The sequence below is a fragment of the Rhamphochromis longiceps genome, linkage group LG20, assembly GCF_057381845.1.
Source record: "Rhamphochromis longiceps isolate RC_006_pf linkage group LG20, R_longiceps_female_GT1.1, whole genome shotgun sequence".
Classification (NCBI taxonomy): domain Eukaryota; kingdom Metazoa; phylum Chordata; class Actinopteri; order Cichliformes; family Cichlidae; genus Rhamphochromis; species Rhamphochromis longiceps.
Window position 1 is genome coordinate 104502 of NC_140576.1, and position 252999 is coordinate 357500.

The 252999-nt window shown below is 41.6% G+C and overlaps 8 protein-coding genes across 12 annotated transcripts; 4 read left to right on the plus strand and 4 right to left on the minus strand.

Annotated features, from left to right (window-relative positions):
• Positions 1-2307: 2307 nt before the first annotated feature.
• On the plus strand, positions 2308-21472 carry LOC146644505 (solute carrier family 26 member 6-like). Its single transcript, XM_085394347.1, has 19 exons — positions 2308-2493; positions 3215-3354; positions 3615-3725; positions 4700-4872; positions 4987-5151; positions 6976-7128; positions 7342-7424; positions 7796-7943; positions 14898-15011; positions 15465-15542; positions 15661-15756; positions 15862-15968; positions 16076-16145; positions 19850-19942; positions 20101-20208; positions 20302-20610; positions 20696-20750; positions 20970-21100; positions 21225-21472. Exons 1-19 carry the CDS (start codon positions 2354-2356, stop codon positions 21249-21251), a joined length of 2301 nt encoding a protein of 766 aa, XP_085250473.1. The 5' UTR covers positions 2308-2353; the 3' UTR covers positions 21252-21472.
• A 1143-nt stretch (positions 21473-22615) lies between these two features.
• Positions 22616-36884, minus strand: LOC146644506 (sodium- and chloride-dependent creatine transporter 1). The gene is made up of 14 exons (XM_085394983.1): positions 36233-36884; positions 34634-34930; positions 31300-31431; positions 30881-31217; positions 30476-30608; positions 29199-29333; positions 28980-29083; positions 26032-26156; positions 25810-25922; positions 24875-25015; positions 24325-24427; positions 24136-24236; positions 23888-24058; positions 22616-23666 (listed from the first exon to the last, which is right to left on the minus strand). Exons 1-14 carry the CDS (start codon positions 36261-36263, stop codon positions 23538-23540), a joined length of 2052 nt encoding a protein of 683 aa, XP_085251109.1. The 5' UTR covers positions 36264-36884; the 3' UTR covers positions 22616-23537.
• Positions 36885-37429: 545 nt separating this feature from the next.
• Positions 37430-50575, minus strand: LOC146644507 (transmembrane prolyl 4-hydroxylase-like). Its single transcript, XM_085394984.1, has 9 exons — positions 49836-50575; positions 49487-49568; positions 45672-45868; positions 45428-45518; positions 44338-44500; positions 44039-44224; positions 43644-43734; positions 43367-43490; positions 37430-38869 (listed from the first exon to the last, which is right to left on the minus strand). Exons 1-9 carry the CDS (start codon positions 50202-50204, stop codon positions 38661-38663), a joined length of 1512 nt encoding a protein of 503 aa, XP_085251110.1. The 5' UTR covers positions 50205-50575; the 3' UTR covers positions 37430-38660.
• Positions 45876-49455, plus strand: LOC146644508 (secreted frizzled-related protein 5). The gene is made up of 4 exons (XM_085394986.1): positions 45876-47893; positions 48393-48568; positions 48651-48737; positions 48844-49455. Exons 1-4 carry the CDS (start codon positions 47367-47369, stop codon positions 49161-49163), a joined length of 1110 nt encoding a protein of 369 aa, XP_085251112.1. The 5' UTR covers positions 45876-47366; the 3' UTR covers positions 49164-49455.
• A 4097-nt stretch (positions 50576-54672) lies between the features above and the next one.
• LOC146644509 (cyclin-dependent kinase 17-like) lies at positions 54673-100911 on the plus strand. 4 transcript variants are annotated; one of them, XM_085394919.1, is made up of 17 exons: positions 54673-55090; positions 60178-60338; positions 64419-64583; positions 76067-76200; positions 84006-84131; positions 89897-89953; positions 90061-90175; positions 90363-90457; positions 90538-90600; positions 90694-90817; positions 91673-91793; positions 92131-92228; positions 94576-94681; positions 94862-94904; positions 94986-95076; positions 95175-95252; positions 97583-100911. In XM_085394919.1, exons 2-17 carry the CDS (start codon positions 60209-60211, stop codon positions 97618-97620), a joined length of 1584 nt encoding a protein of 527 aa, XP_085251045.1. In that variant the 5' UTR covers positions 54673-55090; positions 60178-60208; the 3' UTR covers positions 97621-100911. The 4 variants fall into 4 exon arrangements, with proteins under 4 accessions (XP_085251045.1, XP_085251047.1, XP_085251049.1 ...); XM_085394923.1 differs by lacking the exon at positions 97583-100911 and adding an exon at positions 96292-97565 and having other exon boundaries at positions 54955-55090; XM_085394920.1 differs by having other exon boundaries at positions 55079-55207.
• Positions 100912-102531: 1620 nt separating this feature from the next.
• On the minus strand, positions 102532-104698 carry parapinopsina (parapinopsin a). The gene is made up of 5 exons (XM_085394924.1): positions 104368-104698; positions 103443-103533; positions 103122-103359; positions 102790-103032; positions 102532-102683 (listed from the first exon to the last, which is right to left on the minus strand). Exons 1-5 carry the CDS (start codon positions 104696-104698, stop codon positions 102543-102545), a joined length of 1044 nt encoding a protein of 347 aa, XP_085251050.1. The 3' UTR covers positions 102532-102542.
• Positions 104699-108055: 3357 nt separating this feature from the next.
• ddx20 (DEAD (Asp-Glu-Ala-Asp) box polypeptide 20) lies at positions 108056-117136 on the plus strand. Its single transcript, XM_085394020.1, has 11 exons — positions 108056-108269; positions 111321-111415; positions 111740-111908; positions 112005-112119; positions 112284-112426; positions 112858-112996; positions 113130-113188; positions 113502-113584; positions 113693-113798; positions 114500-114601; positions 114732-117136. The coding sequence occupies exons 1-11, from the start codon at positions 108074-108076 to the stop codon at positions 115901-115903; spliced, it is 2379 nt and encodes a 792-aa protein (XP_085250146.1). The 5' UTR covers positions 108056-108073; the 3' UTR covers positions 115904-117136.
• Positions 117137-124264: 7128 nt separating this feature from the next.
• LOC146644512 (A-type voltage-gated potassium channel KCND3-like) lies at positions 124265-241771 on the minus strand. Of its 2 annotated transcripts, XM_085393202.1 has the most exons (9): positions 241260-241771; positions 241032-241122; positions 239005-240184; positions 146126-146294; positions 130064-130165; positions 126965-126997; positions 126766-126858; positions 125600-125859; positions 124265-124951 (listed from the first exon to the last, which is right to left on the minus strand). In XM_085393202.1, exons 3-9 carry the CDS (start codon positions 240105-240107, stop codon positions 124777-124779), a joined length of 1935 nt encoding a protein of 644 aa, XP_085249328.1. In that variant the 5' UTR covers positions 240108-240184; positions 241032-241122; positions 241260-241771; the 3' UTR covers positions 124265-124776. The 2 variants fall into 2 exon arrangements, with proteins under 2 accessions (XP_085249328.1, XP_085249329.1); XM_085393203.1 differs by lacking the exon at positions 126965-126997.
• Positions 241772-252999: the final 11228 nt, after the last annotated feature.

Sequence of the window (252999 nt, forward strand, 5' to 3'; positions counted from 1 at the left end):
TAAAATAAATATCACAAAGTGCTTCACAACATAATGTTAAAAACATAAAAACAAAAAACTGGTTTAAAAGAATGACATCTGAGCTGCTTTTTAAAAGAAATCCTGAATCTGCAGATCTCAGGCTCAGTGGGCGAGAGTTCCCGAGTCTGGTGGCCACTGTTGTAAACGCTCCATCTCCTTTAGCTCTCAACCTAGTATGATGCACAGCCAGCAGACCCTGATCACATGACCTCTGCGACCTGCAGTAGTATGCATGTAAAAGTTGACTGATGTATGCTAGAGCTTTTTCATGCAGAACCTTAAAAGTCAACACAAAAATGTATATATGTGTTAAGTGAAAACACACAAGGCTTCACCTTTCCATCCCTGCAGTTAGAGTGTTTACATGTTAACAAGCGTTAATACAAACAAAGGGATGTGTGGTGAGATTCAGTATTTGAAAAACCTACAGAGAAAGTGCCACATCAATCATAAGAAAACAATGGGTTCATTTTATGAATATTTTTCTCTATCACTTAAATTGTACTCTTTGATATATGTATGAAGCTCATAATTATAATGCCCTCCTTGGAGCAATCTGCTTATAATGATTGCTTTGTCAGCTGTCACTTGATCACACAAAAACATGAAGAGGCTTAAATGACAAAATAAATGTATAGTTTCATACAAGCATGAAAAAAATTCAAACTGGCACGTGCAGAAACGAAACTTTTTCTTTTAATGTTTAGAACAGAAAAAAAAGTCAGAGAAGCAGAGGGACAAACTGCTACACTTTATCCATGACTAAAATGAACCAAAAACAGAACAAAAGCTGGGCTTCAAGGGCTCATCTCCTAGTGATATGGGTGTTTTGTCTTGTACATCAACCTGTCATCCTCATTTACAACATCATAAAAACATAAACGTCTGAGGACAGCATTTAAAATGTGAACCAGTTAGAACACAAAATCATAAACAATGTCTGACTAAAGTTATGTGTTCTGCCAAGTACAGTTCATTGACATGTCGTCCTAGATGCAAAAGAAAAAAAATTTAAAAAAAGGATTGATAAAGATTGATACAATTCTCTTGTAAATATTAACATATTTGCCAAAAGTAACAAAGACTATGCTTTTCAAAATATAAATACCTTTTTCAGTGTGGGCAAAATATAAATCCTTCATTTAGTTCAATGATTCCCTCCCAGCTATATCACTGACTATGTTATCTATCTTTTTCTGTTCAAGGTATGAAGAGCCCAATCAATAGTTGAAGTCATTTTGACAAAAACCTTTAAATGTTAACCAGCTCAACATTAAACATTGCATAGATGCCAGCGGTGTGATTGATGAGTTTGTTTTATAAGGCCAAATGGTTCAAGGCTAAATGGCCAGAATTCTTTATATTTAAGTGGCCGTACTGACAGACATACACAGATCATGTGTACAGACTCAAATTTTTAGGGTTTGACATCCCCCCCAGATGACTTTTCAATATCTCTAACAAAAATAAAACCTTTCTATGTTGTTTTTTGATTTTTCAAACATGGCATGTGTAACAAAGTTACCTTATATGTAAACAGGCAGCTGGGATACATAAGATTAGCTGGTGACATTTAGACCACGAGGGTGTTGCCTGTTTTTACTAGTCTGCCAGGTTCAAAGAAACATATCAGACACCGTAAGAAATATCTGGCATGGATTTTCTGCTGACAATGAAAATTATGTTATTTTATCTCTTTACTGAAGCTCAACAGCAATAAAGATAATAGATAAACAATAAAGATAGTAAACATTTCTAAATGTACAATGACAATAAAAGGTTATTCTATTCTAGAAAGTGTTTATAGATGATTTAGAAGCAGATTATGAGAGAATGGTTCAGAATAGAATAGAATAGAAATATCCCTTATTGTCCCTCACTGAGGAAATACACTTTACGGAAGAAAAATAAAATTAAAATAAAATTGAGTAAGTGTTTAAAAAAACCTCTGTATTAATGCACATTCGTTACATTATACAACACGTGTTCTGTTTTTCAGTTGCAGTTTTCTGCAGTTTCTGCAATTCATCCTTTTAAGTTACTTTTAGCAAATTATTTGCCATAGGCCAACACACATGTATGTTCACACAGACACACTTTACATCAGGTGTGTGCAAGTGTGCAGTCAGGGACATGCGGGGAGGTGGATCTTCTCTTACCAGGATGGAAAAGGAACAGTCACTCCCACAGACGCATTATTACAGAACACTGAGGGGGGTTCGTTCTCTTCACACAGTGGTGACACCTGTAACTGTCCGTACCACTCAAGAGGACCCTCAAAACAAACCCAACTTTACAGAGGTCTCGGACATTTGCTCAAGTAGACAAGGACATGGAGGAGAAGGACTTGCAATCCGTTGAGTATTTTGTGAAGAGGGAGGTTCTGGATGAGTTATGCCTGGATGAAGTGGCTCAAAAAGAGACCTGGTCCACTAAACTGACACTGGGTGATCAGGTGAAAGAGCCCCTGAGGTAATTTTTTTTAAAAGACATGGGAAGTTATCGCAAAGACAAAGGGTTAGGGTTAGAACTTCTCAACATTTAAAAGATATTAATGAAGTGAGCTAAAGAGCTGAGAATGAGTTTGCATGTTTAGATAGAGGTTTGACTTGTCTGGTTGGTTAACTGTTTTGTTATCTCAAAGCAAAGTTCATCATTTTTGAAAATTTTCCCTGGTTAACCTTTAAAACAACTTGTGATACAGCACATCATATCTGACCATAAAAGTGATACTGATGAATCACAAAAGCAATTATTGACAGTTCAATTACATGAATTCATAACTGTTAACGCGTCAACATGGCAGAGGAGGTCGAGACTTACTTTATTACCTTACATATTTCTTTGGGACAAAGAAGGCAAATATTCATGCAGGAGAAAGGCAATTAATTATTTTATTTATTTATTTTTGTTAAATACTTAGTTATTACTCCATGGAAGCTTATCACATTTCTACCCTAAGCCACAGTGACTTAATCTTTTACAGCCCCAGCTGATAAAAAGCTGATAAAAGATGTAACAGGTGGTACAGTTCACAAGTTACATTGTCAGTCTTTTTGTATATATCCCTCTTCAGCAGACTAATAGATATAAAAAGGTACATAGATATTCTTTATTTATTTAAGCTTAAAACTACAAACTACAAAGTCGATATCAGCACTTAAATTGTGTTTTTCTGGAATGACTGTTGCAGATGTTCGGTGCCCAGGCTGAAACACATACTTCTAACCTGGGTCCCTGTTCTCAGCTGGTTGCCTCGTTACTCCATCAGAGAAAATGCCTTAGGAGACCTGATTTCTGGCTGCAGTGTCGGCATCATGCATCTGCCGCAGGGTTTGTATGTGGGAATTTGTGCACTTGAGGGAGCTCACTCTTTAGCCACACAAATTCAGTACAAATGTTTGTAATAGAAGCAGCTACCTTAATTTTATCCAAATCTGAAGACAATAATTAGGACACAGGCTGATATCAATTCTCCCACCCCACTCTAATCAGTAAACAGAAAAAGGATGTTTCTATCAATCTTTTAAGCAACCAAAATGTGTCTGAAGGACTTTAAGCTGACATATATGCGTTCTATCTTCTTTAAAAAGGCATGGCATATGCTCTTCTGGCTTCCCTGCGACCAGTGTATGGCCTTTACACCTCCCTCTTCCCAGTGCTGGTCTACTTCATCTTCGGTACATCGAGACACATTTCTATAGGTAAGTGATGTGGAAAATGTCTGTTTTCCTAATTCAAAAAAGCTTTAACATCATTGCTAATCTGTCTTGATGCATTCTCAATCATCCAGGTAAGTAAATCTCCAAAAAGTGATTCTGTTCATCTGGACGTAGCGTTTTCAGTGGGAGAAACTGTCATGGATAGTGAGGCAGACTCAGGCGCAGACCACAGTTTGATTTGTGAAACATGGAAGACATCATGGATTTTCATATTGTGAGGGAGCTTCAGCTTCACAGAGACAGGGTTGACTAGGGCAGAGATCTCAAAAGGACCGATGAAATTGGGTGTAAGTTTTTTGAATTCGGTCCTGACGGGAACAAAGCGGGTAGAGAGCCACACCTTCTGACCGGCAGAGTATTCGGGTGCTTGGGTCCAGTGCCAGTCTGCGATGCGTTTGTTGTTCTCCTTTGTGCGTAGTGGCCCGCCAAACCCGTCGACACCTGCGTAGATGAGCCTGGACGGAGGGTACAGAGTGCTCACCTTCCACAGCAGGAAATAGGGAAGGCTGATATCCCAAGGAAGCTTCGAATGGGACACCTACTGTACCTCTGTGCCAAGTTTAATCCAGATTTACTGTAAAATTCCTCAGAAATTAAATGACATTTATATTCAATTCAATACAGCCAATACACTACAATTATGCCAATTTCCTAAATTCATTAAAAATCATCCTGAATAGTTGATGTCCAGCTTTCAACACATCCCTCCTCTGGGACACCTACTGTACCTCTGTGCCAAGTTTCATACAGATTTACTGTAAAATCTGTATGAACTAACCCTAACCTGCAGTCAGCTGAGACTGAAGAAGTCACTCGGATGAGTGTCGAAACGTTTCTCCCACTGAAAACGCTACGTCCAGATGAACAGAATCAACCTTTTGGAGCATTGCTAATCTGATTCTTCCATGTCTCTATGAATATCTGTGTGTCCACATGGCTGTATTTTGTATGCTCAGGTACATTTGCTGTGATCAGCATCATGGTCGGGAGTGTGACAGAAAGGCTGGCACCTGACAGTAACTTTATTGTGAATGGCACTAATGGGACGGAAACTGTGGACATCGATAAACGCGATGCTTACAGAGTACAGGTGGCATGTTCCCTCACAGTCTTGACAGGAATCTTTCAGGTGTGTGTCTATTTTGTGTGTCAGACGTACAGCTTTTAGTGAAGTGATGAGCAAACCTTTCAGGGCATATTTCACCTCCTTTCCTTCACTGACTTTGTCATTTTACATCCTAAGATTCTGTTGGGTGTGGTGAGGTTTGGCTTCGTGGTCACCTACCTCTCTGAGCCCCTCATTCGTGGCTACACCACAGGATCGGCATGCCACGTGTGTGTCTCCCAGCTCAAGTACCTGTTTGGAATCACACCGTCTCGCTTCACTGGCCCCCTCTCCCTCATTTATGTGAGTGTGTTAATCATTATCTATCCAATTCACACTTAAGTACACTAACATTTTAAATTGCTGTCACTATTTATTTACTTTTTGTGCTACTTTGACCTTTACGATTAAACATTTAAAAAATTAATTTTGCAAAGTTAAAAATTTATATCATTAACCTTTCTTTAATGACTGCACTGGACTAATTACAACAGTTTTATGATGCCTGCACCTACATAAATGGATGAGTTATTCCTATTACCTTTGTAAATAAATACAAAGTTTGTGTGTTTGTGTCCTTGAGTGCAACAAAGTGCATGATATAAAATACTATAAGAACATGGCTTTTAGAGTAAAAGTTTTGCTTGGCCAGTAATGCCAGAAAAGAGCTTCATGAAATATACCAGTCCAATTACAGTCACCAGTATGGTTCCAGTAGCTGAAGCTAATCTCACTGGAGCTATGCAGGGAATTACAGGAGCTTACATGCTAGATGTTATTACACACATATCAGATTAGATGAAGTTGTAATTTTACCTGCTGTAATGAGACAATATTGAACTTGGAAACACACTTTGAAGAAGTCAGATCAAGCAGTTTAAGAGAATACACACATGCCTCCAGTAACACTGTGAGAAACCCTGGAGTCATTTTTGACCAGGACATGTACTTCAACCCACATATTAAACAAATATGTAAGACTGCGTTCTTCCATTTGCGCAACATCTCTAAAATTAGAAATATCCTGTCTCAGAGTGACGCTGAAAAACTAGTTCATGCATTTATTACTTCCAGGCTGGACGACTGTAATTCATTATTATCAGGATGTCCAAAAAACTCACTGAAAAGCCTTCAGCTAATCCAAAATGCTGCAGCAAGAGTCCTGACAGGGACTAGAAAGAGAGAGCAGATTTCTCCTGTTTTGGCTTCCTGTTAAATCCAGAATTCAAAATCCTGCTCCTCACATACAAGGTCTTAAATAATCAGGCCCCATCTTATCTTAATGACCTTGTAGTACCATATCACCCTATTAGAGCACTTTGCTCTCGCTCTGCAGGCCTACTTGTTGTTCCTAGAGTATTTAAAAGTAGAATGGGAGGCAGAGCCTTCAGTTTTCAGGCCCCTCTTCTGTGGAACCAGCTTCCAGTTTGGATTCAGGAGACAGACACTATCTCTACTTTTAAGATTAGGCTTCAAACTTTCCTTTTTGCTAAAGCATATAGTTAGGGCTGGACCAGGTGACCCTGAATCCTCCCTTAGTTATGCTGCAATAGACATAGGCTGCCGGGGATTCCCATGATGCATTGAGTTTTTCCTTTCCAGTCACCTTTCTCACTCACTATGTATTAACAGACCTCTCTGCATTGAATCATATCTGTTATTAACCTCTGTCTCTCTTCCACAGCATGTCTTTTATCCTGTCTTCCTTCTCTCACCCCAACCAATCACAGCAGATGGCCCCGCCCCTCCCTGAGCCTGGTTCTGCCGGAGGTTTCTTCCTGTTAAAAGGGAGTTTTTCCTTCCCACTGTCGCCAAAGTGCTTGCTCATAGGGGGTCATATGATTGTTGGGTTTTTCTCTGTATCTATGAAGCGCCTTGAGGCGACTTTTGTTGTGATTTGGCGCTATATGAATAAAATTGAATTGAATTAGACAGGCACAAGTTTGCTTTAAATTAACTTGCTTCAGACACAAAGATGGCTGGGTTTAAGTGGAAGCTGCATTTTGATGACATGTATTCCTCACTGCTGGAGATTTCTGCTGACTTTAAGTACTAGCCGAATTTCCAGTCCTCTTGTACTATCATTGTTTGTATTGCCTTACTTGTTTGTTTTTCTTCTTTTCACAGACTGTGTTGGACATTTGCAGCCTGCTGCCGCAGACTCAGGTGCCAGAGCTGGTGGTCAGCCTGGTGGCACTCGCTGTTCTCATTGTGGTCAAAGAAATCAATGACTGCTACCGACAGAAGCTGCCGTTGCCTATTCCAATAGAGCTCGTAGTTGTAAGTCTTCCTTTTAGTTTTTCTTTCATCCTTTCTCTGCCAGTAAAACAGCAGGTGTATTGATTTATGCACCCAGCAGGGAGCGTCTTGACACCAATGATCACACTAGACCCAGGGAACGCTATAGTTGCACACGAAAGGGGCTGTTTGCAAGAAAGAAATATAAAAAGAACTAATGATACTGGAGTGACATTGTTTTTTTTTAATCAACAGGTCATAGCAGCAACAATCATTACACATTTCTGTGAACTTCCTAGTAAATACAACATTGACGTGGTTGGAGAAATTCCCAGTGGGTAAGCTCATCTTTGTGTGGAAATAAAGTGCTGGAGTAAACCCAGGGCACAAAATTTCCTCCCTTTTCATTTCTGCCAGAAATCCAGAATTTGTTGATAAGACTGTCACACAATCTGCAAAGAAGTGTGTGTGTAACAGCGTGTCTCCTGAAGGCTCCTGTTATGGAAAAATCCAGGTTTCCCCACGGAAGCCATAAAACAGCGTGGGGTAAACACTAGCCATAATAGGAGATTAATGTCATACATGTATACAACAGCTACTGGCCTTTAAAGAGGGATTCATAAAATTTAATTTGACGTGTTTCTAAATTATTAAACAGATTCATGTGTGTGTCACTGATAAAACAGCTCACGTTTTTCTTCTGCTCCAGGCTCAAGGCCCCTCGTGCTCCAGATACCACTTTCTTCTCAGGCGTTATAGGAGATGCTTTTGCTGTGGCCATTGTGGGCTTTGCCATCAACATTTCTCTGAGCAAAACATTTGGCCTCAAATATGGCTACAAGGTGGACAGCAACCAGGTGAGGAAAGCATACACGCACAGTGGCCTGCACAAACAGTACAAGCAGTCCTCTGACTCTCTCATAACAAGGAGGAGTACAACTTTGGCCTAAAATTAGACTTTACTCTGTAGTCTGCTATTCCTGCCACATTAGTGGAAACAATCACTCAGGTTGTCACTGATCAAGCTTTGGCCCAGCTGCATAGGCTTCTGTTCATTTTGCTTCAGGTGCTTAGTTCATTGAAATAAATTTACTTCAGCTAATGCTTTAGAAAAGTAGTGTCAAACATAAGGCCCCGGGGCCAGATTCAGTCTGTCAAAGACTCCAATTTGACCCGCTGGACAGCTTTACCAAATATAATGCAGGGCATAAATTTTAAAATGTAAATGTCTTTTAAATGTATTTTCTTTTTTTTCTTTTTTTACCAACTTCCCTATGGCTATTCATACTACATCAAAGTAATTAATAAACAAATAACCAATTAAATAAAGGAAAAGTTCCTGCAATTTCTGTATCTGCTACACTGGCAGAAAGGGGAGTTTTATTAGTTTGGCCCATTTAGGATCAAACTGTGCTGGATTTGGCCCCAGATGTCAAACGATTTTTGACATCCCTGCATTAGAATAAATAACCAAAGCATTATATTCTTAGATCTTATGCTTAGATTGTAGTCTCAGACAGTGTGAGCTGCAACAAAAATACTTGTCTACATTGTTTCATTAACTCTTATTGTTTTTTCTAAAGCTTCAAAGAGAGAGATTACGCTATTCATGCAGTGCATTTTTATTTATTCACTTAGTTCTAACTAGTAGTGCAATTTTGGGAAATGGCTTTCTCTTATTTCTTCAGCACCCTCCAGAGTTATTTAAAGTGTCACAGGTGTCTGAATTACCCAAATAATAATAACAGACTATAATTGAATCAGTCAGTTACATGATTCAATGTTAAAATAAAAAGATACATTGTGTGAAACAAGAAGAAATTAAATGAGTTACAAGCAGTACAGAAGCATCACTTTCGATTTTTTGCTTGTTCTTTGTAACCTGATTAATAATTCCCCATGCAAACTCATGTCCTGGAACTGAACTGCACTGTTTATAATTTGCTGGTAAATCAGGTTTTGTAATCAGTTCATTAGAGAAATGATTAATGTTTGGTTAAATTAGATGCATGCAAAAAAAAAAAGAACCTGGATGTTTTGTTTTTTAAATGCCAAAACAAACATAGAGGTGTATTAAAAACAGTGTTGGGCAAGTTACTTTTAAAAAGTAACGATTTATAGTAACTAGTTGCTTCTTCAAAAAAGTAACTGAGTTAGTAACTGAGTTACAATATTCTAAAAGTAATTAATTACTTGAAAAGTAACTATTGCGTTACTTTAAAAAAATGTTTAACCCTCTGGGGTTCAGGGTATAATTGGCAGGTGTTCTATATTCAATTAAATTTTATTTACACAGCACCAAATCACAACAACAGTCGCATCAAGGTGCTTCATATTGTAAGGTAGACCCTACAATAATACATACACGGAAAGTATGCTCACAGGCCTCCATTGCACTGGAGGCTTGTGAGCATACTTTTTTTTACCATGTTGTGCAAAGTAATGAGCAGTAGAACAAAGCACATTGTCCTCTAGTATAATGAGGAGGAAGAATCAATGATCAGGAAGATCGAGGGTTAGAAGATAAAGAAAATATTGTCAATATTTAGAGCACATGCTACCCTTTCTCTGAAAAAGCACATCACCCACCTGCAGAAGTGGAAGAAGGCTATGTGAAGAAAAGTGATGAAGAATCTGAACTATGTTCAAGTAGGTTCTCAGGCATCCAGGACATGGTAGTCTGAGGAGCTTGGAAAGAAAGTGACTGGGCTTCTTGAAGTTTCTTGAATTTTCAGAATGTGAAACTGAAATAGAAGATGTGTCAGAGGACTACACATCATCCATTTCAATTATGATGAAGACAAAGAATCAAGCAAGAAAGAGGAGTCAGCTGAGACAGAGGAATATTTGCAGTAATGTGAGGAAACAGAGGTGAAGGGAGCCACCAGGCTGAAGAAGGAGTCCTATCGGGCTTGGTTAGCCTGTGGGACTCCGGAGGCACCCGACAGGTATCGACAGGCCAAGCGGAGTGCGGCTCGGGCAGTGGCTGAAGCAAAAACTCGGGTGTGGGAGGAGTTCGGAGAGGCCATGGAAAAAGACTTTCGGACTGCCTCGAAGAGATTCTGGCAAACCGTCAGGCGTCTCAGGAGGGGAAAGCGGTGCTCTACCTGCACTGTGTATAGTGCTGGTGGAGCGCTGCTGACTTCGTCTGAGAAAATTGTCAGGCGGTGGAAGGAATACTTCGAGGACCTCCTTAATCCCACTGACACGTCTTCCGAGGAGGAAGCAGAGTCTGGGGATGAGGGGAATGACCCGCCAATTTCCGGGGGCGAGGTCACTGAGGCAGTTAAACAACTCCTTGGTGGCAGAGCCCCTGGTGTTGATGAGGTCCGCCCCGAGTTCCTGAAGGCTCTGGACATTGTAGGGCTGTCCTGGTTGACACGTCTCTACAATGTTGCGTGGAGATCAGGGGCAGTACCTGTGGACTGGCAGACCGGGGTGGTGGTCCCCATCTTTAAGAAGGGGGACCGGAGGGTGTGTTCCAACTACAGGGGGATCACACTCCTCAGCCTCCCTGGGAAAGTCTATGCCAGGGTGCTGGAAAGGAGAGTTCATCCGCTAGTCGAACCTCGGATACAGGAGGAACAATGCAGTTTTCGTCCTGGTCGCGGAACACTGGACCAGCTCTTTATCCTCTCGAGGATACTTGAGGGTGCATGGGAGTTTGCCCAACCAGTATACATGTGTTTTGTGGACTTGGAGAAGGCATTCGACCGTGACCCTCGGGGTGTCCTGTGGGAGGTGTTGCGGGAGTATGGGGTGTCTGGCCCATTGCTACGGGCCATTCGATCCCTATACAACCGTTGCAAGAGCTTGGTTCGCATTGCCGGCAATAAGTCGGACTCGTCCCGGTGGGTGATGGGCTCCACCAGGGCTGCCCTTTGTCTCCGGTTCTGTTCATAATTTTTATGGACAGGATTTCTAGGCGCAGCCAAGTGGCGGAGGGCTTTCGCTTTGGTGGCCTCAGAATCTCATCTCTGATTTTTGCGGATGATGTGGTTCTGTTGCCTTCATCGGGTGAGGGCCTCCAGCTCGCACTGGAACAGTTCGCAGCCGAGTGTGAAGCAGCGGGAATGAGGATCAGCACCTCCAAATCTGAGGCCATGGTTCTCAGCCGAAAAAGAGTGCCCACTCCGGGTCGGGGATGAGTTCCTGCCCCAAGTGGAGGAGTTCAAGTATCTCGGGGTCTTGTTCGTGAGTTTGGGAGAAGGGAGCCGGAGATCGACAGATGGATTGGTGCGGCGGCTGCAGTGATGCGGATGCTGCACTGGTCCGTCGTGGTGAAGAGGGAGCTGAGTGTAAAAGCGAAGCTCTCAATTTACCGATCGATCTACGTCCCTACCCTCACCTATGGCCACGAGCTGTGGTTAGTGACCGAAAGAACGAGATCGCGGATACAAGCGGCGGAAATGAGCTTCCTCCGAAGGGTGGCTGGCCTCTCCCTTAGAGATAGGGTGAGAAGTTTGGCCATCCGGGAGGGGCTCAGAGTAGAGCCGCTGCTGCTCCACATCGAAAGGAGCCAGCTGAGGTGGTTCAGGGCATCTGACAAGGATGCCCCCTGGGCGCCTCCTGGGTGAGGTGTTCCAGGCATGTCCCACCGGGAGGAGGCCCCGGGGCAGACCCAGGACACGCTGGAGAGATTATATCTCTCGGCTGGCCTGGGAATGCCTTGGTGTTCCCCCGGATAAGCTGGAGGAGGTGGCTGGGGAGAGGGAGGTCTGGGCCTCTTTGCTTAGGCTGCTGCCCCCGCGACCCGGCCTCGGATAAAGCAGATGAAGATGGATGGATGGATGGATGGATGGATGGATGGATGGATGGATGGATGGATGTATGTGAGGAAACATTGATCTGGTCTTCTATCCTTCCCAGTGACAGACGATACATGACTCTCTCATGTGCCACAGAGAAAGACAATCTACCACAGTCCAAGCACATATGCCAGGTCCCATACTCCTTCAGTCGCTTTTCTACTCGAGCACTGAAAGCATTATACACAGTGTATTATGCTTTAACTTTCTCACTAAAGTTCAACATACAGGACTCTGTAGTTAGTCAGATAGTCAAAATAATCTGAACATTTAAATATTTTATTGTCTTGTTTTATTTTCGCTCAAAACAGAGTGTACTTTATGTAAACAAGGCCTGGTGGCCCTAAAATGTATAATGTAGGGTAAATTTTGGGTTAATGTGTTGGTCTTAAGTAAAACTCAGGTGTAACACTGAATTGATTGACAATTTATACTTTATACTTTAAAAAACAGTCAAATGAAATGGGGACATTTTTGACCCCTGAGGACCACAGGTGTATGGAAATCGGGAGGATATTATGAGGGTTAATGAATCATATTTCATAACTTTAAATGCAAGTACAAATTGTCAATTTTAAAATCATATGCACAAGTTATTTGCATCCATTTACCTTTTACCCTTGTTTTAAATAACCATTTCAAACTATTTACAGAACAATCAGCTGTTCTTCAATAAGATGCCACAAATTATTTGTGCCTCTCCAAAAACATCATTTCTGTCCACTATAAAGGAAACATCACAGCCTGATACCTGCAGGTGTGACAGCAGCAGGTGTATCACTCCTGTTTCTACCTGGAGACAGCAGTCGCCTCATTGTTCTGACACACAACACAAAACTATCCACAACACTACACACTAACTACACAAGACAACACATTAACTACACACTCCAAACACGCTAAACGTCACAAATCTCTCACGTCTCAAAACTCACTCTCTCTCTCTTTTTCTGCTGTCTTTCTCTCTCTCTCCTAAAACTTCCCCTTTTTTATTTTTTTTTTATTTTTTTTTTGGGGGGGGGGGGGTCATAGGCAGAGAGTGCTCTGCGCTGTCCTTAGACAGTAAACGTGACGAAACTATTGAGGAAAAAACAGGCGTATATATTGTTAATCATGACTCTGGTTTTACGTGGCCTATCAACACAATTTATAAACTGGTATATGTCACCTTGTTGCTTTGTCTTTAAGTGGTCATGTAAGGCTTACCACAACTACTTTTTTCTTCCTCAGTCAAACAGCAGCACTCATGCGATTGTTTTGCCCCCTGAGCTCCAGGTCTCGTGCTAGACCAGGGGTCGGCAACCTGCGGCTCCGGAGCCGCATGCGGCCCTTTAGTCCTTATAGTGCGGCTCCGCGTGGTTTGGGAAAATAAATTTTATTTAGCTGAAGTGTATTTTATTTATGTTAGTTCTTTTTTAACTTGTAGTTCTAAATTGGAAGATTATTGTGATATTGAAATATAAAAATAAAATTATATTCTATTATTTTTTCATCGCTCAAAATAAGCGTCACACTGGCGGAAGCCGGTATACCCGCCGAAACGTCGTGCATTTATCGAGATTTTTAACCCCAGGTAGCCCAAATATGGCTCTTCGGATCCACATTATGTCAGCAGCTATTCTCCACCGTGAACTATGTTAAAAACAAACATCGCTCACGCCTCACAGATGACAGCTTACAGTCCTGCGTAAAGATGAAAGTGACTTCGTACAGCCCCGACCTGCAGACACTGTGCGCAGAGGTTCAGGAGCAGAAGTCCCATTGTAAACATATCACGGCAGACCCGACGATGTTTGTATGAACACGCTTTTCAGCATCTCTTTATTGACCACTTTTCACACACGGTTGCTGTACGCATACAGCCGACTGCAGCTTTGCAGCTCACAGCCCAACACACACCAACACAACAGCAGAGAGAGCACAGACGTAAAGGCGGCGAGTCGTGACTGCGGGTGCTCAGGTGCGTCTTCCTCCCCTGCAACGGCGCTGCAGACCACGCCCTGCCACACACATTAAGCAGGTAAAATACATATTTAGGCAGAATTTTGCAAATATCTATTTTTCATCTTTTAGCAGCATAGAGCTTTTTTTCCAATTATTTTTTAAAAGTCAGTTCAAGGCTCCAAAATCCCAAAGGCGATATAAGGGTGGCGGCTCACAACAGTTTTTGTTTGCTGGATCATTTTAGTTCAGCTGGGTGTCTTTCCTTTTGTTATATTTCTTTAAGAGTTCAAAATGTGTTAATTACATAAATAAAATGTAATTTTCTCTGTAGCACTTCATGGATTTCATAAGGAACACACCTTAGTTGTTCACACAAAGCATAAATGTAAAAAACAATATATACAGTATTATCTTCATTTTAGATGTCAAAAAGTGTTTTCTTTTGCGTGGAACCCGGGTCCAAATGGCTCTTTGGGTGTTAAGTGAGCCCTGTTGCAGAGCGCGCAGCTGCTTAAAGCTGTAGCGTCCACATTACTTACGTAGTCAGCTACTTCCATGCAACTGATATAAGATGCGGTAAGCTGAACACAGCTTCAACCGTCTGTTTGTTGAAAAATAGTAACGGACTATTTTTCTTGTTAGTAACTGTAACGGCGTTGTAACGATAGGAATAGTAATTAGTTAGATTACTCGTTACTGAAAAAAGTAACGCCGTTACTTGTAACGCCGTTATTCCCATCACTGATTAAAAATCATTCTGTTGTTTGCACACTTTGACACACGTGCAGAGCTATTTAACTGGGATCAGAGGCAATGTGTGAACAGTCAAATGCTCTAAGGGCGAGACTGCTAAAAAATTAAAGCCCAACACGCTTTTTTGCAATCAGGAATCTTAACTACTGCGACCACGTCTCTCAGCGTGGCAGTGACGTGCTGGCCTGGTCAAAAAAATTAATAAGGAGTGCACTGATGTCATTGACCCAAAAGTTGTGCTGACCTGAAGTCACATCAATACCATTAACCAAAGTGTTGCGTCTTGTCTGCCTTTTGTCTTTCCAGGAGCTCGTCGCGTTGGGTCTCAGTAACACTATTGGTGGATTTTTTCATTGTTACTCTGTAACTTCCTCGTTGTCACGGAGTCTTGTCCAGGAGAGCACAGGGGGCAAGACACAAGTAAAAACAACTACTTCTGTGATCGAACAGCACAAACTGCAACTGTGCAAACAATTCAGGCACTAAAATAAGAAAAAAGGATGAGGAAGAACAGTTTTTTTATAAATTAATCTTCAAATATACAGGAAAAAAAATCAGTATTTGATGTGACAAACATAAGATTTTAAACACATCCATTTAAACTGTTAACACACACAGACGTATGGCAGGTAAGTCATTAGAGACCCTCGGGTCATGGATTGAGGGTCATCTGCCTTCATGATGATCTTACATTGAAGGGTAAGAAGGAAAACTTCTGGACTGGCTGAATCATTTGCACAGACATTTACAACAAATTACACCTGATTTTTATGGTCATCTTGAGACCATTTATTGTGTGTGTGTGTGTGTGTGTGTGTGTGTGTGTGTGTGTGTGTGTGTGTGTGTGTGTGTGTGTGTGTGTGTGTTTGGAAGGTTGCGGGGGTGATTTCCTCCATCATTGTGCTGATCACAGTTTTGAAAATAGGTCCTCTCTTTGAAGATCTCCCCAAGGTAACACTCTCCTTCCTGAGCCATTTCTTGCTAATGATCGCCATCCCTCCTGGCAGTTTCTGAGCCGGTGAGGTTATGGGTATGCGTGATTTCATTAGTGTCTGTGTTTGCTCCTCAGGCCGTCTTATCCACAATCGTGTTTGTGAACTTGAAAGGAATGTTTAAGCAGTTTATGGATGTCTCTTTGCTGTGGAAGACCAACAAGGTTGACTTGGTAAGACTTAATCCTCTTTAGCAGGCACTCTGCTCAGCTGAATACTGTGTGACCTTTGTGGCACCGTGGACCTTGTTAACGTTTCGTGTTCATACCGCCCTCTAGCTGGTGTGGCTTGTAACATTCATAAGCACCATCGTGCTCAACTTGGACCTGGGCCTGGCTGTCTCCGTTGCGTTTTCCATGCTTACTTTCATCTTCAGAACACAACTGTAACTACACAACTCTAATTAGTAATGTCTATGCAATCACGATGAGGTACTTAAATGAGATGCAGGGAAATTGTTGGTGTAATTTTGACATTTTTAATGCCTTTCAGACCACGTTACTCAATCTTGGGCAACTTACCAGGCACTGAACTTTATCTGGACACAGACACCTACAAGGAGGTAAATTAAATATAAAATAAAGTTTAAGCTGGCCCAAATTCTAATAACAACAATAAATATATTACTTGAGGAAATTAACCATGCATATAGTGGTAGATTTTTAAAAATCTGAGTTTTAGAATTCTCCACTTCTCCACTAGTTAAACTAATATCAACTTTAAGGAAGCGACTGAAAGGCTACTAGTTGAAATGAAAGACACCACTAGACTGACGCATGAACGTGTGAAACAGAGTGCTCAACAAGTTTGTTGGACCACCACTCAGTGTTTATGTCTTAAAGTAATAGTGGGGCTAGAATCTGTCGTTACGTTTCTGTAATCCAAGCTGTTCAATCAAAAACATATTTTTAATGCTTAAATATAATTATTGTTGTTATCCATGATTTTTTTTTTTTTTTTTTGCCTGTCCCGTTTGGCTCTTTTGCCATCAGAATTGTTGTCTAAAGGCAAAGAAAGATGCCCAACGGATTTACTTTACCAAATTGACCATCCCAGCCTTGCCATAATGGTCCATTTGATTCACCTTTTATTGTTTATTTTATTTTCACTTACTGAATATGGGACAGACTTGACTGGGGGAAAGAAGGGGAGAAAGAAAGAGGGAAAGAGAAACAGCTGAGAAGAGGGACGGGGGAGAAGGGCAAAAACCAAAAACCAACAGAATGAGCAGAAAAAAAAAGAAGAAAAAAAGAAAAAAAATGCATATATCAATCACCTGGGTCACCTGCTGAGAAAGAAAAAAGAAAACAAGCAGAAGAGAACAAGAGTAATAGAATAAACAACATCACAATGATATATGGGAATATGACAGTAAATACTAAATATTAAACATTATTGTGCAGCACATAAGATCAACAGAACACAGTGTGCTTTGAGGTAGGAGCCAAAAAGGGTGTAGTTTGTGGGTGTGATCACCCGTGTGTACACCTGTGAGCATGGACGCGCTTGTTTTTAAAAGGTTCCTTCATGTAATGATCTGCTAGAGGGTGTGGGGGGGCCACAGCCCCGTCCTCCAGGGCATGAAGCAGGTATGGAGGAGATCAAAACTCCAGACATCCAGAGGCCCCCAGAACACAAGAGACCAAGGAAGACCAACAGAGGGGCAGCCGCGCCACTGTCCCAGAAAGAGCTGAGGAGAGTCCCAGATGAGGGCTCACTCAGCAGCCGCGGAGCAGAAACCAGGGGGAGTTGCAGTGACGCGCCCGTGAGCTCCGCCGGCAGCCAGCTGTGCCTGAGTGACCGAGCCCCAGGCCGAGAGGCCGGGGGCACCCCACCTCCGAAGTGGCCCGAGCAAGCCCCAGGCTCCAGGCCCCGATAAGCGGCCGCCAAGGAGTGAGCCGGTGTGTACCTGGACGCCCATCCCCGGACACAAAGAACCACCAACGCACCGATGTCTGAGGGAGTCCGCCACTGGCAGGGGAAGTGGTGGTGGGGGGAGATAGGCCTCCAAACCTTGGAGGGCCTGAGATGTCCCCAGAGAGGTGGCGCCTGACACCCAACCTGACATATAGACACAGACATACAGGCACACACAGATACAAACATCCATTCCCACCCTCATGCTCTCATATGCACTTACTCCACACTCAACCAACGTGGAGACAGACATAAAGAGACGCTGTACACACGATCACACTCCCCAAGCGTACTCTAAGCCCCGGGTCTAGGTACCCTTGCCCCTGGAGGGGGGGAACTGCACCCAGACCCAGGTGGTGTTACCCTTTTCCCTGCGGTGGGGGGAGGCAGACCGCCCCGACTCCGCAGCAGCAGGGAGGCCCCACACTCCAGACCGCAGTCGGACGGCCAACTCCTCCTCCTAGCCCCCCCGCTCCAGCAGGTCGCAGAGAATGGGGGTGAGAGAAGACTCCAAACCTCCCTCCACCCGCTCATTGTAGTGTTGATGCATGTGTGTTCTAAGGTGCATTTAAAACCCAGGAGGGCATGGAGCTACCTGCCAGAGAGCAGCAGGTAAGCGCATGGTCCCTCCTGCTGGCCCTCAATGTCTACGTGTATTTAACATTGAGAGGTGGGCAACGACGCCAGGGGTGGGGTGTACACCCTGATGGTACTTTGGACTCCGTGTATCGTGCCCACCCCCAAGATCCTATATGTATGTGTAATGAGAGTGTGAGTAATGTGAATGTCTAAGTTGTGGGATAAAATTGAGGCAGAGGCAGCCAGAAGGGGACAGGGGGGGGGGGGGGGGGGTAGCCTCCTCTGCACCCTGGTGACATACCCCTACTCCAAGGTCCTGCATGTGTGGATGGTTGTGGTGGAGCGGGAAGAGGGAGGCAGCTGGAGATGGGGAGGGAAGGAAGGGAGGGGCAAGTGACCCCTCCCTGGGGCCAGCTCCCCCGCTGACCCCAGTAGGCACCCCCATACTCCGCGACCCACCAGGGAAAGGGGGCCCATGCCCATCCAGACCGGGGCCCAGCGCAGCAGCGCCCCCCGGCCCCACAGAGCCCAGGACAGTCCACCCAACCCCACCACAGAGAAAACTGCACCCACCCCACCATCCACTCTTCTTCCAGACTACATGAGACAATAAACACCCAGGCTGAGATCTTCCTCCACCTCTCCTGTATCTCCCCCTCCTGTAGAGAGAGCCCCTGAGGAGAGGAAAGCTCCTGCAAGATGTGACAATCTTCCCCACCAGTTGAAGAGCCCCCCAGGTGGCTCGATGCACCGGCGGCACCCTGCTCCAGGGCTGGGCCCCCATGCACCCACCCGCCCATAACCCCGGCAACACACCAACCAGGACCCAAGCCCCCGAGGCCCGGCCCGGGCCCCAGCCCAGAGACGGAGCGCCCCCAGAACCTCACGCCCATCCCGGACCCACCCAGGGGCAACCAGGCTACCAGGTCAGTAACCCACGTCCGTCAGCACAGACCCTCCCCTAGTCCCGCTGCACGCAGCCGCGAGGAAACAGCCACCTGAGAGCCAACAGAGCCCCTAACCGGACATGACCGCTACCCCGGGTTGAGCCCCCCAAGGAAAATGCCTCCGGGGAACCCCCCGACGCCCTAAGCCTGTCCCTACCCCCACACCAATCACAACAGTGAAGGCGGGACCAAACTATCCATGATTTTTCAAATTGACTGTTTAACCAAAAAAGCAGCAAAAATAGTCCAGCGCATTATTTTTTTATTAGCATGCCAAATTGCAGCTACTTAGTTGCATCCTTTGACATGTTAGTTTTGAATGTTGTGCTTGGTTAACTTTTAGTGTCAAACAAGCTTTTGGCAAATTTTAAAATATTTTAATTTTCTTGTTTTTATGACAGGTGGTCAAACATGTTTGTTAAGCACTTCTGTATTAAAGGGTTTCCTAGACAAAAAAACAAGAGTAAACCTTGGCATGTTTGTTTAAACATTCAGATTTTTTTCCTAAATGTCTTCCTCCTGGAGCTGTAATCACAGCTTCACAGAATTGCAGACTTTTAGTTTTAACTAAATTAGGTTGTTCCCTTTCCATTTACACCGATTGCAGTAAGGTGGCAAGCGTGCAACTACCTTCTCTAGATGCTAATTTGTTTTGATTTACCCTGGTAGTGGGGCACTGTGAGTAAGGCTACATCTACTTACAATCATTAAGTGGTAGAGGAGCTCCGTTTAGTCAAACAACATCTGAGGAAAGCAGAAACTGCAAATGAAATAAGAGCAGGGTGTGAGTTTCTTAAACCTTCTAATGTGTGATTTCATGCAGGCAAAAGAGATTCCTGGAATTAAAATCTTCCGTTCATCTGCAACTATCTACTACACAAATGCCGAGATGTTCTTGGAGGTCCTGCAGGAGAAGGTATGTGGTTGCGTGTTCAATAATCTGTGCTCTGTGTGCGTATGTGTGAAATCTGCCTCTGCTTTCTACAGCACCCTCAATTGCTTTCACTATCTCTCTCACTCTTCTCACTTTCTCTCCTCTTTCTGTTTTAATGTGATGCTTGGCTCTTGTTGCAGACTGGAATCGAGATTGGGAAGCTGCTATCAGCAAAGAAGAAACGAGATGCAAAGCAGAAGCGTAGACAAGAGAAAGAGAAAAAGAAAACCAAGGAGGCAAAAAAACAAGTATGAGATCTGAAATTAAGGTTTTGCTAATTCTTCCAAAATATATCAGTAAGTCAGAATCTTTAGTCACTAAGTTGCACATTCTCTTTAAAGGAGTCCCAGATGAACATAGAAACTATCTCTGAAAGAACAAAAGGAGAGAGAAACGGGAATAGTGTGGACTTTAGCATGACAGAAACAGCTACAGATGGCCTTCATAAAGGCCAAATGAACTTGGCTTATGAACCTGACATAACCATGTCAGGTTCAGACTCAGCCACAGGTTCTGACCACATCACAGAGTTTTCTCGGCACGGCGATGAAGAGAAAAAACGGGCCTGCAAATCGGGCACGCACAGCATCATCTTGGACATTTCCACAACCAGCTTTGTGGACACAGTCACTGTGAAGACACTGAAAAATGTATGTGTGTGCCTGCTGAAATGTTATCATTTTTCTAACGGATGACAAAGAGAGAACTAACGTGAGATTTGTCCTTTTCTCCCAGATTTTCAGGGACTTTGGAGAAGTTGATTTGGACATCTACTTAGCAGGCTGCCAAGGTAAAGGACACATCGGACAAAAACAGAGACAGAGGGTTCTCCTTAATGCTGAATTAAGGCACTGAAGCTTAACATAATGAATGCGACAAGGTCATAGCCTCGGTGGAGCCCTGCTACGCCCTGTCAGATGACAATGACACATGAATATTTATTTAGATGACTACAATATGCTCTCTCATTGTCATGCATATTTCTCTCCATTTATGTGTGGTAAAACAGCTTGTGTCGTGGAACAGCTGGAAGCAGCGGATTTCTTCTCAGCCTCCATCCCAAAGAGCCGGCTGTTTATCACCGTCCACGATGCAGTGCTTTATATTCGCAAGAAACAGTGGAAGGCTTATTTTGTGCTTGTGGGTCACCATCAATACTTATCACACTTTTGACTTCTCTGTTTATTTATCACTTGCCATTGAAGAAATACATTCTTTGAGATATTTTCACACATTGAGCTCTGGATCTTCCAATTTCTTTCAGGATGTGTCCCGCAACACCCAGATGTGACCAGCAGGGGTCAGATTCACTCAAATTTAGCCCTCTTCCTCCTCCTCTTTTCAGGCTGCTTTCTGTTTCATCACTCACCATCGTCTCCTCCCCTTTCAGTAAAGGGAGAATGAACCACCTTGACATGGCGCCCGGTTGCTATGGAAACATAGGGAGCGGTTGCTGTGGCAACAGGCTTTTTATGATATCCTCTAATGAGATATACAGCAAGACGTCACTGCAGCTCTCTCACACTGTGTTGCATGCAAGGGACAGGGAAGGGGCGGGGCTTTAGTGGGAGAATGTAACAGTGGACTAATAGGAGTCTGTATTTATAGCCAGTGTGAGAGAGCAGAGTGTTAGAAAGAAAGGTTGACCCCAGAGGGACACTCATATGTGAGAGGCGTGCATCTACCAGTTGATATTTTTTTAAAGACAACAAAAGCCAAAAGTCTCCAACGCATAACCAATAAAATCTGAACAGTGTTACTGTTTAGCTGTGCCCCCCCCCCACAAAGCCTTAATTCTTACAGTACCCCTTCCCAAAGCCCGCAGTAATGAGCTGAATGGCATGCATTGTGTAATAGCTGTTACATTTTAGAGTAACAAAATGCGTGTCTATTTACAGTCATTATTTACATGTGTGGTTGCTCTGACATCTTGAGCTCCCTTCTATTTTTGGGCTGCGTGTCATCTGCTATTGCTCCTATCAGAAGCTAAACAGTGCGCCTGTTTAGAAGCTAAATGAGAATATGATTTGCTGTCTGTGTGCTGATAACTGCCTGCTTTTTTCCCTCATCTTTTACTTTTTAGCTTTCAAAAATGTAGGAACTGTATTTGATAGTGCACAAATGTTTAGACAGCGTACAATGTGTATTTATGTGTAAACTGTATAATAGACATGTTTATGACTCTTAATTAATGAGATGCTAACAAAATAAATGATGAGCCTGCAGGAACACTGATAAAGGCCTAAGCTATTTTTTTAACTACCTGGATGTTAACTAACGGTGGTCCCTGAGGACCACAGGTGTATGGAAATCGGGAGGACATTATGAGGGTTAATGAAATGAGACCAAACGGAGCAGCAAACTGAGGTTAAACATTTATCTCCATAAAACAAACAGTCCAAAGACCACTGAATGACATCACAGTGGCTTCATCCATCTTTTACATACTAAACAATCGTCCCGATTTCCATACACCTGTGGTCCACAGGGACAAAATGTCCCAAGAACAACACAAAGGTTAAAATGTTGAAAACATTCAGTTGTTGAACATCTATGGAGTTTGTTTTTGTTTTTCTGTACTTTCTGTACATATCTTATTTGAATAAAAATGAATGAGAATGTAAATAAAGACCCATAAAAACACATTACATCCATCTTTATCTGGCCATTTATTGCATCTCATCAGGCGTCACAGCAATTCTCTGTCATCCCAGCCTCCTGCTCTTTAAACAGCTCACCCAGAGGTTTCTCTCCTTCTCTTCACATGGAAATAATAATCATCATCCCCTCCAAATATTAACACTGATTCACAGACCGTACAACACACTGGATACTTAAGTTAGTTTATAATACATAGCTGGAATTGGTGGTGCATTGCTTGTCATGATAATTTTAGTTTTTAACTAATGGAAGTTGTTTTTTTGTACAGTTAATTCACAGAGAACAGTTGGCAGGAAACAATGGCTGAAGGCAATGTTACATAAAAATGGAAAATACCATCGCCACAGACCGTGACCCACGGTCTAACGCAACACCCGTTCACACAGACACGCACACACGCACGGGACATGGGTTATAAACACAAGGGCACAGGCATACGTGCATCTACACACATAAGCATTCAGACCGTGGCATTATCAGCAGCAGATATGAGGTCTTTAATTTTAAAACAACTCATCAGACTCTTTTAAGTTTATGCTCATTGAAGATGGCATGACTGCTTGGGTTGAGTGAGGCTGTTAAAACGTGGACAGGAAGGCGTGGAAAGGGAAGATATTGCAAACTACAAACTACATCACACAGACAAAGCAATACAGGACAGAACAGCACAAACGCAGGAGTGGGACAGAAAGAGAGGGGCAAGCCAGCGAGGTAGAGTCAGAAAACAGAGCAGAGGGTATATCAGCATGTGATGAATACATGGTTGTTTTTCTCCAATCTAATCTTTGGTCCATTGTCCAGGTCTTTCTTACAGTTTTAAAGTGGAAGGGTGTGTAATTAATCTGTAAGTTTGTTCGCGTATGTACGTGTCTGCTGCTGTCAAAGATGACCCTTTTGTTCTGTGGAGCTCAACTCATCAGATGACACTCTCAAAGAGCAGCGTCCCCTTGGTTCCTGCAGGGGGCAGCAGTTTGGCCTCACTCTCAGGGGCCAGGTACTCCAAGTGATGTCTGCCCCAAACTGGTGTGGTTAGGTGCTGCCAGCGCTACAGAGTAAAAACACAATGAGATGGTTTTTTTGGGACGGGACGGACAATTTAGTTTTCTGCAATAAGTCCTCTTTAATGATTAATGAGGAAATCAGTTGAACAAATAACTCATAGATGAGTGATGGCAACATCCAAGGAGACGCATTCCTACTGATCAAAAGTAAACAGAAACAGGAGAATGCAAGTGAACAGACATGCCAGCACCCATGAACACTGACCTCCCGCAAAGATCCTTTGCAGCGCAGTAGTTTGTAGAGAACAGTGACAGGGATACAGAGCATGGAGGATAGGGCCAGCGCCCAGCCAAGTGCTTCACCCCAGATGGGGTATGTGTACACTGTGTTGTAGGTCAGGGGCTTGTAGTTAACCACATGGAACAGGAACACTCCCTATATGAATGCCAAGATATTACTAGTTTTCCACTTGCAGATACAGTTTACTTAAAAAAAAATGAAGTAGCACGTACCACACAGACAAAAGGTGTGATGTAGGACCAACACCACTTCATATAGGGTAGGGGCTGATAGCCGATCATACGAGCCACATCGTCCATGAAACGGTCTGCGCCTGACAGGGTAATGTAAGGATGTTGTGAGAATGCCCTGGACAGTGCAGTCTGTATAATTTGTGCTGTGTTTGTGCAGCGCTGTCTCACCATACACCCATGCAACCACCACACACTCCCAGAAGGCCTGCCACAACAATGTGATGCCACTGGCAGAGTAGTAGTCAAACAGCTGGAAGACATACATCCCTCCCTGATAGAAACGGTGAGAGCAGAAGACCATCAGAACCATCCTTTTAATAATTCATAACCCATTTCAGACATGCAGTTCCTTCCGTTAATCTTTCCACAAATCTAAAGTGAAAGCTATGTCTGAATGACAGAATGCATTCACTCTAACAAATTTAGGAGCACAGCAGTGGTACAAGGCTAAAAGGGCCAATATGTGAGCAGTTGGTTTCTAAGAGTGGTTTACAGTTCCAATTACAAGTTCCAACAAGCACATTTTATTATTAGTAAAAGGAGGTTATGATGCAAATGTTGAGAAGCTCCATAAAGGACACTTATCTTTACTACAAGACTGGTAAGAAATTAAATCTACCTAATTAGAATAATTAGTAATCTACAAATAGCTAACTAGAAAAATACCTAATTCTGAAGAATACAACTAAATGACATTTAGTCAAAAATTTGACTTTACCTCAGTAACCATGGACATGTCAATGAGGAAGCAGATGATGCAGCAGATGGCAGCTACTACCTCTCGCCGAAGCGAGCCCAGGGCAGATTTTGGGGGCAGCATGTCCATGATTCCCGTTATCAAACCCTCAACCCCGACAAACTGGAAATGAAAAAGAGGGAACGTAGAGGAACAAAAGTGAATGAGAATTCTTCGACTCTGTGTGTGTTAGTATTTTTGTCTGATATCACAGACACATTAAATATCACACAAAAATATCCATAAAGGTGCAGAAATGAGCTAGTTCTTGTTTCCAGTACAGAGGTGGACGCTGTGTCATCCCACCAACTACGCTATAAACTCCTCTTTCAGACAATCGTTGTACATCAGATGCAGTGAAGTGACACTTAAAAGTTTGCAAGTGAGCATTTTATCATGAGCCGTCTCCCTGTTAAAGAATGCTTATGCGTATCTCTTCGAAACATAATACAGCAACCATAAAGAGTGGAGCAGATAACAGCTGCGAAGCTATTTTTACATTATTTAACAGAGATGGCAGGATATTCATAGGCTATGCCAGTTAAAAAAAAAAAGAAGGGAAAGAAAAGGGAGAGAATTGAAAATGAGAGTAAATGAATGGAGAGCAGACAGACGCTCTCTGTGTGAATCACACAGAAGCTCATTGACAAATCCCTGGGCTGTAAAACAATGGATGTAGGCAGTGGCTCAAACAGACACACAACAAACAGGCAGCTGAGAAATGCAATCCTAAAACTGGTATTTCAGGCTGTTTCTGTCTCTCTTTGGTGAATGAAAGAATGATAGAAAAAGAGAAGGAATTAGATTGACACCAAAAAATAAAAGCACGTAAGATTCAAGTAAAATTAGTATATATCTTGTGTAAGATGAGTTCTTTCTCCAAAATTATGATATAAAGGAAAGTCAGTCATTAGTACCTGACTGTCCAGCCCCAGTATGAGTAACATGAAGAAGAAAAGTGCTGCCCAGAGCGGTGCCAGAGGCATCAGAGTCACAGCCTTGGGATAGGCTATAAAGGCCAGGCCTGGACCTGCACATTAAGAAACAGAGCCATCACTGTGGACATGTGGCTCTCACTGGTGATGCTTATTACTTAATACAAATTGCACAGCGTTTCAGGGGGGAAGGTGTATTCATACCACTCTCGGCTACTTTACTGATGTCCACTCCTTGTTCTGTAGCCATGAAACCCAGCACAGAGAATACCACAAAGCCGGCAAAGAAACTGGTTCCACTGTTGATGAGAGCGAGCACAAATGCATCCCTACACAGAAATACAGAGAAGAAGAAAAAAAACAAGGCAACTATCACATAAAATAAATGAAATGAGATAGAAGGATGCATTATATTGTGCTGTAACATAAGGCCTGTGTCAGAGACTCAAGACACTGGCATAGAGAGTAGAGATGGGCCGGGAAGCTAAACTGGGGATCAATAGCAATTTCTCTAAAAGCAGATGTTGTCTTTGCAGTTGTCAGGTGGAGAATAGAGAGCAAAGAAGCCTGTCTCAAGGTCACGGATGATACAGAATGAAAGGAAAATATCCGATATCTATGATGCAGTGATGTTAGGAGATTCGAATGAGTATTACGTCAACAACGTCTCTGTTATCTGCCTACACGGTGAGCAGGATTCCTTTGTTTATTCTGACAAGTCTAACCAAGAATGCTGACTGATATGAAGAATGTACAAACAGCAGTTGCATTGTGATGATTATTATAACACTGTTACACAAATGCTTTCAACAGCAATTCAGTCCATTCAGTCAACACTATCTGTACGAATCTGAGGCAGCGCACAAAAGCATGTGTGTGGATGTAAACAATCAAAACAAGTCAGAATGACAGTTTGTTTTAAGAAAGCAGTCCGTAATAAGACCGTACCTGTTCAAACAACTTAAAGTTATAATAATAATGTACACTTTTATTGATCCCCGTGGGGAAATTCTTCTCTGCATTTAACCCATTCACTCAGTGGGCAGCCACCAGTGCAGCGCCCGGGGAGCAGCGTGTGGGCATGGTGCCTTGCTCAAGGGTACCTCAGGGTAGCCGTTCAGGGGATTCGAACCCCTGGCCTTCCGATCACGGGGCAACCGCTTTACCTACTGAGCTATCCCTGCCCGCTCTTTATGGAGCCGCTCTTTGAGGCTGTAACTGTCATCACACACCAGGAAACATGGCTGTTAAATGCTGAATTTAAAAAGTTATACTCAACATAACAGAGCTGCTACCATCTATCTAAAACCACGCCTAACTTTACTTTTGTTTTTTAGCTTACTATTTATGTGTAAACACTGTGTAAGTATATTCAGAGGATCCAATCACTCACTCTAATAAACTACTTATTTTTTATAAAATACTAGAACTGTTCATCTTTTGGTTATTAAAAAGTGATGTTAACTTTATCTACAATAAATGTCTAAAACTTTATTTACATTTCCTAATATTCCACAACTTATAGATGGACTTTCAAAAAAAACTGTATTTTGTCTGTCATTTATATCTGTTATTTCTTTATTTTATATGAATTTTTCCCTTGAAGACTTCACTCTGTGTCCGTTTTTGAAATTCCTGTGTTGGCTAGCGAGGCAAAAAAAATACATACCTGTATCTATACCTGTAGCACGCTTGTAAATGATTAAACTTTTGAAAAAAGCTCAATAAGTGGTTTATCAAGCTCAATCCAGAACAGGTTATCGCCACAGGCTAAAAATAAAATAATTGCCAGCATCACTACAGGGGCAAATTTCACTGGCCGGTTCTCACCCCCTTGCATGTGTGAGGTTTTTGCCCTCATAGCCAAAAGGTTGGTTGGACCAGGACTTTGGTGCAAAACAGTGTGCTGTTTCTTTGCAACTTAGGCACCAGAAACTGCTCGATAAAACTGCATTTTCCTGTCATAGCTTGAAGAGATATGTCAAATGATCATAAATATTAAATGATATATATGGAAATATCCAGTTATTCTTGCTTGCATCACTACTTGGCTGTTTTTGTGCACAGCTAGCATTCTTAGGCTGTGTTTATATGAATCAGCAGAGGAATTATTGCATTATGGCCAGGAATATGTTTTGCGAGGTCACAAGGACTGTGACCTTTGACTGCTATATTCTAAACAATTCACACCTGAGTCAGTAAAAGATTCTCTTATGGCAGTGTGTGCACTTTGGGGCATATAAGTGGTGAACCAACAGGTGGAGATGCTGATAGTTTGATCCCTAAACAGATCATTAATCAAGCTATGTTTGCTTTACTTTTAAAGCAAGAAATCTGTAACCCAGATGCAAAATATACTACATGCTGAACTCTAAGAATAGCTTATAGAAATCTTGCCATCTATTTCTGGGCCTACTTTAATGTGTGTAAGAAACAGGGCTGAAAAGCTCTCATGTGAACTCATTTTTCAACTTGTGGTCAAGAGAGGAAAAAAATGTGGCCCATACCGTTAAGTGCCCTCTAAATAAGTACGTGCTTGAGATTTACAAAAATAAAATCCTTGTTACTACTGTGTAGCCAAATACCTCAAAAGGCTCTTAATAGGTTTACGTATCTGTCTCTTCTGGCTAAACATATGCAAGCTTACAAACCAATGAAAACTTTCATTGAAGCCATGTGAGAGTTTTCATTGAGTGCATACTTGATATTCTACATTTGTTGGAAATGCATAAAGGGGTGTTTGCTTGAAGATAAAATAGATCTCTTATATATTTACGACTATTTATGACTGTGAATCTTCGATCAGACTTCTAATGCACAGTGTTTTAGTCTAATAGTCATAGTGGTGTTCAGAGAAAAGATCAGATCTTACAATAAAGCATTCAAAGTGCAAGTGAGGGAATGTTTCAGATCTTTTTGGGTCTTCATGTGATCATTAGCAAGGTCAGACTGAGGTTGCGCTTCTCCCTGTCATTGGGTGTATAGTGAAAGAAAGCCTATTTGTAGTGGAAATACATTTTTTTTTGGTTTATTTTAGTACTGAAGTCCACAGTCACATGAAGCAGAATGCAGATTCAGGCTATGACTTTGTGCTGATTTTGGCCCCCTTTCAGTGACAGTAGCGTCTGATTCTATGTTGTGTATAAACTCACTGGTAACAGTTGTTATGGAAGCGATTGTAGCTACCCAGCGCAGTCAGGGCACCTAGTCCGATGGCATAGGAGAAAAAAATCTGAGTGCCGGCATCTATCCACACCTATTATAGAAAAGACACGTGTGAGTAATTTCCCCCCAAATTTGTTTTGACTTACATTTCTTAGATGTCATTTGAACAGTTCTTATCCAAAGCAAAGCTTATGCAAAAGTTAAACCTGTGCTTCTCCCAGTTTGGACCAGTCTGGTTTCAGGTAATAAACAATGCCATCCAATGCTCCAGGCAGAGTGACCCCATGGGCAAGAAGAACAACCAGAACCAGGTAAGGGAAGAGAGCTGTGAAGTACACAACCTGCAGAGAGATAAAAACAAGACCTGTTAAGCACACCTCTAAATACTTTTAGGAACATTTCTGGGACATACTTGGGGTGGGGAGGTCAAGTTTGAAGACTGTGCAGTAACTTGCATTGAGTGAAAGGAGAAAACTAAACAGTTGGGCCCCTCATATTAAATGAACAGGTTAGCTGGAAATGCTTAATGCTTATCAACATGGTTCATCAGCTTATCTAGCTGGGCCTAAGCATGTTTTTATCACTTTGATTAAACAATTACCTGCTTTGCAAATACTCGTGTCATAAGTAGAAGCCCATTAGGTCCTTCCTGTAGTAGATGTGTAATGAGGCCTGTCATATTACTTTGGAGAAAAGGTAGCCTGTAAATGGAAAGCCAGATATTTTGTAAACCTCCTGCAATAGCAGGGGGTTTTGGCAGTCCTTTTCAGAATGCAGTCTTTGTCACATTATACAGAGAAAGTCACAGCTTGCTACCTTGCTACCTTATAGAAAAATCAAGTCCAAGCTTCAGTATGGTGAGAGCAAAGCAGTGAGAAAGCACATATTTGCCTTGATCTAGGGGAGAACATGGACAGAAAAGCCCCTTTCCAGCTTTCAAACATGGTGGAAAGTTACTAATCGGCTTATAGCTGGCTGGCTCAGTGGCTTTCATTATTTTTCCCCTCTTTCTATGAGCTTTGGCTACTCTGGAGACACAAGTATGCAAACACACACATCTCAATATGCTACAGCATAAGGAGATTCAAAAGAATGAGGAATGGGCTTTTTTTTTTACAAAACGGAAGGCTGAGCAGTCTGTATGCGGAGTGTTACATAATAAAGATTTAGGGATTGCAGCCCGAGTGAAAAGATATACAGAATATGACTAACTTTTAAAAGAACAAGAGTATGCATATATTTAGAGTAATTTGTGTTTCAGTCTAGACACTGATCCCCACATTACACTAAAGCTGATTTGGGGTCAAAGGGCAAAAATGCTGCAATTATTTAAATCTTTCCATGAAGCCGTTCAAAAATTAGACTGCACTCCATGATCCCTGACAACCTTTTATGTGCAGCATACTAACGGATATAAATATTAATCTGCACTCAGCCCTGTAACATTATGTATTTTGTATTGCACAGGCAGAAAATACTTTACCTTGCCAGTAGATTTAACTCCTTTCCACATACAGAAGTAAACAATGATCCAGGTGGCTATAAGACACAGCACCATCTCATAGCTTATATCACCGGGCTCGTGCAGCCCTCCAGACAGACGAAGAACTTTACGTCTAGAAGAAAGAACAAAAGATGTGAAAAACATTGTTTCCAAACACAACAAAGACATTTAAAGCTATGAGGTAAATAATGTTCAAATATAAAGTGCACAGCTGGATTTCAGTTGAAACTATATTTCCTTATACATCCTGCAAATGGCATATAAATGCCAGCAAAACTTAAAATAAGATGCATTTTGCAACTGGTAAAAAAAAAACCTGTGTGCACAGCCTTAAAAATGTACTTAAAAACTGCAGAAAGCCTGCTTAATCAAGGGATGACATACTCCCAAAACTCAATGACAGGAGAACGCAGGCCCTCAGCATCCATGCAGCTGCCATTGAGGAGGAGCTGGGCTGAGGAGAGGTTCAGCGGAGATGCGGAGGAGAAGAGGCTGGAGTTGGTGGAGGCAGACGATGGTAGAGCAGGCTGGGCAGTACTGCGGTTGTGGCAGGTGCGTCGAAAGTCCTGTGTACAGTTGGGGGTGTTCCAGGGGTGTCCGCAGGTGGCCCAGGGCAGTGGGTTAGTGAAAGAGTGAAAGAGAAAGTAGAGGCCCCACACCAGGATCATGATATAGTAGGTGTTACAGAAGAACACGATCACCATTGAGGCCAAGCCCAGACCTAATGAAGGAGGAGAGGTGAGCTCTAAATCAAAAAATGGTGGCTAGATTTATAGCTTTTCAGATAAATGTGTTGCACGTACCTTTAAAGAGGGGTGCGATGTTCCAGGCAGAGACCCCTCCCTGCTTCATGAACTGTCCCAGGGCAATCTCCAGGAAGAAAACTGGGATGCCCCCGATGAACACAATCAACAAGTAAGGGATCAGGAAAACCCCTGCAACACACGGCACTCATATTCATCACGGACAGGTAGAAACAGTGTTCAATACTGTACTATTGTAATATTAATATTGTTTAATAAACACAATGAATGCCTCATGTGCTAAATTAAACAACTATGAGAAACTTTGGAGAAATACATTACTTAATTTTTTCATGTTTAAAAATGTAAATAGACCAAGGACTGACTTTGAAAAAGAAAATTAGCAAAGCCGCACTCCCACAGACGTTATGCTAGGAAGCATATTTAGAGACAATTAAATGCTATTCATTAATATCTTCAAATCTTCAACTAATTATATCATTAACATTAAATTCAACTAATTCATATTATAATTTATTCTAATTTCAACTGCAGGATTAACAAATTCAGGCTCTTTGAATATGTGTGACAATGAAACAGGCAGAAAACGTGACATGAAAGTCATGTTTAATGTCTTTAAGAATGTGCACACACACCAACAAGGCTCATCGTAATTAAACGTTCAGCTCAAGAAGAAACGGTTAAAAGGAGGAAGAAGCAACACAGAACACGGGGGGGGGGGAGTCAGGGAGGAGGACAGACAAGCCCACAGATAAAAGCTGCGCTGAAAGTCAGTGTGGGAGACAATGTCTCCCGCGTGCAGAGGCAACTGCACTAGTTTGTCCTTGAACTCAAAAACTGCAAGGTGAGGAGACAGAAAAATGGGAATGTGAGACGACAGTGGACTCAGATGGGAATTATTAGTCCTGATAGAGACATCTAGGACTTGTTTTGTTTTGATCGGCAGCAGCTGGCTCAGAGAAAGTGTTTTCTATAAATAACTTCATTTTGAATTCTCACACTGTAGCCTACTCTGATGAGGAAGAAGAAAACATAGCAAAAAGGTGCAAAAAAGGCAGCACAAGGAATTTACTTCCCTGTATCTACCTGCAATGATTTGGGTGGAATAGTAATAAACATAACTCGGTTATGCCACCACAGCGTGCAGATGGGAGTGGAGTCATATGACCAGCTATGACGCAGAGCAGAAAGAGGCCAAGAAGAAAGGAGGGAAAGATGGACAGATTACCGGAGAGGCTGGCAGAAAAATTGGGACATCAACGTGTCAGAGGTTCAACAAATAACAAAAATGACACACAAAGGCATTGACCTGGTTCGCTGTGCAAATGCTTTACAATTTCTCTCTCATCCGCTTCATTTTTCTTTATGTGATTCTCTGAGAGGAGAGGGCTGTAGCCATATAAGGAAACATTCGTGAGCGAGAGTCTAAGAGAGAAAGGGGTGGGAGACTGAGAGAGATGCAGAAAGAGGAAAAGAGAGAGAAGGGGAGAAAGATGCGATAGGACGACTGAATGGAATGAGTGGAGAAAATTCTTGTGCTGACATACCCAAACAAATTGGCCAAATCATCACGCAACTGCATCCTTAATAGGCTTAAGTAAATCCTCTCTAATCATAGCTAAACCGGACACATCAGGCCTAACAGCTGGGTTACAAATAAATCGATGAGATTGTCTGGGCAATAATTTTGTGTATTCACCTGTTATTGTCTCCAGAGGAGCGTGTCCTTGTTTCACCAACAAGCAGTGCTCACTTAAAGCCTCAGCTCTTATCGGATACTTTTTGTTGAGTTACAAGGTGTACCCTGGGTTGGTCAAAGGTGGAAAGTGAAGTACTGTAGCGGATGTTACTGTGCTGACGCGGAGGGAAAGGACGGGGCGCAGTCACAGGACGGTTATTGTGTGACATATCCATATGCCTCCTTATCAGCAGGCGGGTGGGAAAGAGCACCTTTGTTTGTCTCATGAGCGCTGGGCAGGAACACAGGGGGGTGGACTGTGTGAGGCAGGCTATTGTTATATGATACCAGAAGGTGGGTATCAGAGCCACTCGTCACAAGACACATAGATGGGAGACAAAAAGGGCTGGACTAAGACACACAGTCTCTCATTTAGTTTTACTTCAACTAAACACCTCATAATAAAATGAAAAGTGGGTAGGGCAGAGATAAGAGAGATAAGGAAAAAGTCTAGGCCAAAAGCTGCAGTCAGGTCAGGTAACGAGGGAACAAAGTTGGCACAGATGAAAGGAGGACTTGGAACAGCTCAAATAACATCATATGCCAACATAAGGAAAAGGAAGATCGTAGTGCAGCTCGGCCTAAGTCTGCCTATGAAGCAACAGGCAGCTATAATAAATATGGCGATATCACATGATGGGGCATGGCTTTTGAGCTACGTGTTCACAGCCACGCAGGCCCTGCTTTGTCTAACTTTATCTCATCGCATTGACTTTCACGGTTGTCCTTCTGCCTATCTGAGTTTATTTTCACTGCTGAATGATCGTTCAGTTAGAGGATCATACTTTAAAGGATCACTGAGAAACTTTGTTTTTTCCCCAGAATCTCTTTTTTAAATAGACGTTTCATTTTGATACCAAGCTAATTGTAACTCGTAATCTTTTTTGCATTAAATAATATTTTATAAATAGATACACAGATGGATAAATACTTTATTCATATCACCATGGAAATTGTTGAATTTCTTGTTGCTGAATATTGTATTCATAGTATTTTAATAATTATAAAGAGGTCAGTAAGGACTTAGTCCCATGGTGGTTTCGTGGCTAAATGGTGGACTTTTTCACCAGCATTGTGACCCTCAGGGCTGATAGCTGAGCCACCTTTTCTTTGCTATACAAGGGCAATTATCATGGTATAATTTTGGTATAATCTTTGCAGATGGCACCAGTAGTGTGAAGTGAAGGAGCTCCTAAATTGGTTATTTTAAATGATGCATCCATGAAGAATGCATTAAAAGAAAAGAGCTTCAATGTATTCAAACTGGACCCTAACTTTCTCTTATGGAAGCTTTTTTCTTAGTGGTAGCTTTTTTTCCTTAGCTTTTAATACCAGTCATTTATCTATTTTATGCTATGGCTGGAACCTATCCCACCAGACAACAGTTGGAGGATAAAGGGTGCCAGTCCAACAGAGACATCTACTACCAATTTAGAATCGCTAATTAGCCAAACATGCGTGTCTCTCATCTGTGCTAGGAAGATAATGCATACGGAAAGCCAACCAGCAGGTTTGCACCTGTAACCTTCTTGCCCTCTGCAGCAGTGTTAAACACAGAGCCACCATGCTGCTGCTCAGTCATACACACTTAACGTTTTACTCAGAGTACATTTACACAGTGCTCTGGGAGCTCACCTCCTCCATTTTTGTAGCACAGGTAAGGGAACCGCCACACGTTGCCCAAGCCAACAGCAAAACCCACACAGGACATGATGAAGTCCATTTGTCTGGTCCAGGTTTCTCTCTCCGCTGCTGGTACTGTTACAGACCCATTTCCAGCCGCAGTATCGTCCTGGGTCTGCGTTGGGCCACCCCCTCCGCCGTCATCGCACCCTGAGCCCACCCCAGGCACAGGCACCAGAGGGCGAGCTGATGCGCTGCCCTCCTCCTCAGACAGTATCCCTGCGTCCAGCTGGGGAACACTGATTTCACCTGGACAGAAGAACAGGGTTGATTCAAAAACAAGCACAAAGATATGGAAATGACTAAATGGCATTAATATAACAACAGCATAAAATATTACAACACATCATCTGGCAAGTATACAGTTTCAGATCTTTACATCACACGTCAGCACTGGGGACAGACAAGCTCTGGTCTCTTAGGCCACACTCGTGCTGAATAGAGAGAAAGAGAGGCTGCACGCTTTCCATTCATTAAAATAGTCAATGCAAGCTTGGCCAGTTATTACGTACTTTCCCCCCCAGCGGTAACAGGAGTGTAATACATCTTAATATACACATACATGAGATTTGTTTTTGCAAACTGCCCACATTCAGTTGCAGTTATACTGTCATCACTGCACCCTCCCCCGATGTTCATTCTCTCTGTCTCACAGACAGACTGATTAGCGTGCTGCAGTACAACACGGCATAAAGCCGCCTCAAGGTACAGCTCAAGCTCCCCTGCTACTTACAAAGCTTTTCTTCTTTCTCATGCGCCACTCAAACACAAATGCAACGTGGCTCTTAGTGTCTTTCCACAATATTAGAGTGAGCCGCTCTTTGCTGGATTCAAAGGCAGCTGAATCCAGATCAGAGCAGTTTTGAGGGGGTGTGTGAGCAGAGGATGAGAAAAGAGTGGGGAAGGTAAGGGATGTGAGCATATACAGAGCAACCTCTCTTTTAAGGTTGCTCTGTGGTTGAAGAATCATCTGTGTGAGGAACAGCTTCCAGTCAAGAAAAAATCTGCCCTTAAATAAAATGGCCATGCCTCAAGGACATAATGCAGAGACAGCTGAAGTTTTTAAAATGCTTGGCCAAGAAGGCACCTGGCGGGCAACACAGGTATACACTGTCTGTCTTCACCACAGATCTAAGTATTTTGCATCATATCCTTGAGGCACATTAAATTCATAAGCTGAACGCTGAATGACTATACCCTGACATGAGGGTCTTCTGTATTCACCACCAGTGAACATCTCTAAGGCTACACTGGCTTAGAGATGTAGCCTTAGAGACTCAAATACCCTTAAATGACTGGCTTCTGGTCCCATGTTTATTTATATTTCCTCTCTGTACAAGCATGATGCAGTAAAATAATAGATTTGAAGCAGGTTAAGCGCAGCTGGTGTGTGGAAGCTTTTATCGTCATCCAATAATGTTAAAACTGTGGCAGAAGCAGGGATGCTTTAATTCACCTACTTGTGTTTATGTTTTTAGCTAGTGGCTGACTCATATGGTACCCTACCTAAGAAGTCATTTTTAAGCAGTGGAGGTCGTACGTCATACTCACCTTGGCTGTTCTCTTCCAACTCAGGTGACATACTGCTGAGTGGCGGCACAAAAAATGTATATATATATATATATATATATAGATAGATATATGTATGTGTGTATATATATATATATATATTTATATTTTTTAAAAGCGCAAGCTGGCTGTTTTTATTTAGCCAGAAGCAGCTGAAGTTTTTAAATGCCTAGCCAAAGAAGGCACCCGGCGGGCTCAGAGAGGCAGACAGGGAGATGCAACCACACTGTTCAGTGCTCCAGTTGTCTCTTTTTTTCCTTTTTTTTTTTTTTTTTTCTTTTTTGATCTTCTGAGTTTGTTATTTCTCCTTCTTGAAAAAAAATCTCAGTTTTTTTTTTTTCAATTGCTTCACGTTGGAACCCCTCAGCTCAGCCAAGAGATGGAAAATTTCACAAAGCGCCGCGGTCAGTTCAGCCGTTGACAGGAGGAGATTCAAAAGCAGTCCACGAAGCACTTGAAGGTAAGCCTGAAGAATCTCATGGATAAGAGCTAAATGAAAATTATACTGCGCCTTAGGGTAATGATTTTTGTGTTTAAATCGCCCAGTTACAAGTCCATTATCCCGAACGGTATGCCGCAATTCGACGGACGAAGAATGTGACCTGCTCCGCGGTCCGTTAGCTGTGACCGACGCTTCCCCCGCCTCCTCCCGCCGTCAGCTGACGTGATTGGCTGAGGAGAGCCCAGTGCGGTGTGCACAGCATCAGCAGCACAGCATTACTACGGCATGTCATCCCGGCAGCGTGAGCCTGTGAGTCCTGAGTCAGGGCAACAGAACCCATATCCGTAGATGCGTCTTCACAAGCATTTGGAGATCCGCCACGACAGTGTAGAAAAACAAACAAACAAACGTAAAAATGTTTTAGGTGGTTCCGAGATCCAGCCGAGCTGTGCGTGTTTACAGCACGCCAGTCAAAACGCTAGAATTCTCAGGTGTGTGCACACTCAGAGGTAGCCTACGCATTTAGATTTCTCTAGAAATTCAGTTTTATGTAATCGCCTGCAGATTGTCGTTCACTGTCACTGTCAGAGGTATTTCTGCGTAGTTACGGATCTGCTTACCAAGATACAAATCTCAATACACCCCAAAGATAAATATAGATTCAGAGATTTGTTTTTAATTTATTTTTCACATTTAGAAATATGAGCTTTAATTCATGCGAGCAAAAATTTTAATGCATGACAACTTTGAATGAAGACTGAAGATTGCTGCCGTTTTAATAAGAGGCTTGTTGGTTTTCAGTTAGTTTCGATTGGAGTTTTCTGAGACACGTACAGCACCTGTCTGCCTACAATGTGAAACCTCCATCACCCAACGTCAGTAACGCATATGCGCTGACGTCATCAGCTGGTCATCCAAAGGGACTATTGCCGACAAGTTCCCCGTGTATATCACAACTACCTCATATTCAAGTCACAGACATAACTGTACATGTTGTTGGCGACATCTAGTGGCGATTCTTTATATAACATGATGTGAGCAGTTACACAACACCACTAATATTTTTGTACCACTGTTTTGTATACTGTATTTAATGACATATCAAATACAATAAAACACAGATCCACCGCAACATCAAACTTTTATAAATATGCATTCATTTAACTTAAATCACCAGACGGTGACAATAAATAACACTGAAATAAATAGTCTCAGACAATTAAACACGCTTTGAGTTGTGAGAATAAAAACACACAAGTTGAAATACTAGAAAATCTAATTTAAATTACTCCTGAAGGACTGGCCTTGTACAGCCAGTGTGACAAGTGATCATTCTATACAGTATACAAGATTCCTGCAATCACCTTATTAAATGACACATCATGACGAAAGCTCATTTTCACTGTAAGGAAAACTGATGAACAAAATAGACATACAAGAGTTCACAGGAATTTCCCTCGGTAACACATTCACTTATGTATACTGTGATGAATATGGCTTGTAACAAAAGGCTTGAATTCCATAACAATAAATGACATAGACCTGCAAGAGGAGGAGCAGCGTAGTAAGCCTAAAAGGAAGGGAGGTAAGCAGACTTCTCTCTTAATAAACATAACTGCATCTTTTCCTGTTCACACATGGACCCCATATATAATCTATTACTCTACATTTGTAAGGCTTGATTTTCATAAAGAATGGCATTGCCTCTGTTACATTTATTTGTACTTGTTAACTGTGCTATATAAATATGCCTCCATAACTGCAAATTAAGCTCCCTAGTAAAATTCACTAAACATGCAAGACAGAGATATGTGGTGCTGTTTTGTGCAATTTTTAATCTGACTACAACATCTGGCAATGTTAAAATAAACAAACAAAAAAAACATCTGTCAGAACTCACTGGCTGCAATGACGCAAAACTGACCTAATTTTAAAATTAGAATGACTTTTCTCAATAAAAACAGCCAGCTATAGATCCTGGTGGAGGTCGCTGTGTGAGAGAGACTGATAATCCATGCCTGATTTAGCTTGATGCCTTTGAGCAACTACTCTCTGGTAGCGGGCTTGTTGCTGGTAATCTGGGTTCACATTTATCCAGCTGTTGGCCACCCACTTCACTCCACGTCTGACCGGACAGTCGCCGTGAAGGGAATACTCATCTAACTCACCCATCCAACCTGTGGAAGCCAGGAGAGAAGCAGCATTTAAGAAGAAAAAAAAGTTTTAGCAGTTACTGGAGTCTTGAAAAATACCAACAACAAGTGTGACAAACATTTAGACGTACAACTGAATGATTTACAGATTTGATGTTTGCTGCACTGTGCTGACCATTTACCACAAGTTAAATATAATCAGGTTAAAAATAAAGTACACCCCCTTTCAATTCTAAGGTTTCACATATCAAGGCATTAAAAAGTCATTAAATGAAGTAAATACAACTTCAGGTGAAGAATGACACATTACACCGTGTCAGTATTTATTTGTTATTTTTAATAAATGTTAAGCCAAAATGAGATGCAGTGCACTTACTACTTCTATAGGAATTAAGATGATAAGTAGCAGCCGCAGCCCATTGCTGCTGAACAAATTCAGTTGATTAACCATTCATCAGCGAGTGTGAGAAACTCTATAAAAGCAGACGTTTTGGCAGTTTGCTGGTCTGGAGAATTCAGCTGTGTGTTAACAAAATGCCAAAGAAGAAAGACATCAGCAATGACAGGAAGACTTATGAAGCCATTTCCAAGACAATTTAAAGTCCATCGTTCTGCAGTTAAAAAAATATTATTCACAAGTGGAAAACATTTGGAACGGATATCAAAGCAATTTCACCCTTAGGTCAGACTCCACAGTAATTAGAAAAACCGCATGAACTACATCTCAGACTCTACAGACCTCAGCTACCATGTAAAATGCTAATGTTCATGACAGTACAATTAGAAAAAGATTGAATAAGTGTGGCTTGTTTGGAAGTGTTTCTTAAGAGAGATCCTCTATGTTATACAGTGGGGCAAAAAAGTATTTAGTCAGCCACCGATTGTGCAAGTTCCCCCACTTAAAATGATGACAGAGGTCAGTAATTTGCACCAGAGGTACACTTCAACTGTGAGAGACAGAATGTGGAAAAAAAAAATCCATGAATCCACATGGTAGGATTTGTAAAGAATTTATTCGTAAATTAGGGTGGAAAATAATAATAATAATAATAATAATAATAATGGATTGGATTTATATAGCGCTTTTCAAGGCACCCAAAGCGCTTTACAATGCCACTATTCATTCACTCTCACATTCACACACTGGTGGAGACAAGCTACGGTTGTAGCCACAGCTGCCCTGGGGCAGACTGACAGAAGCGAGGCTGCCATATCGCGCCATCGGCCCCTCTGGCAACACCAGTAGGCGGTAGGGTAAATTGTCTTGCCCAAGGACACAACGACCAGGACAGAGAGCCCAGGGATCGAACCGGCGACCTTCCGGTTACAGATACGCTTCCCAACCCCCTGAGCCACGGTCGCCCCTAAATAAGTATTTGGTCACCTCAAACAAGGAAAATCTCTGGCTCTCACAGACCTGTAACGTCTTCTGTAAGAAGCTTTTCTGTCCCCCACTCGTTACCTGTATGAATGGCACCTGTTTGAACTCATCATCTGTATAAAAGACACCTGTCCACAGCCTCAAACAGTCAGACTCCAAACTCCGCCATGGCCAAGACCAAAGAGCTTTCGAAGGACACCAGGAAAAGTATTGTAGACCTGCACCAGACTGGGAAGAGTGAATCTACAATAGGCAAGCAGCTTGGTGTGAAAAAATCAACTGTGGGAGCAATCATCAGAAAATGGAAGACATACAAGACCACTGATAATCTCCCTCGATCTGGGGCTCCACGCAAGATCTCATCCCGTGGGGTCAAAATGATCATGAGAACGGTGAGCAAAGATCCCAGAACCACACGGGGGGACCTGGTGAATGACCTGCAGAGAGCTGGGACCAAAGTAACAAAGGTCACCATCAGTAACACACTACAACGGCAGGGAATCAAATCCCGCAGTGCCAGACGTGTTCCGCTGCTGAAGCCAGTGCATGTCCAGGCCCGTCTGAAGTTTGCCAGAGAGCACATGGATGATACAGCAGAGGATTGGGAGAATGTCATGTGGTCAGATGAAACCAAAGTAGAACTTTTTGGTATAAACTCAACTCGTCGTGTTTGGAGGAAGAAGAATACTGAGTTGCATCCCAAGAACACCATACCTACTGTGAAGCATGGGGGTGGAAACATCATGCTATGGGGCTGTTTTTCTGCCAAGGGGACAGGACGACTGATTTGCATACTACCCTGCCCCAATTTTTCTATATAAGGAAACACATTTCCCTCCAGGTGACGCAGAGAAAGTGGAAACGATGATATGGCAGGAGAGAAGCCTGCATTTGTAGAGTAAAAATAAGGAGAAAGTCATTCTATAATAGTGTCTGAAGTTCAAGGAGGAAACCAGAAAAGGAACAGGTTTCTGAAGTATTTCCACAGGAGTGACAATTGTTCAAATAAATAGATGAATAGCGACACTCAGGCTGAAATAACAGGAGTGCTGAATATGATTTGCCCCGAGACAGACACCGTGGTTCAAGTAAAAAAACAAAAACAAACAAACTTTGGGATCAAAAGTGATATGAACAAGACGACACGAAAAAAGAAAAACAGGTGGAGGCCAAGGTCCATATAGCCTAATCTACTGTCTACACGTTAGAAACTCAATGCAATAAAAAAGAAAGAAAAAGAATCCAGATTCCATAACAATTTTGAGTATTCTGATTACTTACGGTAGTTTTAACACCGTAAATATTAACTGAAAAGCAACAATTTTTATCATTATTTTTAGTAGTAGCATTCAGTTCAAAGATTTTTTTAATTGGCAAGGCAGCCAGGATGTGATTTGTTCATACACATGGCCAGAAGGACTTCTAAATTTGTTCCTAAAGAACAAATTCAGGTACGAAACTATTGATCAATTACAGATTTTTCTGTTTGTTCATAAGCACTGATAGTAAATTAGGGCCAATGATCCCAACACCGCAGCAAATCAACAACAGAATGGTTGAAAAAGAAATAAGTAAAGGTGCTGCTATGGCCCAGTTAAAGAACAGACCTCAACCTGACTGAGATGTTGTGGCAGAAACTCAAGAGGGCTGTGCATGAATGGATAACTGCAAACCTCAAATAAATGAAGCAAAGCTGTAAAGATGCACGAGCCAAAATATCTTCCATAGAGACATATGAAGTCACAGACTCGTACAGAAAACACTGACCTCAAGTGACTGCTTCTAAAGATGGTTATACAAGCCATTTAATCATGGGGTATATGTTTTTCATACACTGACTCTGCTGTTTGGCTTAGTGCTTTTAAAAAATAATGACTGTGTAAAATGTCGTGTGATCATGTTCATCTGAGGTTGCAGTTACCTGACTGAAGATTGTGGACTGATATGGAAAACCTTAGAATTGAAAGAGGACACATTTTCCTTTTACCAGTGTGGAGATACAGAAATTCTTTTATTGCTGCCATATAATCTGCATCATTATAACTGCATTAATAACATTCTTTACAGCATTAGTTCACCTAATAATATTTCTCACAGTCTTGATACTGCATTACAGTTGTTTATTGAAGATGTCCATTTGAGGATCCTTCCGTTATGTTAACCTTTATTAAAAGTACGGTTAGAAGTATTTTATACACATTGCCTATCTGTGCCTATTTTGAGTTGATGTTCAGTTCATTAAGGGTTTTAAGCTTCACTGGCGTGACTGTCCAGGTGATCCATGCTGAGGGAAACTAGAACATAGAAGGATAACTGCAATGCATGCTTACAGTACATATAATACATATAATCTAGGAATAGGCCTGAGCAGAGGCCCAAATGTTTCCAGCTTCTTGTTGCAAACCTGTTGCATTTTATTCTACTTGGTAACAGATGAGCAGAGTCAAGAATTAGCCTCAGAGACCCTGAGGGCTTAAGATTATTACCTTGTATGGAAGGTGTTATCAAAATGAGAAGTTCTATGTCTGTTTATAGCTATTAAAGATGTACAGAGATGTACGATTAACTGTGACTAAGGTCTGGAACCTATTTTAATCTGTCATTGACGGCATGGGGGGGCGTGTACCCCACTGCTTTATAAGTGTCCACAACACGTATTTTGGTCAGAAGACATATGTTGATGTTTTCTCCTGGCTGTTAATAAACTCAACGTTTGATTGCACTTTTCTGGGGCCTCTGTGGTTTGTGACACTGCTCTACATTGATCGATTTCGCGACACCAGGACTTTTTTTTAATCATACAATATGTTGTTAAGTTATCGAGATGTTTTCATTGCTGAACCCCTGCTTTTAAACCTAGTTATTTGTGTCATGGATGTGGCGAGCTCTGAGGTTACATGAATACTAATGTCACACTGAATGATTTGTGATCCTGTTCTTCAAATGATTCAGTAGTAAATGAGCTTTTGTGCTTTACAAAGAATTTTCCTGCCACTCATTCAGATGTACAGAGATTATTTTGTCACAATTCAATAAGACTGAAATAAAACTATTAAATAGCAGACAGACAAAATTAGCATACTGGACTGCTTACTGGCTTTGTGTGTGCAATAAATATAGCTAAAATCTTCTATTCTTACCTCTACCATCAGAGAGATGGTTGTACCACAGGAGAACTGTCCCAGCAGTAGGTTTAATTCTCAGATTCCCTCTGCTACACGTCTCCTGGGTGTCTGTTAAATCAACTCCATCCTGGACAAGTGCCTAGGACATGAGAAAAAAAACTGTAAACAGCTTTTGTCTAATAAGTCTAGTAAGTGTCAGATTTCTTTCCATGGCTCATCATCTCTCTGAATTATCATATGTAGGTTTTAAACACAGTGGAAAAAGTAAGGTACAATATGAAGGGACACTCACCTGCTCCTCATAGGTGCGATTGTCTGCCACAGGAAAGGTGGATTCACCACCTTCTTCTACAGAGGTGAGGTAGAATAAAACTGTAAGATACCTGGAATAAAATAAGAAAGGAAGCAATAAATGGAGATGCAAAAAATGGGGCAAAAAAAGGGGTTTCCTCCCTATGAAAGGGGACATTGTTCTGTTACACAAATACAATTAAAGTGTCTGACAACAACCTGTTAACTCATTCACTGCCATTGACGTCTATAGCCGTCAATTGCAGTGAATGAGTCAATGGGTTTAACTCATTCACTGCCAATGGCTGGCAGTGAATGAGTTAATAAAAGTGAATTTTAAAAGTACTTTCTAAAAAAAAAAAAGTTACATTATATTACAACAGAAGAGATGCATACCGGCAAGGGACCTCGGTGAGAGCAGATGTGTTTCCTGCCAATCGTGTATGCGCACAAGTTGTCTCTGAGTTGGAAGGGCTGCTGTCATAGTGTGAATTACTAAAGTCTCCATGTTCATAGCGAATGACCTGCAGTGGTTCGCTCAATTCAACTAATGCAGAGAGCAGACGTGTCAGACTGGTTACTCTGTGTAAAAGTAAAAGAAAAATTTAAAAAACAATAACACATCGTAAGACTTCAGATACAGGAGTGTGAATGAATAACGCCACAATAAAGCGCGCGTGTGTGTGGATAGTGACCTGTTCCTGAGTGTGCGCAGCACACGGTGAGATCCTGGGCCTTGGAAAAGCCAGGTATGCTTGCTCCTTTGTTTGAACTGACTATGAAGCTTCCCACTTTTCTCTTGTCCTGGATGCTGGGATACATCATAAACATGCCTAAAATCCCCCAATGTCAGCATCCCTGCCAGACATACACATAAGTAAGAAGAAACCAGTCTTTCAGTTAAGCAGTGTCATGATTTCAGTTTCAGTATGATTTATGTTTGAATTCTACTAGAGGAAACGGTAAACTATAACAGCCTCCATTCTTTCTTTTCTTCAATTCCTTTTGCCTCTATCTGTAAAAATATGCTTTTACTCTCAGCAAAAATGATTGTCTGGTCCCCATCAGTTCCCCTGGGAGACAGTGTCCCAGCCACAACAATAGCTCCAGGGTGCCAGAGGAGAGATGGCCAGGGAAGGGGGGTGGGTTGGTAAACCAAAAAGTGTGGAGGAGGGAGATGGGGGGATACAGGGTATCCGGGGGAAAATTAAGAAAAGGGGTTGGAGAATAATTGGTTTTTAATGAGATGGGACGAGGCACATCCGGACTGGGACGTGTAGAACGCCTGGCACAATGCTATCAGGTCAAAAGGGTGTCACTCTTCTTCCTGCCTTGCCACTCACAGACTCGCACGCAATCACAGCCACCAGTGAGCAGTTAACTCCATTCTTACCAGTACACAGCCACTGCAGAAGCACTCACACACAACTGAAGGAGACTAGCCTAGTATTTACACACTTGAATTTGACCTGCACTTATTTACTGAGTATGTGACAAGTTTGCTGAAAGCAGGTGGAGACCAATTGCGACTAGCTAAAAAAAAAGAATAGCATGTTTTGACATTAAGTATTTTAGGGACACAGGTTTCGAAAAGCCCAATCAGAATTGAAATTTTTTTTTTTTTCAAATAACAAAGGTACAACATGGTGGAATAAACAGGAATCGATTAGGTTATAAACAGTATCTTCCAAATTAATTTTAGTTACATCTTCATCCAATTATGCTTTTCTAAATAGAGTCACTCAGGACAGAAGAGATGCATGTTTGAACTACATGAGCACGGACCTGTTGGGCAGGATTCCAGACCGGTCAGTATCTGCCGTAGATTGTCGGGACTCAACCAAGTTCCATCTTGAGAATGTGAATGACTCACAATCTAGAGGAAAGACCAGAGTGTTTTTCTGATCTCAGCAGAAAGCAAAACATGTTCTGACAGTTCATCTAATTTTACATTACATAGAAAATGACTTTTTCTGGAAATCAATTTTCCTCCTGCAACTGCAGATGCATAATGTTTCTCTCTCATCACCTCCTGCTTCTGAAGCAGCCCATCTTGGTTCAGGTCCAATAGGCTGAAGACCTCTTCTGTGCTGAGTGAAAGCAGGGGCTGGTTTGACTCCTCTTGTTCCTGGCTGGATGCTGTTGCCTGGCTGTCCATTAAGCCCTTGAGCTGAGCCAGCTGCACCACCACACGGCACTCCTCCTCAGACAGGAAGCCAGGGATCTCTGACAGGAACATAAAGACAGTAGTAGCAGATGTTATGATCCATTGGAGCCTTTGGCACATGTGACTCCATACTGCATGAAATACCAATTTATTTCACATTATCTAATACACAAAGCCATGTGACTGTCCATTACAAACTTTATGGGAAATCTAAAATTTCCCAGCTTACAGAATGAGAATAATGTAAGCTTCTCCCCAGTCCTCACTTCCATATAGACAATTAGAATAAATCATACATATTCCTCTTTTTTAAGTTCATTTTTTATATTATTTTACACCTTTTATTTTGACTCTTTGAATCTTATGTCTCTAATGATGTGTGAGTTCATTCTACATTAGGGTGATGCCAACTTTAACAACAAACTGCCTTACAGTATTTAAAATGGATGTTTTTCAACAACAAAAGGAGGTTCCTACTTCTCCTCTTTGGCTCCTAAATATTTCTTTCAGCAAGTCTACCTGTGTTTTCCCCCAAAATATGTTACACCGACAAAAAACTAAGTATTCTTAAATTAGATACAATATAAAGGCAAACATTACAAACGTGATTTCCTATAATTCATCCATGCCTTCAGTCATTTTCCATCCTAATAAAAGGCTTCCGGCAGGTCTGGCGCTTGTACAGTAGGGGCCTTGTTTGTCACCCGTGCCTTTTACACTGCACCCTTGGTTAACCCCCAGTCCAGTCAAGCCTCATTAATTGTGACAACTGATATGAATGAAGGGGGACTGAGCCTTCCTCTTCTCCCTCCCACCGCTGTCTCTCTTTCTCCCCCGGAAAGGAAGTGACCTGCTTGTCTGAACAGGAATCAGGCCACGGCTGCACAGCAGGACAACGCCAATTTTATTTGCATCCTGCGCAAATGTTTAAACAAAATGCAAAAGCATGCACTTTACTATCTGCACATGGGTCTCAGATGTTCTCTCGTTTCAGAATAATATCTGATGAACTTCTCTTGAACATTTCTTTGTGGAAAGTTACCCCCTCCTGTGGGCAGTAACAATCTCTTTACTATTAAGAACAATATCGGTTTCTAATGAGAAAGAAGTATTTATAATTTAAAAAAAAGATGCATAAATAATGCATAAACAAAGACAACAGAGGGAAACAAGGTAGTTAAGTGTGGGTTGACCGAAAATGTGGGTTGGAAAGAAGTGACGAGTTTCACTACTATCAGGGTCTGCATCTGCCTTAATGTATGCAAATGCCAAATGATTAACCTGGCTCTACAATACACATTTATATCTGCTGATCCATGTAAGTGCATCCATGTTTCTCTTTTAATATGCACTCTTCTCCTTTTCCTAATTCTCTACACCACCCCTTACCCCCTTCCTGTGCAGATCTGCTCACCACCCACTATAAATACACCTATTTGGCCATCCTCTCCATCACTTTCACACAGCGATCATCGATTACTCAAAAGAGACACTTGAGGATTTCTTCTACTTTTTGCCTTCTGAGCAGAAGAGCTCTGTCCTCATTAAATATCCAGAATGTCCTCCCATTCATCCTCCCTGCTATTCATCCTTCTGCTTGCTGGGCCTATTAATCTGTTAGCGGTGAGTCCCGGGAGAGTAAGTACAGGGATGGAGGAACAAGTGAGGACAGAGGGTAAGGTTGGATCTGGGGTAAAGAACAAGGGACACAGGGCAAGTATTGTGGACAACAGTGAAACTGGATTTGGAGATACCAGTGTTTCTAAACCAAGAGTTTTTCCAGGAGGGGATAGCGAAGTTCTAGGAGAGCCTGGTATTAGTAACTTCAAGTCCACACTTTCTATCAGCGAAGACGAACTATGGGAACCCAGCAGCTCCTCTCGCTGTGTCTCTATCCCATCAGGCATGGCCCTGTGCCAAAATATTGGCTATAACACCATGAGGATGCCCAACCTGCTGGGCCACGAGACTCCTGCTGAGGCTGTGCAGCAGAGCGCCAGCTGGTTGCCACTCCTTGCCAGAGAGTGCCACCCTGATGCCCGCATCTTCCTCTGCTCTCTCTTTGCTCCCATCTGTCTTGACAGGTAAGTTGTTATGTATCTTTTGTACTAGAATTTTTTTCATATTAATCTGACTTTTTATAGGAACCGTTATATCCCATGTTTTTGTTTAGAAATGGAGTGGATAGTGTAATACTGGAGGAGTCATAATTGCTGAAAGCACAAGATAACCACAAGTAGCTACAGACTTATTAACAGAAAAAAAATTCCAAAATGCTAGGTTAATGAAAATGTTGTTTAGGAGCACAGTCATCAAGGGATAACGCTTTTGACAACTATGCAAACTGTGCAGCAGTCTCAGCGGGAAAGCCCTGATTTCACAGAGAATCCAGGCCACCAGAAAAACCCTAAATCTCCTCTTTATCACATTAGCAGTCTGTGTGCAGTCTAGGTGTGAGGAACAAAAAAACAAGGACCAAATCTCTTTTAATCAAGTGTTGTGTTGTCCAGCACTGTGGTATTGATTTCAACCCATCATCTACTAATTGCTGCCCATCTTCCCTCTCCATCTCTTCTTCATCAGATTTATCTCACCCTGCAGAAGCTTGTGTGAATCCGTACAGGACAGCTGTGCACCGATCATGAGTTGCTATGGCTACCCATGGCCCGAAATTCTGCGGTGCGACCAGTATCCCGCGGACCATCTCATGTGTATCTCGTCCATCACTAACACCACCGCTGACACAGCAGGGCGTAGAGGTGAGAAACTGGCTACGCAGACACACCTGCTGACGCTGACTTTACTCAACAAGTGATTCAATTAGTGGTTTAACTATTTCAGCACCACAGGCGAGCTGTCGGGACTGTGAGCTGGAAGAGGCCTCCTCATCAAATGATTTACTTGAGACTTTTTGTAGGAGTGATTTTGGTGAGTTTCAATAAATATTTTTTGATTTTATAATTATCACACACATGTAAGGTTTGATAAACAGTAAATGTGACTAAGGACTTGTGCTTATCTGCCATCTTCCCAGTCGTGAAACTACGACTGACAAGGCTCAAATACAGCCCAGTCAGTCTATCTCTGTTCTCACTGGCTAGTAAACTGGACGTCCTGAAGCAGGGACCCTTGCTAGGTGGTCAGCTGCGCTCGCGCATCGAGCTGTGGCTGGAAAGAGATGCCACCTGCGTGAGGAACATGACACGCCAACACCCACGAGGCGGCACCTTTCTTGTGACAGGAACAGTGCACGGGGAGCGCCTGGTGGTCAACAAAGCTTTCACCTGGCAGAAACAAGACAAGAACCTGACGGCAGCTGCACGCAAGTGGAAACAATATCGATGCAGAAACTAGGATTATATGTTTAGGTAGAAAAAGTCGAACTGAAACAAGCACTAAACAGCTGTGGTTAGGGGATAATGTTTAATCATAAGCCTGTAAATAAACCTTTTCTTGTTTCATTTGTTGTTTTGTTGGGCTTTTTTCCAAATCATATCCAAACTATTGGTTGAGGAAAAGTTACCAGACAGTAAGATGGTCACAACTACAGTGCTCAATCAATATCAGCACCGTGCCAGTCAGGCAGAGTAGTTCAAAGAAATAAAAGATGTTAAATAGAAAATTTAGAGAGTTTTTTTTAAGTTTCTTTATACCTGGTCTTTATTTGCAAGGCTTACCAAACAGCAATGGTTTCAGACTAAGCGTCTTCATTTCATGTGTTTTGTCTGGGACAAGAGACACCCTCTGAACATGTCCAACCTGCAGACGCACAAAACACATAATCAGAATCAGCTTTATTGGCCAAGTATACAATGGCTAACACATACAATGGTTTTTGCTATAGCACTTCCATGTCACACCAATTACTTTACATGTTTAAATACTTCAGGTTGGTCAAATGTAGTTGAAACTGTTTTAACTAGAAAGAAATGCTGACTTAACTTTACAGGAAGTAATGTATATGGGAGCAATAACCTTTGAGTCGAAATGTCAAACTATCATACCGATACAGTCCCCGTTTCTTACCCGTATTCCCTCAATGCGAGGGAGACTGAAGCTTTGACTGTAATCCTCCACATGCAGCTCTCTGGAGGACGGGGCAGGATGGGGTAGACTCTTCCCATTATCGCTGTCAGCAGCTGAGGACCCTCCGTCTCCACTCACAAGATCCCCAGGCCCGTTGTTGTAGTGCACGTAGAGCAGCAGGGCGATAACATTTAGGATGTAAACATGAAAGAAGACCATGACCACGACGAAATAAGCCCGAGAGCAGACATTACTCCTCTGGATGTGTAGACGAGTGGAGCGAAACGGGGAATTGAAAGGTAAAGATGAAGGTTCGTCATTGTCGTCAAATTCGTTCTGCTCTTTTAGATATTCCTGAGCGGCTTCCATGTTGTTATTATAATTATTATTGCACCAACTGAAAGCTGGATATAAATATGGATAACTATTGGGTAAAGTTATAGCAAAAGTCAAAAGGTTTGGTTTGTCAGATGGCTCGACGTTAGTAAACCTCAACTAGCTAGCTACCTATGTAGCAAACTCGGCGGAAAACCTCTGACCGTTTCGAGAAAAATAAACCTTGTCGTCTCTGCCGCTTTCAGTCAAAGAAGTCAGACAGCTTCGCGCAAAAAAGTAGGTATGCCCACAGCCGTGTACTTTGTTTAATATATAATTCATCATTAACTGACGTAAACCTAATCCCCCTTTAGCTAACAGATGCGCTGCCCCTGACAACCTGCCTAACAACAGGACGGACAAGCCAAAGAGTCACGATGGAGCAGGTCGTCGTTTCGGAAGTCTTGGTAAATCCATAGCGGCCTCTAATGGCGCACAGCCGAACAAAAAGAGCTTGTATTTAATTATTCGTTTTAAATGATTTTCGACTTTTCTCTAAGCTTTGCTGAACTACTTTGGTGCCCGTGATTTTACTTCTTCAGGCTCCACGCAGTTGACCGTCTGAGAGGTTTAGAGAGGAACTGCCTGGTGCAACAACTCTTAGCCTCCTAAGACCCGAACTTATCCACGACATGCATTTTTAATTTCTCTTTGATATTTGGGCATATTGGGGCCCGATGAATGTAAAAACAAAGAATTACCAGATTTTTTTTTTACCTTATTTTTGTTTTTAAGAAAAATGAGAGCCACAAATGACAATATTCATTTAAAATTTTGATAACAGTAGCAGTATAATGTCCTCGTAAGTGGATATCAGGCCCATGTAGAGCAAAATTGAGTATTTTGGTCTAAATAACCCAAAATGTGATGTCCACATATGTGGACCGCAGGTCCTAGGAGGTTAAAGAGTGACTGCAGTAATTTTGTTAAGTTTAATACTGCCCCGTTTACGTTTTATTATCCTAAAAGCTGTAAAATGTTAATATGTAGTAGTCAAATCAGCATTCTGGGAGAAAACAAAGTGTTCCCTCTAAAGTGTATCTGAAGTAAGCTAAAATTTACTCTTCAGGTTATTTGTGTCAAACTCCTGGTAAAGTGTCTTGCTAAACAACAACCACATTTGTTGGACAGTTATTTTAAGATAAGAGATAAGATAAGATAGAACTTTATTAATCCCTCGGGTGGGTTCCTCTGGGAAATTCGACTTCCAAAAAAAGCACAGCAACGACCAAAGTTACAGTTACAGAACTGTTATATATATATATATATATACACACACACACACACACACACACATATATAAATACAGAGACAAATATAAATAAAATATACAAAGGGGATAAATAGAATAAATAGGAATAAAAAATAAAAAAAATAAAAAAAGCATTATCTAACTTTGCTTTAATTTAAATTATTACTGGAACATAACTACAATTATATTAATAACCAGATGCATTATTCAAAGTCAAAAACTGCTTAAAAAGTTTTATAACTTTTTCCCCAAACAGTATTTTAATAATCATTCCTCCCATTTTGCTTCTAACATTTTTCATTATATGAAATTCATAGATTTGATTCCATCGATTTTTGAGTATTACTCGTCTATTCTATAATGTCTATAATGTCAGAGGGATGCAGCAGTCTCAAAATTGCAAAGCTTCTGAAGCGTGATCATCGAACAATCAAGCGTTTCATTCAAAATAGTCAACAGGGTCGCAAGAAGCGTGTGGAAAAACCAAGGCGCAAAATAACTGCCCATGAACTGAGAAAAGTCAAGCGTGCAGCTGCCAAGATGCCACTTGCCACCAGTTTGGCCATATTTCAGAGCTGCAACATCACTGGAGTGCCCAAAAGCACAAGGTGTGCAATACTCAGAGACATGGCCAAGGTAAGAAAGGCTGAAAGACGACCACCACTGAACAAGACACACAAGCTGAAACGTCAAGACTGGGCCAAGAAATATCTCAAGACTGGTTTTTCTAAGGTTTTATGGACTGATGAAATGAGAGTGAGTCTTGATGGGCCAGATGGATGGGCCCGTGGCTGGATTGGTAAAGGGCAGAGAGCTCCAGTCCCACTCAGACGCCAGCAAGGTGGAGGTGGAGTACTGGTTTGGGCTGGTATCATCAAAGATGAGCTTGTGGGGCCTTTTCGGGTTGAGGATGGAGTCAAGCTCAACTCCCAGTCCTACTGCCAGTTTCTGGAAGACACCTTCTTCAAGCAGTGGTACAGGAAGAAGTCTGCATCCTTCAAGAAAAACATGATTTTCATGCAGGACAATGCTCCATCACACGCGTCCAAGTACTCCACAGCGTGGCTGGCAAGAAAGGGTATAAAAGAAGAGAAACTAATGACATGGCCTCCTTGTTCACCTGATCTGAACCCCATTGAGAACCTGTGGTCCATCATCAAATGTGAGATTTACAAGGAGGGAAAACAGTACACCTCTCTGAACAGTGTCTGGGAGGCTGTGGTTGCTGCTGCACGCAATGTTGATGGTGAACAGATCAAAACACTGACAGAATCCATGGATGGCAGGCTTTTGAGTGTCCTTGCAAAGAAAGGTGGCTATATTGGTCGCTGATTTGTTTTTGTTTTGTTTTTGAATGTCAGAAATGTATATTTGTGAATGTGGAGATGTTATATTGGTGTCACTGGTAAAAATAAATCATTGAAATGGGTATATATTTGTTTTTTGTTAAGTTGCCTAATAATTATGCACAGTAATAGTCACCTGCACACACAGATATCCCCCTAAAATAGCTCAAACTAAAAACAAACTAAAAACTACTTCCAAAAACATTCAGCTTTGATATTAATGAGTTTTTTGGGTTCATTGAGAACATGGTTGTTGTTCAATAATAACATTATTCCTCAAAAATACAACTTGCCTAATAATTCTGCACTCCCTGTACAGTTTTTCGAATGTATAGCTATCATTTCTGTTTAATAAAAAAAAAATCATCATATGATGATGTGGGGCTAATGAGATTGTACTCTTCTGTCTGCTCAAGAGTGTTTTGTAATTTGATAAGCAATGCAGACATTTATTGTATTATGCTGTAAAATTTGTTAAGTTTATTTAAGAGTGGTGAGCCTGAGATGGTTTGGATATGTGTAGAGGAGGGAGAGTGGATTTGTTGGGCAAAGAATGTTGAAGATGGAGCTGCCAGGCAGGAGGAAGAGGAAGACCTTTGTGGATGCAGTGAAAGAGGGCATGCAGAGGTGTGACAGACTAGGATGCTAGTGATAGAGTGAGAAGGAGGCAGATGATATGTTTTGGGGACCCCTAAAGGGAGCAGCTGGAAAATAAAAGGAAGATGGTTGTTATGTGAGAACATATTTATTATAAAGTGTAAAATATGTAACTGCCATTTACGTCTGCTCTATTGTTTGTGGCATTTTCTTATGGCAGATGAATTTAATGGATAGAGTGTGTATGGTTTGGAAATGTACAGGGAGCATTTCATGTGTCTTTGTTGATGTTAATAAGAAAACATTTCTATGGCATATCTGGAATTATTTTACTTGATCGTTATTATGATTTGTGTACTTTCGTTTTTTTAATGCTTCCTACATTCATACTCAAATGTGTTTATTATTTAATTTTATTTAAAAATATATGCTTACTGTAGTTGCTTATCTTGTTGCAATAAGTTGCGCAGAGTTTAGGCAATGTTCTGGTGCAGTTTTAGAAGCCAGACACAATGTTTTTCTCCTTCTATGCGTGCTAAGTGTACAGGGACTACTTTAAACAGTCCCTGCAGAATTTGTCTTATACGTGAATGCAGGCTTCTGCTTCTTGCTTTAGCCACGTGGTGGCGATGAAGTTCAGCAGGCAGAGTTATCCCCATCAACTGTTTGCTGTGTCATCTATGATTTCCCACGCAATTGGTGGGGAATCCAGGTGATCCCCTCTAAAAACAAAGGGATCACCTGTAATAACGTATTGTTTTTTAATGATTGTCTTCAAAAACATGCGAAGCTGTTCAAGTATGTTCTAAAGTAGCCACGTTACAAGGAGAACAAAGCTGATAATGTTAATAAGGTCATTACTGCATGTAACGGGGCTTTTAAGGAGTGTAATTAAACTCATCCACACCAGCACAAATAACAAACAAACCAAAAAACCAAAAAATAAAAAATCCCTGCCGAATAAAATCAGTCTTAATTTAGCCTTCGCGATTATGGATCTTCGGGAGTGTTTGTTTGATGCTGGCAAGCGAAACTTGGCAGTAATTCCTTGATGTGGATGCCAACTATGCAGGGGTGGATCATTCTGCTGAATTTCCATAATATCTATGCATTATTCACTAGGAATTTTCTCTGAGGTGCATATTTAGATGGGAATGGGGTTTGGATAATGAAAGCTAATTTCCCCGGTGACGGTGCTACCCCGAATTAATCTATCTGACCTCCCCCTTTTTCCTGAGAAAGACACTGTTAAGAGTTGGTGGTTTTGGGGGTGGATGTTGAAAGGCTCCGATACGCACACGTTCACAGTGTATCTCACACACGCACATCCCTTGCGTTGTTTTCCGGGATCACGCCACTGCTTCCACTTGGGATCTACACAGCAGCAGCAGCAGCAGCGACATGGCTGATCATCACCGGACGGGACGGTGCAGTTTGTGAGCGAAAGTTAACGCGAAAAATGAAATACAGCGGACCAGCTATGTAGTCATCCAAGCGACCGGACACTGCGACACACCGTACGGCGCTCCGATGCAAATTATTTGAAGGATTGGAGGCGATCTGGTGTATTTTTTTTTGCAGCAAAGTAGTTGGAGGAACTTGTCGCAGTGGCTTCATCCCAACGTGCTGCCTGGATTACCATACAGAAGTGGAACAATAGTCTCCTGCAGCAGAAACACTAGCAGGTCAGTGGCAGCGGTTCCCGTTTGTTTGTTTATATTCGGTCGTGTCGTCGTTCTGGCTGTGTTATAATAACCAGCATCGATACCCAACCACGGGTGTCCGATCACCTGACGTTCCAGGTAGGCTTATTTTTCGAGTCGTTAAACAAAGATGCCGTTTATAAGTTGGCGTGACCGGGGTCAGATTGCGCGTCTGTGTGGAAGTGCTGTAGACAGATCACTGCAGAAAACTGAATCGCAGTAGCAGATAAAGCCGATAAATGGCGACACGGGCACCAAAGTCCAATCCAAATTTAAGTCCCTTGGGCAATAGAGCCTAAAGTGTGAAACCATTTCGGCGCCCTACGCCGTTCAAATAGAAACTTAAAGGTCAGGATAGCGTCAAAGATGACCCCAGCCCCCCTTTCCTTTGAGTTTCTGAGCTTGCTTGGCGGATGTTTAACTTTTCTTTGCCCTGCTGGATTCTCCTCCTACCGGATACTCGCGTCAGGAAAACACGGGGAGAGAGGAACTGGCCGAAAGTGTAAAAGGCCTGGAAGGTGGAGGAATCTCCCAGCCAGGCCCGAGCCGGAGCGCCACCGTGTATGTTTGGTGTGTTTGCTGTACGTGGTGCTGTGTGGGGGCTGCTTTGTGCTGTTCACTTGTGTGCGCCCTGCCCGCAGTCACGTCGAGACTGTACGGGATATCTCGCCCGTATATGTGACAGTCCAGAGAGAGTGTGCTGCGGTCCTGCAGTGCTGTCGATAACCTCGTGGATGTTCGCCATAAACCCACACCGCACACGCTGAACAATTAACGTCACTGGCGAACGCAGGGCTCCACATTATTTCCTTAAAGTGTGCTGGGAGTATCACTGTGCGCTAAATAATTTATGGACATCTCAAAGTGGGAAGTCCAGATTGAACACTGCGCGCATCCGTTACTTCTGTTGCCCTTGCAATGCACCCCGAATAAAATAAAATGACACTAATAATCCACGAACAGTAATAATGCGTGATGATCTTGAATATGTATTTTAATTTGTGGTCATGAGTTCCTGACCCTTCTACTCTTCCTTTTTCTTTGGCAAAGAGCTCTTTATTTCAAAGTGGGGATGTATTGCCAGGAAATCACTTCGTTACACAGTAGGAAGAATTTTCTTGAATGTTGTTCATTTTTATAATCGAATAAGGTAGTTTATATTCAGAACAGTGTATTCTTGTTATTATTACTATTATTGTTGTTGTTGTTGTTACATAATGATAACGTTTTGGATGGAAAGTTATTCAGTAGTTAAACTGTGCCAACTTTCCATAGATGACAGTATTGTAATGTAGTGTTCTCCCAATGTTCCCAAATGAGCTTTTCGGATCTACTTCTGTGTATAGGCCTGCATCTATGTTATTGTACCATGATGTTATCATAATATTGTTATGTCTGAAGAGATAAGTAAGATTAAAAGTTATATATTTGCCATTTATGTATCTAAAGTCCCTTTGTATTAATATCGTGATAATGATAACAGTCACACTGCAAAGGCTGAAATGAACATGTACTAATCTTTCTGTACTTTCTCTGATCCTCATGAGCCAGATCTGCCAACAATCATACAGTCACACTTTCTTCTCCTCTCATGGCACACAATGACATTCTAGATCTTTTGCTCAGTCTTTTCCAATATGTTTTATTTGTTATTTTGTTGTGCTTGTTCATTCAACTTCTTTCCATATATTATTCTCTTAATCTGTCTCCGGAGATTCAGATTTAGTGATGGGATGCAGACAAGAAGCCCTTGGGTTTATAATGAGAAGGGACTATTGTCTGGGTGGATGTGTGTCGGATTCTGTAGTTGGGCAGATTTGTGCGTTACTCATGCATCCCCAGGCTGCTGTGCAAAAGCAATGTTGTGGCATTGGAGTGGCACTGAGTGCCTGTTCCACTCTGCCACATTGCATGTGTGTGCATGCATGCGTATGATTCATGTGTCATTGAATTTCAGAGTAACGCTTGTTTATTTCTAATGAAAAGAAAAAGAAAAATAGGTGCTGGATGTAAGACAATATGGCTGAAGAAAATGGAGACCATGGTCACACAAACAGCTGAAATACTCTGTGTGTGTGCATGTGTGTTTTATGAATGCATCGGACAGCTTGTGTGTATATTACACATTCATTGTGCAGGCATCGGCCCCGTGGTCCATTCATTACTTTTCCTCTGAAGAAGTCATAATTGGCATAATCCTAGAGCCAAGTTGGATGAATGATGCTCCGTTATGCTCTCATCCCAAGAAGTTTGGCAGGAAGTTTCTGAAGCTGACACTGGCATGTTTGGGTGTCAGTACTGAGAGATGTGAATTTTGAATTATCAGCTTCTTTTTTTTTTTGCCTCTTTCTCTCTCGCTTTTCCTTTTCTCTTTACCTCATAGACAGAAACTGCGGTTCCAGTCTGGGCCTGTAACCTAGCAACCCAAATGGTGTGTCTTGAATAAATCAGACTGTTCCTCTTCTTTCCTCCTCAGGAGTCTTTTAGTTCACCTCCAGGCTACAATATCCATGCAACCACCCCACACATGCATGTGAAAACACAGTGTGGTAGAAAGTCAGAGGTTTTATCTTTTTCCTGCTTTATATCAATTACTCCGTTGACCTTTGATCTCTTGTGTTGTTTTATTACACAGCCCTTCTTAATGCATATGAGTTTATGCTCTGTATTGCTTTCAGAGCTAAAACACCAGTGCTTGTTATGCTTTTGAATGTCCTAGAGAATGAGTGTAGCCTTTGTCATCTGGAGTGCGTCCCTCCATTAAGTGGGAGTTATGCATAGCAGAGTTATTTGTGGTTTGCCAGGTGTCCGTCTGCACATGCTGCAGCATGGAGCCACATGTCCTATCTCATTCACTGATGGGGCTCTGCCAACTTCGTCACACTCGCAGCTCCATCTGCATCACACAAGACTCAAAATTGAGTGCACAGTCAATTTGATTCTTGACCATCACTGTTGCACTTAAACGCTCCGGAACATCTGAACACATCTTATATTGTCATTAAGAATAAAATGTGGTATAGCCTTAGCTTCATAGTTTTATTAAACAAAGCTCATCAAGTGGAAAAAAAATCTGTCTGTCTTGAATTTCCTGAAAAAAACATCTTTAAAAATAACAAACCTTACAATTTAAGGAGGATTAAGTAAGCTATATTTCCATAAAATGAAATATTTATAATGAATGCTATGTGTTTATTTTGTATAACAGTCTATTAGAGACCCTTATTTTGTTCTATGATAAAACTGGAAATCTTAAGTTGCTATACATACAGAGATACCCAGAAGTGCTTCTCTGTATGACCCACTGGATGCTGAGATTTGTGTTACTGTCCATGCTAATTCAACCCAGATAAGAGGAAGACTGGGGAATTGGTTATTGTTGTGTGCCTGTTTGTCTGTGTCTATGTCTATGTGTGTGTGCTTGCCTGGATACCAGCAATATCTGTCTGTCTTAATGATAACACTGGCATTTATTTATCTGGGTAATAGGCAGAAAATTATATCTCAAGTGTTTCCCCCTAATATGACTCATTTATTCCTGAAAATTTATGGATAGTCACTCCAAGGTTACGTGAGGAGAACCCAATCTTCTTGTCCAAGCAGCCACCTTCTCTAATGAAGTCTGGGAAAGCATGCAAATGAGGATTCGGGGGGGGGGGGATTTATTGCATACTAATAATCCATGTAGCGCATAATACAAAATAAACAAGTTACTTTCCTTTTTCTCTGTTTTTTCCCTTCTTTGGCTTGTTTTTTTATCTTCAAAGAAAAGCTTGCAGCTAAGGTGTAAACGACATCTAACTACAGTAATCTCATGTAAACTGGCAGAGGCAATGTTGTGAGCAATAGATATTGTCCTAAGCACATCTTCTGGTGAAAAAAGGCCAGTTGTCCCCAGCGCTAATGTTTGAATTCCCTCTGAGCACTAGTTGTCTCTAATAGGCCTGAAAAACGTAGAGCCTGAAAGGATGAATGGCTTTTGTAGAGGCCTCCAAAGTTGGACACAAAGAGAAAGGCAGTGGGTGCAGTGTGTATTTGCCCATGTCGCTGTGTGAGTGTGTGTCTGCGCACTTCTGCGTGCCAGCTCACAAGCCCTTATGGGTTTGATAGAAGGAGCAGGAAGTGGAAGGGAGACAGGAATACTCTGCCATAGCTGTGCCTACCTTCAGGCCATTAAGGCAGAGAGTAGAAGACATAACAAACTGACTTCCATACACAGAACTCCACACATGCAAAGGCACAGTACTGTACATACACTCATGAAATAGAAATGTCTACTGAGAGGCGCCCTAAACAATATATATATTTGAAAGCTCACTGAGGTTTACAAAGAGGTATACAAGCACAAATACACACAGTGTGGCTGTACCACTGAATACATAGAGCAAGTTGCTGTAAAAACACTATGTCCCTTTGTCCACATTTATTTTAAGGATGGGATACTTCTGTCCTGCAGATGCATAGACACTGTGCCTTATTTACAACTAACTTTCTACCAGTTTAGTTATCATATGAACAGCAGGCTAAAATGGAATATTGAAGGATTTGCTGTAGATGTGTCGATGCGTCGTATGATAATACTTTAGACTGCAGTTCATACGCAATTAATTCATTGCATGTAGTTTATGGACCACCCAGTGAAATGCTTGTCAATCACAGCTCATCTGGGAAAGCTGCTCTGGTCTGAAACCTCCGGGAAGTTGCATTGTCAGCAGTTTGGTTTTATTTTCTGTACTTTTTTTGTTTGTACATTTCTTTTTCTCTCTTTTTCTACCCCTCCGTGGGTTTTCTTCATCTCATTCTTTGTCTTTTATTCTGCAATGTTTGCTCTTGGGATACATAACAATGAGGACACAGGCTGTATGAGCAAACAGAATTTCTGGGAGCTTAACGAAATGCAGAAAATGCGCACGGGTTGCACTGCAATAGTTTACCTGCACAGTGATAGAATAACAGGGTAGCATGGATGTGGTGGTTGCCGATGGTGATAATGACAGCTCTGAACATGTTGCAGGTAGTGCTTTTGATTATATAATTATAATGAAGGTGGTGCTTTTCTTCCCCCTCAGGCCTGAGGGCCCCAGTGGTGTGACTGAAAAGATGGACAGGATGAAGATCATCAAGCGGAGGCTGTCCATGTCTCTACGCAGTGCTCGGCCCGTTGATGACTCTCTGTCCGAACTTGCAGAACAGATGGCCTTGGATGAGGCATCCACAGCCAGGGACAATGGTGAGAGATGTGAACGAGTGCCCTCACACATGTACATGCAAACACATTAGCAAGCATTGGCACTCAGACATACAGTATGTGCACAGAGACCTACAGTTAAATTAACAGCCAAAGTTAAAATTTTTGTGACTGAAACGTAGTGTGTTTGTGATGCTCAACTACACTACACTGTGTGCACCTACATACAGTGGGGCAAAAAAGTATTTAGTCAGCCACCGATTGTGCAAGTTCCCCCACTTAAAATGATGACAGAGGTCAGTAATTTGCACCAGAGGTACACTTCAACTGTGAGAGACAGAATGTGAAAACAAAATCCATGAATTCACATGGTAGGATTTGTAAAGAATTTATTCGTAAATCAGGGTGGAAAATAAGTATTTGGTCACCTCACACAAGGAAAATCTCTGGCTCTCACAGACCTGTAACGTCTTCTGTAAGAAGCTTTTCTGTCCCCCACTCGTTACCTGTATGAATGGCACCTGTTTGAACTCATCATCTGTATAAAAGACACCTGTCCACAGCCTCAAACAGTCAGACTCCAAACTCCGCCATGGCCAAGACCAAAGAGCTTTCGAAGGACACCAGGAAAAGTATTGTAGACCTGCACCAGACTGGGAAGAGTGAATCTACAATAGGCAAGCAGCTTGGTGTGAAAAAATCAACTGTGGGAGCAATCATCAGAAAATGGAAGACATACAAGACCACTGATAATCTCCCTCGATCTGGGGCTCCACGCAAGATCTCATCCCGTGGGGTCAAAATGATCATGAGAACGGTGAGCAAAGATCCCAGAACCACACGGGGGGACCTGGTGAATGACCTGCAGAGAGCTGGGACCAAAGTAACAAAGGTCACCATCAGTAACACACTACAACGGCAGGGAATCAAATCCCGCAGTGCCAGACGTGTTCCGCTGCTGAAGCCAGTGCATGTCCAGGCCCGTCTGAAGTTTGCCAGAGAGCACATGGATGATACAGCAGAGGATTGGGAGAATGTCATGTGGTCAGATGAAACCAAAGTAGAACTTTTTGGTATAAACTCAACTCGTCGTGTTTGGAGGAAGAAGAATACTGAGTTGCATCCCAAGAACACCATACCTACTGTGAAGCATGGGGGTGGAAACATCATGCTATGGGGCTGTTTTTCTGCCAAGGGGACAGGACGACTGATCCGTGTTAAGGACAGAATGAATGGGGCCATGTGTCGTGAGATTTGAAGCCAAAACCTCCTTCCATCAGTGAGAACTCTGAAGATGAAACGAGGCTGGGTCTTCCAACATGACAATGATCCAAAACATACCGCCCGGGCAACAAAGGAGTGGCTCCGTAAGAAGCATTTGAAAGTCCTGGAGTGGCCTAGCCAGTCTCCAGACCTCAACCCCATAGAAAATCTGTGGCGGGAGTTGAAAGTCCGTGCTGCTCGGCGACAGCCCCAAAACATCACTGCTCTCGAGAAGATCTGCATGGAGGAATGGGCCAAAATACCAGCTACTGTGTGTGCAAACCTGGTAAAGACCTATAGTAAACGTTTGACCTCTGTTATTGCCAACAAAGGTTATGTTACAAAGTATTGAGTTGTATTTTTGTTATTGACCAAATACTTATTTTCCACCCTGATTTACCAATAAATTCTTTACAAATCCTACCATGTGGATTCATGGATTTTTTTTTCACATTCTGTCTCTCACAGTTGAAGTGTACCTCTGGTGCAAATTACTGACCTCTGTCATCATTTTAGGTGGGGGAACTTGCACAATCGGTGGCTGACTAAATACTTTTTTGCCCCACTGTATATACTGGAATTACAGTAACACAGTGTATAGTAGAAGAAACAGACAAACAGCTTATACTGTTCTTATGATAAAGAATAGATGTGTCATCTCCATAACCCTTGTAGGAGTTGCAGAGTCTGACTCCAGCATCTGTTATGCAGATTTTCTTTTCATGCAACTGCAGTTATTAAAGGACACCTGCTCTTGTTTTGCAACATTTCAAGACATTACGACTTCATTTAGAGCTTTTATTCAGTACAAGAAGACCAAGCAATAACTAAATGATGGTGTAGGTGGAGAGGGTTAAAGCAAAGGTCCTTTATGATGGATGAAGGTCATACAGAATTAAGGGAGCAGATCTTTCACTTTTCCTCACTTTATGTCATTCATTTACACTGATGCCCTCTCAGAAATAACACATTTCTTAATGCAAATATCTCATAAACTGTATGTGCCTGTTTAAATGTGTGTTTGTCACTTTTTTTCATGTCCACTACTCTCATAAAGTCATACAGACATGCAAATGCTACACAGAAGCATATTCATGGTAGCTTCATCTGCTTCTATAACCCACTGAAGCCATCCATGTTAACCATCATCATCTTTACCACAATCTTCATCACAATTAACCTAACAATTCAGTTAACCACTCAGTCATCAAGACTGAATGGCAGTGTACGCTGGGAATGTGTGGGAATTCCCAAATCTGTCAGAACTCAAACACACTGTTTGATTCTTCATGTTTTCACATAAGAGATAGAAAATGTCTTTGCTTCTAGAAGAAAGTCTGAAAAACAGTGTCATCCTAAGACACTCTGGGTGCCATCTGCTGGGCATCGTCCGTGACTGCAGGTCCCACTTGGGAAGAATCAGAGACCTCGCACCCAGGCACTATCTTTGTATGTGTTTGTCAGAACATAGGGAGAAAGGAGGGTGTCTCAGCTTTGGCAGATGGTTTTTGTGTCAAACAAAACAACAAAGCTTAAGTGTTCAAATATAGCTGTGTTCTGTTGGCTGCTTGGCAAGGAGCGATGATGCTTGCTTGTTGCTGTCACTACAGCTCCTGGGCTGCAGCATCTATAGCTCTACCCCATTCATTTTTGCTTACTGGCTTCTTTCTCCTTTTCATTCTATTTTTACATCCCTTGCTTTTGTTTTGATAGCTAAACCGATGTCATTTCCAAAGAGTCCAGCTAGCAAGTGAGAGAAGGAGTGGAATGGAGCTAGTGATGAGGAGAGACATTAAACTTTAACCAACTGCTCTACATTACTATCTCCTTCTGTCCTTTTCCCTTGCTGTATCCTCCCCTTCTCCCCCTGGGTGCACAGCATCTCTCTATATAAGTCAAACTGTACAAAAGAGTGGTAGAAAATACTTCTCACATTTTTCTTGCTAATGAGAAGCAATGTCAAGGCTCGTGTTCACTGCAGTTCCTTTCTGTCAGTGTATTACTGGACCAGTTAGCTTGTTTTGCTTAAGTAAAACGGAGAAAAAAGAAACTCGGCTGGTGAATTTACCTTTGCTTGGTGATTTGAGTGAAATTTGAAGAGCAATTTGAAGAGAATTATGTCGTGTGGGCCTCCACCCACACTCTACTAACAGAATTCAATAATTACACATTAATCTGTGTGAAAGAAAGCTGACAGTACATGTATGCTGCATGTAAACGTCCTTAGTTTAGGTGCTTTGCTTTGGAAAAACTCAAGGAGTTTTTGACCTTTAGGTGTTCATTTTCCAAACACAGACAACCAAAAATCTCTTGTAGCCCTTACATCAATGATTATTATTACTCCCATAGCTCGGTGACCTGTCTGCTACAGTGTGTCTGCAAGTTTTATGTGTGCATGTCTGCATTTCTTTCTGCTGCTACTTCACTGTGAGTTCTATGAGTCAACAGATTTTCCACGATGCATGCCTTATGCCTCGTACACTTTCTATTTTCATTTCTGTTTCCGTGCTACAGCGGCTCCTCACATAATTACAGAATGATTACAGCATGATTACAGGAGCTGTGTGCATTTCCAGCCTTTTATCTCTTACTACTACATATTGTACTGTTCCTACATGTTCTGCTACCTTTCTGTGCCTGTCTGTGTGTGACTTTGTGTCATCTTTTTTCTCTTCTTCTCTCATTCCATTTTACAATTCCTGTCATCTTTTTCTCTATTTCACTGTTTTCTTCCTCTCGCCTGAACCCCTTTCTCTTTTCTTTGATCAACCTCTTTCCCTTCTGAGTTTTCTGTTCTCTTTTGCATCCACTGTGGGACTCTCTTTCTCCTTGGCTGTCTGTCTTCATTGTGAATCTCAGAGCCCATGGTGGTGTGCTCTGTACACCCTCCCGCCTCCCATAGCGCTCCCTCCTTCCTGCGTCAATATGCTGGTCATCTGGGCCGCACCGCCCTGCGCAGAGAGCCAGGTGGGGGGCTAGAACGAGACAGAGCCTTCCTGAGCCTGCACAGGACTGGATCTCTGGGTACACACACACACACACACACACACACACACACACACGGAAACCTGTAAGTAAACAAAGAAACATACAAAAGGTGCTGAATATTCATGATTATTCATATTTTATGCTGCTCTGTATGCCACTATAGGCATTTAATTGAATTGCTGACACTGCTGTACAGAGTGCCGTTCATTTTCTTATATTTTGATTCCAAGGAGCGTGACTGTCTTGTAATTTTGAAGTGATCATGAGCGCTAGCTCTCCAGGCTTTTTGGAGGTTTTTAAAATTTTCTTTGCGCATTGGCTGCTTTTTCATTCGTTTATAGCCCAGTCCTTGACCGTGTTCAGAGGAACGGTTTCCTTGTTTCTTTTTTTTCCCTTTTTGGTCTGTTGAGCTATTTAACACTAACACTATACCTGCCTTTTCAAGGAAAAATGCACCAAACTCAAGGATGAACCATTATCGTATCTACAGATAACAGAAATCTTAGCAAAGTTCCAGTTTTAAATTGATAGTAAGCTTTGTTATTAGTAGCCTGTCACAAAAAATATTCACATTTCTTTAGTTGAATCTATAAAAAAATACCAAATATCACAGTTTGACAGGGATAAAATAGTTTTTTTGCACTAGCAAAGAGCTATTTACCCTAAACCTGGCATATTTCAGCATGGTGTGCAGTGTGTCCTTAAAAAAATTTAGGAAACTGGAAAATGAGCCTGCATCAGATTGTCAACCTGTCTGAGGTGTACCCTGCCCCTTGCTCTTTGTTAGCTGGGATGACTAAACTCATAGATTTATGGACACAGAAGAGTACCATCAGATTTAGATTCACAGATGCAATACCATCTCGAAAGCATCTGAATCGCACACACATGCACGTGCACAACATACTAACGGTTTGTGAAGACTTAAAGAAACAAGAAAAATTTGGAAAAGGGGTTCACATTAAAACTCATAAGATCTGTACACACTCTGTTCTGCCTTACATAATGTATCTTCACTTACGTTTGCATCTGTTTCCCGTTTTCCTAGCAAAATATAAAGAAATGAGGGGTGGCTAAATACTTTTGCATAGCACTGTATAAAGTACTTATTATACCAACTGGCTTTTACAGTTACATCATAAGTTCATGTTCAATGATGCACCTGTGTAAAATGATCAGATAACCACAGTGAACATTGCTGCTTTGACAAGTCAGTTTCCTCATTGTTTTCAGTGTCATTCAGTCATGTGTTTTCTGTGTGTTTGATCCTTTTTTGCATGTGAGTGTTGTGAGCATGTGCTTTGTGTACAAGATGCATCTGAGTGTGAACAATATAGAACTTTGTGAAAGAGAACTAGGAAGTAATAAGGGACACCGTGTTCGTGCTTCAATATCGACTGCTTTAAAGATTTAGAAAAAAGAAAGCAAATAAAACACAAATGATACGAAGAGCAAACCGACCAGACAGCTGCCCTGGAAGGCACCAGAAGCATATGCACCTTTTTACCACAACTTCATTAGAAACATTATAACATTCAGTTGTGCATTTGGGTTTGTAAAATTGATTAACTTTATCTACTTTTGCAAAAATGTAGTTAATGCTGAGGTCATATTTAGCAATACAGATGATCCACTAGGATTCTTGTTGCAGCTGTATAATATATAAACCTTGACCCGCACAAAACATCAGGCCAGAGTAATACTGCCACCCTTTGAAATAGTCACGTACTGAACTCGTGTCAGTTTTGCTTCCTATAGGCGAGGTGTGTGTGAGTGTGTGTGTACATGCGTGTGTGTGTGTGTGTGTGTGTGTGTGTGTGTGTGTGTGTGAGTGTAAAACAGTGTTTACCGAAACAACTTTTCTATCCTGGCAACACTTACTATGAGGGTGGAGGGATAAAACTCTAATGACCTTAATCCAACATTTACAAACACGCACATATAACACATGCTCACAGCACTCACATGCAATTACTTTTTCCTTCTCTCTACATTATGTAATGTGGTCTGTGGCTATATAGATCCCAGTAATCTCATTTCCCACTGTGGCAGAACGGCTTATATCAGGAGCAGTAGGGCAGAATGTACCGAAGAAAAGAAAGTCTGGGATGGATGGAAAGAAAAGATGAGGATGATCATGCCGGAGATGGGTTTCGAATGAGATAAAGCTTAACAAACTGTGATTTATGAGAGAATGAGAGGTAGAAATGATAAAAGCGTGAGGAGGAATGGTAGGGTTTTTCACATCAGCTCCTTCAGGAGTCACATCAGACTTGTGTTGTGAATACCCTGCGAGATGGAGATAGACCGCAACGAGACTCCTTGCATTCACTGAGCTTTAGATGAAGGGAACTTGACTTATAACAGCAGCTTATGGTTTGTTGTAATCCTCTGAGCTGGGAATATGATAACTAGACAATGCTTGAATAAAACTAAAACAATCCTAATGAAAAAACAGATACTGCAACATAGGGGAGGGTTGATAATGTACTATTGCATGGTGCCGTACTTGTATAATAATAATGCTGCTTATTTCCCAATTTGAATATACTGATACTATATTTTTAAAGCTTATATGTCGACATTGACGATATTGTTAAGATAACAGTGCTTTTTTAAAATAGAAACAAACCAAATGTTTCATTTCATTATGAGATTCAGGGATATTTTACATATTTAAAAAAAGCTATCAGTGTTTTCTGGTAGAAAAACTATGCATTGGTTTGTTGACCATCTTACCTTCTTGAGCCCACAAGTTGTTGATCTGGCAGTGACTTCATTGTAGGAAATCCACGGGTGCCACTGAGTGTACAGAAGCTCCTAAAAGGACATAGACTTGACTCAGCCTAGAAAGAAGGCTACTCTATTATTTAGGTCTTGATAAGGTATAGTTTAAAATGTTGAGAGGCACTGCGTGTGTCTGTGCGTGTCTGTGTGTGTGTTTCCCACTAGTTGGTCTCGCTGACTCACTGTGTGCCACTCAGCAGTCAGAGCACGTTGCAGCCTTTAATAGAGTGACATGATGATGCAATCTCTTGTTCCTGCGCTAAAGAGATTACCCACCCTTTCACTTTTTCCCTCTGTGTTTGTCCAACTTGCGTTGTATCAGTTTAATTTAATACACTTTTAATTTGTGTAAATGGGCTGTGGGGTTATATGTGTTTGGCCAGGAGTCTGAGTCCAAAAGGTATTGCAGATTTGTGATATCTGTTGTTATCTGGGCCAACACCCACTCCCAGCACACTGTACTTACAGTCAGGAAAGATGAGCAATGCAGTTTCAGTGTTACTTCTCACCACTACCTCATCTTTTTGTCTTCCTCTCTCTGTCACGCTCTCTCTCTGTCTCTCGCTCGCTCTAATTGTAGTTACATGGTTGGGGATTAGCTGGTCCTCCCGTCTGTTTTTACTGCTGTGCTAAAAGCTGCCTGCTTTTCTCAAAACCTGTCTCAGGCTGCTGTTTTTCAGTACTGTCAAAGAAGTCTCCTCTTGTTCCTTTCCCCCTCTTTGTATTTTCTCTTTCCCTCTGCACACATCAAAATACTGTATTTAACCTCCAAATAAGACCAGAATGGTGCAAAAGATAAAAGCTGGCACCTTGTTAAGACCACCCTTATCTCCACCCATACCACGAGAGACCGCGTTGTCTGTGCCAGGGATTTAATGTAATGCATTAATGCTGTATTAATTGCTGTAGTCCTCTGCCTCACTGCATACATGCTCAGCCATCCATTTGCTCACTCCCGGATTGGTTTTAGGAAGAACAATGGAGTGGACTCCTTTTATGTAGTCGGTCTCATAAGCTTTTTATGTGTGTTAGGGTGACTTGCTGTTTGAGAATCTTATGGCTGAGCGAAGGAAGATGTTACTAATGAATGCATGTATTTTTCAGAGCTGCATATATGGGGTGGGGGTAGGGTGTGGGGTTGAGATGTAGCCGGCCAGCATAAACAGAGCTGGTAGCTTACAGTAGGCTCTTTGGTCTTAGTAATTGAATAATGAGATTCCTTAGATGAAGATAAAAGGTTTAGAGGTAATTACTGCAGTCTAAATTCTCCCACCCTGCAGCCTTGAGTGCGCGTCTCTATGTATGCCTGTTCCTGAGGGATGTTGTATGCACTTTGATTTTTACTGTGTTATTTGTCTGGAGGCACATCGTAATATTTATGATTTAAAAAGGAGGTGAAAACAATGCAGAAGCTTAAATGTAGTCAAGAAAATGTAGTTTAAGACAAGGTGGACAAATAAAGTGACAGTAACAGAGACCTGGAGGGAAGTAAAAAGCTTTGTGGAGGTGGCTGCAAAGCAAAACAGAAATCTTCCATGTATACAAGCTGCACTTGTGAATCTAATAAGGCGGGGAAACAGTGATGGCTGGAGGGTTGAGAGCTTTTGTTCTTGATGTTTTGAGCAGCTCATCACAGTACATCGATACCTGTCTGTTAATTTTCTGTAGATGACCTTTACTCTGTACTTAATGATCCCAAATAAGTCACTTTGAATAAGGTAACCTATCCAGATTAAAAAATGCTTTCAGAGCGTGTTAAGAATACGGTATCTCAAAGATCCCAAGATGTTTACAGAGTCTAAAACAATTACAAAGTTTGTTTAAGTCTTTTTAAGCCCATCATTATTGACATGTAGGGTGTGTGAGGCTCTCCACATGAGTGTGTTTGGTTAACTAAGGCTTAGAAGACAAGCCTATCACTGGCCTTGAGGGAGAGGTAGGGTTTTATTTTGCAGTAGTCAAAAATAGGCTTTTGAAGTGTGATGGCAAAACGATGGCATTTAACACCTTATCATGCTGACATTTTGGATGCAGTCATGTTCTCTAAACACTTTTCTAATGTTAGGTGTCATGGGTGTAAGCAAGGTTTTAGAATGTGGTAGGAACTGGAAGACTAAGTCCTACCAATATCCACCGACTGTTGCCTCTAGCAATAATTTGAATCAGAGACAGCATATACAACTGTTTTTATTCGTAATTGTTAACAGGTCTCGTTCTCTGCTATGAATCCCACCTCCGATGCCCAATATTGTTCCACCGTTTTTTTGCGAACACGTGAGAGGCTGTAGGGTTAGGTTTATGCGCAAAGATGCTGAGCAAATTGTATCCTCTACCAATTTAGGACGTATTGGTACTGTGCTCTTCAGAGAGTTAATTATATTTCAAGTATTGGTTGAAATAGGAACATTGTCTCTGGACATTTTTGAGCAATTTTCATTTGAAGTGGTAAATTTCATATCCCAAGTCAGGTCTGATTACGAGCATGCTGCTGTTCAACAAGGTTGTGCAACATGAATTTGTCCCTTGTATGAGAGGTCATTGGGGACTTGTACTATAACAGCATCTTTTGAAAGAGGATATTCAGCAGTAATGACCAGGAGTATGTTGCGTCCCAGCATGCTGTCATGTGCCAGGACAGGACGTGGTGTTTTGGTCAAGAGGACATTCTTGCAACTTAAACAAACTTCAACAAAATGACAATCAGGTTTAAGGAGGAGAGCCAGCATGTATCGCAGAGCTACAAGTGCTACGTAAATGGGATTCTCAGGAATTCATCTAAAAACAGCCTTTGCACTAAATGATTTCTGCGGGGTAGACCTTTTGATCGTACCACATAAATGTAACAAATATCAACCCAATGATCCCTCAGCTTGAAGAAAAAATTACTTAATCAGCTCCTAATGCTTTTAGTTCTGTTTCTTAATATTATTTTGAACTTGCTGTTAGTTTGTATAGATGTAATTGTCTGTTTGCTCTCCAGGTGTGTCTAATAGCCAATAGTCAGCATCATGTGAGTTGTATTTGTAACAGTTACTCTGTGTGCAGTGGGATGTGCAGGAAAGAGCGCGTGCTTGCTGTGTCCTGTGTTTCATGTCAATATAGAAGGGACTGAGGCAGAAAGGGGAGAGCAGAGAGAATGCCATAGGCATCACTCTGAAGCCTCAGGATTTCATTTTTCTACACTAGAGAGCGATAAGCATGAGGAGGGAGGGTGGGGAGCACGAGAAAGAGGTGGTGAACAAGATGGAGTGCAAGAAAGAGGCCGATCAGGCAGAAAATGTCATCGGCTCGTGAATAGAAAAAGAGGATGACTGTACTGATATTCAACACCATCTCTGGACCCAGACAGTGATAGCAAGAAATCGGGAGGGAGAGATAAAGACAGATGGAGGGGGGAGAGAGATGGAGATTTCTATCATGTGAGAGGGAGGGGAGTAATAGCAAGGTGAAGGGAGGGAGCAGGAGCACTGACAACACTGATAGCGGCGCCAGAGGCAAGGAGGGACTGAACAGGAGAGGGAGTGGAAAGAAGGAGAGCAGCACAACAGCCTGAATAGAGTGCTGTGTTGAATAACAGTTGAAGGAGGACAAAGAGAAGAGATCTGCCACAGACGCAGAAAAACATCAGCAAAAAGAAGAAAAATGAACGCAAATGAAGAAGTCACAAAGGACAGAAGCAAAGGGAAGGTCTGGCTGTGTTTTCCTTGCTAGGAGCTGCAAGTTAAGTGCGTTGTGAGTCCTTGCACACAGTCCTTGTTTGCGGGCTTGTGTCCGGACGAAGGCAGATGATGACAGAACACCTGTTATTCTGAGATGGCAGATTGTAACAGTTTCTAGCTTGCACGTGTTGGACCGTCTCTGCAGCATTTTGCATACCTGCACAGTGTTTGACCTTCCTTAGTCAGCACGCAGAGAGCGACTGCAGAGAGGAAAAAGAAAGGAGAGGGAGGAGAGAAGGAACGTCTGCTAAGAAAAACACACAGGAAGAGGGAGAGTGTGTTAAAGTGGAGTAGCAGCCGAGGGAGTTGTTGGATTTTGATTAGTGTGCCTGTGCAGTCTGCACAATTCCTATAATGTCAGACCTGTTCTTTACTGCATGGGGCTCTTCTGGCAGTACAGAGGTAGCCTAAGGATTGGGTTTTTCCCAGGAAGCTTGGATCCTTAATCAGCTACTGCTACTCAAACCTGGGTGCCACCTACACGGTTTGATTGGGCTCCAGGACTTAACTGAAGTGGATTTTTTTAATGAAATGTTTATTTGCATTATTAAATGCACCTTCAAATGTTAGTGCTTTAAACCCACTGGAGCAATGGATATGGCAGACAATCTGCAAGGATGCTCTGCCCGTGTTCCCAGAGTCGGAGACCTTAAAACGGGGGAGGTTAGAACGGGAGAGGGGGTAAGAATGGTGGAGAGAGACACCCCACTGAGGCTGTCACCTTTCCGTATGCTTCGAGTGCTCGACTCATGCCGGCCTCCAGGAAACCGCATTGGTGAGTCTCATCACTGTCATCGTCTTCAAGAAGCTCATCTACATCCTGACTTTATCCACTGATCAGATTGTTGTTACAATATAGAGTTTGGATTTAGGTAGAAGGCACATTTTTGTGGCAAACATCAATACATGCTGTCTGTATACTTTTATTTGACTTTGTAGGACATTAATGTTAGTAGCTCGATCAAGCATGTTCCAGGTTTTTACTTTATACTTAGACACAGATTTATGCAAGTAGAATCTGTTCATCATACATGTTTGAACATCTTTAACCTATTACTGTGAAAATATGATTTGCTTTGCGTGCCTGCTTAACTTGCAACATGTTGGCCCCAAGCAACATGCTTATCTACAGGGATTCTATGAGCTCCTTAGAGAAGTGAAGAGTTCGACAAGTTCTTCTTTTGAATTTTTATTCATTTACTTGTCAGCACAATGACCGCAGTATCTTTGTTCGTGCTGCTCTGGACAAATTCAAAAAGCACGATGTCCACGAGTTTGAGAACTTTTCACCTGAGAGCATGAAAGAGAAGTGAAAGGATTCAGTTCAAAGCCAAAGCCTGTGGTATTATTATTATTATTGGGTAATGTGGATGTGGACGGTGGCTACGAATACCGCCTGTTTCCCCCTTGAGCAATGTACTGAATTCAATGTGTGGCTTTGCCGAGTGAGGGCTTATGTGAAAAAATCCCAATGCTATTCCATGAAGGGCTTTTCAAGTAAGTCTTCCTTTACTTCTTTTGATATTCTTTCCCCTGGATTTTTCTTTATTTTTGACGTGTTGCTATCATGTGCTGGAGATGGATTTTCAACTAAGTAGTATTTGCAGAGCAGAGTGAAGTAAGGACACTCCTAAAAGTAGCCCACTCCCTCCTCTAGACAAACTAGCAGGGAGTCAGCAACCCTAACTAGGCCAGCTTGGCTCCATGTGGGGAGGCAGTGGTAGCTTGTGACATTTACTGTCTGCTCTTAGGCGTCTATGGGAAAGGAAGAGAAAGAAACTGCAGAAGACTGAAAGAAATGTGACTAAGAGGAATGTTTAGGACAGAAAGTGTGAAGAATGTAACATAATGGTGTGATACTGGAATTAGAGCAGGGCGATATGGCCAAAAATATTTATCACAATATATATTTGAAAATTTGCGATAACGATATAACTGACGATATAATTGATGCGAGACAAAATACAACTCCACAACATTACTAGCGCAAAAAGACAACCTTCCATTTATTTTCACGTAAACAAGAAGCTGGTTTTTATGTACATTAAAGCTTTATAAAAATGTAACAGTGCAAATGCAAATTCCTTGCTGAAAGTTTAACCCAAAGGCATTTCCAGTAGAAATGGGCTGACATATCCTGAGCATAACCATGTATAATATCCACTGAAGTTAAAAAGAGGTGCTTTGCGACATTAAACTGCAGTGTGCAGTACGCATTTTTCGGACCATAAGGTACACGGGATTATAAGGCACATTAAGCGAAACAAAGCAGTCAGATAAATCAAACTTTATTAAACTCATTCTTCTTGCTTCCTCCACTTCTGTACCATTGATTCATTAATGTTGAATTCTCTGGCAGCTGCTCTATTCCCATGTTGTTGCAGTATATTAATGACTAACCTCGTATTGTGGATGGATTATCTCAGTTGTTCTCCTGACTGAAGTTTGGTCCGTTTACAGCATCCTGCCATGCGATTGCATTTGTCTCTAACCATGAGGAACCTTCACGTTAACTTTTATAAGTGGAAAAGTGTTAGTGTTCATCCTCCAGCTTCACTGTTTATGTTATGCTAACATAGCTGTGTCGCTAGCGATCACGTAGCACATCATTATATACCAGCTAGCCCAACTTCAGTAACCCTACAAACGTCACTGCTGTTTAGTTTCCTGTCTTCATTTATGTTGGAAGTGATAGCAGAGCTGTACGTTTGATTTTTTTCAGAAATCTCTCCGTCAGAACATGCTATATCATGCTTAGGTAACTAGCGAAACTAGCGAGCTAACTTCCGCTAGCTTCCTGCTAACTTCTAACTCCGTTAAATGTAATAACTTTTGTTTTCATGGATGCCTGGAAGTTAAACTTTATAGTTACACCTGGTAAAGCAGCAATGCTGATCGTTTTATTAAAGATCAAAGAATTTAGACAGTTTTCAACTCTCAGTGATGCTGCAGTGTTGTTTGACCTGAAGTCAAATATACGGAGTTTGGGACCCAGATTACTCCCAGATTTAAGAGCATCTTAGTCCGACAAATACGACAATAACAACGGCCGCTTGCATGTTCTGCAAAAAAATGTGCTTTGTTGTGTATCTGACGGACAAACACCAAACCAGTTCCACATCACGGAAGTTGCACCATTTTTACAAACCAACAATCGGCCATGTGCGTATGAAAACAAAGGCATTGCGCATGCGCGTTTTACTCCCATTCTATTGCGATATTTCATTTTCCTATCGTTGCCTAACATTATACCGGTATTACCGTGAACGGTATAATATGGCCCAGCCCTAACTGGAATTTTACTTCCCTGGTCAGATCATCCTGTTTCATCTACCCACATCTGCTGTTTACATAAACACACAAGATCGGGACCTCTCAGAAAGTGAGAAAGACATGTGATACTCATGATCAGTGATGCTTACTCATCATGCGTGTGGTTGTGCGTGTATCTGTCAGTAGATATCCCGGATCAGTTTCTCCAGCCTGTGGTGTCACTTACCTTCAGTGTAATGTTTCACCATCTTGGTTGTGAGGGTTAATTCCTGATTCCTGATGCGACAAAAGACATTTTCTTACAAAGGTATATCCATTCCCTGTATCCTTGTGCCTGTCTTTGAGGCTGCGCACTATACATCAGACTTGGAGGCCCACTAGATGCCTACATTTCAGCAATAGCTGTCTAGATATTGTGTCTAGGTCATGCAACAGTATGGCTGTTTGTCTCTGTACCACCACCTCATCACTGTAGGAGGTTAGGTTAACAAGCCTTTAGAACTTTTATAGAACCTGAAAATTAAATTTAAACTCTCGAGAGCAAGAATCACTGTGTAATTGACTTACAGAAGGTATAATTTCACACTATAGGTATCATTCAGCTTTTAGGTTAATGGGAAACTACAGAGTCAGAGGATTATTTTTAACGCTATGCCCTCTTATTAATTTGATAAAGACTGAATAAAGACCAATTTAAACCAGTTTTAGAAGTACTTATCTGTGCTTTTTTCTATGTTTTCCATCTTTTCAAATATTTTTTGGTCCAGAGACCAGCCTGTTTCAAATCCTAGAATAAGCCTCAGATGTTTCACAGCTGACAGACAGCACACTGTAATAAATAGCTTTACCTAACCGGCCCTCAGTTGTTAAATCCCACAACTGAGGTGTTGCAGTCACTCTGGGGACTCATTTTTCTTTCCACTTCATCAGCTCTTCCAACCAAAACCATCCACCCCACTGTCTCCTAATCTTCCCTCGATCTGTCTGTGCTCTGCTGTTGGGAGCTGATGTTTTATGGGTAAACGGTACATGATTGTAAGGTGTGAGCTTGCAACTGCACTCAGCCTACTTCAGTTTCATGAAAAAAGTTATCTTTACCAAAACAAACACCAGGGAGACCCCCCCCCCCCACACACACACACACGTACTGTGTGTGCTGTACATGACCCAGACAAAGAGAGAGCCCTCCACCCTTCCCCCACATTTACTCACAAACTCACACATCACTGAAGTAGACAGTCCTGTCTGCTGCACCGTGACTCATTAATCAGATGGATTCTGGGGCACATGAAGGTGTGTGGTGGTGGGGGGGTTGGCACACAGAGATGGCAGCTCCTATTGCACGCAGGGTAATATTGATCTCGTACTTACTCATCTTACCAATACCATTTTATACACTTGTTTTACACCCCTGTGTGGCTTGATGGTATGATTCATCATTTGGGGGTTGGGGTCCTACTGTGTCATTCACATAATGGGTGAGTGAAATTTAAGACAGATGTTTTGTTTTCTTCTGATCCCATAGAGAGAGTAGTGAAATGAAATAGGGTGTCATTAAACACAATCTAAAAACCTGCGCGTAGGTATTTATGTCAAGGGACACCCCTTTAGCCTAGTGGGTAGGACATGCCGCCCTTGTACCAAAGGCATGTCGCATCTCCTGTCTCTCCCTGTTTTACTTTTTCTAAGACATAAATCCCTGAAAAAAGTCTCAAGTCTTTGCACGTTTGTGTTTCACAGGCATTGTCCATGAAAATGTGAAGATGGGTTCAGATGGGGAGAGTGACCAAGCATCCGGCACGTCCTCTGATGAGGTTCAGAGTCCAGTGAGGGTCCGTATGAGGAACAATCACCATCGGCGCATCTCTAATGAGGTATGATGATCTGGGACACGCCCACACACAAACACACACATACCTTTAGCCCGGGCGTACTGTACTCTTTGATCAAGAGGGAAAATGCACCTGCACTCAACATTATTAATTGAAATTCAATAGTGATGCCAAAGACTGTCTGAAATCATTCACTCCTTCACTATTCACCTCACAATATTAAGTAGATTTTATGTAGGAAACCATACCTTGTGGCTAATTTTAGAACTAAAATGATAAATTGGACAGGCCCAAATATCAGGATTGGCCTGTTGCTGATATACTGGTACTTTTTTTTGGTTGATAAATGACAAGAAAATACATAAAAAGAAATCCCAAGTTAGAAATTAGGCAAAGAAAGAGAATAATTTTCTGTCTGTGCTGTATGTAAAACCTAAACAAATAGAAAGGGGACATTTCTTATTTTTTGTTACTTTACACTTAGACCTTAGAAATAAGACCATTCCTTTGTCTTATTTCCTTGCATGTACACTTCTCAGTGGTAGCTGTCTCTCAGTTAGTATACACTATACACAGTGTATTATATGATAGACTGTATAAAGTGAATAGTGAACACGTGGCATTTATGTGGTACATTTAAAGGGATCTCTTATTCACCTTTTCAACCCCATATTTTTAACCTTCTTTACTTTTATTTATATATATATATATATTTATATACAACCCCCAGCATGCCCCTGCGGGCGGTTTATCCTTCAAGCTTGGGTCCTCTACCAGAGGCCTGGGAGCTTGAGGGTCCTGCGCAGTATCTTAGCTGTTCCCAGGACTGCGCTCTTCTGGACAGAGATCTCCGATGTTATTCCCGGGATCTGCTGGAGCCACTCGCCTAGTTTGGGAGTCACCGCACCTAGTGCTCCGATTACCACGGGGACCACTGTTACCTTCACCCACCACATCTTCTCGAGCTCTTCTCTGAGCCCTTGGTATTTCTCCAGCTTCTCGTGTTCCTTCTTCCTGATATTGCTGTCATTCGGAACTGCTACATCGATCACTACGGCCGTCTCCTTCTGTTTGTCTACCACCACTATGTCCGGTTGGTTAGCCACCACCATTTTGTCCGTCTGTATCTGGAAGTCCCACAGGATCTTAGCTTGGTCATTCTCCACCACCCTTGGGGGCATCTCCCATTTTGACCTCGGGACTTCCAGGTTATACTCAGCACAGATGTTCCTGTACACTATGCCGGCCACTTGGTTATGGCGTTCCATGTATGCCTTGACTGCTAGCATCTTGCACCCTGCTGTTATGTGCCGGATTGTCTCTGGGGCATCTTTACACAGCCTGCACCTAGGGTCTTGCCTGGTGTGATAGACCCCAGCCTCTATGGATCTTGTACTCAGAGCTTGTTCTTGTGCTGCCATGATTAGTGCCTCTGTGCTGTCTTTCAGTCCAGCTTTGTCCAGCCACTGGTAGGATTTCTGGATATCAGCCACCTCCTCTATCTGCCGGTGGTACATACCGTGCAGGGCCCTGTCCTTCCACGATGGTTCCTCGTCTCCCTCCTCTTTCTTGGGTTTCTGCTGCCTGAGGTATTCACTGAGCACTCGGTCAGTTGGGGCCATCTTCCCAATGTATTCGTGGATGTTCATGTCTCATCCTGGACTGTGGTGCTGACACTCACCAGTCCCTGGCCCCCTTCCTTCCGCTTAGCGTACAGCCTCAGGGTGCTGGACTTGGGGTGAAACCCTCCATGCATGGTAAGGAGCTTTCTTGTCTTTATGTCAGTGGCTTCTATCTCCTCCTTTGGCCAGCCTATTACCCCAGCAGGGTACCTGATCACGGGCAGGGCGTAGGTGTTGATGGCCCGGATCTTGTTCTTACCATTCAGCTGACTCCTCAGGACTTGCCTGACTCTCTGCAGGTACTTGGTGGTTGCAGCCTTTCTAGTGGCCTCTTCATGGTTCCCATTTGCCTGCGGGATCCCCAGGTACTTGTAACTGTCCTCTATGTCTGCAATGTTGCCTTCTGGTAGTTCAATCCCCTCAGTTCTGACTACCTTCCCTCTCTTTGTTACCATCCGACTACACTTCTCCAGTCCGAACGACATTCCAATGTCATTGCTGTATAGCCTGGTAGTGTGGATCAGTGAATCGATGTCTCGTTCACTCTTGGCATACAGCTTGATGTCATCCATGTACAGGAGGTGGCTGACAACTGCTCCATTCCGTAGTCGGTATCCGTAGCCAGTCTTGTTAATGATCTCACCGAGGGGGTTCAGGCCTATGCAGAACAGCAGTGGGGACAGAGCATCTCCTTGGTAGATCCCGCACTTGATGGTGACTTGTGCTATGGGCTTGGAGTTGGCCTCTAGTGTTGTACACCACATCCCCATTGAGTTCCTGATGAAGGCTCTTAGGGTCCTGTTGATCTTGTACAATTCTAAGCATTCCAGTATCCAGCTGTGGGGCACTGAGTCATAGGCCTTCTTGTAATCAATCCAGGCAGTGCACAGGTTGGTCAGTCTGGTCTTGCAGTCTCGGCTGACTGTTCTGTCTACCAGTAGCTGGTGTTTTGCGCCTCTGGTATTCTTGCCAATCCCTTTCTTTGCCCCACTCATGTATTGACCCATGTGCCTGTTCATCTTAACCGATATGATGCCTGACAGGAGCTTCCATGTAGTACTGAGGCAGGTTATTGGTCGGTAGTTGGATGGGACCGGTCCCTCCTTGGGGATCAGGACCGTTCGACCTTCGGTTAGCCATTCCGGGTGTCTCTCGTTAACTAGCAGCTGGTTCATTTGTGCTGCCAAACGCTCGTGGAGTGCAGTCAGCTTCTTCAGCCAGTAGGCGTGAACCATGTCGGGCCCTGGTGCTGTCCAACTCTTCATACTGGAGACCCTTTCTTGGATATCTGCCACTGTGATGGTTACTGGACCCTGTTCAGGGAGGTCGCTATGGTCTGCCCTCAGATCCACTAGCCACTGAGCATTGCCGTTATGGGTTGCGTCCTTCTCCCATATGCTCTTCCAGTATTGCTCCAGCCTTGGTGGTGCTGTTCTCTTATTGTTCCCTTGCCACTGAGAGTACACTTTTGCTCTGTGGAGAACAGCTGGTTTATTCTCCTGCCTTCTATCTCTCTGGTGTACCTCCTCAAGCGGCTGGCCAAGGCTGTGAGTCTTTGCTTGGCAGTTTCCAAGGCCTCAGGTATGGACAGTTTGCTGTATTTCTTATGCACCTTCTTTGCCGCACCTTTCTGCAACTCCGTTAGTTGGCTAACCTCCCTCCGTGCTACTTTGATCTTGCCCTCTAGCCTCCTTCTTCATGGAGGGTACTGCCCCTTGTGGCTGTTCAACTTGTAGCCAAGCATCTCACTGATCACTGCTGCTGTATTGTAGATCAGCTTGTTAGTGTCGGTAATCGTGGTTGTAGGTATTGATGGCCCGGATCTTGTTCTTACCATTCAGCTGACTCCTCAGGACTTGCCTGACCCTCTGCAGGGTCAGGCAGAGGGTCTGCATTAACATCATCTAGCAGACCTTCTGAGGGTACTTCACGTAATCTTGGTAACCGGCTACGGGGGATCCAGGTTTCAAGCTTGGCCATGATCCTATTTTTCAGGTCAGTTGCTCTCGCACTCAACGATCCTTCTCCTATCGCACTTGGGGCTATGTACCCAATCTCGGGTAGGGGTGATGATATCTCCCCCCTGACCTGGCGTCCTGACTCCTCCTTGCCGTAGCATTTATGTTGTACCTCGTCAATCTCTAGCTGTGATAGCAGTCGCTTCTTTCGAATGTTGGAACACTGAGCTACTAGTTGTTTCGCCGTCATTGTGGATGTTGGGTATCAAAGAGAATATATATATATATATATATATATATATATATATATATATATATATATATATATATATATATATATATATATATATATCTATCCATATAACAGCTAAGATACTGCGCAGGACCCTCAAGCTCCCAGGCCTCTGGTAGAGGACCCGAGCTTGAAGGATAAACCGCCCGCAGGGGCGTGCTGGGTGTTTTTATATATATATATATATATATATATATATAGTAATTACGGATGTGTTTGTATGTGTATTTAAGTATTTGTGCGTTAAGTATTTGTGTACTGTATGTATTCAGTGACCTCAATATTTTAAATTTTGAACATCTATTATTGCAACTGCACATTTATGAGAGAAAAATATAGCAGGCTCTTTTTATTTTCACTAACTTGTGTGTATATGCGAGTGCACCTGTGCTATCTGACAGATAGTGTTGCTGTTTGCTGCTGAATCTCTGAGTGCCGTCATGTCTCGGTCAGGCTGCGTGTGTCCGTTTGAAGGAGCTGCAGAGTGTTGAGCACAGCAGTATTACGGGAAATGCCTCTAGATACAGAGCCTCTCACTGCTGTGAGCAGTGGATGGGACTAATTTAGACCATGTTTACGAGAGAGAGAGAAAGAAAGAGAAGGAGATGGATTGGCAGTGTGGGAGAGGAAAATGTTGGGGTGAGAGTAATTACGTATGTCGGTGTAATTATTGCAATGACAAAGAAAAGGGAGATCCAGGGGAATAGGGCTCAGGAGATGATAAGAGAGAAAGTAAAGAAGAGATGGAGGACAAAATGATGGCAGGAGAGAACAAAAAAACAATGTTTTCTCTGTGCCACCCCCTCCATTCACCCCTTCCCCCCATCTGCCTTTCTCCCCTCAGGAATCTGTCTATTCCTCTTTTCCTCTGCTCCTGCATCCCCCTCCTCCAACCCTCCCCCCCCCCCCCCTCCCCCCCCCTCCCCACTTCTTTTCCTAAGTATGTGGATGGCACTCTACCACAGTGCCAGCCCTCTCTCACTCTATTTCTCTCTCTCTCTCTCTCTCTCAGTGTGTGCAGTCATGTATCAGGTTAGAGACATGCATCGTTGAAAGCGCATGTGTGTGAGTGCATAGAAAAACACATTTAAGGAGGACAATGAGGGAGCTACTAGAGCTGTTCTGCATTGTGAGTACGGGGGCACACATGTTTTGTTTTGTATTTAGATCTTTATTCAGTCTCTACCAGTGAATAAGAGGGCAGGAGTGGCTGTGTTTGTGAACTTTTGTCTATTGTTACGCCTTTGAAAGACAGTGTGGACAGTGAATTTTGTGTGAAAGACTTTTGTTGTGATCACGAGGTGTCACTTTCATTATAAATTGCATAAAATATCAAATGTTTTGCTTGATGAAATTTGCAGTCATTTGTATTTATATGTCTAACACTACCGTATATATGGTGTTGTAGTGCTTACACGTATTCTTCTCTTTTATGATTCCAATTTTAAGTTGAGCTTACAAATGTGCTAACTACAGCTAGGAGGCATTTCTGTGCAAGCGACTGTGGCTCACGTTTACATTGTCTCACATATACTGCTAAAACATGCAGAGCGTTGCTTTAGGATTCGTCAGTTGTCGCCATCCATATAGTTTATATATACTTTTTTCATGTGACATGCATGTTGTGATGTCAGCCAGTCAGCTCAGATAAAACTATTAAAGGCATACAGTACCTCTACATCTCATCTTCAGGCATATACACACTTTAATATCCTCCTATTGCACGGTTACATGTAAACAAACGTATCACTACATATTCACACTGAGGACACACACTTGAGGGGTGTTTTGACTGGGTCACCTAACTACTGCTGCCATGGAAACAATGTGTGACTGGCACCTTGCCGGTGATCGTGTCACAGAAATTTGCATTCCAGCAAAGACTGGAAGGTGAAAGTTCTTGCAGTGGCTAGAAGCTGTTAACAACACTGACTCAAATATATGATGATGTTTAATTCCTAAAATTGTGTCTAAAATGTGATCGTCTAAAGCTAAACACTTCCAGAGGGAGAGGCTGCACTTAGCAATTGAAGTCAAAAAGAACTACAACATGAATTAATTAGCAAAAAAAGTAAAAGATAAAAATATCAAGCGTGCTTTCATTTTGAAAGAAATGCAGATCAGCCTGGAGCCTATCCCAGTTGTCATTCATCTTGAAGAGAGACACTCATTTGCATTTACATTCACACCTATGGGCAATTTAGACCCCACTATTGGCATGTCTTTGGTCTGTGGGAGGAAGCCGGAGTACCCGGAGAGAACCCAAGCAGACATGGGGAAAACATGCAAACTCAATGCTAATAGTGCATTATGAAAATGTAGCCAAAACTAGCCAGTAACTAGCTGGAATTTATCCTGATCATGTGGTGGTCTTGCACTGGCATCTTATTCAGCCATAGCGAGTATAGGTGTTATCCACATCATCATTCGTCAGTCATTCACAGCAGCAGATGGCACCTGTTAACCAAAGGTCTGCTCTCATTTGACAAACTCGCAGCCAGGAGAGACAGATGGAGCAAGCTGCTTGTGAGTAGACAAGCAACCAATAATATTTAAAAAGAAAAAAAGCTTTGATTTGATACCAGATCATAATGGTTAATTAAGGTGAAGTAATAACAAGCTGATAAATGATGAAGGAACGAGATTTGCGGACGACACTACAGTGGTGGGTCTTATCACCAACGGTGATGAGACGGCTTACAGGGAGGAGGTCAGCGCCCTGACCCACTGGTGTCAAGACAACCATCTCACCCTCAACGTCGCAAAGACAAAGGAGTTGATAGTGGACTTCCGGAGGTGCAGAGAAGTACACACCCCCATCACCATCAACGGCGCTGCTGTGGAGAGAGTGAGCAGCTTCCGGTTCCTTGGCGTACACCTGGCTGAGGATCTTACGTGGTCAGTACACACAAACAAAACAGTGAAGAAGGCGCAGCAGCGCCTCTTCTTTCTCAGGAGACTGAAAAGATTCGGCATGAGCCCCCGCATCCTCAGGACCTTCTATCGCTGTGCCATTGAGAGCATCCTCACTGGATGCATCACCACCTGGTATGGCAACAGCACCGCCTACAACTGCAAAGCTCTCCAGCGAGTAGTGCGGTGCTCTGAACGGATAATTGGAGGTGAGCTTCCCTCCCTCCAAGACATCTACAGGAAGCGGTGCCTGAGGAAAGCGGGGAGGATCATCAAGGACTCCAGTCACCCCAGCATAAACTGTTCAGACTGCTTCCATCAGGAAGGAGGTTCTGCAGCATCCGGTCCCGTACCAGCAGACTGAGAGACAGCTTTTTCCATCAGGCCATCAGACTGCTGAACACGTCATAGACACCTCAGCTTCACTACTGGAACTTCAACATTATGCACTCCACACTGTATATAAATGCCACTTGTTTTGCACATATTCAACTCTGTATATTTTATATATTTTATTATTATTATTATTATTATTTTATTTTATTTTTTTACTATTTAATTTGTAAAAATGTGTATACACACACACACACACACACACACACACACACACACACACACACACACACACACACACACACGTAGGAAAATATTTAGTATACACATCCAGAAATGCATACACTATTATATATTGTACATATATTTATTAGTTTCAGGTTGGCCATTCTTGTATTTTGCTCGTTTGTGTTGTTGTGTTTGCACATCTCTGTTGCTTGTGGGGCTCGCACACAAGAATTTCACTCGCATGTGCTGTGCCAGTGTGCCTGCACATGTGATGTGACAATAAAAAGTGATTTGATTTGATTTGATTTATTTAATGCGCATTTGTAAATCTTTTTTTGTGACATATCATACCAAACCAAATTTAAAAGGTACGGAATATCCTGAATATTTCAGGACTAATGTCTTTATAGTATAATTGTAAATGGAAAAAGGTTTTTAATATTGAAAATCATGTTTCAGTTTCTTCATGTCTCCTTTTGTTTATTTGTTCTTCTCTTTTAGGACATAAACAAACGTTTGTCTCTCCCAGCTGATATCAGGCTACCAGAGGGCTACTTGGAGAAGTTTGCCATGAACAGCCCGCCCTTTGACAAACCCATGAGCCGCAGGCTACGGCGCGCATCATTGGTCAGTACTTAATTTATCTGTGTGCACATTTGCATCTATATATATGTGTGCAAAGCAGTTGAAGCTAGTCTCTGATGTCATTTTGTCATTTTATCTGGGTGTGTGCTTGCCCTTTTTCATGCTGCTTTGTGTAGAAACAAAAGTAATGTAAGCTTTCAATGCCATTGTACACTACTTAAATGCTTGACCAGGACCATTATTGTCTAAAACGCACACACAGAGCAACGACACAAACATAGACTCACTTTAAACACACACTGGGCTATGCTATAGTGCTTACAATGCCTCAGTAGGGGCATGAATGATAGATTCTGAATTATGCATACAGGCCAAGAGCATTATGGGTATGAATTGGGGTCTGGCAGTGAGAGGAGGGGTTGTTCGGGAAAGAAATAGGCTTGTATTCATGAATATGCAGCATGTCCTTTAATTGTTGAAGTGCCCCTGCTCTGTCACTTGGTTTTTATTTTGGTCACACTTTTTTTTTCCAAATTACGGTTTTGTTTCTGCCATCGCTCCAACTTTCAAGTTTCCTGTTATACATTATTGTGCCCTTTGTTTCACTCCACCCACAGGCTTGCGTAATTTTAAAGGGAATTCAGTGTACTTAGTCAATGCATTACATTAAACAAGATTACTGAAAGCCTGATATTCTTTGGGAAAATATGAAGGACTCATCCTCCATCAACCGTTTTTGCTGTTATTATCAAACAGGTCCATTTGCCGGCCTCAATCTCTCTGCTTGAAGCAACTTAATGACGTAGCTTTTCTGCAGGAGGCTCACAGACTTGAAAGCAAAGAGTCTCTGAGGGGAAGTATATGGTATAGGGTGGAGCAGAAGAAGAGGATAGTCATATATATTAGATGTATAGTGTGCGTTTTGTTGGGTTTGCCCAGCTGTGTGGAGCTGTGTATTGTTGGAGTTGTTGTATGTGTGTGATGTAATAGATCAATCAATAATTCAGCAGAAGTGTCAGTCTCATCTGCTGCAGCTCCTCTCCTGACTGGGATTACACCCCAGGACACCTTGGGATGAGCTAGAGAGCACGGAAGAGAAAGGAAATGTACAAAAGGAGATGGAAAGAGAGGACTAAAAGGGCTTGAATGATAAGATGTCAGGTTTAAAAAGGGCATGGATAACTGAAAAATGCTAAGCAAATGTAAGTAAAGACAAATGGAAACATTAGTGCCACTCTGTAGCTGGATTTAGGTTTTATACCAGGAAAACAAGGTTTTGATTGATCCCGAGCACTCTGCCGAGCTTGCAGCCCATGTATTCAGAAGATGCATCACAGCCAGACTGTTTTTGTTCTATTAGTCCTGGTCGTTCCTTTATATAGGGTAATGCATCCATGCAAAAGTGTGTTTCTGACCGTGCAGTAGTCTGAACATGGTTTGCACAGTATGTACGGTATTTAATTACTTTGAATTTGTGCTATGAAATGAATTAGCCTGCAGAAATTCCTCATTCACTGCTCATCTGCTCCTGAAATAGAATAGAATAGAATAGAATTCAACTTTATTGTCATTGCACATGCACAGGTACAGGGCAACGAAATGCAGTTTGCATCCATCCAGAAGTGCTTTAGTGATATAGATATATTACAATATATATTAGCAATAATATAGATATGTGAGTATATTACAGAAATGGGTCTATTATGGTATGTTATAATGTACACGGTATGAAGTATGTTGTGAATATTCTATAACTATAAGTATGTACAGGCTGTAGTGAGTACAAGCTAATAGTTTAAGTACCTTTAAAAGGAGCTAAAGATGTTTAAAATAAATGGTTTCACAAGAGATTTAAGTTTAACTAGAGATTATCTAGTGAAGGAATCCCATTGGCTGCGATGACCCATGGGTACTCAATGGTATGACATGAGTCCTGAGTGCTTGTGGATTTTACTACACCTTTCTTGGTTCTCAGCCTTTATTTTTACTGTGGAGTTGTGATGCTATCAAGTCAAAATTTGTCCACAGACAGGCAAACAAACACCTCCCAAATTGCTTAAAAAAATTCCTTTGTGGTATTTCCTGTTGCAACAAGCAATACCAGTTATCCTGTTATGTTTGGAAAAAATGTTTCTGAGAAAACTGATGTAATAGCCTCGGGGCTGCCTGTGCGCTTGTCATATGTTACGGTAATGTAGATCATGTTTCCGGTATTCCATCGCAGACTCTGAAATCACATGTTTTGAGCGTCGAATTGTTGCCAGTGTAATGCAAGTGAAGTCGGTATCAGTTTTCGCTCATGGCTGTTGCACATTGGTAATCAATTATTCACAGCAGTCCAGTGAAACTCAGTGTTCCATGGCACTGAGGAGCGAGATGTCATTTTATCTCGAAGCACAACACTTAATCATATTATGCAGCACTCACTTCTTTCCACGAACCCGTTCAACCTTACAGCAACAGAACACTGAGCTAAAAAAACTTCAATGCCTATTATTATGTCCCTCTCTCTTTGCTCATGTTGTGTTTTCATTGTAAGTCACATATGATGTAACTGTCAACTGATGAAAGCCAAAAGGACTGCTAAGTATTGTGCAGTCCTTCGGTTTTCTTTTTTGTTGCTGTTGGCAGGTTTACATGAACATGGTGACAGTGCAAGCTGGTTTATTGGCCGATTGATTATAGTTCTGAGGAAGCTTCGTGTTAATGAATGGCCTCATCTTTCTTCCCACCTCTCATTTCCTGCCACCTCTTCTCTTCTCAGAAGGCTATCATTTTAGCTTTCCCACTGAATACTATAAATCCAGCCTCGCTCTCAAACTTAAGCTTTCTTCTAGGTACCACATAAAGAAACTGTAATTACAAGTGAAATATGGATAATTCGTTTGATTTCTTTGTCAATAAATATCTTCTTGCAGACATTTCACATCCTGCATTTTTTTGTACTATGAGTTCATCAGCCTGTGTTGCCCTGCAGCCTGAGACAAGGCACTTACACTCACATATTGTTTGGTTTTATCTTACTTCAGTTTTGTCACTAAAACTTGGCCTGACCTAGTTCTGCTGAGTAAGCTCGCTAGAGCGTTGGGAATGAAATGAACCTATTGCCATCAAAAGCATACGCAGGCGCACAAGCTCACACTTATGAAAAACATGGTAAGGCAGTCGGAGAGCACTGCTGCACACCGGTAGCAGAGAGGTGCGCCTTTCTGTGTGCACGCACTCCTTCACGAGGCAAGATTTATTATATGATTGTTATTATAGGGGTTAGCTGTGGGGGAGGTGGCAATAACGTCTTTGTGTGTGGGTGTTTTTTTGTGTTAGATTTACGTTTAAGCATAAAGTGTGTCTAAGTGTATGTAAATTCAAATTCAAATTTTTATTTGTCACGTACACAGTCATACACAGTACGATATGTAGTGAAATGCTTGGACAACTGCTCGTGACCTAAAGAAAACAAAAAAAGGAAAGGCTATGAATAAGATAGGAAATAAATATGAAAAATTAAAAAGGGTAAATTTAACTAGGAAGGAATAAAATATAAATTAAGGTTAAAAATGAAATAACTGTACAACACAAATTAGAATGAAGGGTAAATTTAACTGGGAAGAATAAGATAAAATATATAAATTAAAGTTGAAAATAAAATAACTGTACAACAAAATACACAATATAGAACTATATAAGAATGTATGAAGAAATCTAAATATAAATAAATATATACACAATAACAGCAGCTGTACAAGTATTAACCGGAAATGAAGAATATAGTGACCAGTGTTGTGCAAAACCAAAGTCCAGAAAGTCCAGTGTGTGTGTAAGAACCATATGTGTGGGTCAGTACTGTGTGGTGGTGTGATTGAGAGACCGTATCGCCTGCGGGAAGAAGCTCCTCCTCAGTCTCTCTGTGTTGGTCTTCAGGGAGCGGAATCGCTTTCCTGACCTCAACAGAGAGAACAGTCTGTTGTTGGGATGGCTGAGGTCCTTCACCATCTTCCTGGCCTTGGTCCAGCACCGCCTGCTGTAGATTGAGTGCAGGTCAGGGAGCTCGGAGCGGATGGTGCGCTCAGCTGACCGCACAACCCTCTGTAGAGCTCGTCGTGCGCTCAGCTGACCGCACAACCCTCTGTAGAGCTCGTCTGTCCTGCATGGTGCTGTTCCCGAACCAGGTTAAGATGTTTCCCACCAGGATGCTCTCTATGGTGCACGAGTAAAAGTTCCTGAGCACCTTGGAGGGCAGTTGGAAGTCTCTCAAGCGTCTGAGGTGGTAGAGACGCTGTCGGGCCTTTTTCACCACGGTGTTGATGTGACAGGACCATGACAGGTCCTGCGTGATGTGAACTCCGAGGTATTTGAAGCTGTCCACTCTCTCCACTGGGCACTCGTTGATGACGGGGGTCTGGTAGTTCCTCTCCTGCTTAGTGCTGAAGTCCACTATCAGCTCCTTTGTCTTACTGACGTTTAGAAGGAGGTTGTTCCTCTGGCACCAGTTCTCCAGATTCCTAATCTCCTTCAGGTAGGCCGTCTCGTTGTTATCAGAGATCAGGCCCACCACGACGGTGTCGTCAGCAAACTTGATGATGGTGGTGGAGCTGGTAGTGGCCACACAGTCATATGTGTACAAAGAGTACAGCAGGGGGCTCAGAACACACCCCTGGGGGGCTCCAGTGCTGAGTATTATAAAGTACATGCCCCTGCTTTACATAAAAGCTCATATATCTACTCTGATTGATGTGTTTCTTTCATCTTTTTTGTGAGTTTGAAGGGCTGAAATTGACGTGTAACAAATAAAAGCACTGATTTAAATACACAAATAAGAATGTGTCAGTTAATTAACAACTTCTGCACATTTAAACTCCTGCTTACCCATGTCCACACTCACTTGTCTCAGTGTGTAAGTATGCCATCTTGTATCCGAGCTTATTCAGATGTGTTTTTTCTAGGCATGCCTTTAAAGACATCACATGCTTCAACAGCTAACTTGGTCACCGGAGACCCTCCCCCTCCCTCGCACACGCATACGTACATGCATTGGCCTGGGACTTTGTACGATTGTCACGATGGGACAGACTAAATTAAGAGGGTTGAGTGTGTTCATTATAATGAATGTAAAGGAAACGTCACACAATTAGACAAATTATTGAGGAAAAGTGAGAAACAAGTGACAGGCATAAACCCTGACAGACCTGTGGGCATCACAGCTTTATATAGCGACATCCATCCATAATTCATGACTTCAAAACCCAGGAGCCACATACATTATACAGCTAACCATGTATAACTGAGCTCAGGTTTATTTCAGTTATCACTCTGCAGTGTTTACCTTCCACATCTTTATAGTCTATAAAAATGTTTAGATATAAAAACGTAGTTGCCATATTTGATTATCTTTGCTACACTGACACCTTGTGGCCAAACAGTATATGTGCATCTGTAAATTACGTCACACCTTCCCAGTAATGACAGTTAAAGAACCTTTGAAGAGATGCAGATTTCTAGATAAATGTTGATATTTTTGTCCTTTTCCTTTTGAAAATATTATGTCTGCAGACTGTTGTTCAAGATGAATCACACTCAAAAATACAGAATAATCCTAAAAATTGCTCAAGCAGCCCTGTAATTTGTACACATTACAGGATAAAAAAAGGCCTGGTGACTCAGAAACCTGCAATTGTCGGAGAGATTTCAAAAGTAGTGAGGCTGACAGTTAAATTAAATATGATGCAGTATCCGATCAGGCTGTGCAAAAGCAAGATTTGACCTGTCATTGCCAGCCTCCTCAAACGCCTTCTCTCTGTCCTCCACAGTCTGAGATCGGCTTTGGGAAACTTGAAACCTACATCAAACTGGACAAACTAGGAGAGGTGAGGTCAATAAAGAGCCACCAGCAGAAGCAACGCAATGCAAACAAAGTGTTCATCCACTGTATTTTATTCATTCATTTACTGTTTTTTTTTTTACATCTCTGCAGGGGACCTATGCGACAGTATTTAAGGGGCGAAGTAAGTTAACAGATAACTTGGTCGCCCTGAAAGAGATCCGCCTAGAGCACGAGGAGGGCGCGCCCTGCACCGCTATCCGAGAAGGTACTGACAAACAGTTGTGATTTGGAAGCACACACCTCCAAAGTCAACATGGCACACTTGTACATACAGACAAAAACTTGACAAAGTGTCTTGTAGCGCCACGGGCTGTGACTGAAGTATGAGCCGTGTTACGTCTCACAGCTTGTCTCTGTTTGACTGACAGTGTCTAATCTGTCTTCTCCTCCAGTGTCTCTACTGAAAGACTTGAAGCACGCCAATATTGTCACTCTCCATGACATTATCCACACTGACAAGTGCCTAACACTCGTGTTTGAGTATCTGGTGAGTGTCACTTTGTTTTTAATGTGTGAGTTACATGAAACCAGAAACTACAGATAAGCACTTTCTTTCTTTCTCATCAGGAAAAAGACCTGAAGCAATATATGGACGACTGTGGGAGCATCATGAGCGTTCACAACGTTAAGGTAATCTAGAGTATTACAAGCGGTCAGTATTGAAAAATGGAAATGTCTCTGGTGGCTGATTGTGTTGTTTACATCCTCTTCTCTCCACATCAGATCTTCTTATTTCAGCTTTTAAGAGGTCTGGCGTACTGCCACAGGAGGAAGGTCCTCCATAGAGACCTGAAACCCCAGAACCTGCTCATCAATGAAAAAGGAGAGCTCAAACTGGCAGACTTTGGTATGTCACCTTTGTCATTAACTTAAAGGGCAGATAGTTTTGTATAATATGCTGAAAGTTCCTTTATTGCTTAGTTTTCTAAGGTTCTCACAAGCTAATTACTTAAAATATTATTTTTGTCTCATTTTGATTATTTCAGTTTTCAAAGATAGGCTCAAAAAACATGTGGACAAGGATACTTAAACGTGTGGAGTGGAGGAGGATGGATCAATCCTCCTCCAGTCCACATGTTTAAGTATTTTTACGCAACTTGGATCCATCAGAGTGAGATAAGTGTGTGTGTGTTTTTTAGAACCCAGTAGCCTTTTATATACACCCTAACCCAAACAAGTACGAGTCCCACTAGCAACTCCTAAAGGTCATGCTACTCAAAACAACATAGTTTGGAGTAATTACCCAACACTCCCCTCCTTTGGTAAAAGTTGTAACATGATATTTCATTAATTCCATATCACTTCATATGGAAGCTAGCTTTATGCATGATCTTTTTTCAGGTATTGTGTATCTTATTTGTGCCTGATACTATTTTGCCTTTCTGTATTTTGAGTTTCTGTTCTCCTTAATGTATGTATTCATTATATTTAATGCATTTTTATGCAATTTAAAGGCCCATCCTTGTGCATAGCAAGCTTTGTACTTTACATATTTACTGTTTATTTTTATAAAGTTAAAAAATGTAACAAGAATTGATCTATGTCATAGAACACAAAACTTTAAAATTCATCAACTACGACACTATGCAAAGTTGAAAAGCTGTTACAGAGTTTGGATAAGACATCTTCTCACAGGTTCACAGGTGGTGGCCCACATTACAAAACTGTATTTTTATGAACTAGTCTCACTATTTAAAATCAGGTTTGGCTCGAGCTAAGTCGGTCCCTACGAAGACCTACTCAAATGAAGTTGTGACATTATGGTACCGACCACCAGATGTGCTGCTGGGCTCCACTGAGTACTCTACACCCATTGACATGTGGTGAGTGGACACATTTATCAATACTGCCCATTTTCATTGTTTGTGCAGCTGTCACTTCTGAGGTACCAGTAGAGTTGTTTCTTTTGTCTTTCATCAGCATTTAAATACTTTGTATGGATGTTAGGACATAAACATTGTAGAATTTGATTAAAAAGGTTCTTTTTTCATATTTATGTATAGAATTGGAGAAAGTTAGATTTTTAAAAATCTTTTGCTTTATGCATTAGATAAAAACAACCACTTTGCAACTCGTTTATAGTTTTACTGGCAGCCTGAATCTGCATAATAGATGACTAAAACACTATAATTTTGTACTACTTTATTGTCGTTCTTCCAGGGGTGTGGGCTGCATATTCTATGAAATGATCACAGGCAGACCTCTCTTCCCTGGATCAACTGTGGAGGATGAGCTTCATCTCATATTCCGCATCCTTGGTGAGACACCAATGGAATTTGGATGAGCATTTGCTTTTATGTGTGCGTGTACACTGTGTGCATGTGTATACAGGGAGTGCAGAATTATTAGGCAAATGAGTATTTTGTCCACATCATCCTCTTCATGCATGTTGTCTTACTCCAAGCTGTATAGGCTCGAAAGCCTACTACCAATTAAGCATATTAGGTGATGTGCATCTCTGTAATGAGAAGGGGTGTGGTCTAATGACATCAACACCCTATATCAGGTGTGCATAATTATTAGGCAACGTCCTTTCCTTTGGCAAAATGGGTCAAAAGAAGGACTTGACAGGCTCAGAAAAGTCAAAAATAGTGAGATATCTTGCAGCCGGAAAAGGGTGGAGTGCCCACTCCGGGTCGGGGATGAGTTCCTGCCCCAAGTGGAGGAGTTCAAGTATCTCGGGGTCTTGTTCACGAGTGATGGGAGAAGGGAGCCGGAGATCGACAGACGGATTGGGGCTGCAGCTGCAGTAATGCGGACGCTGCACCGGTCCGTCGTGGTGAAGAGGGAGCTGAGTGTAAAAGCGAAGCTCTCAATTTACCGGTCGATCTACGTCCCTACCCTCACCTATGGCCACGAGCTGTGGGTAGTGACCGAAAGAACGAGATCGCGGATACAAGCGGCAGAAATGAGCTTCCTCCGAAGGGTGGCTGGCCTCTCCCTTAGAGATAGGGTGAGAAGTTCGGCCATCCGGGAGGGGCTCAGAGTAGAGCAGCTGCTGCTCCACATCGAAAGGAGCCAGCTGAGGTGGTTCGGGCATCTGACAAGGATGCCCCCTGGGCGCCTCCTGGGTGAGGTGTTCCAGGCATGTCCCACCGGGAGGAGGTCCCGGGGCAGACCCAGGACACGCTGGAGAGATTACATCTCTCGGCTGGCCTGGGAACGCCTTGGTGTTCCCCCGGATAAGCTGGAGGAGGTGGCTGGGGAGAGGGAGGTCTGGGCCTCTTTGCTTAGGCTGCTGCCCCCGCGACCCGGCCCCGGACAAAGCGGATGAAGATGGATGGATGGATGGATCTTGCAGAGGGATGCAGCAGTCTCAAAATTGCAAAGCTCCTGAAGCGTGATCATCGAACAATCAAGCGTTTCATTCAAAATAGTCAACAGGGTCGCAAGAAGCGTGTGGAAAAACCAAGGCGCAAAATAACTGCCCATGAACTGAGAAAAGTCAAGCGTGCAGCTGCCAAGATGCCACTTGCCACCAGTTTGGCCATATTTCAGAGCTGCAACATCACTGGAGTGCCCAAAAGCACAAGGTGTGCAATACTCAGAGACATGGCCAAGGTAAGAAAGGCTGAAAGACGACCACTGAACAAGACACACAAGCTGAAACGTCAAGACTGGGCCAAGAAATATCTCAAGACTGGTTTTTCTAAGGTTTTATGGACTGATGAAATGAGAGTGAGTCTTGATGGGCCAGATGGATGGGCCCGTGGCTGGATTGGTAAAGGGCAGAGAGCTCCAGTCCGACGCCAGCAAGGTGGAGGTGGAGTACTGGTTTGGGCTGGTATCATCAAAGATGAGCTTGTGGGGCCTTTTCGGGTTGAGGATGGAGTCAAGCTCAACTCCCAGTCCTACTGCCAGTTTCTGGAAGACACCTTCTTCAAGCAGTGGTACAGGAAGAAGTCTGCATCCTTCAAGAAAAACATGATTTTCATGCAGGACAATGCTCCGTCACACGCGTCCAAGTACTCCACAGCGTGGCTGGCAAGAAAGGGTATAAAAGAAGAGAAACTAATGACATGGCCTCCTTGTTCACCTGATCTGAACCCCATTGAGAACCTGTGGTCCATCATCAAATGTGAGATTTACAAGGAGGGAAAACAGTACACCTCTCTGAACAGTGTCTGGGAGGCTGTGGTTGCTGCTGCACGCAATGTTGATGGTGAACAGATCAAAACACTGACAGAATCCATGGATGGCAGGCTTTTGAGTGTCCTTGCAAAGAAAGGTGGCTATATTGGTCGCTGATTTGTTTTTGTTTTGTTTTTGAATGTCAGAAATGTATATTTGTGAATGTGGAGATGTTATATTGGTGTCACTGGTAAAAATAAATAATTGAAATGGGTATATATTTGTTTTTTGTTAAGTTGCCTAATAATTATGCACAGTAATAGTCACCTGCACACACAGATATCCCCCTAAAATAGCTAAAACTAAAAACAAACTAAAAACTACTTCCAAAAACATTCAGCTTTGATATTAATGAGTTTTTTGGGTTCATTGAGAACATGGTTGTTGTTCAATAATAACATTATTCCTCAAAAATACAACTTGCCTAATAATTCTGCACTCCCTGTATTAAATTATGCTCTTTGTCTTCTCCAGGTACTCCCACAGAAGAGACTTGGCCTGGTATCACCACCAGTGAAGAGTTTAAGACATACAATTTTCCCCGCTACCACGCAGAGCCCCTTGTGAACCACGCACCCAGGTATAAAGATCTAGTGGAGGCCTGCATGTGCAGATTAAGATTCATTTTCTGGAGGAAAACGTAATGACCATTTGGAAACAGTGGGAACACCAGATTCCTGCGCAGCTTTTGATCTCACTGCCACTCCTCTCGGTTCTTTCCATCCGCTCTTAATTTTTTTCTCTGCTTTCTGTCACACAGGATAGACAATGAAGGTCATGACTTGCTCTCAAAACTCTTACAGGTAAAGAACATAATTAATTACAATTATCTGCTGTTTACAGATCATGTACACCATAATGATTTTGTCTTTATGTGTCCCTAGTTTGAAGCAAAGAAGCGGATATTGGCTGAGGATGCTCTCAAACACTCTTATTTCAAATGTCTTGGAGAACAGGTTCAGACTCTGGCTGACAGTGAGTACATGCATTTGACTTGAATATCCACATTAATTGCACAAACACTGTCCCACATAACCTTTGTTGCTTGTTTTTCTTTTGTTTTTCTTTTTTAGCTGCATCCATCTTCTCTGTAAAAGGGATTCAACTCCAGAAAGATCCCGGAAAGAGATCCTCAGTCTACCCAGAGTCATGTAAGTGCTCAAGATTTAAAAAGAAAAAGAAGGAAGGGATGAAATGAGAGAAATCAGGAATCCTCGATAAAAGTATGATACAGGATAGGACTTGCTCCCTGTCTTCCTCCTCTTCTCGCTCTTCCTCTAAGTGTTTGCTTTTTGTCGTTTCTCATGCCACTGTGTGGTCTATTACCAGGTTCAGCCTTCACCACACACAGATCCCCCAGTTCCAGTATTAACATCGCACAATGCCATTCACTCAGAAGCAATATTAAATTCACGAATAGTGGAAGCAAATAGCACAATCTAGTTTTATCTGTGACTGACATAAGGGCAGGGATAGCTCAGTAGGTAGAGTGGTTGCCCCATGATCGGAAGGTCGGGGGTTCGATTCCCCTTAACAGCTACCCTGAGGTACCCCTGAGCAAGGTACCGTCCCTACACACTGCTCCCCGGGCGCCCAATGGCTGCCCACTGCTTCACTGAGTGAATGGGTTAAATGCAGAGAGCAATTTCCCCACGGGGCTCAATAAAGTACAATAATGTACACACTTTCTAAAAAGACTTCACATCACTGTGATCTGGTTGCCATGCTAGCGTTAGCATTTAAGTCAGCTTCAAGTACAGCAGTACAGCAACGTGAATGTGGCCTTAGATCCATTTTAGAGTATGTTTAGCTTTCCTGAAGTCCCGTCACATGTAAACAAACCAGTCCACCAAACCTTGTATACATGGCTGCTGAAATGCAGCTGGGGAGAGTTGCCTTTGTCCGAGTCTCTGTACATTAACCCTAACCCTTCAACATTTGCTTCGATTTGTTTCACAGTTTCTGTCCTTATCACAGTCTGTGTGTGTGTATCTTTGTTTTTCTGCTTGTGTTGCCTCGCTGTCATGTTCTGATAAACTGTCCCTTCTCTTTGGTGCCCATGCTCTCTTCTTCTGCACTGCTCATCTTTTCCTTAATCCTTTCTCTAATCTCCCTTGTGTACCCTACTCCAACTCTTCCGTAACACCTCAATATTCCCAACCTCCCCCCCTTCTCCCTAACCCAAAAAAGCGATGGCCAATAAGCTAGGCTCCGCACCCTCGCAGTACTTCCAGAGAGAGGCAGCCAATCCCAGGGCTCAGAGTCACAATCTCTCCTCTACTTCCACTGGCTGAGTGGCCCTACTGTTCTGGTAAATACAGTCTCTTTCATGTGTCAGTAATCTCGCTCTCGCTTTCTTTTTTTTGTTTGGCTGCCACCAGGCCTTTTTTTCTTCTTCTCTGTCAGCACCGCTCCTTTGCTGCAAACACCACTTTATATAAGACCATTCCTGAATTGCATTTAATTATATCCATCTTCCCTCCCTGCACCCTGTCAACTAAAACAACATATTATTTATTAGCTGTTTCTTCATGTCTGTGTTTTGTTGGTTCCTCTTCATATTCAAGCCTGTTCCCACAAGCATTCTTCAGATTTCACTTCACTAATCCCCTTTTTTTTCTCAGAGCAAGCCACTCCTAATATTCATGTGAGGGAATCAAAGGGGCAACAGTTTGTTCATAAGAGCAAAGAATGTGATCTGAGGACAGGGGGTCATTAGATTTTTTTGTTTTTTTCCAGTCCTGTTTAGATTTCTGCAGCGAGAGATGTAGCGTCTGTAAGTGAGGCTTTTGTGCTGTGGGTTTGTTTGACTTTTGTGTGCAAAAGTCTTTTTAAATTAGCATGGATTTGAGTGCTTTACTGTGCTGTATGTTATACTTTTGGTAAGTGTGATTTAGCTTAAGCAGCATTACGCAAACTGCTCTTTTTAATTTCATTATATTTCTTCAAATTTCCAGTAGAGAAGTGTCATTAGCAGCAACTATGTGCCCTATGTACACAAAGCAAGGTCAATGAAGATGGGTTTGTCACATTGAGCCAGGCATTTCCAGCACACATACACCCTCACTGAACCTAACAGGATTCACATCAAGCCCCTAGAAAACTTGTCAGTCGAGTGGTCAATGCAGAGAAAATGACTGGATGATTGGTAGGTTTGCAATCTAGTAAAATATTAATGTTTATCAACTAGTGATTGAAAGGTGTAACACAGATACTGTTCACTGTTTTGTGATGTTTTCTAGACTGATTGACTAGTTGGTTAAGTTTAAGTTGTGTGATTAATCACACTGAAACAAATTGCTGCAGCGTTCATGAAAGTGTGTCCAGTGTTTCTGGACCCAACTGAATTTATTGTGTCGCTGGCATGGAGTGAAATTTACAATGTTTGAGTGTCCAAATCACATCCAAATGTTTGTTTGTTTATTTGTTTTTCACATCGTTCCCTCTCTCTCTCCCCTGTCTTCTTCTGTCTCTCTCTCAGCCCAAGGGAAGAGCAGGAGGCAGAGTGTGCTGTTTTAGTGCCGGCGATGAGATGAGGAGGACAGTGACACGTGGAGCTTGTCTGTCAGACATACATCCACTGACCCTGCCGCCTACACACTGAAGGAGTGACACACACGCACCCTGCCACATAAATACATACTGACAGGAAAAAAAAGACACACACAGACACACACACACTGCAAAATGACAACAAACCCACACAAAACTAAGGCTGAAGATTTCATTCTTAAAAATAAAGACTCAGCTCGAACCCAAACATAAAAAAGAGAAAAAAAAATGTGTGTGATGCTGGAAGAAAAGTCGGAGAGTATATGAATCTCCTTGCTGCTGCTACTACTGCTGCCCAGTATGGGGCAGTGTTCAGGATGTGAGCTGGTTTTAAAACAGACCTTGCTGTTTGAGGACGAAGGAGTCTCGAATGGACTTGAATGAAAAGAAAGAGAAAGCTGGAACCCCGACTTTCTCTTCCATGGTTTTTTCTTTCAGACTATTGCTGTATATAAAGAGACTGAGCTGTAGAACTAGAAGCTTTTTCATGCCGCACCTCAGCCTGAATCCAAACTCTAAATATTGCACCTCAACTCTAAACCCTCGCCTGATCTCTCAGCCCTTTATTACATAACCCTTAAATGCAACCAGTCTCTGCTTTTCTGTCATTGTCCGTCTTTCTCTTTTCTCTTAAAAACACACTCACATGCTGATGCTCACTTGAAAGTGTGTAGATCTTTGGAGTTTACAGAGGTAGATTTTTGCACCTTATTGTTCATTAGCGGTCCGGGTGGCTGTCATTATGATACCTCATCAAGTACACACCAGTGATATTGAAATGAAGAAGACCCAAACAGATAAACCAAAAAAACAACAAAAAAAACAGTTTCACCACCCATGGACAGATATATTGCACAAATCATTACTGCAGTTAAAAACACTCAGCAATCCACATACTAGTAGTAGACATGAATTATATTTGTCACGTTCTTATATGCTGTAAAGAACACTACGCTACAAGATGCTCCTGTTTCTATACACGAGGAAGTTATCGTTGAAGGACAGAGAGGTAAAAGTGTACAAATCCTAACCTGCTTATTATTAGACACCTCCCTCCTCTTTTGCCTTGACTCAGAAGTTGTCCGGATTTGTTGTCTGATGTGCAGGTATTAATGTTGAGCTCTTCTACAAGATGTGATCAAAAAGTCCTGAGGACATGTCCATAAAAACCCAAAGAGGGCCAATCTCGCGTTGGACCGCTTTCAGCGCAGTGCAGAGGTGCACAGGAAGCTGTCTCACCGGAAGCCCAGTTCTGTTAGCCCCATACCTGTGCCTCCATGATTCATGCCGGATCTCCTTAAAGCGACGACCCTTCATCCATGGCGATTGTGCTGGTTAGCAAGACGTGATGGTACACTGGTATGCACTGCAGTTCAGATGGATTCCCCATCAGGCTCCTCAGGACGTTACAGTAGAACATTACAATAGGAAACTCCCAGTCTCACTCCTTCTCTGACACGCTGCCTTCAGAACACTCCTTGGTAAAAGCTGAAGACCCGGGTCTCATCATCAGGGTTGATCCTTTGCACAAAATCCGTGTCAGTTTGAAACAGAAGTTTATATTTTCTATTAGAAGTTTTTAGTCCATGGTGCAATCTCAGAGTGCACACTGTGTGGTCAGAACGAGACTTCAGTGGAGCGATCAAAAAACAAGAGCTGCGATGGAAGCTGATTGCACATGCCATGACCTGTATTGGTAGATTTTATTCTGGTAAGACGTTTGATTTTTATGCACAGGTTCTCAGAACATTTTGATCACACCTCGTATTTGCACCCAATTTTACCTCTTTAAATCATGAGTGGATCATCCAACATCCCCACTTTTTCCATCCCAACTCTATGTATTTTTTTAAGTTGTATATATGATCATATGTGTTACTTGTCAGAAGCAAAGATAATTCCAGGATGCTGTTCTCAGTCTTTACAGTAGGTGACTGGCTGGGGACGTGTTGCACATTCCTTGAGCTCAGGACTTATTCCTTGTGTTGTTTTGTGGATGCTGTGTTAGGTACAGATGGTCTTGTATGTTTCATCCCTGATAGAAGTGGCCTGAAACCCTTTGCAAAGCTGGCTTAAATTGTATGCAAGGTACAATTTATCAGCATCAACCTGTCGATTTCTGTCACTCGTTCTTTGTTTATTTGACCCAGATGTTGATGTTAAGAGACTAACTTACCCAAGTCTATTCTTGCCATCTCTCTAAGCATGTTTCTGTATTGAACACCAGTGGTTTTAATTGGTATATGAAATAGCTGCTGCTGAAGAAGGAATACCTCCTTTAAATTTTGCATGAGACATTATGACCTTATCGCGTGATCTCTACACCAAACACCACCTTACCATCTGGAGACCGTACACGAAGACAGAAGTGTGATGTGCAGGCAGCACTGGGACTAGATAGTTTGAATGACAAATCTGACTTATCCAATACGTGTATAATACAGCAGAAACTGTCATGTAGCGCGTCTAACTGGGCTGAGTATTTAACAGGACTTGAAGCGCTCAGACACACTGTTGTTTCATGCTGTTATTATTACAGGCTGCCATAAAACAACAACAACAAAAGAAAAATAGGACCAAAGTAAGTCCTCCAAGCACCAGGTGTTCAAGCACACAACTGTTTCACACACCCAAATCTGCTGACATGTTAACATGTACTGTATCTGTGAGATGGCCTGTGATTTTAGTTTGGATTTTCCTGTACCTCGGGCACTGACAGGGTCATTTCTGCATCTTTCTTAATTTTTTATAAAACTGATTCAGAAAATGATCACATGTCAGTAACTGTCAGAAGGACTACTTATTTTCCCAGAGTGTGACAGTATGTAGCATGTACATAGATGGTCCCCCACTCTGTATATACAAAAGTGTACAGGTTTGATACAGCTATTAACATTCTGGCTTTTTTTTGGGGGGGGGGGCTTCAGTCATAGCAATATTTCTGTAATCAATAAAGCCATGGTACTAGGATGGGTATGATTGCATTTGTGTTTATTTAGGAAGGCGTGAGAGACTGTGAATGATCAAACTGTGACATAACTTATCACAGGTTTAGTTGTTTTCTGTTCTACATGCTGGATCCAAAAGGCTGAAATGAAGTATCATGTTGCAAAATGAGTACAAGACACTGATGATTTTGATTGATTTTATTTTATGTTTTTCAATCAATGAAAGCCATAAAGGTTATATAGAAGGACAGACCTTAAGAAGCAAAGAGGATGTGTATACCTAATAAAAAATTAAAAATCATGTAATTACTTTTTTCTTGTCTTAAATCTTTTGAATATACGTTACTATCAAGTGTTCTTTACTATTACTTTCACAGGGTTTTAGCAGTTTGCTGCAAAACATAAATTTCTAGTTTAGCTTTTGCCTGTATTTCTTCATTGTGAAAATTAAGGTCCACTTTGTTAGCTACACCTATTTAACTGTTAGTTAATGCAGCTATCTAATCAGCCAATCACATAGCGGCGGCTCAATGCAATTATTCATGTAGACATGATCAAGACGACCTGTTGAAGCTAAACCGAGCATGAGAATGGGGGAAGAATGATTTAAGTGACTCTGATTGTAGCATGAAGCACCAGATGGGCTGGTCAGAGTAATTCACAAGCTGCTGATATTTGTGTACATAACCATCTCTAGGGTCGACAGAGAGTGGTCCAAAAAAAGAGAGTGAGCAGCAGTTCTCTGGGAGAAAATACCTTGTTGATTCCAGATGTAGGAGGAGAATGGACAGGTCGCTTCAAACTGGCAACAGTAACCTAAATAACTGATTGTTCTGCCAGCTAAGAACAAGCAACAGTAACTCAGATACCAAGGCATGCTGAAGAGCGTCTCTGAATGCACAAAACACATTGAACGTTGAAGCAGATTGGCTACAGCAGCGGGAAACCACACCAGGTGCTACAGTTTGCACATGTTCACCAAAATTGACTGGAAAGACTTTGTCTGGTTTGATGTGTCTTGATTTCGTCTGCAGCATTCAGGTGTCAGGGCCAGAAACAACATGTAAACCTTGATTCATCCTGCCTTGTATCAACAGCTGATGTGCATAGTGGCAGTGTAACTTGGGGTCTGAGTGTATTCATCTTCTGATTACTGCTCACACCATGTCACAAAGCTCAGATCATATCAAACTGGTTTCTTGATCATGACAAGTTGACTGTACTCAGATGGTTTCAATCTAACAGAGAAACTTTAAGATGAGGTCTGATGGGAAATTCGCATTATGGATGTACAGCTGTCAAATCTGCATTAACTGTGTGATATTATCACGTCAATATGGACCAAAATCTCTGAGAAATGTTTCCTCTATGTTGAATCTATGCCACAAAAAAATCAAACCACATCTGAAAGCAAAAGAGGCGTACCCAAAAAGTGTGCCAGTGTTTCAGCCAGGAGAGATAATTCAGGTCCTGACTGACAGACTGAGGTAAACAGAGGCTATTTTGCTCACATATGTGAGGTTTTATCTTTTTATCTTTTAAATAATGTCTGTAAACAAACTGTGAGTTGTGCAATCTCTATTCTTGATTAATGTAACTGTATTTTTATTCTTTAAAAGAGATAAAAAGCAATGACAGCATCTACAATATCAATGACAGAGGACAAGAAAGATGTTGTGCTGTTGTCTGAATACATTAAAGGTTATGACAACAGGAAAGAAGCCTGCCTGAACAGGGAAATCTTTTTATTATTATTATTATTACTGCTGCTTTTATTACTGTTATTTTTTATGCCTTAATACATAAGATTTGTGCAACCTTCTTGCTCATTGCATCATTTTTACTCTCTGATATTTTGTTTACATTTGTGAAAACCATCTTGCACTACATTGCAGAGGTTGATAATGAGAACAGTGAGACTATAATAATTTCTACACATTTCTATTCCAAAGATTTTTTAGGCACAATTTTCTTGGGGGTCTTGATGAAAAACGGAACTGTGGTCTCGTTCTCAGATGTTTGCGGCTCAGAGGACCAGGGGTCCCATCCACACAGAACCGCAGCAACAGTGTAGCCTCGAAACTGGAAACACACGATCATGGTTGGTCATGAACATACAGCATGAGCCTGAATTCCTCTTTTTCTTTGTTTGTATGTGTGAATTTAAGTGTACTTCAAACCAGCTTACCTGTCTGTTCATGAAAATGTATATGATGGGGTTGTAAACAGTGCTGCTTTTTGCAAAGTACACAGGAATGGTAGCGATGACAGGGTCAACATATAGACTGGAGTCTATCATGACAGCAAGTGCAAGCGCAGCATATGGCAGCCAGGTGACTAGGAAGGCCAGCACCATCACTACTATCATGCGTGCCACCTGCACCTCTACATGACTTGTGCTTCCTGTTTCAGATACCTGCAGCTTGGTTACCTAGGAAAAAAATTCAAGCGCAGAGGACTCCTTTATGTTTTCAGTACAATCAACAAAAATATATGGTGTGCGCAGCCTTTGTTGCTCACCTGGCGGAGAGTCCATAAAAGCCGCGAGTAAGAAACCATGACGACAGAAAAGGGCAAGGCAAAGCAAAGGAAGAAGAATATTATCATGTAGGACATGTCCCCAACATCACGGCTATGCCATTTAGGAGCACAGGAGGTTTTGACGCCCTCCAACTCAAAAGTTCCCCACCCGAACAGAGGTGGAGTGCTCCACACAAATGACCACACCCAGGACAGTACCACTCCAGCAACTGCATGCCTAAGGACAACAGAGATGGTGTCTGACATGCTTGGTACAGCAAGGAACATTCCCAAGTGAGATCTTGATGGTCACTGCTGTACCTGGTCTGGAAGAGGACCACACCCATGGGATAACACACCACTACGTAGCGTTCAACAGAAATGACTGCTACTGTGCACAGACTTGCTATACCTGCAAGAAAAGACAGAATAATTTATGACTTTTGCTTTCTAAGTGTTGCATTTGTGCGCACTATTGAGACACCTGTCCTATACCTGAGTGCTACATTTCAAGGAAGAAATGCTAATCTTAATTCAATGACAATAACTATAGTTTTAAATTTTAGTTTCCACATTAGATTTTACATAAATACATGAAATACAGTACATAATGTAACTAAAAACAAAAGCTTCCCTTCAAAATATCTTAAATAATTCATTTTAAGTAACTATTTTTAAGCTCAAAAAGTTCAAAAGCAGTCATGAGAAAATGAAAGTTTCCACAGACTGTGTGCATTTGAAATACTAAGCAAGGTCTGGACTTTGACCAGGTCACTACAGCACCTCGACTCGTTTCTTTTTCAGCCATTCTGTTGTAGATTTGCTGCTGTGCTTGGACACATTTATCTGTGGCATGACCACATTGTGGCCAAGCTTTAGCTGTCAGACTGACATTTGTCTCAACAATGCTTTGGTATACAGCTGCAAAACAAATACAAATCATCACCTCTTCACCACTGTGATTAACAGCTGGTATGAAGTGTTTGTGCCAATATGCTATATTTGGTTTTCACCACTGTGCAATATATATGCAGACATGTCAAATATAGTCTTATCTGTCCAAAGGACACTGTTCCAGAAGTCTTGTGTTTTTGTGATTGTTTATTCAGATGCAGTTTTGCAAATCTTACATAAAATAACAAAATTCCCTTCAGGTGGTTTTACTTGAGGTACTTTTACTTGTACTAGAATACATTAAGGTATTTCTTCTTTTGTTTATGTGAGGAAAAAGAAAAAGTAGACTCACCGAAAAAGGAAACAGCAAAGGCTTCTAACACACAGCCCACACGTCCCAGGTTGAAGTATCCCATGGCGCTGGTTACTGTGGTGGGCAGGCCTCCAAACACAGCACAGCCCAGGTCACAAACAGCTAGGTTAACCAGGGCATAGCTGAGTGGCTGCCTCAGCTGTCTGTGCTTCACCGTCACCACAATCACCACGACATTGAGGATGATCCCTGCCGCAGAGAACACACCCATGATAACGGCCAGAATTGTGTAACCAGTCCGGGACAAGAGCTCCGTGTTGGCTGAGCTGTTAGATGATGAAGAGTTTCTGTGGAAGGCAGCACTCTCCATTTTGCTCTGTGAAGATCAGGAGAAGAATCTGGTCACAGTGTGAAAAACCTCAGTGATGCCTGGTAAGAAACAACAAACAAAAAAGTGTCAGATCCAACACGTCTAACTCTAAAATGGCCACATTGTCAGCAAGGCAAAGAAAGAGCAGGTTCAGGTATGTGTTTAGTATTTTTTTAATCATTTGGTAAATAATGTAGCAATCAGAACAACTACAAAACTGTTCAACAGATACTGCGTGCTTGATATTCTGAGAGGGAAGCGAGGCCCTCTAAATAAGCCCAGTAAGAGGAGAGGAGGCCGCAGATGATTTGCAATTCTCAGAAAACAAAATCCGCCGAGCCGGATTGTGGAGAGAATAAGTCTGTCTGATAGCCTCTAAGACTGCACTTTCCATGATTGCTCAATTTGCAGCTGCTAATAATGATGCAAAACGTTCATACAGGATCGACCGATATGTCTACAGAATTCCCGCTGGTTTGTCACACATTTTGGAGCCAATAATGGAATAAACTGGTAGTTTATGGATACCTATCCCTACCTTTTTATGTTCTCTTGTTAAAAACTAATGAGATGTTAGCCTGATTGAGTTACTTAATGACACAAAGAGTGGCTTATTTGAGAATGAGCTCAGTGTCAGTGTCTCTGTTTATAATCATCCTTAATACCTACACAACTCTGAATGAATGAATCCATAAAGCTAAAAAAGAAAAGGTGCAATAAAAGAAAAAAAATGACATTGTGATTTGTTGAATGAAATTCACCTTGAAGATACATTTTCTGCCCAACAGATCTATGGATCCATTTAGAAAAAAGCACTTTACTAATCACTAATATATTGCTCCCCAAAACTACAGGGAGTGCAGAATTATTAGGCAAGTTGTATTTTTGAGGAATAATGTTATTATTGAACAACAACCATGTTCTCAATGAACCCAAAAAACTCATTAATATCAAAGCTGAATGTTTTTGGAAGTAGTTTTTAAGTTTGTTTTTAGTTTTAGTTATTTTAGGGGGGTATCTGTGTGTGCAGGTGACTATTACTGTGCATAATTATTAGGCAACTTAAAAAACAAATATATACCCATTTCAATTATTTATTTTTACCAGTGACACCAATATAACATCTCCACATTCACAAATATACATTTCTGACATTCAAAAACAAAACAAAAACAAATCAGCGACCAATATAGCCACCTTTCTTTGCAAGGACACTCAAAAGCCTGCCATCCATGGATTCTGTCAGTGTTTTGATCTGTTCACCATCAACATTGCGTGCAGCAGCAACCACAGCCTCCCAGACACTGTTCAGAGAGGTGTACTGTTTTCCCTCCTTGTAAATCTCACATTTGATGATGGACCACAGGTTCTCAATGGGGTTCAGATCAGGTGAACAAGGAGGCCATGTCATTAGTTTCTCTTCTTTTATACCCTTTCTTGCCAGCCACGCTGTGGAGTACTTGGACGCGTGTGATGGAGCATTGTCCTGCATGAAAATCATGTTTTTCTTGAAGGATGCAGACTTCTTCCTGTACCACTGCTTGAAGAAGGTGTCTTCCAGAAACTGGCAGTAGGACTGGGAGTTGAGCTTGACTCCATCCTCAACCCGAAAAGGCCCCACAAGCTCATCTTTGATGATACCAGCCCAAACCAGTACTCCACCTCCACCTTGCTGGCGTCGGACTGGAGCTCTCTGCCCTTTACCAATCCAGCCACGGGCCCATCCATTTGGCCCATCAAGACTCACTCTCATTTGATCAGTCCATAAAACCTTAGAAAAACCAGTCTTGAGATATTTCTTGGCCCAGTCTTGACGTTTCAGCTTGTGTGTCTTGTTCAGTGGTGGTCGTCTTTCAGCCTTTCTTACCTTGGCCATGTCTCTGAGTATTGCACACCTTGTGCTTTTGGGCACTCCAGTGATGTTGCAGCTCTGAAATATGGCCAAACTGGTGGCAAGTGGCATCTTGGCAGCTGCACGCTTGACTTTTCTCAGTTCGTGGGCAGTTATTTGGCGCCTTGGTTTTTCCACACGCTTCTTGCGACCCTGTTGACTATTTTGAATGAAACGCTTGATTGTTCGATGATCACGCTGCAGAAGTTCTGCAATTTTGAGACTGCTGCATCCCTCTGCAAGATATCTCACTATTTTTGACTTTTCTGAGCCTGTCAAGTCCTTCTTTTGACCCATTTTGCCAAAGGAAAGGACATTGCCTAATAATTATGCACACCTGATATAGGGTGTTGATGTCATTAGACCACACCCCTTCTCATTACAGAGATGCACATCACCTAATATGCTTAATTGGTAGTAGGCTTTCGAGCCTATACAGCTTGGAGTAAGACAACATGCATGAAGAGGATGATGTGGACAAAATACTCATTTGCCTAATAATTCTGCACTCCCTATATATGTGATTACATTTGCAATTTCTTGGCATGGTGAAAAACCTCAATGAATAATTCATCCTTTTTAAGAGTTAAGACACTAACTAACATTGGCTGTAACCTCATCAAAAGACAGTTTCCTGCACTGATCTGTTAAAGGCCATCAATAAGAACTTTTGGGTTATTGACCTTTTGCCATAAATGAATACTTCTGTACTGTTAATGCAAAGAGATCTCAACATGTAATTCTCCAACCAATACCAATTCATTATTTCCATTGTCTGAGACCGAACTCTATCCTCCAAGAAGATAATGCTCGGCCTCACAGAATGAGGTTTATCAGAGACTATCTTCAGAGTTCAAGAGTGGGCATGATAGAATAGTGTGCCTGCAGTCCTGACATCAACCCCATTGAACACTTCTGGTGTCAACTTGGGTGTGCTGTTCGTGCCAGAGTCACCAACACTGACACATTGGCTGACTTGCAACAAATGCTGCTTAAAGAATGGGATACCATCCCACAGCAGTACGTGACCAAGCTGGTGACCAGCATGAGGAGGAGGTATGGTTCTCAGATGGTTCTTCCACATGCTACCAAATGAATAAACCATTAAATTGCTAATATGCCTCTTCAGACTTCAAAAATTCAATCCCATAAACTGCACCAAACAAGATTCAATAGCAGAATACTTTCTTTGGCATTGGGAGAGAAGATTTTGCAAGTTTTTCATGGGCACAGCCCACATAGTCAACTCTGCTGCTCAGCCCACAAATGCATTTTCCTTAAAAATTTAGCACCACTAAGGGGGAAATAAACAGGGTTTCCAACCATATACGATTTATTGCCAAAAAGTGTGTAATCGACCAATCACACCCAGATGATTGTGCAGAGAAATTAATTCCCCCTCCGCATCGCTAGAGGGGGCTAAAGCGCAGCTGTGGCTCTGCTTTTTTTTACCCGGGTCACCGGCAGTGAACAGCACAGCAAACATGGCTACCTCCGTGAGGAAAGCAGCTCACGATATCGAAGCGCGAAAACGGACCGAAGACGTGATTCTGTCGGAGGGGATCGACTTCGGCTCCTTGCTGCTGTCTCAGCCCGTGTTGGACGGACTGTCCGCCGCGGGATTTCAGAAGCCGTCTCCGATCCAGCTCAAGGCGATCCCGCTCGGCCGCTGCGGACTCGGTGGGTGCAGAACAAAACTGCGGGAGGGTCCACATGTGTGTGTGCTGGGGGCAGGAATATTAAAGTTTTCAGTGTATAAAACTTATAATTGATTTTTATAAGAAGAGCAACAAAATACCTTATGTATGCACGCGAAATAAAACCACTAACTTACATTAGTGCATTTACATACATCAGGGATCAGAATCTGTCTGTTAACCATCAGTTATAATTTGCATGTCTGCTCAGATACATGACTGGCACTATAGTTAAGATTTTTATTATTATTATTATTATTATTATTTTTTACAGCTTTTTAAAGTATTTTAATTTTTTGTTGCAAAGCATACTGGTCGTAAATATTTAGACGCACATGATTAATGTGATGTGACATATTATGCCTCATAAATCCATCCATCCATTATCGTCCGCTTATCCAATGCATCTCCTCATAAATATGAAATGAAAAAATACTGTTATCACTATTATTACTGCAATCAAAAAACACACTTATGGGCAAATTTATGCAGATTATTAATCTAGGACATAAAACTTGGCTGTGGGTAATCAGGTAGCGCATCTACTAACTGGGAGGTTGGCGGTTCGATTCCCAGCTCTTCTAGGCTTATTAAAAGAACGTAATGTAAAAAGGTTATTACATTTGATATCATGGCAGTAGAGACAAACCATCGTGTATCTGATCTAAAAATCTGTTTGTACAATAGCTGGGTGTGTTAGAGTTAGGTTCGTTAGTATTTGGACACTGATGCTTTTTTTGTGAATTTTAAATCAAATTGTCAAAATGTATTTGAAGGGAAAACGTTCAGCTTTAATTCAGAGGTTTGACAAAAGGATGAGCAGTAAGACCCCAGACCCTAAACAGCTGGTTTAGGAAGAATTCCCACTTTCTTTGCCCTCTGAAACTCTCAGGTTGCTTCTGCTGTATGCTCTGAGTCATTTTCCGTTTGCATTGTGATGCAGTGCTCCATCAGTTTTGCAGCACTTGGAGGAATCTGAATTCCCCTTTACACTTCAAGGTACATCCTGCTCCTGCTACCAGCATGCACATCGTCAGTAAACACTCGAGGTCCAGATTCACAGGCAGCCATGCATCCCTGCGATTTCACAGTCGTAGTTTGTAACATTAACTCCGCCCTCTTTGACAGATGGTGCCTCTGATTCTCGAACACTTAACGCAATACTTCTGTTGAACCCCTTGAAATAAGTTGAAAGTCACATCTTCATCAAATCAAATCACTTTTATTGTCACATCACATGTGCAGGTACATTGGTACAGCACATGTGAGTGAAATTCTTGTGTGCGAGCTTCACAAGCAACAGAGTTGTGCAAAATACAATAACATAAACAGGCAAAATACAAGAATGGCTACATCTGAAACTAATAAATATATGTACAATATATAATAGTATATGCATTTCTGGATGTGTATACTAAATATTTTTCTACGTGTGTGTGTGTGTGTACACATATTTTACAAATTAAATAGAGTAAACAATAAATAAAATATATAAAATAAAATATACAGAGTTGAGACATGTGCAAAACAGTGGCGTTACTGTACAGTGTGGAGTGCATAATGTTAAAGTTCCAGTAGTGAAGCTGAGGTGTCTATGAAGTGTTCAGCAGTCTGATGGCCTGATGGAAAAAGCTGTCTCTCAGTCTGCTGGTACGGGACCGGATGCTGCAGAACCTCCTTCCTGATGGAAGTAGTCTGAACAGTTTATGACTGGGGTGACTGGGGTGGACATGAAATCCACTGTGAGGTGTACACAGGGAAAAAGAACTTTGTGTAACTGTCCGAATATTTATCGACTAACTGCAGAGGTCTGCTATATTATTAGTTTAGAAAAGGGTTTAATATGGCCCCGCAACTTCAGCTGTACTCCAAAAATTGTTTTTACTCTGAATAATTCAATCATGTATTACATTTTAATGTAGTTCCTTATAAAAATTCTTCATACAATATCAAATTACACATTTTCAGCTTCTATCTGTTTCAATAATATGTATTTCATCTGTGTAATATTCTGGATATTCATAACTGAGCTATATATTAGAGAGTTTCTTCTATTTTGTGAACTTTTAGTTCGGTCTGTTACCGTTGTTATTGTCTTGGAGCAACTGTAACCACATAATTCTTTAGGGAATAATAAAGGATTCTGATTATGATATCTGATGAGTCCAAATCTAGTTGAATTACGAAACAGTAGAGCAGCTTAGCTTGGGTTAAAAATGCTCATCGGATGGACTCCTTTTTAATCCTCATAGCTTTCATGGTATTGGAAATGGTGGCAAAACATTATTACTAATTTTAGGAATATTGCTTTTGTTTTGTTCAATAATCACAGAAATTTATTGTTAGAAAAATCAAGTTTCCATCTACTGTAGCTGTACTACACTCAGACTGTACACTGACTTTTGTTGTGAACTTGCCTCAAAGCCGTGGTCAAATGTGAACAAATCTTTTAGTTCTAAAGGATATTTAAAAGTATTTTACTTTGAAAAGCTCGAAACAACTACATTAGTTGAAAAGTGGTAATTTTTTTAAATCATTTGCAGAGAAAACAGTTTAAGTATTTTAGTCCTTCTTTTGACTATCATAGATACCACAACTGTTCATCATGGTGCTAAATCACTCTTGGGGATCAAAAGCGTTTATTGCTTTTAAACATTTTACAGCCTTTACGAGGTACAAATTCAGAATAGTTGCTTTCCACTTGGAGGTTGCCCGTGTGTTGAAAAAGCTCTCGGCTGCAGCGGTGATGCAGAATGTGCTTAACTCATTCACTGCCATTGACGTCTATAGCCGTCAATTGCAGTGAATGAGTCAATGGGTTTAACTCATTCACTGCCAATGGCTGGCAGTGAATGAGTTAATTTCATTGTACTTGAGGTAAACACTTGTTAATTTAAACCATGGTGGGAGACAATTGATTTGATGCTGAGGATTAGGCAGCAGTACTTCACCCAGTCATGGTAATTAACTGCTGATGCCAAAACTGTCATTTGCCAGCCCTGTTGTGCATCGCTCACTGAGTCTCTTCTTTTAGATTTGATTGTGCAGGCCAAGTCTGGGACAGGAAAGACATGCGTGTTCTGCACCATCGCCCTGGACTCTCTGGTCCTGGAGAATCCTTCAACCCAGGTCAGTGTAATATTTGATTATGAGGATATGACCTACGTTTGCTCTCGGACGGTTAAAGTAAAACATCATCAGAAGAGGGAAAGGGGAAGTTTTATTATTTAATCATTTCATGACCAGCAGATGGCCTTCTGCTGAATTTAAGCTGCTTAGTGTCAAATGCATGAATGAAAGGGAAGAATGATTGATAAAGACGAGGTACACCTGGTCTTGTAGAACAAATGTAATCTTATTAGCTCTGGGGTCTTACTGTTCATCCTTAATCTTCTCCCAATCGAGTATAAGCCTTTTTGTTTTTTTCATTTTGGACACTTTTCCCTCCTGCAGGTTCTCGTGCTGGCTCCGACACGTGAGATAGCAGTGCAGATCCACTCGGTGGTCATGGCCATAGGCTGTGCCATGGAGGGCCTGGAGTGCCATGTTTTCATTGGCGGCAGGCCTGTGAGTCAGGACAAAACCCACCTGAAGAAGTGTCATGTAGCCGTGGGCTCACCTGGTAGGAACCCGGGATAGTAGTCGGCAGTGCCACGTCACGTAATTGCCACGCCGCTGTTGTTTTTGTTCGGTAACAGTGTTCCGGTTGTGTGCTCAGGTCGCATCAAGCAGCTTATCGAGTTGGGCATGTTGTCAACGGCCAGCATCAGACTGTTTGTTCTGGACGAGGCAGACAAGCTGCTGGAGGAGGGCAGCTTCCAGGAACAGATAAAGTATGAGGATACAATTTCTGTGATTATACTCCTATTAAATGAGCAGCAGGCCGCTGTAGCGAGCAAGCAGTACATTTAGACTGAAGCCGTTTATATATCGTGTCGTAACCACATTTACAAACCAACATAACCTAAAGTTCACCCATCATCCTGGTCCTCTTTAGCTGGATCTTCTCCTCGCTGCCTGTGAACAAACAGATGCTCGCACTCTCCGCCACCTACCCAGAATCCCTTGCTCAGCACCTCACCCGCTACATGAGAGAGCCCACCTTTGTACGGCTAAATCCAAGTGATATGGGCCTGAAAGGTAAGACCCACTTTAATAAATGGAAAAGATAAAGATTCCTGAGTTTTGGCCTCTCTTGACATTTTCTAATGTATTTAAATTGCTGTCATAGCAACAGAGACTCTGCATAATAAGACTGCATGGATAACCAAGTCTGCAAACTGACATGTTTGATGGGATTATTTCCTGACAGAAGATTCTTGGGGAATGAGATATGATTGACAGTAATAAGGCTAAGTTAAAAACACTCTTCTCTTCCACAGGATCCTATTTTAAGCTCTGTGCTTATTTTGAGTGAATGTCAGAAAATGGATTTATCTGTAGCTCAGAACTCGAGCCTTTTAATTCACACACATCACTGACAGAGCACGTCCTGCTCGAAGGACCAAAGTTGTTAGGTCAGGTTGAATTAATGACAGCATGTATGTCGTCCTTGTGTCGCCCCCTGTCAGGTCTGAAGCAGTATTACAAGCTGGTTCAGTCCCATCCGTTACCTCACAAGGTTTTTGAGGAGAAGGTGCAGCACTTGCTAGAGCTGTTTAGTAAAATCCCCTTCAACCAAGCGCTGGTGTTTTCAAACCTACACACACGGTATGTGATTGCATTTAATGCCAAGAAAAAGTATATTTTTTATACTTGTTTTATATAGAATGCATTAGATCTGAGGATTAATTATTTTTAAAAAAGCTTTCTCAAATGCTAATGTGATGAATTGCTACCACAGGGCTCAGCACCTGGCAGACATCCTGTCCTCCAAAGGTCTGCCTGCTGTTTGCATCTCTGGTAAGACTGCTTTATGTAATGTAATGTTAGGATGAGTCAATAAAAATGGTAATACTGTGAAAAATCAGGTAATTGATTTGAGGCATTTCTATACTGGTATACCAGCTGCTTTTGAATTTTAGACATTGGAATTCATTCATTTCTTTGGCCAGGTGGTTTATGATTTGCAGTGTTGCCTGGCAACGTTTCAGTGCACATATTTAAAATGACCTTCATACAGTGTTGTGAATGTGTGTATTTTTAATGCTTCCGTGCCAGCGACTTTCAGTTGACGTTATCAGATTTAATGAGGTGTCGTGTCTGGCCTCTGCAGGTGGTCTGAGTCAGGACCAGAGACTGGAGGCAATGTCAAAACTGAAGCAGTACCAGTGCAGGGTGCTCATCTCCACTGACCTGGTGAGATGCAGAAACCTTCCATCTTTCCACACATCTACGTGAATTTTTCGAAATCATTTTTCTGTTAGCCTAATAACTTTGAGTAATCTTTGTGTTTCACAATTTCAGACTTCAAGAGGTATAGATGCAGAGAAGGTCAACTTGGTGATAAACCTGGATGTGCCGCAGGATTGGGAAACTTACATGCACAGAATTGGACGAGCTGGACGTTTTGGTTAGTGTGCAGCGCTGCTTTAGAGGCAGCGAGAGCAAGCATTGTTTGACATTCAGCATTTTCACCTTGTCACATCACCAAGTCAGGCAGCACAGGTGGCTAATGGCACCGCAGCAGGAAAATATGTTTGAAGAGAAATTGCATCATTTTTTTTATTTTTTTGTAGAATTGATTCTCCCTCCATCTCACATTTTGGAAGAAACACTATTCTTTAGATGTGCAATTAGCTTGATGCGAAACACAGACTAGAATAGCTCCGGGAAAAATATTACTTAGAGTTTACAAATTGATGAAAAGGTTAGTTATGCTGCTTTCAATTTGAGTGGCCATTCACCGGCACATTGTCAACATTGTCCTAAAATAAAATAAAAAAATGTTGCAAAGCTTTTTCTTCTGGTGGCATATGTCTTTGACCTAGACTGATGTTTTTTTATAAATAATTTAGCAAATTCTTTTCTCTCTGAATCAATAGCATTTTTGACCCAACCACCAAAGGCAGAACGTTCCCAGTCATTTGCATTTAATTGCATTTAACTTTTTTTCCCCAGAATTGAGGTTATTCAATCTTAGCTTCTGTACGCTCTCTAAGTGCACGTGTGTTTGTGTGCAGCTGCCATCCCATTATACGCGACTCTTGCATTCATCTTTATCCCTTCCTGTTATTTAAGTGGGTCCTCATCCAGATTACATTTTGCTTGTAGGCACTCAGGGACTGGCTGTGACCTACTGTTGCCATGGCGAGGAGGAGAACAAGATGATGGCCATCGCTCAGAAGTGTGGCCTTAGTTTGTCTGCGCTGCCATGTGAGTCCCTGTTCACGTCTCTGTGGGGCTTTTACATGCAGCACGCACAACTTTTCTCTTCATGTCTACTTTTGATTCAATATTAATCGGTAAAAGTCATTCCGGTCTCATCTGTCTGCTGTCATTTTAGCCACGATAGAGCCCAGGTTGATGGATGAGCCGTGCGACTGGGATGTCTGCACTGAAGCGTCCACTCCAGACCCGGTATCCCGGCTGTTTCCCAGAGCAGAGAAGAAAAGACGTGCAAAGCCTGACGTCTCTGTGTCTGATTGCATTGAGGATCGAGCTGTGGAGCCCGGCAGTCAAAGAAAGCCAGAGAAGAAGCATCCAACGCCCAGGCGAGAGGCAGTCTGTGAAGAGGATGCTAGAAAGATATCTTCCACAGAGGATACTCTGCCTGCTCAGGTGACACAGACTCGAAAAGAGCTCCAAGACAGTCTGCCGAAGATCCCTCCTCTCAGCTCGTTTAAGCACTGCAGGTCAAAGTTTGTGACCTTTGAGGAGGCCGAGCGGGACTTCCAGGACTTCATCACTACAGGTCCGGGGAGATCGGTGGAGATCATCAGAGAGTTCAGAGGCAGAGAGGATGGTGAACCCAGCGATCAGAATGGGCATAAGGAGTATCTTACACTTGATGATGATGGAGCGCAAATGTTTACACAAAATGTCGAACGGCTTAAATCTAACTTTTCACCTCCAAGGTCCATCTCTGGTTCTTCCAGTTCTGAATCTGACATGGAAGATGATGCGACACTGGAAAGTTCAAATGAGACCACAGGAGCTGAGAACAGAGCTGTCACTAAGCCTCAGATTGCAATGACACATCCACCTTCTCCACCCACACAACAAGCAAGCCCCACCAAACCCAAGGCTTATACTCCTCCTCCACTCAGAAACTCTGACCAGACACTGTGTGCAACACGTGGGAGAGCTGTGCCTCCTCCCGATAGCCGGGAATCTGCATTGAGCATTAAATCAGGCAGGCGAACCAATCAGACAGCTCCGGCCCCAGCACGCCGAGAAGAATCAAAAAAGATGAAAAAAGAGACTGAAAAACAGAAAGAAAAGATGGAAAGGGACCGGAAGAGGGAGAAGAAGGAAGACGGAGATTGCACTGACAAAGAGGACGAGTGGTGTGCTGAAACGTACTGGAGAGCCTGCTACAGCGCCTGGAATGATTACTACGCCTCCGTGTCCCCGTTTCAAGAGCAAGGCTACCAAAGCTACTATAATGTAGCCTACAACTGGATGGCAGCTTATCGTATGAACGCCGTCTACATGGAAGAACTGATGAGAAAATGAGTTGTGGATACCGTGACCAGGCTTTTTTTTTTTTTTTTTTTTAAATCATCCTGTTTTCCAAACATAAAGTGTCTTTACTGCGCCACTTGATTCATATTTGCACTTTGGCTAGTATACGTTTTTTCCCCCCATAACATGTTGGTGTCATAAATATTTTTCTAATAAATTACACACGTTTTGTTTTTTCCCAGTCAAGTTGTGATGTAAAAAGTAAATTTCAAGTGCAGTACTGTGTTGGCCTCTGTGCGTCTCTCCTGACGGTATGCCCTCTTAGACTCACTGCAGTATTCTGCTCTAAAATGGATTTGAAGAGGATTACCTGATAGTTCTTGACTACATTAAAAACCATTTCAAAGATGATCTTTAGTCCCTGGAGTAAAAGCATGTTAGACCCACCCAGGTCCCAATCATCTGCATTTAACTGTAATCATCTTAATCTAGCATGTGTGTTCTTCATATTGGAAGGTGATTTAATCTTCCAAACGCTGTCGGAGTGAGTAAGTGTGCATGTGCAGCTGCTTTATTCTGTTTAAACGGGTCCTCATGAAGATTACATTTTGTTTGTCGGCACCAGTGCTGGCTGTAATTACTGTTGCCATGGTGCCTGGTTTGTATGACTTGTAGAGAGTCTTGAGCCATCCCTCATTTCTTTACATCTTGCTAGAAAAACTGGAAATATGTGCAGTGGTGGATAGAAATATAAATGCAAATGCAGCATGTAAGGCATAAAACATATTTTGTACAATTCTGTGAAGCTGGAAAGTTAATATTTGGTGTGACCACCTTTAATTTTCAACACAGAATGAACTCTCTTAAGCAAGCCTTCTTGTAATTTCTTTGAGTACTCTTCAGGAAAAGTTCTCCAGGCTTCTTGAAGGACATTCAAAACTCTTCTTTGGTTGCTGGCTGTCCTTCGCTTTGTTCTCTGTTAAACACACCAGGTCAGTAATGTTGAGGTCCGGGCGGTGGGGAGGCCAATCCATGACTGATGGTGCTCCATTGTGTGTGTGTGTGTGTGTGTGTGTGTGTGTGTGTGTGTGTGTGTGTGTGTGTGTGTGTGTGTGTGTGTGTGTGTGTGTGTGTGTGGTTCCCCCCCAAAGATGTTCAGTGTGGTTCTTGTGTAATCTGGCATACCTTTGTCTTCTCATTTTCCTTCTTGGCTTTTTGGTGTGAAATAGTAGCTTGAAAATATAATTTTTATGGGCATTTAATTATTAAACTCTGGCATAGTGAGTCTTTTGTCCAGTCACCCTCTGCTCTTGGTTACGTCCGCGCTAGCCCGGATAGATTTGAAAACAGCGTTTTCGTCTGAATACGCTCTGCGTCCACACCATCGTTTTCAGTTATTTTCACAGAGTTGTGCATCCACATTGAAATAGCCAAAAACGCTTACGTTCCAGTACTACGCATGCGTGAAGCACAATACGATTCGACCTGCCTCATTTATGTCTGCCGTTCATTTACTTTCTGGCTCGTTGAAACGTCGCGGCAAAAGGTCAAGGAAAAGCACTGGGATTTTTGTTGCTGCGGGTAACTCAAAAGTACAAAGTTGCAAAAGCGAGTTAAAGATTATGAAGAAAAGCTCTCTGAAGCATGTACAGACTGATAGGGCTGTCAGAATTGAGAGCAAACAAAACAACTGCTGTATAACACCCTCCGCTATCTTAGTTTAATTGGTCACTTGACTGCATCACATGACTAAAATGTGTCATCGTTTTGAAAAAGTCTCAATTTTCGCTGTCCACACTGCGACGCGAAAGCACCGTTTTCAAATGTGTGCGTTTTCGAGAGCGTTTTCAAAACGCGTTTTCCTTGAGCGAAAACGCCATCTCAGTGTGGTCGGGAGGCCAAAACGGAGTGAAAACGATGCGTTTTCAAACGAAAACACATTAGTGTGGATGTAGCCCTCGTCTCTTTCCACTCACCCACAACCGGTTGCAGCAGATTGCTGCCTTTTCCTGGGCCTGGTTCTACTGGAGGTTTCTACCTGTTAAAGTTGACTTTTTCCTTCCCACAGTTGCCATACTGCTCATAGAGAACTGGAAACCGTCATCAACTGGGACTGTTGTGGAGGGCTGTGCGAATGAGCTTATAAAGGGATAAAATTAATTTATTAGTCTGGCCCTCCACACCAGTCCCAGTTCCTGACGTAGGCCCTTATTAAAATAAACTGCCCACTCCTGTTGAGAGCCTTAAGGTGACTGTTGTTGTGATTTGGTGATGCATAAATAAAGTAAAACTGAACTCAATGGACTCCCAGATTAAGTAGGTTACTATGTAAAGGTTAGCTGATTTCACCTTCAAATGCACTGTAAATATTAGAAGACCTTTCCATATAGTTCCAACACAGCGTCTTCACAGCTTAACCACAGCCAAACAGAAAGCAGCCGTCCCAACAAAAGATGAGCTTAAGCGTTTATCACAGCTTTGCTAATTGACGTTCTATCAGGTAGTCAATTTATCGAGAAAAATGCAGAAGAGCGACTGCTTCAGTTTTACCAAAGAAAAGAAAACAATTGAGCAGCTGGAGCTGGAAAGTTATGCTGCTGACCCGTGTGCAGGCTCCAATAGACCTCATTTCCTCCTCTGTTACCTAGCTCTTTTGTTTCGGAACACGATCTTCCTGTTCATCCCAGGATGTTCCCCCCCCCCAAAATTGCGAGACTTAAGGTTGAATATTTTGACATGAACACTTGGGTCAAAAGGACTGCACTATTGGAAGAGACGCCGAATCTATGGTAAAAATGTACACACTTGAAAGCATTGATTTAAAGGTGGGTGAATAAGGGAGCCCAGAGATTATGTATTAGTGGCAGATATAGATGTTTTATCAGGCGTTTCACAGTTGGGACACAAGACAAGGTCATAAATAATATCCAACACCTGACAAGTTACGCACAGCAGTAGTCTCAACAACGACAGGTGGCATAGGAGGGCAAAGCAAAGAGTAAGAGGAAAACTGAGCCCAGAAAAAAAGGACAATCAAAGGAGGATACATAACAGAGAAAGAGAGACGAACACAACAACAGACCTGTTTTAGTTGTTTGTAAAAGAAAAATGAAATCTTTTGACACCTTGAGCAGAATATATGTTTACATATATTTCAAACTGTGTCATTTTGTAAGAGCAGCTGACACAAAACAACCTGTTGTGAAACAGGGAAGCAGGAAATGAACCGCCGTCTTTAGCAAAAATTGAAATAAAAAAAAAGCAGGGAGCCTCGCTTCTGCCGACACCTGTCACACCCTCGTTCTAGATTTAACAGATTCTAAATGTCAGACTTTTTGCTGTAAATATAAAGACACTGTCTCTAACCCCACTTTTTAAAGAACACTGAAAAAAGCTCTGTCTGTGCTTTTATGTTTTTTTAACCCCATGTAAATTTTGCACACAGTTTAACTAAACACTAATACTGCCTCTATGCGGTTGTTCTTGTGTACAGTACTAAACTACCAGTGACAGCACTAAGTCACTGCTAGGAATATCAGAGATAAAACACATCCTGTTCCAACGTGGCAGAATAGGTTCAGCTTTTTGAGGGGTTGATGCTATCCTCAAGATCAGAACTAAAGCACAGAATCAAGGGACCTGATGCACTGGTATTGTACCAGTATGTTATATCTCCACCTGATGGCTTATGATATGTTTTCTAAGGCTTCGTACAAATGTATATGTTAAACTGCTTAAGCTTTTCAGATGTCTTCATCTTAAGATGCTTAGATATATATATTTTTTAAAGGTTTGTAATATTTGCTGCTATTTGGCAGTAGTTTTAAACAGTCTACGTCTACAGCAAAGTCATCATCAGCTACATGTGAGCAAACACGTTATTACAACTCAATTTCTAACAACGTCAGAATGCTGTGCAAATTATCAAATACAATGCAATTCCTTGTTCTTCGTTTAATATCTATATTTAATTGAAAGTAATACAAAGGCAACACGAGAGGTTTTGAAATGAAGGAATTTGGGGATCAGGCAACAAAACACAACTAATTAGTTTAGTTTGAATGTGTGACGAGTTCGAAGAGTGTTTCAGAGTAAAGATGTGCCAGAGTTCACTATGCCCAAGGACGTTAGGACAACAAGAAGAAGAATATATTTCTAAATAACAAAAACAACATTTTGATGATTTCATCACCCATTCCTGCTTATCCTTTTTCAGGGTTGCTGGAGCCTATCCCGGCTGTCTTAGGGCGAGAGGCAGGGTACACCCTGGACACGCTGCAAGGCTAACACAGACAACCATTCGCGCCTATGTGCAATTTAGAGTTTCCAATAAAACTAACCCCACGTTTTTGGACATTTGGATCAAGCCAGAGCACCCAGAGAGAACCCAAACAAACACAGGGAGAACATGCAAACTCCACACAGAAACACCCTGGCCTCATGGTGGACTCAGGACCCTCTTCCTGTGAGGTAACCGTGCGAACCACCACGCCACCGTTCTGCCTCTGAATCACAAAAAAAAAAAAATCTTTTGACGATTTCATGATTGATGTTACAAAATACATTTAAAAGAGTCATAAAAAGCTAGTAAGCTCTTTTAACGAGGACCATAAAAACAATATAAAATGGTCACTTTAAAAACAGAAAACAACAACTACAGGGAGTGCAGAATTATTAGGCAAATGAGTATTTTGTCCACATCATCCTCTTCATGCATGTTGTCTTACTCCAAGCTGTATAGGCTCGAAAGCCTACTACCAATTAAGCATATTAGGTGATGTGCATCTCTGTAATGAGAAGGGGTGTGGTCTAATGACATCAACACCCTATATCAGGTGTGCATAATTATTAGGCAACGTCCTTTCCTTTGGCAAAATGGGTCAAAAGAAGGACTTGACAGGCTCAGAAAAGTCAAAAATAGTGAGATATCTTGCAGAGGGATGCAGCAGTCTCAAAATTGCAGAACTTCTGCAGCGTGATCATCGAACAATCAAGCGTTTCATTCAAAATAGTCAACAGGGTCGCAAGAAGCGTGTGGAAAAACCAAGGCGCCAAATAACTGCCCACGAACTGAGAAAAGTCAAGCGTGCAGCTGCCAAGATGCCACTTGCCACCAGTTTGGCCATATTTCAGAGCTGCAACATCACTGGAGTGCCCAAAAGCACAAGGTGTGCAATACTCAGAGACATGGCCAAGGTAAGAAAGGCTGAAAGACGACCACCACTGAACAAGACACACAAGCTGAAACGTCAAGACTGGGCCAAGAAATATCTCAAGACTGGTTTTTCTAAGGTTTTATGGACTGATGAAATGAGAGTGAGTCTTGATGGGCCAGATGGATGGGCCCGTGGCTGGATTGGTAAAGGGCAGAGAGCTCCAGTCTGACTCAGACGCCAGCAAGGTGGAGGTGGAGTACTGGTTTGGGCTGGTATCATCAAAGATGAGCTTGTGGGGCCTTTTCGGGTTGAGGATGGAGTCAAGCTCAACTCCCAGTCCTACTGCCAGTTTCTGGAAGACACCTTCTTCAAGCAGTGGTACAGGAAGAAGTCTGCATCCTTCAAGAAAAACATGATTTTCATGCAGGACAATGCTCCATCACACGCGTCCAAGTACTCCACAGCGTGGCTGCAAGAAAGGGTATAAAAGAAGAAAAACTAATGACATGGCCTCCTTGTTCACCTGATCTGAACCCCATTGAGAACCTGTGGTCCATCATCAAATGTGAGATTTACAAGGAGGGAAAACAGTACACCTCTCTGAACAGTGTCTGGGAGGCTGTGGTTGCTGCTGCACGCAATGTTGATGGTGAACAGATCAAAACACTGACAGAATCCATGGATGGCAGGCTTTTGAGTGTCCTTGCAAAGAAAGGTGCTATATTGGTCGCTGATTTGTTTTTGTTTTGTTTTTGAATGTCAGAAATGTATATTTGTGAATGTGGAGATGTTATATTGGTTTCACTGGTAAAAATAAATAATTGAAATGGGTATATATTTGTTTTTTGTTAATTCGCCTAATAATTATGCACAGTAATAGTCACCTGCACACACAGATATCCCCCTAAAATAGCTAAAACTAAAAACTACTTCCAAAAACATTCAGCTTTGATATTAATGAGTTTTTTGGGTTCATTGAGAACATGGTTGTTGTTCAATAATAACATTATTCCTCAAAAATACAACTTGCCTAATAATTCTGCACTCCCTGTACAACTTGATGTGCTTAAAATCACCTCTAATAGCTGCACAGTTTGGTCCACATTGACATCATGCATCTGGCAGTTGCTGCAGATTTGTCAGCTCCACATCAGCAGCACACAGCTCAAAGGAGTTTACTGGATTGAGATTTGATGACTGTGGAGATCATTTGAGTACAGTGAACTCACGGTCATGTTCGAGGAACCAGCTTTGAGACAGTTTGAGCTTTGTGATGTGGCTAAAGGCAGCTATCAGAACATGGACACGCTGTGGTTGTAAAGGGATGGACACTACACCACCACCACCAGCCTGAACTCCAATTTTGGTGAGCCCCTGTGTTTCAGAGCCTGCGTTTCCTGTTTTTAGTTGACAGAACGAGTGGTTATTTGAGTCATCATATTTTCTCTTTTTTCTGGGATGTGTGGAAAAATCCCAGCAGTTTCTGAAATACTCAGACCATCCTGCCTGTCACCAACACCCATGGCACATTCAAAATCACTTAAATGGCATTTCTTCCCCATTCTGATGCTCGGGTTGAACTTCATCAGGCGGTACTAAAATGACTCGTCTGCAGTCTGGATCTTTCACACTTATAAAACAAAGGAGGCTCAAACGAGAAGCTCATATCATGAACAAAGAAAAGGATGGAAAAACAAAACTTCATAAATGAATATTTCTCATATGTATTTACAATTTTAGAGAAAGAGAGAGTGTATGCAGCACAGCTGTCCTCTTACTTTAATGAAATGTGTGGGTGGCATCAAATTAAAATTGTCATAAAAGTGTGTTGTCTTTGTACTAGTTTCAGTTAAAAATACAATTTAAATTCTTTGGAAATCATTGCCTTTTGAGTAATTTATATTTTATACGGCATCCCCAAGGTTCTGTAAATGAGGCTGTAGACGATTTCAAATACTGCCTTTGAAATAAGATCTTGGCTTACACTGGTGAAACGCTGGCTCGCTCCTTGTGCTCTTTATCACCGTTTCGTTTTATCTACACGGAGCAAAGCGGGTGGTTGGTCTGCTCTTTCCTCTTTTGGTGAAAATCCACACGAAGACAGACTTCTCTTTGGGGTCGCTGAACCCAAAAATGACATTCAAGATTTTTAAAAAAGTCATAATCCAGAGTTACAAAGCTCAACTTTGATGGGATTAGATGAGAAATAATACATATCGGTCTTCAAGGGAACAGACAGAACAACACTTTTTTTTTTTGGTGACAGACATCTGTTGATGCTCATCCAGTGTCCTCGTGTCTCTGCGGTCACCATTACAACAGACTTCCCTGCTTTAATTTTTCCAGAAGATAAAGTAAATAAATCATCTGAAACACCAAGGAGGACAAAAGGTACAAACACCAAGTTTCCTAACCACATAGAGTACATATACTCAACAACTTCAAAAAAAATGCCCGCTGAGTTTGGGGGAGAAAAAACGTCGACGGCTAGAAAGACTACTGAAAGCATACTGTTGTTCACACAGGAGGAAGGGATACAACGGGACAACAACGAGAGCGAGAGAAATGGAGAGAGCGCAGAGAGAAAGACAGAGTGAGGCAAAGAGAGAGAACGAGAGGACAGCTTCACTGGTTCTGCCAAACAATGGTCAAATATTACAAAATATTCTATTAACAATATTCACAAAGATCCCAGGCTCAGGACAGATTTGTGTCAGAAATTCTCAGCGAACGCCTTGTGCTTTTAATTGTGATGGTTTTGAATTAAAAATAGACTTTTTGGTTTCTACATCAGGGAAATCGAGATATTTGAGGTCCGTCAGGCTGGAAGAGCCGAAAAGTGGGAATGAACGGGGAACGTGGAGAAATTCAGAAAGCTAGAAAAAAACGAATAAATATCTTTAAACTCCAGCAGAACAGGCACATGTCGTGTAAAAGCCTTGTAGCTGAGAACTTTGGACAGAAATGTGTGTGCTGAACCCTTCAGAGTGGCAGCTAGTCAAATATACCACATACTGAGCCACAGAGACTTTCAGAAGAACTGAAACACAAGTTTTCAATCAGCTGAGGAACAAACACACACGCTCACACGCACACACACCTTCTATCCAAAAGATCACAATTCCTCTATCTAGCCCCCAAAAATAAAAAATAAATTCACACGCACCCATTCACAAATATGAAAATATGAAAACCATCAGAATCTTTTTGGAATTTTACTCAAATTGGAATAATATTGGAGCTGAAAAGGATTGGAGCCATATTTATCTATGGAGAGAAAACAAACGACGAGGCGGTGGGTTGATTACGTCTTATTATTGTTATTTCTTTGTTTCCCTCTGAGGTTTCCTTACATCTCCAGCTAAAACGTCAAACTGAAGCGTAAATCATAAGAAAAGGTGCTTTGTGCACAGTGACACATGACTTACTCGGGGAGCTCACCACTGACACTTGGGAGACACTCACTCACTCACCCGCTTATCTAAAACGACTCCCTACAGGGGTTTCTCACTCTTTCACTCGCACGAACACGTACGCCAACCACTAACATGACGACACTGTATCTAAAAGCCATCCTCCGTCCACACGGGGAGTCCATGTCGTTACAGTACATGACCAGCAGAGGGCAGGCTCGACCAAGGCCAGACCAGGACTGAACGCTTTCTCTCTTCCGTCGTTCTGTCCTCTTCCGTCCCTCCGTCTGTCTCGATGAGTTTTTTTTCCCCTTTTAAATCTGTCTTTCTGTGTGACGCGCCTGCACTCTAGTCTTCACAGTGCAGACACCTTCACAACATTTTGGTGGGCGGGGCCTGCCGGCAGATGAGCGTCACCCTCCGGAGTCGTCACTGGGGGCGTGGGAATGCTGATGATTGCTGTGGTGATCTGGCTGCTCTGGCAGTTCAGAGGGGCTGGCTCATCTACGCGCATGTTCAGACTGGAGCGGCTGAAGGAAAATTTAAGAAAGACAAGCAAGGATTAGGGCAATCCATAGAGAAATATTCCTTTTTGTGAAGATTAGTGCCGAGGACAGAGTGAGAAATCCTCCTCTCTCCTCTTCGATGGCAACTTTCAGTGGGGTGATAGCTTAGAGCCCTTTCAAAGTTAACAAAATCTATAAAAATGGAACCAGTAAATGGTGTTATTTGGTTATAATTCCCCAAAGTAAAAAGAAAAATCCTCAAACTAAAGCCAAACTATAACAAGACAGAAGGACAAAAAGTCAAACTAATTAAAATAGTTAAAAACATAAAAAAACGACCAAAAAACAAAACAAAAGGCTGCACACAGAACAGCCCAACAAAGGCAATATAACCACTTTGACCAAACAAACACCAGAAGTACTGAAAATCAACTTCCAGCCTTGCGTGTCTATACAACACCTTGTCAGAGCACAGGAGAAGCTATTTCAAGAGGATACTTATAATACTCTGTTTTCTGTGTAACAGGCAAATACTGCAAAACACTCAAGTTGCTCTCTTAGCCGGGGGAAAATGAGCACATCTCAAAAGACGTCTTAATCTCAAGAGTTTCACTTGAGCGGTCCAAGTGTATGAGATGGAACTGCTTTGGCTTTTTGTTACCCTGATCTCACCTGGTGCTGAGAGGCTGGATGTGGATGGTGCTGAGCTCCTGCAAGCCTTGTGGGTGCGTGTGAGTGTGCGTCAAAGGCTGCATGTGTGCTGGGGCACTGGCGTTCGGTAAAGGGGTGTGGTGCTTCTTGGTTCGCCGGGTGCAGCACGTCCCCGTCACACCGTCTTGACTGGAAAGGGAGGGGCTTCGGGACGGGTAATTCTGCAGCCCGCCTTCCAGGTAGCTCTGCTGGTAATACTGCTCGTCCACAAACTCGTGGTTCTACAAAGACACAAGACAGGGAGGGAGACGGCGAGACAGGGTGTCATAAAAAAATCACGTGAAATTTACAGCATTTATATCTATGTACATGGCTTCATATATCCTGACATTTTCTGCTTTGTTGCCTAGATCAATAACTCAGAAAGTGTGATTATTTCTTATGTGAGTGTCCATGCTGTGTGTGTGTGCCAAGTATTACTCATGTCATGGGGACATAAATCTGATATGACCACATATAACCATAAAAAAACAGATCCCTGTAACATAAATCGTTATATCTTAAGTTTAGGCTTAGGTTAGGGTCAGAGTAGCAGTAAGGGTAAGACGAATGGCAGGTTTGGTTAAAATTCTCCAGGAAATTAATATAAGCCAATGTCCTCTGAAGGCCCATTACAGCCTCACAGGCTAGCTCTGAATCATTTTTCCATCATCATATGAACAATGTATACTACTTTCACATGAAAGGGGTCACTCGGAGGCTGTGAACATACAGACCTATCAGCGGGCTGCAGTTCCCATCTGAGCAAAACACAGGTGAACACATCTACACTGGACTTAAGCGAGTGCAGACAAATGCCTTTAAATAGTGACAGCTTGTGTGCGAGTCATGCTTGTGAAACAGAGAGCGCATCTATACGGACATACAGGCATGTCGAGGGTGTATCGTAAGTGCAACACAAAGCACTGGATATCACGCTTTGGTTAGCAGTACTTGGACATAAAAATACTGTCGATCTACACATTACGCCAAGCTGTCAGTTTTTTTCACCTAATGAACCCCAGATACAAAGAAATCTATAGATGACGGCACAATTTTGAGTTGTATACAGACAGAGCCTCCTCAGCTCTGTGAAACAGGAACTAAGAGATTATTATGACAAAGAGCTCGAGTATGAGAACACTCACTGTGGTTTTCTCCAAGCAGTGCAGCAGGTGGTGATGCTGGCTCTCTAAAAGAGAGGTAGACTTGCTTAAGCGTTTCTCATCCTCAGTGGAACCCTGAAACACACACACACAAATACAAAAATAAATGTTATGCTATGCTTCTTTGCAGAGAGACAATAATCAGCTGTGGGAGGTGTACGACCAACGGCTGCCTCAGTACCTGATCCGAAAGGTTCATCTTGTATGGAAGTTGCTTGAGAAGAAGACAAAGGGAGAACACACACAGAGTTTACTAGTGTTTATAGTTCAGTACTCAGAACAGGCTGCTGTCAGGGTTCCAGTCATGCCAATCAGTGGAACATTACTATTCAGACCCAGAGAGGCATTTCTTTTAACATCAGCTGAGCCGGCGCATTGATCTGTGCTGGAATGGAGATGCAACTCGATGCTAATAGATATACAGTATATACAACTGATATAAAAATTTCCATTGTGACATTTCCCCTCCTTTGGTGCTGTTACGAAGCCTTGCAACAGGCGACTCATAATGACTTGTTTTTCATATCCCCCATTTCTGTGTCTGTGTTTACTTGTCTGCGAGTAGGTGCTATTTCTAGTGCTGCAGTTTGGAGGTGAGTCAGAGAATAAGCGGTCTTTCGAGTCTCGGGGAAACTCGCAGATCTCTTAACAAAGTAAAGAGCAAGATAAGCAGTTCATTTGCTTATGTGTTCTTTAGTTACAGTGAGAATAAATGTTCAAATGTTCTGTTTGTTTTCTTCATGTACAACTTTTTCTAAGGTAGCATTTGGAGTTTTTCTGTCTATATAAGGATTTTGAATTCTATTTATCCATGCTGTATGAAGAGCCACTACCCAGAAAACACAGATTTATTTATTTTATTGGCAAAACTATTCTGCATAATAGCCTCAGCTTGCGCCTGGGAAGACGTTCTCTTCAGTATGTTGCCGAATGCTCTGATTGCACTTGTCAGAATTACGGCGGTGTTTCGCATGCAGACTTTCAATACGTTGCATCAGTTTTCTTCCTAGCAGAATCTGTAATTCAGCTGTTTATAAAAAAACAAAGCCCCAAAAAAAGCATTGCCCTGATCCTGCATGCTCCACAGCACCGCCGAGAGGCAAGTGAAACGCCATGTTTGGAAGATTTGTAGTAGCAATTTTCTGTTTGTTAAGTGGCTGGCTGGCGGTGTAAGCAGAGGTTTCTGTGCTGAGAGGGTACTTTCTTGCGCTGATGACACCGCGCACCTGTGCTCGCGCTGCTTATCTGTACCTAACACAGCAGTAAAACGCAGGTGTTTAGGTCGAGCTATTTCTGCCCTTCTCTATACATGCGACTCAAAGCCGATATCAGCAGTCTGTCTGGAGGCGGCTATGGCTCACCACCCAGGTGGCCACCATACTGTAGAGTGGAAACAGCTTGACCCGCTGGGTGACAAAACACAATGTTTTGCTGGGCATGGTACTGTATGTACTGTTGGTAAATAGCCTCAGTACAATTAAACCCATGTTTGACAGCAATTAAAATTATTGAGCTGGCACAGATCTTTAGCTTTGCTGACTTTAGGCATAAGCAGTCTATTAGCACTTTAATTGGTGCCATTTCAAAATCCATTCTGGCATGTGAGATGATACAAGAAAATATTTAAAACCTAATGAAAGCTTCATTTATCTGTTTTCTCGCAGTGTTATTTAACAGAGAAGTCAATTACTTTTTTCAATTACTTATTTTTCCCTCTGGCGATTGGTTTAGTAGTAAGGTGGTAAGAAACCCCCCCAAACAATAATCTTCTTAACTCATTATTTTTTCTTTTTTTTGTAAATTTTGAAACTGGACAGGACAGTCTAATGAGGCAGGAAAATGTTACAGGCAATCAAGTCATAAAAAATATCAAAATATCGTCTCAGAGCTCTGGTTTCTGTTAACACTGTTTAAGAAAAGTGTTAGGAAACCTTCAGTAAAGCAGATTTATCCATCAGTGTTAAATGTGCAGGCAAGCTGTATTCAGGGCCATATGTACTCATGTACAGTGCTGCTAAAAGCTATTTGCCCACTTACTGGTTCCTTATTTATATTTATTACACTTCCATGTTTCAGACTGTCAAACAAACGATGCTATTAGAGAAAGGTAACGCGAGTAAAATACAAAATGCAGTTTTTAAAGGATGTTTTCGTTTGTTATTGGAAACTTGAACTTACCTGGCCCTGTGTGAAAAAGCAATTGCCACTTCTTGTTAAATCATGAATTAACTGTGATTAACCACAATTTTTGGAAAGCTTCAATTTCACTAACCACAGCCAGGCTTGATGTCATGGTTCTCCAGATCTGGAGAGGTCGTGGTGTGTGTGTTTTTTGTCATCGCCTCTCCCACCAGGGCGGAACTGGACCTTGATTCCCCGCCTCTGAACACTGGTGAACTTTCCCAGGAGTGGTCTACCAAAATTATTCCCAGAGCACATTAATGGTTCATCCAGGAGGACACAAATAACCCACAAGAGCATATAAAGAACTGAGTTCATGATCCAACACTAAGAAAGAGACAATAACAACCAGCTATTGGGTTTAGGAGGCAAATACAGATGACTTTTTTCCTTGCATTTTATATTTACTGGTGTTATCTTTGTCTAATATTAAAATTTATTTGATGATCTGAAACACAACCAAGTGGGACAAATATGCAAAAAGATAAGGAATCAGGAGGGGGGGTGCAAATCCTTCTTCACAGCACTGTGCAAGAGTGACATGCATGACTGCAGATAGCATCGCAGTCACCCCTCTTCTATTCAGGCATGAATGTAAATTAGTTGCGTTATTTCTGCTACAGCTTGTGCACTGCTGGTACCATCCCGGTTTCCACCATTGCCACTGAAGAGAGACAAAGCAACAGAGACACAGAAAGTGAGCGAGCGGGTGGAAGAAGCACTTGTTTTTGTTCTGTGTCAGCCTCGGGCCACTGTAGTGCTTATGAACCGCAACATTTTTGTGAGGCATGGAACATCCTTGAGTTGTGTTTACTTTTCCTGCTGCATTGCCCGAAGCTTGTTCCTCAGCTGGGCAGCTGGGCTCAGAGATGCTCGCATTAGAAGTGCCGCTTATAGAATGAGACCACAGATAGCTGCTCTGATGGGATGCTGGCGTAATTAAAAAACAGACAAGGAGGGCTTGTATCTCATGACTTAGTTACCGCAGAGGTCAGGCTTTTTGTCTTGTCAGTTAAAAACACAACACAACACAACAAATGCAAGCGTGTCAGACCACAATGCAACAGCGAGGTGTCTGTGCTTTAAAGGCGAGTCTTACCGTGAGCTCTAGAGCTTCATTAAAGAGACCATTACGCTTGCTGTGGAGGAAGGCATTGGAGCTTCCTGTCTTGGATATTCGTATCCTGGCCAAACGGGCTTTCTACAAAAACAGAGAGAGAAAGAAGAGTAACCAGATGTTGGCGAGTGTCTATACCATAACAAGTCTCTGAATGGCATCATCCTGTCACCCATCGCGGTTGAGCTTCAACACTTTTGCATGCTTGATATTTTAGTTATAGATCAAATCATGCTCTACTAAAACATGCACTCTCATCTCCTGTGATGAATTCACTCTGATCTCCAGTGATACTTATGAATGATTTATAGTGACTACACGATTACACATTCCTTGGATTGAAAGTCAGTTATGGTGGGAGCCTGGAGCGGAGCAGGTAAATCCTGGATGAATTAAGCAGCTAAGTGTCATTCTGTATTTAAAGCGGAGAATTCAATTTATCGGGCTGCTTTTGTGCCGCTGTGTTAGCAGTTTTGCATTAAAAAAAGGCAAACAAACCAAGAAAGTGTCCATTCCCATAGCGCGCCGCATCTTTACTCCTGAGCCACTGTATTAGGTGTCGGCTTAAATGCATCTTCAGTTACCCTACTCATGCATCATAGTTAGCGCAAAGTCCACTGTCTCTTTTTCCACCCAAGTTGTCAAATAACTTGCGTTAGTCAGCTTGAGACAAAAACAACAACAAGAAGAGATGCAATACACGGAGGAGCAGATATACTGTGGTGCTTGCAGGGAGTTCTTGCACAGCTTTGACACAGAGGAGAAATTCTACTCCAACATAATGATTTTTGATGTACTGTGTCTCTGTGTGTGTTTGTGTGCAAACATGTCCAAGTGCACTTCAGCTTGTGTATCCAGGGGTATGAGAAAATATGAGTGTCAGTAAATCTCTCAGTTACCAGAACAACTGCTTTTACTGAACAGTGTAATGTGAGTCACTCACTCTTCTAAGGTCTTCCATTTTCACATAAAAGCCAGGAGTTGGGTTTAAAACTCGGTGTGGCTACAAAGAGCATGCTTTCGGTTGTATTACTTTCCTGCATTTTAAAGCAAAATGATGGATTCATCGAAGAGAAATTCTTCGAAGGATACTGCGAGCTGTTTAAGTGAAGAGCTCGTTTTGTCGGGGCGGGGTGGGGGCTTACGCACCGCTGGGGGATTAATCAAGTATGTGGATGTATGTTTGCTTATCGCTGTGCGCTTATGCATGCACGTCTCGTCTTCATAGGTGAATTTCCATACATATACATGCAAACCTTATACTGTGGAGCAGCAGCAGGAGTACCTGGCTCGGTAAGAGGATGCTAATGAATGGTAATTTAAGCTCATCCCCAGACTTTAGTTTCATTTAAAACACAGTAATGTATTTTTGACCTGCAGAAAGCTCATACTGTGATTTGGCAATCTAAAACGAGGCAAGGGTAATAAACATGTGGGAGTGCACGTGAACACACACACGCAAAGCAACCAACCTGCACTTTGGCATCTATAGCACAACTCCTTTTAAACGGTTTATTTTCTCCTGTTCTCCTTCATGATTATCTTCCTCTCGCTTTCTCTCTGTCATCCTTCTTCCGGCTCTCCTTGACAAGTTTTCCTCACTCTCTTTGTGCCCTCTCTGTACATTTGTGCTGGCACAGCATTCCCACGGGCCTTTAGAATAACCCTTCTTTATGTTCAGGTATTGTACTTTGCCAGTGGTATCGTCTCTCTAGGGTGACCATGCAAACCGAAGGCCTGATATTGTGGCAGTGGTTGCCAGGCGCTGCAGGGCTAATAGAGGGGATGTTGAGAGCTTGTCCAGCTAGATTGAATCTGCTTTTTCAGGCCCCTGATAGATTCCCAGGGCCTCTGGGACCTGGGCACTTGTGTCTAGGCTCATCTGTGCTTTCAGGTAGAGTCAGGGCACAACAGATTGAGACTGAATTGCTGTTGAAGCACCACTGAGAACACAGAGTGCAAAAAAGGCAATGGATAGAGTGTCCTCGTTAACACCAGCATATTGCAACGTCGAGTATTAAATAGCCAAAGGTATCAGCTTTGCACAGAAACATAGACATTCACACCATAAATACACTACAATGTTTAGTGAAATGAACGAGAATAAACTCCGTTTTTAAACATGAATTTCGCTGACAGTGAAAATACTTTGGAACACAGGGTCACACAAACAACAGCTTTCAATGCAAAACATGACTGTCTGCTGTTACAATTGAATGACAGGTCCCTGATTACCATTATAACATGCACCATTGGTAAATAAATAATGGTCTCAGGAGGGTCTGAACTCATGCAGTCTGTCTCATGAAGAGATTACTGGAATTTTAGAGCCCTTGTTTGAAGAATTATCCATGAACCTGCAGGAAGCGTTAGAAGTTTAGCTCTGTGGCCTAAGATGCTAATTCCAAGACACGACTCTGCCTATTTCTAATGGCTGCATGGTTCCTGAAATTTCTTTTTATTTTCTTCATTGTTAGCTGGAGGGCCATGTCAATGTCTGTAGGAGTGACCAGCCTAGTGACACAGTTTGCAAGCCACAGAGGGACAATTGTTAGCGTTGGTAGTAAAAGCAAGGACCAAACTCTGTCTAAACAGATGCAGATACACATACATGGTGGTTAATGTGCAGTAACTGACATGCTACCTAGTCCCGAACCTGCAAAATGACCCTAGAAGGAAAATCTTTCTAGGTGCATGTTTGTTTAGGAAGCTACGGTACAGGTTGTGTGTTATTGTCTGTCAGTCACGCAGGCCTTAGCAGGAAAACTAAGGCTTTTATTCAACAACCGTAGCTATTGTAGTTTCTAGCAGGTTGCTATATAACCATCTATATACGAGAAACCCTTTTGCTCTATGCAAATATGGTTTAAGACCAAACAATTTGATTCGACTGTATGGAAACAGGTTATCCATCTTTGCAGATAGTAAATATGTAGCACTCAGAGGGATTAATGCACAGACAGTGGGTGCTGTTGTGAAACCAAAAAAGTATAAGCTATAAACTTCTCATGCGATTTACAGAGCAGATACGGTCGCTGTAGTAGACAAAATGCAATTTAATTCCACTTTAACTTTAAATGCATCAACCCAGGGGAAAACAGTAGCTTTCAGAAATCCAACATATTTTAACACTTGCCAGAATACTGATGTTCAATACTGCTGACTGAAAGAGTCCAGATGTTTCCACACACCCAGAGGCCAATAAACTGATCCAAGCATCCTTTTTTACTCTTTGTTTTCCTCCTTTCTGCCACGTTGCCCTAATTTAGGATCAATCACACTTTAAAGATTATAGTTATAGGATGCAAGCCAGCAAAACACTCCATTTTACACAATTTGTTGCCAGCTGACGGATCTAACCTGGCATATCCTCAAATGATTAAAAAACGCTGCATATCCACTCAGGGCCCGTGAAATGCTCCACTGAGCAGTGCCAGTGCGTTTTTTCAGAAGTTCATCTTTTACTTGAATGTGAAAGTTAAAAAATTCATGGCACCTTGTGAGTTACAGCCTTGCTAGACTGCCTGTATAGTAACTGGCTAAGTGAAAAGTGGAGCAATCGAGCTATGAGACCAGATTAGGTTCTGCCTCAGGCCAGCCTTGGAACCATGCAAGTGAAAAAGGAGACCATCTGATGAGGAAGCACACACGCGTATATATATATATATATATATATATATATATATATATATATATATATATATATATATATATATATATATATATATATATATATATATAACTGTGTAAGACTCTTATTCTGTTTTGCAGCTGCCACTCATCTGAAGAGTTGCCTTTACACATGCTGACATTCCTGCCACAAGGAAAGAAGTCCTTTACTTCCTCTGAGGTATGTTGCTGTATGATAACACATACGCAAAGAGGAAAAGCGACAGAGACAAACACAGCAAGAGAGCCAGAGAGCAAATACATGTGAAATTTAGAAGAAAAAAACCCTGACTGTTAGAAAATCCATTAGGGACTCGGCAGAGACAGGACACTCCGGACAATTGGGAGATTGATTCCAAGGAAATCAAGGCCTGTGATAACTCTACCCAGATATCTGTAGCAAAGACAGCTTAACCCCAGACTAACACTACTCAGAGGCAAAATACCTTTGCTAAGCCCGGATTACCGCCTCTTTATAAAGAAAGGTATGGCTCCACTGTACAGGCTGCTGTGATGCTGATGTTTTCTTTTTTTTTTTATTAAGGACATAATTCACAACAGCACTCTTGACCTCCTCGGTGAAGTCTCCCATCAGCATTGGTCTGTCTTCTTGCAACGTGCAGACGACTTTATTGATTGTCTAGAAGGGCAAAACACTCTCAGCCAGAAGTCATCTCCACCTTTTGACTTCAACCTTCTGAGTGCGCGCTAAAAACAATAGTGAGATGATTTAGACTACAGGGAGTGGGAGCCAGCAGGAGGGAGTGAGTGGGACGGTTTGTTTTGTTTCTGCCATGTTAGCCTGAAGCCAGTTTAATACTCATAAACTGCAACGTAGCAATTTTAATACCCACTAAGTTTGAAGACAGCTGGTTCAACTTGAACTACTTTGCAGCCAAAGTGATAAAACACAGAAAAAACCCTGAAATGTCACAGAAACAGGGATCATACTGGAGAAATAAACATTGGGAATCTCATTTACATATGAATAATGGATAATAATAATGGATTGGATTTATATAGCGCTTTTCAAGGCACCCAAAGCGCTTTACAATGCCACTATTCATTCACTCTCACATTCACACACTGGTGGAGGCAGCTACAGGTGTAGCCACAGCTGCCCTGGGGCAGACTGACAGAAGCTGCCATATCGCACCATCGACCCCTCTGGCCAACACCAGTAGGCGGTAGGTGAAGTGTCTTGCCCAAGGACACAACGACCAGGACAGAGAGCGAAAACAATTGTTAATGCCACTAATCCTCATAAACTGCTTGAAATAATCACACAAGGCTTCATTCTACTGAGTTTCTACACATTTAATTTGGTCTTTTGAGTATAGTAGCTTTGCAGTAGCTTTTACAGTAACTCGTAGTATGTAGGTATAAAATGGCTTCAAGTACATTTGACAGGAAGTAGGGAGATTATTCACAGAGCCACAGGGGAATCTAGGAGAATACCAAGGGTACATTTAAAAGTTAAGCTAGTTTAATTCCTTTGTCCTTTTTCCATTCTGTGTCACTTGGCCTTTGTGTTTCTTCATTTAAACCTTCCCCTCCTCCAGGCATGTTATATCTGAAATTGTAATTTGTCCTACCTAAGGATACTAATACCTTCATGCAAATGATCACAGAGAAGAACTAATGCAAACGCTGTAGACCAGACTCTGTTTTTTGATCCCGTTAGGAGGCGACTGAAAACTGATGCAGGACAGAAACGGTGACACTGGAGACTAGAGGGAGGCAGAATAGACAAGCTAATGTCTGTGTCTCAGCTGTGTGCTTCCTGTGCCACATACAGCAACTAGTGGCATCCTCATGCATCTTTGCTTTGTGCGGTAAGATAGATCAGGGGCTGTCTCTCTGCCACCACCCAGATGGATGGCTAATTGTAATGGGAGCCCAGAACAGCTAACAATTAGACTCGAATGAAGATGGATGCGAACAGGGGGGTATGACAAGAGCAAAAAAGCACCTAGATGTGGTGGTGGTGGTGGGGGCGAAGGCAGAGAAAGATACGAAGAGGACAGCAGATGCTGGAAAACGCACTTCCTCTCCTTAATAATTCCTCCTCCTCCCTGTCCCCCCATCTGCTCTCTCTTTGTCGTGTAAGTACTGCAAAAGCTAATCTCAAATGGCTATCCTATTTTACTCTCAGTTAAACACAGCCTTATTCTAAGAAATGATCTGAGGAAGAACAGATTTTCTGTGAAACATAACCATTTGCTGATAATAAATGTGGAGGAAATGACATTTTGCTATAGTAAATGACCAGTAACACTTGCTAAATGGTTGGTTAAATGACAGAGAAGGTCATATGTCATTTGCAGTTAAGAACACTACATATTACATAGATGGCAGTAACGGGCTGTTAAAGGATATAGCATGCATAAGTAATTAATGGCTCTAGTTGGACATTAGAAATCAGACTTGTGAAAAGCAGTGACAGAGTCGTCTATACAATGAGAACTATTCATCATCTGCTGAGGATAACATCTTTATTAAGTGACAGATGGCTCGATGGCAATCTAATGTGCAGGAAACATGTCAGTAGCAGTTCTTAAAAAGGTCAGTAAAATCCCGAGTTGCTACAGCTAATCACCAGGTTGCCAACAATGCTGCCATCGGGTGTATCATCTCTTATCATTTAAGCGTTTAACCTAAACTGGAAACACCTTTCCTTCACTTATGATCTAGCTAGTCATGTATACAGTTACAGAGATTGATGCTCATATTAAACAGGTCAAAGTTTCAAATAATTAGGTCAGTGTATATACATGTACATACCTTTTGAGAGCAGGCTAAAAACAAAAGCTCATTCCTTGGACTACTCTACATTCCTAGTTTCCCTGTGAGGGGCAGTAAGTCAAAAGACAGTCAGCTGAAATGGACTTACTGCGAGACAAGCTAAAAAGGCTAGTTTCAGGCTGAACCAAGTTCCAGTATAAAACAAATAAAGATGATTTTAAAATTTTAATCATGGTGTTTGTAGCAAAGTTACCCTCGTAAAGAGCTTTATTCTACATGTCTCAGTCACACATTCATACAAGCACACCTAACTTAGATTAACACACATTCATACTCTGATGCTGCAACGAAGCATCAACTTGGGGTTAGTATGTTGCCCAGGAGACTTTGGCATGCGGACTGGAGCAGCCAGGGATTGAACGACCAGCCTCCCAATTAGTAGATGACCTGCTGTAGCTCCTAAGCTACAGGCATGCTGATAGAGTGCGAGAACAATTATATTCAGCTGGAAGTGAGTACAGTACATTGATATTAAAACACAGCCAGTGTTGGGAAGGTTACTTTTAAAATGTATTCCATTACAGAATACATGCCCCAAAATGTATTCTGTAACGTATTCCATTACGTTACTCAATGACAGTAACGTATTCTGAATACTTTGGATTACTTAATATATTATCGTGCTTTTTACAACAACGTGAATGTACTATTGCTGTGTGATTTATTACTATTACTGAAGGTCCGCGACTCCGAACTGTAGTAAAGGGACCTCTGACTAATACGGCGGGGTCCCTGTCGGCTCGTAGCCGAAAAATAGCTTTACTTTGTTGTGTGGGTCAACTTTGCTAGCAGAGACAGAGAGAGGCGTTGAAAGGCTCCAACGGAACTTATTGTTTTCGGAGGAAAACAGGAACACGGTGTACAGTCGAGTCTTAATAGCTTACTTACAACTGGGCTCGTCAGGCTCTCTTCTTGGCTGCAGTGGTTATTATTATATTTACATGCTTCCAGCTCCCATTTTTCCTCGATGACAACTCGTACCTTTCCACTCCCCTTTTTCTCCCTCCTCGCGCTCCCAGACCCATAACGTGTATGGCAGTCCATTCTCCCTGCAACACAGACTACACTGCCCATGATGCTACATTCTTTAGTGCGATGTGTTCACTGCTACAGATACACATGTGGTAAATGCAGACTACAGATACCATGGCAGTGCCAGGATTGTGAGTGATTGCTGAAAATGTTGAAATGTACTCACTCACTTTTTATTATTATTTGTAAATATGTGTACAAATGGTTGGTTTTTTGTACTGTTTTTCAATAAATCTCAGCAACAAAGGAAATACACCCATGTGTGTTGATTTCTCCCTAAGATGGCAAACTGAAACACTCCAAGTTTCCTTGTGGCTCAGGAAACTAACCACTCCAAGTTGGTGACTTTTGGAGATTTATTTCCCTGGATGATTGAGAATGCATCAAGACGAACACAAAAGGAAGTTCACAGCTTTTAGCAGCCCCCCCCCCCCCCCCTCATTCACACACCCCCACTCCCCTCCAGAATTCTCAGGTAACAACCTAATTTACATATGAATGACTAGCTTCCACTTGGCTGAAGCTAAACCCTAGCTAAACACCTACCAGCCATTTGGCTGGAAGGCGGGTTTTAAAGGTAGAAAAGCCAAATGGCTGCTCTCTGGGACTCTATTTACAAGGCAGGCAGGAAAGGCGGCCTTATTTAAACACTATCTGGGAACGTGAAATCATCTCAACAACATCTCCCACTAAAGCTTGCACAATATGTAATTCAGGAGATACTCCATTGATTTTGAGAACAAAAGCTTAAATGCTGAGCAACACTTAATCCCATGTGCTAATTAAAGGCAGGGATGGTGCAGACTGCATCTCCTAAATGCTCAAAAAAAATATGCAAATCTATCATCATCTTTGGCACTTAGACCTTGATTTTACCATAGTAATAACTCTCTTGAGGATTAAAGCATCCAGGTGCAATATCATTATGAAAGCACTGATAAGACTTTTTAGTCATGCTGTTATAAAAAGGAGAAAAGCTGTCTATGGGATGTAGGGGTGCTTGAGCAAATCGCTGACCTCACAGCAGGCAAGCCAAAGAGATATCAAGTGCCTGAAGGAGTCATTTAGTACTAGTTAACGAGAACAGCACTGTCATGCTACAGTGGTCTGTTGGTGGGTACTATGGGGGTCTTGTACTGGGTGATGTTCGGGACACTGCACCACAATGCAGCTCAGAGAACAGCTAAGGTCACTCAGATTAACGCCTGACAGGAAATATGGCTTTTGCACCCAGACATGCACGTATATGCATACAGATGTGGATGTGCACATATGCAAACAGACATACACCTTCCTTCCAGCAAGCATCTCATCTTATCATCTCATCATATGCAATAATACTAAATGCAATAATCCTTTCTGTCATCGTTGTATTTTTACTCAGTTGTATATAGTATTTGTATTTGTATTCTATTTTTATCTTATTGTATATTTATTTTATTTTATTCTACTGTATATAGTATTTTATTTTATTCTATTCTGTACAGTTGTGTACTGTATTTATTCTTATTGTATTCTAATTTTTGCCTCCGCGAAATTGTCCGTCGCTCGGGAAGAGTTTGCAGCCATGGAGCGCCTTGGCATTGTACAGCGTTCGAACAGTGCATGGGCCTCTCCGCTTCACATGGTGCCCAAATCGGACGGTCGGTGGCGGCCATGCGGAGATTTCCGCTGTTTAAATAATGCCACGGAGAATGACCGTTACCCCATCCCCCACATTCAGGATTTTTCTGCCAATCTCGCCGGAACGTCGATTTTTTCTAAAATTGACTTGGTGCGGGGGTATCACCAGGTTCCCGTGCGCCCCGAAGACGTTCCTAAAACCGCTGTCATTACCCCCTTCGGCTTGTTCGAGTTTTTGCGCATGCCGTTTGGCCTGAAAGGTGCCGCCCAGACCTTTCAGCGGCTGATGGACTCAGTTTTGCGTGGGCTGCCGTTCGTTTTTGTTTATCTGGACGATATATTGGTGGCCAGCTGCTCAGCGAGCCAGCACGAGTCCCATCTGCGCCAGGTTTTCCAGCGTTTGGAAGCGCACGGCCTGATCATCAACCCTTCCAAGTGCCAGTTTGGGTTGCCTGTTCTGGATTTCCTCGGGCACCGCATTTCCGCTGAAGGTGTGGTTCCGTTGCCCGACAGAGTCCAGGCCGTTTCGGCTTTCCCGCGTCCCACGTCGGTTAAAGCGTTGCAGGAGTTCTTGGGGATGATAAATTTTTACAACCGCTTTCTCCCCAGAGCTGCCCACCTGCTACAGCCACTCTATGCTGCCTTAAAAGGTAAAACAGCCAAAGATCCGGTTGACTGGCTGCCTGAACGCGTCCGTGCGTTTTCCGCAGCCAAGTCTGCGCTGGCTGACGCCGCCCTGCTGGCCCACCCGCTTCCGTCGGCGGAGATCGCGTTGACCACCGACGCCTCGGACGTGGCAGTGGGCGGAGTGTTGGAACAGCGGGTTTCAGGTCTCTGGCAACCGCTCGCCTTTTTCAGTCGTACGCTCCGGGATGCTGAACGCAAGTACAGTGTTTTTGACAGGGAGTTGCTGGCCCTGCACCTCGCAACACGGCATTTTCGTTTTTTCCTCGAGGGTCGCAACTTTGCTGCGTACGTTGACCACAAACCTTTGACGTTTGCGATGTCCAAGGTCTCTGACCCATGGAGCGCACGCCAGCAGCGCCAGTTGGCGGCCATTTCTGAGTTTACCACAGACATTCAGCATGTGGCTGGTAAGTCCAATCACGTCGCTGACTGTCTCTCACGTGTGTTGGTTTCTCCGGTGTATGTCGGCATCGACTACGCTGCCATGGCCGCCGAGCAACGTGCTGACCCGGACGTCCTTGCCCTTCAGTCAACAAAAACGGGCCTCGTGCTGGAGGACACCCCGGTGTGGGACGGCGGTCCGCGCCTTCTTTGCGACGTTTCCACCGGCCGCCCCCGCCCGGTGGTTCCCCTTTCGTGGCGTCGTCGTGTTTTTGACTCGGTGCATGCCCTCTCTCATCCCGGCGTCCGGGCCTCGGTCAAGCTGGTCAGCGCCAGGTTTGTTTGGCCGGGCCTTCGCAAGACGGTGAAAGAATGGGCGGCGGTTTGTATCCCATGCCAACGCTCGAAAATCCACCGGCACACACAGGCACCCCTCGAGCCTTTCCGTGTCCCGGGTAGGCGTTTCGATCACGTTCATGTGGACCTGGTTGGTCCCTTGCCGCAGTCACAGGGTTTCACGCACCTTTTGACTGTGGTGGACCGCACAACCAGGTGGCCGGAGGCGGTACCCCTGGCGTCCACGACAGCGGCGACGGTGGCCAGGGCATTTTTGTCAACGTGGGTTTCACGTTTCGGCCCCCCTGCTGACATTACCTCGGACAGGGGCCCCCAGTTTGTTTCCGAGCTTTGGTCTGCTATGGCTGACGGCCTGGGAGTCAAGGTCCACCGCACCACAGCATACCACCCGCAAGCTAATGGGATGTGCGAACGGTTTCACCGGTCACTTAAGGCCGCGCTCCGTGCTTCCTTGACAAGTGGCGACTGGGTCGAACGTCTTCCGTGGGTTTTGCTGGGTTTGCGTAGCGCGGTTAAAGAAGACCTCGGGGTTTCCCCGGCTGAACTGGTCCTCGGCCAGCCTCTCCGGGTCCCCGGGGAATTCTTACCTGAGAGCCCTCCCCCATGTTTCGATACCTCTTTGTTGCCTTTTCGCCCCCCAAGAAACTCATTTCCTGTTCCTGGTCCTGTGCACCACTGCCTGCCTGACACCTTTGTTCCAAGTTCATTGGACTCTGCTCGTTTCGTTTTCGTCAGGCACGATGCCCATAGGACTCCGCTGCGTCCACCATATGACGGGCCATTCAGGGTTCTTAAACCAGGCAACAAACATTTCGTTTTGGACTTTGGCGGTCGGCAGGAAGTTGTCTCTGTTGACAGACTTAAGCCTGCACATGTTATGCAAGAGGATCAGGTGGTCCCGGCCCAGGCCCCTCGCCGCGGCCGCCCACCTGCCACCGGGCTGATGGATTCTGTTTTTTCCCCCAGGAGCGACCCGAAATCAACGGAGTCCGAGTTGTCTTCAGCTTTTTCTGACCGCCAGTGCCAGCCTCGCTCCCGGGCTGGGTTGCCCTCTGTCAGTTCCCCACCCCCCCAGTTCAGCCGCTCCGGCCGTTTGCTTAAGCCCCGGGTCCTGGACTAGTTCTGCTGGGTGTTCGGGGGGGGGGGGGGGGGGGGGGCATGTGTGGTGGACCACTAGAGGGCTCCACTCACACCCAGTGTAGAGGAAGTGTGTTCCTGTGTTTTGTGGCGCGATATGCGCAGTTGATGTTGGAGACGAATAAAGAAGGAGTGAGAACTGAGAGCTGTGTCGTTGATGCTTACCTCCACAATCTTATCTTATCTTATCTGGGTAATAGCTATTTCAGGAAAGGACACAGCGTCGGGACAAACACTGCCTCCAGCTCTACCCTCTGCCTATGCTCCCTCTGCTTCCCCTGCTCACCCTCTGGCCTTCCTCCTCACTGCTCCTCTGCTTTTCTCTTTTCCTCACCTATACATTTCATCCTCTCAAACTGCTTTTCTGGCTAATTTTCTGACTTTTCAGCCATCCTTCCATCTTCTCTTTGTCTCTTTTCATCCTTGCACCTGCGGTCATGTCACCACGGAGGCTTGCTCAGCAGACAAGCTTACAGTTAGTTAAGACTGGGTGGTGGGTAGGGCTGCCACAAACGATTATTTTGATAGTCGACTAGTCACCGATTATTTTTGCGATTAGTCGACTAATCAGATCATCATCCATTGAACGTAAAAGTACAGCTTATTGCACCAGCAGCATCTGCTCTTATATAACTATCATTAGCTTACAGCTTTAAGTGTTTAAGGTCTGTGCTAACTAAAAATAAAGACAAGATGATAGTTAATTGAATTCTAATTAAATGTGCAGATTGTTTCGGTGGAGTTTAATAAACTCAGCCGATTTACTCAGGAACAAATAAAATACTGAAAAAAGCCAAACAATAACATTTTTAAGTTATCTAAGTGACTTGTATATGTTTAACCTGAGTAGGGCGGTGGGTTTGAAAACGATCTGCCGGGAGTCCGGTGCTCTCATGGCCCCCGGCTAGCTATCGAGCTAGCGGGTAACAGACGCCTCCGAAAACGTCGGAGCGCTTTTGAAAATATGCGGTGTCTTGATAAACTGAGCAGATATTTGAGGTTTACACAGCTACATTCTCGCCTGAAAATATGTTAAACGTTTATTTTGTGACCCAGAAAGAATAATAAGAGTAATATTAAAACTAACTAGCTGCCGCCATTGTTGACAACTGCGCTGGGCCGCGCTATGAATTCTGGGACACAGTTTCTTCTTCTTCGGGGTTTAACGGCAGCTGGCATCCTTGTACATGCAGTGCTGCCATCTTCTGTTTCAGTCCGTTATTACACTCTTAAATCCTGCTACTTATTCCTGCTTTTGGGATCTTACAAAGCTTCAAATGACGCGTCGACTATTAAATCAGTCGTCGACGATTTTGATAGTCGACGTAATCGTGACTAGTCGACTAATCGTGGCAGCCCTAGTGGTGGGCAGCCCACAGTTGCAGAACTTTAAACAGATTTAGAGAATGTGTGCTGAGATGGATTGCATTAATCACAGAGAGGGTGAGAAAAAAAGGGGGACAGGGACGGGTTAGTGGTAATGGATGGAGGCAGGGGAGTAGAGATGAGTGAAAAGGTCTAACAAACAAGTGAAGGGTGTGAGGGAAAAAGCCTTAGTTGGAGAGGTGTGAATGGCAGTGATGAGAGAAAGGAATGGACTCTGAAAATATGTGTCAGTGTGTGCACTGTATGTTTGCCAGCTCCAAATAAACCACTATCTATCTCACGAGAATAGAAATGGTCAGCTTTGCCCGCAGACTATGATTACTGGCCCAGTTTTGTTTGTGAGCCAGCCGATGCTGCTACCCAGTTTCGCTCACAGACACATCACGATTTTATAAAGGTCTAAAGACCGGGCTAGACAGGATCTTTAAACCATCTACCATTAAAATTTCTATAAATCTGTTTTTGAGTGTTTTTTATTGCTATACTTACAAGGGTGAAATCTCACAAGGACGGACTGAAAGAGAAAAAATTATGCAAAGAGGGGAAAATGCTGATATTCACTTCTCTGACAGGGTATCTTAGGATTTAGGATTGGGTTTTTGGATGAGATTTGAGTAATGATAACATTTAGCTTGTGGATTTAAAGGACTACTTTGGCTTGAGGGAACTGATATTTTACATAATAATAAGAGCTCATCCTGGGTGAACATAAAATTAATGCAGGCCATGGATATCCAGGGGGCAATGAAAAAACTCATTAACGTGGCTTTAAAACCTCTGAAAATCTTGCTTTTTCACCCTCAAATTACTATAATATTGATAATTCAAATGCACAAAAAGTCAAATAATCTTTGTCTTTAGGACCGAATTTTTGTGATTTGATCAGATTTGTTTCACAATGGGAGCAGGATTCACCAACCGTAAGATGTTTAATTTTCACTCTGGTGTCACTAATCATAATAACAATAATACTTTATGAAAGTTTTATATTGTATGTTGCACCCAGAGCCTTTATTTATGTTAATAAATCTCATACTAATGCAGAAGTTTGGCGTTAGAGATGGAAAATGATTTTTGTCTGGTGTTTATATAATCGATCTGTTAATACTGCCATAATAAATGTGTTATTAATGATACAGCCAAGTGAATAACACTTCCCAGAGTTTAAACAAGGCAACATCAAAGTCAATCTTATCATTTGTTACAATGACCATTATTACAAAAACCTTAAAATGTAAACAGATTTAAAAGTTTGATTTAATTGATTCTTTTCCCAGGCGGAGAAATTAATCCCTTTGGAATTATGTCAGGAATTGCATCTGGCATAAAAATCTGCCAAACCTGCCACGGTGACGAATCCTTCTGAATAAAGGAGCAGGCAAAAATCTCTAAACGTTTTCACACATTTGCCCCTTTGTTTGGACTCCAGCCACGATCCTTTCTATGCACTACCTGTTAAAGTACATGTGAGAATGCTAAAGGCCAGTGTTGTCAGATCAGACGCTAAACAGTCCTTAACCTTCTAGTCCCCTAACATAAACTCCATGTAATGTCCCATTGTGCTGATTTGAGCTGATGTGAGAATAGCGCAGTAATTGACCAGGAGCGAGCGGTCGCCCTGTGTCTCTTGTCACTCTCATGCTCTGCTCAGGCAGTCTAATCCAAACCTGGCTGACACATCCTATCTCTCAGCGTGCTTCATGTAAGAAAAGAAAAATCCAGACAATGTCCTATTCTGATTCTTGCAGCATTTTACGTGTCACAACCCCTTACATCACCGTGACGCCTGTCGAAAGAGTTTGCAAAGTAACGTTTGGAGCCAGAGCCTAACTTTGAGGCGATGTGATCGCTGCGAAATTTGTAAAATCAAGATTATTACAGTCACGTTTGCTTGGCCAGTCTCGCACGTTTTCACTCAGCAGCACTGCGGCTGTCCTGAGGGAAAACTTTGCAGTGGCTGTTCGAGACCTCTGAGTTAATGAGGGATATTATACCAGATGTTCCAAAACTGTTTTCTGACCCTAGGTGGCTTATGAAATTGGCCTACATATGGCTACCATATTAAATACACTCAACAACCTTAGCCTGTCCACAGATCAATTATGAAAGTCAGAGACTTGCTACATTTATTTAAAAGAAGAAAAAAAAAACCATTTGTGGAGAGGAATCGAAGACAGAGGGACAGACAGGATCCCCCAGAGGATGCATGTGACTGGGTGGCTGAACTCCTCGCTCCAGGAAAAACAGCTACAAACATCCAAGAGGCAACACAGAAAAGAAGTTGTGCTGTGACTGGACTCTAAAAATGAAATGACTCATAAAACAATTTGGCCTGACAAACTTACTCCTAGGGCTATCGAAACTGAAAAAGTATAACCCCTCCTCTTTCATAATTTATCATGATATACAGCAAAGGCCAAACTGCCATGCGGAAAATGACATTAGAGTTTAAATCAAATACGGGACGTTCATAAAGGTAAATAAATGCAGCTGTGGGGGGAAAAACAGCTTCGCAGGACTGAAATGCCTTGTATGAGATTTAGGGAAGGGTAATTTTATCCAGTGTAAGGAGGTCACTGACCTGCAGGAGCATGAGAATATCTACTTAATGTTGCACAAAAAGACGAGTGAAGATATAAATACTCTGGAGGAAAGAATCCCCCCAAAGTGAATCTATTTATTAAGTTAATGGAGAAATAGAGAATTTCAGTTTGCATATCAGACAGACTATTAAAGTTTGACAATACTCACTGGGAGCAGTGGGTACTGCATACTACTGCTAATGTGAAAATACTGTCAGTCAATGTAAATTATACAAACACGTTAATCTTAAAGGGATGACCTGAACCCTGTGGAGTCCTCCCCTCCTCTGAGGGGTGAGAGAGATGTCAGAGCTCCCCTGTGGGCTGGAGGTCTGGAGATCCAACCCTCTGGGACCCCGCTGAAGAGGAATAAAACTGTGTTCACCTGTACCTTCTGCGCCCGCCGCTTGTCTGCTCTCTGGTTCTGGTGATAGATGCGGCTAAAGTTGGACACGATGACAGGGACAGGCAGGGCAATTACCAGCACCCCGCTCAGAGAGCAGATTGAACCAAAGATCTTCCCCGCGATCGTCTTAGGAACCATGTCTCCGTACCTGCGGAAAGCGACAAGGAGAAAGAGATAATTAATTTAGTAAAACACCTATTGCATTTAATAAAATCTGTCTGCAGTAGCTCAACTTTCTAGTCAAGCACAGCCGACTTGAGGTCATTCATTCAAATCCCACAGAAGCACATGCTACTGTATTTCATGTTCAATTTATTTTAATTTGCCGGCTATTCATTCTTCCACTGCTTTCATCTTCTTTAAAGGCTTCTCTATGCTGCATGTATCAATGCCCACCAGAACAAGACTTGGCCTGCTGACTCTATTCCACCCGAAGGGAGAAAAAGCCAAACCAAACCTCGTCTGTCACTGAACGGCACAGTAAAGTCCACTGACTCATTCACTGAGAGCAGATACTATTAACCTTTAGAGAGGAGAAAGAGGAGGACACTGTATGCCGGGGACATTTCCCAAAAGTCATTTAGCCCAATTCAGTCTGAAATATTTGCAAGTCAAAAGCAATTTCATCTTCAGTTCAAAGAGAGACAACACTACAATAACTATATTAAATCTCCCCCTTTTTTCCCAGTGAAGAAGCCATGCTGTAAGAATAAAGAATGAAAGGATGAAAAATATAGAAGAGAATAAATTCAAAAGCTAAAGAAAACACAACTTAAGCTGGGAAAGCAACCTTTATTTTTAATGGTGTTCATTTCTTATTCATGAGTAAAAAGAGCAAGTAATTTGTTCTTGTTTTGCAGCTAAACAACAAGTTTGACTGAATTCATTAGACCTGATCCAGCTAAGCCTACACATAAAACTTTGAAAAGACTTTTTCTTTATATTTAACCTTTATTTATTTGTTTTTCTTTATAGTCAAGAGCATGGCATTTGTGGTAAAGCACAGTCAAGCTATTCCTGTGCAGTAATCACACTAATGTACTGTACTTACACAAAACTGATGCATAAATACGGTGTGTGTATGTGGTCACTAAACCACCTACCAGTACTTGTTAAAGACAAGTTAGCTCTAGAGCATAGGTGTCAAACTCTGGCCCGCGGGCCAAATTTGGCCCGCAGCCTAATTACATTTGGCCCACGAAGCCATACCAAATTACTATTAGAGCTGGCCTACTGGTATTATACAGCTAATATATATATTGTTTAGTATTAAGCTTTGCTTGTTCCATATTCAGTTTTTCAGCAAAACTTGTTTGAGTCCATAAGAAGAGATTCATTCTTAAATCTGGAGGAAGATTTTTCTTTCAATAAGTATTAATGTTAGCCCGCGACTTTGTTCCAGTTTTGAATTTTGGCCCACTGTGTATTTGAGTTTGACACCCCTGCTCCAGAGCAACAGGCTAACATTTGAAAGTACTGAACATAGCTTATGCAAAGAACATAACACAGGTGTCCACACACACACACACACACACACACACACACACACACACACACACACACACACACACACGCCAAACTAAATTACACTATAAGTACGTTAGTCTGAACACATCTGTTCAGTTGCCCACTAATGTCAATTTCTAATCAACCAATCACGTGGAAGCAGCTCAATGGTTTCAGGCGTGTAGATGTGGTCCAGACAACCTGCTCTGACTTCAGATCAAAGCCAGGATCAGAAGATAGGGAAGAAGGGCGATTTTAGGTGACTTTGAACTTGTCATGGCTGTTGGTCTGAGTATTACAGAAACTGCAGATTTGCTGGGATTTTCCTGCACCTCCATCTCTGGGGTTTACAGAGTATAGTCCAAAAAGACAAAATATCCACTGAGCAGCAGTTCTCTGGGCAAAAATCCCTTGTTGATGCCTGAGGAAAATAGCCAGACTGCTTTGAGCTGATAGGAAGGCAACTGCTCTTCTTCTTGTGGCTGTTTCCACAGCGAGTCATCTGACTCCATCTTACCCAATCCCTAGCATCCTCCTCTGTCACACCAACCCTCTGTAAGTCCTTCACTACATCCATGAATCTCCTCTGTGGCCTTTCTCTTTTCCTCCTACCTGTAAGCTCCATATCCAACATCCTTTGACCAGTATAAGCACTATCGCTTCTTTGGCCTTGTCTAAACCATGTCCATTTTCAAATCTTCCTTGGCTCTCGTACTTTGTCTTCAAACTCAACCTGAGCTGTGTTATTTCCAGTCCTGTCCATCCTGGTCACTCCCAATGAACATCTAAGTATCAAAAGCTTACCTGCCCATTGGGAAATCAAACCTCAGCTCGCTCCTGCATGGCAGGGATAGAAAGGCCACAATCACTTGTTCTAACTAAGTCACACAGAAGAGCATCTCTGAATGCAGAACATATCAAATCTTGAACGAGAACACCACATCCAGTCTTTTTTGCCTCTGTGTTATTTAGATGTTAGGGTTAAAATTTTGTGTAAACTACATAAAAGTTTAGATTCAACCTGCCTAGTATCAGTGGTTCAGACTGCTGGTGTAATGGTATGAAGGATAGTTTCTTGGCACACTTTGGGCTCCTTAGTACTTACTGAGCATCATTCAGATATAACAGCCTTCCCGAGAATTGTCCAACCTTTATGACCACAGTGTATCTTCTGATGGATGCTTCCAGGAGGATAACTCGCCAGGTTACAAAGCTCATGGTTTTACAGTTTACAGTACTCAAATTACCTCCACATTGAGAACATCTCAGTCCAATAGAGCACCTTTGGGATGTGGAGGAACAGAAGATTCACATAATGGATGTGCAGCTAACAAATCTCCAACATCTGTTTTACGAGGAGTCATCGTTGATAATATGCCATGAAGGATTAATGCCGTTTTAAAAGCATGGGGCCATACCCAGGAATGCTTAACAAATAAAGTGGCCAGTTAATGTACTACTTGTTATGTTACATCTAATCATTACTTGGAGTATTAAGTGGAGTCCTTTTACACTGTTGTAAGGGCACTGCTTCTACTACAGATAAATACACACAGTGTATTTGAATCATTTTCTGGAAAGTCTATTTTCACTTCGATTACTATTAGCAGATACATTTACATAGATACTATCAGCACATGGTGCTGATGCAGTTGAGGTGTTATGGGACCCTATAGACCCTAGTCAGTCAACTTGTTACTGCTATTAGTCATATACATACACACATGTTTTCACACATCAGCTTACTAAAATAAGACAATCTGTGTAGAGATGCAGTAAAGAGAAGAACCCTGTCAATACCTTTAAAGCACTCCCAAGACAGATAATCTACAAAATATAGCCAAATAACTCTCGTTACAGCAGTCCTCTTTGAGAGATCACACACAAAGGCACTGGTTGTTATTTGAGGACTTGCAAAGAGTGCACAGGAGGCTTTTCTACAATGAACAATAATCTGCTTAAAATGTTGTGCTTACGATAGTCATTTTATAATCTAATGAAACACTTCTGTCGCAGTCTGTTGGTCCGAGTAAGAAAAGCACAGCGGCAATACATATGCGCACATTAACCATAAACACACACACACAGAAAAGCCATTCGGTTTATTTCGGCGAGGGAGATGAAATTCAAGATGAAACCTCATACTCATTAGTCACAGATTTCGGCAAAACAAGCCTGATATGAAGGCATTTAAGTTAAGGGATGCTTTTTCATCTACAAAGTAAAGCACTGCCCACACACAGCGATGGTCCACAGCCATAACTGAGAGTATACTTACAGAGAACATTTATCGTCCCTTCCAAGAACTTTAATGGCCTTTCTACCCAAATTAGGCAATAACAATCCTATCAGTGGTACAAAGGCCCTATCACTGCACAACATTTCATCTCCTCCCCTCTTCAGAAGATGTTCCCATTAGAAGGAAAGAAAACCTAATCATATTCATCTGCAAGCTTTCTTTAATGGGATCCTATTATATTTCCTGATAGAGGCCCCTCACTCCTAATACTACAGTCAATTTGCTGCTCCCATTTAGTCAAGCTGGTCTGTCTCTGATGATACCACCATCAGCTATTATATATGCAACAGAAAGAAAAAGCTGGGTTTGCACACATTAAAGAAAGAGCTTTAATAAGTGCTATGAGAGAACACACATGCTCGCGTGCGCTTGCAGTAAGCTAAATGCAAATTCTTCTCCTTTGCAGGCCGGGGTCATTTCTGACTGAGAAAGATGATGCTAAAGTTGGCACGTGAGGTGGAGGTAAATTTCTCTCAGCAAGAAAAGAGATGGATAAACAGTGAGAGGAAGTGATATTTTCTAAGCAGATGCTGTGCAGTGAGAAGCCTGTCTGATCTCTCCATCAGCTCCCCTGCCTTCCTCTCTGGCTCATACCACAGTCCCACATGTGCACAAACACACAGAATGATGGGCTTTCTGTATGCGCAAATAATCACAGAGTGCACATGCATGCACATGAAGCATCTAGGTCAGGCGGGAAGGTCAGTTCTTGGTCTGAATAGTCACGTCCTCTGATAAGAGGACCAGCTCTCTCTGGATTATTAAAGCCTATAAGGGTCGGACGGGAGCTTATTGAGTGGAACTGAGTGCTCTTGTGAAGTTATGTGTGATGGATGGATTATCAGAGATGGTCTGAGGAGTGACAGACACAAAGATTTGTGATGATGGCAGTCCGTGTCACGTCAGGTCAGCGAGCCACAGCTCACAGCCTTTAAATACCTGATAAGCTCAACCATTTCTGAAAGTAAGAAATAGCATTAAATAATCACTGTTTATGAAAATTTATATGAACATGTGCTTTGTAAAACAGGATTTTTATTGTATGTGTAAACTACATGCACCATAAACTAAGATTAATTTAGTGAGTGGACTCAGCTGAGATAAAATAAATATTTACAACGAAACTTGTTTTTAATTTGTGGTCCATAAAATGCTTTTAAAAAAAAGATTCACATTCCTATTTCTGTTTTTATAACAGGAAGATTCTATCGAAAAAAAGGGGGAAGTGAGACAAAGAGAAAGATAGAGGGAGACTGAAATACGAAGCAGTGAGAGATGGGCTTCCACTTAAAGACACACTCCTCTCTAATTGTATGCGTATAGTCTAAGTAATCCTGCCTAAGTAGGTAAATGCACCACAAGGGATTGTGGTGCATTTACCTCCTGAAGTGCAGAATTCACCTACAGGAAGCAGTGCATTCATTGTCTATGTGTGTGTACGGGTTTGAGTAAGCCCGCACACATACAGCAAAAAGAGAAACATAGTCGTAAAATGGACAGTGTTCTTGAATGGGTTCAACAGGAGATTAAGAATACAGCAAATAAACATTTTGTTTGACACCTCGTCATTGGTTATTATGCAACAATGAAAAAGCGTGACTACATAAAGAAATGATGTTGATTATCATCCATCAGTCTGTTTTGTTAACTGCTTATCTAATTCAAGGTTGCAGGGGCTGAAGTATGTCCCAGCTGACATAAGTGGAGACGTGGGGTAATAGTAAAAATAATAATAAAAACTTTATTTGTATAGGATGCTTCAAAACAGAGTTATAAAGTGTTTCACAGTCCGAACATTTGTTAACTGTTTAGTTGTTTTAGTTTCTTTAAATTATTGCATAGCAATAATAACTGCCACTATCTAGTTACTATCTAGTTAGTCTATTGCCAGACTTTTCCCTCTTTATTATTTGTCATATTTGAACACATCTAAGAAAAATCGTGACCATGTCCCACTGTTTTTAAAAGACAAAATGATTCATCAAGAATTAGATTATATTATTACACAATTCTTAAATATTTTAGTATTCCTTTACTTCATTAAATAAAGGATACATTAAAAAATATGACTTCACCAAACCTTGCTAAGTGATACAAGTGAACTATTACACTTTACAGTTTATGTCTTTCCTCCCTTAAATCCAAATGTGTGGCACACAATATGATCAAAATGCTGTTCTGCTTCTAATAATATATTCAGTCATTATATCATTCATTATATTCACTGCATCTATAAAGAATGTGTGGGAAGGAGAGTTATTTCATCAAATTTAACAATTCACATTTATAGACAAGCTTCACTATGAAAAACGCCTGTATTACTACAGTGGCCAGAAACGATAATGCCTGGTAAAAATATCTGTAGGGGTAGTAGACTTCAATTTTTATTGGGAAACCTGTCACAGGCCAATGAAGCTTAGCACTTTTGGGTTCAACAGAGTGAAAGATTGTTTCTCTAGGTCTCTAACCCTCAACCATCCATCCATCTGTCCACTCCTCTGACACTTCATGGCCAGTCACTCAGATGGAAGTAACTCTGATGACACACAGCTCTTCAGGGATGGGACAACCATCTATAATCACCCCCACAAATGTCACTGCAGGAAAGCAAGAAATAAGGAGGGGGAGGAACAACACAGGTAGAGGATATAGAAGAGGATGAGAGCATGAGCTAAGACACGAGCGAGTCAACAGAAAGATCATGAAAGATATAAAGTCAGTGTTGATAGACATGAGGTTGGATAGGGCACTGTGGATAACTCTGGAGCCATGCCTCATTTCTTTACATTTTGCTGCCAAGGAGTGAGACTTTTATTTTAAAAGCCGACTTGAAAAATAGTCCTCCAGGCTTTCTGAAGTTCTTTCAGTTTTTTCTTGGACTTTGGCTGCTTCTTCACTCATTTTCAGTCCAGTCCTCGTACCTGAACATTTTCAGAGGGATTTTTTTTCTTTTTTGTTTGCTAAGCCACTTAACACTGATCTATGCATCATTCAACAAGTGCAACAAAGGACAGCAGACGGACAGCTACAGATGTCCTTTACAAAAATCCTCGAACAAAGACCTGAGAGATACATCTGGCCCTTCAGTGGGTCCATCAACTGTTCACTGAAGCGTCATCAGTGAAAGGGTGGTTGGCAAAAGACATTTCAAGGGAGGCAAACAAGGACAGAAGGCTGAAGTATGCCAAATTACACGAGTGGACTGAAAATCAGTGGCAACAGGTCTTATACTATGATATATTCGAAATCTTTGGAGCTCAGGAGAGTGGCACAACAGAGAGTGTCTGCAGCCATCTGTGAAACACGGCCATTGCTTGGGGGCTCTATTGTAGCCAGTGATGTTGGGGATCTTATCAAAATTGATGGAATTATGAACAGACAAAAGTAACGTCAGATTTTGATGCGCCAGCACAATCGGAAAAGCACCTGATTGACAACAGATTCATTTGTCAGCACGGCAATGGTCCCAAACATACTGCCAATGCCATGCACACCTGGGTACAAAACAACAACAACAAAAAGATCTCAACTCTCGGTTCTCCTGACAGAGAGCATAACAAAGGCAGTCAGTCCTTCAAGAAGCCTGGAGAACTATTCCTGAACACTAAAGAAATCACAAGTTCCGACTATGTATAAAGATGATCATACCAAATATTTACTTTCAAGCATGTTGGATTTGGTCAGCTCTGTTGTGCTGTATGCAATGTAATTCTTTTTACGCTTGCACTTTTCAATAAATTGCTTCACCCATTTCCCATTTTTATCTCATCATATGAAGAAAAGATGGGTGGATCAAGACTTTTGCATTGTACTGCATGCTTCGTTAAATAGGCCTCAAAAGACGTACCAACATGGATTAATCAGATTCACTTTAGCTATAATAATTTCACCTCTCCTCTATAACATATCATCACAGGTATGAAAACCAGCTGTGATTCTGATTTGTGGGGGCTGACTAAGATTTATGCAGGAATGACTGCTTCACAAATGTGCTTATTGAGAAAGATGAGGAGGTTAAAAATAGATGTTCTTTCTAAGGATGGTGATGTTTTGTTTGTAAAGGGCAGCTTCACGATCCTGCGAAGAGTACAATACTTATAAAATGCAGCTTTAAAACTCGAATTATATTCTAGGGAATAAATGAATAGATAACATACAAATGCCTGAAGCTTAAGTTCAGTGGAAACAAAGGTATTTTGTGAATAACTGCTCTTTGAATGGCAAGTTAATTGCAGCAATGACCTTGTTTTAAGCTACGGCAAAAGGCTGGAAGAGCTCCTGATGGCTGCCTTATGGTTATTATAGATTCAAATTGTTAGTACATTAACTGCGATTCCCTTCTTGATAAGTACTATTTAATATAAATTATGTACATTAGGAAATGAGTTTAGGTTTGCACGGATGTAACAAATCTGTGCATTGTAGATTTGTATTTATTATGCAAATATAATATCATCTCGAGACAGAGTTTCAGCTCCAACTTTAATTGGTCCCATGCTGTATAATTTCATCTGATGGACCCCCAGTGACTGACATGGAGGGCAGCCAGTGCCATCTGCACTAAACATGTCATCATTTTCAGTCCAACATTTTATCTTTTGTTACTGCCTCTTTTACTTTGCTCACTTCATTGACTGAGCATAATCCTGTCCTTGGACTCCCTACTCAGCCAAATTAAAGGTTCACTTCTTAAACTTTATCTTCATCTGTCTGCATGCCTGGTATTTAGGTCCTCACATTTTGGCATGTACTATGTTTATCAAAGAAAAATAAAAGAAAAAAAAAATAAAAAGAAAAAACTGTTCAACAGATTTTTGGAAACAAACTACTGCAAAAATGATAAGATGAAGCTATCAAATCGTTGCTTTATTAGGTGGCTTACATCCTAAAAGTTATATATCTTAAGAATAGCGTATATTTCTTATATAAATACTACATCATAATGATCAGTGTTCTCTTTCTCACCCACACATAAGACACTACATTTGGGAGCTTATAGAAAAATCCAGTTTCTATGCCTCACTGTGAGCTAGGGATATAGGTTACTTCCTCATTTAAATTTGCCAAGAGATGAGAAGGAAAGGCGGTAAAGAAACACACAGATAAATTGACAAAGTGAAAGGAATTACTCTCACTGCACTGCACGCAGAGGAGAGGTCATTATCATCACTCACTTCACAACCAATCGTACACTGAATCACCCTGAGGGATCGCTTTCTCTGTAACACACACCCAGTTTGCTACATTATGACTCGGAACAGACCAACTTTGACACTGTGCAGCAGTTCCACCCTCCATCACATCTCACAGCTTTGTGGTTTGTTTTCTTTCATTTATTTTTACTGCAGCAAAATGAGAATATTAAATGTTAAACTTTAAAAAATTCCTAGCCTGTTTTCTGTCGTTTGCTAACTTTGACATAGCACTTTGTCTATCATTTGCACAACATCTGTCATGATAGAGTGTACTATCTGTATCATGAAACCAGAACAATGTTTGAGCAAGACAAAGTACAACCCCCTCTTTCCAACAGCATCAGATGAGGTTTCCCCCCAAAACAAACTTCTGTCAAAAAATATGTATAAATCTGCACTTATTAAATCCTCATAAATCCCTAATGCGTTGTCACGATTCTATAATTTCAAGCATGACACCGATACCATATTATTTTTGATACCATGGAGGGGGGGATGACAAAGATTTTGATATTATACACTTGGTCATTTTACTAATTTGCCATACCTGCTTTTCAATTTCTGAATAATATTTTAACACATGGCTAATGCAGCTCTCAGGTAGTTGTTAATAGTTAAACAGCTAACATTGACGATTATGATAACTGCTTAATACTTCAGTAATAACCTTTTCATAGAGACAGACACTCTGCAAATTTGTTGTGCTATTGCAGAAGTGTTGAGCTGCTAGTGAGGGGAGGGGCTGTGTGGCCTGCCTGCCTGCAGCATCAAGCTAAGCGCAAGCTAGAGGAGACAAAGCTAGCAGTGTTTGTATTAATACTTTAATACAAACACTAATTGTAACTGTAAATAAGCATTAATCCAATAATAGTTTTAGTATAGATGAGTATTTGACACTTTAACACTGCATTGCAGAATTTCGACAATGAAAGGTGCTATAAGTACCCGGGGACATCCCTGCTATAGCCACAAGGCAGAAAATAAAAACTATGCTACCTGCCACGCAGCAGTCAATTTCCAAATGATTGATGTCCAAAATTACATCAACAGCCTGCATGTTTTGGTCTTAGTGAAGACTTCAGGAAACAGCGTACTTGTAATCATCAGGTGTTGAAAGATGCAGAATATATTTATGCTGTGCTGTGTTGGTACAAAGTTAAAGTTTAAAATAAGGTATTTTTAGTGTGTAACAGGTTGTTATAACATTAGCATCTGTGTTACACAGTACTATAAAAATATGCTCTTAAATTAATTTTTATGATGCTGAATACCAAGTCCATTCGAAGCTTTTAAGTATCACTTCAGAAATCTACATATATTGATACAGATGCTTCAGAAGAGTACCATTACGCAGTGTGAGTACACATATTTGCCAGGATATCAGTGAATAATAGCCAGGGACCCTATTACAAGCTCAGCTCATTTATGTGTGAGCTTGTGTGTATGAACGAGTGTGAGAGTCTGTGTATGTGCCCGTCTTTGTAATTAGCGATTACCAGACAGCTATCAACATAACGCTTCAGTGAATCCACTTTCAAGAGTAACCAGGAAGTGCAAACACAATTACCAGAAGAGAAGAAGCATAACAACATTTAAATATGAATTACATCTGAGATAGAAACGGTCCCAAAGCTTGCACTACTGACTGCCTGCATACTGCCAAATTCACAAAAAAATAGTTCTTCCATTAACACGTTTGTGTAGTGCTTCCATATCTATAAGTGATATGCTAATTCTTAGTGTGTACAGTCGGTTATGTACACAGTCATGATAATAGAATAGAATAGAATTCAACTTTATTGTCATTGCACATGCACAGGTACAGGGCAACGAAATGCAGTTTGCATCCATCCAGAAGTGCTTTAGTGATATAGATATATTACAATATATATTAGCAATAATATAGATATGTGAGTATATTACAGAAATGGGTCTATTATGGTATGTTATAATGTACACGGTATGAAGTATGTTGTGAATATTCTATAACTATAAGTATGTAAAGGCTGTAGTGAGTACAAGCTATGTACAGGATATGAACAGGATATAAATATGAAAAACTATACAGAATATGAAATAAATAACTTTACAGAATCTGGGATATACAGCTATACAGAAATGGGAACTATGCAAGTTGTAAACAGTTGTAGGATTAAAGATTATCGAATGTACAGAATGATTATTTACACAGAGCTATACAGTAGTGCAGTTAAGATAAGTGAGGGTGTAGATAGTTTCTACAGAGGCTATATAAAGTGCTAGTGGTTGTGAGTGGTGGTTCAGTCCATGTTATTATTGTGTGTTTGAGGGTACAGTTGTCCATTGTGGGTGTGTGTATGTTCAGTCCATGAGTTTAACGTGGGTCAGATGTCAGGAGGCAGAGTTCAGGAGTCTGACAGCTGTGGGGAAGAAGCTGTTCCGGTACCTGGTGGTCTTAGTCCGGAGGCTCCTGTGGCGCCTCCCAGAGGGCAGGAGGGTGAAGAGTCCATGTGATGGGTGACTGGGGTCTTTGATGATTTTCCCAGCCCTTTTCAGACACCGCTTCCTGTAGATGTCTTTTATGGCAGGAAGTGGTGCTCCGGCGATGCGCTGGGCAGTTTTCACGACCCTCTGCAACGCCTTCCGGTCCGAGGCAGAGCAGTTCCCGTACCAGACTGTTATACAGTTGGTCAGGATGCTCTCGATGGTGCAACGATAGAAGTTCACCAGGATGTCTGAGGACAGGTGGTTCTTCCTCAGAGTCCTCAAGAAGAAGAGGCGCTGGTGAGCCTTCTTGACCAGCTTGGAGCAGTTGGTCGTCCAGGTGAGATCCTCGGAGATGTGGACTCCCAGGAACTTGAAGCTGCTCACACGCTCCACAGCCGTCCCCTTAATGTGGATGGGTGGATGTGGGTCAGCATTCCTCCTGTAGTCCACGATGAGCTCCTTGGTCTTCTCGGTGTTAAGCAGCAGGTTGTTTCTGTCGCACCACTCAGCCAGACGATCCACCTCCTCCCTGTAGGCGGCCTCATCGTTGTCACTGATGAGGCCAATCACCGTGGTGTCATCTGCAAACTTAATGATGGTGTTGGAACCATCAGCAGGTCTGCAGTCGTGGGTGAAGAGGGAGTAGAGGGCATAATGGGCATATCTACAGCATTAAAATGCTTTAAAGCCCTGGAGGGCCTGATATGAGTGGTTGTATAGATAAAAAAATAGTAATGTCTGCTGATAATTGAAAGAGAAGCCCATCTATTTCTGTGAGCCTGGATACAGTGTGTCAGTGTGGTGGAGGTAAGGAGAAGAGAGGCTGAGGAACTTGGGCGCAATTACCTTGATATGTGGTTCAATTAAGCTTCAAACACGAACAAATGAAGCTTGGTTGAAACATGACTCTCTGGAGGAATATTTGAACGCTGAGACTGATTTTTTCCCTCTAAATGCAAGACAGCAACAAAATAGAGTTTAGGTGAATACATGACGCATCTTTTACTTTGTGTTTAAGCTCACAGGGTGGGCAGCCTCCACAAAATCAGTGTTTTATGTGTCCTACTGTGCAACATTAAAAGGATGAAATTCAGAAAAGAGTTATATGACAACTTTCAAATCCCAACAATACACATTCATCAGCCATTTTATTAGGTACATCCGTTCGACTACCATGAAGACCTGGTAAAGACAGCCTGCTGAAGTTCAAATCGAGCATTAAAATGGTGAAGAAAGGTGATTTAAGTGACTTTCAACATGGCATGGTTGTTAGTGCCAGATGAGCTGGTTTGATTATTTCAGAAATTGCCGATTTAGACGCTATCGCTGGGGTTTACAGAGAACGGTCAGAAAAAGAGAAAATATCCAGAGAGCAGCAGCACGCTGAGAGAAAATACCTCGTTGATGCAAGAATTCAGAGGAGACTGAACTCCTTTAAGTTGATAGAAAAACAACAGTAACTCAAATAACCACATGTTACAACCAGGGTATCTAGAAGACTATCCCTGAATTCACAGCACGTTGAACCCTGGAGCAGATGAGCTACAGCAGCCGAAGGCCACAATTTGGAATGGGAAACTCAAGCTACCATCAGTACAGGCTCACCAAAATTTGACAATAGAAGAATGGAGAAATGTTGCCTCGTCTGATGAATTTCTGGTAGCTTCAACATTTGGTAAAGTTCAGGAACATCCTTCCTTGTATCAGCTGTTCAGGCTGCGTGTGGTGGATATTTCCTAAGCAAACTTTGAACCTCTTTGTACCAGCTGACCATTATTTCAATGCATCTGACCGTGTTCACCCTTTTATGAAAATAGTATACCCATCTGATGGCTGGTTCCACAAGAATAAATAGGGTCTACCGGGTTAGACCCCCTTTTATCATAAAGTGGAGACTGCTCCAGGACAGGAACAACTGCATCATACTGTTAACACAATGCTAATGCTAAACTAGCTGAAACTAATGTTTCAGATCATTTTACACAGTAACATGAAAGTAACGTAACAAGTAGCATAAGAAATGTCTTTCTCCTGGGTGTAATTAAGTAATGTACTGCATTATTTTCAGTTACTTGAGTTTACACAACAGAGAGGGGGAAATAATATTAACATTCACAAACATTTGACCATGCAGCATGTAATTAATTTCGGCAAGGAATCAAATAGATGAGTGATATCGGCAGTGGAATCGGATTTACTAAATTCTTATCAATTCCCAACTCTAGCTGAAACTATTATGGATGTACGCTCACCAGTATACTTGATGTTAAATTCAAAATACAGTAATATAAAACTCCAAGATGGTGAACACATTAAACTTTACGAGTTCAAAATCAGGATGTCAACATTGTTACTGTAACCATGTTTAGATGCCAGTGTTAGCAATTAGTCCAAAGCTATGTATCTGTTACCCTTGTGGAATTACTGCATCTGCAGTAGCCACTAGCATGACTGAGATCCCTAGCACAAAAACAGTTTTGGCTTCTATAAATGTCATAACCAGTCCGCTGGGGTTCATTTTGATTTGAAACAAACAAAACAAAACAAAAACACATCCATGTCTATACTGGAGTGAGGGGTTTGATTGACAGGTGCTGTGACTGTATAGGCTTCACTGCCGCTAATCTCAAGTCACTGAACTTGACCTCTTCATCATGTCTGCTAGCCAAAAATCACTCACTACACAGTCTGAGGATTATTTTTTAACATTTTTAGTGTATCTGTTCATTTGTGTTAACGGTTAGATACCAAAGTACTGTCACTTTTACATTTGTAAGTTGTGTGCTCACACTCATGAAAAATGGCAATTTGAAAAAAAAACCCCAACTTACTACTTTATACCACAGTCACACAAGAGAAAACAGTGATTGGAAGCATTCGCATGACCACAATTATTCTGACTGTTTGCAACTGACTTGTGATCTTGCTGGCTTTGAAACACCTGCTTCAAAGATATAGGTACCAGTTATGCACCCTCTAACAGTCAGTTGCCATCTACAAAGCAACTTTGGTCTGTCAAGACACATGTCTATAAGATAGAGTCTGTCTCTTATCAGACACTTATCATTTTGAAGGGTCAAGTTGGCAATTATATGTAAATCTGTTGCTATCAGCATACACAAAAATCAATATTAATGACTAACATTCAGACTCCAGCCGGAACCTCAGATGTGAAACAGAAATTCCTGCACAAATAGTGACTTAGTTGCTACAGAATGGAAATTTACCTCTAAAATGACATAAGCAGCCTTGCTTTTACACGAGAATATAACCAGACTACAACCAGCTGGCAACCAACTGGGCTGAGTTCCCTAATGCAAAAAGATAACACGTAGACGAGTTCTGCTCATTGGCAAAATGCTGCCAATCTCTCTGTGTTTATAATTGAGCTATTATTATTATTATTATTATTATTGCAGTTATTTGCAAGCTTTCAACAATGTGTTTGGTCATCCAAAGTTTGAGAGTGGAGCATATTCAACCTCGGTCCAACCAGCAGGTCACAGCAACTACAATCAGTCTGACAGTAAACAAATTCACCAGGCAACAACCAATTTCTTTTCTAGTCGCAACAATGTTGCCATCTTAATTTTGTTATCATATGGCTGGTCTTATGTTTGACATGAAACCAGGCAATGAGATCTGCAGGTTTGCAGGTTGACATTACCATAACATGTCAAAACTAGAAAAGGTTGCCATTTCATAGCGTAATCGATATACTCCAGTCGTTATGTATCTAATGATATTCAATCATATCTAATTCTTTTTTAATGATCAACACTTGCTCCTAGTTGATTTGAGCCCTTCCTTTACTTTAACAACTGCTGGTATTGATTTTCAAAGATGAAAAGACGCAACACTGTGTGGCGAGATAAGGCTGGAGGTGAGAGGGGACAAAGAGAAAGGGCCACAGCCTGAGAGTTCAGGGGTCATCTCCACACTGCAGTTAAGTCCGTCATCATTATAGCAAGGTGACCGAACGGCTGGTTCCCGCACAGATTTCACACTGAGATCAAAGAGATGAAAAAAAAAAAACACATTAAGGGAAAGGGTGTGTAGCGAAATGCAAATGTGAAAAAAAGAGACATCAGTGGGGAGGAAACAAAAAGAAAGGGAGGGGTTTGAGGGTGACCCCAACAGAGACAAAGACCGAACGAGACGGAGGGACGAGAGATAAATTGATGGAAAGAGGGAGAGAGAATAGTACATTTCTGGATGTCAGATCTACTCTGCCTCTCATTCAGGTCACAGTGATTTCATTTGTTTAACTTGGTCAGACCATTTCCTGCTGTCGAGTGTGAATGTGTACTTGTGGGCTTGGTTGTGTGCTCGTAAAGCATTTTTGTGTGCTTCTGTGAGCGTTTGTGTGTGCAGTTGCCTATAGCAGTTACTGTCAGTGGGTGTTGCTGTTTTTCATTTCTGGTACTGCACGTGACTGTAATGCAACAACATAAAACTCAATGGTGATGCAATTATTTTTTAAATTTCTCTGGCTCAGGTCTCTCTACCAGAAGGCTACTGCAAAGTTTTTGCGGCCTAATTCAATGTCAGCACATCAATAGGTGCATTGCCAACATGTGCCAACAAAGTCAATTTAAGAAGCCATCTCAAAGGCCCTGGTGGGTGCAGCAGGTCTAGAACGATTGACTTGACTCGAGTATTGAACCATTGAACTTTTTCTCAAAAGGAGATGTGAATTAATTAAGCTCTGCTTTACTGTTTATGTCTCTGCTTCCATGTGACTGAACAGGTGAATCCATTTTCAGGCAACACAACTTGTAATATGCTATGGAGATGTTTTTTGGATTAATTTGGATTAATCAATTTAAACAGCTCAAGGGGGGTGGGATGAAGTAATCAGTCCACACAGGCTCACTGGCTGTGTCCTCCTATTTATTATTAATTTACCTCTCTATATTGTCTAAATATTGGTCTTATTTTAGAGCTCAGTCATGTATCCACCCTAGAAACACATTTATTCCTCAACTGTCAAGTCAAGTCAAGTCAAGTTTATTTATAGAGCACATTTAAAAACAACCAAGGCTGACCAAAGTGCTGTACAGTAAATACAGATAAAAATACAATAGAACACAATTTCGTAATAACACCTCGCTGATAAAAATAAAATAAAAATATATAAAACAAATAAATTAAACCTTTCTAAAAGCCAATGAAAAGAGGTGAGTTTTAAGAGCGGTCATCCATTTCAGTAACACAGCCAGCCCTTATCCTCAGTTCTTTGATGTTGCCTGTTGTCATGGGGACCTCGTGAGTGCTGCGATGCTGAGCAGCATACAGAGTGCCATGTCACTGCGGTTAAAAGGGTTACATTAACATCAGCGGCAGGTTACATTTGAGCGTGGCTACATTACCCATTAGCGGCACCAAAACCCATTTGTGGTAGCAGGGCCAGCGCTGTTAGCATTTAGCACTAATCTAAATTATCAGTGGTGAGCATTCAACCCATTTGATTTAAGTGTAATTCATACTTGACTAGTTTTTGAGAGCTGCAACTTCAGAGGTGCTCTTCTCTATGTACTCTAAACCTTTAAAATAAACTTTGTGAGTTGAAAATACAGTAAAAATACACTTTTCTTTACTACACGCGACTGAAGAATATCCAGCAAAGGTCGAGCTCACTCCATCACTGAATGCGAATTCAGGGGAGAGCGGCAATTGCTACACACAATTTGCTGCTCATGCCTCTTTGAGTCAAAGATGCTTCTGTCAGATTGTTTATCTGTGGCCAAGAATATCGGCTAGCTGCAGGCAAAGCTTATCACATACTGTTTTACGCTGCCTGACTTATTGACTGTGAACATGGCCAACTTGGCTCTTCTCATCAGTGTCCAACACGACGGAAGCATCGACTGTACGGATCTATGACCAAGCCTGACTGAGAGGCAGTCAATGCACCTAACTAGAGCTGGCTGGTGCCTCTAAATCTGCTTTAGGCTGGTCAATGTGCTGTCCGGTCAGAGTGTCTATGATAACAACGTGTCACAACTTGACAAGTCCTTCCAGGAAAAGGAAGCATGATAGAAACCAGTGAAATCTACAGAAAATGTTCTAAAAATATTTTAAACTCGAGAATCAAAGACTATATAAATAGCAATGGTGACCTAAATCAAGTTTGGCATAAGTTAACAACAGTCAGCATGTCAGGATGCGTCTGTGTTTATGGTGAAGGTAGCTCTCTGGATGTGAGTGCTAGTGGAGAAAAGTAGGCTGCAGGAGAAACTAGGGCATCACTTAGACTCAGGAGAGGTGTCTCCAGCCAGCCTCCTGTCCTATTTCACTGCCTGGCGAGACTGGCATGTGTGCTTGTGTGTGTGTGTAATTCAACAGAGGGGGCACCCTGGGCAGTCTGGGGAAAGCTTCAGGCACAGGAGGCAGAGAGATAACAGGTGAGCTCCAGGGATGCTACCTGCAGGAGAGATGAGGGTCCAGTGACAGGCCTCTTTGCTGGGGTGGAATGGATGTGCTGAAACCCCCAGGGAACAGACCAAATGTCAGACAGTCTGTGCACACATACTGGAAAACTGCTCTGAGCTTTATTGGAATTTGTCACCTGTGTGTATGTAAGTGCGTTTGCCTGTACGTGTGTATGCTCCAACTGGGCAGATGACTCACAACAGGAACAAGCAGCACAGACAGGTGGGGGAAGTGCACATGTAGGTGTTTTTGTTTGGCTGTGTGGGTGCAAGAAATAAGCTGTCGAATGTCACTGTAAATATATGCTGTACGCTTTTACAAGTATGCACCATACAGCACAGCACACACTGTGCTTCCACACCTACAGTGCATCCACCCATCTGTGCACCCACTCACGCAATGTTTACTGTACTATGCTAGGCATTATTTATCTACTAGTCCCCATTCTCCACTCCTCTGGAGCTTTCCAACACATCACTAATTCATCCCTGGCATTTTCCCTGTCCTGCTAATTTTGAACTGAAATGCTGGCCCTTTACTGTTGGGCCAAGTTACATCCCAGCTCTTTCTGTAAGCGTATACCCAGACAGGGTACATCCCACACGGAAACTCTACCGTTCTACGTCAAGCGAAAACGGTATTTTCGAATCAGAATAGAGATGTAGGCTAATGTGCAATCGTGCACAGCTATTTGATCTTTGGCCGTGTAGGTCAGGAGCAACAGAAGCACGGAGTTAGGTGGGTGTGGGTGCTGTGTCAGGTTGCTAGGTTAGGTTTTGATGGGAGACTACACTGGTCATGTATCGTGACATGTAAAGAAGACTGAGTTTGTGTTGCAGTATCTGTTTAACAGCAACTGTGGATACAGCACGCAGCACACTTAACTAAAACTCTGTCAGAAGAGAAGCAGCTATTCGCATCTGCTCACGATTCACTCTACATGGCAAAGAACTCAGCAGATAACTGTATAAAATTAAAATTGAACTAAAAATGATTAACCGTTTCTTTTTTTACATTTATAGTTGGATTAGTTCAAAATGGTCCATTAGAGTTACAGTTATGGGCTGTACTGATGAGGAGCCATTCTGGAGGCAAAAGAAACCCATTGACAGCACCAATTAACCTATTACATCATATTATTACATTGGGCAAACTTACATTATTAGGAAAACTTCCAAAATAATTATTTAAATACATTATATCAGATCGAGTTGAGCTTGGCCTTCATCAGCATTAGGCTCAGCAGTGGGGTTGATGCCGCTGCTATGGAACAGCCTAGTTTTTCCATTTTTATTTATTTATTTTTAGACGGTAAGGTAACCAGATGCGTAATAGGTAACATTAGCCAAGTAGATAAGCCTTTACCTAATGTTTCAGGTAACATTCAGAGTTGCCAGCTCTCATTCATTTTGTTGTGAGACAGATTTTCTGTCCATGCAGGCTTTGTTTCTGTTTTCCCCAGTTGTCCAAAATTACTAAAAGAAGCATGTATGTATGTGTGGGTTTTTTTAGCATCCAAATATCATGCAAAATGAAAGCAAACAAAACTACTATTACAAAATATAGAATATTCAGTGCATCAAATTAAAACGATCGGTCTTTGTTCTTCTGGTTCTGGCAGAGAGAAATAAAGAGATGCAAGCAGGGAAAATGAGAAACGGACATGCTTTGGAGACACAAAAGATTAAGTAAGAAATGGGAAAGCAGTTAAGTAGAGCACATTGACAGTATGTGTAACTATCTAGCTAAAAATATAGCTTAGGAAAGCACAAAAGGTAACTGTTTGCGGATGACTCATCTGACGTCATGCTTGTCTACAGAAACAGGTTGTTTCCAAAGAAACAAAGAAAATTTAGAGGAAAGGCTTTAACCGAGTCTGGTTCCCTTTATTTGGGATGATAATCGGCGGGGCTTCATGGCACTGTGAGCAGATCGGGAGAAAATGTTCCACACAGTGTATAAAAACTTGCTTTTCACTTCCTCCAGGTGTTATGAAATGCTTTCACAGATCAGTCGTTGCTGCCAATGAACAAGTAGAAAGCTAACAATATTAAGTGTATACTTTATTGATCCCCGTGGGGAAATTCCTCTCTGCATTTAACCCATTCACTCAGTGAAGCAGTGGGCAGCCATTGGGCGCCCTGGGAGCGGTGCGTAAGGACGGTACCTTACTCAGGTGTACCTCAGGGTAGCTGTTCAGGGGAATCGAACCCCAGGCCTTCAGATCATGGGGCCACCACTCTACCACTCTGTCTACTGAGCTATCCTTGCCCCTTAAACAAGGTCATCTCACTTTTGTTCCACAATGAAGTAACATTACAAAATGCTGCAATACATAGCCTGCTCACTACTGCCTCTTGAGATGCACAGTGGTATTACAAGGTTAGACAGGCTGCTGCCTAACCTCATGCTAGCTACTTCCGGCTGCTGACTAATTCACAAAGGACTACCAAAGTAGTAACTCCGCATTTTTGAGTTGTCAGATTTTTTCCACCAGATGTCCTTCCTGACACAACCTCGCCACATAAAACTGACAATCTTTTTCTTATTAGGGAAATGTGTTATTACAATATACATAATTATCACGTTCGTACAATATAGCATTTATATTGTACGAACGTGATAATTTTGTATACTGTAATAATGTGATATCATATTGTACAAACGTGATAGTATGTTGTTAGAACAATATGCTTTTCACATTATATCGTGATATACTTCTTTTCTTCTTTTGCCTGGGTGGCAGCTCTACGTAGTAAACCACTCCAATGTGGCACCAGAATGATCTGTAGACCAAATATATCAACATATGTGACATAATAAATTAAAATAGTCTTTTTTTATAAGTTTAGTCGATGATTTAACTGTTTTAAAATATATATTGCACCTTTAAAGACAGGAGTATTAAGTCATAGTTTAAAACGCCACATAAAGACAAGTAAAAGGCTGTTGATCTAGCACCTGCCAAAACAGTAAGCAGACCATCAGGTGAGGTCCCCTGATGTAGTGTGGCACCGAGAGGAGAGGGTGTTTGAGCTGAGCTACTCTTACATTTCATGTATTGATTCTGCTCAGATTGTGTCTTGACTGATGGAGTATGTATGTGTGTGAGAGAGAGAGAGAGGGGGGGAGCAGTGGGTGGGTGGAAGTGCAGAAAGGGGGGCAGGCTACATGCAAGCACTATTAAATTTTAATTTCAGAAAGGTCAGCTTTTCCTCAAGGTCAAACATAAAAATAACCTTCAAAGGATGAGTGGGATGGAAAAAAGTGACTCTGCTGGGCTGCTGGGGAATAAACCAGAGCACAGAAAAAAAGCAATGGGCAAATATGAAAGGGACAGCTTGTTAACATACACCATAAGCCAATTAGTAACCATGGTGATGAACGGAGGAGCGAGGAAACATGCTGTCTTTGACAGAAATAAGCTTTCAGATCAGGGTTTGTGGTATGTTTCACCTACTCATACATATGCGTAAATATGCTAGACATGTGGCTAACAGCACTCGTATGCATGCAAACGTGTGTTTATTACGCACACTTACACTAACAAGAACATCGGGATGATTTAAAGCTTCCATGTACTAATAGGATCAGCTGGGAAGGATGGAAGATGGGTGAATCCAGGCATCACAAATAATTTCCATCACCCATCACTGCTAATGCCACTAATTCTAATCCATCAGACAGTGATCTCTAATGCTGTACACAGTCAGTCTATCATGTTGTTTGGCATGCAGCCGTCCTCCCCTGACTTACTTCTATATATGCAAAAACACGTGAATACAACCGACCACATTCACACAAAAACGAACAAAAAACCAAAACAAAAAGACAAAGCATCAAAGCAACGCAGTTATGAGATTAAATGAACTTTTCACGGTTTTCTTATTCCTAATAGGAGCCAAAAGCATTCGTCAATAACACCTTAAAAAAGCATACTGTGCTGCTGTTCAGACTCACTCGACTCATCAGCAAAGATATGGATGTTAGGAGACTTTGAATCACAGCGTGAATAACAATTCCATCTGTAAGGCTTAGAAAAGGGAAAGACAAGCTGTAGACACAAATTGCACGCATGAACATCAAAACTCGTATAAATATTAAAACACTATTCAGGAAGAGAAAGTCTTATGTGAAATGTTTGTCAGTTTATTATGGATTAAAGAAAGCAACGCTATGATCAAAGTGAGCATCAATAGATGATTTATTTAGTCTCTTGCTCACTTGATTGCCTCTTAACCGGCTCTGTGTCCACTTAAAGGGATTGCATTAACCTCTGCCACTCTCTGTGGGCAGATGAGCTGCTCCCTCACCCTCCCTTTAAGACGTGCTCTGTATTAAACTCTTCCTTCTTTGGCTGCGATCCCTGTTTGGCCTATGTCCAAACACACACTTGGAAAGCCAGACACAGTCTAGTGTGTTCTTGTACAGTATATCACTTTATAGGATCTGACACTTCACTGTGGACAGGTTACATTTTTTTGTGAAACGCTTTGTCATCTAGAACGTTTTATGTGGATAGCTTTCGTGCATGTGATATACGGTAGACGTGAGCACTGGGGTTGAAGAGCAAAAAGGAGAAATCGCCCATGTGTTACAGAAAGACTGTTATTATTGACGCATATGCTCTCACACTTGAGATAACTATGTAGACATAACAGTTGCTGACAGACACATGTGTACACACAGCCGGCTTCTTTTCATTTCCTCAGCCATATCTGACTTCCTTCGTGCCAACTCGAGTCCTCCCAGAAGAATGTTGTAACACACCTGACTGTGTTGCTTGTGCAGATTGCCTGACAGCCGGCATGCCTGGTCCTCTCCACCGCGTGCCCTGCCCTGCTCTCTGCTCTGTCCAGCTGGCTGTTCTAGCACCCTGCTCCCATCATTTCCGTCTATGCAACCAAGCAGCTGCTGTACCAGGCAATCTTTGACTCTCACTTACCAGCCCATTCTGCTCTTGACCAGCTTTAGGATGCTTGCATCTTTCCCCCTTTCTAAATTTAGTGTTATTCCCTACCTGTGTATATCTATTGTAGAGACAACAGTATTCACGATAACACCAAAAAAGAAACAAAGAAAGAAAGATTTGACTATGGCCACCTTTGCGATAAAGACACAGATCCTCTGTTTTTGCATTCCTCCAAAATCCCTCATCAACGCTTGCATGGAGAGAGAAAACAGCACATTAATACTAAGACCTCATTTGGTTCTTCTATCTCAGCATACGCGCAGTGTTAGAGAAGGATGCACACACAGAAAAGAAACCCCCACGCAGAGACACACACTTGCCTCTTGCATATACATTATTTGCAGATTCAAGCAGTCGCAGGCGCGCGCACACAGCTCTACAGTACAGTTAGTCTTTCACAGCCTGACATTCCTTCCACTGAGCTGTGTATGTTGAGGCCAGTCGCACTGTCAAAACATTTCAGCACCGCCGAGGAAGAAATATACAACTCTAAGACCTGACTGCACACACACGAGTGCAGGCATAAAATATACCTTCAGCCAAATCCAAAGACCCAGATACGCATCACTGCCGACTGCCTTTAGAAACATGTCTGTCTGAGGACAAAAAACTATAAGGTGGTGGAAAACAATCTAAATCAACTGCTGCTGTACGTTTGTGTCTTTGTGCTCAGAGAGCAGAGTGCAACACCGGGCTTTTCAGTAGCTACACATAAACTCTACTCTGCTACACACTGTGTGTGTGTGTGTGTGTGTGTGTGTGTGTGTGTGTGTGTGTGTGTGTGTGCGCGCACTGCTCCAGTGCCTGAAAGTGATTGCTAAGGGCCATCCTGCTTAACCTTAAGAGAGACGTTCTAAAGAGATTTTCATCTAACCTAAGGGGACCCTGATCAAATGAATTATTTCTCACTTTCCACTTACTGAACGTTCTGCTAACTAACTGGTGTCAACAGAGAGCAAAATATTCATTTAAAATCCAGTTTAAGTGCACGCTCTTGAGCAAGTAAAAACAGTTTAGGACAGATTTCCTTGAGAAAGTAGGCCCTTCAAAGAGAAAACTATTATTTCTACTCATCAACTTTCTCTGAGGAGAGGTTGTAACTTAAAATGTAGAAAAATGACACAAATCGTATCATCTTCATCAAGAAAATGACCAAAAATTGCAAAATGCGAAACACATTTCCCTGTTGTTTGTAAAGATTTACAGTACAATCTGTTAATTGAGTTACCAGCTTCAAAACAAACACTTAACAGGGTTTTGGAAAAAGTGCAGGTGGACATTCTGTTCTGCGTGGTAAGCCTTTAGGGATGCACTGAAAGCTTCTGCAAAGTCTGCAAGACAGGAGAATGAAGCTGTATCAGCGTAAATGTACGTGACTATTATTTCATTTCCATTTTAGCGTGTCTTATAATTTAATACAAGCATAAAGATTTCCCGCTTCTCACTTGCTTATACGCAAAAGCCTTGATCCAGCCCTTGTTTCTTCGTATTTTACTGGGAAAATTGGAAATTGGTGCAGCAAAAAAGATAGAAACTGAGTTCTGCAGCTGTACAGTTCTAACAAGCTTCAATACTTGGTATGACCACCTTGTTGGAGACCACCTTCTTCAACAGTCTTAGGCAAGCGTTCTTTGAGTACTTTTAGAAGTAGTTCATTAGGCATGTTGAATGACATTCAAAAGCTCTTCTTTAGATGTTGGCTGCCCCCAAAATAATAGAGCCTTGACTGTATTTTACAGATGTAGGCAGAATAGGATAGGATATTTCATATCCTGAGGCAAAACTGGGATTTTGATGTGTTTAATAATAGTCTTTGTATAAATCACAGAATATTTAAGCAACTTCTACTTCCTAGAAAATGAGAAAAAATTGAAAATTATTTGCATAGTTTTTTTTGTGTTATTTGGTAAGGTTTAGGTTTATGGCTAGAGGTATACCAGTAGTTACAGGTTTGGATAAGACCTGTTGACACCGATTTGGTTTAAAATGGAGCACTGTAACAAAAAATAATTTCCCCCAGGGATCAATAAAGTATTCTGATTCTGATTCTGATTTTTAGGCAAGGCAAGGCAAGTTTATTTGTATAGCACAATTCAACAACAAGGTGATTCAAAGTGCTTTACAGAGACATTAGAAACAAGAACAAATAAAAAGCATGATTTAAAATTGATTAAAACAAGCAAATAAACTAACTAACTAATTAACAAACAAACAAACAAACAAAACAGTATATAAAATCAAAACAGATAAAATCAGAACAGTAGATAAAATCAGTAGTTAAATGTAAGTTTTGAAATTTAAGCTTAAAAGTGTGGATTTGGTGCTTTATTCAAATGCAGCTGAGAACAGGTGAGTCTTCAACCTGGATTTAAATAAACTGAGTGTTTCAGCTGATCTGAGGCTTTCTGGGAGTTTGTTCCAGATATAAGGAGCATAAAAGCTGAATGCAGCTTCTCCGTGTCTGGTTCTGTCATGGTCCTGCGGCCATGACTCAGTGACTTTGTGTTTGTGTTCCTTATTGTTATTATTCTCTTTATTATTCTTGGGCTGTTTTGGGATGGTTTGTGTTTTGGGATTTTAGATACTGGGTTTTGGGTTTGTGCTCCCTCTATTGGTCCCTGGTGTTAGTGTTCCCCTGTCTCGTCAGGTTAATCAGGTCCAGCTGTGTCTCCCGCCTGTGTGTGATTTCCCAGTGTCTCTTTGTGTACTTATAGTGTGTGTTTTCCTCTGCTCCTCGTCGCGTCGTCTGTGTTCATCCTCTGTGTTACCCTGCGTACTCTGCATTTCTCCGTGAATCCCCTGCGTGCTCTCCCTGCTGTTCTCCCTTCATGTTCAGGTTTGCCACTCCCTTTGTGTAGTTTCTCCCAGTTTAGTTCATCCTTAGTTCTGTTTGCCATCTCCACTTTATGTTCAGTATTGTCAATAAATCACCTTCACATCTGAGTAAGTGCTGCATCTGAGTCCTCCTTTCCACTCTTCACACGGCCGCTGCCCCGGACCGTGTCTGGTTCTGACTCTGGGAACTGATAAAAGACCAGATCCAGATGACCTGAGGGATCTGGAAGGTTCATACTGGGTCAGGAGGTCACTGATGTATTTTGGTCCTAAACCATTCAGAGCTTTATAGACCAGCATCAGAACTTTAAAGTCTATCCTCTGACAGACAGGCAGCCAGTGTAAAGACCTCAGAGCTGGACTGATGTGGTCCACTTTTTTGGTCTTAGTGAGGACTCGAGCAGCCGAGTTCTGAATGAGCTGTAGTTGTCTGACTGATTTTTTAGGTAGACCTGTAAAGATGCTGTTACAGTAATCAAGCCTACTAAAAATGAATGCATGGACTAGTTTTTTCCAGGTCCTGTTGAGACATCAGATCTTTTATCCTTGATATATTCTTGAGGTGATAGTAAGCTGACTTTGTTATTGTCTTAATGTGTTTTTCTAAGTTTAGGTCTGCATCCATCACTACACCCAAATTTCTCGCCTGGTTTGTGGTTTTTAGATGTATAGATTGAAGTTCTCTGGTGACCTGTAATCGTTTTTCTTTGGCGCCAAAGACTATTACTTCAGTTTTGTTTTTGTTTAGCTGGAGAAAATTGTGGCACAACCAGTCATTGATTTCCTCAATGCATTTACCAAGAGCCTGTACAGGGCCTCGGTCTCCTGGTGACATTGTGATATATATTTGTGTGTCATCTGCATAGCTGTGATAGTTTATTTTGTTCTTTATAATCTGTGCCAGTGGGAGCATGTAGATGTTAAACAGAAGGGGTCCCAAGATGGAACCTTGGGGAACTCCACATGTGATACTTGTCTGCTCAGATGTGAAGTTACCTGTTGATACAAAGTATTTCCTGTTTTCTACGTATGTTTTGAACCAGTTTAGTACAGTTCCTGAAAGACCTGTCCAGTTCTCCAGTCGTTTGAGTAATATGTTGTGGTCAACTGTATCAAATGCTGCACTGAGATCCAGTAAAACTAGGACTGACATTTTTCCACTGTCTGTATTCAGACATATGTCATTGAACACTTTGGTCAGAGCGGTTTCAGTGCTGTGGTTCTGTCTAAAACCTGACTGGAAGGCATCGTAGCAATTATTCTGTTTTAAGAAGTAACTGAGCTGTTGAGAAACTGCTTTTTCAATGATCTTACTTAAAAATGGGAGATTTGAGATCGGCCTGTAGTTGTTCATTTGTGTCTTGTCAAGATTGTCCTTTTTCAGTATAGGTTTGATTACAGCAGTTTTTAGTGATTCTGGAAACACACCTGACATTAAGGAAAAGTTGACGATCTGTAACAGGTCTGACTCTAAAGTCTTTGAGACCTTTTTGAAAAAACTTGTTGGCAGGACATCTAAACAGCAGGAGGAGGAGTTCAGTTGACCTAAGATGTCCTCCAGGTCTTTGCTGTTAATCGGGTGAAACTGTTTCATGGTGTTTAAACAGTTTTTCGGTGGACACAGTACATATACTGGATCTGCTGTTGATGTACCAATTGCTTGTCTAATTTTTTGGATTTTGTCTGTGAAGAATTTGGCAAAGTCATTGCAGGCCATGGTTGAATGAAGTTCAGCTGCCACTGGCACAGGAGGGTTTGTTAGCCTGTCAACTGTAGAAAATAAGACCCGAGCATTATGGCTGTTTTTAGTGATGATGTCAGAGAAGTAGGACCTCCTTGCACTCCTCAGTTGTAAATTATAATTGTGAAGTTTCTCTTTATAGATGTCATAATGAACCTGGAGGTTTGTTTTTCTCCATCTGCGCTCAGCTTTCCTACACTCTCTTTTTTCATTTTTCACCAGTGTGGAGTTTCTCCATGGAGACTTTTTCCTTCCAGAGATAACCTTCACCTTAATGGGAGCAATAGTGTCCATTACATTTAACAATTACATTACATTTAACTATACCCGTTTAGTCCAGTTCATTCCTCAGACTTTTCCCTCCATGTTTCCCTTCCTTAAGAATTCTTCACAGCCAGCCTTCCAGAAATGAGACCATTTCTGATGAGACTCCAGCGAACAGTAGATGGATCAGCTGAAGGACCAGATGCATCTCTCTGGTCTCATGTCGAGTCTTACCGGTTTTATTTCCATTTTCTTTTTGAGAACATGACTTTTAGATACTGTTTATCAGCTGCAGAGAGTTTTTTTTAGCCTGTCACTTTTTCTTTCATCCTCTACTTGTCAAGTTTCCCCAAATTATTAAGAACACACTGCACACCTTGCAGCGATATGCCAAGTTTCTTGTCTAATAGCGTTTTAGGAATCACCTTGTTGGTTCAGAAATACTATTTTATACCTGTCAAGCTGTCTTTTGTTTGGGGTTTCTAAGTGCAAAACTACCCGTTTCTACTGTATTTCATATTTCCTAGGACCTAAGATTAGAAAAAACATGTCTGTATAGACTAGGTTAATGTTATGTTAATGTTACGATCATAAAGCAGGCTTGGGTGTCATGGCTATTGTACGATGCACCACTGAGATGTGGGATGTTATTCCATTAATTTATGTGGAGCGCTACAGACTGAATGATGGTCTAACTCAGGGGTCGGCAACCTTTCTGATGGCGAGTGCCATTTTGGAAACAAAAAAAAGACTTTTTATCCATAACAGCAAATGAACTGTACAACAGAAAATACAAATGCTATTTATGGTCTCCTCACAACAATGATAAGAAAAATAAACTGGGCCAATATGGCATGTTTGTTAATACAGAGACACACATGCTAATGTGATCTCTGGTCTCCCACTCAGAGACAGAGGTCTCCCAGTGTCCAGCATTCAGAGGCTACCTGAGGACTCATGTGAGAGAAAATCTGCTCACACAGACATGTAGAGCCAAATACTGTCAATAAGGCCTCTGCAATGTTCTGAAGACAGTTAAACTTGTCAGGTAGTGACGTCCAGCAGGTGAACATGCAGCTCCATGAACACACACGGCTGTGGATTCCAGCTGCTTCGATGTTGCATTAACTGGCATTAATCCAGCCAGTTAATGCAAGACAAATCCAGCTGCTCATTAAAGATTTCTGGTTTGATCATAAAAGAAAACATTGGTCCAAACACCTGAAAGTCCCAAAAACGCATTGTGTCTCGAGTCTACGGATGTATCCGTGTATCTCCGTGGTGCTGATGCTGAGCGGACAGCTGCTGAAGCTTTTGAAGTGTCGGAATGTGGAAAGCTAACAACGTCCCTCTCACTGGTAGGCTAAGTTATTTTTAGCCAATTACAAGTTGAATCTGGTAGTTGGGTTGTTAGCTAAGGTACCATCATTAAGAAGCGGCACAACTAATGTGTCTATGCGAGCTGATTTGTGATGTGCACCGCTGGCGCGGCCATTTATTTTTTGATGGACCTTCTCAGATTAACTCACTGTGTGTTGTGCCCAGGGCTGGACTGGAACAAAAAAAACAACCCGGGCATTTTGACTAGAGACCGGCCCCCCAGGTATTAAAGCCATAAAGCCTTTGAATGAAAACAAACGCTGTGGTGACAGTGATGTACAGTCTTGTTGGTATATGTATGATTTCTTTAATATATAATTATTTAATAACAGCCAGACATTTTAAATGAAAATAAGAAAGTATTTGTGCCCCCTTCCCTGTTTATGCCCTACCTGCCCCCCTGGCAAAACTTTCCTAGACCCGCCCCTGCACAGTTACCAGCTGTCAGCTACTTAGAAAAGGATCCTGGTGTTATTTGTCTCTCAGAAACAGTTCATAACTTCCCTTCAACTCATTCATGTCACCTAAAAGGTAAACCTGTTTCTCCATCACAGCTCTGATGGTTCAGTAAGGACATCTCCTGGTTTCATCTTCATGTTTCCCTCTCACCACATATCCAAACCGACATCATGACCAGCAGCTTTACAGCTGTGGCTCCAGCAAACATCAGCTGATACTAGAAAGTAATATTAAATAAATTCTAACAACAGCTGATCAAGCTTAAACGTGCTGCTGTTGTTTAGCGCAACATCAGCTGTTTCCTCTTTCTGGCAAAAAGTGATAAACAAACAAGAGAGAAAAGCTGATCAGCTGATCATTGATCAGTTTCATGATTAAAGTAGCAACAGGAGAGGGAGCGGAAGAAGAGAGAAGAAGAGGCAGCTGTGCAGCAAAGACAGAATAACTCCAGCTTTGTGTCTTTTTCATTGCAGCTGAAGTCCGGGACAAACTGCGTCGCCTCTCAGCTCAACACGAAACGCGCAATAATTTCTCTGAATGCGGGAGGACTCCGTCTTTTAACGGGACGGTTGGCAACTCTACTAACTAACCTTATGAATTAAATATAGTTCAACATCAGTAACATCAACGGGCCTCCACCACTTGTTCATTTTACTGAATCTGTGGAGGCTCCGCCATAGCCTCCACCAAACAACTGAGTTATTTTTACACACCGGCCAGCATCTGGCCAATCCACCACCTTTCAATGTTTATAACGTTACAAAATAAAAAATCATCGGCCCATCGAGCAAATGCCAGGTAGACACGCGTGTCTAGGGTTGCCGCCCCCTGGTCTAACTCTTCCAATTGCAGTTCGCAAACGATTTACTGATGAGTAAACACAAGACACTGTGTGCTGGTGTGCATGCACTGTAAGACATGGCAATGCAATGTGTGTGGGCCTGGAGCACAGAAACAGCCTTTGGCCAAATAAACAAGCTAAAGTTTGCCTCTTTGCTGCATGTCTGGGGGTAAGAAAGTTGCCTTTGATCTGCAATTAGCATTCATATATTCAGAACACACAAGATAAACACTTGCTTTCTCTCACATCTCATCTCTAAAAGAGAACTGACGTTAAAGCTGTCAGAACGGATATTTCACCCCCATCAGCTTGGTTTTTACTCTGACGCCCCCCCCCCAAAAAAAACAAAAAACAAAAACCACAAAACAAAAAGCATCAAGGGCTCCCAGCAGAGCAACTGCACATTTACTCCCAAGTCAAAGTGCGTGCTCTGACCTTTACAAGAGCCAAATTAGAGGTTACACTTCATTCTATTCAAAACATTAACCCAAGGCAAGACATGGCAGCTACCTCTACACTACACTGTCATTCAGCCAACAAACTACAAAAGGAGCATAAAACCTAACAACTTTCCCCCCTGTGCTTGCAATCTAATGACCATGTCAGCTTGAGAATTAAACCTTCCAACTAGGCATAAAAGCACAAACAGGCTCAACAACACATCTGTGAGGGCTGCACTGGGCTAATCACAGGCTGTCTGTGTAGATGCTGCTCCATTGTTTAGTTCCACACAATTACATTCACAATAACCCAGAGCGCCTTAGGTCCCTCGCAGCCAAAAGCTGCGTTCCATTGCACAGCATCCAAGCCTTGTTCCAAAACACCCGTAATTGGCTGAAATGTAATCAACTTACCAGGAGCGGTAAACTTTGTTTTAAATTAACTGTTAAAAAGGCAAGTGATGAAAACCTAAACTTGCTTTAACTCACCGGTCCCCAAAGCTATGAGTACCTGGAGCATCACCAGCTGCGGGGACACCTCACGAAGGGAAAGACAGAAATAAGATGTCTGGAACTGCACTAGAGAACGAGCCTTACCAGACCTTCCTGTCCTCTCATCTTACTGCCAGAGAGGGGACCTTGGACTTTCATGCTCTGATAAACACAGTTAATTGGGGCAAAATGTGGTGCCCTTGGGCTCCAATGATTCCTGGCTCATTTAATTTGTTCTGCCTTCAACCTGTATCCCCCTCAAGCGTGGTTTTAGGCAACGACTGCCTTGGGGCTGTGGTGGCGATGCCCATCTCAGTAAAGCTATTTGTAGACTAAGAAGACACATAAGCGAAATAAATTTTTGCTCCCATGGGGGCTTTTTAAGAAGAGACAGTTTTGCTTTTTTAATATAAAAAAACAAACAAGCAAAAAACAAGTATAACTAGTTAAAAATAAAAACACACAAAAAAAAATAAAGATTTTTTGAGAGACCCTAGCATAAAATTCTCTTGATACACTAACCAAGACAAAAAGATAACGGGGAGGTTATCCTTTTGTCTTGGACAGAGCACGGAACAAATAACGTCTCAGGAGAAAGTGAGGCATAATGTTCAAAAAACAGAAGACAAAGCAAAGTGACGGAGCAAGACTGAATGCAAGCAAAGCTGAAAAATGCAATGCAGCAAGAAAGAGAGCAGTTACGCAGTGTGAAGGCAGTAAGACAGAGCTAAGCTGGAGAGCTAAATTCAGCATGCAGGGTGAGTTCCAGTGAGCCAGAGCGAGTGAGTGTTTAAACAAGTGTTGTGACTCCTACACGGCCCACGCTGCATATCGAACCACATCAGTATACCACAGAACAGGTCTGGTGGGTCATCAGCAGTTACAACAGCAGCAGCTGAGAATAGCCTTGTAAGGCTTTGCTGACTGTCAGCCCGCTGCTTGGACTCCAAAGCAGCAGGCACTCGAGCGGTGTTTCATGTGGAGCTCAAGGGGCTGATGGGAGGAGTATGTAGGGCTTATGTAGGCTTGCGGCGGAGTGAACACAAACGCACAAAAGCAGGAAATTAAGAGGGAGGAACCACAATTACATCAAAAGAAAGAGATGCGGGATGGCTGCAGCAGAAAAATGCAAACACAGTGAAGAATGAATGCTCTTTGTTATCACACTAGCGTTTGTCTCCGGGTATAAAAACTGCTACGTGGAGACATCTTCATTACCAGTAAGTGCTAGAACAGTTTTCATTTATGGGCATATGAATAGAAGGCAGAGGATAAAGCATGTCACTGTGCTTAGATGAGCAATGTCTCCAAAAATACAAGTGTATATTGTTTTATTATTCTCCTTGAAGTGGTGCGTGTGCGTGCACATATGCCTGTGTGAGCTAAAGCATGCATCTTAATGAGGATGAGGTCACCTGACAGTACTACATGAGTACTTTGCACGTAGCCGTGTGAGCAAATACACACAAATATTTGAAAAATGATCATTATTTCATTAAGATTACCGTGACAACACTCACTCATTTCACTAAAGAAAAAACCCACAATTTTCTTTTATGTAGCAACAGTGAAGTAATTATGAGCAATCATAATACAGAATAAAAATCTGTAAATATTGTAATTTGCCGTTTATTATGTAAATGACATCAGATTAGACTAACTGTATTGCAGTGATTAGCAGTAAATAGCTCATCCAGCGTTTTTCCCCCCATTTCATCTCAAATTGTGCTTTTAGTTGCCAGCTAATTTCTGTTGTTGTTAAAGCTGATGCTGAGATTTCAAAGCCATTGAAGCTAATTCGGTGTCCATGTTTAGATATGTTTAGATAAGTCAGACATCTCTTACCAGATTAATTAAACTAAAAAACCCCCAAAAGCTTTTAGACTAATTTGTCTCCTTATTTATTCTTTCCACGTATGAGTGTATGCTTGCACTGCATCTGATATGATGAACTTGTATGGCCTTAGCCTTGCAGCACAACTTGTAGCATGTGATGTTTCATGGGAAAGATGACATGATTCAAATAATTCATCTTGGCTGTTGTACCTACCGACGAGAGAGCGGTTAAGCTCACTGCCTGAGGCCTTCATCTCTTTCCTTGTATCTAAACTTCTGTATGCTTCCCAAAGCTACTATGGAAGAACATGAATTCCTCATGAAATGCGCATAAAGTAAGTGTTTTTGCACTCAGGCACAACTGTCTACGTGTTCTGTATTTTATACATATTACATACAGACAATGGTAATTGAGCAGAACGAGCAGTAGGAGACAGGGAGACAAATTCAAAAAGGCAAGACAGAAATAGAAATCCACCCCAAAAAAGGAAAAGAAATGCCTTTGAAGGGAGACTCAGATTCATCTTATCCCACTGAGAACGAGGGCTCAGGATTGTGCCGTACCATCAAATAGGAGTGATCTGGTGCTGATGTCCCACAGCTCCTAAAGGCTAAGGCTCACAAAGCCTCTCATTTCAGTGCCCTCCTCTTTAACTCGTGCTCTAGATCATATCTGAGGTCTGATCCTTCATGCTTTAACCATAAAGAGAAATCACAGGGTAGATCCACACTTTTTGTTTTATACTGTGTAACGCTGTACTACATCTGTGTCTTTTTGCATCCACACTACTGCAGCATTTAAGGACCCCTAAGATGAAAACTCTGCTGACCCAGTTTCACTTTCAGACTGTGGGGTTGTGTTTGAGTCTGGTTTTGCAGTAAGAGAATTTTGGAAACTATGATGCCGATGCCCACGTTTGCTTCCTGTCTGAGTCCGATCGGTTACCTTAATTAAACCGAAACATTACAGCCAATCTCAAGTGCCTTTTGTGATCATCCTTCTTATGTGCGTACCCCTCTTCCATCACCACAGCTCTAAGGTTTCTGCATTTAATTTGTTCTTTGGTTTTCTTTCGAAATAACTAACGCTCTGCTTCAGGTTAACGAACGGTCATGTGATTTACTTTTACACGGCTGTCAGTGAAGATATAATGATATAATTTCTGAAACACTAACTTAGTTGCAGATCATTTTCACATTAAAACACAATCTTAATGTGGCTCTAATCCAAGAAAACAGCATTTCAAGAAGTTTTAGCTCTGATGGCAGACAGCTGTGTTTGACTGCTTGACTGTACAAGTGCTCAAGTGTGTATGAGTTAAGCTCCTTTAAGACTCGCAAAGCAATCTGGAACTCTCTGCCAGCTGTATGTGTTTATTTAAAAAGGACTTGGAGTATTTTTTTCCCTTCAATTTCCTCTTGCAAACTCCCAGCATATAGCCCGGTGACGTTTTCCATAACATATAGCTCTAAAACGAAAAGCAGTTAGATTGGCAGAAAAGTCACACAAAACATAACATTTCGAGGACAACATAGCATGTAAATTAAGCATAGAATGAAAATGAATCTGCAGAACTCATCCAGATATTTGCAGCGCTTGAGTTTAGATGGCTGGATATTAATCTGACGGTGCAATTAGAGAAGTCTCTATGCCAAAGACGAGATAGCAAAGGGAGCTCAGGGGCTCTTGCAGTAAACAATCTCCTGCCTCATAAATAAACTTGCTGCATTGTCTGTTACCGTGTGCCAGATGCCCGATATAACATGAGCGCTTCTATCTGTAAGGAGTCCAGACATGTTTGAACAGTCGAGACAGAACTTTTCTATAAACTTTTCAGCAAATATTTTGGATCTTTGTGGAAGTCAAAAAGCCATTCATCATCCTAAAGATGACTAAGGATTTATTATAGATTCCATGTCTGTAACGCATTACTGAGAGGAGAAGCCAAGCCAAAGAATGGTACTCTGAGATGAATGAAAAGCTCTGGGCCCTGCAGGCAGTGAGATAACAAGTGAACTTCAGGGATTCTACCTGTGGGGACCTAGAAATGAAAACACCAGTGGAGACAGCTCTGTTCCCAGGAGGTCTGCTTTGAAACTACATCGTGTTGCACTAGTACCTGTAGCCACTGCTACACACACACACACACACACACACACACACACACACACACACACACACACACACACACACACACACACACACACACACACAATGCATCAGGAATTCGCCAGACAGCTTACAGTACTTTGGAAAAGTTTTGAGTCATTTTGCTGATTTCTTTATAATGTATGTACTTTCAATGAGCCCAATCTTCACATTTTAATGTCCTCTTGAACAATAGTTTTTGAGGTTTTCTGAAGGTCTTTCAAAGTTTGGTAGATTGACATTGAAATTTTTGGTTGAAATCAGTAAGTAAGAAGGAGGTCAGGAGAGTCCAACAGTGTCTATAGATCGTGGCTCAAGAGTTGGGAGTTCGTCTTGTAATTGGAAGGTTGCCGGTTTGAGCCACGGCTCCGACAGTCTCGGTCGTTGTGTCCTTGGGCAAGACACTTCACCCGTTGCCTACTGGTGGTGGTCAGAGGCCCCGGTGGCGCCAGTGCCCGGCAGCCGCGCCTCTGTCAGTGCGCCCCAGGGCGGCTGTGGCTACAATGTAGCTGCCATGACCAGTGTGTGAATGGGTGGATGACTGGATGTGTGAAGTGCTTTGGGGTCCTTAGGGACTAGAAAAGCGCTATACAAATACAGGCCATTTACCATTTACCATAGCCATATTTAAAACACAGTGGAGGATCTGTTGGGGCAGCAGTGTTGGGGATATTTCAAAGTTGGTGAAATTATGATCGCAGAAAAGTACCACCAAGCTTTTGATTCACGATGCAATGCCATCTGGAAAGCATCTAGTTGGCACTGGCTTCATTTTGTCCAGAAATGCAATGATCCCAAAGAGATACAATGTAATAAAAGCACAAGATAGCAAACACACAGTGGATAACTACTAGCCATGGATTGGCCTCCCCAGAGCCCGGACCCCAACATTATTGAAGTTAATTACGGTAACGATCAAAAGACATCCAAAGAATATCTAGAGAACTATTCCTGAAGGCTTCTTAAGAAAGAAAGGTAAGAAAGCTTACCTAAGAGAGTTGTGTTGAAGAATAAAGGTGCTACTACTAAATATTGACTTTCAAGTTCATTAAAATTGTGCAAACTCTGTTTCTGCCTTACAGGTATTTCCGTGTATGTTAGCACGTCTCAATAAATCACTGCACATAATTTAGATTTTCTTAGCAAAATATAAAGGGCTGACTCAAGAGTTTTGCACAGTACTGTAGAAATAGATGAGTGCAATATTACTGCAGGCATCTCATGTTGTCACTGACGTCTCTGTTTCATACTTCATCAGAATTCATTATGAACGACTGTATTGCTTATTTACATGCTCTGTCACAACCCAGGTTCTATACAAGACCTTATGTTCACAGAGCAAAGTCATGCTTTTATATTCATGCATGATATCCCAAATGAGCCATGACTGAAACGCTCTGGATGACTATGAGTGGCCTTTGAAGTAAGAACAAAGAGAATTCCTGCTCTTCCAGTTTCTGATGCCTCTCTTTCTTTCCCACTCTCGTTCTTGCGTGATGGTTTATATCTCTCACTCACTTTTTTTCTTTCCCTAAATAGAACACCTGTTATCAACTATTCCTTTTAAACTCACCTTGTGAAAACACTCTGGTGATGATTTACAGTTCCTTCCTAAGCTCTTGGCTAGGAGGGTTACAATTACAATATCCAAGTAACCTTACTTTGTCTGTTCTCTTAGATTGTTCCTAATGAGAGTTGCTCTCTCATTAGAGAGGCTGCAAGGGAGAGATGATTCAGGCAGAGTGCAAGGTCAAACATACAGTCTGTATTACAAATTAGATTGTACAAATGCAAACACAAGGAAGGATGCTGAGCACGCACAGCAGTACAAACAGGTGCAGAGGAGAGGCCATAACACAGACTTGCAGACACATGATGTTCACACTAGGAGAGAAGCAAACACACTGACCTCTTTCAGGTCCTGTGGAGCCGCACCTCAGAGCTTTGAGCTATTTTTAGCCTTTTAGTCTTCAGACAGTTAACCCACAACGCTCACAAAGTGTGTGCCCCTAGTGGCACGTCTTCAGTCAGATAACAGTGTTTATCTACAGATGCACACACAAGAATACATAAAGACTGCCTACACAAAGCAGGTGGAAGTACAAAACCTTTCCATACCACAGTTAGCGGATGATGGTAAGTATGGCAGAAACAAATTATATTTTCATTAACCAGTAATCCAGAAATTCTTGTCATTAATTGGTTGGACAATAAAGTTAAAAAAAAAAAAAAAAAAAAAAGTAATTTTGATACAATCAGAGACAAAAATGGGAACATTTAAACAGCAAGCGGTGCTAAGTGATTGCCATTGTGGCTTCAAAAATACACTCAAAATGAATTTATAATCACAATTCTTTCTCGCTCATTACTTATCAAGCCAGCAATTACATAATTGAGAATTCATCTCCTGTGGCAAGTGTCAGTGAGACGCTGGGAAATAAGGACAATTTGTTTCAGCTCATGAATGTTCAGCTAAGCTCAAGATGGTATAAATTCACCTAATAAATCCTTCAAATTTAATTTACCTCACAAAAAGCCTTTTCCAAACTGCTGCAAAGCTGAAAGCAGACAGTTGTCTTGAGTATCACTGTAACCTAAAGCATTTGTGGACGATTAATTTAACCACCAGTCTTTGAATCCATAGTGTGTGTTGGGTAGAAACTAGAAACTTTCGTGTGGTAGATTGCAGTTAGCTACACTGTAACATAACACCAACATTGACTGGTGTTACTCCTTCACTGACAGCCCTCTCTTAAAGTCTGAAGTTTCACTTTTAAAAGTTGTGCAACGCTAATAAACTATGTGAACTGTACTGAATTAGAGATCTGCCAAGCTATTTGTCATGCTCTTTAGTCAGGGGTTCTAAATCAGAGCCCATACTGCTGTCAAATTCTTTAATAATGCATCCATCTCTCCTCTTGAGACCACTACAACCATGCCTTTATCCGCCCAGTGTGGGGCAAGACCCTGCGGCCACACACTGCTCTCTCTGCTCGGTGTCCCACATTGCTGCCCAGCTCTTTTTGTCTGTGTGGCTCTGAGCAGCAGTCACTTTTACTCTCTTCTTGCAAAATTCTCTGTATGTTTTCATGCTACATTAAGTAATGATGGAAGGGATCAGTGAAGTGCACCCTAGGCTTCTTAAGAAGTACATGCAGGTGTATATACTTATGCTGCCATGATTTGAGCAATGTATGTGAATGAGCATATAGTGCCACATCTCCAAGGTGATTTCTTTTTTTTTTGTTTTTGGCAAGGATGCCTCTTTTTCATAGTGATTGCCTTTTGCCAGAAAGAACCCTTATATCAAAGAAAATGTGACGATTTTAGAGTTACTATAGCAACTAATGCTTTATATGAAATATCCAAATGCACTGATATTCACATCCGAATCCAGTGGTAATTCCTACTATATTCAACATTTAGTTTACTATAAAAGAATGCTTTTCTAATGGACACCAAATACAAAATGTAATTAGTCTAATGTGAAATCACAGTCTATTTACGTAACTTTAATGATATTGTAGAAGAACAGAACAAAACTGAAATGCAGTAAAATACTTTCATATTAGGATTTTCCTACAGTGCAGCCATACCCGCGACCTTGTGGTTGTTAGTTCACATTCATTGGCTGATGCTTAGTGTCATGTTATTATGTGTCCCAACATCCAATGGCATGTCACATTGTTTTCATGGCCACACCCTCACCCCAGGTGCAGAGGCCTCTTTCTGTTCAGGAATGTTGTGAATACTTTGAGATTTATATTAATTGCAATTCCTACCTCTACATTTATTTTTTCAAATATATAATTAGCACAGCGTGGCCGTGCAATGTTTAAATGTTTTTTTAAAGTTTTTATTCCTATTAATTATATTTTCACTTGTTACCTCTGAATTATTGAATCAGACCTAGATGACATGAAATTTTCAGCACAATTATAATTCAAATAATCCTTTAATTATTGATTATTCTCATTAATTTTCGATCATTTTATATATTTTTCCATAGTATTACATTTGAATTTAACAGATCATTCTCTCACATAACAGACAAATATTTGTGAAATTAGGATACATTTGTGAATGTATCTTTACAATCTAAATATGCATATGTACAAAAACATATATTTAAAAAACAAGTAAATTGTGTTTTACTATATGTACAGTGATGTTTTGTTATTTTACCTTTGACATGTAAAATCTACTTATGTAAATTTAATGATATTCTAGAAAGACAGTACAAAACTGTAAAATATACAGTAAGATACTTTGACATTACTATTTTTTGGAACAGTGTAGAGACAGAAGAAAAGTCAGGGAATCCCATTTGAATTAAATCTATGGGGAAGATGAATGTTTGCATTGCAGTCTATAAGTCCTCCTGACTCAAGCGCCTTGATGGGAATTCTTGTTGAACAGAACCGAATTGAAAATTGAATCGACTAAAAAGAGAGATTCAGTAGCAGCTGGAGCCATGCTACTGAGATGGCTGCGACACAAAGTTTAGTATAACGTGAAACCAGCAACACAACCTTTAAAAGTTAATGTTTTTTTCTTTTTCTGGAACCCACATTTATTCCATTTGGGACCCAATTTTCTTCCTTTGTTTTGACACACATCATAAAATAAAGTAATACTGTGCCAAAAATAATAAGAACAAAAAACAAAACAAAACAATAATGAGAAACCCAATTAAGGCCAGTATTTACAGTGGATAGTTAGGAACTACAACACTGGCTGTATCGCATAATTATATTCATGCCTTCATTGCTTGTATCACTATGAGTCTGAACATCTGGGTTAACAGTATTTAGGAAAGCAAACATATTTACTTCAGTACTATAGAGCACCTGTTCAGCATGCTCAATATTGTGAAAGAACAAATTTCATTATTAAGATCTACACCATGATACCGGCATAAAGAAAATCAGCCCTTGTGTTGTACAGTGACAAGTACAGTCATGAATTATGCAACAGAGGAAGAAAATGAAAGTAAATTAATGTCAGTATTCATACCATTCTCTGGCAATAGTACATCTATATATGGTAATGCCAGTAAAGCCATTTAATGGATTTCAACAGCAAAGAAGAAAAAGTAAAGAGGTGAGAGAGAGAGAGAGATAAAGTGGGAAATAAGTTCCTCCACACACAACCTTGCACGAGTCAGCACACACAGAAACACTCACAAAATTCCTTTCCAATTAGACTCTGTATGTCTGTTTGATCCATGGTGCCGCATGCATGCAAAACTAACACAAACAAAAGCGCTCAACTGGAGATTACATAAGCCAGTATAATGTGAATACTTCTTCTCTCACCTCTATTTTTCTCTCGCTTCTCCTCTCTTAAGCATTCTCATGCCAGGTAAAGGCTTTGCTTTTTCTTTTTTCATTTTCTATTTTAATGCAACATTGAAAAAGCTGATCTGACAAATTAGGAGAAAACAGACTAAATGAGTGTAACGAAGTAAAAACATAAACTAATCACAGAGACTGAGCAATAAAACCAAAATGCGTTAAAGCCTTGGGAAAAAAAAGAAAACACTTCTAAGGTAAAGTATTTTAGGCTCCCTAAGCCAAAATTTATTTCCCTGAGGTCATTATGTATGAAATGCAGTTCAATAAATCAATGTTTAGCTGTGGTGGTGAGAAGACAGACAAGAAAAACAGCTCAGTGCACAGGAATACCTGCTTTTCTACTATTGTGTTAAAATCTGGTTTTAAGCTATCAACACAAAGGTTTGCCTGTACATTCCCCAAATAAACAAACAAACAAACATATTATCCACTATTTTTGTTTCATAGGCAGGAAGGCTGCAGATCTGGAGACGGGAATTGCAAACTGACGGCTAAATGCCCCGCCTCTATCACATCTGTTGTATTTCCTTATTTCTGTGTAATAGTGTTTATCTGTATGGTCACAAATAAATTATTAAGTCAAAACATAAAAAAATCTAAAGAAAAAACATAATAAAACAAAACAACTGGAAAGATGAAGAGTGCTGGGTTGCGGTGAATTTATCTTCTACATTTAACTCTGTAACTTCTGTCGGTGCTGTGCTTTTTTGGAAATCGAATTTCCCAGAGGAACCCACCCGAGGGATTAATAAAGTTCTATCTAATCTAATCTAATCTAATCTAAATTAATATACTTCTAAAAAAAAAACCATAAATCCACTTGTGGTTGCTCTCTGGCACTCAGGGGATCAGCTAAATCTACAGCCAGTACTGTGGGCAATTGGCAGGGCAATGGATGATGATTTACAACGTGAAAACACATCACGCAGGAAATAAATGACTTCGTCGTGCTTCTCAGTGGTGGCAGAATGAGAGAATAACTGCCCACTTGGTGCAGAGGTTAGGCGCTTATTACTGACAGGACACCCAGAAGAACATAAACACTCCATACAAAGAGGCTTCAGTCCTCGCCGCGTGGGTTTTCACCCAAATATTTCATGTTTAACATTTCAAGTAGGTTGTTTTACATGCTTCATTTAACTCAAATAACTCTTTGCACTTTGAAAGGTAAAGTGACTGTACGTCACCATAAAAAAGATGTAACTGTCATTAAAGTGTCATCTGGTGCCCTGCCATACTGTATTCAGAGCCACATAGGGATTATGGTGTCTCACTTGAGTCACCACCCCATCTCCTCTGCCAGCCTTTCCTATTCGAGAAACTAATAGAGCTGTTGAGTTTCCATGAATCTCATTGTCTTTATCAGGACAGACGGATGCCCATTCACCGTGTCTCACTCTGTCACTTTAGAGGTTTCTTACCTTACCTTTCTCCTTCCTATATGCCAGTTGATGAACCCTAAGTACCGAGACATGCTATATCAGTCTTCTGCCTTTCCTGTGTCCTCTGTGGATTCTTGAATAAGCCATTCCTAAGCGCTTTGTTTTTGTTGTTTGTTGAAAAGGTTATTTGTTCAATAGAGAAAATAGACATGAAGCTGCCAAAAAAGAGGAGAGAAAAGAGATCAGTCTGTCTTATTGATAATATTTAAGTTGACAGAGAAAGACAGAGATCAAGAAAGACAGCAAAATACAGCTAAAAGCAAGACAGGGTAAAGGGCACTGATGACATGTATCTGGTCAGTGTTTCTATACATGTACGTAAACAGATTTCCCCAAAAAGCCACAGAAAGTGTGCTGCATCAGTATAAAATATGTATAATTTTTTATATTATCAGAGAGTCAGAGGCTGCAAAAATGTTGCATTAATGCAGTACAAAGCATATGTATTTGTGTGTATGCATGTTCATATATAAACACAATCGCACCTTCCAGTAGGCAACTATTTTGGATTAATTCAGAACATATGACCACTCAGCAGAAAAGTAATGACTTTTCACATTTACTTCTTCTCACTTCTCACATCTTTCATCTCCCACCCACCCCTCCCTTAACCTCTTCTAAAAAGCCACAGCTGGCACAGTGTGGCATTGCCAAATAGTGCCCATTAATGTAGCAGACGTGCTCTGCATGCTCACGGCTAATACCTGCTAGTGGGTGTGAAAGTGTCCAGACTCATTTATAATTACTGACTTACTGATCCTTTGATTGACTGTGACTGTGAATATGAAACAGCCTCTAGCCCTAGCGACCGTGAGCAAGCTCTTAGATGAATTTGCTGATGACTGTGATGGTGTGACGCAGAAATGCATTTTTTTTTGCCTAGGAGTAAGTATGGCACTAGCTGGCTCTGAGCCCTGCTAATGAGCCCTATGCATGATGAGTAGTTAGTGTTGGACAAAAAAATCAGTTTACAGAGAGCAGTAACTGAGTGTGCTGCATGCAAAGCTAAGTGATAATAGAAATAGAGTCATGCTATTTCCTGCCTCCACTTGGGTGCTATTGGGGATGCACAGAGACCTACTACTCCCTCTGGATAGGGCTAATTGCAGTATTTGCCAGCGGTTCCATTAGAGAACATTTTATTTCCACACTAGTTATTGTAATGTGGTAGGAAGGCACACAGAAAGCATGAGTGGAAAGTTACTCCAGAGATTTTATTGTAAACAAGACAGCTGAGGTACTCAGAGATGAGAGGACAACAGAAACAAGGAGCATCTGATATACAATTGGTCTGAGGAGGCAAGATCTCACATGCTGGACACAGGAGACACATAGACTGGCATATGGCACTCAGACTGGAAGGCTCATCGTGGAGCGCGCACACACACACACACACACACACACACACACACACACACACACACACACACACACACACACACACACACGTACAAGGATGTTTGTACTCAAACAGCGCAAACCTCACAGTCGGCCTCTCTTTTTTTCAGCATAGCTTTTGCTGTTTATCGATGTGGAAAAGATGAACCATATATGGATGAGGAAGCATATAAATAGTAACAGCCACATGCACGTACACACAAGTGCATTCAAAGACACCCACCTACACAAACAGAGAGCGGTATGAATATTTAGCATTGCAGAAGTGTGTCTTGCCCACAAGCATGTAGTAGTGTTACCACAAAGAGCAAACATGGTCTAATAGATAGCCGACAAGGTGGACAGCAGGGTAATAAACACGTTTAGATAAATCAGACACGTCAGTGCTGAACACAGCAGTTTTAATCAGCTCTAGGTGGATCTCTGCAGCGTAATGGAAATGTGTAAGATACTATATGTGTTGCAAAACTGTTTCAAAGTAAAAGCCAGTGCTGCTCCACACTTTCATGTAGATTCAGATGGAGAATCAACTCAGGATAAGTCACTCAGTCCCGAAGCATCAAACTCGTCTCTATGCAATGCACTGAGCAAGACTAAAGCCTGATTTACTGCCATTAACCTATTTTTTGTTTTCCATTCTGATGGTGAGGCTGTGACTTAGAATGAAACATTTGGTGGACAAAAAGGTTTGGCACAACAACACAGAGTGCATATTTAACCCCCCAAATTATGTATTGGCGGTTCTACTTTAGAAAGGGCAGAAGGTAAGTGATGACAGCAGGAAGTGGGCCAGATTTTGACAGATCAAAGGTCTCTGGCCCGTTAATGAATTTAATTTAAGCAGAAACCCACTGGGCTCAAAAATGAAGCCAACATACAAGTGCAAATCGGCAGTTCAGTGAAGGGAGTTAAACCCCATTTACTCATATCCTGATATTTCCAACATTATCCAGTATACAGCTGGGAGGAAAATGTGGTTTTGGTCTCAAATGACAGTTCTTAATTTGTATCAACAGCACAGGGAGTGAATTTACCCCCCCCCCCCCCAAGTTTACTGTAAATTGTGGTCACGTTGAAGCATGAGTAAGTGCCAGCCAGACTGCTAGCTGTGTGCTACTGTAGCCTTTACCTCGACTCATCTTAGTCACTGAACTGGACCTCTCCATTTTGGGTTGTGGGGTCTTTTAGAGCATTTTATCACAGTGTAATGTCCTGTGAATAAAACTGTAGCATTTATTTGTATTTCATGCATCACTAATTAGTGGTCAGTGTCTGTACAATGAAACTTTATCGTAGCCTGTTTACTGAGCATTAGCTGATTCCGTCTCATGCATTCTCTCCTGGCACCTGAAAGCCAACATGGCCAGCGCTAAAAATAAAGCTGAGGCTTCAAAAGACACGGTCGCTACGCTGATCTTTCACGTGCCATCTGCAGATTAATGCAGTAGACACTAAATTATTATCAGACTTTTGTGGTCTACAAATGCACAGCTCTTTATGGAAAATGCATATCAACAATATAACATGACATATGAAAACAAATAAGGACATTTTTAAAAAAAAGTTTTGTGAATAATTCATATGCCTGGATTGATACTCCTTTCATAAAAGCAGAGAATGGCCCTGAGAGACACAAGGGGGACTATAACATCCTGTGAAAAGTGATGTCTTCAAGGGAAGACGTAATGGATGTATAATTAGGCATTAATGGATAATCTGGGTTAAGGCCCCTCTGCGTGGCTGTGCTTTGATGGATAGAGGGGTAGAGTATCACAAGGGAATGACGCATGCAACTCAAAATACAACAACAAGACCCTCAGATGCTACATCTGGAGTTGTCATGGTAACCATTTCCCAAGAGTAGGCCAGCTGACAATCAAGTTCTGAAATGATACGTGTGCGAGTGTGTTTTGCGCGTGTTGCTGTCAACAGGCTGACAGGGCGAGACAGAGTTTAATCTCAGCAGATTGAGTGTGTCTATGTTTATCATCAGAGAAAAGCAGGATCACAATCAAACGGGATTTAAAAGATTTCCACGCCAGTAACTGGTCTATAGATGATAGTGTTGTAGAAACTCAAGACAGGGGGAAATGAGTTGAAAATATGGCGGGAACAAAGGGTGCAAAAGAGGGTCACCGGAGAATTAGAGGGAGAAACAGAAAGAGAGAGAGCAGGAGAGGCACTGTGCATGGTTTAATTAGAGTGGCTATAAATAACCTGGGGCCTGACATTTGAACATGGAGACCTAGCCAATGTCTTTCTGTGTTTTCTGCTAGATGTGCTTTCCTCCTCCTCCTGCTCTTTCTTGTCTTCTTGTTGAGTCGCTCCTCTTTCCTCTTCCACTTGTCAATTCTCTTGTGTGTCTCTTACACACACACACACACACACACACACACACACACACACACACACACACACACACACACACACACACACACACACACACACACACACGTCTCTGTATAATCCCTGCTATATATGTACCAGCAGGGAGTGAAAGTGACATATCAAAAACAGGTTTTTCATTAGCTGCCAGGAAGAGGAATGAACCCACAGACAGACTTGGCACCTGGTATGATGTCAATACCCAGCTACTAATAGCTCACTCTGACACAGAGCACCAATCTCCTCCACTGAGAAACATATCTGTCACTTTGTTGACACTGGAACACAAACTCTGCTGGAGATGTGGTGACAGGTCTATTATATAGTTTACAGGTAGAATTTTTTGGGGTTGCATGAGAGTAAAAACGAAACACTTAATTTGGGAGTTAAGGCTGCTTCATCGTTATTTAATTGAAATTGTAATTTTCCCTGCCCTCGTGTTATCATTATAGTCTTCAGTCTCTAAAAAGTTGCTATGGGAACTCTATTTGCAGAGCCATAAGGGACTGGCAAGGAAACAGCAATATATGAATGATGAGGAGGTAGCTCTAAAGAAAGGGGGGAGCAAGAGTGGGATATGTCATCTGTATTCCACTGTCAAAAACAAAGAGGAGAAAACACAAAGAGGGCTGAGCAGACAGGAGAAGTTAAGGAGGAGGGGGCGCAGAGGCTGTTCATCTCTGTCTGAGGAAAGCCTACCTGATTTGCCAGCAATAAGGCCAGTCATTACTCACTGAAGCCCAGCGGTAAGACTTCTACATCTCTCTCCTCCATCCTTTAATACTTGTACTCAACCATCGCCCCCACCTTTGCATGCACGCAAACGATAAAACACGAAGAGGTAAGGGAGTGAAGTCAAACCTGAGCACACGGGCAGGCATGCAACTGGGCAGAGGACATCTGATCAATAGAGAAGGAGGAGCAGCAGTGACCAGATGAGATCACAAACGGAGGACAGGAAGCAAAGGCTCTCTCGTGCCAAATAAGCATCTGTGAAGCTGAAATTGCCATTATTTTTAAATACATTTCATATAATCACATTACACATCCAAATTGGTGAAAAGATAAAGGATGTTTGACTCCATCTATAATCAGAAGCAATTTAGCAGAATTTGTTTATTTTCTCTAAAGGGGAAAAAAAACAACTAATTATTACAGCAGCTCTCAGAGCGAATGAGGCAGAACCTGCCTCAAACTTCTGTCTAGCTTGGCCAAGAGCTTTTTTCTTTCCACCGTGCAACAGCGTATTTCAGCTTTAAAATGTGTGCTTTTGTTGTATGCCGGACAAATGTTTGCGTGTCTTTCTGAATCTGGATTGTGACTGTGCGACAATGTGTGCTTGTCAAAAACCTTTTTTCTCTTTCAATAGGCTGGTAATAAGGTTTTAGTCCAGCAATATGGTGCAGCCGATAAGCACAAAGGCCAATAATCCATACAAATATTAGCCCAGGTTTCAGAAATGGCTCAGCTGAATGGGAGAATTTATGTACGTCTGCGTGCCTGTGTGTTTGTTGCTCGTCGTGCGTTTGGACTGGGCATGTTTGCGTACACGCTTATTGGACCATTTGCAAAACAAGATTTGTAATCAAAATGGACAAACAAAAATAGCTTTATTGAGCAGCTGGGATTTTTTTGTTCTGTGCGCATGCATATGCACAGCTGAGAGACTCTGTGTGCCCTCGTGTGACTCACATGTACTGGTGTGCATCAGAGTGAGACCTATGATAGATGAAATTGTCTACAGCAGGTGAATGAGGAAAAACTTCTCCCACGAGTACCCTGCAGCATGAACTATATCTGTGCATATATTCATATCATTGTGCATTTGTGTGCGAGCAATCACCTGTTGAGGTCTGATGTGGGTTTTTTCCCTAAACTTTTAAACATTTGACCTTACTGTTTTTTAATACTCTGTGTTAATTTAATGAGATAAACATTCAGGTTTACATATAAGGAAAGACAAATGTGGTTTACTATATTTCATTAACCTCTGAGCTTGGGGCTGAATGAAAGAATTCTAACCACCATAACAAGCAAAATAACCCCTGACAGATATTTGACCTCATTATTCTTCTAGAGCTGGTCTTAGGGAAGCTTGGGTCTCGGTGGTCAACAGCCTCTGGAACAACATGTTAATAGCAGATTGTTTCTACCTTGTGGTATGGACAGTTCAAACCCACTAATTTCATTGCAGATCCCCCGAAGGAAATCAATACTTAACTCAGTTAGGGTCAATGCATTTGCACCTTAAGAATCAATAAGTCATTAACCCAGAAAGCACAAAAGTCTGCAAGGAAACACACATATATACAGTACACTGCAAGACAAGCAGGCAGCCAAGATGTTTATGTTTTTATCTGCCATGAAGTACTACGAGGGAGGATCTGTTTCAAAGTCACTCTGCTGCGTGAGAACACAAAACATGCAACCAGACAGCTGAGCTACCTTCAGCAACAACAACAGCCAGGAGTCTTGCACACACAGAGCCCTCATCATCAAGTCTGTCTCAGATTTCATGAAGACACAAAAACAGCTGAAACTGTTTAAATCTACAAAAGAACTGGTGCAGGTTCGCCAGGATACATGACACATGTCTGTGTGCAAGTTTACTTCTACTGATGCTGTAATTTACTGTTACTTTTTCTGTGCTTGTTGGACTTTACGTTGAGTGGCAGTTCTGGGAAACACCATGCTTTACTTTTAGCTCTTTGCATAATACTGCACAGTCATTACTATCTTTTTTTTCTGTAATATATGTCCACAGACCCGGCATCTCCAACGTAACCCATCTATACTCAACACGTTCCCAAAACGTAACATTTTACGCTAGGTGACAAATCGTCAACATATTACGTTTTCGGCTACCCACCACGTTCCTAAATGACGACCTCGGAAAAATGAGGAAATATGACAACCGTATGGACTCAATCTACGCAATTTCGCCCTTTTTCTGCTTAGAAACACGCTATTTAACATCATTAAAGTCCTGGTTAAGATCAGGAAAAAGGTTATGGTTAGGGCTAGGGATAAGGATAGGGTTAGGGCTGGAATACAGGGCTGGAACGTCCTTGCACTGGATTTCAGCCATAACCCGCCGCGTACCATAAGAACGCCGACGATCTCCTTTCGCGTTACTCAGGAACGCCGCGGGGCGTGACAGAACGTAGGCATGTTACGCCTCGGGAGTGAGAACGGCCTGCTATATTTCACATGAGGGAAGAGGTAAAGATTTGAAGCCTAAAGACCTTCCATTTGCATCATTCCTTAAAAACAGAATCTATGTTGCTGAAGCAGAGACAGAACACAGCAGGACTCTTGACTAAATGGTGGGTGACAACATTTTTCTGCCTGACTGTACAAAAGAGAAAATTATCACAGTGATAAAAAAAAACTAAACAAAAAAAAAAAATCCCAAACCATGCTGTGCTATTTAAGTTGATACCATATATGTCCTGGTACAGCCATTTATTTATGACCACATTTCTCCTTTTCTTGATCTCTCTGGACAGCTCAGCAAATAAACACATTCCAGGCAGAGAATAATAAAGCAAGTTCTTTAAAAAAACGCTATGCCAGGCTACAAGCACTGTTGTGATCATTTGTGGCCTCCAGATAGCCACTGCGCTACTGTATTAGCCAGGCCAGATCACTCTCGGTGCCTGCAAAAGTGGGCACTCAGAAAGGCTGGGCTCTAATGTGAGTCAGTGGAGCGGACATGCACAGACACACTTGCACAAACGCTCACACAGAGTCACCCACATCCACGCATGTTTCTTGGCATTTGTAGCAACTTTGGGCTGAGAGAATTTCTGGGTCAGAGTAACGCAGCTAATTTGCAGTCTGCAAACGAGAAGCCGCCATTCTCACAAACATCACTTATAGAAAAAACAAACAAACAAACAGCAACCAGAATGTAACCTAAGACTGTGAAACGATGTCTGGGCAGATATGCAGATATGCTCCCTCGTGCCCTACAGAGCTTGAAAATCTCCATTGGCTCCACCAAACATTCATGCACTCATATCCTGTAGCATAATGCCATGCACATTAGTACTCAGGTTCAATGGTGTTGACTCACTTGGTGCGGATTCTGCCATGAATGATTTCAACTAATGATTTGTTTCTGTGTAGAAGTCTTTTAAGAGCTGTTATTGATCTGCCCGTCAAGTGTGCTATGTCTGTGTGACTGCCTAAAGACACAACATCAGCATGACACATCTGTCATTATGCCCACATGCGTGACAAACATGGTAAAAAGCAACCCAGTGACAGCAGTATACCTAAAAATACATTTTGAAAATACTGGTGCATATTTAAGCCCCAAATCCTCTTCGAAAAGAAATACTCCAGAGAAAAATGCTCAAGGGCAAAAGGTAAACAGCAATCCAAGTTGGATTTATTCATGTTTTAAAACATGTTTTTCGGACAAAGAGGGTCACAGACACAACTACCTGAATAAATTGTGCATAAACTGCAATGTCCTGTAAAAAAACAACACTAAAAAAACAAAAAATGGATTACATAACGTGTGCATAAGTGCGGCCTGGGAGTATGTTTGTGTGTATTGGATCTAAGTGCGTCAGCATGTTGTGGATGTCCTCATTGGTCTCAGCTGCCTGTAATTAGGGTGAATGCTAAGAGTGCAGGAATGGAGATCCCACAGAGACTTTTGTGACAATGACGCACAGGCACAGAGGATGATTTCATTCCAACAATTCTGTGTGTCACTGCACTTACGACAGGATGGTACACAGAGTTAACAGTTACAGTGAATTCAGTTAACATGTACAGTTAGTGTGTACCCTGTACCCTGTGAGAATCCACCATGGCACCATAGTTATGCTAATTATATGAAATATTTTCCTTAGCCTTTAGGGGCAATGCCGAGTACAACATGTATTTATTCTTTAAGGGCATCACCCTGGAAATACAGAGGTCTCTGATAGGCAGCTACCGCAGATAGTATAGACACAACAAGTTAAAATCTATAAACAATAAAAGAAAAATTACACAGAAGCCAAAACTATTATTAACATATCAACAGTGATGGAGGGCAGTATTGTAGGTCAACTGTATGAATTACCAAACAAAGAGAGAGACTCTAATAGAGGACAACTGACTACATCTAAGTCCACAGTAAGACCAGGATAAATAATGGCCTTTGGGCGAAATAATTTATGCTTTCAAAATAAAAAATGAAAATGAGGAGTTCAATCTATAAAGCTACAAAGGAAGGGTGCAGGGGGTTGGCTAGTTCCTGGTGAATATATCCCTGTTAACTATGCTGACGGGCAGCCACTGGTGCACTGCCAAACCAGTCTGGGTGGAACTCACGCTTCCGGGAACAGAAGTACCTGGATATAAACAGTCCTCTGGGAGAACTTGTTTGGCTGTCTCGAATTAATCCAAATGTTACATACCAAACAGTTCAGGAAGAACACGGCTGCTGTTACATCCCTACTTCCCCGCGTCAAGAAGCACACAGACAGGGGCAGTTTCTCCAACACACAGGGTCTCAGGTAGAAATTTGGATCAAATTAAATACATTACAGATGAGGGCACTACCAATACCCTAATGTCAGACTAATAGTCACATGCTACTGCTTTGCAAGGCTCATGATAAATCCTGTTTTATTCTGTGACAGGAAGAGTGATATGGCATACATCACTTCAGGCAGCAGCAGGACAGCAAGCACACCGCCTGCTGTTCCATTGTAGTGAGTATCAGATATTGCCGAGGTGTTACGCAGCTTTTGGCCCTCCCGCCAATGCAACATACCCTCTTTGTCATTGTCATGTACTCGAAATTGAGTTGAGGGTTCAATGGTTCCTCATTACCCATCGCAGACAGCAGCAACACAGAGCTCGGCTGAAGATTTGGCATAAGCCTCATCACGCTCACGATGCCGATCACCGAGAACGCCCAGCGGTTGGCTCGATGCAGGTTAAGTTATTGCGGTTACAAAAAAGGAAGCCTGACGAATCACTCGGCTGATGCGATTTCCCAAATGAATGATGGTCAAGCTGCAGCACTCGGTTCAGTCTCTCAGGAAATGGACTGTGTATGTGTGTGTACTTATGTGTGAGTGCATGTGTGTTATGGCTGTTAGGCTACGATCTTAGCTTCTGAGAAAAAACTATTCATTTTTCATTACTATACAAAGGGACATGATTTAATATTGTGGTAATAAATTGCCTCTCCTCTTTAATATCGTGTTCAAGAGAGAGCAGAGCTTAAACAGGGCGTTGTGCCAGACAGTCCAGGTAGTCGACTGGCCGACACGAACACACACAAACCACCTTAATATGTAATAACAGCTGTGAGCATTTCTCCTGTCAACATTACCTGTGACAAACAAGAACATGGTGCTATTTAGGGCTGCAGCTATTTTTTTTATAACTAATGAATCTACAAATTATTTCCTCTTTGAACTGATTAATTATTCAGTCTGTAAAGCAAGAGAGAATAAAGTGGCCATCCCAAGGTTTTTGCACTTAAACTAAAAGCTTAAAACATTAATTTCCCTAAAATGTTAGTTATGGAGCAGCAACAGTTCTCAGAGAAGTTTAACACTTGAGCAGCTCTCTACTGTGTCGTTTTGCGTCATATCAACCAAGCCTTCTGCCCGATTTGCATAAAAGTTATACGGCAGAAAATCTCAACATTTACAATGATTGCTGTGAAATTTTATCTTCATATATCAAATAGTTCTAAAAATATAGTTTTTTGAAAAATTTCAGACCATTTTTTTCGACACACTGAAATCTGAGGCAATATCTGAACATGAATATGTCAAAGACTATTAAAGATAAAAGCCTGAAATTTTCACTGGCTTTTCTTACCTTCTAACGGAAACAGAATCCGTAATTTGGAACAGATACATCAAAACTGTACTGTCTAGTTAAAATATGAACTTAAATAAGTTCATTATATATATATCCAAACTTTGGATCACGGTTTTTCAAAACCGGCTGATTTGAGATGGAATTGCTAAAACAAAAATTACACACAGGAACTCAAGTGGGTGAGCAACATCAACAGAGACGTTTCTGCTATTTACTTTTTGTAACACAAAAGAAAATTTACAGTTATTATTCATGTTTACCTCAACTGCAACCTGCAAAGTAACCACAGTGGGGTTCATTTCCAACCTGTGTGACTGCTTATGGCCATTTAATGTTTTAATATCAGCAACTGCAGGCTGCATCAATTCCCTGGGTAAAAAGCTGTTGTCACACCCAGTTGAAAACCAAGGCCAAAGCAGTAAAATGAATTTAAAAAAACACTACGTTTTCCTTAAACACATGGTCAAACACACAGAGATGAATACAAAGATGTTTTACCATAACACTTAAAGGTTTTACTTTGAAGTCTCATGCTAATGAATCCCACTGAAACCCCAGCACTTGCAGTTAAGCCTCATTGCCTCACACTGACACTGTTGTGAGAGCTGAAGGGCTCCCTGGTGTTGTCCCTCCTACCCTTGCTCTTCCCTTCTCTCCCTCCTTGCTTCATTCTGTCCATCTCCAGCTCTTTGAGTTATTGTCAGCACAGACAGGGGGCCATGTCGCATCATTAACTGACTCGCACAGTACAGTCTGCACCCCAAATGCAGAGAACAAGGCTTTTATGTGCCACGGTGGCTGATGGACGGTCTAATTCTCTATTAATGGAGGCAACTCAGCCTCATTGCGCATTAAAAATGAATGGATACAAGCTCCCTGCTCTCTGATAATTACACCATACACACACCTGGGCAGGGCCGACCCTGCGTAGTACCGACAACAGTGGGCACTTAGAAGGACACATACAGTGAGAGACACACATAATAAGGAGTCACCAACACACAGCAGGAGTACAAGAATTAGTTTGGAAGAATAAAAATAGGATTTGGTCTCCTGGAGTGAGCGTCTCACTTGAGCAGGATTCCTCTCAGGAATTTTAATAAGGTGCTATTAAGTTTCTGTGCTTTTAAGCAATCAGAGTAGCACAATTATCTTTCTTAAAATGAAGAAGTAAATATAATCCTGTTAAATAAACAAGAAGCCTCATCTCAAAAATTCAGTAAAACCATCCAGGGAAAGCACTGTCACCTCCCTGCAGAAAGGTCCTAGTTTTGAATCCGATGGGTGGATGGGCCTTTCCATGTAAAGTGTGCATGTTCTCCTCGAGTCTGTATAGGTTCCCTCTAGGTGGAAGGTGTCAAACATAAGGCCTGGGGACCAGAATCGACCCGACTGGATGACTTTGGAATATATAAAGGAAGGCATTAATTTTTTAAAATGTTATTTTTAACTGTATTTTTATGTTTTACAGCTTTTCCTGTTGAGAAAGACCTCCTGCTCAGCCATTTGTACTACAGCAAAGTAGTTAATGGACAAACAATTGACAACTGAGTGCATCAAGGGAAGCCCTCAGCAGCCTAACCCTATTGCAGCATAACTAAGGGAGGATTCAGGGTCACCTGGTCCAGCCCTAACTATATGCTTTAGCAAAAAGGAAAGTTTGAAGCCTAATCTTAAAAGTAGAGATAGTGTCTGTCTCCTGAATCCAAACTGGAAGCTGGTTCCACAGAAGAGGGGCCTGAAAACTGAAGGCTCTGCCTCCCATTCTACTTTTAAATACTCTAGGAACCAAAACTAAACCAGCAGTCTGAAAGTGCTCTATTGGGGTAATACGATACTATAAGGTTATTAAGATGATGATGTTGAGAAGTATTCCAAATTTGATTCTGGATTTAACAGGGAGCCAATGAAGAGAACCCACTATGGGCAAAATATGCTCTGGCTTTCTGGCTAGTCCCTGTCAGGACTCTTGCTGCAGCATTTTAGATCAACTGAAAGATTTTCAGAGAGCTTTTAGGACATCCTGATATTAATGAATTAGAGCAGTCTAGTCTAGAAGTAATGAATGCATGAACTAGTTTTTCAGCATCACTCAGGATGTTTCTAATTTTAGAGATATTGTACAAATGGAAGAAAGCAGTCCAACATATTTGTTTGATATGCGCATTGAAGGGCGTAGCCTGGTCAAAAACTTCCTCACAGCAGGGCTGGACTGGTAATCTGGCATCGCGGGCATTTTCCTGGTGGGCCGATGCACTTTTGGGCTGATGGACTGGAATGAAAGGTTGCTGTGCACCGGTGTTATGCCAAAAAGTGACACCAATTGATACTTTCCAATATTTCTACGTGTTTGTGACATGTAATGGCTTTTCTTATCTATGTGAACAGACTTCAGTGAACAGGATTTACAAAGGGTAATCACTTTTTGGCAAAAATAGATGCACTATATTAACCGACATAGTTAGCTGTCGGGGCTACACACACACACACACACACACACACACACACTAACAATAACCTCAGTTTTATCTTAATTTAGAAACAGAAGATTGGAGGTCATCCAGAGCTTTATGTCTTTAGGACATTCCTGCAGTTTGACTAATTAGTTAAACTGCAGGCTTCTCTAGCTTCTCTAGCCTCATAAATAGATACAGTTGGATATCATCTGCATAACAGTGAAGAAAATATATCTATGGCTTCTAATGATACTGTTTAAGGGAAGCATGTTCAATGTAAACAGAACTGGTCCAAGCACAGAACCCTGTGGATTAACCTTGCTGTGTGAAGAGGGCTCTCCATTAACATGAACAAATTGGAATTTATTAAATAGATATGGCAACTGTATGAATGTCTTTATACTGGCTAAAAGTTTCACTCGTCTATCCCACTTAAGATCAAAGTGGGTAGGATGTGCTTCTCAGTGTGAAACGAGTTCTCTAGGTACGCTTTCTTCCCCCAACACTCCAAAAACAAACACGTTGGTGTTTCTAAATTAGCTGTAGGTGTGAATGAGCGACTGTGAATATTGGCCCATGAACCCAAAGTGGAATAAATGGTTAATAAAATGGGTGGATAAACACTATTTAAACGAAGTAGAGCGTACACAGTTTTAACAATGTGTATAGAAACAACATGCTTCAGATGAGTTCTAAAGAAAGACAGGCTAAATGCTATAAAGAGACTAGAGGCTAATAATGACTGCCTTCACTTCCATAAACCAACTGTACGGGGGTGATTCCATTATGTTAAAGCAGGCAGGTAATTAATTAAAATGAGTAATTAATTCTAATGAAAGAACGACGCAGATCAGTGAGGTAGAGGTATGAGATGATGACAGGGAGAGCGTGAGCGTGAGAGAGAAAAGTGTTGATCACTGAGTCAGGCCTGGCTGCATACAGCACGCAGTAGCACGCATTCAGCCGTGCAAATGCGACTGTTTGTTCAATTACAGCTAATTTATGTTTACACAGGAAAGCGGAAAGTAACCTAAACAGGGCCAAACAGCACTGAGGGCCAAAGCTATTAAGTAAGGCAGCCTTTTTTATTGATTGGCTCAAATATTAAAAATGCAGCCGGCATCAGACCTCCTGTTTAACTATGCTCACATTAGAGGCAGACGCAGAATGATAAATTGCTCAGGGCTGACGGGAGATCGCAAATCCAGATTCTACGAACGCTCTGTCCAACATGACACACTTCCACCCAAACAGGACTGTTCCCTGGATCAAAAGTGCTGAGTTGTGACTTCTTTTGAATCACAATTAAACAGGCAATCTGTTCAGAGCCGCAAAATAAATCAGCTGAACAAAAAAAAAGGAAAAACTCATAGCAACTCATATTTCTCAAGAGTAATTTATCAATGTCTGTGTGTGCGCAATAAGCAATGCTGGTTTTTTTGTATGTATGTGAATGAAATGATTTTGTTGTTTGACCCATGGGTTAACAAGCAAATATTCAATTTAGCACCTCAGTTGAAGCAGAATTATAATAGAGGTCCTGAACCCAAGTGGTTAGATTTCTTTAATATGATATGACAAACATGCTTGTGTTTGTACGAGACGCAAAGGGTTTGATAACACACGAGAAATACAGAGTCCCTGCACGGTAATATGATAAAAGCTGTCATGGGGGAAGTGGTAGTGTAGGATGGTGTTTTTGTATGAGAGTGTATCTGTTTATAGTATATTAGCAAGTACAGAGTGCATGTGCAAACAGAGAGAGGTCAGCCTGTGCAAGATAAAGAGGCACGGCAGAAAACATCAGGTCAAGACTGTGAAGAGCAAGGCAACTTTATGCAAGAGCGGGGGTGACTCAACAGTCAACCGTATGTTTCAGTAAGCTAAAAAGGAGTCTACTTTAGCTTTGTAACCTTCAATATTTGGTCAGGCTTGTGACCAACATGAAATACTGACCAACATCCTCTGCCTGGAGTTCAAACGCTCTTGTGAGACCACAACCTGCAGCTGTTATGTGCCCCCTCTCAGTGTCTCCTACCGTGGAGAGCAATGGCTGAAGATGGGAGGGTCCGTTAATGGGACTGCTGCCTATTTGCTCACTGGCTCTCTCTTCCATCCACACTGACCTTCTTTTGTGTTTGCACAAACAAACGTCACACGGGACACGCATCATCCACTCACTGTTTGAATTGCTGATGCTGCAGCTTTTTCACACATGATGTTCACACGTGACGTTTTGTGATTATATGATGAGAAGAAAAACTCTCATTACATAATCACAGTGGTATAAATGGGATAATTAGCACAACCAATACCGGATTTTTAAGTCTGCCGCGAACATCGATGTTTGGTGATTTCAAAATAAGAGACATTTTGCTGAGGTTTTTTTTCTTTCAGACATATGAACATAAACAGAATTCATTGATATTCATTATATGTAGTTATGAGCCTTTGTTGATATAATACACCAATGCGCTTTAAAAGCTTTACTTTCACAACAAGTCGATTATGCTCTGTGAGACTCCAAACACAATTTGTCAACAGGATTTGCAGAGTGCCCTCTTGTGGACAAACTTTACAACATCAACACCCACTGACATGGTTGAAGGGTGCCCCACCCCCCCACCCATATAATGCAGCCATCCTTGTCCTATTTGTAGTGTGCTGTGTTTAATTTGAAAGTTGCTTCCAGAAAGAAAGATACAAGTTTTATTCTACCTCATGCTGCAAAGTGGTGCATCTTCACGCAATGTGGTGCCGGTAATGGGGGGACATATAGTCATATACCCACGTAACAAATAACCAGCCTGCCCAGGCAATGTCATACACTGTTAGAGAGGAACATGGTTGCTGAAGTCTGTTAAGGCGTGCTACATTTCCCCACAAGCAAAAACTGCAAATCAGTCTTAACTAAAAATCCCTTGTTGTGTGTCATCCCAGAGAACCACTTATTTGCAGCTTTCTCTCCATCTGAAGCCCGAGGCCAAGACGTATTTCCATAGAAGAGATCCTAGAATCTGCTTAACTGGATCTTTCCACTGATGGCTTCTGCTATTTTTAAGCTATGCAGTGTTATCTCAAGATCATTAAACATTACAAAGCATGAGATCGTGAACGTTGCGAAAAGAAAAAGCCGGATTATTCTTCAAAACGAAGTATATTTTGAAGACCAAGAATTTGCATAATTAATGTTAATTTAGGAAAAAGGAGGCAAGTTCATGATGATAGTGGAATCCTAATAATACAGAAACAAATTTTAATTTTTAGTGGATGAAAACATACATTTTAAGGACGTATAATGCTCTCATTCAACAAAACACTGCGTTACATATGTTGTAATTCACGAAATGTCAGCTTATCTGCAAACAAAGTACTTTCCTTCACATACTCCTATTTCTTTTCTCTCTTTGAAGAACAGTAATGACTTCTCTCTGCAGGGCTGAAACACTTTGTGAACAACATAATGAAAGAAAGAATGAGACATTCTTTGTCACAAAATGACCCGATACAAATAGCAGCATAGTACAAAAGAGCCTGGAAGCCAAAATGTGACATCCTATTTCAAATAGAAAGTATTCTGTTTAAAATGACAGTTGTTCATCACAGATCTTGTTCCTCCCTGCCACTTTTGTCAGCGGAGGGCAGGGACATGCAGAGCCTCATGAATAAGCTTAATGTTCATTCATGTTCCTCGCTTTAACCAAAGATCTTCAACTGATGAAAAACAAAAAGAGGAAACAGAAGGTTTTATGCAGCGAATCTCAAAAGTAGAGGCCATTAAGTGTATGAAAGTGTGCACACAGCCCCACACACGCAACCAGGCAGAGACGCACAAATGTGCATAAACAAAAGTGCTGAATACCAATAAGACGAGATAAAAATCCCTGATGTGTCAAAAGCATTGTCTGAAAGGCCTCTGGATAGAGGGTTAATCTGTCGGGTTTAATGTGCGTGCTCGCATGAGAACATTTCGGTGTGTGCAAGAGAAAGCAAGTGAGAGAGATGGCCCCGTCCAGCTGCTGTGCTACGACCCAAAACCACAGGCGACAGATTCTGGATAATTCATCATATTCATTATTCCACAGGCCATGAATACCAAAGAGAGTGAAGAGAGAAAGAAAGATTCAGGCGACCAGCCAGCCACCACAACAAGCCCTATTTACCCTATCACACAATCTGTTAGCACTGACATATTAGCCCACATCACTGGGCCCAACATTAGTCTTTGACAGTGAACGCTTTGCAAGGCTTCTCTCTCTCTCACTCCGTCCCTCACCCCTCCTCTCTCTCTCTCTCTCTCTCTCTCAATCCAAACAGTTTCATATTTCCATCAGGCAAAGATCGGGGCCCTGTTTCAGGAAGCCGGTTTAGTGGAAAAACTGAGTAAGTATACCCTGAGTTAACGAAAACTCTGGGTTTTCGGTTTCACAAAGCGAGTTCAGCTGCAGCCTGAGTGAGTCACTATGACGACACACTCCGTGAAGCTAACCTGCCCCCTAGCAGGTTTACTACAACTAACCCTGACTGTCTCCGCCCCTTTGTCGGAAACCTGACAGTAGGAAGTGTCGGACATGGCGTGCCCCTTCCTTGAAGAGCCAGTAGATCGTGAAGCCCAAATTCTCCGCAGAGCTCTCCGCCGGGAGAGAGTGATCAGAGCGCGTTTGGACATTTTATCATTTCCTGATGATTTTCTGTGTGAACGTTACCGTTTCTCAGCACAATCTGTAAGTTATTTGGATAACATCCTCAGGCCATATATTACGCATGTGACACATCGCGGACATGCTCTCAGTTCATTGCATATTATTTGTATTGCACTTCGGTTTCTTGCAAACGGGAGCTTTCTGTATAATATTGGTGACGCTGAGCACGTTTCCAAGGCTACCGTCTGTCGGGCAGTCAGGAATGTTACAGTTGCACTGAAACGTCTCCTGTACTCGTCTGTGGTGTTCCCCGGTCACAGACCCACAAGATTTATCAAAGAGGGATGCCACAAAATTGCAGGTATCAGGATGAACAAAACTTAATTTATGATGTGGTGATACTTGGACTACTACTTAAATTGCACATTTATTTTCAGGGTTCCCAGGCGTGATTGGCTGTACAGATGGCACTCACATTCCAATCATTGCTCCTTCAGTAAATGAAGGAGACTATGTGAACAGGAAGTCTTTCCACAGCATTAATGTACAGGTACATAGTTCCCTGTAGCATGTCAAACTAACAAATTATTTCATTATAGTAATGGATGCTAATTTGTGTTCTCTGCACTGTGAAGATCATATGTGATGCTGCCAACATTATCACAAATGTGGAAGCCAAGTGGCCAGGCTCTGTCCATGACTCACAAATATTCCGTGAATGTACACTGAGCACAAAATTTGGACATGGTGAGTTGAGAATACTTTAAAATATATAAAGACCAATTGCTTCAGGGACATTTGAACTGAAGTGTATCCTTCTGTCTTAGGAGAGTTCACTGGCTACTTGCTTGGTGATAGGGGGTATCCATGTTTACCCTATTTGCTTACCCCTTACCCTGACCCTGAACCGGGCCCACAGCAGCGATATAATCTGGCTAATTGCAGGACAAGAGCCAGAATTGAAATGACTATCGGAATGCTTAAGGCCCGGTTCCAGTGCCTGCAAAGACTCAGGGTCACCCCAGAAAGGGCATGTGACATTATTGTGGCATGTGTGATTCTTCACAACATTGCCACAATTAGAGGAGAACACTGTCCTTCTGAACCAAACATCAGCAGTGATCCAAACCATGAACATCCTGACCCTCCCACGGACATACAAGATGGAAGAGCAGTCAGAGACACCATATGTCACAATCATTTCCTTTGACCCATCACCTCAACATGTTGAAAGAAGAATAAACAGATTTTTTGTTCAACTGGCTTTATTGGTCGCCTGTGTTTCCTGTACACAAAGTATTAAAAGATGTAAACCTCATAAAGTGTCTCTGTTGCTTCCTCCTCTGTAACAGCTGTCAATGTTTCTTCATTATTTTCCTGTAGTAAAGACATAAACAACATTGCTGTTCTACTGTAAACTCATATAATCTGTGGAGTATTACTCACAACTGCATGTTGGTCTGGCTCAACAGGAGGCTGCACCAGATGCAGTACACCATCACCATCAACTGATAGAATATGAGGTTTATACAGGTCACTTATAACTTACAAGGGACCAAATGGCAATTAACAAACATACCAAGCACCTTACACTTCATTGTCATTATGCTCTCAAAGACAACCAAGGCTGAGGGAAGGCAAAATCAGTCGGAAAATAACTTCACTACAAAATAATTCATTATGGTAAAGAGTTTATCAAATGAATGTGTCGCACTGCAAAGGTGACTGTGAAGAAAGGATGTATGCACATCATGTATTATTTTGAATTTACCCCTTATGTAGGCACTTGTGTCTTGCGGGGTTATTGCCTCAGAGGATGTCCCCGCAGAGATGCCTTCGGCCACAGGGCGCCCACTGTTTTGGCTGAGGGCCAACTGCTCAGCCTCTGTGAGTGGTGGTGGTGGAGGACCCCCACCTGTTTTTCGGGCCTCCGCTTTTTTTCTGTTGGCTATAACGGGCCACATTTGAGCATACAGAGTAAGCAAATATGTACTTGTAATGTGCTCAGATAATTTCAATAAGTGCTTACAGAAAGAAAATTAATGTAGCCTCTAACTGCAATTGATTTACATGGGACAAACAGACCAAGCACTATGGCTCATAATACAATTACACCTTACCTGTTTGGACTATATTTTTATATTTCATTTTTACTTGCTGCCAGGCACGTTTGGGGCCTGTTGGGTTGCACCTGCGCTCACATCACATCACAAAATAAAATGTATAAAATAACAAATAAAATAACATATGATAAAATAACGTGTTAAATGGGTGGAAATCCCTCGATCAATGTTTAAATTAACACTCACGCATTGACTCTGTCGGCTATGTTTTGCCATGCATGCTTTTGCAGCTGTGGCTGTGTTACTTTTTTCCGCGGAATTTGCATGTTATCGGCATATGCTGCCATCAGAATTTCGGCCTCAAGCGCTGTGAAATACATTGACCGCGCCTTCTTTCCCTCCGTCTCCATGGTGACTCGCTTAATCTGTGCTCCGCTTATCAGGGCTTTATGTATCCTCGTCCGCGCGCTTCACTTGGGGTTAAAGCAACTCCGCGTTGACTGAACTAATTGTTATCAGCCTTTCTGAAACGGAATATTCCGAGTTGGACAGTTCGGGGTTACTCAACCGTGAGTGTCGTTTTTCACTCTGAGTTTTCCAAACCGGCTTCCTGAAACAGGGCCCTGGTGGATTTAACATCAGGTTTGACAGGCGACATAAGTAAACAGTTATTAAAATGAAAACAAGCACTGTGAGATGAAGGGAAAGGTCCTGGCTTACACAACCTTTCCATCTCTGCTTTAGGCTATAAATAAGTAAACAGTAAACAACAGGGATCTGGAGTGGTGTCAGGCTAACTTATGTACTCAGCTTTTTTTCTACAAAAGAAAATATGGTGATGAAGCGTCAGCTAAGGTAAGAGTTATGAACACCACTGAGTCAGTGCTTTTTGTTTTTTTCATTGTACTTTTGTTCTTTGTTCACATCGGTGCCCACATTTAATAGGAGAGAGCCACAAAAAGGCAAGAAGACATACATCGCCCAGCTAAAGAGATTAAAGCAGAGCCGTGACCTGATGCTACAGCCAAGCAAGCCACCCACCTGCATCCCAGCATCTATGTTGATGCCATCATGCAAGCATGTTGACTTCCACTTTTTCTTTCCATTACTCTTGCTCGACCTCCTCCCTGCTTCTTTCCCTTTCCATTCCCTCCTTCTCCTCTCCTCTCCTTACCCGTCCTACACCCTTGATCCTTAGAGACAGACACCTCAACCGTGTTCATTATGTGTCTTAGTGTGAGTCTAGCCTCTCCTGTTTTGCTCCGAGTCCCTCCCGGGGTGATCCAATCCTCCCCTTTCATGAACCCCACTGCTAAAAGTCAGTGGTTCACACCTCCCAGGACAGTGTCAAGTCTGCTGTCCATCTGTTACAGCAGAGCTCGCCAGGACCACACGTACCGATCACTGAGTACAGAACAACGAAGACTCAAATTATCAGTGATCTCGATGATTAAACATGAAATCAGGACACCTAGCCGCAAACGAAGCACAGCACACATCATTACTAGGATTTAACTTAAAAGGGAGTTCTTCCTTTACACTTTTGACAAATGCTTGTTCATAGGAGATCATCCACCTGTTGGAGTGTTCTCCCTAATATAAGGTCTTTACCTTGCAATATAAATTTCCTTGAGGTTTCTGTTTCTCCGGTCTGGCTCTATGTAAACCAAAATAAATTGAATTGAATACTGCTCAAAATAATTTTATTCCCCCCACAAAATGTCATTTTATTGATCAAATCAGTTCCAGAGTGAACATAAATATAGTCAAAATATTCATAGGGTTAGAAAAAAATACATATTTTGCTTAAATAAAGAATTTTGTCCTTCAAATGCTGCTTCTGTCAAAGATTTTGTGAATTTGCAGCAATCTGCCGAGCTCCCTCTATTCGATGTCTGCACCTGATTATTTCCTTTTATTGGCCAGTTTTAGATTTGCAGGCTTTTTTCGTTACAACTCTGCCCAGAAGGTCAACATCCTTGCTGACATTAAGACTGGTGTTTCATGAGTACCACTGAATTTGTCAGCTGAGGGCCTGTGAGCTATCTTCTTTTAAACTAGGGACTGTGATATGTCCTCTTGCTCAGTTCTGCACTGGACTCCCACTCCTGCACCCCTATTTCTCTTTTTAAATGTGCTATAGGCAATTTGTACTATGCTGTAAAGGGAGTGGTACACATTTTGTATGAAATATTTTTCAGCACTTCCTGTATTAAACAGTCTTCAGTTATTTGAACAGGTGTTTTTGATGAGTCAAAAGGTTTTCTCTCCTGTTTATATTGAGACTATAATAGGATCACAGAGGCTGACACTCACTTGGTGAAATTGATTTTTTCTTTATTCAAAATAGTTTTCAGTTCTGGAAACACAATTAGAAAACTAGTATAGTAATTACACTATATGGTCACACCTCTAACAGGATGCCACAGTTGCAACAATTGAGTTCATTAACTTTCTTCTCTTCTAGATATTACTCAATCAACTGTAAGTGGAATTACTACAAAGAGGAAGCATTAAGGAATCGAAGCAACTCAGCCACAAAGTGCAGGCCATGTGAAGTTGCAAAGCAGGGTTTACAAAGTACTGAAGTGCACAGTGCATAAAAGCTGCAGAGCTCCAAACCTGCTCTCCGCATTAACATCAGCACAGAAATTGCACATCGTAAGCTTCATAGCATGGATTTCAGTGGCTAAGCAGCTCCTGTAAGTCTAATAGACCATGCACTGGAGTACTCGAGTGATTGTTGTTGATATGTGTCTCTGTATGACTAATTAGTTACTCCCTTAAAAACCATAAACAACTCATGATTAGTGATTCCAATTCAAACAAACGTGCAGCTGACCCCACACTAATAACTGGTAAATACAATCTTGTAAAATGATTAAACGGTTAAACACTTCGGCACTATAACTGTTAAAAACAACAATACACTGAAATAAAGGTGCCAATCTGTAGCTAAGTTCATCTGTATTTTAGGCATATTGTGTTTGGATTGTGTGGGTGTACATGTCTGTGTGTTGCATGGATTTGCAAGCATATGTGGAGTGCTGTGTTATGCCAAGGAGCCCACTGTGAGAGCGCAGTCATCTAATCTAAGAGCAAGCAGGCTTGGACACCTCCTCACTGTTTTCCACTGAGAAGAGAATTGGAAGCAAGATTCAAAATCCATCCATCCGCACCACTTTTTCCTCTTGACCTCGCTTTTACAGTGCTTTCATGTCTCCCTCTACATTACATTAACCTAGTTGTACTGATTTTGTTTTGCTATTTGTACTAATGTGGTTAAAATAGATCAAAATATATATTTTAATGGATTTGAGCCTCATGAGCTTAGCCTTCTTATTTGCCTATAGCTAGTACAACAATACAACTATATAGCTAAAAAAACAAACAAAGAAAACAACAACAACGATGTTTTCCTGGAAAAAGACTGAGATGAAGGGCTGATATAGCAGCAGACTCGATGCTCTAGCCATGAACTTGACAGCGTCTTAAAAAATGGGTTTAGATAAAGACATCAAATAAGATACGTTTAATGGTTCAAAGCAGGTCTGGATCAGCTGGAGGTTGCTGCCAGATGAATGAGGCTATTTTGCAGTTGCTCCAAGGTTAATAAGACCTCACCGAATGTGCTTGTGGGGCTAACTCAGTTCTTTGATTAAGGCTCCAGCTGTTAGCCAAGTTACTACTCTCAACCCAAGGCATGCCATTCATGCATCTGAAGACAAGAGAATAGAGATGAAGCAACACAGGGTGACTCACAGTTACTCATCTTGAGTGCGGCATCAAGGTGCCTTTGCATCTTTCCTGCATAATACTTCTAAAATAAATCCACATTGGTGCAGAGAAAGATTAGAAAGATCAGAACATTGACCAGCAGGCCACACTCATGCTGTATGTTAAATGCAAAGGCAAAGAAAACGGCTATTTTAGCTTAGCATAAAGGCTGTAAGCAGAGCAAACAAGCTTTAAGTTGCAATGCCCAGCCATCAAACAACTGAGACCAAATGTGCAGTCAGCTTTAGAGCTGCTAGCGGGCATTTTTTTACTTTTGGACAAAGTCAGGCTAGCCATTTCCCTTGTTGCTCAATCCAACTGTCTCCTGGCTTTAGCTTAATGGAATCTGAGAGTTGCATTAATCTTCTCCACTAACTCTCAGCAAGAAAAACAAGTAATTTAACAAAATGTCAAACTATGAATACACAATCCCAATTTCAAAAAAGTTGGGTCACAATGTAAAATGTCAATAAAAGAAGGCTTTTTTTAAAAATTCACGTTACAGCAGAGAAAAAGTATCAAATGTTTAAACTCAGACATTTTACTGATACGTGAAAAATATTACATTATCTTAAATTTGATTGCAACAACAAGTTCTTAAAAAAAGTTGGGACGTGGCAACAAAATTCTAGGAAAATAAGTGATTCTATTAAAAACAGCTGTAATAATATTTTGCAGCTAGTTAGGTTTATTGGCAACAGTTTAGGGTATAAAAAGTGCATCTTCGAGAGGCAGAGTTTCTCAGAAGTAAAGACGGGTGTATCTGAGTATACAATTTGCAGAACAACTATAATGTATAATGTTATAGTTCCTTGACAAAAAAATTGTGAACGCATTAAATATCTCACAATCTGCAAGGCAAGGCAAGGCAAGGCAAGGCAAATTTGTATAGCACAATTCAACAACAAGGTGATTCAAAGTGCTTTACAGAGACATTAGAAACAAAAACAAATAAAAAGCATGATTTAAAATTGATTAAAACAAGCAAACAAACAAACTAACTAAACACACACATTTCACACCTGTTCGCGCGATCTGAACCCTTATCGTAAGGGGAGCTACCAGTCCTTCTGTGGATGAGCTACTTTCTATTTTAAATTCCCTGAATTTAAAATACTCTCTAGACCCAGTCTAGACCCAGTTGGGGAGCTACCCAGAGCTCTAAACCCACTTAACAAACAAACAAACAAACAAACAAACAAAACAGTATATAAAATCAAAACAGATAAAATCAGAAATAGATAAGATCAGTAGTTAGTGTAAGTTTTGAAATTTAAGCTTAAAAGTGTGGATTTGGTGCTTTATTCAAATGCAGCTGAGAATAGGTGAGTCTTCAACCTGGATTTAAATAAACTGAGTGTTTCAGCTGATCTGAGGCTTTCTGGGAGTTTGTTCCAGATATAAGGAGCATAAAAGCTGAATGCAGCTTCTCCGTGTCTGGTTCTGACTCTGGGAACTGATAAAAGACCGGATCCAGATGACCTGAGGGATCTGGAAGGTTCATACTGGGTCAGGAGGTCACTGATGTATTTTGGTCCTAAACCATTCAGAGCTTTATAGACCAGCATCAGAACTTTAAAGTCTATCCTCTGACGGACAGGCAGCCAGTGTAAAGACCTCAGAGCTGGACTGATGTGGTCCACTTTTTTGGTCTTAGTGAGGACTCTTAGTGTAGTCCATAAAAAGTTCAATAAGTCTCAAAGAACTGTGTGCAAGGGCTGAAAATCACTATTGGATGCTTGTAATCTTTCTTAGATGGCACTATATTAAAAAAGAGGCACAATTCTGTCATGAAAATCATTGCACTGGCTCAGGACCACTTCCAGAAACCACTGTCTGTGGACACAGTTCACCGTGCCATCAATAAATGCAGGTTAAAGACAGACTGCCATCCTCTCTGGGTCAAGCCTCATTTAAATTGGACTGAGGCGAAAACTGTGTCGTGGTCAGATTTGAATCCAAATTTGAAATTTTTTTTGGAAAACATGGACTCTGCAGCTTCCAGACTAAAGAGGAGAGGGGCCGTCCAGCTTGTTATCAGTAGGCAGTTCAAAAACCTGCATGTCTGATGGTATGGGGCTGCATTTGTGGCTATATAAGTAACTTGCACATCTGGAAAGGCATCATCAGTGCTGAAAGTTATACAAGATTTAGTGCAACATAAACTCCCATCCAGATGATGCTGTTTTTAGTGAAGGCCTTCAGCAAGACAAACCGCACACTGTATCTGTTACAATAGCATGACTCTGTAATAGAAGAGACTGGGTGCTGTACTGGGCTGCTTGCAGTCCAGACCTTTGACCAACTGAAAACATTTGGCACATATTGAAAAGAAAAACAGACCAAAGAGCAGCAAGGGAAGAATGGGACATTCCTCTCCCACAAGTCTAGCAGTTGGGTCCTCAGTTCCCAGATGTTTACAGACATGACGAGGGGATGCTACACAGACATCGACATCGCTGTCCCAACTATTTTGAGAAGTGCTGCTAGCGTCAAATCTATGTTCTATGTTCTGTTGTGAATAAAATATGGATTTTTTATGGATTCATTGCATGATTGCATTCAGTTTTTATTAATGTTTTCCACAGCATCACCATTTTTTAAAATGGGGTTGTATTTCATGACACTTTATAGATTAAAGAATGATGGATAGTAGGATAATTATTATGGTACAGGTGTGAATATGGGAATGCGGTTCAGGGTTGAGCTCATGGGTTACCATTAGATGCTGAAAGTTGCCCCTTAGGTAAATACAGTTATAATATTTTTCAACCTAAAAGCATTTAATTAAGTCTTCTCATTTCCCCTTTACTGTCTCCTCCATCCACAATCTCTTCTTCATTCATCTTGCTCGGTCTCTGCAGGTCTCTCCTGGGAAATCACAGCACATCCTTTCTTTCAGCACGTCCTCACACCTTTAACCCTTCCCCATCATTTGTCCATTCCTCTTATCTTTTTGAGACAGATTGTGAAATTCACAATCAATCAAAAAATTATCCATCAGAATCCCGTCTTTACGGGTCAACGAGCCAGTTGAAACATCCTGTTTTCCTCCATGCGACTTTATCATCCTTCTTTATATTTATTTACTTTCCCATTTTTCCTCAGCTTGGTTTCGTTGGGGTGCTCTTTTAAGCACTGGATCAAAGACATGAATAAGGTGGGTTAGCCACAGGCGTGCAAGCTGATGGCTTATATGCTTCCCCTACCGCCCCCTATTAACACATACACACACAAACACCTGCAACTGCCCACTCAAGAGTCTGACTAAGACTCATGCCCACATATACACACAAGCAACACAAACACTGACACGCACATACAGTCAGCTATTGTAAATATGGATCCCATTTCCGTTATATAGGCTAATTCCCCACTCAGATCTGATGTCTTGCGTTCATTGACGTGGGGGAGGGAGGGGGAATAAAAGTATAGATTTAAGAGTGTGGTAATTCCATTTTCTTTATACTCCATATCTGTGCTCTCAGCAGGGCAGAACGCCGCAGGGAAGCAATGAATAAAAAGATGTGGAAATAGTCATGAAAAGTGGCAGTTGCATGTCTGCTCTTTCACTGTTTTACCAAGGACACATAACAGGCTAGGCATAACCCGATAATCAAACAAAACACTGATAATGGCCCGACACTTGTCTATAAATGTAGACATACACACGGAGCCTCGGTATGGGTGGGGAAATAAAAATGCAAATGCAGAACATGTCCACGATGAAAAGTGTTTAAAAGTCAAGAAAAAGCAGTGAACTGGAGTTATGAATCCTGATGTAAAATGAAGTGAGAGAGGGTGATGAACTGCAGTGTATTTCTATATCTGTGTCAGACAGCTTGTCTGTGTGTCCATAGTGTGGTCCCCGAGGGAGGAACTTCTGTCAGAGCTGATGTTCAGACAGCCTCCACCTCAGGGCTCAGCTGCCCACATGAACTCATCTTATGAAGACCCTGGAGCGGTTGGTCCTGGCTCAGCTTCGGCGCCTAATAAGCTCATCACTGGACCCACTTCAGTTTGCCTACCAGCCTGGCATTGGCGCGGATGATGCCGTCATTCACCTCCTACATCGTTCCCTCGCTCACCTGGAGACCGCTGGAAGCACTGTGAGAATCATGTTCTTTGATTTCTCCAGTGCCTTCAACACTATTCTTCCCTCGGTTCTGAAGGACAAGCTGGTGAACTCTGGAGTGGACCATCACCTCACTACCTGGATTTTGGACTACCTCACCGACCGACCACAGTATGTGAGGACTCAGGGCTGTGCGTCGGACAGGGTCGTCTGCAGTACGGGGGCCCCACAGGGAACGGTTCTGGCTCCGTTCCTCTTCACCATCTACACTGCAGACTTCTCCCACAATTCCACCCAGTGCTTCCTGCAGAAGTTCTCTGATGACTCTGCAATAGTCGGCCTCATCACTGATGGGGACGACAAGGAGTACAGAGGTCTGACCCAAGACTTTGTGGACTGGTGCCAGCTGAACTACCTCCAGATCAACGCCAGTAAAACCAAGGAGCTGGTGGTAGACTTCCGCAGGCACAAGCATTCTCCACTGCAACCACTGAACATCCAAGGTATGGACATTGAGGCTGTGGACAGCTACAGGTACCTTGGTGTTCATCTGAACAATAGACTGGACTGGACTCATAACTCAGACGCCCTCTACAGGAAAGGGCAGAGCAGGCTGTACCTGCTGCGGAGACTCAGGTCATTTGGAGTGGAGGGCCCACTCCTGAAGACCTTCTATGACTCTGTCGTGGCTTCTGCTGTCTTTTATGGTGTGGTCTGCTGGGGCGGCAGCATCTCTGCTGGGGACAGGAAGAGACTGAACAGGGTGATCCGAAGGGCCAGCTCTGTTCTAGGATGCCCTCTGGACCCAGTGGAGGTGGTGAGTGACAGGAGAACGGCGGCTAAGCTGTCATCACTGTTGGACAACGTCTCCCACCCCATGCAGCAGACTGTGACAGCACTGAGCAGCTCCTTCAGTGGGAGACTGCGGCACCCACGGTGTGGGACGGAGAGATTTCGCAGGTCTTTCCTCCCCACTGCTGTCAGACTCCACAACAAAGACTTTAACTGAACAAACACACACATCCATACATATGCAATAACACTAAGTGCAATAATCTTTTCTGGCATCGTTGTATTTTTACTCAGTTGTATATAGCATTTGTATTTGTATTCTATTTTTATCTTATTGTATATTTATTTTATTTTATTCTACTGTATATAGTATTTTATTTTATTCTATTCTGTACAGCTGTGTACTGTATTTATTCTTATTGTATCCTAATTTTTGCCTCATAACTTTTGCACTGTCCACTTCCTGCTGTGACAAAACAAATTTCCCACGTGTGGGACTAATAAAGGTTATCTTATCTTATCTTAAAAGAAAAATTAAATGATGCAGCTTTTAAAAGGACAAGAGATGGGTCACATGTATGCTCACGTACAGAGTGGGAGACATTTGAAAAGGAAAGAATTAGGTTGAGAACGAGGTAGTCAGGCCAGAATCATAATTATTGTTATTATTATTATTTTAAAAGGCCAATGCATATGACATGTCTCGTTTAATCAGCAGACTGGGAGCATCCCATTCAGTGTGATCTTCCCACAATCTAATCTTTCCAAAAGGTACAGTAGCATGTGTTCCCAGCACTCTGATTCTTTTTACATAATCAGGGCTACTTGACCTACCATCTCTTTCTGTGCCTCCTCACTTACACAACTCTCCCACCTACAGCACTCCGCATCTTTCATGTCCAAGAATCATGAAGCCAAGTGAGGGAAGAGAGCGAAACAGAGCTATACTCTAACACCCAATATATATAGCTGTCTGCTACTTATGAGTAATAAGCAGCACCAGAGCCTGTGAGTAACTCACTGAGTCAAATGCACATGCCTGTGCAGGACCTGCAATAAGTTTGTTCGGCCACAACTGGTGAATTTCTGTTCAGCTGATTCTCTCTGAAACCGTGAGATATATGTGACAAACTTTTCATACTGCTTGTGCCTTCACTGCTCTTTTGTCCTCCAATCCAATCCCACAGATGTTGCTCTTCCCTCCTCCACAGATCAACTCATTTACAGGGTCTTTTCAACACGAAGACAACCCATATACCAAAAATAGCTCCTTCCGTCTCCCACCTGCTTAATCGGGACAAGGGCTCAAAAGAAAAGGGGTCAAGGGGGTGAAAGTCAGCCCTCATCAATCTGGAAGATTCTGTCAGCAGGTTGCCTGCAGCGACTCCTCTTCCAATGCTGGCCCTCAAAATGACTGTGCCTTGTCAGCCTTGTACCAATCAAACACTGTTCTCGTGACCCCACAAGCTACCTGGTGCTACGGTGAAAGGAAAGAGACAGACAGACTGATTACATAGCCTGCCTCTAGGTCATTATACAGCCTTGTCTGATCACGTATGCCCCCTCATCTTTCTCCTTGCCTTTTCTTGCACTCTCTTCCTGATGGAGAGGCCTTCGACCTTCATTGCATTTTTGGTAAATAACACAAGCGCCCTTTGAGAAGTGGAGAAATGGCAGAATGGGTGGCAAGTGAGGTGAGGAGAAAAAAAAGCCGGTGTGAAATGAGGAGGATAAGCTACCCAAGCCGGTCTCGATGCGCTGTGAAAGAAGAATGAATGAACTGGCAGAAAACAGAGAACAGGTGGACTGAGCACAGGTGAAAGGAGAGGACATGTGGCGGGACCAAAGGAAAGAGAGGAAGGACAAGAAGACAAAGCTAAATGCTTTGCTAAATATGAAATGTGGGTGGCTGGGTGGGTGTAGTTTAAGAGCTCTTATCATCAGTCTTTTTCTTTGCTACCTACTGCTGTTCCAAAATTGTCACCCCTGATCTGGAACGGCATGCATGTTTGAATAATGCACCCTGATTTCTCCGAGTTATAGTTATTATTTGTGAACATTTCAAGATTCTTTTCATCATCGACTCGGAGGGTAATTGCTTTGTACACTACAGTGACGGACTGCTGGGATCCATGTGGCTTTAGGTTACCATACCCGCCGGAAAATTAGTAAACAGAAGTAATCAGTCTTTGGTTCCATGTTGTGATCATGTTAATGTTCACACTAAGCAAGCCAGCTTCGGGACATTATCCCCGTCTTCCTCAATATGATTGGTGTGAAATTAATTAGTTCTGCTGTGAGACTTGGGTAACTAAGTAAAACAAGAAAGGAGCTGGTTTCATTGGTAACAACCCAGAATGCAAAACAACACAGATGCATCACAAATAGACACTTTTTCCTTCTGCGGAAGGTCATCAACAGGACTTATTTTACTGAAGGATCTGATTTTAGTTAGTTGATTATTAAGTTGATCCATAACATGTATGTCATGTACTCTATATTTTCATCTTTTAAGGTCATCTTTGGCGTGCACACCTTATTGGACACAACAACAGAACATATATCAGCTGCTCCTGTTGTCTGTGCTGATGAATAATAGAGGTTAACAGTACAGTAAAGACGTTGTGCTGATAGATGAGTTTTCTTTTCATGTTAGAGGTTTCGCCCTCCTTATCTGCTGCTCACAGCAGTAATGCTACTCAGTCAACATGCTGTCGATCCTTTACATGCACATACATGTAGCATAGATGATAGCATCACACAGTTGTTGCAGATTTGTTGGCTGCACATCCCTGATGTAAACCTCATGTTCCATCACATCCCAAAGGTCTTCTAATAGACTGTGATCCTGTGACTTTGGATGCAATATGAGTACAGTGATTTCCTTGTTAGATTCAAGAAACCGTTTTGAGATGCTATGACCTTTGGGACATGATGTGTTTTCCTGCTGGAAGCATAGATCAGAAGATGGGTACATGGTGATCACAGAGGGATGGACATCAGCCTTGTTGTAAATGGTATTAAGGGGCTCAAAGTGGAATAAGGAAACATCTCCTGCACCTTCACACCACCAGCAGCCCGAATAACTGATACAAGGTAGGATTCATTCATGCTTTCATGTCGTCTATGGCTAATTTTGAACCAACTATCTGAATGTCTAGGTAGAAATGAAGACTCATCACACCAGATCAACGTTTTCCAGTCTTCTGTTGCCCAGTTTTCACGAGACCATATAAACTGTAGCTTCAGTTTCTTCTTCTTTGCTGACAGGAGGGACACCTGGTGTTGTTCTTTTGAAGCTATAGCTCTGCTTTAAAATGTGAAGTGTTGGACATTCAGAGAAGTTCATCTCCATGCCTTGGTTGCCTTCGTATCAGAATTCTGGTTATTTTTCCCTGACCTGCGGCATTAATGACACATTTTCTCCCACACAACTGCTGCTCACTGGAGATTTTTTGTTTTTTTCAGACCATTCTCTGTAAACCGTTGAGATGGTGGTGTGGGGAAGTCCCAGCAGTTTCTGAAATACTCATACCAGACTCTCTGGTGCCAACAACCACGCCACAGTCAAAGTTTCTGGCATGGGATAGGCTAATCAGATCCTTGAGCGAACAAACAGTTGAACAGGTGTACCTAATTAAGTAGCCGACTACACATTCCTCCCCTTCTCTTCTCCCTTCTTTGCTCCACACAAATATAATAACACAGAGACATAAACCTGTGTACTTCTGCCTGTTCTTTTATTTATCTGTGCTAAATCATGCAAGTTTGAAAGATGAAATAACACAGTAACACAGGTTTTTCCTCAGTATATTTTACTTGGCGTGACACATTCAGTAACTCATGCTGGCTGAACTTTAAAAAGAATCTGTTGTGTAACTAAGCAGACTTAATGGCACTTCTCTACTGGTGCTCTTCTCATGCTACAGTCTCACATTAACCACTAGTATCATCTCTACTTGTGGCTTTTGTACCTGGTGTTCAACAACCGTTACGTGGTCTCACTTAAATTTGACATGGTTTTCTTCGTGTGTGTGGTTAGTCGTGGGCATTTACAGTGGTGAAAAGAAGACAGTGCAGCAACACCCTCCCCTACATACAGAGAAAACTGAGGAGGGACTATTGATTTTGTGGAAAAGAGGAGGCTGATAACAGATGTGTGAATTTGTCATCCAGGGAGAGCCTCAGAGGGAAATGGCCAGTGCAATCATCAGCAGCAAGGAGCCTGTAGGGAGGCATTCACACATAAACACGCGCGTACACTTCTTTATAAAGACAGAGAGGAGGCACAAGACAAAGATACCAGGAAAACGAAATGGAATCTCAGAACTAATGGGCCAAGGAGTAGATGTTCAATTTATTTCACACATGCACCAACCCGAACCTCAACCAAAAGCTGGCAAACGGTCCTCGTGAAAGCCAAGAGCTATTCACGGTAACAGCTGGTTCCTGCCCGAGTTTCACAAAGGCGCAGTCGCATACAGCCATGTGGACGACAATCTGATCGTGATTAACAGTCACACTATACAATTAGAGCCACAACAGGTGTAGCTGTAGATGGGGGCACGCACAATGAGTCAGTGTATTAACCGCACACGCGGTGCAGAAAGAAGAATAGTTTGACAGAGGGGGAAAAAGAGGGCGTAATGGAGAGAAAGACGCTCTCATGACGGTATTTTATCATCTCTGTAATTAAACATATAGCTGTGGTTATGAACGAGAAATCGAGACGAAGAAATGGCGATAACGAAACAGATGGAGGTGCACACATTTGGAGCAAGAATACAGTGAGGTTCTTAACTCTCTACCACTGATGCTCTTAGGTGGGAATCTCTGCTGCGGCTGCTCTGAATGTGCGCGTGCGTTATAATTATGCATTCAACAGATAATTCTCATTTACAGCCTAGGGTTACCACGGAAACACAAACAGCCAAGCAGCAGATGACAAGTTTAAAAATATGACACCTAAAAAAAGGAAAAGAAAAGAAAGATTATACCTCGTCTGAACTAGCATGCACGCAACCATGACTGTTGGAACATATATACAGTGCATTCTGCACAGTGGTGTGTGAGAGCTGTGTAGCATGAATGTGAATGGGGTGGGGAGGAGACCGAAGGAGAGAGAGAGAGATATGTGTTGAGATAGAGGAGATAATAGGAGGGAGGGAAGGTGGTGTTAGAGAGGAGGAGGCGGCTGATGATGGGAGTGTAGATGGTTTCTATTTTTATCCTGCATGTGTGATATATGCCAATAGGTGTTCAAACCCCAGAGCAAGAGAGACTTCTGCAGACTGTGATGCACCGAGTGTATTTTCACATTTGAACGGTAAGTACGAAGTCCTAACTTTCAGTGGTAACATTGAATTTCGGTGCGGATAGCGCAACTACAATAATTACAGTCTATTTTTCAGATGAGTGACTGAAGATAACTGTTGGCCCCAATATTTTCTTTCCCTGCCAGGAAGCAAAGGTGCCGAAAGCCTCCATAAAACCCAGCAAATTGAATGTGCTGATATTAAATTGAATGCACTAAGGAAACAGCAGCAGGAGAAAAAATGATACCATGAAGAAATCAAATCAGGATTATATTCATAAGGCCATTCGATAACTTGTTAATCCCAAAATGATTGGGCTTTGGGCGAAAAGATGCATGGATATACACACACAGACACGCACATCAAAGAGATGGATTAAGGGACATCGATCAATAAGTCCCCATTGTTTAGCAACATCAAACCATTCCAACAGTAACAGATCCGGACAATTTCTCAAGCATCGTACTAAACACTAGAGCTGGGCGATATGAGATTTTTTCATATCACGATATGTTTTTTTCATTTCAGGCGATAACGATATCTATCACGATATAAGCCAAATAACTATATTTGTAAGATTTAAATGTGCCGTTGCTCACAAGTAAAATGTAAAATAATCAGCAGCTTGTTTTTATTTAAATATTTATTTCCCATAATAAGTTCAACAGGGTAGATGTGCTTAAGGAACATGAGACTTTTTCAGATAGATAAAGGCAAATATTGCAAACTACACAAAAGGCAGCCGCTAAAGCGTTTAAGTTTCAAAATAGAACAAATGAAACAGACTAAATTGTCAATTCCACTTAGAAACAAAATATTAATTCTAAAAATAAATCTTAGTTTGTTTTACAGAAGAACAGACAAAACTGACTAACTTTTGTCAATATCAAATAAACTGAGAACTAAAAGGAAATTCTCAATCTCTCCTTGTTGTATAGCTGAGCTTTTCAAACAGTTTTAACAGTTACTTTAGTCTGACAAAAGCCGAATGACGAATTAGCGCTTCCAGTCAGAGACTGAGGCTACGTCCACACGTACACGGGTATTTTTGAAAACGGAGATTTTCCGTTTTCGTTTTAAAAATAATCCCGTCCACACATAAAGGCAGAAATGAAGGAAAACGCTGCTATGAACATGCCAAAGCAGCAGGTGGCGCTAGATTCCTAACCGTGCAGAAATGTTGGCCAATCAGAAGTCTAGAAGCCTCGGTGGGAAAAAGTAAACAAAGCTGGGGCATAGAAGCAGAACCGAGTCGTATGTGTGGAGGGACAGTAACTGTGTGTATATGTAAGCATTTAAACACTGCAGAGAGTAGAATTAACAGTATTGTAGAAATTCATTTCACCGAAACAATAACGTGGCGCACAGTGTGACGCATGCACCAGTTTATTGTATTTCCAGACTTGCTTTCGGCACATTTACAGTGCACGCTACTCTGTTTTTTGTCAGACTTGAAATAGCTGAAATACCTTCACACTACGGAACTTCTATGGCTCTTCCGTTCGACAATCTCTCCGGCGTTGGAACCATCATCTGTTTTCTCTTCGGTCACGCTCGGTTGATTTTTCTAGTCGGCACACTCATTTCCTCCATTACGCGCTGGCTGCTTCCCAAACAAACACACGTGTGGCTTGGCACTTGTGCTGTACGTAACAAGTCACGCGACGTGACGCTGCGGCTGTGATTGGTTCGGCTCTGCGCTACTTAATTTGGATTGGCTGACCTTTTTTTTTTTTTTTTTTTTTTAAAGAGGACAAGAGCGGCGAGGTCTATCGCGATAGCTTAATTTCTCTATCGAGTAAAAGTTATATCGCGATACATATTGTTATCGTTCTATCGCCCAGCTCTACTAAACACAATAAATGCGCTTACAGAATGGACACTCAGAGCGAGTCAGATCTACCGTGGCCAAATTACCAAACAATTTCAAATGTGATTTCTAGTTTTGCTATACATCTTTGTAATGTTGCAGTGCAGGGACCACAGCCACTTATTGGATTATATGGCTATCACATCAATCACCCCGTGCTGTGACTGGCCTCCACTTACTAAAGCATTTATCTGATGATCCCCTCATAAATGGCCTGATGAATAGCACCGTCCTCTGACTTTGGTCTAATCGTAATTGCATCAGTCTCCAATGGATACCGCTTCTCGTCCCTTTCTGTCTCCGTCTTTCTGAATCATTCTCTGGACAGGTCAAGCAAAAACAACAAAACAGGTCCAACTGGCAGAGACATAAGATTTGATCAGAAAATAGTACTGTATCGGTCTGCACTGTAACTAATGCACTCATGCAAATTTAACATTTAAAGTAGCAGCAGCAGCAGCAGCACTATGCTATTTAAGAGCCGCTCTAAAGACTCTGCACTCACTCACATCAGTGTGAGGTAAGTACCAACATGCTTGGCTTTACTGTTTGCTAATCTTCTGTGCCTTTAGAGGAAGTCAGCTAATTCCATAGTAATCAATTACTAGTAGGAGACATAATTCTGGGTCGAGGTGGTCACAAAATGACTGGTATCAACAGCGTCATCCCACACAGCTGGTGTGGAAAAATAGCAATAATTGTATTTCAAGTGTGAACCTGAGGATGCATATTAATATTAGCCTCGTTCTTCATCGCACCCTGAGGTCTTGTTGGCTTTTTTGGCTGAGTTGCAGACTTCTAATATAATCACCACAGCCTTGTTTTCTTCTATTTAGTCTCCACACCTGCAGGGAACACAAGAAGATTGCGGAGCATTCATGGCAAAGGAAGCTAAAAATAGCAGCAACCACCAATCATAATAGCTGCTGTCCAAAAAGAAATGACAAACACTGTTAAGGGGAATAGAAGATTAACAAGCTGATTTACTTTATTTGATTGTGAACAAAGTGTTGGATGTTAGCAAATAAAATAAAATTGAGAAAAATGAGCTTTTCCATCAAACAACACAAACATCATCTGATATTTTAGGAGAAACACAGACTATTTGATAGCCTGTGATGGCATGCAAACAATTTGACTAGTTAGGCCAACACGCCTCTGCACACCGTGATGTCTGAAACTCAAACACGCTTTATTCCAAAATCCTAAAACAGGCAGAGCTGCAAAGGATACAAAGCTCTTTTGAACAATATCATTGTTTTAATCCATAAACCTACATATGAATCCCTGCATACACACGTGCACAGACATAGGTACACATACAGAAAAAACATATATTTGAGATGATAAATCCTCAAAAGAGGCCATCTGTGAATTTCTAATAACATTTGGCCAGGGTCTTGGTGTGTCTGCTTTTCCATGGGACCTGGCTCAAATCTGTTAGCATTTCCCAGCATGGCTTCTGTATAGAACACACATCAATGACCTCACAGCTGGAGTCTGGAGCACAGGCCAAGTTTACAACTAAGAGGTTCTCCACGGGAAAAGAAGAGACACACGTATACACACAGACACACTTGGCAATCACTGCTCTTCCCTTCTTAAAACAATATATTTTGTTCCCTGATCATCTCTCTGTGTGTGCAGTGTCAGCGTTACGATAAAATTCAAATCTTAATGTCTGACTGCAGTAAGGACCAAGCTCGCTTACTAGTAGTATAATGCGTCTGCAGTAATGTGTCTAACTAGTACAAATGAGGAGGACACTGACTGACATCTTTCATTATGATTTAGGAAGTGTCCCCCCCCTTAAATCCTCTTGTGCAGCTAGTTGTAAAGCATGATCTTACGCAAAAGCTGCCAAACAAATTGAAATGTGTTGATGAGATTCTGCAGTCACAGTCGGCACCTCCAACTGTCCCAGTGTGTGGTGAGCTCATTGATCTACTTTTGCACCTTGAGAAAAATGTCTCTGTTGCACTGTACACAATGCTCTCCAATATTTACACTTTCGTAATTGTGGCTAGTTTTTTTTTTTCTTTGAGTGCATTGGGTTGTAATTGTTTATGGCACTTTTTGATGTGGTTCGAAGCATGTCGTTTGTCTGCGAGTTCTGTGAAGGACCGGCATCTTGTCTACCCCGCCTCCAGCCCCCCACTGTTCAAGTGCGAGGATGCATGGATGTTTGTAGAATCTGTGCAGCTTACAGAGTTAACATGTGAGCACAAGCTCAATTTTTTAAAAATAAAACAGCAAAATGAGGTGAAGCTTTCTCGCGCTCTGGTGATCAGTTAGCAACCTTTTTCCCTATGAAAGTAAACTGGAGTGGTTAATAAAACAGATACAATCTAAATCTGAGCTTTAATAAGCTATGTAATGCTAGATCAGTTGTATGAGCATTAGACAGCGAATGTGCAAATATGCTTGTGTAAACTTAGATCTTAGATAGTAGACTCGTCTTTTATGTTACTACAGGTGTGCCACGGGGATCCATTTGTAGTCTTTACTCCTTGCATACGTGAACAGAGTGATATCTGCCACAAAAACTCAAATGTACAATTTATATATAATGTTTGCATTTGTAGCTATGTATACGTACATATATGGATAATAAAGATTACATTTTTTTGATACCTTTCAGATTTAAGGATGCAATATTTTGGTTTGATAGCTGTCAAATCTGGACTTAAAGGCTAAACTGGGCGACAGCGTGTAGACGTGTTTACAACACCTTTTGTCCGCAGCAGCGCACCTGCTGGTGGAAAGCTAGCTTAGGAAGAAGCTAACAGCAAAGGGCCAGTACTTTGGAGGTATTTAACAAGTATGATGCCAACAGCTTTGTATGTTTGGATTAGTTTTTGACTTAACTGCAAACTGGGGTCAAGTGAGTTGACACATCTGAAAACCGCTTTCCCCAACTGTCCTCTCTCTTTCCTTCTTCAACACTTGTTAAGACTTTGATTGCACTTATGGTCTCTTGTCAGCTCCGCTCCATGTGATGTGCATACATGACGAGGTGCACTTACGGTGACTGCACAGAAGGCTAAGCCAGAGCAACTGTTAATGACAACAGCAGACTCACAGCGAGCTGAAAATAAGATCTGTGTCACAAACAAAAACAGGTGAAAGCCACAAAACACTCATTTGGTTTATAATGGTCCTGGTTATTATCAGCTCCTAATCTGTATTGCTGACAGTTTAATGTCTTAAAATAGGGGCTGTTCTCTGTTCTGTGTACTTAGCAAACCAGACTCACTTTTAAGACCAATGAAACATGATGAAATGAAAACTGAAGGTAGAAATTGAATTTGTGTACCAAAACAAATCATGTCTCCTTTTATCACAGTGTTTATTTATAAGGGCCTATTGAACAAATTGTCTACTCTCCTAGAAATCTGAGAGCCCATAGTATAGTCACCTCTGCTCTCTGCATTTAAATACAGTACTTACAGTGTCAGGTCACAGGACACTGTGACATTACCCATATGGAAAAGATATATATAAATCTTATAAAGTTTGTATCTGTCTTGTGTGAAACTTGTATGAAAAGCATATAAGATCCCTTGAAAAATTATATAATGAAACTTGTATGTTTTGGATACTTACTAAAACAATATATGAAAGTAATGAGAAAGTGGCCACTTTCACGAGTAATCACATATAAGTTTTTACTATTTCTTTTCCATATGGGTAGTTTTACCCTTTTTTCACAGGTGCTCTGTGAATGAGGTTTAAGTGCTCTTTGAATGGATCAAGCTCCAAAAGTATGAAGCTACATTCTCATATTTCACTCGGAAACTGTAAAAGTTTAAATGTATTATTTTGTATCTCACGTCACATTTTTATAACACGCATGTCTTTTCAAAGAGATTCCAAGCTCCCTTAAAACAAAGTGGTTAACAATGACTGGTTTCTCAGACCTTCATGTCGTCTGTTTCTCAGACCTTCGTGGGGACATCAGTCAGAAGGTGGCTCCATAGTGAATTACACATTCACCTGATAAGCAAAAGCTCTCCGGTTCAATCCTGGTAGGAGACAAATTCCTCTGAGGTTACGCCGAATCAGTGGTGACCTCTCATGAATAAGGGAGCAGGTGAAAGCAGTTTGTGGGCACAGTGGTCAGAAGCACTGGTAATGAACAGCAACGGTAAAAACAAACAAGCCTAACACTGAGTAATCGTGGATAAATCATCTGCAAAGACTGTGGAAAGGATACAGCTTTTAAGAAAGTGAAAGTTGAAATTCACAACCCAACTCGCTGCTAATTATAGCAGCCCAGACTCATCTGCATCTGTTTAAAAGTCACAGCTCCCCTACAGTACAGCTAGACACACAGTCCCCAAGCTTCTGGTGTGATATCTATTGTTTCTTATTACATTAATCACACAAGCCCTATATTACTCTTTTTACTCAGTACTTTGTTTTTAAGTGTTTGGCTCTTATTTGCACCCAATTTGTCTAATCTTGTGTGAAAAGAATGCCGCTGGTGGAGGCGGAGAGGTGAGTGTGTCCAGAGCACTGTCTGGACACAGTGTGCCCAGTTAAGAGGAGTTATTGGAAAGCTGTTGCTCCACTTACAGCCACCTGCTGCAAGCCTAGTCTGCCTGGTCTGGAAGCATTCATTACGGCCCAGACTACGACATCCATCACCAAAGTCTGATCTATATCCACACATTAGGCTGGAGCTAACACCACCATCCACTAGTCATTAGGAACTGATTAGGTGGGTGGATAGGAACTTGGAATGCATAGATAAATACTTTAGGGCAGCAGTGGGGTTTTACTCATGCAGACCAATCACTTTAAATGGATAGAAGGTTATAAAAGAGAGATATAGAGTGTTGCATAAACAGGAAATAAAAGGATTTATTATCTTGAGCAGTTAATGGACACTAGAGTTTGCATTTTTTGTAACCACTTGATGCTGATTTAGTGGCCAAATAAATTTCTGTAAAGCACTTTGAGAACATTTTTAATTTGTAACACAGCAGAGCGGCAGGCATATCTTCCAGAAACAGCAGGCCTAAATACTCCATGTTTATCTGGATGTTTCCAGTTTTACTATTCATAAATGTAGTGTTATTAGTGTTACAGTTTCATAAAGTTATATACAACCCTATTTCATTCTGGATGCCAGTGGGAAAACTTTTAGGGAGCAATTTTAACCCTGGAGAACCCATGGGGTCGGCTCTGACCCCATGGGTTCTCCAGGGTTAAGCACATATAGATAAAGTTTGTGCAAAAAAAATGTTTTTGAAAGTAACATTGGTCCATTTTTATGGGTTGTGTTTTATAGACAGCACAGTTGCTGACATGTTTTGCAGTTAATTCCCTTGTGGCTTTGCAATATCACTAGAAATCAGTGCATAATGTGAAAATATTAATTTTGGGGATTATTATATTATCCCTGTATATCACAGGGATAATATAATCCCTAACAAATGCTATCATTTAGAGTGCTTGATAAATAAAAAATAAAAAGTGACATTTATTCAGTATTCAATAATAAGAAAATTGCTTTTTGATCTAAATCAAGTTTAGTATGTATTCATACTTTTATTAAACAAACTATCTCTGACGGTATAATTCATACATCATCTTCAGGGAATCTCTCCACTGTAAAGTGTTCGCCGTCTATGTCCAGAACTCAGAGTTTGAACTGTTCATATTTATGCAGATTTCATTTTCAAACTGGTAGTTTGCACTCGCCCGATAGTTTATAAGGGTCCAGTTTTCTACAGGTCAACCCTCCCAATTGCCAGAATTCTTCATAGATTCAACAAGGTGTTGGAAGCATTCATCATAGATTTTGGTCCTTATTTACATGATAGCATCATTGTTGACTGCCTGTCCACAATGTGAATCTCCCATTCCACCACATGTCGAAGGTGCTCTGTGGGATTAAGATCGGGTGACTGTGAAGGCCGTGTGAGTGCAGTGAATTCATCATGATGTTCAAGAAACCAGTTTGAGATGATTTGAGCTTTGACATACGATATGGCATGATATCCTGCAGGAGGCAGCCATTAAAAAACAAAATAAAATAAATTAAAATGATGATCAGCGTCGTTACAACGCAGCGAGTGTCAGCTCCACCATACGCAGCTTTGGTAATCAATTCATGTTTAAATTCCTAGCAGAGCTGTAAACTATCATAGCGCCTGTCAACTGTCTGTGTGCATGAACATACACAGAGACTGCAGGCAGTGCAACACTTTCTATGAAACATTGGTTTGTTAGTAATTTTGACTGTGATATTTTGTTAAAGACAAGTGAACGCAGCTTCACAGCATGGAGGCTGAGACTGACTGCTGAGCTTAGTTTATCAAACATCGTGACAGATTTTGTTGGTCATAAAATTGATTCATTCTTTTGTTTTTCGTGGGTCGATAACGCAGCCCTTACATCAAGCACATTTTTTGAGCCTGTATATTCATTCTTATGGACTTGCTAGCAAAAGTAATAGTAATATTAATGTATTATTTTTCTGTGGCCCATGTTGGTCACAGCAGTTCTTCAGCAGCCACACCGAGTCAAGTTCTGCTGCCATCTTTTCATAGTTCACTAGTTCACTTCTATCCTTTCATCCCACTGAATCCTAAGTCTGCCCAGAGTAATACAGAGTGTCAGAAAAAATTTAAATACACTGGATGTGTCCTTTCCCTGCTGTGTTATTTTTTAAGAGCCTCCATAAAGATATACAGTTTTGTTTTTCCCAACAACCAGAGCAGCAAAGGAAATTTTCTGCATTAACTTTATTGAAGTACAGACTCCAGCAAGTGTTTTTCCACTCATTATCAAGAATACTCTCTGAAATGTGATTATCTTGTGCACTAGCTGTTCGCATGTACAGGAGCAAAGATCAAACCAGTGGGCTGTATTTGTCCTTCAGCCCTCTTCCCAGCATCCCTTTGGTTTTTGTAATATTAATAATGAACAGCGGATAGTTTTCTCTTTCACCTCATAAACATGCTGGGGAGATATGATTCCCCTGCTGTGTCTGCACATGCCTGAGGCTATAGAGCATTGAGCAAAAACTCTGACAAATTAATTGTAATATAGCCTGGTTTGAGTGGATGCTTGTACACTGCAGCAATGCAGGTTCAAAGTGTGTGTGTGTGCTGAAGAGGGGGGGAGGGAGACAGAAAATAAGGGAGAGTATATGCAAGCTCCACATGGACTGTGGGGCACTGCAATGCACAACTCGATAAGGAAATATTCCACTTTTAAAAACAAATTGAGGTCTGAAGACTTCTTATAATTAGTTTTCACAATATCAATATTACCTAGTAGGTGGAAAGAAATGAAATATGAGAGGCGGAGAGAGACAGACACGGCAATAGGATGAGTAAAAGACTTGAGATGTGTTATGAAGAGGCAAAGAGAAGGGGAAGCAGTAATACAGCCGAACAATAAAGCCTGATAAGATTTAAGATTAAGTATGAAACTGAGCTTTTTAGTATTCGCCTGTAAAATTAAATTTACAGATAAAGATAAATAACATCTTTGCTAAAATGATTTATGTTACAAAATTATTTCAAAAAGATACCCAGATTTATACAAAACAAAATAAATTAAGTTTCGAGTTTCTAAATGGACACTTCTGCAGATTAGATTCTCAATGATTCATCAGTGGATTGATTTTATGCTATGACATCATGTAGCTTTTAACAAATACGCATGGTGTACATGCAGATTACTTTTCCTCATACTCAGATGGCCTCTCCTATGTCCCATTTCCAGAATGAACCACTTCTGCACAGCACACTTCATCTGGACAAAGAGGTTATGTCCTATCCACCGAGCCTCTGCACAGAAACAAAATCAATTTGCACACACCGCACATGTTCAATTGTCCCTCATGTGAAAGATTGAAGTATATTGTTCTTGTGTGCGATACCAAGGTTACGGACCATCTCCCCTTAAAAGCTAAAGCGGCTTCCTTATGATGCATTCAACATGGTAGGTTGTCCAGAGGTAACGAATACCTTTGATGATTCTCTTTCCTTCAGAAGTGCTTCTAAATCTGTTTTGCATAACAGCTGAAAGCTGGATGGACTTAACTGCAGGTCATTGATGCGGTGTTAATTCAATGCTAATAAGATTAAAACATAATGCACATTGTCTCCTGTGAAACGAGGCTAGTCAAAATCCTTTGAGGAGACTTCTTATTGAGCGCCAGTAGACCATGGCCTTGCTCCTCACAGAGCGAGAGGTAGAGGATGGGTTACTTACAAGAGGGGTTTGGGAATTGAATTAATATAGCCACTAGTCAACCTCTGAAGGCAAAAAAAGGCTTACTGAAATCTATTAGTGGCGTTAGTCCATGACTTGACTTTTGTGCTCCTCTCAGTGCTTGGTGCTGTCATATGGCACACGGCAGGATTAATCCCTTAGCATGTGTAATCCCCCAAAGACATCTGGATGGGGGAAAAAAGTTGTTTCATAGCTTTGTGAAGGACACATCCTGCATCCATGTACTGACATAAGAACAGCAGCACGCAGCAGAGGTCAAATACAATTGTTAACTGAGTGCTACCTTTTTATTTATTTTTTTTAAATAAATGAACTCACCAAATTAAATGGCAACGAATGAAGTAAGTAGAGAGAAGAAGACAACCCACACAGAGACACACATACAGGAAACCAGAGGGAATGGCTCCAGAGACGAGCATTAATCCCCACAGATTTAGTGTAGCAGAACAATTGCTTTTGTCACCCTGGATAATCAGCACAGAACACAGTTTATGAATTACAGTAAACCCAGAAAGACATAGAAATGGGAGTGTGTGAATGAGAGCAAATTCATATACGCCAGTGCAAGAGTGAGAGCACAAAAACCCAGGAAAAAACTGGAACAATGATGTCTACCTGTTCAAAAGCCTGGGAGGATTATTCAGAGGTATTCACACCTGGTTTATCATTATCTCTACAGGGAAATGAGAAGTGATTTATTTCTATAACTTGGCTACATATATGGAGAACTATCACTCACAATCATTTAAGCACTTATTATCCACTCAGTAATAAGTACGCCTGACCAACAGACACAATACAGTCTAATCCATAATTGTTTACATTCAGTGTTTGCTCACAGCCAACAGGGCCAATAAAACAACAGAAGCAATGCTTAGCCAAGTGATTGTCTTCTTAAATCTGTTTAATGCAGTGCAGTGAAACCAAGGAGAAGAGCGTGTTTACATCTATCCACCACATCAATACCATTTTCCTTTTATTTGTCAGGTCCCACTCGTGCCACTAAGCCAGCTGGGACCTATGTGAGGAAGATCTGATTTTATTGATTACTCAGCACACATGACCTTTGGGGCAGACGGATGGCAGATCCTTCAGGTCCTTTGGGTTGTCGTGTGGCAGGGATTTAGTCTGGCACATCCCGTGGATGCTTAATTGAATTGGGATATGGGAGGTCAGGAAGCAGGATAAACACCTTGGGCTCTTTGTTGCATTGTTGAAGTCACTTTGGAGCTTATTTAAAAAAAAAAAAAAATTTATCTACTTTGCTGTAGCAGGATGGAGTATCCTGCTGGGGGAGGCGATTGCTATCAAAACACGCATTAGGAATGATTTTTCAGTGGGTCACATGTGTCAAAGTATAATTTGGATGAATTAAAAGGTCTTTAAGTGTTATTTTTCCCATAATTTCTACAGCTAGAATTAAGATGTTAGTATGCTAACCGCTATTACAACTGAGCCTGATGAAATGTGAGATCTCAGGAAGATATTTAATGAGATGAAAAGTTGAAGGATAATAAAGTGACTTCAGTTCATTGCCTAGGGACCATAAACTATGAATGGCAATCCATCCAACAGTTATTTTAGTCTGGACCAAAGTCATAGGAGTCACCAAAAGCTGTGTTACTGCCGGGGTTAGAAACAGGCAAACAATCTACCCGACAGTTTGTATGTATCAGGCAGTCCCTCGCTCATCACAAAGAGAAGTCTTAATGTTTCAGGAAATGATAAGAAGAGTCTCAGAGCTTGGTGTGGGAAGCAGCCATCAGCTGTCCAGGATGCTGCTAAACACCCTGGAAACTGATAATCACCAACTCATTTTCAGGCTCCTCATGGAGAGCCTGCTGGTAATTGAATTGGAGTGGGCACAAGTGTTGTAGGTTTGGAAGGACCATTGCTGAAGGCAATCAGCTGTGACAGACAGTGAGAGAGAGACAGGAAAGGAGGGAGAGAGACCGTTCCTATAATTAAATGTTCACACGTGTGACGTACGGTTTTCCTGCTTCGACACCACGAGCATCACTCCAATCACTTTTGCCCAGTTAGTCGAGATTAAGTTAGTCAGGACACAGCGTCCTATGACAGCGAAGCATTTTCATGCACAGCATGCCAAGGATGAAAAGACGGCAGCAAACTAGAGTACATGCATAAAATACCTTGCTGAAAGACCCTCCCTGTAAATTACCCTTCACAGTCACATTGGCCACAACATTCCCCGCCCCCTAGCTGACAGGTGGCCAGGTAAATGGATTTCTGAAAAAGCTAGAAAGGCTTGGTGCTCAATATCACTTTTCAAAAAATGGGCAACCATCCAGACCTCTGTATGAAAAGAGGGTGAAATTGATGCCAAAAAGAAAGGAGAATCTGAGCAGGAATCCAGGCAGGCTGAGAGGAATCACTTCCACTTTTTTAAGACTCCAGGATAGCATTGACCTATGTGACCTCAGACACACAATACAAGCAGCAGGTACCCACACACCACTAACCAGTGTATTGCTCTTTTTGAACAGTTTACTCTGTTCTTATTTATTCCTATATGAAGTTTATGATGACCTTTAGAGCTCTATTGAGGTTTTTGGATCAACTGTTCCCAACAAAAAAGTACATTTTTTGCTCCTGTTGCAACTTCAGATAGATGGCAAGCTTGCAATTTTGCTAGTGTGCATGGCAATATCAATGTATGTTTGACAGCTGGGCTCTATTATTCTATATTTTAATGTATTAAGAATACATTTGCACATTCAAGGCCTCTAGAGGATGAATCGAAACAACAATAGTGACCTACACTTTATAAAATGTATAGCCTCATTAACAGAGTATTATTTAAACATTCTTTGGGTTATTGCATGTCACCACACTATAGCATTTGGCTCAAGTTCACAGAATGGCTATAGACTGTTGTTTTGCACAACAGTCCTCTTAACAGAGGCAAAACATGTAAAATATGTTTTAAAGAGCAATATATACATCCTCTAACAGTTCAAGCCCCTTTTTGTAAATAAGATAATGCTGTTGAATAAAATAATTAACAGTTTTTATAATTAAAGAATAATCCTATATTAAAATTCTGTGACTCCTTTTATAAACTAATGGTTTCTTGACTCATACTATTGATTAAATATATATCCTATTTGTTGGAACTTGACTTGGTTTAGACTTTGGGCATCATTCAAAAACTGATGTTGTCACACCAAAAGAGCTCCGTCTCTGGGGTGAAACACCCCCATAAATGTTACCCATTACACATGGTACTGTTATGTATTAAGCAGCAGATGCTGCATTTAATCCCGGGGGGTCCTTCCCCCCCCTATTACTGTTGCTGTTTGTACGGTAAAAGCAAGTAATTGATTTTTTTTTCATGACTCAACCTGAGCTATTTGAATATTTATACAGGAGGAATGTTGCTTGACATTATAGTTAGTGATTATGAAGATCCCGCAGGGTGAAACTCATCATTTTCATTTGTGGTCTCTTTTTCTGTGCTTTGGTACTCCACTGTGGACACCGTCTCTCTGCTGATAATTGAGACGGTTGTAAGTTATATCACTACAATGAGCAGAAACATGAAACTTCTGCACGTTATTGCTGTGTAACCTACTTGGAAACCACAGCCCTGGAAAATTGCTTCTGATTTTTCTACCTTTACAATAAGTCCACAATTCAGCAGCGTAGATGTAAAACTAAACGTGGCAGCACATAATTACTTTATAAAGGTGTACTCAGTTACAGAACAAACTATGCTGAACATAAGTCTTCATTCAAGGGGAAAAAACACATCAGTTACAGTGTAAACATTTGAATGTAGACATGTACATGATCTTAGTAGGGGCGACATCCACCATGTAAGTAAGGAGGCGTGATTATACCATCATTTTTGATAAGCAGTTGATAAACGGTACTATATCAAAATCTTGTTCCAGTCTTTTTACAGTTGTGCAAAACCTAGAGATCACATAAAACCTCAAGAATATAGACAGAAAGTAACATCTTTAATCAAAGACTATGTTCACTGATGGCATTGTGCTCTACTTATCACATCACAATCTACAGTCTGTAATAAAATGTTTTGGGTGAAGAAAATTAGCTGAAACTGTTGGCTGCGTACGCCACATGTATGTGCTGATGTCTTGTTTGGTTTATTGTTACATTTGGTGTATGAATATTTAAATGTATACCTGATATTTGTTTGATATTTCATTACAGGAAATCTACACAGAGACTGCATGGGTGCGTGCCCTGCAAGTTTCTTCTCTGCAGTCTGCTTTTGATACAGTTAAAACAGTTAACTACAAAAAATAGATGCATGCTTGTGTATTTTCTCCATTTCTAATTTTGGCCCACTCTTCACAGCTTGGTCTCTATTTCTCTTCACCTCTGGCATGTGGTTGTTATTGAAGAAATTGCATTGTCTAAGAAGAAAGATGCACAAGCAAAAATAGCAGAACACTATTCACCTGGTATTTCATTGCACATCGCTGAAGCGGGATTATGGATTCTGATTGAGGCCGGATTATTGTCAGATAAACAAAACAATCAAAAAGCCACAGCGGTCAAAGGGAGCATATACTTAGTGACACAGGGAGGGCACCCTTGTTGCAGTGTGTCATAGCACAATCTGACAAATGTACAAGGAAACACTCAACAGCACAACTCTCAGCCCCGAGGCTCCGAGACAGGAAGCCAAGAAGTCAAGGAAAGTAGTGTCTGTGGTAACTGGTGCTCATCTTATTAAGTTAGATGAGTATAAATTGCTGTACAGCGGACAGTTGATACTTTTCGATAGATTCCAATGCAAGTAAGTGGAAGTAAGTGGAGTAGATCTATCTATCTGTATTAAGCTCTGAAAAAAGTAAACTCTGTCATAAAACATGCTTGCATACATTTAGAAATGGTCAAATAGATAAAGACAAATCTTTCCCTTTGTGTGTAAGGTTAGTGTACATCTGTGTCTGTGACTGTGTGTTTTTATGACGTGAACTGTGAGCAGAGACTAGAATGTCAGGCAGGTTTACATTAGTCAGCAGATGCAGTGGGCCACATCATTAGTCACTCTGACACCCACTTCTGGCCCCTGTTTTATTGATGAGGCCAAGCTCAATATCTACCCCCAGTCTAAACACACAGACACAGACACACACATAACTTCCAAGTTGTTTTCACATTTGAACTCCAAAACTGCGTCAGGACATTCAGGGCTTGTTGTTGTCCAAAGTTGCCTCTTCGCACATGTAGCACACAACAGAGTGTTGGGTAGGAAGCAAGAGACTTGATGCCCACTTGCTCGCTGTGAATTTTTCATACGGTTACCTGCACACAGGCTCAACTGGACATTGCACGTACTGCGTATTAGGGGGCTTGGACACTAGCTTTTGGGGCTGCAGTGTATGGGAGTATGTGTGGGAGTGGCTGTACAGGAGAACACTTTGGCATTAAGTAGAAAGCTACAGGCACTCACTGCACGAGGGTAGAGGTTGTGACAGCAAACAACGTCCTACAGTTTGTCAGGAAATGAAATTATAATGATAAAATGTAATTCTATTTTCTAGAATGCAGTCTGTCTGTAGACCAAATATCCGATTCAGAATCAAATATCTGCTCAACAGCAGATCTTCTGGGCCGATTGTGAATGGCAAGGTACAATGACAGGGTGCCAAGTGTGTTATAGCAATGAGCTCAGAGCCATTTATGGCCTCCATGACTCTGACATTTAGCAGGATGCTGCAATTTGTCAGCCTCTCAGTCTGACTCACACATCCACAACAGGGGACACTCATAAAACACATTACCATTAGGCCTAATAGTGCTGCATCACATTACTCTGTGTGTGTGCCTCTGTGCGTTTGTGCTCTGTAAAATTAACGATATATGTGTAGTTCCTCTAACTGCCATTAAAATGACTGGTGGAAATACACGGTGACAAAAACCAACAAATACATCCTAGTGCACTGCATGTTCACCTCGATCAATCAAAACTAATTCATGATTGAGTGTATACAGTAACAACAACTCTGTACTGCAGGTTAATTAGCCATTCAGCCAACACTGGAAACGTGCATGGCTTTTAAAATTATTTGTTAATACCAACAATTATCTCTGCCTGTTACCTAAACACTAGTTTGACTCTTAGAACGAGAAAGCATTCGGATGTTTTACATCAGAGTCTTTGAACCACAAAGCACTTCGAGACCTACATCTAGTAACTTACAAAGAGCGGAGAAGGAAGGCTCTCATTGTTTCATTTAATTCTGAAAGTGCATTGATGCTAACCACAGGGCAAGTTGGAGAGGTCGGTAATGGTTTGCCATATTTCCCATCTAATACTTTGTCTTGCTGCTTTCAACTTTCCCCATCTCTCTGCATTTCTTGCTCTTTCTCTCTCTCCCTCTTATCAGTGACGTATAAAAGGCAAGCAATGGCACAGCCATAATGGAGAGAGAACATCTTGATGGCTGCTCTTTCCCCACAAGAATACCATCAGTAAAAGTACAGTGGACAAGTCTACTGAAAAGTGTCCTTTCTCTGTAGTTTCTTATCATCGTGCATAAAGTTTGCAAAGGATATCTTGGAAAGGGTGACTCAGACTTTGAAAGCAGTTATAGATTTCTGGGCCACAAAGTCAAGCAGACATTTCAAGTCAAATGATAATCAAACATTTACTGACACGGGTGCAAACAGACACGAAGACAAACTTGCAAATTCACGGGTACTTGCATTTACGAGTGTGCCCTTACACACACACACACACACACACACACACACACACACACACACACACACACACACACACACACACACACACACACACACACACACACACACACACACACACACACAGCTCTCACAACCAGATAAAAGAGGTGTCTGTTCTGCTCTTACCCGAGTGTTGTCATAGTAACGATGGTGTACCAGAAGGAGGCTGGGATGCTGGTGAATTTGCTGGAGCTTGAACCCTTCTCTGCGTAGAACATGACGGTAGCAAAGATAATTATGGCCATAGTGAGGGAGAAGAGGAGGAAGCCCAGCTCCGAGGCACAGCTCTTCAGTGTGTAGCCCAGGATGCGAAGGCCCTGCGAGTGACGGGAGAACTTGAAGATACGGAACACGCGGAAAACACGGAGTGTCACGAAAGCACCGCTCACGTCCTCGTTGTCAGTCATCACCAGGCCAATGTAGTATGGTAAGATGGCCACCACATCGATGATGCTCATGACGGATCTCATGAAGCGGTAGCGGCTGGGTGCAGCAAACAAGCGCATCAGGTACTCCACGGTGAAGATCATAACACAGGCCGTGTCCATGCAGAAAAAGGCCACGGTGTAGCGCTCGCCACATGGCACTTCCTTCTGGTTGGGCGCTGAGCCACAGGGCACCGTCTCTACCACATTGGTAATGACAGAGACAGCAATGAAGAAACCAGTGACATAATAGAAGACAAGGGCCATGGTTGAAGTGTGAGGGTTTTCAAAAGCCCGCCACATAGTCTCCCTGAAGGTCATATTGGGCAGCTTGGCATCCTTGTTGTCCTCCTGGTCATCCATCAAACGCTCTGCATTCTCCCTCTTCCTGTCCTTGTACTCTTCGTAGCAGCAGTCACCGATGATCTCTGGGACAATGCCAAAGAAAGCCAGCTCCTCATCATAGGAAGATATGCACTCGTACCGTGGATAATGGAGCTTGCCTGTACGGTAGAAGTTGAGCACACTACGGAACACGTCGGGGTCCCGGTCAAAGAAGTATTCTTTGGTCTCCTCGTTGTAGAAGAATTCCTTCTCTGAGCTGCCCAGCAGTGTGTCTGGATAGCGGTCCAGAGTGTTCCTCCAGGTCTGGAAACGGCGTCCACTCACATTAAGAATGATGAGCTCATCCTGCCTCTTGTTCTTTTCAGCAGGTGCTACTGGCATGGGCAAATTGGCCACAGGCATCCAGCCTATGGCTGCTGCCCGGGCAAAGGGAAGCCATGCCGCTACTCCCGCCGCCATGCTGTGTCCGGCTTGGGGCGTAGGGGGGAAGAAGTCGAGCACCTTCACAACCAGCTTGACTTCAGCTCATTTACCAGCTAAAGAGAAGAAAGGGAGGGAGTGTATGAGGATAGGTAGCACATGGGTGCTGTTTTAATCCTCACAGGCAAGGAGAGTGAGATCAGTAGATCAGAAAACAGAAAAAAGGAAGAAAATATGAGACACTTGAATCTTAAGAATGTAGGGGAAAAGGACAAATGGTGAGCTAGTGAAATAAAAAGATGTGAACATAACAAAACAATGTATACAAAATAAACAGCACAACTAATTGTAACAAGGCAGGCAAGCAGAGGAAACAAAAGATATCTTGATAAAATAAATTAAATTAAACATCGCACTCATTTATACATTTGTACAAAATGTATTTCTATTTCATATACTGAGCTTTAATGTGATCACTGACTGCAATAAGCATGGTCTTTCTCAAGGCTAAATTCCTCACCCTCTGTAGAGGTACTGGTTAAGCAGCAGCCTTCTGTTGACAGTTTACTGCATCTTACAGGTTACAAACTAAAAACAGGCAAAAAATAACATCGCAAAACAGCCTAAACTGCTCCATTTTTTAAGCGTGGGTTTGGTCGCCTTAAAAGTGATCCAGGATAGTCGAGACCTGTTGAGTTTCAAGTAGAAAAAATCTTTATTTTACTCAAGATGAGTCAAACTACTTCATGATCGCTCAGATCAAATTCACCACCGTATCAATAGCGCTGATGAACCAATCAGTCTTCATGGCTAACCGAAGACGCAATATGTTAAAGCGGAATGATTTCCCGAACTGCCCGAGAACTAAAAAAAAGAAAGAGAGAGAAAGAAAGAAAGCAAACATCGCAGGCTTGTATTCGCAGCTTCGTGCTGAATGTAGTGGTTGATTAATGTAGAACTCACCGACTCAAAATTCTCCATCCACACAAACACGACCTTCTTCCAGGGCAGTTTAATGGCAAGTCGTAGGTTTTGGTTATTTCTCAGAGCGTGTCTGGAAAAAATAAATAAATAAATAAGAAGAAGAAAAGAAAAATACCAGGAAAGAAGTTATTCTGCGAAGAGGAGAACCACAGGAGACACACACTACAGCTGATGGGGGAAGCGGAAAAGTACCGGTGACGGACGTACCACAGCTGCTTTCATTCAGTTTCCATTATGCGAGGGGAGAAATGATGAGAGGACTCCGCCGTGAGGACCGTATTACCTTGGCTTTCGGGATGAGTATTGGGAAGAGGAACGAAGGAGGAGGAGGAGCGCTCTTTCTCTCGCTCTCCCTCTCTCTCTCTCTCTGCGCAGGGCGGATTGTGAACCAAAACTGCATTTAAGGGAAGCTGGATCAGGATTTAGAACCATGCGCAGAAAATAAATATATAAACGTCAGACCGCTTTCTTCTCCTTACACGAATGCTGTTCTTATTGTACAGTGTGCGTGTGCTCTGCTGAACCAATGTTATTCCCCACACACAGCACTAAAGGCAAGTGCTATCAGCTGAGTTATCCACAGGATTCATCCCAGCAGAGGCATATAAGAATCCACAGGAGGCCAGAAAAGAGCGCAATGGATCAACTTTGTCTTTAATTAAAGCACCAGAGGACTATTACTATTCTTCGCACAAACAAGCTGGAAACATCGATACGATGTCACCGTTTAAGTGGAAAACCAGCTGGTAAATAGTTGCCTTATTACGTCACATATAGTACTGTGCAAAAGTTTTGAGTCACCCTTCATTTCTTCACATTTTGCAAGTGAGAAAAACGAGTTTGATCGTGTTTATTCTTCAACACTGTTCTTCGTGTTTTTCTCTTTTTTGAGGGACATTCAGAGCTCCTTTTTGGATGTTGGCTGCCTTTGGTTTTGTTCTCTGTCAAGGTGATCCCGTCCTGCTTCAGTAATATTGAACTCACAGGTTCTGGCGAGGCCAATCCATGAATGATAGTTTTTCATTTTAGAGTTTTCCATCCAGGCATGCTTTTGCTGCATTGTCATGCTGAAAATGGAGCAACTGCCAATCAGATACTTTGCAGTTGGCATTGTATGGCGGATCAAAGTCTGATGGGGCTTTCAGTGTTCATAATCCATCGGTTCTGACAAGATTCCCGACATCGCTGGCTGAAAAGGAGCCCTACAATATGACAGACCCTCCGCTGTGTTTGACAGATTACTTTAGCCACTCACTGTTGTACCTCTCTCCTGACCTCTTCCGTACATGTTGAATTTTAAAATTTGAATCCATCACTCTGTAAGACCTGTTGCCACTGATTTTCAGTCAAGTTATTGTGTAATTTTGTATACCTCAGCTGCTGCACATTTTCCCCTTCCTAAAGAATGGCTTTGTGACAGCTACCCTTGCACTGAGATCATTTCTGATGAGGTTTCAGCGAACAGTCGATGGATCAACTGAAGGTCTAGATGCATGTCTCGTGTCCTGTGTCAGCTCTTTGCTGGATTTTCTTTCCTATTTCTTCAAGACTTGACTTTCAGATACTGTCTACAATCTGCCGTAGATCATTAAAAGCAAAAAAAGTATTTATTTTGATCTCTAATTGTCCAGTTCATTTATTTTTATATATATATATTTTTTTAAAAATCAGCAAAACCGTTTGTTGGTGCAGGAATACTATTTTATGTCTATTAAACTTTGCTGTCTTTTGAATTTTTCATAGATTGAGCTTAAGAAATGGAGAAAAATCTGAGTTTCTAGTAAACTTCTGTTTCCAAAGACCTTAAAGACACAATTAAAAATTTGTTTGTTATGTGTAGACACAACACTGGTTAAAAGCATGGTGCCTTTTTGTCCCAGGATGATTCATAGTCAAGTGTTAAGAGGCTTAACAAACAAGAAAACTATTGTTCTGTAAGTGTTCAGGTACAAGGACTGGACTGAAAATGAGTGACAAAACAGCCAGTGTTAAAACTTTGCAAGACCTCCAAACCAATAAGAAAAATAAAAAGAAATTCAATTCAATTTTATTTATATAGCGTCAAATAACAACAACAGTCGCCTCAAGGCGCTTTATATTGCACAGTAGATCCTACAATAATGGATACAGAGAAAAAGCCAGCAATCATATGACCCCCTATGAGCAAGCACTTTGGCGACAGTGGGAAGGAAAAACTCCCTTTTAACAGGAAGAAACCTCCAGCAGAACCAGGCTCAAGGAGGGGCGGGGCCATCTGCTGTGATTGGTTGGGGTGAGAGAAGGAAGACAGGATAAAGACATGCTGTGGAAGAGAGACAGAGGTTAATAACAGACGCAATTCAATGCAGAGAGGTCTGTTAATACATAGTGAGTGAGGAAGGTGACTGGAAAGGAAAAACTCAATGCATCATGGGAATCCCCGGCAGCCTACATCTATTGCAGCATAACTAAGGGGCAGCTTGAGACTGTTGCACAGTATTGTATTTCTATCGTATATGAACTAATCCAGAAGTGTTAGATAACATTCCTTAACATCAGCACATTCCTTCTCCTGTCCTATTCTTCTTTTTGAATACGATAAAGCTGTAAAGTTATTGTTCTGTGGTCTCAAGACCCAAGTGGACCCAAGGGGACCTTTACTCTAGACCCCAAATGGATCCCACACACATCTAGTAACATACCTGAATAAAATACTTCACAGCACTAATGCAGATATTTTGAAGTCAGCAAAGATGGCAATGTTTATAAAATTAATCATAAACCTAAAAAATAAAAGGACATAGGTAAATATTTGGCTACAATTTTAAACCTACAAGCTTTGAGCTACTGTGACGTATACCTCGGCCCTTTTCTGTTTGCATTCTTTTCTGTGGGTCTGGGTGTCTACAGACTCTGGCAATCATCTCTACATGTAACTTTACTCATGAAAGAAAAGACAAACAAAGGGGCTCCAGTGGAAAATCTCTGCCCTGAAAACAAGTAGGTGCAGGATATACCAAAGATTATTTCTCAGGACAACTCACTGTATCCCCTGCTGTTGACAGCAAACAATAGTGAGAACCAAAACTGCATTGGTTAGTGGATATTCTGTGCACCTTATTCCTTCAAGCAGATAGCAGTGATTTCTCTTCTGGGTTTGTTGTTATTCTGACTGACGTATATGAGTCAGAATCTATTTTGACGTTTTAATAATTTCAGAAACCATGTCAGCCACGTAAATAGGCTGTAGCACATAAACTGATGCTAAAACGATGTTATGTTTATTTATGTTCAGAGTCAGTGTACCTACATTAGTTAATGCTTTGCTGAGCATATGCATTCCCAACTGTGTCAACAGAAATATTGTTTGGATACAGAGGGCTTCGGATATTAGTGGAGGCAAGAGCTCATACACAGATTGGAAAACACTTGGTATCTTGTTGCAGTCAGGGATGTACAGTATGTAAGCAAAATATGAAAAAAAAATACATTACATCATATTATTTACCATAAAGTCACCCTGTGAGTTCCATAGACCCTTGTTCGAAAATGATAAATCGCTGATGATTAATATTTAGACGTACAGCTGCACACCCACACACACTTCTTTATGCCTTTCTGCCCTTGTGTAGCTATCTTTAGAAGCACCTTTTGTTGGCTCAATTAAGTCCCTGGCCGTAAACTGCCCCCTTGGTAAAACAACAGAATAGCCAAAATGACCTCACCTTGTGAAAAGTATCCCCACTCCTTAAACTCAAGCTAGCTCTGAGAAGAAGACAAGTTCAAGAAAATGCACACAGGCTCACACACAGACACACACACATCAGTGCTCGAACAGCTAAACACACATGCTGCAGGAGGCTGGCCTTTTCAACCAATGAGTCTGTGAGCGATTCCAATAATTCAAATGTCACTGAATAACAAGGTGGGTTGAATTTCATGGTCAACTGCCCTCTGTAATTATCTGAAGACACTACACGGGCATTAAAATTCTAAATCCTCTCTTCCTTGCAAGGCTGTGTAAATAATCATTCTGTACATTCGATAATCTTTAATCCTACAACTGTTTACAACTTGCATAGTTCCCATTTCTGTATAGCTGTATATCTCAGATTCTGTAAAGTTATTTATTTCATATTCTGTATAGTTTTTCATATTTATATCCTGTTCATAGCCTGTACATAGCTTGTACTCACTACAGCCTGTACATACTTATAGTTATAGAATATTCACAACATACTTCATACCGTGTACATTATAACATCCCATAATAGACCCATTTCTGTAATATACTCACATATCTATATTATTGCTAATATATATTGTAATATATCTATATCACTAAAGCACTTCTGGATGGATGCAAACTGCATTTCGTTGCCCTCTACCTGTGCATGTGCAATGACAATAAAGTTGAATTCTATTCTATTCTATTCAACAAACAAACTAGCTGTGTTTTAGTGGCAAACCTTTGTGGGTTATAAGAGTAAACGGGTTTGTTTAGTAGCAGAAGAAAGGATGCTATCAGTCCAAAGTCATCCCAGTCTATGAGAAATTATTATCCAACCAGACAACAGATCAGTCACCTAGATGACCTTGGAAAAGTTATGAAGAGTAACTATATAAAGTTTTGTTTCCCTTAAGTAGATCACTGGTAAAACATTGATTTGACATTTTGGAAATAACATTGTTTTCTTTCTTGGAGATAGATATATGGATTTAGATGGTTTAAATTATTAATAGATACTGACCTTTAAAATTTGCTGTTAGGGAGTTTTTTTCCATTTCCCCCCATTTTTGCTTGCTTGCTTTTAGCTTTCTCATTTTAAGAATATATGAAAGTAATTGATTATGAATCTAGGCTACACAAACAATCAACAATAATTTTTTGAGGAATAGAAGCTTTCATAGAAGCATCATTTGCACACTGGATAAGCAGCATAAGTTAATAAACCATACAGACATAGGGCATATGTCATTTTATGTCTGCTATAAACCGTCCACGTGTGGACTGGTATCATAACCTCCCTATTAAAAGACAGTACTTAATGGGTCTTTCACACACACACAACAGACTTGGCAAACATCTCTGATCTGACGGGTTTCGATAGAAAATCTAAGGTAAAGGTGACGATTTCCTCTGCCTAGCTCACTGCTGTTACCTTGATAATACTTCTGACTCATGACTCCTATTGGCCACCTCAAGGCTGTGATAGTAACGCACACACACACACACACACACACACACACACACACACACACACACACACACACACACACACACACACACACACACACACACACAGACTGGCAGGGACAGAGACAGAGCTGCGCTGTCACACACATTCAGACAGTACTCAGCAAAAAAACCAAACAACAACAGCTGCATATTCAGATGCACAACCTCTATTTTCCTTGTATGCACCTTTTTCACATGACTAAATTCCAAGGTTTTTGTTTTGACATTTCCCTTGTTGCACATTTGTTTGTTTGCTGGCTTCCTTGAACTCACTTATTCACTATTCATAAATTCCCCACAACCTGCCTTCTTAGTTTCTCTAATCCCCATTAGGTATCTGAAATCTTCCTTGGGGGATTAAGTCTACGACTGTGGTGGAGTTTATCCTTGGTCTGCCAAACACTGACTTGGCAACCTCTCTGTCTACTGTTCAGGAAGGCAGTCATTGGCACAAAGAAGGTTATAGATGTGCTCTTGGCCCCTGTCCAGCACACAAAGGGACTAAGACAGCACATCCACCCTTCCAAACCTGTAAAATGCAACATTTTGTCTACTTGTGCCCAAACTGAAACCAGGGCACAGTTTTGCTATGGAGCATGCTCCATTTACTACTTCAAATGAACTTTTGATTAGCTTCAGTGTTAAGGTTTTATAGAGCAGCAATGTTGCCTCACAACTAAAAGGTTCCTGGATTGAATCTTCTGGTCAGCTGGGATCTTCCTGTGTGCAGTTTGCATGCTATTCCTGTTCGTTCATGGAGTCTCTCCTGGTACTCTGGCTTCTTCCCACTTCTTCTTCCAAAAACATGCATGTTGGGTTAATTTAGGTGGTTACTATTAACTGTAAGGTGAATGGAGTGCTTAAAAATGTATGAAAATAAAGCACTGTATGAACCACTGGCTAAATGTGGCTTGTAGTCTAAAGCATTTTACAGTTACAGGTGAGATTTTAGCAATAAATATATTTACTATAATAATAGTAAATACTATACTATTATATTAGTATATTTACTATAACACAATATATTATAATATACTATGATATATTCACTGCATCTTATTAAACCTAATCCCAAATAATGTTCTTAGGTACAAAACCAAACAAACAAAAATCATGAATATTTTATAATCGACTCTATTTCAATATAATTGTGAAGTTGGAGGCAATGCTGGCTCTGGGTTATTTTCTCTCTGTTTCACCTACTAAAAATTGTATTTTTACAACCACAATGTTACTGGCACAAACTCCCAGAAGTCTTGTGGAAAACACAATAAAAGACATTTTTGTCTGCTATCATTTGCAGTTGCTCATTAATATTACAATGACCTGGGTGAGGGATGGGAAATTTTCCATTTGCTGAAGAAAATATTATGGATGTCAAGTAAAAAGTTGTGCATAATCTCTATGTATAAGGAAATCTGCTTTCTGTTATTTGGCTTCATGTTTGATCAGCGGAGGTGTGACAGCTTTGAAGTAAAACTTCTGTCTTCATGCTTGATGCTATAATATCATGAAATACAAACTTAATGTGAAAATTTTCCATTTAAATGTAAGTTATTTAATTTGACACTTTTATAGTTTTTTACTCACAAAAGTAGTGGGGATACACACATATTACTGTAGTCACGGTGTGCCACTTAAGGTAGACCCTTAGAAATAGGTAGAAATAGACTGTGACTCTTAGAAACAGATATGTGAAGCATTAAAGTAGATCAAACAGTCAAAAAATGACTAACGAAATGCACTGCTTGCAAACTAATATTTTTATACACAAAAGATTAAGTAGTTTACACAAAGACAGGTTTACATAATGAGCAGATGCAAAAATTGAACTTTTTTTAAAGTTAAGTCCACTTGGCTCATGTCTGTGTTATGTAAGAGCACTAAGTATGCAGTAGGCAAGCAGGCTGGAAAATCTTTTTCAGCCTCGGTTGGGCATGCTGACAGAAAAGCCCTGAAATTCACCTCTGACTCCTGCTTTTGTCTTTCATCACTCAAATCCTCAGGGCAGAGCAATCAGAGGTGTAAAAAGGTTGTTGATATTCTAGACATATGCTGACTTTCACAGAAACTCAAGCAGAAACACAGACTCTCCCCACAGAACGGCAGCACAGTAGCATGATGTAATTTTCTCAGGGGATCAGGTCATCAGTATGCTTTCTTCACAGACTGTTGCAGATGTTAAGGACTGTATAGCATTATAGCTAAGTATGTCTCAGACGCATTACAACATAAATAATACCAAAAAACCCAAAACATGGCTTTTTTAATTACTTACGATTTGGCACCTTATTTCATTTTGTTTTTTTCATTTTAAATGTCACTTATATTGAACAACTCGTGTTTAGGGAAGGCATTTTAAACCAGCTGTTTAAATTACCTGCAAAGTGAAGGGTAGATCATCTGGTGAGCAGGCCTTAGCCCATGTAGGGCACCTGGTTGTGGGTGGTTTCCATGAGGCCATGGAGCAAGACTTTTGATCGGTCTTTAAATGATTCTGGCAAACTCAGGTGACTCAGGAGGAGGAAGCGGTGCTTTTCGCACTGTGCACTGTAATTGGGTGCTGCTGACTTCAGCTGAGGATATATCACACTGACTTGCCTCCTGTAGAGGAAACAGACAAAGGGGATGACCTGCCCATCACTGGGATGAAGTCACTCGGGTAGATAAACAACTCCTGGCAGGGTGGACGAGAGTCGCCCCAATTTTCTTTAGACTTTGGTTGTTCTGGCACTGTCTTGGCTGATATGCCTCTAAAATGTTTCTCTGAAGTCAAGGACAGAGTTTCTGGATTGGCAGACTCGGGTGGTAGTTGTTCTTTTTCAGAAGGAAGACTAGAGAGTAGAGCTGGGCGATAGAACGATAACAATATGTATCGCGATATAACTTTTACTCGATAGAGAAATTAAGCTATCGCGATAGACCTCGCCGCTCTTGTCCTCTTTAAAAAAAAAAAAAAAAAAAAAAAGGTCAGCCAATCCAAATTAAGTAGCGCAGAGCCGAACCAATCACAGCCGCAGCGTCACGTCGCGTGACTTGTTACGTACAGCACAAGTGCCAAGCCACACGTGTGTTTGTTTGGGAAGCAGCCAGCGCGTAATGGAGGAAATGAGTGTGCCGACTAGAAAAATCAACCGAGCGTGACCGAAGAGAAAACAGATGATGGTTCCAATGCCGGAGAGATTGTCGAACGGAAGAGCCATAGAAGTTCCGTAGTGTGAAGGTATTTCGGCTATTTCAAGTCTGACAAAAAACAGAGTAGCGTGCACTGTAAATTGTGCCGAAAGCAAGTCTGGAAATACAATAAACTGGTGCATGCGTCACACTGTGCGCCACGTTATTGTTTCGGTGAAATGAATTTCTACAATACTGTTAATTCTACTCTCTGCAGTGTTTAAATGCTTACATATACACACAGTTACTGTCCCTCCACACATACGACTCGGTTCTGCTTCTATGCCCCAGCTTTGTTTACTTTTTCCCACCGAGGCTTCTAGACTTCTGATTGGCCAGCATTTCTGCACGGTTAGGAATCTAGCGCCACCTGCTGCTTTGGCATGTTCATAGCAGCGTTTTCCTTCATTTCTGCCTTTATGTGTGGACGGGATTATTTTTAAAACGAAAACGGAAAATCTCCGTTTTCAAAAATACTCGTGTACGTGTGGACGTAGCCTCAGTCTCTGACTGGAAGCGCTAATTCGTCATTCGGCTTTTGTCAGACTAAAGTAACTGTTAAAACTGTTTGAAAAGCTCAGCTATACAACAAGGAGAGATTGAGAATTTCCTTTTAGTTCTCAGTTTATTTGATATTGACAAAAGTTAGTCAGTTTTGTCTGTTCTTCTGTAAAACAAACTAAGATTTATTTTTAGAATTAATATTTTGTTTCTAAGTGGAATTGACAATTTAGTCTGTTTCGTTTGTTCTATTTTGAAACTTAAACGCTTTAGCGGCTGCCTTTTGTGTAGTTTGCAATATTTGCCTTTATCTATCTGAAAAAGTCTCATGTTCCTTAAGTACATCTACCCTGTTGAACTTATTATGGGAAATAAATATTTAAATAAAAACAAGCTGCTGATTATTTGTGAGCAACGGCACATTTAAATCTTACAAATATAGTTATTTGGCTTATATCGTGATAGATATCGTTATCGCCTGAAATGAAAAAAACATATCGTGATATGAAAAAATCTCATATCGCCCAGCTCTACTAGAGAGTTTATTCTAATTTCAGGGTGATCACACTTCACGGTGAGAAGGTCTGTATTTGGATACCGGTGAGGAGAGTTCTCCTGCTGGTCGAACCTTAGATTCAGGAGGAACAATGACACTGTGGATCATAGATCAGCTCTTGTGGATATTGGATGGCGAATGGTATTTTGCCTGTTAGTCTATATGTGTTTTGTGGACTTCATAGAGGCAGGGTAGCAGGGTACACTCAGGACGAGTCAACAGTTTATCAATATATCTCTAATTACTAAATTAAAGACATATAATAATGAACTGACTCCTTGGATAATTTTTTGTTGTCACTTATTTGAACAGCTATTTTAAAGTTGTAGCTCATGTTTATAAAACTTGTCAATAATAATGTAAATAAGACAAATTGTTGTAATAACAACAGTTATTACTATTGATTAACAGAAACTTTCATTGTTTAAGAGTAATTGACATAATTGATTAAAGTTTAATTAATTATTAATTAATTATTTACAATTAATTGTGGTATATTGTAAAAATTACATCTTGTATTGCAATATTTGTGTAGTGAGAAACTGTTGTTGTAACTGTGAAATAGCAGTTTCATGCAAATCAAGCTGCCAGTTGTTTGCTGTAGCTTCACAGACATTTTTTACAGTATAGTCCAGGGCAAAACCACACTGCCAAAAGACTAAACAGACTAGCTAAGCTCTCCTGTGTCCCACAGAAACCCTGTCAAGTTTGTGGCAGGTGCACCAACTTGGAATTTAGATTTGGAATCCTGTAATATGTCCGAGATCTACATGAGATTCTCTGAAGCTATGTTGAGACTGATAGATGGTGAAGGCGTCGTGGTGCTTCCTCAGGAGGTGTGGGGAGCATGTATTGAATTTTGTTTCAACCTTTACAAATCACACAAGCCTGCTGAGCAATGTCCATACCACTGGTGCAGCTGATGACTGAAAAGAGAGAAATACTTTATATCATCATTTCATAGTAACTGCTTAGTTACGTAGCACCATTGGCTTTTACATCACCTTGAAGAACATCCCAGCAACAACCCCAGTAACAAATCCCCAAGTGCAGAATAAAATCTTTAGCATCAGACATTTGGTAGTGCACACAAACATGAAAAAGTTTACTTCAAAACTTGAGAGCAAGAGGCTGCACAAAACATTTGAAAGGCAATCTTAGCTCTTAGCACATCTCATGAAATCCAGGGTTTGGAAAGCACTTTAAAAGCAGGATAACTATATGGCATTAAACCCAAACCATCCAGGAGTCACAATACAAGAACTAACCTCTAGTAGTTTTGATATTTGAGAAAGAAGATACTTCTTTCTTTATGACGTTACATGTAGTTCAAGGTCATGGTTTCCACAGAGTATTATACCGCTAGGACCAAATGCCCTGTGATCACCTGTACTGCACATAGAACAGACACAAGTTTCCCATCATCAGTCAGAGTCAGTGTTGAACAAGGCGTCTGTGACATACATGCTGGGTCCAGCTTTCACTGCAAAATACAAGCACACATATCCATATGACAGCATGCTTTACTCTACAAGGGCTGGGATGAAATACAGAGGGCAATGTTTTCTAAACGCTTTAATGGGACTAATAAAGTAAAACTGCCATTTAAGCTTTGCAGCTCTATGGATACCAAAACTATGACTTGACTCATTGTCCATATGTCTGCAAATATTATATAAGTTGCCACAAAATTCAGTGTTACATGTATGTAACATGGCAAAGACAATCTGCCTTACAAATTGGTCACTAACACAGAATGGTAGTCAGAGAAACATTCAACAGTAGACATCACTGTTAACATGTGTTAAGTACATGACTGCAAATCTTTCTTAGTCCCCTCTCACACACATGCACAAAAGAAATAAACCATTATCCAACACAAGGTTATTAGGCTACTATTAGGCTACTATTAGACCACTAACAACACAAGGTGTTATTAGTACCATTAAGGGACTAAGTCTGTATACTGATAATGCACAGATTTAGTCCCTTAATGTTACTAACAACACCGAAAATAATAAATATACAAATAACCATCTAATTTTACTATTGTTCTATTAGGAAGGAACAAAATAACTTGGCACTAAACAGCTACTACCATGCTTGTTGCAGTTTCCAGGTAGTCACAGACTCATTCAGTAACACAAAAGTTCTTATGAGACCAAGGTGAACGGAGAATGATTTTTCTCGCCGTCTCCTTCCCTAGTCTTTGTGACTCATCTCTAATGCTTCTAAGCAAGCTTAAGAGTTCACCTCCCATCCCAGTGGCTCCTGTGCATCTGCAACATGCACAATCAAACACCATAGATACCAAGGTCCACACAAATCACTTTGCAGATTTTGGGCTGAAGAAATCCATCACACAGACAGACAAAGACATAGTCCTTTAATTCTGTCTTTGACGCTTTCGCCAATCCTAATAGTCATTAAGCCCTGTGCATTGCGAAATGGGAACTTGCTGTTTTGCCTAATTAAACCATTCTCTTTTCAAGGGTGGT

What these genes read in the sequence shown, in the direction of transcription:
- LOC146644505 (XM_085394347.1), top strand. Translation starts at nt 2,354, where the DNA reads ATGGAGGAGAAGGACTTGCAATCCGTTGAGTATTTTGTGAAGAGGGAG. An exon ending in CAGGTGAAAGAGCCCCTGAG is followed by an intron (nt 2,494 to 3,214) that starts GTAATTTTTTTT and finishes TGACTGTTGCAG; the next exon opens with ATGTTCGGTGCCCAGGCTGA. An exon ending in GTTGGAGAAATTCCCAGTGG is followed by an intron (nt 7,425 to 7,795) that starts GTAAGCTCATCT and finishes CTTCTGCTCCAG; the next exon opens with GCTCAAGGCCCCTCGTGCTC.
- LOC146644506 (XM_085394983.1), bottom strand. Translation starts at nt 36,263, where the DNA reads ATGTCACCTGAGTTGGAAGAGAACAGCCAAG. An exon ending in TTCCATAACAACTGTTACCA is followed by an intron (nt 26,157 to 28,979) that starts GTGAGTTTATAC and finishes ATTTCTGTGTAG; the next exon opens with GGATGCATTTGTGCTCGCTC. An exon ending in GGTGGTTGCATGGGTGTATG is followed by an intron (nt 24,237 to 24,324) that starts GTGAGACAGCGC and finishes TTACCCTGTCAG; the next exon opens with GCGCAGACCGTTTCATGGAC.
- LOC146644508 (XM_085394986.1), top strand. Translation starts at nt 47,367, where the DNA reads ATGTCCTCCCATTCATCCTCCCTGCTATTCATCCTTCTGCTTGCTGGG. An exon ending in GCTCCCATCTGTCTTGACAG is followed by an intron (nt 47,894 to 48,392) that starts GTAAGTTGTTAT and finishes CTTCTTCATCAG; the next exon opens with ATTTATCTCACCCTGCAGAA. An exon ending in TTTTTGTAGGAGTGATTTTG is followed by an intron (nt 48,738 to 48,843) that starts GTGAGTTTCAAT and finishes CCATCTTCCCAG; the next exon opens with TCGTGAAACTACGACTGACA.
- LOC146644507 (XM_085394984.1), bottom strand. Translation starts at nt 50,204, where the DNA reads ATGGAAGCCGCTCAGGAATATCTAAAAGAGCAGAACGAATTTGACGAC. An exon ending in TCTGGAATCCTGCCCAACAG is followed by an intron (nt 44,501 to 45,427) that starts GTCCGTGCTCAT and finishes TATGTCTGGCAG; the next exon opens with GGATGCTGACATTGGGGGAT. An exon ending in CCATCTCTCTGATGGTAGAG is followed by an intron (nt 38,870 to 43,366) that starts GTAAGAATAGAA and finishes TGGCTTCCACAG; the next exon opens with GTTGGATGGGTGAGTTAGAT.
- LOC146644509 (XM_085394923.1), top strand. Translation starts at nt 60,209, where the DNA reads ATGGACAGGATGAAGATCATCAAGCGGAGGCTGTCCATGTCTCTACGC. An exon ending in CTGCACCGCTATCCGAGAAG is followed by an intron (nt 90,176 to 90,362) that starts GTACTGACAAAC and finishes CTTCTCCTCCAG; the next exon opens with TGTCTCTACTGAAAGACTTG. An exon ending in GGTTCAGACTCTGGCTGACA is followed by an intron (nt 95,077 to 95,174) that starts GTGAGTACATGC and finishes TTTCTTTTTTAG; the next exon opens with CTGCATCCATCTTCTCTGTA.
- parapinopsina (XM_085394924.1), bottom strand. Translation starts at nt 104,698, where the DNA reads ATGGAGAGTGCTGCCTTCCACAGAAACTCTTCATCATCTAACAGCTCA. An exon ending in GTGGTCCTCTTCCAGACCAG is followed by an intron (nt 103,360 to 103,442) that starts GTACAGCAGTGA and finishes TGTTGTCCTTAG; the next exon opens with GCATGCAGTTGCTGGAGTGG. An exon ending in ACATTTTCATGAACAGACAG is followed by an intron (nt 102,684 to 102,789) that starts GTAAGCTGGTTT and finishes GTGTGTTTCCAG; the next exon opens with TTTCGAGGCTACACTGTTGC.
- ddx20 (XM_085394020.1), top strand. Translation starts at nt 108,074, where the DNA reads ATGGCTACCTCCGTGAGGAAAGCAGCTCACGATATCGAAGCGCGAAAA. An exon ending in AGCTTCCAGGAACAGATAAA is followed by an intron (nt 112,120 to 112,283) that starts GTATGAGGATAC and finishes GGTCCTCTTTAG; the next exon opens with CTGGATCTTCTCCTCGCTGC. An exon ending in AAGTGATATGGGCCTGAAAG is followed by an intron (nt 112,427 to 112,857) that starts GTAAGACCCACT and finishes GCCCCCTGTCAG; the next exon opens with GTCTGAAGCAGTATTACAAG.
- LOC146644512 (XM_085393202.1), bottom strand. Translation starts at nt 240,107, where the DNA reads ATGGCGGCGGGAGTAGCGGCATGGCTTCCCTTTGCCCGGGCAGCAGCC. An exon ending in GTTACTATGACAACACTCGG is followed by an intron (nt 146,295 to 239,004) that starts GTAAGAGCAGAA and finishes CGCTTTCCGCAG; the next exon opens with GTACGGAGACATGGTTCCTA. An exon ending in ACTGCTTGGAGAAAACCACA is followed by an intron (nt 125,860 to 126,765) that starts GTGAGTGTTCTC and finishes GTGTCTTTGTAG; the next exon opens with AACCACGAGTTTGTGGACGA.